Source organism: Diplotaxodon limnothrissa, linkage group LG17, assembly GCF_057381915.1.
Source record: "Diplotaxodon limnothrissa isolate DT_005_m linkage group LG17, D_limnothrissa_male_GT1.1, whole genome shotgun sequence".
Classification (NCBI taxonomy): domain Eukaryota; kingdom Metazoa; phylum Chordata; class Actinopteri; order Cichliformes; family Cichlidae; genus Diplotaxodon; species Diplotaxodon limnothrissa.
The window spans coordinates 6880039-7168396 of record NC_140612.1 but is presented as its reverse complement, the minus strand read 5'-3'; the positions used below and the strand labels follow the sequence as shown (position 1 = coordinate 7168396).

Here is a 288358-nt window from a genome sequence, read left to right as displayed (position 1 = left end):
AAATTAAATGCTAATATGTCTCTGTAATAGATATGTTTTCCCATGATGTTCATGCTACAATTTTTCTTCAAATTCGATTAACTTAATCTAATCTTACTCTGAATACCTTACATTTTTCATTGTCTTCTCTGTAATTTCTCCCCACACAAGAAAAGGCCCATGAGGAATGTGTGATTTGAGACTATCTGCACAGGTGTGTGTGAGCGTGGACCACAGGTGTCTATGCACGCGTTTCAGCATGCGTCTTGATTATGTGTGCGTCTGTTTTCTTCTGTGTGCTTTGTGTTTTGTAAGAGACACAACTGGCTGTCACAATACATTTAGAAGCTCTCATCCAGTAGGAAATGTTTAGTTACTCTGTCAAACCTCTTTGGCACGGGGCCCAAGTTTCAAATTAATGTATAGCTCCTATGCACCTTGGTGATTTGTTTTCCAATGGGCTGTTTAAATAAGGACTTAACCAGTGGTATCAATCTGCTAACCAGGCTCACCCGTTTTTAGCATTTACAGCGTCTATCAAGAGTCTCAGCTCGAATCGCATCCGTTCATATCTAACTTAGCAACATCATTTTCCACTACCTGCCCCCCGCACGTACAGAGCAACAACAGTTTGACTTTTCTGAAACATGATAATTGTGAAGACTTTATGTGAGTTTGGATTTGGAATAACAGTCTTGAATTAAGTTCGACAAAATGTGTGAGAGAAAGTTGTGTGTGGTCTGCTGCATAGTGTGTACCCGAATAACCCACAAAATATATACACTGACTTCATTCTATAATTATTTCTCTGCCTGCTTACAGATGAGAAGCACATGGCTTTTCCCTGATGTTCTGAAATAGTCCTTGCTCCCTTTCAGCATTATTAAGTTAGAAGTATATGATTTACTATAATATTTTTGGTGCAATACTTCACTGCTCTTGTGACTTTTATTTATGTGACAGAGTGTGGTGCTCCTGATTTTACAGTTAGACATTTTCATGAATAAAGTCGATGCTGTAGTTACCGTTCAAATGGATTGCATTACTCATAACGTTGGTGATGCAACTCGAAAACGTTGGTGTACAGTACTCTTCAAAGGTCTTGAGCTGCACCTCATTTCTTTACATTTTTTTAGGAAAATGCAAAATAAGTACAGTGATACATTGAAACATGAATGGAAATGGAGTATATAAGGGGAAAAAACTGTTTTTACAGTTCTAACAAGCTTGTTGAGGCCTGGACTTTGGAGACGCCAGTCCGTGGCTGATAGCGTTCCACTGTGTTTTTCTCTTTTGAAATTCTTTTACTGCACTGGCAGTGTGTTTAAGATCACTGTCATTGCCAATCAGATGTTTTCTGGATGGTATTTCATGGTGGACTTAAACCTGATGGTACTTTTCTGTGTTTATAATTTCATAATTTTGAGAAGATTGAAACGCCCCAAACTATGACAGAGTCTCATTGTCAATCATTGTCAATTAGCCTTTGTTCAATCCTTTCTTTAATCACCTTTAGCAAGAAATATAGCCTCAAGTCTTTTTGGGAATGAATCAAACCTATATATTTTTTTGCTCCCACTTTTCTTTGCAGAACCTGTCAAGCTTCATCATATTGGATGGGTAGCATCAGTGCAAAGCCATTGTCCAGTCAAGTTCAATCAGGTCCAAGTCTGGGCTCTGGCTGGTCCACTCAAGGACCACTCCTTTGTTGGCTAGGTTCTTAGGGTCATTTTCCTTTTAGAAGATGAACTTTTGCACCAGTCAGAGGTCCAGAGTGTCTCCTGTTCCTGCTGCTAAAACATATTCCCACAGCATGATGCTGCCACCACCATGCTCACCATAGATGGCATTTGCCAGCTGATGAGCGGTGTTTCACCCAGACACGATGTTTGACATTCAGGCTAAATAGTTCATCTTTGTTTCATTAGCTCATTGTGACATTTAATGCTGCAGAAGTTTTTCCATATCCTTTCCGGATCTGTGCCTCGATAAAATCCTGTAAAAGAGTCCTTCAGACTTAATGGCTTGGTTTGTTCTCTGATGTGCACTGTCAACTCTGGGACCTTTGCCTTTCCAAATCATGTCCAATCATGAATTTACCACAGATGAATTTCACTTAAGTTGTAGAAGCATTTCACAGATGCTCACTGGGAAAAGGATGCAACTGAGCTCAACTCTGAATAGCAGGAGCTGTGAATATTTGTGTAGATGTAATATTTCTGTTTTAATTAACTGCAAGAACTTCAAACTTTTTTTCACTTTGTCACTGTGTGTAGAATTTGATGTGAAAAATGAACTGAATCCAATTTCGAATAAGGTTGTAACATGATAAAATGCTGAACAAGTGCTGTGAATACTGATCATTTGCAGTAGTTTTCAGGACCAGGCACTTCATCTTTGGTGTAAAAGAAAAGCAGCTAATATCCAAAGACCTTCAGAAAACCTACAGAATTATTACTCAAGACGTCTTTAAAAAATAACAAGAAAGATGGGAAGCAAAATATGAAGAAATTGAGTTGGCTTAAGACTTTTTGCACAGTACTAGAGTTTGGTCAAACATTTGCCGAAATAGAAAAGCTGTACATACACAAGTATAGGAAGGCATTTAATGTAATTGTAGAATAACTGTTTATCCAGCTGATTATCATTATACAACATCAGCATGTGACCACATCACATCAGCAATTGATGTGATCTTGTATCATGCTGTCATTGCCAATTCTGGTAGTATCTGAATAAAGATTTCCGACTTGACCACAGGCTCCAGTGTGACACGCAACATTTTGTGACATTCAGAAAGTGAAATGCTGGAAAATTATGATTTACTGAAATGCCACACCCACTTTAATTAAATCATCACCCTTCACCTCCAATTTTTATTAATCAGCTGAGCCACGACCCTTGATCATGCAAAGCAAACGTAATTGAAAACCATGCAGTCGTTTACAAGCCTTTTCTTGTCTGTGGTATCCCCTAGAGATGAAGCACAAGGGCTTTTGTGAAGGTACCCAGAAATGAGAAAGTAATACCTTTACACGTTCAAGAGGTAGGGAAAATTACATTGATTTACCCCTTCTCCTTGTATAAGTTAAACAGACTTACTTTCCAAAACAGTTAAGTTGGTGAATGACACTTGAAGAACAAGTTTCCCGGAAGGATGAATCTGTGGCGATGAAAAAATATGAAACTTCTTTTTTTTTTTTTTAATGGATGAACTAAGCTGCCCAAACAGATGCTAATAACAAATGCAACTTTTTGTGTTGCTCAAAGCGATTGCCTTGCCTGATCTGACATCAGCATGCTTCGTGTTCTCCGGAAATTTCTCCCTAAAATGACTTTTGGCTGCTCATCAGCTCCCCTTTGCCCAAAATTGGCCAGCATGAGACTGCAAGCCTCTCTGTCTTCTCCAGAGATTTCTGCTTCCTGAATTGGTAGCACTTAAAGATGTGATTTCACTTTGAACAGACTTATTTCTTGAGAAAATACCACATATATTGAATTTAATCCTGTATTAAATTTGGCCACATGGGCTGTATAATGATAATCAATTGGATTAGTGTTTGCCTTGTCTCTGATGCTAAAGAAACTGAGAGAAATAGGCCTGATTTGATGCGAGCCTGAAACCCTTGCGGGTTTGTCACATGTCAAAGTATATGAATCAACTTAAATAATTAAATAAGTTCAAGATTAAATTAGTGCTTAGAAATTGAAGAGAAAAGCCTCAATTGTGACACTGCATTTCAGAGCTGGTATACTCAGACTGGAGCCACAAAGACAAATTTAACATCTGAAGCCATTCACATTTGTATCTTTAGAAGTTTTTGCAATGTGCAACTTTTAAACTGCGCACACAGTATTTTCACCATGCAGCTCCCATGTATCCCAGTACTCTCTCTTTGTGCTAATGAAATTGGCTTTTTGCTCTTGAAACCTTCCTCAACTGCGCTTTAGTTATATACTGCGCTTTAGTTATATACTTTTTTCCGTTCCTGGGCATGCAGCAAATCACCAGCCACCTGTTGCAATCACAGTATAGTCCCATCTGGTTGTATTCCAGTCCTCATGTTAACTAATGATGTTTCCACTCCGTTTCCCCATCTAAGTGATTAAGGCTGTCGCCTTTTTAAGCGTGATAATGCTTTGTGTTTTACTTTATTTAATAAAAACATGTCCCACAGAAATAATCATTGGCCATTGTTTGGCCAGCTTTTGATTAGGAGTATTAATGTGGCACGCGTCTTTAAGCAAAGTTTTTAAAAAGTCACTCTGTTCACTACATCCCATCTTGGTGACCCAGACACCAAATATTTGAAGAGTTTTCAGAAAAGAATCACCCTCGGGCTGACTAGGATTTCAGTGTGGACATTAAGCTTAGGATCAGGCTTTTTTTATAACGAGTAATCCAAACCACGCAGCAGCGTATTAATGACTAACCTCATGTTGTAGATGGTCTCAGCTCAGACATTGTCTTGGATAAAGTTTGGTTTGCTTTCAGTGTTTCTTCGTGCCATGTGATGGTGTTTGTCTCTGTTCATCTGGGACCCTCAAAATGACCTTTTGTTGAGAACAATTTAAACCTCATCCTATGGCTTCAATATGCTAATACATTATTATTAGTCTAACCACTGTTCTGTAGCTAACCACCAGATAGCACATAATTATCTGTCAGCTAGCAGTAACCCTCCAACCATCACTGCTATTTAGTTTTCTGTCTTTGCCTATGTAAGTATGCAGCTGTATATTTACTTTATTGGAAATATTTAAGTCAGAACATAGTATTTTATATTTAAGAAGAAACTAGCTAGCTAGCTTCCTGCTAACTTCTAACCTAACCGCTAAACCTTGCAAACCCTCTTTTGCATGGGTGCTTTGATGTTAAACTTTATTGTCACACCCGGGAAAACAGCCGCAGTTCTCATTGTACTAATGCAGAAGGATTCTGGGCCGTTTCACATTTTGTTTGCAGAGTGTTTGGATAAGGAAATTGCTAATGAAGTCAGACTTGAAAAGAGGATTAGAATAGATTCTTTCACATTTTCTCTTACCAACAAGTTATTAATATCAGTTTTATCACATCAGGTTAAAAATATTGAGAAATGTTGATTTTAGTGTTTGATCAGGCTTGATAAATGGGTTTGGAAACAAGCATGTGGTAAACTGACTTTTGAAACTACCTTTGTTAGCAAACCACAATTTTACCATAAATGTGAAATTTTAATAGAAATTATTGTTTTACCCACTGAGATATTGAATGAATAAAAATTAAGGTGCATTTAAATTACTAGAATTATATTGGCAGTCGAGATAAAAATCAGCATTTTTGTTGTTTTCCTGCTATAATAGGTTAGATTTTTCATATTTCTATAAAGTGTTTTGTATATTATATATTTAAGAAAAACTGATTGAAAAATTGATCTAAGAACTTCACATATCTTAGTTTCAGAGAGAAGAGAACATTCACATTACCTCTTTACCCCCTTTGTAACAAACCCTACCCATCCAGCTGTGCAGAAAAGTTCAAAAAAAGACCCTAACCTAACCTCAAAACAATAAAGGATGTGTGTCTTGTACACCATTGCCATCTTGGTGTGGGTCAAAGTGCTAGCCATCTTTGCTCCCTCTCCTGCAAACAGTTGACACATCATGATGAGTGAAAGGTGTGCAGAGAACCAGGGAGCGGGGGCGGCATGGTGTGAGTGAGGGTACGTGACAGAGAGGTGAAGAGAGAGCTTTGTTTGGGCCTGAGTGTGTTTCGGGGCAGCTTAATTGAAGGATGTTTTAATGCTGTCGCAGGATGGCAGGTTGGAATAATCATAGCTATTTGTTTACGCAGCAGACACCCCAATTGACTTTTAATGGCTGCAGCCTGTGTAGTGTTTCCAAGTGCCCTGGTGGATTTGACTTTCATTATGGGTCTCTTCTGCTTTTCTCTTTTGGTTTACATGAAGATGTTGGATTCTGCATAACTGATGAGGGAACTTTGAGGTTTGCTGGTTTGAGAGTTTTCCTCTCACACTGCAAGGATGCACAGCAAATGCTGTACGCCTTTCCAAATTCCTACCTTCTGTACATTTTAGAAACTTAAAGATCGCCTTTGTCCTGAGTTTCAGAAGCACTGATCACAGAAGTGGTGTTAGCATAATTTAAAAAAGGTTTTCTGAGCTTTGTTTTAGGCTTACTTTCTTTTAATAGATTTTAAACTTCAAAAGGATTTTGCTAAAACAAAATTCTATTACCTGGAAGATCTTCTCTCCATATGTCTACCACCAGTGTTTCCTCCGGTAATTAAAAAATCAAGACATCTACCACTTTGCTAGAGAATGCCGAAGCGCTGACTGTAGGCGATTATTAACATAGCGACTTTAAAAGGGGCCAGTTTGTTCATTGAGGGATAAGTTTTGTCTGACCTTCTCTGTGGCAGGGTCAGGGGTCACATCACTAAATAGGATTTAAAGATGGCCGCTGCTCCTGCTGCTGTCCGTCTTCACTTTAGCCTCCAGGGCAGAAGCTTCCTGTTAGCCAAATTAACAACAAAAGCATCCTTGTTGTCATGCATTATTACTACAAAGCACATTTTAGGACATTCTGAAGTCACTGTGACTAGGGCAGGTCCTGTAATCTGTGGGGAGTCAGTTTAGCTGGAATTGACCCTCTTTTTTTAATCTTACCAATCTCAGTTTCTAATGGAGCATTGATCAGCTGTTGGGCGTGAGAGGTGTAAAACAGTACTGTTATCTACTTAATGACCTTATATAGAGGATGCACTTTAAGGCTTTTAATGTACACAACACTGACGGGAGTGTGGATGGGAACAAGACACAATGAGTGTGCGTATTTCTGCAAATTTATCAGCACCCTATGAAACATGCATGCATTGATTGTTGGTTGATTGCAATGAAAACAATAGCCATAATATATGTATATTGTCTAAATTCAACTACAACTATCGCCACACACAACAGCGACCGTTCAGACACAGTCATGCACACACACACACACACACACACACACACACACACACAAAGAGAGAGAGAGAGAGAGAGAGAGTACTGGATGTTTAATTACATTAATATGCAATATCAGCCATTAGTAGCTCTTTAATTATGAATGGAGATGGAATGACACTACCATTAATATTTAATTAAAGGGCAATAAAGTGTTATTTGGCAGCATTACAAAACTAGACACTAATAAAGGAATCTCTTTAGCCAGTAATCACTGGAGACAGAAGAGCCCCGTCCCTCTTAAAAATTGACTGTGTGAAACAGTAAAAAACACAAAGGGCACGTCAAGGTCAAACGTGTGGCACTTGATCCAAAACAAAGAAGCATGTCACTGGTTCTTCACATCTTTCCACTGACAAAACACATCAAAAAGACATAAATAGCAGAAGGAAAAAGGAAGCAAATTAGGCACCATAGTAATGCTAACATCTCCCACTGCATCCCCAAGAATATTCAGACACCCCCCTCTCATCCACAGCTAAAGCCAGGTCAATAAAGTCATTGAATTGACAGCTTCCTTGGACAACACGAGGTCAGTACACTTTGCTGTTGCATTTTTGCTTTGAACAAGAGCAAGTTTTAATAATTCTGACAATATAATTATAAATCCTCACAAGAAGTCCCACTGCAGGCAGATTTGTGTCCAACGTTTGCCCAGGCAGGAATGTGTGATGCCAGCAGGAACAACGCATTACTTAGCAGCAGACTCCCATGCAGTGACATTGAGATGCTAAAGCTGTAGCTTGTTTACACAAGTTTCCCCCTTTTCTCCTTTGAGAAGCCACCATTTAGCCAGACAATAGGCACAATGTGGCCCTCATCTGTGAGTGGGCCGGTCTGACAAGGCAAACAGTCAGCTGGGGCACTCTGGTTTGCTCTGGAGTGGATGTTTAGATCAGTGGGACGAAGCATTGTTTTAACCTAGAGGGCCATGATACACATACAAATTTCTGAGGCAATAAAGTGCTAAATCTTGTTTGCCACCATAAAGAACAATGTTGTCATCTGTGTCATCATTTAAAGCTTCTGTTATAGTTTTTAATTTCTCAAATTTGCAAATTTGAATCGAAATAAAAAGCAAACTTCATCATTTGGATTTCATTTGTTTTCTTTGTGATTTCTAGCTTCACTTTGTCACAGTAAAAGAGACCCACAAGAATTTGAACAGCACTGTAAAACCTTTTGCTGTCATAGTCTGAGCAGGTTTTATCTTCTGTTTTTTTCATGTCTCTCTTTTGTTCTCTCTCTGAGTCTCAGGTGGAGGGCTGGGCAGGCTTGTCCATTGGGCGGAGTCATCACTATTGAGTGATCGGTCAAATTTGGTGGTCACTGAAAAATTGTTTATTTTGCTACCATATACAGGTAAATGTTAAGGAAGATTGACTAGCAAAGAAGAGCAGGATATACATCAGTTCAACTGGAATAAGTTTTATTTATAATATAAAAGAAGATCATGTAAAATGAAATCTGCGGATGCTATCATATAATATTTCCCTTGCTTGTTAGTGCACCTATAAGAGGCTGTGTACATCTCTGAGCTAACTTCTTACAGAGTGCGAGACTGACAAGCAGGCCTCAGCACTCCCTCGGCGTATATTAAGTCCAGCTAATGAGCTGGTCAATGTGACAAGAGGCGGCTGTGATCGATGTCCCCTCTAAATTGATGGGCTCTGCCAACGAAGGACACTGACCCACCGAGAAATGTTGATGAAGTAACCGACTGGAAACTCACACTTCCTCTCGGGCTGCGAGGAGCCCGTGCACAGAATTAGCAGGACATGCGGTTATTTTCACTGCACATGTGCAACATATCATCATCGCTTGCACTTTCATTAACAATTTCCAAAACCTAATGAAAGAGTTAACTATGACATGCAGTGACCACATGATAGAAAAAATCTTTTTAAATGATTTTGATGTGCATTGGAGAATGATGTAAAATGTTATTACATGTCACATCCAAAAATCTGCTGACGTCTGATGTGTATTGCAGATTTCACTGTGTTAGCATTCTTTAAATTTTAATGAGTAATTTGAATGCTGATGTCATGTGAAATTTCACATTTAGGGGTATTAAAATTTGCACTCATAAGCTTATGCTACAAAGCAGATATATTTATTCTTTTGTGACTATCAAATAAAGGTTAGATTATGTTTCTTTAATGGTGTGACACCTGATATGCACTTCAGCTTCTTTCAGCGTCATCTAATTGTGAGCAATGTATGGGTATCTCTGTTTTTGCCCATTTCAGGCCCAGTGAAAGAGACCGGGACCTGAATCTGCATATAGTAATCATCAGAACATTTCCCAGCAGAATATATTTGCATAAGATTATTACTCATTGGCAGTGACCCCGATTAAGGATGAGCCACATTACTAATAGGCTTCTCTTAATGCTAAAATATAAATCCTGGGATATATATCCGCTTTGACATTAATGACTAAATGTTACTTCTCAGCCTTGTCGCAGCGATGATCAAAAGTACTTCACTTCGCTTTTTTTTTAACCCCTCCTCTCTTTAAAATTTCAGTTCTGTCTTCCTTTTCCGACTAATATTGTGGATAAAAGATTTCTGTGTGTCAGGCTTAAAGAGGGGAGATTTTTCAGCTATTCTGGCAGAGAAAGTTTTGATGGCATGAGAGGGAAAGTTGTGCATGAACTTGGAGGGAATGCGATGAATCAAGTATAAAGTATAAAAGCTTCTCTACTACCAACTCAGCACATGCAGGACAACAAGATATTGCAATTGTTTGCTGCGTGTACATTTATACATGCGTACATTAATGCCTGAGGAGTCTATCGCTTTCTTCCTGTCTCTGTCTTCTGGCACATTCTCTGTCCCGACGTTAACCAATAAAGATGAAATGTCTTCAAAAAAACAGCCAGTGTCCCAACAGACTTTTTCAGCCGTCCGCAGGTCCTGTTCAGTATGCAGCACGGGCAACAACTCAATTAACCAAAAGCCCCTAGCCATCACAGCAGCAGGCTGCCTCATAATATTTCCTATAATGTTTCATCCAATTTGGAGAGTTTGACGTTTACCCCCTGCAGGACTGCAGCAAGAGACAGTGACTGAAGGCAAGGGGGCACTGAGGTGGTGGTGTGTGCGAATGGTAATGTGGCCTGGAAATCATTGCCCGGGCCTGCAGGTGAGAATGCATCATCACCATTTTTTTAAAATCAACTCTTTCAAAACTTTGCAAGCACTAGAATCTATTTTTCAATTTTTTCAGCATAAACTTAACAGTCCTCAAAAGAAAAAAAGAAAAAGTAGAAACAGTGTGGATAGTGTATGCATGAGAGAGTGTGTAAAAAATTATTTTGTGAAATATTGCACACGCTGCAGAAGTAATAGACTGCCGAGAATGGGTGAGGGGGGTGTTTATAGCACTGTGCCATTGGATAAAGATAATGTTTTAGGAGAGTTTCGCAGGGCTAGCAGCCGTAAGATCGTCTGCTCTAAAGCGAGATTTTTTTTTTTGAGAAGCCCGTGAGCCACTTTAAGACGTCCTATCATTGGCATGACCCTGCTTTTACCTCTCTACCCTCTCCAACAGCCCTCCCCATCTTTCCATCTCTCCTTCTCTCGGACAGAAGAGGACTCTGCGGCTCCTAAGTGACGACAGGAGAGTCACCCCGGTGGAACTGATGCCCCCGATCAGTGATGGGCTGGAAAAGCATAAAGGCGGAAAAGGAAGGTGAAGGAGGGTTTGGTGGGGGGAGGGGGGGAGAACGAGGATAACGCTGATACAGCAATTTCCCTTACCCACAGAGGGAGAGAGCGAGGGCAGTGGGGTAGAGTGAGGGAGGTTGATAGAGAGAGGTGAGGATGGAGAGAAAGACAAGGAAGGGGAGGGGTGGGGAGGGGGTCTCATTTATGATTAAAAGATAGGCCAGATAACCCTGCGAGCCTGACCCATCACTCTCCTTTAAAATGAGGTTCTAATGGCACCTGGGGAGGAAAGGGAGGCTTGGGCATCATTAACCAGAATCTCTGAATCCATATCTCTTGGAAAAAAAGCGCACCTAGCTTGGAGCACTGGGTATGTGAGAAGCATTTGCACTGCATGCACACTGTCGAGTGTTCAAATTGTGTACATGGTTCACATTGACAAAATCAGCAAAATGCCTCAGAGCCATCAAGATAAGAGGAGGATATATGTGTGTGTATGCAACTGGTTAGATGTATATATGTGACACTGCATGTCTGATCTTACTGTCTCTCTGGAACATGTCGCTCCTAATGAGAAGGTGATTAACGGTAATGTGTCTCATTACTTAAAACAGGTTTCATCACGGCACAAAGTGCTGCTAAAGTCACCACTCTGTTCAAATATGGTTTCTTACAGCTGGCGGGCTCAAGTCTGGTCTGCGATTTTCATCCACAAATCGAAAGATTGATTTGAGCCTATGTTCTTCTTTTTTTCTTTCTTCTTTTTTTATTCACAAAATGTGTGAATTAATAGTCTCAAGATGAAACACATCACACAGCTTTTGTTAGTTTTCCATTCTTAATGAAAAAAAAGAAAAAAAGATTTCCTCTTGGACTTCTGCTGCAACACGGGTGTCAAATATAAGGCCCAGGAGCCAAAATCGGCTTGGCAAAGAGACCAGTCTGGCCCACTGGATGGCTTTGTAAAATGTGGAGGACAGGATACATTTTCGGACTTTTGGACTTGGAGTTTTTCTTTTTTTTCCCCCTGCTGATATGACATCTACAGCTGTTCATATAAGGGCAGAGTCATGAAGTACAGCAACAGATTTACTATACCGTGTGGAAAATCTGGAACAGACTGTTGGAATTGCACATCTTTTTTTTCTTTTTTTTTTACATCAGGGATTAAATGTGTAGTTAAACTTCTATAGATGGATAGAAAGAGGAGTTTTACTGGTCCAGCCTGCTTAAGGAAAGTGCTAAAAAAATGGGTTTGACTTCCCGTTCTAATGTTACAGCAAGCAAAGCCCGCTTTTAGCCATTGAAGGTGATGATAATATTGAGGACACAAACACCACGATTTTTTTTATGTCTTGTGAATTCTCAATTGAATTTAACTCTTTTTATAAAGTTCCAGTTTGCAGAAACATTCACCTCAAGATGCTTGACATTGTAAGGTAAACACAATATTAGAAAGAAACCCAACAATCACACAACCCTCTATGAGCAAGCATTTGGTGACATTGGGAAGGAAAAACCCTGCATTCTCTACATTTTTCAACCCATCTTCTCCAGCATTAGGGTCTACCCTGCGTTCTCCACCCTGGTCTAATTATCTTTGGTCCCTCTCCTGCCTGTTAAAAGACAAAAGTGCAGTAGACAGCCCATCTTATGGTCTCTCTTCATAGGAATGCTAACAGTTTGCAACCTGACCCAGTGTCTCTCTGGTGCTACCCAAACAGGGCTGTCCGACTATCCTGAAACCAACACCATGAGTGTTTCCATCACTCATATTGAGATATCAGTGTCTTTATAGTTAGAAATCCTCCATATATTATCAGTGCTTCTCCAGCTGCCATCATAACTCTTGCTTTCCTGGACAACATATCTATCTTATTTTGGAGCTCATATCCACAGAGTGTTTCAGTCTGAAAGAAGACACGGTGCCACAGGAGGGGGCATACTGGATAGATGATGTACAAGACTTTTCATTTCAGCAGCTTGGGAACTTACTGATAAGTCCAATCCCTTTCAGTCCAAACCCACATTGTAATGACCCTAAGTGAAGCCAAATTTGATCAACATAGTTTATTTGCTTTCTTGACATCTGTCACCAAACATTGTGCTTTTACTGGATGCCTATCATGGTACCCTGCATCTTAATATAAGACTTATAAGCCTTTTTTTTCTCTGAAAATGACTTTTTGCTCCTCTTTTGAAATATTTCACGTAACTATAATTCTAAACAAATTATACAGAATTATGAACGATATGAAACTGTCTGCAAACAGAAAATAGACTTTACCAACACCCCAATAACTGATTTCACAAAAGCTAAAGAACATCAGTGTTTTGTTGTTTCAGTGAAATGGCACTAAGGGTTTGTGAATGCTGCAATGTGTATATACAATAGCACAGTGTGGTTAGGTGCCTTGAGAAACATTTGCCTTTGGCAATTACACCAAATTAGCATGACTGCAAAATGTCTACCTAACATCAGGCTCAGTAAACATTATGTGGCACGAGTTGTACAAAGTATATGTTAGTAAAACAAACCAGGTTTACACCTACTCTGAAGAAGCCAGTGTTAAAAAACAAAAATGCTGACAGAGAATAGAAAGCTGTCAAAATGTTCAAAAATATTGTGTTTAGTGACTTCTGTGCTCAGGTTTGCATTAGAACACGGTTTATAGAGCATGTTTGCCATGTTAGACAGTATTTCACATTATCCAAATGAGGGGCAATAGACAGCTTTTTATTGTCTGCAACATTGCATGAAAAGCTGCAAGTAGCAAAAAGACACAAGCCAACCTTTTAACCTTACACTGTACTGGGAATAATCATTTCCTCAGATTACGATGAGTCCATTTTTTTGTTCATGCAAATAGTGAGATAATTTGTTCAGCAGTGGCTGGATTAAGACGTTCAGTCGAGCGTAATATTCTAGGGAATCATCAAAGTAGTTTTTTTTCCTGATATCACACAAGACCACTGTGTGTATAACTTTAGGGTGGATGAAAAGAAAATTCAGAAGTGATAAATAACAGAATCTGTATTGGAAAGGACAAGGAGGACAAACAGTTGCGGAGTAGCAAGGATTGTTTACCCCACATTGTGTGTTTCCATAATGCCCCTCTGGACAGTCTGGTTGTGTGCCTGTTGGGAGGGGAGATGTTGACAGTGGGCAGTGGGGTTGGTGGGGTCCCTTTTAGCACATTCATAAAAGCAGCATTTAGCATTGTCACAACAACTGCTTAGGAAAAGCCAAGCCTCCATTAAACAAGGGCAATGATGCACTACAAAGTTACAGCCCCTCAGCCCCCCCACCACCCGCCCCAATCCGAGTAACTTTCTGCCTGTTGTATACAGCTTGGTACACGGCAGGATGAGAGAGTTTTTCTGAGTGATTTCCAGTGTGAAGTTATGGTGTTGATTAGCGCAGTGACAGCTGCCATGATTAAAATGGCTGATAGTAATAGTGCAGCATTCATGCATTGACAACTTTGCTCTGCATGGCTTTGTGAGTGGTGATGTATGACACCATTAGGGTAACCTCAGGGCCCTGGAGGACACTTATCTTCCTCGTCACGTCCTTCACACTTTCCATTCTCCCTCTAACAAAAGGACGCCTGCTCCCCAGTCTGCATGCTTATGAATTGTGTGTGCACACGAGCTTGTGATACGCATCTGTGTGTCTGCTCGCTGTCCATCTTTGCTAGTGAAAACAAATGCTGTAGAATATTTGGGTGAGCCTGTGTATATTTTTGTTGTTTGTAAAGCTGAGTCAAGGCTTAGGCTTCTGGTACATTACAAACAAGACCTTTATACCAAGCTGTCTTTTCTGTGCTTATGCTGCTCTAAATCCTGATTTATAATCACGCACATACATAGTTTAGTTCCTACGTGTATATTTTCTGAACATAATGGCATAATTTTCTTTCTCTTTGTGAAGTGATTAAAACATTCTATCTTTACCCAGATTATTAAATAATTAAAAAAAGAAAATACCACAATTTCTAGAGAATTGTTTTCCAATTTATCTTCTCAAAAACAATACGAAAGTCTATGTTTAAATAGACAACAGAAAAAACTTTCTTCACTTCTTTGAGGTACATAGTGAGTGCTATCTCAAGGAGATTGTTGCACAGCCAGGCTCAGCTTTTGCACAATGCTAATGAAAATTACATAGCTGAGTCACTAAATATTTTTAAGCTGATGTTCTCGATTTATTATTTTGGAAGGTAACATTTTATTGTAATAATAATATATGACAAAAAATTTAATAGAGACTGTTGTGTGTGTGTTTTTTAACTATTTCTTTTCTACTGGGAGTGCTCAGATCATTGAAAGACCTGGTTGTTTCGTAGAAACAGTGGTAAGATTAACATTAGAACACACAATTTATTATCAAAAGGTACTCAGAACAGCGTCGTTTAAAAGATAAGATAAGATAACCTTTATTAGTCCCACATGTGGGAAATTTGTTTTGTCACAGCAGAAAGTGGACAGTGCAAAGTTATATAGCAAAAATTAGAATATAATAAGAATAATATACTGTACACAACTGTACAGAATAGAATAGAATAAAATAAAATACTATATACAGTAGAATAAAATAGAATAAAATGTACTATAGGATAAAAATAGAATGCCAATGCTATGTACAACTGAGTGAAAATACAACTTTGTCAGAAAAGAGTATTGCACTTAGTCTTATTGCACATGTGTGGGTTTGTGTGTTTGATCAGCTGCAAAAGTCTTTGTTGTGGAGTCTGACAGCAGTGGGGAGGAAAGACCTGCGAAATCTCTCCGTCCCGTTCCGTCTCCGTCACTCACTGTCAAGGCTCGGCTGTGTGGCAGGCAGGAGGAGGACCCAAACGCAAAACTCACAGACACGGGGATGAACTCAAAATCACAGCTTTAATGCTGGAATGGCCGAACATAGGAAATACAAAACTAAACTGGGAAAAGTAAACTAACATACGCGAAGAGACACAGGGAGATCCACACAACATGAGGGACGACGTCACACTGAACAGAGGGAGACGCAGACAGAAATACACAGAGGGTTAACGAGGGAAGTGGGAACACACGGGGAACACAGGTGACACTGATAATCATAACGAGACAGGGCGGGGTGAACTGAACACTGACGGGAGAGGTGAAACAGGAAGTACAGGAGGAGAGAGAGCACGAGTAGAACACCAACGTAACAGGCAGGGGAGACATGGAATAAACACGAAAGGGGACGAGGGCTCATAAATACATAGAGGGCACACAGGGGGAAGAGAGCACGGGGAGAACTTAGACATAATGGGCAGGGGAAGCATGGAATAAAACATAAGGAGAGACGAGGGCTCACAGATACACAGAGGGGCACACAGGGAGACATGAAGGGCAAGGGATCAAAACTAGAAGCCATAGAATAAGTCACACACAAGTACAATAATACGAAAATCACAAAGAACTAAAAACGCTGGGTCAGGAGACCCAGGACCGTGACAGTACCCCCCCCTCAAGGGCTGGCTCCAGACAGCCCAAACACAGAAAAACAAAACCAAACAGAAAACAACCCAGGGCGGGCGGCGGGGGCCCAGGACGGAGGGCTCGGAACAGAAAACAAAGAGCACAGAAAACACCGGAGCCCAAGAAAACAACCCAAAACACAGAGCAGTTCAGGGGGCCGACCGTGCGGAAGGCAACGGCGGAGACGCGGAAACAGTTCAGGAGGCCGACCGTGCGCAAGGCAACGGCGGCGACGCGGAAACAGTTCAGGAGGCCGGCCGTGCGCAAGGCAACGGCGGCGACGCGGAAACAGTTCAGGAGGCCGGCCGTGCGCAAGGCAACGGCGGCGGCGAAGGAGACGACGGAGCAGTTCAGGAGGCCGACCGCGTGGAAGGCAGCGGCGGCGGCGAAGGAGACGACGGAGCAGTTCAGGAGGCCGACCGCGCGGAAGGCAGCGGCGGCGGCGAAGGAGACGACGGAGCAGTTCAGGAGGCCGACCGCGCGGAAGGCAGCGGCGGCGGCGAAGGAGACGACGGAGCAGTTCAGGAGGCCGACCGCGCGGAAGGCAGCGGCGGCCCTCCAGTCCCAGGCGTGCCGGCCATGGCCCGGTGGGCGCAAGGCCAGACGAGGCAGCTGATGAGGATGCTGGAGCAGACGAAGGCTCTGATGAGGATGCTGGGGCAGACGAAGGCTCTGATGAGGATGCTGGGGCAGACGAAGGCTCTGATGAGGATGCTGGGGCAGACGAAGGCTCTGATGAGGATGCTGGGGCAGACGAAGGCTCTGAAGAGGAGGCTGCGGCAGACGAAGGCTCTGAAGAGGAGGCTGCGGCAGACGAAGGCTCTGAAGAGGAGGCTGCGGCAGACGAAGGCTCTGAAGAGGAGGCTGCGGCAGACGAAGGCTCTGAAGAGGCTGCAGCAGACGAAGGCTCTGAAGAGGCTGCAGCAGACGAAGGCTCTGAAGAGGCTGCAGCAGACGAAGGCTCTGAAGAGGCTGCAGCAGACGAAGGCTCTGAAGAGGCTGCAGCAGACGAAGGCTCGGAGGCCGGGCCAGGCGAGGTTGCAGAGGCTGAGGCCGGGCCAGGCGAGGTTGCAGAGGCTGAGGCCGGGCCAGGCGAGGTTGCAGAGGCTGAGGCCGGGCCAGGCGAGGTTGCAGAGGCTGAGGCCGGGCCAGGCGAGGTTGCAGAGGCTGAGGCCGGGCCAGGCGAGGTTGCAGAGGCTGAGGCCGGGCCAGGCGAGGTTGCAGAGGCTGAGGCCGGGCCAGGCGAGGTTGCAGAGGCTGAGGCCGGGCCAGGCGTAGCAGAAGCACAGGCGGATGTAGCCGGGCCAGGTGATGACGAGGCGGTCGCAGATGGCGGCTGGACAGGCTCCTCGGGCCCTCCAGCTGATGCGGCGTGAGGCTGAACGGGCCCCTCGGACCCTCCAGCGGAGACAGGAGGCTGAACGGGCCCCTCGGACCCTCCAGCGAAGACAGGAGGCTGAACGGGCCCCTCGGACCCTCCAGCGGAGACAGGAGGCTGAACGGGCCCCTCGGACCCTCCAGCGGAGACAGGAGGCTGAACGGGCCCCTCGGACCCTCCAGCGGAGACAGGAGGCTGAACGGGCCCCTCGGACCCTCCAGCGGAGACAGGAGGCTGAACGGGCCCCTCGGACCCTCCAGCGGAGACAGGAGGCTGAACGGGCCTCTCGGACCCTCCAGCGGAGACAGGAGGCTGAACGGGCCCCTCGGACCCTCCAGCGGAGACGGGAGGCTGAACGGGCCCCTCGGACCCTCCAGCGGAGACGGGAGGCTGAACGGGCCCCTCGGACCCTCCAGCGGAGACGAGGAGGTGCTGGCCGGGCTCACTGGAACCCCCAGCGGATGAGGTAGATGGCGGCGTGGGAGCCACGGAGTCCTGGATGAGCTCATCCGAGCTTCCAGCAGGAGTTGATGTAGAGCCAGAGAGGTTTGGGACCCCTGGCTGAATGTTAAGCCGAACAGAAGACCGTATTGCTATCGGGGACTGGGCCAATGGTTCAGGTGCGAGCTGAGCTACTGGAGATGCGGATGAGAGTGGGAGCTGAGCTACTGGACACACGGGGACCTGAGCTGCTGGACACACGGGGACCTGAGCTGCTGGACACACGGGGACCTGAGCTGCTGGACACACGGGGACCTGAGCTGCTGGACACACGGGGACCTGAGCTGCTGGACACACGGGGACCTGAGCTGCTAACGGTGGAGAAGTAAATGACTGCACAGGGGACTGAACTGATGTCTGTAGTAACGGTGGTGGTGAGAGTGGAGTAGGTGGTGGAATTAATGACTTCACAGGGGAAAGAACTAGAGGTAGTGACGGTTGTGGTGCTGGTGGTTGAGTGGGTGACTGTGCTAAAGGAGACTGCACTGGGGACACTGGAGACTGCACTGGGGACACTGGAGACTGCACTGGGGACACTGGAGACTGCACTGGGGACACTGGAGACTGCAGTGATGGTTGTAGTGGAGGTGTAACGGGTGAAGGGGTGGCTGAAGTGGCTGTGGGTCGGACGGCTAGCGGCTCAGCTACAGGGTATGGTAACGGCGGGGCTATGGGTTGAATGACGGACTGAGTAGCAGCCTGAGTGGCTGGGTGTAGTGACGGTTGTGGTGGAAGAGAAACAGGTGGTAGTGTGGGTGATGGAGCTAAGGGCGACTGAGTGGCAGACCGAACTGATGACTGAAGCGATGGTAGAGGTGAAAATGGAGCTTGTGGTGGAGTTAACGGCTGAGCTAGCGGGGACACAGGAGACTGAGCTGCGGGTGGCGGCGAGGGAGCTAACTGAGCTGCGGGTGGCGGCGAGGGAGCTAACTGAGCTGCGGGTGGCGGCGAGGGAGCTAACTGAGCTGCGGGTGGCGGCGAGGGAGCTAACTGAGCTGCGGGTGGCGGCGAGGGAGCTAACTGAGCTGTGAAGGGCTGCGAGGGAGCTAACGGAGCTGGGACGGACTGCGAGGGAGCTGGCTGAGCTGGGACGGGCTGCGAGGGAGCTGGCTGAGCTGGGACGGGCTGCGAGGGAGCTGGCTGAGCTGGGACGGGCTGCGAGGGAGCTAACTGAGCTTCTGGTAGCACAACAGGTGAATTAGAAGGCTGAATGTCCGGCTGTGGGGTGGCGCGTCGGCGGCGTGAATGCCGTTTCTTTTTCCCCGCAGATGGCTCCAAAGGGCCGGGAAAAACCACATCCGGCCGGTGAAACTGACGCGGCTGCTCCAGGGTGGCTGTTGTCTGTTGCTGCTGGGCCAAGTCTGATATTTCCCGAGTTCGCGCCGCCTCCCGGGCGTTATTCAAATTGGCCAATAGGTCCAAACATCCACTGACCTGGCGGAGATGAGAATTTCCTTTGAGGATTGCTTCGATAGCATTTATCCCCACAATCTTGGCCCTTGTATTGGAAGTGTGAGTTATCCACTCGACTAGGCGTTGGACACGTATCAGATCGCTCTCCCCGGGTAAGTCTGCTGGGTCCATATCTGGTGACGTCGTACTGTCAAGGCTCGGCTGTGTGGCAGGCAGGAGGAGGACCCAAACGCAAAACTCACAGACACGGGGATGAACTCAAAATCACAGCTTTAATGCTGGAATGGCCGAACATAGGAAATACAAAACTAAACTGGGAAAAGTAAACTAACATACGCGAAGAGACACAGGGAGATCCACACAACATGAGGGACGACGTCACACTGAACAGAGGGAGACGCAGACAGAAATACACAGAGGGTTAACGAGGGAAGTGGGAACACACGGGGAACACAGGTGACACTGATAATCATAACGAGACAGGGCGGGGTGAACTGAACACTGACGGGAGAGGTGAAACAGGAAGTACAGGAGGAGAGAGAGCACGAGTAGAACACCAACGTAACAGGCAGGGGAGACATGGAATAAACACGAAAGGGGACGAGGGCTCATAAATACATAGAGGGCACACAGGGGGAAGAGAGCACGGGGAGAACTTAGACATAATGGGCAGGGGAAGCATGGAATAAAACATAAGGAGAGACGAGGGCTCACAGATACACAGAGGGGCACACAGGGAGACATGAAGGGCAAGGGATCAAAACTAGAAGCCATAGAATAAGTCACACACAAGTACAATAATACGAAAATCACAAAGAACTAAAAACGCTGGGTCAGGAGACCCAGGACCGTGACACTCACCACCTCCACTGGGTCCAGGGGGCATCCTAGAACAGAGCTGGCCCTGCGGATCAGCCTGTTCAGTCTCTTCCTGTCCCCAGCAGAGAAAAAATGCTATCTAATTTAAATTTCACTGATCTCATGTTTAAGGTCATCTTACACTCTGTGGTTTCATTGTAGACTAAAAAGCAAACATCATCTTCACGTGGACATGAAACAGAACTTGTGCTGCGTCCCGTAAACATCGGAAGTTGGATTTCAGTGCTGGGAGCAAAATAGGAGCAAAATAACTCCCAAGCTGAGAAAGAGGATTTGTTTTGCTCCTTAGTTATGCACCCATCACTAGCAGCACAGTGCAGTACTTGTTGTTTTCTGTGTATAAAAAAGCACATTCATGGATGGAGTATAGTCAGAGCTCTACATATGGATTATTCAGCCAGTCAAAAACAGACAAACATGTATAGATGACAAGTTTGTGTTCACGATCATGGATTGTGAACTCGGATTGGTGAGATTCCTCTGACATGAGTGGGCATTCCAGTTTAGATTTCCAACTGGGAATTCAGAAATTCAGTCTTCCAACTTCAGATGGATTGCACCATTGGGCCAGGGTCTTTAAGAGCATTGTGAGTGGGTGTTCGGGGCGCAGCTGGATGGATTGTGGGGTTCCCCTTCTTACTGCTCACCACTGGTCTTTGATGTCTCCCTGACTATGTGGGCACCTCATAATTCTAAGGTGTATAGCTGGATGTTTTGGTGTGGTTGTTTGGAATGACTTGGGACACTTTGGGGGAGGGCTGGAAGGGGCTCTGCTAGGTTCTCGATTGCTGGGACTGTTGCAGTCGGCTGCTAGTTGCCTCTGGTTCTCTGGGGCTTGTACCCTTTGGCCGTGTGGGCTCCATCAACCTTTGCAACCTCTCCTCTGGTTTTCATCAGGATGTGTGGCTACTTGGGTGCGTTGTCGTGGTTTCTCACCCTAATTATCAAGTTAGGGTTCTTGCCCAAGGACACTTCAGATCAGCAGTCTTCCACTTCAACGATTGTGCTCACTTTAACAGATACTAGAATGTTACACAGCTCATGTCTGACAAAGGTGTTACTCCTTTAAACAGGAGCCATAACCAGAAGTCATAAGCCATAAGTTTTATCACAAGAGACAGCATGTCTTAGTGTTTTTGGTCTAAACCACTTGTGAGGCACAACAACAACTTACAAACGGCAAGATAACTATAAACACCTCTTCATGCCCATGGGGCCTGTCTGTCGCGCTGCACTAGGCAAATGTTTGTGAGAACACCTCTGTAAACATGCGCATCCTTGGAGGGGTCAGCCAAGCGGTGGCTGACACCTAACACACCCACGCCACTGATACTGCAGTCATGTCAACGGAAGTGTAAGGCAATACCCAGTTTTCCTAACAAGTTGAACCTCACTAGATTCACCCTGGCATCCCAGGACTCCAAACATATGTCCCCTTCCCACTTCAGAAATACACACACTCTTATTTTTGGCGGCATGCAACCCCTTAATTATTTCAGAGGGCTGAATTTGAGACGATTTGGTTCGTAAGGTTTTGCAGAGGGCACGGAGTCAAGATCCCAAGGAATATCAAGAAAGACGCACCGAAGGCGGCGAGATATTTAAGGCAGAGGGGTGTGGGAGTGGTCGGTAGAGATTTAGAGGATAGACACGTTCGCTCACACAAGCGCCGTCGCATGTACAAACTGCTGTCACTGTCTCTCTTGAGCCCCTCTCTCCTGTCCTCTAGCTGCTACCCTTACCACTGCTGATGAGAAAAACAGACACGAGTGCTAAGCTCTGTCTTTGCCTGGGATTGATAACATTTGTAATTGAGGTGCTTGCTATGGAGTGCCAGCTTCCTCGCTTCTTGGACGGTAGTTTCCAGGTTGTCTCAAGCGCAGAGACGAGGAGGCGATGGGGGCGACGGGAGGAATTTGAATGTGTTAAGAGTGTGCGGTGTCCACACGGCCGTTAGCAAACAAACTCGTGTGGGGAAAGCTAAGATCAAATTCAGTGCCATCTAAAGGCCTGTTCTGTGATTTATGCCAGCCCTTTTTATTTGGGCGAAATTATCCACATTGTTACCGAAGCAGAGAGGGAGAAAAAGACTGTTTGATGAAAGCTGATTACAACAGAGACTTGGACAAACACGGATCCTGTCATAATTAAGCCCACTTATGAAATTATTATGTTTATCAGCGTGTAAACAGTACCCTTAGATGTGTTGACATTAGTGTCAGCATTTGCAAAGGAATGAGTGCATTGCAGCACAAGCCGTGCTGACACTGGACTCCAGATCGAGCCATTTTCCGAATGCTTTCAGATACTGTTTTCTCTAAATTGCTTTTACTGATTTCAAAATTTAAATGAAATACATTTATATAAAAAATTAAAGTGCTTAATGCTTGTAGCGTATAAAGAAAATATCGATATTATAGATATGTGAAAATGTAGAAGATGTGAAACCTTAATGTTCCCTGTCATGTCACAGTGTGATGGAAGGAAGCTGTGTGTTTCTTATATAATAAGAAAGAGTTATTTCTTTAAAGTGGACACTGAAATAGGTAGCTGGACCAGTTATGATAAACATCGCCATAATAAAAAATACTTATGTTTACATTTTAATAAGCTAAATAAATGCAGACTAAATTAAAAAAGTAAAACAAACTCTGAGATTTTGGAAATAATGAGAATTTTAAAAAAGGACCAGAATAATCTTCATTCAAATTTCGTGTTCATGTCACGCGTGTTATTCGGTTGCAAACACCTGTTGTTTGCCTATGAGGATAGTTGTGTGGTGGTAGAGTGATGTAATGGAACAGCACGAATATAATTAGAGTAATGATGCATGGATATGTAGTCCGATGCCCAAAATTGTGCAATGAAGCTAAACTGGGTTCAGTTGATCTGCCCTGTAAAACAAATTTCTATTATAAACGTAAATCAGTGATATGTTGGCAGGCACGTAGTAAATTTAGTCAATTTAGTTTTTAAGTTCTCTAAACACATTTTCTATCATAAACATTTTAAACCACTCCAACCTGCAATATAACAACACAGTGAACAAGACCATTTTTGTTATTAAATAATCATGTTTAGCAGGGAAAATAGCCATCATGTCTTAATAAGTTCCCCTCAGTCTAATAAACACCAGGAGAATCTCATCAGGGCTAAAACTGCAGATCAATACAGACTGAGTGAGAGTAATAGCTTTCACCTTACAAGACACATATTTCAATTAAGCACAGTTTTCAAGCAGACGTGACATTTTGTTAGTGGTTAAATAACTTCTTCTATGATGAATCACTGATTATTTAAGACAAATTTTGCATAGAGAAGGAAATAGGACCTCCTGATGAAAAAAAGGTAAAATGATATGCAGCTGATTTCATCTTGGTTATGTCCAAGTATCTTTTTACCTACATTTATTCCTTACCCAGGATCAAAGTTTAGAAGTAAGTTGTACAAATGACCTACAGAGATTGTGGCTTCCAAATGGCAAGTCTAAAAGGAACAACTCTGATAAATCATAGCGCGAAACATGAGTCCGTGGCTGTTGTCGGAGATTTATCGGCAGCTGTATTTTTCTAGTGTCAACTGATGTTCCATGAGACTTAGCCAGCGTCTTACATTGCTTCCACCCATGCTCACTCCCCACCAACACATACACACACACACACATACTTGCACTGCTCTCTGAAATACACACTACACTTCTCCACTCCATCAACAGCTGCCCAGCATTTAAATTCGAGAGCTATTCCTGTGAGACTGTTAAACACGACAGATTGAGATGAGTGGCAAACCTCTAGTGCTAGCATTAGCCCACTTATCTTATTAGTGGGGCAGCTCTAATACATTTGATACCCCTCCGGCTACTGCTGGTGTGGCCTCAGGGAACCGGCAGCGTCTTCAAAGACCAGATCTGGCGTCCTGGAGCCTCAGCATGCTGAGAGGCATACCACAACCATGTCGGTTTGAATTCAGTCTGCAGTTGCTGCACATCTTACTCTCACTGTATTTTTCCATTGACCAGTCAATGCAAACTATTTGATGAACAAGAATATGCTAAAAATAGACATGTTCTAAGTATTATTATTTTTGGTTCACTTTTAACTTTATATGGCCTAGGTATATCCTCAACATGGCACTTTAACAGAATTTTATTTTTAAGTAATGCTTGTACTGTACTGACAGTGCAGATTGAACCTAGACTAAAGAAATTGAGCTATCACACTATCCCTGGTGGGAAACAGTTGTTTATTTCTCAGTGTGGTGTATTAAGATTTTCACTTGAACCACTTGAAAGACTAATTTTTTCTTTACAATTGCTTTATTCCAGCGCACTATCTTGTGCAATGCCCAAATGCACCCATATTAGTATTGCATTAGTCTTAAATCAATACAAAGCGTACACAGAGTTATTACACTACAAAAAGCTAATTATCTTCGGCTGAGCTCTACAACGAGGTACTTGTATGATAATTTTGCAATAGTTCCTAATAAGATGTTGGACAGATTAGGCCAGAAGGATCATCCTGTAATTAATTTACATTACATCACTGAGAGGATGCAATGTTCATACTGGAGCCTTCTGCTGCATGAATGAGAGCTTAGGCTCACTGACAGCATTTCTCAAACCTTGGCTGGTGACCTCGCCTAATTCTGGTCAGAACACACATAGCAAGAGTGCAGATTGTTTGCACGAGTGTAGGCTGCAAGTTGAGAACTTGTTTCTTTGAGTTAGGTTTATTTACCATTAACTGGTTGATTGTTTTTTAGTCTTGTTATTATGATTAAATTGATGTTATTTTATTAGAAAGGCATTGTTAATCTATGCATTAGCTAAATTTAGCATTTAGAATTTAGGCTAAAGTTACTGTACAGTGCTTAACACATTTATTACACTACCAGTCAAATTGGATGACACAGCTGCCTTAAATTATAATATTGGTTGTGTTGCTTCCGTAGTTGTTAACCCACCAGTATTCACAAGCTCTTTAATTAAAAAAAAATTGTAATATTAAAATATAATAATTGGTGTTATCCGTGAATTTTCAAATCTACTGTTTTACAACAAGCACAATAATAATAATAATAATAATAATAATAGAGCACATTATTATTAATATTATTTAATTTAATTTAATTACAGTTATTTGAACTGCTTTCCCAAACAGGAAAAGCAGTTTAAATAATAAATAATATATAATATAAAGATGTGAATTCTGCTTGTTAGTGATCTAATAAATAACAAGCAGAATTCACTTTTCTTTTCTTTTCTTTTTTTTTAAGTTTTGAAGTTTTTAACAGATTTTTTTTTTTTTTTTTTGGGGGGGGGGTCAGATGCACTGCAAAACCAGCAAAAGTTTGACATTTTCATTGGGAAATAACCAAATCAAAAAGATCAACATAGCTTTTTTTTTTATTAACTGAGGTTTGACCAGAAAATATTAAAAAGTGATCTCATAGAAGAAGAAAAAAGCTTAAGTTGTAATAAAATAGATATATTGCATAGTTAATTGTAGTCTTATTCTTTTATTTTTATTTTATAAATAATAAAGAAATATAAAAAATAGATATAAAATATTATAGCAAACAAATATTATTCACCAGCTTGATTCAAGCATATGTAGAAGAAAAAATGAGCATTGTCAAGATGTATTCAGGTGACATTTTCATATCACTTACACTCGACTGTCAGGAATCCCCTTCTGAAGTGGTGTTATTTAGTAACCTACTTCGTGGTTTTGGTGTGATTGACAAGTAAGTTCTGTAGTGGTAACGATATGGTGTAAAGAAGTCCCTGTGTGTTACTGTAAGCAGCAACACATAAGTCCAACCTTTAGCTGCTAACTGAAAACTGAGCTGAGGAGAGCTGCTTTGAAGATTTGAACCCTGTGCTTACGCATCAAGAGCGCATACAAACACGCGCAGCTACAGCACAGGCAGAGCCACACACAAAGCCATGCAAATATGCTTCAGGTTATTTTTCAGCATCTAGTATAGTATACTACACCTTGACTGCTGCCTCCACTTTAAACCCTCACAACAAAAAAATAAATAAATAGCGATCCCTCTGAGAAAACTTCCTGTTAGTACTTCTGGTGACAGGTGAAAGATAGCCAACTGTCTTCGTTGCCTTTCTTCTGTTTAGTTACTCTGATGGCCCCATACGCACACATACATACATAGTTACACAATCCTCTCCATCAGCACCCTGGAGTGTAGAAATTGCTTACCAAGACTCTTTGCTATTCTTAAAGGAGTCATGTCAACATGTTGGGTGGGCAGACAAGCACTTTACTGCTCACCTGCCTTTCTTTAGCTTCACTCTTTCTTTCTCACACTTTCTTTTCCCCCACTACCTTGCTCTCTCTCTCCTCACCGCACACACAGACACTTGTCACCATAAAACAGGTTGTGTTGTCAAGTTGCCTGTCACCATGCTTGTACCTCTGTGCCATATATGAGCTCTCTCAGCTGTTCCTCACACTTGAACCACAATTAACCCCTGGCATATGTATGCCCATGTGCACGCTCTTGCATGCACATACACACACACATACACTTGCAGACATCTACACATAGTTTGCACTCTCTTTTGCTCTTTCTCACTGCGGCTGCCCTTTCACTCTCAGCTCTCAGGCTACAAGCCAATCCGTGCCAGAGGGTCATTCTCTCTGTCAGTCAGTGTGTAAACCTGTTTTCACACATGTACCACAGCCCAGAACCTTTCCAGATCTTACCCCTCACCTAAACCAGAGAATTATATACGGTCTAAAAATTGTAGACTGTATATAAAAAGATGGATGTACCTACCATGACCTTATCATTGCCTTTTGAGACTCCCTGTTCTAAAGCCATAACTTGTTACATACATTTGGGATACTGACTGGAAATGTGAGCTAAGGCTAGCTAGCTTTGTTAGCAATGTGAATGCACAACTTGTTTGGGACGACAAACAAGCAAAGATTCATGCTAATTAATTATTAAGTATGATGCAAATAAAATCCTAGGATTGAATCCTTGGATGAACTGTTACACAGTGACAGGCTGATTTAAACACTCTGACTTCATTGCATAAGGGTTAGAATTTGGAAATTAATTTAGAATTAATGTTATTAGTGTTAATACAAACCTTATGAGCATGTCTAATCATTTTTTATAGTATTTGTTCAAATGTTGTTATTCATCCTCTTAATGTTGTGTAAGTAAATTATTCTTAACCACATCAGAGTATTTGGGGTTGTTGTTTTTTTGGGGGTTTTTTTGTTCTTCCTGTTTTCTTGGACTTTGATCCAATATATGTATTCAGCAGTTTTTCATAGTGGAATGATTTTTAGTGTTCAGGGCACTACAAATGTGAGGGTGGGGAATAGAGGTGTTAGTTGCTCGGCCTAGGCCCGATATTTTGCACCTACCATATGTTGCCTTTACATTTGCCAACCTCTTTATTAGGAAGCTTGTTAACTACTCATTAACTTAAATATCTAGTCACCCAATCACATGACAGCAACTCAATGCATCAGGCAAATAGACACGGTAAAGATGAAGTTCAAACAGAATGCGGTTTAAGTGACTTTCAATGTGGCACGGTTGCTGGGTGGGGTGGTCTGAGCATTTCAGAAACTGGGATTTTCCCACACAACAGGCTATAGGGTTTACAGGAAACGGTCCAAAAAAGTGAAAATATCCATTCACCTCTATGAGGGAATACGCCAGAGGTCAGAGGAGAATGATCACACTGCTTCAAGCTGATAAGCTGGTCTGATCAGTTTCTTTTATTTCTGTTGCTACAATTGGATTGTGGGGTCAAAACATGAAAGCATGGGTCTATCCTCCCTTGATTCAGTGGTTTAAGGTGGTGATGGTGTCGTGGTCAGAACTTATGGCGTGCACCTCCATTTGTGCGTCTTCCATGTTAGGGTGACAACAGCGATGTTATGTGGGAATTACCTTAGGCTGGGGGAGTTAGCTGACAGAGAGAAACTTGGTGTTTTGAAACTCCATGACACTAAAAGAGGAATTTACTGGAAATTTGTGTATCTGCTTGAGGTAACTGATGTTACACAGCTTTTCCGGCATGAGTGAAAGCCTTGTGCAGTTAAATGGGCAGTGATGAGCGTATTTGTCAACACACACCGTCTCCTGCAGCAACACTTCGTGGCACAGCCAGAGCGCCGTCTAATTAAGCACAATACAGTCACGGAAAACATTAAAATCCCCCTAACTCACTCCATCACCATTTCCAGAGTGATCTGATGGAGATATTACCTAAATGGCTGGCAAGCTGTGGGCTGCTAACTAAATGCTAATATGTGTCAGAGCCTGGGTGAGGATTTATGGCTCACCATCTGCTCACCAGCATACAGTACAATGTTAGCTTTAGATGTTAGCTTTGATCAAGACCACCCTGTTCATTCGTCCTAATCATTCATCTGAGCAGGAATTACACCCAAGTTCTTTCTCTCCTCAACTAATCATGTTCTCAGACTTATGCTCCTCTTCTGAGTCGTAATCAATCTGCATGCCGTGGGATGTATATTTGTTTTAGGGTTTTTTTTTAAGCATATGTGCAAAAATAGTGTTGTTTTTCATTTCAGGCTTTTATTAGGGGGTTTCCTCCAGGGTTCTCCTTAACTTTAGCTACTTTTAATCAGTTTCACTATTCACTACCATAAACCTACGCAAAATGTATTTGACACCAAACTTTGTCTCTGAAAACACTGTTGAAAATGTCATTTGTAGGGCGAATACTTCAGTGAGCTCTGTACTTGTAGCTCAAACACTGTGTGACATTTAATAGAAGCCACATAATGAACTAACCATTCACTAGTGATCTATATGGATCTGTGAGGGAAAATAGTGAACTTTGTGAGGAATTCTATCCAATCCATCTGTCTAAACAAGTTTATTCTAGCATTTGTCTTCCCAAAGAAACCTCCAGGCCCAGAGCATGCCTAATGCCATTTGATGAAACAGTAAAGATTCTCCATATCTTTTCCACAGTAAAAGGCTAATTGCTGGGCTGCAGTCAGATTTACGTCCTCCCCATTCTCATTTATGCACGCGGCATCTGTAAGCCCTTACGCTGCCAGTCTCCAAAGGGGTGTATGTTATGATCCCGTGTCAGCGAAATCAATCCTTATCAATTTTAAAGTTCAGATTTTTATTTCATGGCTTTCAAGGGAGCGCCTCTCAAGCGAAAATGACTATTCCAGCTCTTCTTTTTTTCTGCCCTCACCTCTCTTTCCATCTGAGTCCATATTGATTGTCTGTGTGTGCAGTTCCCCTGCGGTTTTTAGCCCCGTGGCAGCCCCTGGACTGTTGTAAGCAGTTGCCTGAAGACATTGCTGAGTTAAATAATGTTAACTAGAGCCAGTAATCTGTCACAGAACTACTTCCCAGCATTAACAAGCTCTGTCATTCATGTCTGCACAGTGTTAAGGAAGAGACCAACAAAGGTCAGATGTGGCACTAGAGATTATCTTTGTTGAATAAAGTTAAATATATGGATTAATTGCATTCTTTTAAAAATAGACACTCTCTGCATTCTATTTTTCCCATTGTAAATGTTGATGTCACTGATTTTTGATTCTTTTAATCAAAAGTTCAGTTAATACATGTTGTGATGGAATTAGTCTGATTATATTCTTCCAGTGAGAAAGCTAGAAAGCTCAACACAGACAGAGTTTGGGTTTTAACCTGTGCGTGAGTCAAAGTGTGTGCTTGAATAAAAGGGGAAGCTGGGAAGCTGCATATCTGTGTGATTCAGATACTAAAAAAGGATCCTTACTGACAACACAGACACACAAACACAATGAACACGTAGAAAACAATTAAAACATTCTGTCTCATCCCATGCTGAATCACAAAATCCAAGCATGCGATAGACATCAAATGTAACGGCTCATACTGAAACCGCCACCTTGAGCTCCGGTGACCCTCCCTTTACACAATACCAGATCTTTTGGGAAAAAAATGCAAAAGAAGCTAAGTTTACTGTGCCTATAGTGTCTTGACCTGCTTCTATTACAACAATAGAGAAATGGTTTCAGATCAAATCTAAGCGTTTACAGGCAGCCAACAAAGTTTACCTCCTCGGTTTCTTTGACTCTTTTCCTTTTTCAACTTGTGTCAGGTAAACACTGAAGTGCTGAAGATTAGGCAGTAGGGCTGGTGTCCACATTGTGTGTGTCAGAGTCTGTATGTGTGCGTGTATACTGTGCAGGGGAGAGCTGTAAGGCCTCCAAACAGTAAACTAATGGTTCAGCGCTAACTGCCCACTAAGTGGGTGGGACAAGGATGGCCTGACCCTACTGGCCTTCCCACCAGTCCCCTCTAACAGCTTTGGCCTCAGGGTCAGCTCAATTTCCCCACTGCTGAGTGGTCATTACGGAGCACGGCTTTGATAAATGCTCACGGCTGCTGCAGCTCCCGCTGGCTAGAGTCGCTGTTCATCTGCCAGGCGCAGAAATCTCTACTGTGCAGCCATAAAGGCAGAAAGGAGGGGAAAGAAATAGGGAAGCAGAAAGGGCTGAGGAGGAGAGGAGAAAAGAAAAAGGATCAGAAGGGGAAGTGAACCATCAGGAAGTGGATATGGAGAAGAAGACAGTAGCCAAACCCAAACAGGACCTGAATCCCAGTGTTAGGAGCCTCCACGTGTCCAGTGTTGCCTAGCAACGGGATGATCTGAGTCTGCTCCCATTTTCACTCAGCCAGAAAAGGTATAGCAGGAAAGAAAAGAGGCAGTGGGGGTAGTGGAGAAAAAAAACAAATCAGATGAAGATTGTTACAGACCCTAGTGACAGCGGCTATCTCTCTCCCTCTCTCTCTTTTTTCTCTCTTTCTTGTTCTGCCTGAGTGTTGATAAAAGAAACCTCTGAATGTAATCATTTTACATTCCCTCTAATATACTAAATGCTCCAGTGTGCCATAGTTTGACAGCTCAGGGCACCAGACAGATTTGCTCTGCTGATCTTCACGGCCAGTGTGCCATATTCTCAGCACGGCTTCATCTCTGCCAGCGTGACAGTAGCAGTTGGTTCAAAACAATAACACAGGTGCAGTGTAACAATAAAGTATTTTAAAATATCCCCCTGAAGAATAAAGCCTTTCTGATAAGAAAGACGTCACAGAGTTCACCAAATCATTAGTATATCACAGGCTGAGCACTGTTCACTCTCATTGTAATCTAAGGCAGTTTAGGTGTGTGTGAAAGCCAGTCGCTGTCTCCATCTCTTAAAGCTAAAGAGTTTATAAGTCTGTCCGGAAGGGAAAGTTGAAAAGCAGTGGAAAGGACTGCGGTCACTGTGTTTGAAGTCGAAAGGGCCTTGCTTACTCACGCAAGCTTAACTTTAACAGTCGCATTAGGAAAAAATAAAGACAAGCCAAAAAGCTTGCTAGTCACATATTGACTGTTCCACTGCTGCGCCAGCACAAAAACACCCGTCTCGTTCCCATATTGTCAGGATTCTCACCTTGTATGCCCTCGATTAAGGTTCTGAAGATTTAGTTGACAGCCAGACTTGTACAATGCATTGTATATATTGAAAAAGAAAAAGGAAGATAACATATTTTTCCCCCTTTGGTTTTTGTTCCTTTTCTTTAATGAGGAATCAAGCCTGAGGGGATGCCACGTTACAGTCAGGCTACGATTGTTCGAGGTTCATTATGAAAGACAGTGCCATTCCCACTGGAAACATAAACCGCTGAGATGCAAGGCAGGGGGAGTGTTTATGGTGTTCGCTCTGTTTGCCTTTGTCAACCACAAAATAAGGTAGAGTTGATTACACGCAGACAGAAACACACACACTACCATTCACCCTCAACGCAATCAGGAGGGTCCTTTCAAGGCCTCATACCACGATGACAGCAAAGCAACCAAGAGGATCTGAACATTGCATACAAACAGTTGATGGAAGGCAGACCAACGGGAAAAAATACAAATATCTTTATCTTCCTGCCCCTGTCTTTCTTTCTTTCTTTGCTGCTCAAACTCTCCTTTTTCCCTCTAACCACTTTGTTGCTTATGTTTACGCTGGCCTTTCTATCTATTATTGGACTGAGGTGGTTTGTGTTCAGATGGCATTTACCAAAATGCTAACAAAATGTTACTTTTATGTTTTTATGTACACTCCAGTGTTTTGTTAAATCTTTATCCTCTGCTTGCTGGCAACCGTGATGCTACTGTGATTATGATAATGAGGTTAGTTTACTTACTTATATGGAATGAGTCTAAATCCCTTTATTTAAGGTACCTTAAATATGTTATATGCCACCTGCACAGTGGCTAATACCTGTTACAACATTCACAATACCATTTTTTTTGCCCAGTTTTGTTAATTTGCCCGGGGGCGGAATGTCCTGTTTAAAATGGCAAATTTAAACTCATCTGTTACATTTTAGTGCAGATCTTTAGGACATTGTTGATATTTATTTCATTATCTGCTGAATGCATGTTTCAGTGTTTGTGTTTGTGGATGTTTGGAGCCTGAAGAAGGGATTGATGTGGTGCAGCGAGCTAAAGTAGTCTCACACCTCCCCAGCTGCTGTCTCTGAGACAGAACGATGCTCAGTCTGAAATCAAGCTGGAAACACGGATAAGGTTTGGATTTTAAAAATATGCAAGTCTATATACATCCCTCATTGCTTGTTTCCCCTATAAACTGTTCAAAATAGCTGAATTAATGTGCCACCTTTTTTCAACATGACAAACGCACTATGATTATTAGCTGATGACTCTGGAGCAGGACCACTTCCATACTGCCCCCTCAGGTAATTTGCATATCTTATTTAGTCTAACCACTGCCTCAAACATCAGCCTCAAACATAAAGCAAATAAAAGATCACTCCCTGTAATGATCCTTAGATTCACTTGTGCTTAACACATGACTACAGATGACTACAGAATTCACATTTTACTCAAATTTGTGCCAAATCAGAAATGAATAAAGGATAACATTCAACCAGTGAAACTGTAACTACTAAAAGGACTGTTATTTTCCATCTTAATAAAAAAACAACAATGAGCATCATCATTATTAATATTATTATTGTTGTTTTTATTATTAATTGTAAATTCATGTATAACAACAATAATTAATTTTTAGCAGTAAAATTAGTGTTTTGATTGAAGTGCTTTCACATGCTGGTGGATTAACCATAACATAAAAAATAATTTGGGTAATTACCATTACTGTTAATTTAGTGCAGCTGGATGAAACCCGAATCCTTACACTTGGTGGTGGCCTAATAAATATCTTAAGCACTGTAAATGACTCAAACCTGTATCTAAATCATTAACGGTATAGTTTTAAGGGACAATTTTTTGTATGCACACATGCATCACTGCGGCGCGCGCGGGGGGTGGAAAATCCTGTGCGAAACATCAGAGTTAACTGAGCCTCTTTTTCAATGTGTTTAAAATTTGCTGAAGAAGTCTTTGATGGCATTTTGAACTGAATCTGTTTCCCCATGTCTCGCTCTCTTTCCAACATTCGAGGCATATGGGTAAATAAAAGCCACATGTTCTCTGGTGTTAACACACTTTTTGCACTGTATTTGCAGTTGTGTGTAAATTTACACTGACTCAAACACAAATTAACAACTGCATGGACTCTAAAAACAATCACAGACATGAAAACTAAACCACATGTACCTAAGCATTAGATCATCATCAACGCTGACTAGAGGTAAATTTAGTCCACATGCAACTTTTTTTGTTGTTTTTGTTGTTGTTGTTTTTTAATTAAATGGATTCATATGAGCACGCTGTTGTTTTTGACCTGTTTTTCCCAGGCTGACAAGCATCTTTCGACACAGACTTCCCTCTCCCATCAGTATATTCTTTCCTGTCTTGACACAAATACTTTACTAAACAAACCAGATAAAAAAAATATGCCTACCGTGAGGAACACACTGAAAAGTAAAGTGAAATCTGAGCAAATAAAACACATCACATGGTTTGTCTCGCTATGACTACACATGTACATTTAGAATACCATAAAAACTGTGGAGAAGACAATTTTGGTTTATATATATATATATATATATATATATATATATATATATATATAGATAGATAGATAGATAGATAGATAGATAGATAGATAGATAGATAGATAGATAGATTAGTATAATAGCAAAATAATCTGTAACTGCATAAGATTAAATTGTTGTGCCATTACTTTTCCAGGTAAATTCTGACAGGTCAGCGAGCACAAGCAGATATTGTACAACATGCACTCGCACTAACTTCCAGGAAAATAGCAGTATCTCAGTGTGTGTGTGTTTGTCTGCACAGATGTGTGTTTGCAAGTGTAGTTACACTTAGTGAGAGAAACAGAGACTGGGAGGGAGGTGTATGTGTGTGTGTGGTGGTGTGTGCGTGTTTTTGAGGGGGGGCAGAGGCGGGGCTGCGAAGGTAACAGATTGGCTGTGAAATATTGTGGAGTCTGCCAGTTGCACCATGATGTATTGGGAATCACTCGCTCACTAATTACCTTAAATTAACAGTAGAGTTGGGTGTGACAGTTCATGTAACTGTTTTTTCTGCTGCTACAGATGAATGGGCTAGGGGAGTTGATGCCAGAATGCTGTTGACAATCGAATTCTCCTTCATACTCCTCCCAATCAATGCCCCCCTCGCCACTACATTCGAGCAGGGGAGAGACACAGATGGGCCCTTGAACCTGTGACGAGGTTCAAAGATTTCTGTAGCAGTGATTTAACTGTGAGAGTTGCAGTTTGACGATATCTCTGTTTATGAATTACCATCGCTGTCGCTTGAACAGAAGATGGCTCTGTAATCACGTACGATCTACTAGCCAACATTATTTTGGCATGTGCCTGTTGGGAGGAATACTTGCCTCATGTTATCCAAAGCGTCAGCATGTGTGTGTCCCTATGTGTGGGAGTTTACTCCTACTTGTGCATTAATGAGTGTATGTTGGTACTGAATGTTGTGTGAATCTTGTAAGCCTCCGCCAGCATGTTCACTTTCACACCTCCACACATACACAGAGAGAGTACATTATATCTGACTCCCCCCTCTAAGAGAGCTCAGGGAGGATTTGTCGGTCTGTGGAAAGGACCAAGAAAAATGTTTTCTGATAAATTATTCACCGTCCCACAATCCCTTTTTGGCAGAGTGTTGCATTGCACTGTGTGACGCATTACACCTTCAAATCTCTGTCTCTGTCTCTCTCTCTCTCTCTCTCTTTCTCTGTGTTGCCCTCCTCCATCACTCAGTCACTCTTTCAATGTGCCCTTTTTCTCCCGGCGTCTTCGCTTCCTTATTTCTCTCCCTGCACTTTTTTGTATGCTGCAACGCTGGGCCTCACGCCCCCAGAGAAGGGCCCGGTTCTTGGGCAAGCTGTCGCTGATAATGGCCGCAATTAATAACATGTCATAATCCTGCAGAGAGAGAGAGAGAGCGAGAGAGGGAGACTGAGCATGTGTGTGACAAGCCAACACCAGTGGGAGTGTGTGTTTCAGGGAGAACATCCACTTGTATTTTGTGACTGGATGTCTAAGAACTAGTGAGATGCTTTGGAGACACATACAGCATTAACATGTCTCCTGTATATGCTTTGATTTATTGGATAAGACACATGAATGTGTGTGTGTGTGTGTGTGTGTGTGTGTGTGTGTGTGTGTGTGTGTGTGTGTGTGTGTGTGTGTGTGTGTGTGTGACACAGTGAGACAGGAAAAGGGATGAGTTTCACAGCTGCAGGTCTTTAGCACATCTAATGCTTAGTGGACACAGGTGTTGTACACATCTGAGGTCAACCCAGTTCCGTACATGCAGACACATACACACACACATAAAGGCTTCAGAGCTCACTGCCAAGCCACGGGCCAAGTCGCACCATATTGGTACATAGCTGAGCATAGAGCTGGACTGAATAGAAAGGATGGTTTTGGCTTTTCCCTTTGACATTCAGAGTCTGCAGAATTTGCTGATCGAGCATCAACGTACAAAAAGTAATTCAAGAAAGCAGCTTGTAAAAAACAAACAAACAAAAAATGCTGGATTATTAAAATTTGCCAAACATCTGTATGATAGTGGTTACTGTTTTATCCAGTTAAAGGGTCCTTATATCTGAGATGCAGTTTCATACAATTATAAAGATAATGCTACTTCATGAGCAGCTGTTTATTCAGGGCACAGAAGATATTGATTTACTGGGATTAATATAAAGCTGTTGCACCGGTTTAGAGCATCACAGACTGCTCTGATGTCTCTTTTTCAAGGCACTGTGTGCAATCCAAGTCTGAACAGAAGATTATGTTCAAACAACTAAAAATACATTATGCTACCACCAGTCTGTCAGTGTTACTAGTGTGGGATTGTCCTGAAATAGTCAAAATTTATAGAAAAAAAGTGAAAGAAAATGGGTGGATGGATACAATATCATAGTTTGCAGGTAAAACATGGAGCAGTATTTAAACTTCTATATCTTGTTGTTCTATGTATGTGCGGCCATCAAGTCCAGGTGCACAGGCATGCATAGACACTGAATGCCTGTTGTGCTTCCCCACGCCTCGGTGCAAACTGCAGCAAACAGGTGTGACTCTGAATACCCTTCTTTAGCCCATACACACTCAATCATACATATAGATATCTGCATCTGTTTCCTAATGGCACACATGCTTTGTGCCACTTGAGGCATGTAGCTACATAAGCAATTATATAATTGTGTACTCCTAATAAACATCAATACACACTTTTTTTATCATCGTAATTAAAATTATTGCCGTGCCCATTATCACGTACTGTAACTTAAGTGTTCAAACATATAGAATAACTTTGTGGCTTTAGTGACCTCTGTCACTGTGGTACTTTTCCAAGCTGGGCACATGTGTGTCCTCTGATGTTGTAGCGTGATAAAATAACTTGTCCAGGAGAGAGGACAGAGTGATAGGGCAGGATCAGAGAACAGGGTGTAACATTCCTTCCTCAGCCTGCACTTGCCCGTCTTGCAAGATCTCGAGACCTCTAAAAGATTAAAAGGAGTCAGCTACTCCGTTGAAAGTTAATATTGAGCATGTCTGCGTGTGGTTATGCTACTGTCTCAGTATTTATAGATCCCAACCTAAATGTGGTTTGGCTAAGGTTACGCGACTTGGTCAAACAAGGCATTTGAATGCGTTCAAGTATGGTGTGGCATTTTAAAACTCCAACTTTTACAAAAAGATAGTGGCAAGAGTGATGTTGTCAGTGTGTTTGGAGCCCATTTTTCTCAAACTCCCATACAAGTCTCAATAAAGGACATCTCCCAGCTTCTAGCTATCTATTACCTGTGTTGTAGGTGGAACTCTCCTCCTCCTTGATTCAGTCCCGTCCGTCATCCCAGCGCACCGCTGTAGTGTTGATTTAGTTTCCTTACCTACGCTACTACAGAAAATCTGCCTGCAAACCCTGGCTGCACCTACCCCAAACAGACAAAGTTTACAAACCTCCAGCAATTTGTACACTCCTATTAGTGGCCAGGGAAGGTGCATTAGTAACTGTCAGCGCGCCCTGCCCGATGCACTGCTCTCATTTGACCCAATTCATTCCAGTGGGTGTGTCTCACTGGCAGTGATATATACCCCCTGTGATTTTACTGATGTATAATCACTCAGCTCTTTCACATCCCACAGTTATCTTTACCTCAATAGGCTGAAGAAACAATGAGAGCGCCATACATAAGCTTTCCCAGAGGCTGGGGCAAAAGGGGATTTGTTGTGGTGTGTGGGTGCATACAGTAGGGGTTACTGCAGAAAAGCGAAGCTGGCTTAAAACAAACTAGCCAGTTGTACACAAAGTGATAGAGCCACTTTTAAGCAGCCAAAATTATAGTCCTATAGTTTCTTTTACCACAACACTATAACTGATTGACTTTGTCCACATTATGTACTTTTTAAAAAATAGCTTGTAAAAAACACGCACACACATCATAAAGTCCACTTTTGAAGTGACATAATTCGCCACAGGTGTCTCTGCTGCACTGTTACTGCTTTGATGTCATCACTGAAAAAAACAGAAAAGAAGACAGATGTAGTTCTACTCCTCCACTCCTTCCAGTGGGATTTTTACTGCACTGAAATATTCAGTTTTCACATGTCGATGGTGTTGGTAACTTGTTGGTAACTTGACCTTTTGAGTATTGCACCTCTGTTTTTGTGCTTTGTGGTAATTTACATTACTGGCATTGACTATGTGTTAATAGACCTCTCTGCATTAAGTCGTACTTGTTATTAATCTCCGTCTCTCTTCCACAGCATGTCTTTATCCTGTCTTCCTTCTCTCACCCCAACCGGTCACAGCAGATGGCCCCGCCCCTTTCCTGAAATGAAAAAAGTTGCGCTTTGCTGATTTACTTTCATTACTGTCTTCATCAGTATTGGGTTCAAAGATATTTGGATGATATTTGGTTGGCTGTGGAGACAGAGGCATTTCTGTTTTTGCCAATGTGAAAATTTAAAGAAGAAATGCTGTTTTGTTTTGTTTTTGTTTGTTTGTTTGTTTGTTTGTTTTTATTGATGGATGATGTTTCTCCAACTACCTATCCATCTATCCATTGTCTTCTGTTTATCCAATTCAGGGTCATGGGGTCTGGAGTCTATTCCAGCTTTTAGTACACCCTGAACAGGTTGCCAGCACTGTTGCATGTCTAACGCAGAGAGACACACAACCATTTGCACTCACATTCATACCTAAGGGCAATTTAGATTTACCAGTAAATAACCTAAACCCACTTGCTATGAAGAAGCTGGAGAAAATATAAACTCCAAACAGAAAAGCAAGATGGTGGATTTAAACCCAGGACCTTCTTGCTGTTAGGTAACAGTGCTAACCACAGCTGTTTCTTAACAGAGGAAATAGGTCAAAGCATACACATGTGTAACATGTGTACCTCTTAGACCGATGTCCTTTATTTTTTCATTCACTCGCTGGGCCCACGTCTTCATTTTAGGTTTGACAGCGTTTTAGTAGGCAAAGTTGAATAGCTTAAACATGAATTGAGCTGCAGTTTGGGGAAAGCCTGGAAGGGGACTGGCGGCAGCTCCTGGGCCTGGCAGATCCCCGTGTAAACAGAAGGGAAGGTAGAGTGGGGCACGAAAACAAGAACGAACAGCTTGTAGAACTGGGGGATCATACTGGATCAACTGGAAGGAGCGTGTTTGGAAGGTGTGGTCCCGCTCCTGAAATTCAGACACTTTATCTCCAACTATTGCTCACGCTAGTTAAAACTGGACTCTTTAACTAAACCAAAATGTTTTTATATCTAAGATTTTCTCCACATAGATGTAGAAAGAAGCTATTTAGGGTTGCAATGACATGGAAGCAGCAGTCTTAGCTATACCTGTCCCAGTATTTGTTTCTAGCCACATCTATGCTTAAAAGTAATTTTAGCATGGATATGGGAGTACTGGGATAAATGTTCACCGTGGATCTTGGATAGACTTCCCAATTCTGTGGAATTCTGTGTGTTGTGGCAAAAGCGCGTCCCGTTTTCTCCCCAGTGTTCCTGAAAAGCTCCCGTTGTTCCTTTTGCAGCGTGTTTGTAATTCTTATGGCATAGTGGACAGCACCCAGTGTGAGAATTGCATGAGATTCATCTTAGCCTCCTTCTGACCCCAATGCAAAACAACAACCTCTGCCCCTCTGAGCTGTTTCATCCCACACCCTTCATCTGTGCTGCCTCTCTATTGCTCTGCATAGCATAGCATAAATCAAACTATGTGAGATCCGTTCTCTCTTCCAGCTTCCAGAGTCGCACCCCTTCTCCCCGCATTACATTTTATTCACAGATTTAGTGGCATTGTAAATAGACAAACACAAGCAACATCTATCAATAGAACTCGAAGAGAGGGGTCTGTAATCAGAATGCCGAGCCGTTGGCCGACGAGGGCTATCTCCATTTACCTTGGGATAAATCCATTGGTGTGACCAACGCAAGCGCGCAGGAGGATCCTGACAAATCACCCAAGTCAGGCCACAGGGCTCCTGGGCCTTATTGGCCTGGCCTTTAAGTGGTCTTCCCCTTCAGCGGAAAGGATGGGCCCTGTCAAGCAGAGGCAGATTAAAAAGCATACAGTGAAAGAAATGATTTGTTATTAAAGAATGCCCTATTGTGAATCTTTAACAGGGGAAAAATGGAGGGTGAGCTGTGGGTCCACTGGAGGCGCTTTCGTGTGTCCCCTTTTCGCTTCCTTCCCGTGTTTTTCCGCTTTCTCTGCGTGTACAGTGTTCTTGTCTGCAAATGTGTCTTGGATAGAGGGATTTTGAGAAAAAGCGGGAGGATATTTGTGTCATGGGGGTGGGTAGTGAGGGGTGAATGGGTTGAGAAATTCTATTACAGTGGTGAGGATGGGTTTAGGAGGTTAAGCACAAGCAGGCATAATGGTTTAGAAAGCAGGAAAATGGTTTGGTATGTGTCTGAGACCATTATCAGGCACGCACTTTGTTACCAACTCTATGGGGCATTTTAGCATTTTATTTTGACAAGACAAGTGCAGTTTCTCACCGATTATTATTTAAAAGTATTTTTTAAAGGCATAAAAACGCCTTTTTTTTCTAACATTTTTTCTTGAACATCTAGTCATGTTTTTTTGCAATGGACCCGATGAATGGAAGAATAGTCGTTACTGTGGTAGTAACAATGGAGAGCCTGTACGATTATATTAGAATTATGCAGTTTGCTTTAATGGGTCATTCAGTTAACCACAACATGTGTTGAGATAAGCGACAAAAACTAGGATTTGCACAAATTCCTTGTCCTCAAGGTGAAAAGTTATGTGTCAATGTCGGGATTTGAAAGTAATAAAGAATCAGAGGCAACGTTGTTTCCGCTCTCATTCAAAGGCAACTTGAACAGATCATGAGGGAATTTGTGAGATATATGAGGTACCGGTATACTGACAGCGTGGTTAAGAACGGGGCCAGGGCTGAGAGAAAATAAACATTATTTCTCTGTGGTTTACCTGACGTTTGACTTTGAGGGCTGAGATTTAGTGACACTTTTGCGCCAAACACTCTGTAGACACACAGCAGTAAATTATCTGAAGGTTGGGGGGTATGCACAGTCTTGCTAACAGAAAATATTAGGTGCTCTTTTTTCCCCTTGTGCGTGTTTCAGAGTGTGTGAGCATGGGACACTGACAGCAAGAGCGAGACAGCACGTGTGTGCCTGTTGTAGCCATTTCACACCTCAGCGGTGCCCTATTGAAACTCTTCCAATGGACAGGATGCCCGTTAAGTACATTTCATTTGTGTTTGCATCATTTCAGATGAGTAAAATATTTATTAGATGTGAGCAGTAAAAAATCTTTTCACTGGAAAGTTGGCCAGTGACTTTGACACTGGGGACAAAAAGGAGAAAGCCTGTTTCTCCACAGAGCGTTACACCATCTGTGCTCTTCACTTGCCCAAGAATGATTCGAACTCCCCAGAAAACACAAAACTCTTAAAACAAATAGAGCTTCTCACATTTTATTATTACAGTAAAATGGTCTGAGAGGAAATACTTTGTAGTTTTTAGTCCCTGCCCCTTCCAGAAAGTTTGTCATAAAGAAAGAAAACAGACAGAAGAAACAACATTTACTTAAAAATATTCCACCTAAACAGCTTTTCAAAGCTGGACAAACATGTGCTCGTTGAATCAAACTGTTTGCAGATGGAATTCGCAGTTAGGGCCGAGGGCAGTGACGAGAGGAAGAGAGGGGCAAACTATTTGTCATCACTGGGTTACAGAGGGCTCAGCTTTTTATCGGTACCCGAGATGCAAGCGTGGAAACACATAGGTATAAGCGCACAGACGCACATAACTGTGATGTCTCAGGTCATTTCTGATGGTCTCATTCTCAAGCGTACCGTCACATACCTACATGCACTGAGACAACACAGCTGGAGGAAAGGCCAGAGGTTACAGAAGTACCAGAATACAAGTAAACTGAAACTCTAAGACTAGACAAGTACTTTCATTCAGAGGTTCAAAGAGGGGAAACGTGTGCTGAACATAATTATACAGCACTACACGGAAGTTATAGTAGGTGGTTTACGTATGGCATCAGCTTCATTCTGCAGCATGGCAAAAACCCAGACATCCAACCTTAATTGTGGAGAATGAACAGTAACGCTGTTCATGTTAAAATACATTAAATCAAAGTTACAAAATGATTTGCATGTCAATGTCAAAGCACCTGACTGTGTGCCCATGTGACACACAGACTACAATCAGTCAGTCAAATACAGATACTCCTTATGTGTAAACGGCACACCTGTTCACAAAATCAGTTGCTTCTATTCCAGTTATTCCAACACCATAAGCAAGACCAAAGAGCTGTCAAAGGACATCAGGGACAAGACTGTAGACCTGCACCAGGCTGGAATGGGCTACAAGACCATCAACAAAAAGCTTGGTGAGGGGGTGGCAACTGATGGTATGATTATTAAGAAATGGAAGAAATATGACAATCGGTCACCCTCAGTGTGGAGTTCCATGCAAGATCTTCCCTCGAGGATCAAGGATGTCCACAAGGAAGCTGTGCAGTTTTGGATCAACCCAAAACTACACGGGAGGAGCTTGTTAATGATCTGAAGACAGTTGAGACCACAGCCTTTAAGAACATCACTGCTAACACACTACATTGTAATAAACCCCTTTGGCCATGAGCTATCGCCTGCTGGTCCAAGTCCCCTGTCCCTGCTTTGGGAACTAGTGGTCTATAGTACTGCATGTCCAGACAGCTGTTTAGCAGTTTAACGGAATGTCTAGGACACATGTTTGCTTTGCAACAATGTTGCATAACTAATTATGCGACCAAAGATGTTAAATTAGTTGTTTTGCCAAGGTGCCCTTGAGCAAGACACATTACACCAGCCTCACACATGGCTGTAGCTGACCTCTGACCTCAATGAAAGGTGAGGACAAGTGCTTGTTTGGAGACCAATAATAACATTATTTACTATTGTGTAATGCTCTTTCTTAAAGAGATGTGATGGTTTAAAAGTAAATTTAGTCAATATTGTAGTTTTTACTTTTATTTTCAACTTCAACAATCGGTGGTTTTGTGGTCTTATCACAATTTTTTTTATCCTACTAAACACATATGTTTACGATAATACAGCAGCTCCTCAATAATTAAGAAAACTCAAACAACCGAAGGAACGTTTATGAGGTAAAATGGGATCTACTTCCCTAACACTCTCTTCATAAACTGAGTAAATTACTTCTAAGCAGACCACTCGCTCTCTGTTTCAGTAACCTCCGAATGGACAAGCGTACGTACTCTCCACGGTTCTGTAAAAAGGTCCATGAAGTGTGATTGAAATTTGCTTTATTACCTTGTATGCAATCCCCATTTTGTGGCCAATCCGGTTTATTTATTGTTTGGCTGAGCAGTGGTATGCCCCCGTCAAGCTCCGGAGGAGATTACCTCTGCAAAAAACTGGAAGAAATAGAAATAGTAGAGGCGAAGGATGAGAGTGGCAGACAATCTTCAGGGACTATTACCCTAATACCCTCCTTCTCCCTCTGTCTCTTGCTCTGTTTTTGCACTTTTACTTCCTTTGTTCTTTGCTGTTCGTTTTTTTTCTCTCTTTTGTACGAGCTTCATTCGAGCACCAACAGACTATGTAGCCTACAGTCTGTCTGCTTTTCCTTTGCTAAGCGTACCTGTCCCCGTCACCTGTCCCTGCCTTTATTATTACACTGGAGGAAAAATCCATGTTAACAAAGTCTCTAATAATAATATTTTACATGCTCCGTTTACTCACATTCCATGAAAATTATTGTCTTTTTGATTGTTTGTTTGTTTGTTTAGTTTTGCAAATGTACACTTTGGTTCTTTTACCACGTTCTGTTTGAGAGAGCTGTGCACAGATTGAGTGATTTCCTGATTGATATAATGAACTTTGCTCCCTTTTCGCTCTTTGGGTGCGCTGAGCTTGGTCACATGACTTTTCATTTATTTGTTTATTTATTTATTTTTCGGGTCAACTGATTGATTGATTTTAAATGTGGTCGGCTTAATTGGAACAATGTGACATATTCAAAATAAATGTGTCTTCCTCAGCGGTTATTTTGGCTTATCTCTTATCTGTAAGTAGAGAGACCAGCACCTCTGAAATTTGGTTTAGGCCTGTTGATTCCATTTGAGGTCTTTGTATGGAGTATTTTTGTTTTGTTTGAGCTTTTTAAACTGAATAGAGCTGGAATATTTGGCTCCCTGTAAAGGCAACTAGTGAGACTGGCAAAGCAGCAGATCCCTATAAAGGATGGCTGTTATCACCCCTAATAAAAAAAAAAATATTTATGAATTCTTAAGGTTTTTAAGTTGTCAAAGTAAATAGCCAGTTAGTTTTAGATAAATCTGGTCACCATGGCTTTGAGACCTTTCAGTTACTAACACAGTGCATCATGTGATACTAAGTCTTACCTATATCTCTACCTACAGTAGATTTAGTAGAAAATTCCAGTAGGATAAAGACTATTTATCTGCATTTAAGCTTTCAACACTTCACCAAACAACACACTAAAAAAAGAGAAAGGCAGTGGCATTTCCCTGTAGTGATGCCGCACTTACCTCAGACTTATTAGCCCATAAAATCATCATATTTGGTCCCTCTGTGTTTGTTTGATTACATTTTCCTCCACGTCACCGAGAATATGTGAGATGTTATGTTACACCCTATTGATTACCGGTGCTAATTAAAATTTTAATTAAATTTTTTTTTATGGTCAGCATTTCACTTGCGATAATATTACAGAGGAGAGAAAAAAATACGGCAGCCTTCATAAATCTTGTCTTTATTTGCAGTGGCTGGCCATCAACAAATACAACTGTGTACATAAAATTTTACTAACATTGATTTTGAAAATATTAATATTACTTTAAACATGGGAGATGTATTATTCAATTTAGAACCGCAAAGCATAAAGTCCTGGTGCTATAACTCAGTTAATGAACAGGAAAAGTCCATTACAGACCTATCAGTAGACGCATCATCTGATCCACATAAGCGGCAGTGTTACAAGCAGAATCATTTACTTTAAGCTGCACAGAAGACTCCTTTAATAACAGCGGGCGAAGTATTTTGAAAGCAATATAAGGACAGATGAATGGCTGGTTTTTCTTGTGTCTTACGAATACAGAAGACATCGTAAAAACTAAATTTCATTTCTGTCTTGTGCATCTATCATGTAGATTACTGTGTATGATTGCACGGGTATCATTCAACACCCCAGAGTGAGTTAATGTAAAAACTTCTTAGGCTTTAAGCGAAGAAGAAAAATCAAAGTGTGATTTCTTTCTATTTTTTTAATACTTGCCTCTTGCACTCTAATGGAGCTAATTCTGTCCCAGTGTAATTGGTTGATATGATAAATGAATAAACATTTACCGCATCCAATTTGTTGGACAAACTGTTTCTTCAGATTCTGATGCAGCCATGTTTCCTCCTACTCTTTATTAGCTATCACAAGACCAAAAATAAAGCGAGTCTGAACTCTAATTGTGTTGGGAAAATAGTACAAAAGTATGCTCTCTTTATATTGTTGTCAACACAGATGCTTTTATTTCGAAAAGCTGCTGTCGGGAGGAAATTGCCACAAAGCAGGAAATTAAATTACAGGTGAGAGCAAAAAAGAATGAAGAGTCAAAGAAATGTGATGACAGAGACGCATAATTGAGTAAGCGGTAAAAGCAAGGGGGAGACAGGGCTCTGTACTGGCTCATCTGTACCCAGCAGTGTGTGTTAATTAGAGGAATGTGAGTTTTAAATGAAGTGCTGAGTAGCGTGGAGTGGTAATGAACAGAGACTGGCCCGGCACTGGGTAATATGCTGGAGGCCTTATGGTATTTATGACCCAGGGGGCTGTCGGTGCATCCCTGGTCTCCTCGATTCCTTTCAGCCCCAAAACATTACTCTGCTTTATTAGCTCCTTTTTGACCTCTCGGGCTAACCAGCTCTTTACCTTTCTAGATAAATATAAATTAATTTGATTTTACCATCTTCCCTTAATCCTTACACTTTGTCCTTACATACAGGAGTCATGAATATTCTGTATGAAGATGCATGTTTGTTTTAATGCCTTCAAGATACAAACTCTATAAATGGTAAAAGAAAAGATATATATGTAAAAAAAATATTCAAAGCACTTTTGTTTTGTGCTTCTGTTGAAGTGTGAGGAATTTAATGTCACCAACTACACGTAAAAGTGGCTGCAAACAAATTACTTATAAGAGGTGCTTGTGTCTGCCTTATTGTAAAGCCCCTGTTATTTATAATCAGTTATATATAGAAAGACTTAACCTCCAGCACCTTGTGAAGCTGTCTTCTTCCACTTTGGGCTGTGAAAAGAGCCATTCCAATTGGAAGGCGTTCCCAATGGGACAGCACCATGGGGGGATCAATGCCCCCTCTCCCAGCCATCCTTCTCTTCCAAGGGTCTGACTGATGTGACCTGGCATTGTTTTCCAGGAGGATCATTGAGTTGCGTGTTGTTTTAAGGGCTAAGCTCTAACCGAATGGCTCCATTGTATGAGCCATTCTGCCTTTGGCTGCTAACAGCCCAGAGGCAGAGCCAAACAAGATGGACCCATTTTCAGGCTTTATGACAAGCTCAGTGGTGTCCAGCTTTAACGATGCCTTGAGTTACTCAATTACAAACGGTCCTCATTCTAAGATTCCTCTAACTTTTTCACTTATTTGAGTGATAATGTTCATTTTAAAATAGGAATGTTAGTTGTTTTAGTGAAAGCTTGTGATGGTACACCACAGTTTCCTGTAATAGCATTTTTTACCCTCACTAATATAGAATATAATTCTACGACAACACAGTTCAGTCTATTTCAATACCCGCAACCAGCACTTAAAAGGGTTTCCAATGAATGATACTGTACAAAATGAAAAGCAGAATTCAAATGATAATTCAAATCCTATTTAACGATATAAAATTGCAACAAGCAAGTAACAAGATTATGTAAAATTGGGGAAACAACTGAAGGTAAACCATATGTGTACTAAAAGAATCCAGAATGCTCTCTGCACACAAAGGCCACTCTTCAGGCCTTCAGGGGGCAAACATTCAGTGACACTTGTGAAAACTATTATAACACAGTTTGTTGGTACAGCCTCAAATGCAAGTTAAAACTTTACCAGTGCAAAGAAAGAGACACACATATACAAGGTCCCGTAATGTAGCCGCTCTCTCAGGGCCCATGGTCCTTTAAGATGGACTGAGGAAGAGTGGAAAATTGTGGGTACACTCATACAACTAGCATCTGGTCATTGATTCTGAGCCGTATATGCAAATTTACCTTTGCCATGTGCACAAATAATTTTTCAGGTATGACCTTGCTTATTCAGCAAGACAATGATGAACCACATGCTGTTCGTATCACAACAGCATGGCTACATAGGGAGAGAAAAAAAGCCTAGGTGCTAACAGACTGCAACAAACATCAGCAAATAGAAGAATGCACGACAGAAGAAGAATAAAACTCAATGTAAGTAGAAAAATCAAAAACTCACAAACACAACTGAAGTGTTTCTAGGGAGGCTTAACGTGACAGGACAGCTGTGGAAGTGACAGAAACCGAAACATGAGACATATTGCAATGAGACAGGCTAAAAACAAGCAGTGTTGTGATGGGAGAAAAACATGCAGGTAATGTGTGTTTTAATCACATGACTCATATATACTGTAGATACATGTTTGCTATCAGCTACCTACTGTTAGCTTGTCCCTCCCGTAGCTGATCCATCACATTATTGTCTCCCTGAAAACATTTTCGTTGTATTTTGTGAGCTTTTTTTAAATTAGCTTTTTCAATCACACTTTGAAAAGAGAAGGATTACAAATCTGCACTCTTTTGTAGTCTTCATAGCTAGTTTCCTCTATAAAACAAGAATGGAAAAACCTTTGGCTTTTAAAACTGCGGTACAGAGGCGACTCCTTTCCCAAAGTGAAGCGCTTGTTTGAGTTCCAACCTCTGCAACATTATCTTTGGTACAAATTTCAATCTGTTTATACACAGACACACACACAGGGACACGTTAGCTTTTCACACACAAGCTCATATACTGGGACACATACCATAAATTCTCCCTCACACGTACACTTTACATGAACTGTGTCTGATCAGCAATTCTACTAGAGGTGAGTATTGACAGGCTTTGTTATTCATAGCATATTCAAGCTATTATATTCTCTTCTCTGCTGCCATAATGTTGTCAGTGTTGCGGAACATATTGGTAGCTATCATTCGCCAGCTCTTTTTTAAAAATACGTCTTGAGGCGTGACATTATTACCCATGAGCAATAAGGAGCCTTTTCAATGCCCAAACAGGGTCAGTTGTTCTTTTTATGGCCGCCACGCTCTCGGTAAGCGCAGGGGTTCAAAAGGGCATGGCCTCTCTGCCCTCGCAACACGCAGACACCGTCTTTTTATACCTCCTTTAATCGAAACACTGTGTCCTACATCGCAGTTATGCTTTGGGCAAATTAAGGTCGCTATATTGATTTCATATTTGTCATTATACACCAGGCACTCGTGTGCTCACAAATCGTCCTGTTTGCCTTGTCCCTGTAGACATGTATCCCCCTTGTCCTGCAGTATATCATCTTCATAGAGCCATATTTGTACAAGAAGTGCATCGTATCTCCCTTTGTTTTGGTGTAGCAGAGCTTTCCCAGCTTGGGCTGTTGTCACTTTTCAAGGCTTCGTCCTTCCCAGGAGTCACTTAGCGCTATAAAAGAATCTAGTCAGGCGAGTGCTTTAAACATAGATTTGTTGTCTAGTATTTGTCAAAGGTCAACAGCAAACAAGCCCTTCGGTGGCCATTTAACTCTGCCACCGAACTTGTTCTTTTTCTCGCAGCGATTTGTGATTAGGAAATATCTCCAACTTCACTCAGCCACTCAGCTCGGCTCAAAAACAGGTGATTCATAACGGGGCTAAAAGGTCACGTCAAGTGGCATGTTAGTATTTCACTTAAACTTTGATTAAAGATTTTTGGAAAAGATGGGAAAACGACTTAATATCGTTGCGGCCCTCCCCTCTTCTCGCTCCATGCCCAGGGTTCTATATTTTCAGCAGAAATCAATAAGGTGGGAACTGAAGAAACTATTGCTGTGCTCTCTCTGGGAGCACTGATCATTCATTCATCCTCAGCCTCTCTAATGGATCATGGGAGCTCGCAGGGCCATACAAAAACCGACAGAGCTCTCTTATCCCTGCCTTCTTCTTCAACAACACAGAAAAGCAAGTTTCAAAGCAGAAAAACATGTTTTTTTGATTATTTTCATTACTCATTTAAGAATTCAACTAGATCATTCGCTGATTATTTTTAAATATCCCACTGCTGCGTATAGCTGAAGTTTCAGAACTTACACGTGAAAACTTTTAACACTGCTGTGGCTTAAAGTGAGTGCAAATTATTAACCAAGTTTATTTCAGGTTGATGCAGCCTCCTGTCCTGTGGCATGCCGTGGTTAAAATACTTTGGGAAGCCCCTGGCAGATGATCTAGCTTAAAGATGGAAAGTTCAGTCATAATCAGTTAATTATATCTATGCAGAGCTGAATAAGATTATAGGAGAAGCGAGAGAGATTGATGTTCTCAAAATCCCCCTTGTTTTTCTGAATTTCAATATTTTAGCCCTTTTATTTGTAGAAATCTGTAAAATGTGACATACTCACAACTGCAGTACATGTCGACATGTCACTTTTGGGCGACCTGCCACATCCAAGAGTGTGAGATACAGTATTTCACGATTTTGAGGTCTCGTGTAATGACGGCAATAAGGAGGCACTTAAAGGTCCTTAAGAGTGACTGCCTGTCAGTACCGATGAGGGGAAGTCTCATTTACACTTGTCTTCTATTAGCTTCTATTAGTCTCATTCATTCGTGAGACAATGGTGAGAGACCAACATACTCACCGAACGCTTGAATAAATGCATACAAATAATCGCTGCACTGTAAGCCTCTATGATTTACTGGATTATTCTGCATTCACAGTGGATATTGCACACATGCAAGTTCTCACATTTATCATGTCACATTCAGCACACAAAAGGTCCAACGCCCGAGGCCTGGATAGGCTAAATAGACTCTGTGGCCCTCTCAGGAGTAATAGAGCGATAGAAAGAGAAGAAAAGGGGGGTATTGCCTGCCACCTCCCCAGTAGACTTTCTTTTTCCTTTCACTGCTTGCGACTGTATCTGACCACCGAGAACAAATTTCCAATGGGGCCGGGGGGAGCGGAGGTGTTACGGGACAATTTGTTAGCCGCTTGTTCATTACTGTAATATGAATGTAACTGTACGCGCACTCCAGGGACTTGGGCGCCAGCCACAATTACCGCTGACCCTGATGTAATGGGAAACAAATTTGTGGGAATATTGCCCGCCATTCGTCTTTATTTACACGTGGTAATGAGCCAGTGTGTTAAAGTGTTCTGAGACTGTTCTGGTGGGAGACTTGGCCATCAGGGGAGGAGAAAGAGCAGCAAGATGTGGGGTCAGGATATGCGGAAATGAGGGTAAACAAGTAGGACACAGTGGACTATAGACAGAGGAGACAGCAGGTGTGGACACCACTGCAACCCAGATGAGGAGAGAGCTAGTCAAATATGCAAAACCCCAGAAAGTCTCTCTAACAAAGCTCTATATTTTTTTAATTCTAAACTATTTATTTGAATTAAAGCCAGCGATTCTACATTTCCAGGGAATTATATTGAATTGTACATTGAGCTGATAGAATAGTCTAAAATGAATCAATTGCTCAGCAGCCACACTGCCTATTATCGATCTCGCAGCATGAGATGGATGTGTTCTCCAGAGCGCCCACCTGCTTCCTGTGGATTTGTTTCTTTACTTTTATGATATACTTTTGAAATGTGTTTTTAAGTGTTCAGCTACAGTTACCCTTAACAAACTCAAATGGAGCTTCTTTTTTTTTGTAGCCTGTTGTGAACTCATCAGGCTTCACGACCTTCATCTCTGTGAGGGTTATCTAAAAACATTTTTTTGGCCTCCATCAATCTGAGTAAGAGTTTTTAGATGTATATAATCATATTTTGAGGCAATCAGTGTGCTGGTATATAACACAGAGCATCTCTATAGTCTGCAATAATGAACACACTCCACCCCACAAATGAGCACAACTGAATGAAAGCACACATTTAAGCAAAATATTTTCTTAATTAAAATAAAGCTCATCATCATCGGGCCTTACTTTATTGAAACATTCAGACATCACTGAGGACTAAGTTCCTCCTCATGAGCATAAACCTGTTTGTGAATGAGTCCCTGTAAATATACTGTATGCCCACCCCCACCCCTCTTCTGCACGCTCCAATGCTTTCTGAATAAGCGTCACTAAAGCAGCATTCAGGAGGACATGTTCCTGTCAAAGATGCTAAACCATGCAAGTCGGCGCTCGGGTTCTCTACATGAGTTCCCTTAAATGAGATGTCCGTGGGGATAATAGAACAGCTTGCTTGCAAGCTCTGTGTGGCTCTTTTCATGCCAATTAGACTCTGTGATATAGTCACAGCAAATGCACGGCTAGCACCGGGATGCCCATCTGATCACCGGCTCTGATCGCACAACGTGGAGCTGAACAGAGAGAGAGGAAGAGTTTATGCACAATTTGTTTTTTTTGGTTGAAAAAAATTGCCAAGAAAAATTGAAATGTGAGGTGGGTTTAGGCTAGATTCTCATTGTCTTTATTTTTGCTAAAACAGCGCTCATATCACCCAGCACATCCCGCAATAAGAGCAGATTCACAGTCCTAAATTTCAGCATAAAAAAGACAAATCAGTTATCGCTGCTGTCAGTCTAAACTCCATCACTGAGCTAGATTTTAAGTGAGCGCTTCTCGCATCCTCTTTCAAATACTGCCAGTGTGACTGAAAGGTTGATGATGTTTAGTTTTAATTCTTGCCCCTTACATCTCTCTAGCTCCCTCTACTGTCCCCTCTAACTGCCCCTGAGGTGTTTAATGTGTCACTGAGAACATTAGGCCGTAGACAAAAAATAAAATGGCCTGTAATGGCCCTAATGAAGTGTGACAAGAGCACAGAACATCCCTTGCTGGCACACAGGGCCCCCGAAATTGGATTAGTGATTAACCATGTTGTCCCGCATTGAGTCAAATGGCTGTGGCGACTCAAAAGTGCTCGGCGCCTACTCTTCTGGCCCACCCTGCTGGGAAGGGATGCCCCAGGAAAAGAGAGGAGGGGAGGAGGAGGGGTGAGTGGAGAAATAGGTTGAGCCAAAGAGAGAGAGAGAGAGAGAGAGGGATAGGAGACAAATAGGGAAAGGACTGAAGGAGGGAAAGGAGAGAAGTGCAGTAAGGTGGGAGGGGGGTATCCCCGGGGCACATAGTGGTGCCATGTCTGGAGGCCCCACTGTGCAGTGAAATGAGAAAGGCTCCGTGCACCTGAGAAACCCAGGAGGGGCCTGGGGCAATGGGAGAGCCTGAGCAGGATCCTCCCCTCCCTTCTTCCCTCTTCCATCCTCCTCCACCAAGCCGCTCCTGACATATATCTTGCCACAAGACAAGAGCGCTAGTGCAAATCAAACCCACTACCAATAAATTACCTCTTTCATTCTCCCTTTAGCTCTCTCCCCACCTCCTCCCACCAATGTCCTCCTTTGTGCCTGTTACCCCCGCGTCTTCCTCCCTTCCTTCCTCCCTGCCCGACTCCACTCAACATGCAGCTTCCCATTGCAATATAAACTTGGCTGTCAGAGGGGCAGTTGCGATGTGGCAAACTTGCCATTGTAACGGACAGCTTGACAAATGCAGGGGGGTGGTAGAGCGTCGTGGTCCACATACTATACCTCCTCCCTGTTACCCCCGGTGCACTGAGGAGTAGGAGAGCAGGTGATGCTAGGAAAGGAAGGGCGGAAGGAGATGAGAGGAGAGAAGAGGAGCCAGGGTGAAGAGAGATGTGTAGGGGGAGGGAGGGGGGCAGAGATAGAGAGAGTGACTTTCAGAGGGATAATGAGCCTTTGAACGATGGCTGAAATGTTGCCGTCAACCTGCCCTTCTGCTGCTGGGTAATTAGGTAATCAGTAAAGGCCTAATTATGGGATCAAGGTGCAGGGAAACAATTAGCAGAAAGTATTGCCACATAAAACGGAAATTTACGTTCTGCCAAAGCATGTTTAATTCCTGGATGTGTGTGTGTGCGTGTGTGTGTGTCGTCCTTCCTAAATAACCACATAAAAAAGGACATTTCCCTCGCCTCCTACCTGCCAAGTGAAAAGGTTAATTTTAATGAGCCAGTCGGCATTTGTGAATAAATATGGAAATTTTGTGGGTATATGATTGAATTGAATTTTGAAAAGAACTGTGGAATCTTCTGCTAAATGCATTTAATCGCTGTGTTAAATATCTTGAAATTCTGCATGTGTGTGTGTGTGTGTGTGTGTGTGTGTGCGTGTGTGCCCGCCTGCATGACAATTACAGGTTTCTGTGTAAATAGATGTAATGTTAAGTAGCCTCGTTGGTTTGGTAAGTGATTGCAAGTAAATTGTGTTGCAGGGGCCCCCCTCTGACTCAGCCACCCTGTGTGTGCTAGAATTTGGTTAAAGGATGGAGGCTTTGCAAAGACAGAAGGCAGAGAGGGGAAAAAAAGGATCACTCAGTGCGCTCAACAATGCACTGGCAGCCCATACAAACATAAAAAGGGAGAGGAAGAAAGAGAGAGCGCGAGAGACAAAATTGAGCTTAACAGCCTGATTCTTAACTATTATTTATCCATTATGGGGGGAATGGAGCTGAGGCACCGTGCGGGAGAGGATTAGAGAAGATTTGTGGGCTTTGCAAGGCCCTGTCCTCCCATCCGCATCGCTCCAGCTCCCAGGGGCTCCGCAGCCAGCGCCAGCTCAGCTTGTCTGATCATTTATCCATAATTAGAAAATTAATATTTTAGATGGCGCTATGATGAACCCATTATGGTGATGGGCCCCGATATCAATTATAACTTCAATTTCAATTTCACTTACAGCCACGGCAGCAAAATGGCTCCGGGTGGCGGAGTCGAGTGATGGGCTCGGTGCCACGGAGCATGACGAATACAGATCACTGCACATTAGGATGAGCAATTATTTGAACATGTATAAAAACTATTTACAAGCAATGTAATTGACCGGGGTCAGGGGGAGATGCGGGAAAAATGGACAGGTTGACAAATTTTTGTTCCTACCAAACAGAAAAAAAGGAGGGATTTATTAATTTCTTTGCGCCTGTAATTGAATTTTTGAGAGGGGTTTCTTGTTAAGTCTCTCCTGTGGTCCAAGGGCTCATCTCCCACTGTGACCTTACATACATCTAACGCCAAAGACTGTCTGCCCACCCCCCATCCGCACGTGCACACACAGATAGCCCCACACATGAGGGCGGGGAGCAGAAGAAGAAGAATAAAGAAGAAAAACAAGGAAAAAGAGAACTGTAGTGGAAAAGCTTATTCCTACATGTGCCTTAAATACAATGGGAATGCCTGTTAAAGAGGTTGAGCTGTTTATGAAACTAGATAATGCTAAATCATATCTTAAATCTTATTATAAATTTAAAATAGACAAAAATATTTATTAAACTGTATTTATTAACCCTGAGTGACAAGTTAGGCACCTTAACATATATTATTTCTGGCATATGAATAACCATATTATTGACTACTTCTGATTGGATTCAATCAATATAGAGTAGATTAGATTAGATTAGATTAGCATCATTATTGTTTATCTATCAATAATCTACCTTACCTGCATGCATGCGTGTATAACCCAACAAGCATTTTCCCCATATTATCACATTCTTTCATAAATTTCAGGCGTTGTTTTCAAAAACATTTGTGCAAACATGTTTTAGCAAGCCTGTGCTTCTCATAGGGTTGCAGCATAAAGCGAGATTATGATCCATCATTCAGTCCCATCCGAGCATAGCGGAGATATTACTATCTCGCCACTGCTCCAACAAGGTGAGATGAATCCCTGTAACAGCCCTAATCATACACACACTTCATCACCGAGGCTAAACCACTGCACGTTAATTATGTAGACATCACTCAAAATACACCGCTACACTGGGCCCTGCACCTCGGAGAGCTCATTCATCAGCTCTGTGTGCGTGCATGTGTGTGTGTCTCTTGGAAACGGAAAACAAAAGGTCAGTCAGGTGGACATGATTTTAGATAGCGTGCTTGTTCACTTAGTGGTCCATAAGGCATTTTGTTTTGGCTCTCGCGTCTGAAGAAAACAATGTTTTAGATAGCACAGCATAATAATAAGCCCATAAAATCTCCTCGTCTGTTTGACACTAACATTACTCACTTACACTATATCACAAATAGATTCAATTTATTTATTCCTTTAACCAAATATTATAAATATGCTAAATCTGAATGTCAGGGTATTTTTTGGTTGGGAGGTAAAATCAAATTTTGTCCATAAACCACATTATTTTTTATCTGTCATTTTTTATGTTTCCTTATAATTTAATGAGGCCAAACAGTTGTTCAGTGTAACTACTAATCCAAACATAGTTTTGTTTAAAAAAAAAAAGGCAACTGTTTCCTGTTATTAGTCCCGACCCAGGCTTTGAACCCTCCTCTTGCCCTATGGGCCCGGTCCTTGTATGCCTGTTCGACGCCTTGTTTTCCTCATGTCAGTTTAATTGTTCACTGTCAGGGGCAGAGCAGCGGATAACAAGCTTAGCAAATGATGTCTGCTGTTGCTACACATTGATTAATATTTTACATGTTATTATCCTCTGTCCATTACCACAGCAAATTAAACTATAAATCACCCCCTCTGCCGGTGTCACCGGATCATAAATTGTCTCTCCCCTAGCCGCGTGCTGCGCCGTGCCATGCCGTGCAAGGTCTTCTCTTTGGTGAGACAACAAAGTGGGGAAAGTGCCTGTGTTCTTTAGCCTGAGTTATGGACTAGTCACGGTCACCATATACATCAGAGCCGTGAAAAATGAGGAGTTTGTTCTGCTATAAAACAAAAAGAAAAACAGGCACCTTGCTGTTAAAAGTTTGTACCTGCTAGAAGTGGAAGTAGTTTTTATTAAAGTAGGAAGTGTGCATGGAAGGATAACAGTTACTTTTGTTTGTGAGCGCAAAGTGTTTTAGATGTAAACATAGCAGTTCTGATCTTAGCAGTGCGACTATTGGCTCTGGTTTTGAAATTGACGCAAGCAATTTTAACATTCAAATTTATTTCCAGTATGTTACGGGTTTGTTTGCATTTATTTGTGATACCAGTTTGCTAAAAATCCGCTACAGACATGGAGCATTTTGCTTCAGACGGAGGCGCTGCTGCTGGTTTTAAATGGAAATTCAGATGGAGCTGTAGATAAATATTTTTTCCGTCACTGCTTAGACCCATTTTTCCCTGGATATCATCTAAGATATCAGATGACCTTTCCTTCCTTGTCATTTTTTTTCTCATTTTCCCCACGCCACTGGGAGAGATGCAAAGGTGCTTTACCGGCAGCTGGAAATCAATTTATACAGTCTTGCGTTGCATGTAGGGAGAGATGGAACAGAGCAGGCCCGATATAATGACACGGCCAATTGCATTGTGTTGGGCTGCGGGGGTCAAGTGGGGTCTGAGTGTGCCACGGATGCTGGCTTTGTTCGTACGAGGGGCATTAGGGAGGAATTACACAGTGGGGTCAAATGACCCACACCCGAGGAGGCAGCTAGCACCTTGGGCCCCCTAGCCCCCTCATCATCAGGCTGGGGAGATGAGAGTGACATGGGATGACACTCCAAGAGGAGGGGGTGGAGAAACACTCTCACTAAACACTTCACCTACTGATAGGTGCCATTGACCCTTCCTAAATCTCATCATCGTTGCGCCCAGCGTAGGGGGAGATGGCGTGGGATTTTCTCTGACATCCACTCCTATACCCCCTTTCCCCCCTTTCCCATTCACACTATCAGCTGCTGTCCCTGTCTCTCTTTTACAGGCTCACTCATTTGTATACAGACGCATAGCCCTCGATTTATTTATCTGTCTGGCGGATGTAGCGGATGTCCCCTGCTGAAGATGGCAATACTCACAGACTGATCCCCTCTAAAGCCTGCTTAGCATCTCCCTGCAGATACAAGTCCCTCAGCGTATTTCAATGATTTATCAATTTATAATGTTTGCTAAGATAGCTTTACCGCGGTGTCCCAGCAGCTCAACAGGCAAAAATGACCACGTGTACCGGAATCGCTTGGAAGTCTAACACAGCCGATCTTGTTCTGTGCATTATCTCGTCTGTCATATTGTTTAAAGAAGTCATAAATGTATTATTAAGATGGTTAATTTGCTTTCACATCAATGAAGGGTGGGGATCTTATAGTTTCCAGGGGGCGCCTGACCCTCTCACAGTCCAATGGAGTGCATAGATCTGGGGTTAAGTCATCTGACCTGGCTGGCTGGTCAGTTGCATGCTTTTCCTCATAATTACTGCACAGACAACAAAACTTTTCCCCCTTTCCCGCTCTTCAATAAACACCAATCCATCCCTCAGACCTGCCATAACCTCTTGGCTTTCAGGCTCTGACATAACCTCTACCTATTGGTCTTGCAGAGTCCATCTGTCAGATTCTCTTTGAGTCATCAAATGAGACACTTTAGCACAAGGTCTGAGTTTGTTTGTTTGTTTTAAAAAAAAAAAAAACACTATGCGCTTTTAGAAAAAGTCGAAATCCCGTTTGGATGTCTTGATATATGACAGCTGCTTGAAAGCATCAGAAAAGTCAAGTCAACTTTATTTGTATAGCACATTTAAACAACATAATATATATCAATATATACACACCTATGTACAAATGCATATATATACACACATTTAGACACATACAGACATGCCTACATCATTCAGTAACGTTAAGCCACAATAAATATAGACAGAACTCAAAAGCCTGTGAAAAATGGCAGGTCTTCAAGAAGAGCTGTTTGATGTGTCGCACAGACCTTTCTTGACTTGTTTTGTAAAAGCTTTATTGAAAATAACTTGTGACCTCTATATCGGCCTTATATATTCAAGCCAGAGCAATTCAGAGCCAAGCAGCTTGTTCTCACTGAGTTGTTTATTCCAGCATAAAGACACACGCATATGTAACTACTGCTGTCCGCCTGATCTAAGGTGCATGCAAAGAAGCTGGGATAAGGCGAAACATGGCTGCCTCAGAGTGAAAAAAAGACACAAAAATGAAAGCTAGATTAACGAGCTAAAAGAAGATAAAACCACAGCAGAAGAGAAGGAGATGAGAGAGTGCAAGCAAATGAGAGAAACATGAAGTAAAAGAAAGAAAGAGCAGAATGGCTCCTGTCAGCTGAGGCCCGCTGCAGTGAAACACTAACTGTAGCGACAGGCTGATGAGTCAGTGTCTCTTTAAATGGCAGCTTGTCGGGCCTTCAGCTCTGAGGTGGGCTGCCGACCTGTCAGGGCCCTCACCACATTAACCAGCTGACCCTATCATCCTTAACATTGCTCCACCGCTCAGCCGTCTGTCACTAACTCTGCCATTTGGCTTTCCAGAGATTTGCCAGAGAGGGCAGGCACAGCCACCTCTTAGTGTTGTTTATTGATTTCTGACCTGCCGCTTAATAGTTTTCCCAGTCCCCCTGAATGGCTTTTGTAAGCAATAGGGTTTGTACATCTCACAGATCAATACCTTTTATATTTACAATAAAATTGAAACGGCTTCTTGGTGGGGCTCCTAGCGCTTCGGCATTTGTCATCCTTCTGCAAGGGAAAACTATGTCATTGTCTGAATTAAAACATTTATTTCTGATTAAGAGAGTGTCCTATCTCATTAATTTTCCCCTTTCCAATACAAGGGGAATGGAATCCTATTGATTTTTGTACTTTTTACACGTCTCCACTACTGGGAAGATAATTGAGAAGTTAGCCAGAATAAATGAAGTTTCTAGTCTTGCAGGGCAGCCAATACCTTGGAAATGTGAGGTGTTTTTGTGGGAGCAGGCCTTTAATTTTGTGCCAGCAGAAGACAGGGGGACTGAACAAATTGGATTAAGGCTGGGGATGGGGTGAGTTTGGGGTTCTGGCAGGTTGGTGGGTGGGTGGCCGCTGGTGTACCAACACTGTGAGTGTGTGTGTTGAGGTGGGGTAAACTTGATATTACAGCAATAATAAGACCGAACACCCACCCCACGCGCGTGCATAAGCACATGCCGGTGTTTACGCCATGAATATGCCCCAGAAAACGCAGATTAAAGCATCTTAAGGCCATTGACGGTACGTTGCCTCCCCCAGCTTATTGTTGAGGTAGAATTGAAAGGCAGTAATCGATGTTTGAACTAGACCTTTTTAACACAGCGGGCTCATTGATTAAGCGTTATCAAATTAATGAGACTGAATTAAGTTGTGGCTGTTTTCTTGTTCAGGGCTGCAGGGAAACCTTATTGTCTGAAGACATTTGAATTTTCTCATACATTTCAAGTTGTTTTCTAATTCGACCAAATATTTACCATGTCGCTCATCTTGAAAGAGTCCAAAGAATTAAGCTGATATTAGTGAATTTGTTAATAATGAAAATGCATGCATTGTTATACGAATTGTTAAGAGGCTTATAAAAATCTTTGTGGATTTGTTTGCATACTGAGAGGGAAAACCTTCTGACAGGGCTTGATGACTTCATATGTAAGCTTTGTTGTTGTTTATGATCTCATAAAACTGTTTTGCGCCCTGTGACAAAGAGAAAGAGAGAAAAGTCACAGGGCTGAAATGTGGTTAAATGTTGCCCGCTCGCTGTGGCATAGCCACTGTGCAGATTTTGAGAAGCAGGGCCGTGTGGTCAGCTCCAGTTTGCACAAGCCCCGTGCAGCTGATATGGGGGTCGTGAGAGGGGTGACTGAACACAGCAATTGGACCTCACAAACACTGAAAGAGGCCAGCGTTGGCCTGCGTCTCATACTGCCTGATCTTGCTTCAGGGACTGAGAGAAAATGTTGTCGGACTCGGAGAGGGCATCGTCCATCATGGCCCCGGTCCGCCTGTCAGCTGCCTGAGTATGGAAGAAAAGAGAAGGTGAAAGAGAGAGAAGAGAGATAGAAGCCCAGGAGTCCACCAAGAAGGCAATTGTAAGGGAAACAGGAGGAGAGCAAGAAAGTGAAAAAAAAAAAAAAGAGGAAGACAAGGAGACTATAGCCTCTGCAACCACTGACTCACTTGCCTGGCTTTCGGCCACAGAGCCCCCGAGCCGATTCACTCCTTTGCTTCATCCCTCCATTCTTTAGCCACACCAATTTCTGCTCTTTCTTTCCATCAAGTGTGCCCCTCTCTCCCTTCTCCATCACCACATCTTCCCATCTTTCCATCCTTTGGCCCTCTGAAGCCTTACCTCGCTCTTTCCATCCAATGATGCTTCTGTCCTTCCATCCCTCCTTCATGGACAGCTGAATGTGAGGCTGATAGGCTGTGGAGTGAGTGGGGCAGCTGCCAGCGCCCTGCAGCAGAACCATCTCTGACAGGCCACTAATTCAACCAACAGAAGAGAAACCACAACCAAACACTAAGATTATAGGTCCAAAGAGAGGGGAAGAAAAGTTTAGAAAATGTGAAAATGAACTAGGAAAGACAGGCATGGTGGTGGGTTTAAGACCTGGAGATCTTACTGTTACTCCAATGATGGACTTTTAATGAAAGTCTGAAAGAGTACAGATGAGAAGATGGATACCTGGGAAATCTGCTGTTCAGTTAAATTCAATACAAGAAGAAGCTCGATTAAATTACAAAGTTAGTGAACAAGCTTCTTTAAAGAGGAATCTAATAATGATTAGATATCTCTTTAAAAAGCATTTTAGTATATACTATGACACTCAAAAATGTATCTCATCCATAACAGTGCTTCTCCTTAAAATAACCCTTTAGGTAAAACTGCCAATGATTTTAGCTGATATGTACACAAAGACATGAAACTTTATTCTCACGGATTTCCCGATGTATAAATAAAGAAACTATGAGTGACATAAAAACACAGCATGCCTCTTCTGCAATAGGCCAGGCATTAAAAAAACACCACACCACCTCTTTCCATTTGTTTATCTGTATAAACGTACTCATGGCCGGCCAGGAACAGTGTTCAATGAACAGCTTAATTTGTGGATGCATTTCTATGCCTAAAGTAATCTAAGGAGGGATGCAGAAAGGTTGGGTACATTCATCACAAACACAAGCTTAACATAAGTGAAAAATTACAGGATTCCCAATGACCTTCCAACCAATCAGGCCTGGTAATTACACTCATTCATTACAAAGGAAGGGGGAGATGGAAGAATACAGAGATGACCCTTCAGGACAACAAAAATGTTTATAGATGGGAACAAAGAGGAAAATGCTAATGGCGCAGCTATCTGGCTGGATGGCCCTGAGACGATGCAGAATAATAATTTCCTATCACAGGCCAACTATAACCTTTGAGATTTCTACACGAGAATTTCTATTTATATGTCAGCAGCCATTGTTGCTGTAGGATGGAAGCCCGGCATTATACACCTGAAACAGATGATAATATATTCTGTTGTAATAGCATATTATTCCTAATAGAAAACAACCGATGTAGGATTTTAAAATGTGATATTCTGATATATCGCCTGGGATTTTTTTCTTTCAGAGCTCCTTAACTTTTTTTATGTGGAGTTATTTATTTAGTCATTTACTACTTGGATCAGCTGATTGCTCTTTGAGGCATTCCAAACAGGTATGTTACCAACAGGGAAATTGCAGAGTGCCTGCTGGTGGGCAAACGATGTAACGACAACACTCATAACGGGATTGAAGAGACTTTATCCTGTTTCGTCTTTACACGTTTAATTTTCATTAATCGACAGTTTTAAATGACAGTAGCAATGGATCAGCAAATAGCTAATATCAGCCCATACTAGAGCTCAACTGTGTCTGCTCACTTTTTTTAAAGGCTTTGGTTCTGGAAATAAGCTGCAAGGTGACCATAAAGGGGTTTTATTTGGATTTTGTTTTCTTTTTAATAAAGGGAAGTGGGGGGAAAAAATGCAAAGGTACAAGACTGCACACATGATTACTACTCAGCCCAAAACCCATACCCACTGACTTTATTCCTTCTTGAATTTAACTCTTTCATTATGTTAGTATTCTATAATAAATGTTTTGGAGAAAAGAAAATATATGTTGTGTTGTGTCTCTGTGTATTGTGTAGCTTATCCATATAGTTCAGCTCTTGGCTTGTAACTGCAAGCACCATTCAGGGTGTTTCTGAGGTTTCATGTTCACTAAGTGACCTGAAGTTTGCAGGTATTTCCAATGACCTCCACCAATTAGAGTTGTCACTGATTTTGTGGGTAGAGTAGTTATTTTCCCTCAACAATGCACATAAAACATGTTTTTGTTAAAACATGTCATGCTGAATTGTTGTCTCTGCCAAAGCACATACCATCATTCCACAATGTCAGCCCAAAGTAAGTCTGCCTTAGATACAACATCATGACTCATAATCAAAATTCCTATGGAGAATATGAATCTGATTTTTAATTACAGAATCATATTGTTGAGCTTTACATCAGCCAGCCAATAAACTGGCCAGGCTTTAATTATTATATTTTGTATCACTAAACTTACTACTTTGTTTCTGGATTTTTTTCTCAAATAATACCAGAGTTTGTTTTTTTCTTGGTTATTTAGGACACATTAATTAGTTTAAAGCTTTAAAACTCATTCATTAATGTGACTCATCACTCGAGCCAACAATTTTCTCAAAGCATGCATGTCTTTTGAACACATTTTGGTAAAAAAAAAAAAAAAAAAGGTCTGGGTTTTTTTATATTTCTTGTAGTAGCATGAGTAAAAATGTGCAGTATCTGTAATTTTGTGATAAAATAGCCTCTTTGCATTGGTTTGAAGATTAAACATAGCGTCAGATGGAGTTCAATTTGGGAAAAATTAGGATTACAGGATTACACCATCACTGCATTCTATGTCAAAATGACACTTTATTAAGCATCAACTTCTTGCTACCTGAGGGATGGCTAGAGTATCTGCACTCGACTAAATAAAGATAAGATAAGATAGAACTTTATTAATCCCTCGGGTGGGTTCCTCTGGGAAATTCGATTTCCAAAAAAGCACAGCACCGACAGAAGTTACAGAGTTATACACACACACATATATATAAATACAGAGACAATATAAATAAAATATACGAAGGGGATAAATAGAATAAATAGGAATAAAAATAAAAATACAAGTGAATTGCACATTTCAAGTATTGAGTCTAAAGTATGTAATCTTGAAGTAATTGCAGTGTTTCTTGCTTTAGTGGATTATGGTTATGTGTTATGTGTCACTTCCAATTCCCCTTGAACTACATATGCATCCAGCACTCAATAGGTTTTGTGAATTTTGCTTGGCTAATAGCTAAAGCGCCCACAGCATGCTTATTTCCCACGCAGTAACAACATGGAGATTCCTGGCGGACTTTAAATCGAATCACCGTCGTGCATAAATAGCACGACGCTCCGGCGCTGAACTTTTTGATTCATTCCATTTCCCAGACGATGGTAGCTGACTGCTTTTTCTCTGATTATGCAGATGATATTACTTTCTTTTTTCTTTTTCTTTTTTTCCTTTGTTGATATGTGTTTAGGTGTCATTTGCGCCCGATGATGTTCTCATTGCTCAGTTTACCGCGCCCATAATAAGATCACCTGTGGTATGAATACATTTCCCCTACTCTGCTGGTGTATTTGGATTTGCAGGATAAATGAGTTTCTCTCAGCCTCAAAGAGTGAGAGAGACAGAAAGAGCGGGAGCGGGAGAGAGAGAACACATCAAGCACGTTCTTAGATTCACTTTAGAGCTTGACACTTCGGCGCTCGGTCAGTAAATGGCTTTTCTACAGGAGGAGGTGGGATAGGGGTTTGGGTTTGCATATGTGTGTGCGTGTGTGTGTTTTTTTGCATCAACATCTGTGGACTCTTTGAGTCTTTTGGTGTGACTGCAAGACTGTATGTGTATTTTCTCATGTATCAATGTGTGTGTGTGCCAGAGAGAAGCTGAATTTCGCAGCCACATCTACATCCATTCGCCCTCTTTGTATTCCACCCTGCTGCCAAAGCACAGGCCTCAGCTGTCATTATTCCCTGTCCATCCACAGAGAAGTTATAGTTGGCAAAAAACCCATCAGGTGGGCAGGACAACGGATAATTGAGGTGATGATCGGAGCTGTTCAAAGACAATTGATAGTGATGGAGCCAGTGGGAGCGGGGGAGCTGAGCCGGCTGCCCGGGCTCTCAAGGGGGCTCGGGGAGAGCTAGAACAGAATGTGGAATAACACATAGCATAGACGCTGTTGTTTATTATTTTCCTTCTTCACATATAATGAAATATTACACCTTACACCAAATATATTTGTAATTTATTCACTGAGAAATCATGATGGGGTGTTTTTTTCTTGACAACAGCAGAGGAGTATGTAGAGGCCCCCGAACCACCTTGTGCTTTATTAATATACCAAATCCCCCTTTTGCCAAGCCTACCTCCATCGCACAGCAACATATTGAACTAGCAGAGAAAGGCATGACCTGAACATCATATTTCCACCTGCTGCAATCCTAGTGACAAGTTGCCAAACTTCAAAATCCCCCAGAAAACCCAGTTAAGGCAAAGCAAGTTGTAAAGGCGTTTTTCATAAGCCGAGGGACAAGGGGGAACAAATGGAGGTTATTACTTTCCTCCTCCATTCCAAATAGCCCCCTACTGTCTGGCTGAAATAGGCCTGGCAGAAAAAATGTCTTAATATCTCACATCCATACCTGACATCATACTCTGGATTTTTCTATTACCCACTGGCATCTTTTTTATTCTTTTTTTTCCTCCATTTTTCTTTGCCCACACGCAAATGTTATCACCCAAATGTCATCAATTGTGTACATATAAAACCAGCCCCATAATGTTAACACATCTACAGATTGGCTAGTTTCAGGAACATGTATCTTTGAAGTCCTTGGATGTCTTTGCTGAAAACTTTAGTCTCTAAACCTGAAGCATGCCGGCTTTACCTGACTTGCATGCAGGTGTCGTGTTTCTAGGAATCGATAGGTGGTTTGACTCCAAGTGTGCAATATCAATAACTCCATCGCACGTATGGTGACACTTCACACACTTAGAAAAAAAAGTCATAGACGCACACATAAATGCACACAACGCTCTTACGTTAAGCAGGCATTGTATCAATAGCTCACTCGGTTGTACGAGGAGGTGCACATGCTGTCACACACTCACGCTGTCACGCAGAGACACTGTATCGATAACTCAATATTTCAGGTGTCAGTCTTGTGTGGCGTGCCATGCCCCCTGAGTGGCGGGAGGAGAAAGGAGGTTGGCAGCAGAGGACAGGGAGGGACACTCCCTGATAAGGCCGTCACGCCTTTCAATACCTCCACTCGGCCTGTCATTAGCTTCTCTGTGAGTGTGTGTGAACTTCTGATTTGAGCTGGCATCGTCAGCAACTATCACTTGTACCTCCCTCCCCCTAATATTTACCACATACACACACCAGAATGAATACATGCATATACGCCTTGTCTTTTCAACATTCTGCAGACTCCACCTTAAAGCTAGCGTATCTAGGAGGACTAACTACACTAAAACCCAACTGCACAATCCTCCACCGGTTCCCGAGTATTGACCCAAGCTGTCACCCTGTCCGGCACCCCTGACCCCACTCAGCGACAGGGGATCTATGATGGGGACGTAGGTTCAAATGATTTTCCTATAGCTTTAGCTGTCCTGTTTTCCCAGTGAGCTGATTGCTAATGGCAACATTAGAAAGGGGCATAATGGAGATTCCAAAAACAATTTGCTCCTTGGATTTGCAAACCCAAACTGTCTGCAGAAGTTACAAAAGGGCGATGAATGATTGATTTGTTTGTCTATCCACATACAGTAATGTTAAAACAAGGGCAAGAAAGTATCAGTTGCTCGAGGACTATGGGATTCTGTAGACGTTAAAGCTTGGAGCATGTGTCTGTATTTTGTTTTGGAGCTGTCCATCTATCCTTCTATTAATCTCAGGAATCCCCTGATAAATTTGGCCTAAAGGTTCACTTGGATTGAGTATTACACAACAAGGATTTACAAGTCAAACATCAAGTTCACTCTGACCTCACAAAACATGTTTTGGCCTCAACTTAAGAACACATAGGCTTATTATAACAACTGCTTAACAGGATAAAGAACAAAGTGATAGTATTTTATATCTAAAAAGTGAAAAATTGTGACTATTGTGACATAATTACTGGACATTGTGATTCATTCACAATAGAAATGCTTTTATGATCCCAGAGGCATCAAGGTCCCAGGAATCTGGACTGTCTTTTGTCATGCTGTGTCTGCTGTTTACAATCAGAGAAAACACGGAAAACATTTTTTTAAAAAGCACTTTAACTGCTGCAATGAAAAAAAAAAAGCTGGAACTCTGAAACGGGGTCAAAAATACACCCGAAGAACAATTTTTGCTTTAAAACTCCACCGAAAACAAATGGAACACGCAGAGGCTGAAGCACAAAGCCTGTCTGATGATAATAAAACAGCCACTGCGGTCTTTTATCTTGCACCTTGAGGATTAATGCTAATGTAAGTTTCTCTCTCGGCGCAACCAATAACATCCTGCCAAATATCCTAAAAAAGGATCCCCAGAGCACCCCTGATGCACCTCCATTACAGGCCTTATAATACCTGCCTGAGATATATGTATTTATGTGGCAGGAAATAACATTAGAGTGAATTGCCATAACAACTTTATAAATCAGGCAGGCAGAGGGATGGCAGGTGCAGGAGAGAGAGGGGGAGAGGCAGTGCCAAGGTGGCAGTAATGCTGATGAGAAGAATCTGAGATGGCATTCATCACTTCTGTGGCGCTTGACATAACACTGTCAAGAAAATGGGTTAAACCCTGCTTTGCTGAACTGAAGGCAACACCCTTCCCCAGAACATGGCATTTTCACCACCTGAACAGTGATTCTAAAGACACCAGCATAACCTTTGCTGAACTTACTGGTCCTGCAGGTCGTCCCACTTCCCCATTCATCCAGTCAAACAACGACGTGTTCCCCATTAATCAAAAGTTGCAAACAGACTTCTCTGTGTCATAACTCTCACGATGGGCTTTTCTGTTGATTGATTCCTATACACACATACCGTCTGATTACCATAATGTGTTCTTGTGGTAAAAATTCTGGCAGCGGCGGCGGGTAGTGAGGGTGGGGGCTGATGAGGTGGTGATGTTGGTGAGGGGTTTTGGGGGGGTGGGGGGCTGTTTCGAAGCGAGCGAGAAGTAAATAACAAATGGCCCGGACCCCACCTCATCCGGGGTGATTTCAATCCAATGTTCCATCATTGCTAGTGGAGAGAGGCGAGTGTTTGGGGTTTGGGCTATCAATTACAGATATGTGTAGGCAGGCAGACACTATCATTTCACTGATTGTCACCAGTCCACCGCCGTGACATCAGGAAGTGATTCATCAGTCTATTTTCTGTGACATTAGGAGAAAGATGACATGCTAGGGTCTGTGAAATTATGGGGCATCCTGAAAGAAGGGCTCTTTAACATGCTTGGGGGGCAAACACATTCTAATGCAGACATTTAACCTCTCTTCAGCTGCAATTGCTCTTAAATGACTTGGACCATTCATTCATTTTAGCCAAAGAGACTGGCTGCAGATGAAACTATGAGTATTATTTGTTCACCAGCATGTCAGAAAGTTGACAACAGACTGAATCAGTGACACTGAAAACTCTGAAATATATTTCATAGTTTTTCATATTTCATATATTAGTATTAGAGCCAGACTCATATATTGGGTGGGTCGATATATCGGCTGGAATGAGATATTGGACGACATATCTGCATCGGAATCTATAATAAATGGAAATGAATTAAATGATTATTATTGGGTTTTTTAACTACATTGTCATATTATCTTAGTGACGACTCATAAATAACTACACATTTAAAATGTGAGCAGAATTTACGTTTCACAAACAGATTTGTTTCATGTTTCAAAAAATATCGGCAGGTGTTATTAGAGATTTTTAAATCACCAAATATCGGCCTTAAAAAATCCTCCTCCTATGGAGTTATCGTCATCATCATCATTATTATTATTAATATAATTATTATTAATAGTTGTAGTAGTAGTAGTAGTAGTATCATTATTGCAATAATAGTCATTATGATTAGAGCTACTACTAAATGGAACTGTTTTTGTGCAATACAAGCAAAAGTAAGGCACATGCAGAGTAATACTAAAGTTGACAACATATACTGTAATTACAGGGTAATTATAAAAAATTATAGGGTATGAATTCAAAGTAATTAAAGTAATTCCATGGTAATACTGACCAATAATTTTTTTGAAAAGTCAAATTTAATAAATAAGATGGGACGCACAGGTTTTTATTGACTTTATATTCCCTCCAAAAATGCATAGCTGGCTGAAATTATTTGTCAGCCCTATATTATGAAAAGCAAGGATATCATTTTAATATCCATATTTGCAGATGTTTAAACCTCTGATTTCCACCACCTTGTCATTTACACTTTTAAGTTGCTTTACACAAATGATAGAATAGAATGAACAAGAACAAGGACAGACAGGAGCTCCAAATAACATAATCAGTTTTCCTTATCTGCCACGCTGTCAGTTTTTTTTCTTGATAAATCCACAAAAATGTATGAAAAAATGTAAAATAAATTCCAGAGTGCAAATAGTTAGTTTTTATCCAACCTAAAGCTATCCCCTTTAATATTTATATTGAATAGTCTAATAACCAAGTAGATAAGAACAATGTGATTTGTTCTTTGGCAGACACAGTAATCTTTTCACTGTGGTGAGCCACACAGCTGCACAGACACAAAGGAAACTGAGGAATATGTCCCATGCCTCACCCCTCACAGGTCATCCTTCCTCAGAGATTCATACCAAGTTGGTGGTAAGCACAGATGATACCAGCAGGCCAAACTTTAGTCCTCCCTATTGCAATTGTGTCTGTGAGCAGTGACTCTATCAATCTGCTGGCGGCTGGGAAGATTGCCTAATCCGGTAGCCAAGGGACTCTCATCATCAGTCTGCCTCTTCATTGTATGTGTGTGTGTGTGTGTTTATGTGAGTTTGTATGTGTGTGACCATCCAGAGCTTCATTGGTGGGAAATGTATGTAGTGCAGTTCTGCTTAACATTATCACCCTCATTTGTAAACACAGTCATCCATCAGGTGCCGGCCCCCCACTTATCCAAACAGATGAAGAAGGTGTATGTTCTTATAATTTGCTCTCATCTCAGAGAGAGACAGAATAATAATAATCTCTCCCTGATGTACAGTTGCCCCCTTTTCCTCCTCCTCCTTTCTTTTTTTCCATCGACTTTCATTCTCTCCTCTTTCTCTCTGGGTTGTGGATGGTGTATTAATGAAGCGGCCTAATTTGACACCCTGCCGCAGTGTAATGGATTAAAATGCAACAGTGCCATCCGTCTGCCAGCCACAAATAAAGCATGCAGTATAAATATTGTAATTCGTACCTATGATAGGAATCATGGTGCCACCTCTCGCCTATGCGATAATAATCTTAACTTGCTGATGTATTGCAGATTAGAAAACTCTGACTATGTGCATGTTTATGTGTGTGTTAGAATTTATGCTTGTTCTGCAAATAATGTCCATAAGTGAATGAACATCCACCTCTTATGGAAATATGGAACTTTTTTGTTTTCTAATCTTCTTCTGCATATCATTTATATTGAGTCATTTAATAAACACGTGCAGCAAAGTGTTTATTTGTCATTAATATTTTATTTACATGTTTATAGAATTCTTTATCAACATTTTTAAAACAATATTACTTAAAATAGGGCTCTCACAGTCTCAGTGTTGTGTGAGATTGTGTATGTTGATGCACAATTTTAATTATTTCACCTTTTTGTGTAGGACACAAGATTTTGATGATTAGTTTGGCAGAGAGTCCTGTTCTAAACACTAAAATAGCCACAAGCACATGCAATGAAATCACACTCGTTGTTGAATGGAAGAGGAAAGCAACATATAAATCTAAAATGAACCCAGAGTGTTTAGAGTGAATAGATTTTTCCACATGGAACAATGTACTTTATGTACATGGGGTTACATTTTTTTAACCAAAGAATACGATGCTTTGTACCACAGTTGTTCATCTTTTGAGTCACTCATTTAACTTGGGGATTTTTCCACGCCTGTTTACTTAGGCAAGTCTTTTCTTTTCTTTTCATCCATCATCTTTATGTTCATCATCATCACCATCCACCCTTTCTCTTTAACAGCAGGTGCCTTGACTTTAACAACTCATCTTTATAAGCCTCTCAGCCTGTCAGCACTTTAGTCACGCTCTTGCAAGGAGCTTTAGTCCTCGCTCCTGATAAGAGCCGAGCCATTGTGCTCCCCAGCTTTGTCTGCTGCCAAACATGGGTGACGCACTGAGATAGTCATCTGTAACAACTTCATGAATGGACATGACACGTGGCGAGCTGCATGGGAAAAAGATCAGGCTGGCAGTTGTGGTTAGAGATGTTGTTGCCATCTGTTCAGATTCCTAGAGACCCTCGGATATTTAGACTACCTTTTTTTTTCAAATTTCAACTTAGAAGCAATTGTAAAATAATTAAAATGTGCGGCATTGCTCTTTCAAAATCCTCAGGTCTTACAGGCTGGGTTTTTTATTGCAGTGTAGTTTGCCTTATTATCTCATAATATTCAATTCTTCTCTCATCATTAATGAATTACTGTTTATTGGACTTATTGAATGGAGTCCTTCACCAGATCTATGGTATTGGTTATGCATGGTGACCTAAAATCAGTCAGCCTCTCAGCAGTATCGTGTCAGACTGTTGTATTCAGGAGTGAACCTCTTGTATAAGCACTCTTGCAAAGAGGGCCTATCCCAACCGATGCTTTCTGAATAGCAAACATCCCAGTTTCTCCATTTGCAATGTAGATGCGCGTGTGTGTTCTCACTCTCTATTGAATTGTTTTCTTAATCGTTTCCTTTGTGCCAAGAAGTAAAGAAAACAGATTGTGTTTGAAGAGCATTGGAAGTGCCAATGACCCCCGGTCACGACAGCAACACTAGGACTGCCAGAACAGCAGATAAAGAGCCAGATGGGTCAGCTGCTCTGTCCTTCCATGATTGCTAGCACCAACATTTTCTTAAAGGAGACAAATTGTGTTTTGTTTCTTGCCTTTTAAAGAATCATTAATCTAGATAAAGAAAGAGCCCAGTGTTTTGATATAATCTTATTTATCAAAGGATTTGAATTCATTAAAATCAAATTCAAATTTTATTTGTCACGTACACAGTCATACACAGTACGATATGTAGTGAAATGCTTGGACAACTGCTCGTGACCTAAAGAAAACAAAAAAAGGAAAAGGCTATGAATAAGATAGGAAATAAATATGAAAAATTAAAAAGGGTAAATTTAACTAGGAAGGAATAGAATATAAATTAAGGTTAAAACTGAAATAACTATACAACACAAATTAGAATGAAGGGTAAATTTAACTGGGAAGAATAAGATAAAGATAAATATATAAATTAAAGTTGAAAATAAAATAACTGTACAACAAAATACACAATACACAATATAGAACTATATAAGAATGTATGAAGAAATCTAAATCTAAATATATATATACACAATAACAGCAGCTGTACAAGTATTAACCGGAAATGAAGAATATAGTGACCAGTGTTGTGCAAAACCAAAGTCCAGAAAGTCCAGTGTGTGTGTAAGAACTGTATGTGTGGGTCAGTACTGTGTGGTGGTGTGATTGAGAGACCGTATCGCCTGCGGGAAGAAGCTCCTCCTCAGTCTCTCTGTGTTGGTCTTCAGGGAGCGGAATCGCTTTCCTGACCTCAACAGAGAGAACAGTCTGTTGTTGGGATGGCTGAGGTCCTTCACGATCTTCCTGGCCTTGGTCCAGCACCGCCTGCTGTAGATTGAGTGCAGGTCAGGGAGCTCGGAGCGGATGGTGCGTTCAGCTGACCGCACAACCCTCTGTAGAGCTCGTCTGTCCTGCATGGTGCTGTTCCCGAACCAGGTTAAGATGTTTCCCGCCAGGATGCTCTCTATGGTGCACGAGTAAAAGTTCCTGAGCACCTTGGAGGGCAGTTGGAAGTCTCTCAAGCGTCTGAGGTGGTAGAGACGCTGTCGGGCCTTTTTCACCACGGTGTTGATGTGACAGGACCATGACAGGTCCTGCGTGATGTGAACTCCGAGGTATTTGAAGCTGTCCACTCTCTCCACTGGGCACTCGTTGATGACGGGGGTCTGGTAGTTCCTCTCCTGCTTAGTGCTGAAGTCCACTATCAGCTCCTTTGTCTTACTGACGTTTAGAAGGAGGTTGTTCCTCTGGCACCAGTTCTCCAGATTCCTAATCTCCTTCAGGTAGGCCGTCTCGTTGTTATCAGAGATCAGGCCCACCACGACGGTGTCGTCAGCAAACTTGATGATGGTGGTGGAGCTGGTAGTGGCCACACAGTCATATGTGTACAAAGAGTACAGCAGGGGGCTCAGAACACACCCCTGGGGGGCTCCAGTGCTGAGAGTGGTGGAGGCTGAGACATGTCCGCCCATCCTTACTGCCTGTGGTCTGCCAGTTAGGAAGTTGGAGATCCACTGACACATAGATGAGCTGAGTCCCAGATGCTCCAGCTTGGTGGTGAGTGTGGAGGGAATTATGGTGTTAAATGCAGAGCTGTAGTCTATGAAGAGCATTTTAACATAATTCCCCCTTCTAGTGTCCAAGTGAGTGAGTGATGTGTGGAGGAGATGAGAGATGGCATCGTCTGTGGAACGATTTGGACGGTAAGCGAACTGTAGTGGGTCCAGTGTGTCTGGTAGTGAAGAAATGATGAAGTCTCTGACCAGGCGTTCAAAGCACTTCATCACTACTGAGGTGAGGGCTACAGGGCGATAGTCATTGAGAGAAGCAGGGTGGGGTTTCTTCGGGACAGGAACAATGATGGACTCTTTGAAGCATGTGGGGATCACCGACTGAGATAAAGAGATGTTGAATATCTCAGTGAACACAGGAGCTAGCTGGTATGCGCAGTCTCTTAGGATACGACCTGGGATGCCGTCTGGTCCTGCTGCTTTCCTGGTGTTCACTCTCTTGAAGGCTCTCCTTACTTCATGCTCGGAGATGACGAGCACGTTTCCGGTGCTGGCAGTATCTTCCTGTCTGCAGCCGTTAGCGCCGCTAACACTAGCATTGTTGGAGACCTTAGCTGCAGCCTCGAAGCGAGCATAGAAAGTGTTCAGCTCGTCTGCCAGAGTCACGGCCGCGTTCGTCATACCGGTTGTTGGTGCTTTATAGTCCGTTATTGTCCTTAGTCCCCGCCACAGGCTCCTAGAGTCACTCTGTTGGAGTTGTGACTCTAGTTTCCTCCCGTAGCGCTGCTTCGCCTCTTTCACCGCCCTCCGCACGTTATATGACGCGGCTTTGTACGGGTCCATGTCCCCCGTCATGAGTCCCGTGTTGTAGGCAGCGGTGCGGGATCTCAGAGCGTCGCGGATGGTTTTATCCACCCACGGCTTCTGGTTGGGAAACGTTGTGATAGTCTTTGTCTCCACGGTATCATCCGCTAGTTTCCCGATGAATCCCACAACCGCTTCCGTAAACACGTTGACGTCATCGTCGGAGCTGTTTCTGAACATGCCCCAGTCTGCGTCATCGAGTGCGTCCTGTAACGCGGCCACCGATTGATCCGTCCAGCGCGCGACCTTCCTCTGAACCGGAACTTCCTGTTTCAGCCTTTGTTTGTATTTTGGCATGAGGAAGATGGCGGCGTGATCAGATTTGCCAAACGGGGGGCGGGATTGTGCCTTGTAGCCGTCCTTGACCGTAGTGTAGCAGTGGTCCAGTGTCCTTTCACCCCTGGTGGGGCAGGTGATGTGTTGATAAAAGTTCGGCGCTGCGCGTTTGAGGTTGGCGCTATTAAAGTCCCCCGTCACAATAAGCGCAGCGTCCCGGTGTTGTGTCTGGTGCTGTGTGAGTGCCTCATGCAGCTCGCATAAGGCGGTGACCGTGTCCGCTTGTGGTGGAATATAAACGGCACTTACAATGACCGATGTAAATTCCCGAGGTAGATAAAAAGGACGACACATGATGGACAGTAGTTCCAGATTTGGTGTGCAGGAGCGTGTGAGAGGAACAACGTTCGCACTGTTGCACCAGTTGTTGTTCACCATTAAACACACGCCGCCTCCCCTTGACTTCCCCGAGTCCCGTGTCCTGTCCATGCGGTGAACCGAGAAGAACTCGGCCGGCTGGATGGCGTGGTCCGGCACCGCTGGGTTCAGCCATGTCTCGGTGAAGCAGAGGAGATTGCAGTCCCGAAGCAGTCTGACATGCTCTGACTGAAGTTTAAATGCATTAATAACACTTGTTTTAATACAACCACTGAGCTTCCCACCCTGTGAGCACGAGATGTTATTCAAATAGGATCAAGTAGCTTAGTATGCGCTTCTCTTCTCTTAAAAAAATAGTCAAATTCTCAACTTATAAATGTACCAAGTTCTAGACCAATCTAAAGGCCAAAACAGTGTGTGATTGGAAAGTAATCTAATTGCCTTTCAAACCTCCGTGGCACTTTCTATTTATTAAATCTCTTTTATAAATATGTATGCAGTGAAGTCACAACATAATAGGGGCCCTGGTGAAAAACAGGAGGCAGCAATGCAGCTGAAGGATGAGGCACAGGCCCTGCAGAAAAGAATGTTCCCCCAGCAGAAATTGGTTTAATTAATAGGACATTTTACATAATGATTACAGTGTAATTGCACCGACTAGCAGAGTGTCATTAAATATATCCTTGCTCCTTTACAACACCCTCCAGCTAAAAATAATGAGTTACATTGAAAATCACTGTGCAACAGGTTCATAAATAACATTTAAGCCCATACAAGGCAAGTACTTATAAATAATAAATATTTGCCTTTTGTAATTGAAGAAAAAATGACTGCCTTTTTTTTTTTTTTACACCGCTGCACACTGCTTTGTCCTGTTGCAGCTGTGGAAAGGAGATTTTTCCCATTTTTCCCCCTCTTGTAAGTGCTGAATAATTTATTTGCTGGCTAATAGTCAACACTGTCAACACCCGGTGGTTAAAATATACCTGTGTCCAGATAAATGCGGCAGCAGGCTACAAAGCGATTATTCCCTGCTTCCAGATATTTTGTTGGATGCAGTCCCTGTATACACTGCAGTAAATCACCGACTTCCAATTACCTTCCTCCATAAAATAAGGCACATATTCAAATCAGGCCCCCGAAGAGAGACAGGGACGAGGATAACTGAACCCGTGCCTGGGGGTGCTGACTGAATGTGTGCATTTATAAGGGTGTGTGTATGCGTGTGCATCTGCGTGGAGGGGGCCCAATTTGTTTCACTGTGTAATGCTAATTCCATTTAACTACAGAATGACACTGCTCACGATCCCCTTTAATGGCTCTTTTATTCTGGCTGGGTTTTTATGGGTTTAAAAAGTTGGCTACTGAAATATTTTCATTAGTTGTTCTTCAACAGAAGGGAAAGACAAAAGTTTCTCCTGAATATTGCCCAAACCAGAATGAATGAGTTATGATCAAGTGCCATGATTGCAGAATTATTAAAGAGGTGGTAATTGTTCTCAGGGGGTTGTTGCGCTGGAAGTGGATCTATCAATCATTTTATCTTGGAGCTTGGTGGATGTTGGCCCTGTTTAAGTCCTTGATGCTGTTAGATAATTATTTTTCATCATCAAAAGTCAGCCTTTTTGGAATAAGTGAAAAAAACACGAGTCACTTTTGAGTTTTTTTCAAGTTTACCAAATTTAGGCTCAAATGGAAACAAAAGTTATAACTAGTAGATTTTGTCTTATGATTAGAGCTGTGAGATTAGCAACAAAATCCAATTTGTTTTCGCTGTATCCTCTATGTGAATGATATGCTGCAGGTATTTGTAAAAATGAAAAAACAAAAACAAAGATGTGCAGTTTAATTGGTGTGTTCTTGTAGGGTTATGCTTAGGCTTTATGAAGTGTTCAGTAGCTCGCTTTCCATCAGAAAAGCTTTCAGGAATGGTGGTGGCTCAGGAATTTTATATAGCACCCACAGTAACACATGTAATATAGATGGAAGAGTGGGACCGAGCAGGTATATCCGTAGTTCTCTGTACAGACATGCTGTTGCTGATGAGAGAAGAAAGAAAGAGGCACACAAAAGCATGTGTTTATTTTCATCTTCCAGCAAAAAGAAGAGGTTTCCCAGTGATTTAGCCTACCCCTGTTTTCTAATCTTTTAAAGTTAGGTATAAAAGTGCATACTGTTGTGCTTACAAAACACATTAGCTTACTTAATAACTACAGCTTATGTCTAAAAAAGAAATAATAACACATAAAAAATGAATGAAAAAGTCACTGACTTTGAACACTTAAAATATGGTACACTACTTAGAACTTAGGGACACATATTGAAAGTTTTATTTAGCTATGTTAAATAACATACATTTAAAATGTAATATGTAAGGTGTAAGACCATTATTCCCAATGCACTGAAAAGAACCATTTCCCAGGCTTTTCACTTCCAGATATAAACTTCCTGATATGAAGGGTTGTCAGCTGACATTAGCTTGTTTTGAGTGGTCACTGACCAGATATCTTTACCCAGTTTATGTCATTTGATTTCTGCTCTTATAGATAATTATCTCTCACATGGGTGCTTCTCCCTTGGCCTGATTCTGCTGGAGGTATTTTCTATCAAAAAGGGGTTCTTCCTTCCCACAGCTGCCAAGTGCTTGCTTGAGATGAGTGTTGCTGTGAATTGGTGCTGTATAAATAAAACTGAGTTGAATGAAATGAACTCAATTATGTAAAATTACAGCTGTAGTTATGTAGTAAAAACTAGAATTTTTAATTTGGAACAAGACTGCAGTTGCCTGACTGAATGCGCTTAGTTAGATTAAACATTTACATTAAAGCTTCTGGGAATTTATGTAAGTCAACGCAGTGTTTTTTACAGAACCACTTTTCTGTATACGTGAACCTTTTATTTCGACGACCTCCCGCGCGTCTTTTCATTACCAATCACTCTTGTCTCGGTTTCTCACCTCCACATCATGCTATCCTTCTTATTCCTATTGAACTAGCGCAGGGACTCTGATAAATGCCTGCCCAGGTATCATCATCGTACATGCAGATTCCCCTCCGACGTGATTCACTTTTGATCAGCTCCTCTCTACGCTGCTGGATAAAGAACATTTAGGATGCTTTCCTCGCTGCTCGCCTCCTTGCCTCTGACTCTAATAAATATCCCGCTTTCACTCCACTCACACACACATACACACACAACTAAATGTTACAGTTTCTTACCTATATTCTGCAGGAGACGCTATCAATGGATTGTATTTATGCAGAATGCATCAATAACTGGGGAAACTAAGAGGCCTTGTCAGGGATGGGGAGTTGTCACAGGCGCAGGGAAAATGGCGCGCGGTGCTCGTCTGAGCGGCAATCAGCCCATAATCTGAGTATACATCAGGCCTCTGTGACATGGAAATTTCCTGCTCCTCTGATCTCATTTTCAGATGCAGTAATCACAGGAAGAGGCACTCAACCTCACCGAAATGTATAAATAATTTTCATTCAAACATATTAACAGTCAAAATACCAGAATCCATCACGGCATGGGGAGAGCTTCTTAAGAAGCAATCAGGGCCTCTGCATGTGTTCTTTGTCTTTGGCAGCTTAGAGACAGGGCACAGATTACTTGAGCGAGCCCTGTTTTACATAATGGCCTACCCCCTTGGTGCTTTTAAACTTTCCTGCCGATCCATTACGTTTACCGAACCCAGTTCCCTGCCCCTCTTTAATATCATGCTTCCTTGGGAAGAAGATCTGGACAAGGGTTTAAAGACCTTTTTATTAAGGCAGGCATGTGGGCCTCCATCCATCTTCCCCAACCAGCAGACACGTTTATGTTCCATGGACAGGTTATGTACCGCCATCTTAAAGAGCAAAAACTTGCCCTTTTTACTTCATTGAGGGAAAAGGGAATTTTGGAGACAAGCTGGTAGTTTTCAAGGTTATAAGGCCAGATTTGTCTTAAGGAGCCGACTAAAATGCTTCTTGTTGTGTGCCACCTAACCGTGTTGTCTTTTTTTCCCAGCAAATTTAAATGAAAGACAACCGTGAACCTGAATAGAGACCCCCTTTTTCTACCCAACATAGTGTCATAGGTTCAACACATTTATGTCTAAAGCTGTAAAATGGCATAAACCAGGCATAACACCATCTCATTAAAGCAGAGCAAAATATCCCCTTTTTCATGCTAGAGGAGAAAGAGGATGTTAGCGCTATTCACAGGAGGTGAAAATTAAGGCAGTTTGAGCTTGGAAGCCACCCGAGCTTGACAGGACATGGGCTGCAGTTTTATGTCACATCGTTTATCTGCAGTTTATATTTTCTATGACCGCATTGTCTCTTTCAAGAACCTTTGGAAAATACACAAGCTGTAAAAACGGCCACCTTTTTTGTCTGCATTGTACCTCACAAATGCTAATGTTTTTGTAACAGTTGCAGCCTCCTAATGATCCACACGCACTTTTGTGCAAGATATTTCTCTCCAATATTGGTTTAAATGCTTTTTCCTGAGCAGCAGATGTTGGGTCAGTGAAGGTGGAAAAAGGAGGAAAATAGGAGAGTAATGAAACATTCTGAAAATGGCATAAAGCTAGTGAGGGATGCCCTCATCATCAACGATAAAGCATACTGAACCGCGGCAAACACCCATGGATCACAACCCTTTTCATTACAACAGTAAGAGGATCCATACTTTCCATTTCTCACCATCGGCTTTAAACGTTAAAACCAAAACTTTGATGTAAAGTTCTATAATAAAAAGAATAATAATGGTTCTCTGTGTACTTACTGATTAATGGGTTGGATCTTAGCAGTGTGCAGACAGACAAGAGAATATATTTTCAGAATTCTTTCAGGTAGAATTAAACTGAAAGAGAAACACATTTCCTGAGCCTAGTTTTTTGGTAGATAAACGCTAGAGGCCAAAATCTTCCAATTGCACATTTTTAATCATTTGATTATAATTTAATCTAACACACATCATCTGAAGTTATCTAAAGCTTACTAAATATATTTTAAAATTGACTTAATACTTATATATAAATGAATATGATACAGAAAATAATGGTTTCCCTACGTGTGCAAGTAAAATAGAATAACAGTGACAGTATTAACATATAGTTTTTTGCTATAAATGCTCCTATGCTTGGATGTTTATGATGTCAGAGATGTAAGAGGATATCCTAATATGGTCATTACAGGCACAGTTTTCCTTGTGAGAACAGCCCACCTATTGTTCAAGTCCTACGGCAGCCAATGGGAAGAATATTGGAGAGGGAAAGGTGCTAGAAATGCTTGTTTCATAAGGGGAAGAACTGAGGTGCTGAATCAAGGTCTGACATGAGATAAATGAAATTATGAGAAGTGAATCATGCAAAGTGAATCTATTAGAATCCGAGAATTAAAAATATAGAGCTTGTCGTGAGTGCAAAAGATGCTTCTTTAAGTAGTAAGAAACAGGGACTGTGATGGGTGACAATCATCGAAGCCAGAGGCAGAAATTAGTGTAGGCCAACTTTTGCTATTACTATTTAATACGTTTGATTTCTGGAGCTCAGCACTGAATGGAGCACTCCGCCAACAGCAACCCCTAACTGGGCAGAAGGCCCTTATATGCTGATCCTGACGAACCACACTGTGTTTATAACATGTTTCGTAAAAGGAAATAAAGCCATGAAACAATTTTCCATATTATAAATCATAATAAAAACTGCCATCAACACCACCTACATGTACTGCATTGACATTAACACAATATAGCCCTTAAAAAAAGATCTAAAAACACCTTAAAACACCAAGCAGCTCCTCCACACTATTTCATCTTCAGTCTTTCCTGGAACTTTGAATTTGTGTTCAAAATCCCAGGGACACATTTGCCTCGATGCTTTGGAAAGGACAAAGATGAAAAATGGGTGTGTGAGTACCTCACCGTGATTAGTACTCGTATTTGCAAAAGATTTACCCACATTTTTTTTGCCTCACTAATTCCATTTGTGTGTCTAATATTGTCTTTGTCTTACAGACATTGTCCACCTGCTCATGCATCTGTTTGACAGAATCACAAACAAAATGTTCAACAAATAACCAGTAATACCAAAGAGTTCTCATGTCCAAGTTTGTGCCTCTTAATGTGCAAATGTTTTTGTTTTTGTTTTTTGTTAAAGTGCACAGTGTTAACTAAACATTGCAGAATTGGTAGTCACATTTAAAATGCTAAAATGGTACAAGCCGCTTATTCTCACAAAGTGAACAAGGCTGGCTGTCATATCTGTTTTTCCTTTTCTCTTTCTTCTCTTCCTCTCCTCTCTCTGGCCCTCTAGACTTTAAGGGCAACAAGGAATTATGACTCAGTGGAGTGCAGTGGCAAAGCCCGAGAGATTCATAGACAGTCTCAATGATAAAGTCCAGTTCAGGAAAATCGCTACTAGTGCAATAACAGCAAGAGAGGGTCACAATAAAGTTTAGTTTAATGACAAGAACAAATAACTTTAACATTTGGCTGGGGCGCTGAACTCCTTCTCTAGGATCGCATCTGATATATCAGCAAGCAACTGGCCGTGACTGCTGGGCGATTGTGCTCGCCACTCTGGCACTAGTGATGCATGCGGGGTCTCGTGGCAGGTGTCCATTTTATAAAGTTATTCAGTTGGAAATGTTGGACTCTGGCTGAGGCGTAGGATGGGGCGGAGAGGCCTGGCTAGATTATTGTTACAGCACAGCTGACATCTCCCAGTATCCTCTCTGTGCTGCTACCTGGCCCTGGGACCCTACATAGCTGTTAGCCTCAGAGCATCCCACAGCCAGAGGTGATATCAAGGCTATTTCTGCAGAGCTTGGAGCAACAGGGCCACTTAGACACTAATCGCTGCACAAACGACACAGAGCAAAAGAGGAATTACAGGTGACCAGCTGTTGGTCAGTTTATTCGTCTGTAACTGTCAGCCATTAGAATTATATTAGTTCAATTCATGTTTCACATTAAATGAATTTACAGCTGAAAGTTGTTTTCTTGATTTCCTGATTAATTGTTTAGTCTATAAAATGTACCAGGTACTAGTTAAAATCCAGATTACAAAATCTGAAAGGTTTATGTGGCCTGTTTTATCCAGCCAACGGTCCTAAGACCACAAAATATTCAGATTTTGGGAACATATTTGCTACGTGCAGAAACTAGGCTAAGTTATTGAAATGTTGTGATGCGATTATGAAAACAATTTGCTAATTGTTTCATCTGTTAATAAGCCAACTCTTTTACTTTTAAAATTTAGTTACTTGAGGTAGTAACAAATTAACTAGACATGAGCAGTTTTCTACCATTAATGGGTTTTCAAATTTTTGCTTTGCAAGCTGTTCTGTCTTCTATCAGCTTGTTAACAACAAGTGTATGCATGGGTGCAATGATGAGAAAATTCTATGGATGATAACAATATTTAATTTGCAGTCACAGCAACCTTTGACAGGCTACTTAGCCCCAGTGAGTGATGAGCACTGATGGCCCCGAGGTGTTGCAGCGTGGGTCTGCGGGGCAGCTGCTGGCCTGTGGCTGGATCAGGGGTCCAGACTGGCTGCAATATTGTCAGAACCAGCAGGAGAGGCCATGCATGGACACTGCTTCGCATACTTTAAGTAATATGGCTGGTTGCTAGAAAACATGTCTATGATCAATTTAATCCAAATATTGGAATGGACAGCAAGCTCTCAAAAGTCTTTTTAAGGAACTTTTACCTGAACTCCCTCAGAGGCTATCTCTCTCTATTTGCCCTCTGAAAACCCCCCCCTGTGTGCGATATGTTGTCACATTTTTAGTTTACATGGCCTGAAAAGACCCATTTGTGACAGCTATTGTTGAACGCGGGCCTCATATGCAGATCTGCTTGAAGGGCCATTATCCAAAGAGAATGTGGGAGACAAAGTGAAGACAGGCTAGTGACAAATGATCAACCTGATAATAGGCTGTAAGACACACTTACCATGCTAGCAACACGGTGCACAGAACGGACGCGCCCCCTGTCGAAAACAAACAATGTGCTTCCAATCTATCATCGTTGATCCGTGTCATCACTATCCCTCTATGGCCATGCGGGCATCAACATGACAATGCAACATGCAGGGGCGGCATTAGCACGATAGATTATTATCACAGAGAATGTGGCACAAATCTCTTATGAAGCATTATAGCTGGTGTGGAGAGTAGCAAACAAACAGATTGATGTTGTGCTCCCTCTAAGGAGGCAACTTGGCTGAGCAGAGACTGTGTGTGCACGTGTGCCTTTGCATGCATGTGCGCGTGTGTGTTCGTGTGTTAGACGGCATCGCAGGTGAAGTGTTGTGCGAATTATGTACAGGTTGGGCTAATGTCGAGCCCCCGGGTCCTGTTCTGTTGGCAAGCTGATTGGTGATTAGAGATATAATTAAGAGCAGCTTTGACACAGACACAGTCCTCCACCTCCTCAAGCTCCTTTGTCACCCCCCACCCCGAACACACACATACACACTCTGACTAGCCCCAGCCACCCAACCCGCAAAGCCCCCCGGGCCACTTCCCATCGCTGTTTATGGTGCTTCGTCCATTATCCGCCAACAAAAGGAGCCCTCAGCACACAAAAACCCCAGCCAGCTGTGTGCCTGACATGGTGGGGAATACACAGCCGCTCTCTGGCGACAATAAAAAGAAACTTGAGTTTAAACAAAAAAAGTTACACCATATTTGCTCAGACTAACTATGATGAAAGGCAATGAAGACAAGGGATCCTCATGTAGGTATCAATATAAATATTACTGGAAGGTCAATTAATATGTAAATTAACTCCTCCATTTAATTAGCTATTTAACTATTTTCCAAGGCATGGACATATTAAATCATGCTTAAAGACCCCTCTAACTAGCCTCCTGACAATAGTGCCAGGGAGTCGTGGGCTCATAAACTACCGGCTTGACCTATAAAGAGCCCCGAGTCTGCTAATTCCATCTCAGCCTAATTTTATGACTTGCATAAAATAACCATAGTGCAGCTTTGTAGCTGTAAAGAGGATATGGGTAATAAAACGGAGCTGGGGAAAGCATCAGAAATCTCCTCTTCACTAGTGTCCTCATTTATTATTCTATTATTCTTTGCAGGGTACCAGGCTCATGTGAAAGACAAATGACCTTATTATATTAAATAATTTGTGAGGATATTAACCGTTAATCACACATAAACAGCATTTAAAAGGTATTGATTTTCCAGTGCTCTCAACAGCTTGTTAAATTTACGTCCAATAACATGATAATAGATAATCAGGTGAGCGATACTCATTTAGGGGACAGAGGAAGGGTGATGGGTACTGGTGACCGTGACTCTACCATATTTCTTTATTTTGTTCTTTCATGACCTTGCAAAAGGTGTTTGACCTTGAGCTTGTCTCAGCATAGGCCTACGGTAAATGATTGACAGTCAGCAGGGGAGTTCAATTCCAGATAAAAAACTTGTGCTTTTGGCCAAAGTTTCACAGGATGCTTTTGACTTTTAACCAAAATTCTGATAGTAAAAGCATCTGCTTCTCTAAACGTATAGAGAAAAACAAATAAAAAAACAAAACATATACAAAACCATGTAGATAAATAATGTTGCTCTTCTCTACTTTTGTTGAACACAACCATTTCACCTGAATTGAATGTTAAATTTTAACAATTTTATTTTTGACCTCGAATGCTTTAACTTATAGTGTGTATAAGTTACTCCTAGATGTCAGAACATATTTGAGTCAGCCAAGAAAAAAACAATAACATTAAATCTAGACCGTAGCCTCTAACAGCTGGGCCGGTAAGCACGTTTCTACACTGTTTGTATGAAAAAGAACATTTTTTGTAAACATTACATTTTAACATATTTTAATAATATTAACACTTAGCAATAAATTAGGAAACAAAAAAGGAATATGTGTATAAATATTTTGCAGTATTCTACATTTTTAACCCTGAGAGCAGAGTAACTCTATGTTTTCTTTTTACTGTTTACTTCAGCTGTCAATGCCGGGTGAGAAGTGTGCTTGTCTGTGTACTCTTGAGGAAACTTTAAAATTTAGTGAGAAATTGATGAATTAGTGACATTCGCGTCTGTTCGATGTAAGTGATACAGAGGTGAGTTTTTAAAGATATGCTGAACTTTTCTGAGGGTAAATGCTGGTGTTTTGCCCTGTTAGCCTCTGTTAGCTGCTGTTTATTAGTGAAACTTTCTTTCAAGTTTTGCTAGAAGACATGATTACACACGATTTATGTGTTTATGTTTTTATCTATGTATTCTTGAGCAAAATATTAAATAAAATTTAAAAAAATACCTTTAATCAGTTCATTGTAAAATCTGTTGTTACAGCTATTTTGCTAGCCCAATAATTTTCTCAAGTAATTTCAGTTAAAAGATGCCCAAAAAAAAAATTTCCACTGTGAGGATTTGCTCTTTTTTATGGAAGCCCGTTTCCGCCACTAAATAAAAACAAAAAAGCTAGTATCCATAACTCGAAATTTCGAGAAAAGTAACTTGAAATTTCGAGAAAAGTAACTCAAAATTTTGAGAAATATAACTCAAAATTTCGAGTTACTTTTCTCAAAATTTCGAGTTACCTCTGCCAATCAAAAATATACGTGAATGAGGTCGCTTTCTTGTTACCCGGAAGCATATGGCGCAGAGGAACGTGAACTCAAAAACGGATCCCAACAAATTGGCGCTTTCGCCATGTGATTCAGCTAATAACACGGGGATTTCATCATTTGTGAAGCCAGGCTGAAAACACTCAGCAATCTGTGCATTCACGACTGGATGTAATACCGGTAGCTTAGCTGTAGCGTTTGTAGCTGAGGGCTTCAGCTTCCTAGACAAGGAAATGACATCATTCACATAGCTTACTGATTGGCAGCGCTAACTCGAAATTTCAAGTTACTTTTCTCAAAATTTTGAGTTAATAAATTGAAATTTCGAGAAAATAACTCAAAATTTTGAGTTATGGGTCCTTTTTTTTTTAGTGGCGGAAACGGGCTTCCATAGTTTTTTACTGTCTTAGTTTTACATGACTGTGAATTTTATCTGAATGCCCCTATCCCTCCTGTGTCGAAGTAATCACAGAGTATGAGTAAAGGGACAAAAAAATGCAGACAACACGAAACATGTCTAAGGGTGAGTTAAAGCACAAAATTACACATACTGTATGTAACATGTTTTGTCCTGCTGAGCCACAGTGATGACCCTTCTGTACAGACGTATGAGAGGCAACAAACTTGGTCCTAAAAGTTGATAGCTGCTTCTAAAACAGCCCAACACTTCATCAGAGGCATCACTTTGAGTTTGCCACCGTTGACAGCTGTATTCTGATTTCCATGATTACTTTCTGATGTAGCTTTTCCATTCCCCTGCGTCTGTGTGTGTCACAGAGAGAGAGAGAGAGACAGACAGTGTGTGTATGTGATTTTTTTGTGTCTCCTGACCGCCTGCAGATACCATTTAGGTTTGAAAAGTCCTCCAAGTTGCTGTTGGGGAAGCTGACTTGCCACAATAATAAATTTGCAGCAGGTAGCAGAGAATAGCGAGTGGCATGCAAATCTGTCTTGGTGTCCCTCTGGGGCCTCGGTGCTCACTGCGGGAGAAAATGAAGCCATGCTGCTCCAAACACTGTCTCTCTTTCTCTCCTAGGCCTAAAGTTAATTTCAGTGGAGAGAGCCAAATAGGGTGTCAACTGGTCTCTTTTCTCCAGCCATATAGGCACACCGGGGCTTGTTCCAGAGATGGATATGTGAGAGGATAGACTCACACTACCTACCTGACACTGGCCCTCTTGATTCATTATGACAGGCCAATCTTTTATTAGCCTGGCCTTCGCATTCAAACCCTATCAAGAAAAAAAAGGGAAGAAGTTGAATTTTCTCTGGATGAATACAGCAGATTTATTATGCAGCGCCTCCTCCCAGCCCCCCCACATGGAGGCAGATAATTATTAGCCTCATGTTTTTGACAGATCTGGTTAGCAGGCTGTTATTTGATATCCACGTTAACTGCAGCACCTAGACTGACTGACATAACTACACGTCACAATACCACTTTGCAAATGATTATTTTAAAAGAAATATACAGTGAAGAAACTTCTTTAGTGTCCTCTCTGCGTCCCAGAAGGATGAGACTGAAAATGTACCATTTTACTATTACCGAGCTGGCCCCAGTGTTTTCTGGCATTTTCAACTCCTCACTGCAGGCATGTCATGTGCCTGCCTGCTTCAAGTCCTCCACCATAATCCCTGTCCCCAAGAAACCAAGGATCACTGGACTAAATGACTACAGACCCGTGGCTCTGACATCTGTGGTCATGAAGTCTTTTGAGCGCCTAGTTCTCTCCCATCTCAGGACCCTCACGGCCCCCCTCCTGGACCCCCTGCAGTTTGCATATAGAGCCAACAGGTCTGTAGACGACGCCATCAACATGGCCCTACACTTCATCCTGCAGCATCTGGACTCCCCAGGAACCTACGCCAGGATCCTGTTTGTGGACTTCAGCTCTGCCTTCAACACCATCCTTCCAGACCATCTCCGAGACAAGCTTTCCCAGATGAATGTGCCTGATCCCATCTGCCGGTGGATCACTGACTTCCTGACGGACAGGAAGCAGCACGTGAGGCTGGGAAAGAATGTCTCGGACTCCCGGACCATCAGCACCGGCTCCCCTCAGGGCTGTGTTCTTTCTCCTCTGCTCTTCTCCCTGTACACCAACTGCTGCACCTCCACCCACCAGTCTGTCAAGCTAATCAAGTTTGCAGATGACACCACCATTATTGGACTCATCTCGGACGGGGACGAGTCTGCCTACAGGAGGGAGGTTGAACGTCTGGTGTCCTGGTGCAGCCACAACAACCTGGTGCTGAATGCCCAGAAGACAGTGGAGATTATTGTGGACTTCAGGAAGCACACAGCCCCACTCCCCCCCATCATCCTGACTGACACCCCCATCACCTCTGTGGACTCATTCCGCTTCCTGGGTACCACCATCACCCAGGACCTGAAGTGGGAGCCCACCATCACCTCCGTCATCAAGAAAGCCCAGCAGAGGATGTACTTCCTGAGGCAGCTGAAGAAATTCAACCTGCCAACACGGACGATGATGCAGTTCTACACTGCAATCATCGAGTCCATCCTCACCTCCTCCATCACCGTGTGGTACGCTGGAGCCACTATCAGGGACAAACAGAGACTGCAGCGTGTTGTGCGCTCTGCTGAGAAGGTGATTGGCTACAGACTCCCATCTCTGCAGGACCTGTACACCTCCAGGACATTGCGGCGTGCAGCTCGGATCTCAGCTGACCCTTCTCACCCTGGACACAGTCTGTTTGACCTGCTCCCCTCAGGCAGGAGGCTCCGGTCCATTCGCACCAGAACCTCTCGCCATAAGAACAGTTTCTTCCCCTCTGCTGTTGGACACATGAACAATAACCATATGACTGTTCCCACCACTAACACATGACCCTACGCTGTGTCACTGCATCATTCTATGTTTGGCACTGATCACCACCTGCACTCATGTATATATCTTTCAACGTAGCACTCTTAATTCTTATTCTCATGTATATATCTCATGTATATCTCATGCACATATCTTTCCACGTAGCACTTTTAATTCTTATCCCTACTTTTATTTTTTTCCATGTCTATTTAAGTGCTATTTATGACACTATGTTTGCACTGAAGCACCGCAGCAATTTCCTAATGTTGTAAACCTGCTCAACATTTGGCAATAAACCCCTTTCTGATTCTGATTCTGATTCTGATTCTGATTCTGATTACTAGCAGACATCAGAACAGTAAATGAATGCGAGGCTGGATGGTAGAGTAATTCAATTACTGTGTGGCAGTGCAGACCTAGTTTTATAGCTTGCTCTCTGCACTGTGAACACATCCACAGGTAAATGAACATGGCAGGCAATGGTCATCTCCCCCTGTTGTTACAAGATAGCTGTTAGGCTGCCTCAGTAATAATATAAACCAGGCCTTGGATTCCTGCAATATTTATGAGGCATAAAACAATATTTTAATTTGGTCAAAGGATTCGATTTTTTTTTTATGTCTGAGCACGTATGAGCTCATGAAAACTTCATCTCCTATAATTAACAGTCTTATAAAAATGTACTTTTAAAGAGTTTTTCAAGTCAGGACTACACAGTAAATACTCTCAGCCCGATAAATGCATGTAAATGTATTTATAACGTCTCTGCAAGTTTACAGTTTACCCCTTTGTCATATACACAGACAGCCTGTGTATCCACTTCAAACAGTTCCAGAAAAGAACATAATTGATCATCTAAGGGGGACAGCGCTCACAATAAATCGAACTCACCAAAAAAAATTGTGAATCAGCTTTGTGTCCCATCCCAGGCTTTCAAAAGCAATGCTCCTGTTAAATAAGCCCGCACTCTATATGACAGCGAGCTGGCTAGCCATAGAGTCTGTACTTGAAGTGCAACTGATTCTGAGGCTTGTCTGTGACGCTTCTGGTGGATGGATGGGCTCTGGTGTTGGGCAACAGGGGTAAACTGTATTGATCCTTATCCAGTCTCGTTTTTGTAAGCAGACGGCTTTTCACGCTGTGTTTGGGTACCTTTTTGATGGCCCTGACAGCTTCTGCAGAATGCTGTCGGAGACTATTTGACAGGCTGGACCAGGTTGGGAGGAGGGGGAATACAGGGAGAAGGACAAGAAGGAGGAGAAGGAGGAATGGAGTGAGGCAAAAAAAGGAAGGTGGAGGGTCACCTCGGTGCAGGTCGGTGACAATCGCTTTATCCTTGGAATCAATTCCCTCTGTTTACAGACCATTTCACAGTCCTTTACCTGTAACATCACTTGTGTCAGTCCCATTAATACCCCCAGATATATAATGGTTGAATTAGCATAATGGCTAAAGCTAGACTCTGGACTGTAAGCACATAGCAAATGTCAACATCTTCTCCTTACTAACCCAATTAGAGGCCATTAAGACGCCTGCTTGGCCGCAAACATCATTGAACTACGCTAAACTCCATCCTTCCAACCATTTTTTAAAATTTATTTTTTATTTTTACAGTCAATTACCTATTTGCACAGAGTCTTGAGACAACTGGTAAATCTTGCAAGACCAATTAAACTAATCTAAATAATGAAAGGTTTCAGAAAATGTTGTTTTCCAATGCACAGACAAATAGTCCCAGTATTATGTAAACGCCTTCAACCTATAGTCTCAAACTCCAAAAAAGTAGATAGATAGATAGATAGATAGATAGATAGATAGATAGATAGATAGATAGATAGATAGATAGATAGATAGATAGATAGATAGATAGATAGATAGATAGATAGATAGATAGATAGATAGATAGATAGATAGATAGATAGATAGATAGAAAGAATGTATTTATCTTCAAAGTAACTTGAACAGGAAGATTAAGAACTATTCAGTGGAAAATTAAGTCTATAAAAGCCTATAAAATAAAGAATCTGCTATTTGGACTCAGTATTTTTTTCTCCTTCTACAAGCTTATAATAATTCTTGGAATTGATTCTCTATTTTTTATTTTGTTCCACTCTAACGACTGCATGATAGTGTTGAGTCTTCCAAAATGACCACATAATTACACTTTAATTTGTGGACTATAGTGAAAAACGTTAGCCTATGAACAGAAGTGCACACTGTACTTCGAGAAGTAGAAAAGTTTTGGGCGGGGCGGGGGGTGGGTTCTCCAGAAACATAAAAATGTAAGATCATGATGTGCTGGAAAATCAATTTCACTCATAAATGCCACTGTTTTGATTACATTCATGCAGCAGATTCTCTCTAGTTCCATAAACAGTAGATTTGTATGCACTGCCTGCGTGATCCGTCCCTATCTTTCTCAAAACTACCTCATAACAAATTGATCATTGCCTGGCATGCGGGTCACTGATGCAGCCACCAGGCCAAGGCTCACGTCTGCATCAGGATGCAGCCCGCTGTCTGCAGCCCCGTTCAGTTCAGCTTCGCAACCAAGCCGCAATGATAAGTCACCCAGCCAGCCAGTATTGATTGGGGGTCCTCGAGCCTTAGACAAAGGCAGGGAAGGAGGTGACTGATTGTGTTTTACAGAGAACATTATCACTCCGCTCAACGCAGGAGGGCCGACAGAATTTCCTCGCCCAAGAAATGGAGACGACCACCCAGCCTGGGAGTATATGACTTGACTCAGTGAAGCGCTAAGTCCAATTTGAAAGCCAAATTGTGAGGCTTAGAACAAAGGAGGGAAAAAGAGAAATGGTCACAGTGCGCGTGGTGATTTTTCTCCCTTTAGCATTGACCAGTCCATACAATGGTACCCATTCTATAAAACCATAAAAGCATTTTAAAAAATTGCATTCCCTACGTGCTCTGCATACTCTTAGTCCACAAAGAGGACTGTGAAACCAGTGTTTGTCCAATTTGTACAAATCTATTTTTTTTTTACTTGTGTTAAGTGCTTAAAGCTTGCTCATTTAGACCTGGACTTTCTCAAGCATAGGCTAAAAGGAGCTTTTACAATAACTTGTTTTTGCAAACAGGATTTAAATAACTCTGTTTGCAGATTAAGTGTGGCGCAGGTTAGGAGCCGCTCAAAAGAAAAGTCATAGGCCTACTACACAGCAGAAGAATACTACTAAACTACTTAGAATATAACTGCTCTAAGATGATGCTGCTTCTTCTCCTCTCCTCTCCTCTCCTCTCCTCTCCTCTCCTCTCGATCATCTTCCGCCTAAATAAAGCTTGCACTCTCCCTGAGTAATCAAGGCAAGAGTATCAGGATCTAATTGACTCACACAAGCTCCCTTATCAGCCAGGTGCAATCTGAGGCTGCTGCCGCTTAACAAGGAATTAAACATTTTTCCATGTTGCTGCCAGCACTTTAATTGATTGATGCTAAAAGCTTGGAAAATAAAAGCCTGGTACGTTGTGAGCGTTGTGAGCGGCCCCGCTTTCCAGGTTCCTGCCGGACCCCACAGAGAGACGAGCTCTGGATTAGAAGTGGCAGTTCACATTTTCACCATCAGCCGGCCCTGTCATCTCGGCCCAAGCAAGGATGCGAGTGTAGGTGTGAGCGTGCATTAGTGTGTGTGTGTGTGTGTGTGTGTGTGTGTGTGTGTGTGTGTGTGTGTGTGTGTGTGTGTGTGTGTGTGTGTGCGAGGCATGCGTGTCTGCCACTTCACATGGAGATCAGCGCCTGAAAGACACATGTACTTGAAATAAGGGAATCAATAGAACACTTAATGAACAATTAGGAGAACAGCTGTAGGCCTGTCAGACACCCATCTGCACACAGATCTGCTCTGAGAGAGCAAGAGAGAGTGAGGCCTTGCTACAACTCTCAGGCTATTGCTTCAGGGCATGTGCAACCCCCTCCTCTTTAGCCTATCTACATCCATTTACACCTTGCATCGCTCCCTCTGCTCCAAGCTGTTAAAGCCAGGCCCAATTTAGCCAAGCAGACCTCCATCTCCTTCCATCCCTCACCTCACATTAGCAGGAGAAGACGCTAAATGGCACAGGACATCCTTCAGGCTCGTGTCAGGGCAGGGGGGATCGATAAATTTGACAATCCATGGCATTTAATTAAAACGGCTGCCGGAAGCTAGGCAGTTTGTTTTTCTGTGTGGGACCCAGCCCGGCGTTTATTGCTCAAATGAATACATAAGTGTATTCATAAGCACCCTGTACATTAAATCCACCTCAGTCTTTGAGATGAGTTCATGGCGGTAGGGTGTGTGTGTGCGTGTGTGTGTGCGCGTGTGTGTGCTCGTGTGGGGGGCTTTTCAACTTTCAATGCTAAACGAGCACCCGGACAGATGAAATTAATATCTCCACCTTCCCCCCCAGTGACTTTTAACATATTCTTGATGCATAAAGAGATATCCTTCTCAACGAGGGCACTGACAAATGAACGGCGACCATAGTCAGCTCTCCTGATTTGCCTGTCTGTGACAGTGGCGACCTTATGTGCCAGTCAGGACGAAAAATAGTCAACAATAAGCGCGCGCTGACAGAGGTGTTGGATAGATAGGTTCAGCCTTCGTCTGGGTGTCTGACGTTTTTACGTGTAGATCAGCAAGTTATGACTGACAGCTCTTATGGTTAAGCAAGCGCAGGGATCGGAGGACAGCATCAGAGAATCGGCAAAGTCTGATAATTGACCTTGTACAGCCTCTCAGTCGTTCTTTATTAAAACTTCATTTAAAGAAGAACAACCCCGGGTGGCTGCTGCTGAAGACTCTTTATCTCCCACTCCCTCAGCAGCTATAATGGATTACATAGGAATCCATTATGCATTCCACACAAGAAAGAAGTAGGGCCCAAGACCTGCTTAAAACTATATTTTTAGTACTGAAAATTAATGTGTTCACACCAGCCACTGAATCATTTTAAATGTTCTTTTTTAGTATATTAGGTATATGTGTTGAAAAGACCTATATTTCAATGAGGCTGTGGGGCCAGCGGTGTGAGAGTAATGAGTGTGCTAATTTATTCATGATTTTAGCCGTATCATTATCTGTGTTGTTCCTTGTGGTTTTATTGTTTAATAGTATGTGTTGTGTGTTTTCGAGTCTATGAGGTTGTGGAACAAAAGCTCACATAAACTTCTAAACACTTAAAAAGAGACGATCTGTGTGTGTGTATTCTTTTTAAATCGCTGACTCTCTCGTGGCTTTATGCACACCTGCTCTGCACACATCATATGCTCGAGACTATATTTAGGTCAGGATTTTTTTTTTATTTTTAAGACTGTGGTGCATAGAATAACTTTTACATTTATCTGCTTTCATCTGCTCAGTCATATTTCAAAAAGTTCCACAATGCATCTGTAATTTTATTAATTACAGATGCATGGTGGCTGTACTGTGCTTTCTGGACCATTTATTAGTGATGTTTACCAGAAAATGTCCAAGAGAAGCCCGTTTCTGCAACTTGGAAAAAAAAATTCTGGTCACCATCTATTTGTTCTTTCTCTACATCATTGTGTCACTTTTATTGATAGTACACTGTAAAATTTGTCCTGTGAAATTTTGCTTTGCTGCTGATTGCAAGCCACAGCAGCCACTGAAAATGATTCAGTGGCTGCTGTGAACACATTAACTTTTTTGAGCTGTTTTTGTAAGACACTGAAGGGTTTGACCATAGACCTTTGTAATGAAATAATTAGACACATTGCAGTGAGTAAAGCACAGGTTTAATTGATATTAGCTCAGTTCTTTGTCCTGCTAAGCCTTTTCAGTAAGCTAACATGCACAACACTTAAAGTGAAATTAAAATAATAATTATTTTTATTTATAGCCACCTCTCAAAACCCTCAGGGTTACCTTACATCAGCACAGCAATATATAAACATAGACAAATCACAGAACTATAAAAACTGATCAAGGTAACAACAGACTAAAACCTTGTTACATGAAGGATATGCAAGCCCGAACAGATCGGTCTTGAGATGAGAGATCTGCTGGAAGTGCATCCAGAGTTTTGGGACAGAGCAGGTAAAGGCTGCAAGATCAGATTCATATTGGCGGAACAAGGTTGCCAAGGCCTTTGAAGGTGAGAAGGAGGATCTTGAAGGCAACGCTTGGGTGAACTGGAAGCCAATGGAGCTTTTTAAGAACAGGTGTTATTTGTTCATCTGGTTCTGGATATGATCTGGGCAGCTTCTGAACCAACTGAAGTTCATGGAGAAATTTGTGAAGAGAATTAGCTTAATCAGGTGAGTTGTGACAAGAACATTGACAAGTATGGTGGTAATATGAAGGTAAGTTAAGAACAAAGGTGCTTAATATTGCAAAGATGAAGGTAGGCCGATTGGATGTATGTTCCGTAAAGGACAGAGTACTCCTGAGGATTTTGCCCAGAATCTTAACCTGAGAGAAAGGTTTAGCAGAGTTATCAGTAGATAATGAGAAACTGTAGATTTGATGCCAGTAAGAATGAGCTCAATTTTATTACCAGTACGTTGAAGACAATTATGAATAAACCAAACTTTAATTTCATTTAAACAGTCAGAAACAAATGTGGGTGAGAGAGCAACAGGTGCTGGTTCACCGTGTCTATTTCACGCGCATGCAGAAGTGGCAGTAAGTTGCAGTAACAGCAGAGGGAGGAATTTTATTTCAAACCAACATAAAAGTAATCACGGGAAAGTGTTTAAACAGACATTATTAACTCGTTTGCATGTATATACATATTAGCTGCCTAGCTTAATCGTTTTGACGATAAAGGAATGTACTTCAAACGCTTTTTTGCTTACTACTTTGTGGCTTTAAACATATTGTCTCCCCCTGCTGGTAATGCAATTTCTGCACGTATACTTTGCAGTAATATCAGGTTGCATCACCTGCTCGTTCGTTTTGTTAACACTTTATTACACAGCCTGCGACTAAGGGCATACTTCCCCAGTAATTAAATGGATTTGCAATGTATTTTGTATGACATTAGAATGTAATAATATTTACATACAAATGCGTAAAGGTCGGTGCACTAGAATAAGTTGGTATAAGTCAGATTTTTAAAGGAAACAAAGAAATAATTGTAAGTAAGTAAATGCAAGTACCTTTAAGTAGTGCATAAGTCATTTTAAATACTTCATAATTTCATGTAGTGAAAGTAATGTAGTGGAAAAGCTAACAATAATTTCCCATCTTGCACCTTTAGTCCAGTATACTTCCTGGGGCACAGGCTGTTATGGAGTAGCTTAAAGTTGCCAGACTTCTGGGTATTTTACTAGGAATGAGACACACATTGTACTAAAAAAAAATGTTGGCTTGAATAATAGAAAATCCATCGTGCACATCAACGTAATGAATATTAAATAACAATGTGAAAGAAAATAAAAATGTAAAAAAGGCAAGGTAAAGTCACTTCATAATATGGCCGTGAAAATTACAGCGTACATACAAGGTTGGACAGGAAAATACGTTTCTTTTGCCACAAATTACTAGGTAATTACACACGATTTAAAATTAGCAATGCAACTTTTGAAATTAAAAAAAGCACTACTTAAATTTACTAACAGTAATTTTTTGTTTGTTAGTTTGTTTCCTGTATAAACTTTTTACCTCCTTCTTCTAATGAAACTACTTTGAGGTATTTGTAAGTAAATATAATTCCATGGTAATTTCAAATAAAATACACTAAAATTCAATTTAATTAGAAGGAAATTACACTCTAAGTGGCCGTATTATATAGTCTTACCTTTTTCTTCTTGTGTACATTGTTGTCAGCTGTTTTACTTTATTTGTCCTTTTATTAGCCTGTAAGTCAGATGCAGCAAAACACAATGAATTTCACCAAGGTGTATTAAAGGTACTAAAGACATTAGGAAACTCACTGAGTGATGTCACCACCCTGAACTTATTGCATCTGACTCTTTCCTCTCTTTCTCGCTCTCTCACTCTCACTCACACCCACAAATGCCCACTCAGCAGACTGCAGCTTTAATATTTGCCTTGGACAATGGTCCACTCATTGTCCACTCAAGAGTTTCAAAATACAGAATGATTATCATGTGTATAATTTTTTACAATTCTAATTTCTGGGGTATTAAAAGGTTAGATTGCACCATTAGGTTGACTGTGAGCACAGGTGCTGATTAAGTTGATTCACTGAGGCAATTACCGCCAGATCCCCTTTAATTACTGTGGGTTTTATTGCAACTGCGTGATAATGGTGCACGGGGCCTGCAGGAGTTTTAGATGGAGATGAGATTGCAAAGTATCACACAAAGACACAAATCTACAGGATGGAGGATGGAGAGTCGGACACATACACGCAACAGGGGTGGGGGGTGGACTGACCTATTCGCCCACAAAAAATGAAGAAAAAAAAGCCCAAAAGGTTAAAAAAAAACACCCTCATTTTGCTTTCTTTCCATTTTTCTCAGGATTCATCACTCTTAGTCACACACATTCACTCTACTGTATGTCATCAAGCAGAGGAGTTGGAGAATACTAACAGAACAAAACTTTAAGGCTACACTGTAGCAGAGACAGATGCTAGCTACAATCCAAAAATCTGGTAGAGCTAAGACAGATGGAGTGTGTGTGTGTGTGTGTGTGCGCACGTGTGTGTTATGCACTCCCCTAAATTCATAGCATGTCCTGCCACACACATTTCACACGCACAGACAGCCTGACAACCTCCTAAACTCCACTCCACCCCATTCCACTCGTACACACAACACACTTGCCACCCTGCTCGACACAAGCATGCAATAAGAAACAAGTCGACAGCTACACAGCAGGCAATATCCCCTCCCTTCAGCCTCGGTGCCTGTTTCGGATGCATCTGGTTAGTAAAAGCTGACAGAGGGCTGGCCATGCCTCAAAGGAGAGCAGAATGAGGAATTTCGGCGTTCCCCCACATCACCCCTGAGATGCAGGAAACACAGGAGCGCCCCCGCTCCTCCCACCCCGAGCAGCCGCTCACACACAAACACAACTGGTGTACTCCTAAGATGCCCTGTCACCAGGAATGGAAATGGAAAGCGGCACACACATCCGTTATCTAAATGTTAACTCCAGTGCCCTTCTTGTTGTCACAGGCGGGCAAGGTTAGCCAACACTAGGTGAGAAGCTTTGCTTTGGGCCTCTGCCACAGAAACCCTTCCCTGTTGGAAGACAGGCACAGTCTGATACAAAGCCACTGCAGCTTGCTGCAATATCATGTGTACATAGTGTTACTTTGCCTCCATCATGAACACCATGGAGGTGCAGAGAAGCACAGAGAGTATTTCTACGTAGATCTTTTGTGCCACTCACTCAAGTTCTACTTTATTTGTTAATAGTTTAAAGATTTGAAAAGAAGAAATGTGTGAGCTCCTCACCAAGCTTTGTTATTTTCAAATGTTTGAATTTATGTAGTAAATTTATGCAAGCAGATTTTTTTCCCCAAAAGTTCCCTACTGACTTTGTCGCAAAGAAAATTTATGGTGCTAAAAAGGTGTCACTTCAAGGAGTTATGTCAAAAGGATTTACATTTGATTGATTCAAAGCAGAGGACTCCTGCTGACAGAGAGCGCTAAATTTGCCTCTCTACAGTATCTTCGGATGTCATAGTTGCTAAAAGACCCATACCTAAGATTTGCAATATTTGCATTTACTGTGATTTCTATTGTCCTTTTGTTAGATCCATCCATCCATCCATCCATCATGTTTAAAGTGGAAGTGGGATTTATAATAGACTGACAAATAATTACTTAGGTCCATGTAATAATCGATAACCCAGTGTTTATAAGATTAACTTTCTGGCACTGAAATAAGTCAAAATGTGTGCAAAATTACATATTAATAATATCACGACTTTTTTCTTTTGTTTTGCATGCATAAAAGATGTTCTCTTTAATTCATTACTGTAAGTCAGTTTTAAATGATATAGAAAATAGCACTGTTGGTAGGTATGCTTTCACTCTTTGCACTGAGTGAAAGCTGGCTGTTTATGTTGTTTTTAATAATTAATCACTGACAATTTCCGATCTATTTCTGCCGAATTTGCGACATCTAACTAAAATAGAGAACGAACCTTTTTTAAAACCACTTTAGAGCCTCACCAATACAAAAAATATCAGTATTCATAATTACTAAAGCTCTCTACCCCACACGGTAACCAGTTTCTGTAATTTGAACAGTATTATACTGGAATATGCATTATAGCGGAAGATAGTTTGGAATATTTCATACAATTTCTTATGTATGAAAGAAAAACATTCCAAACTGGGAGAATTAAATAACGGTGACAAACATTTGACCTAGTATATAGTTAGGTCATGTTCACGGGGTGGAGTGCTCTTAAAACTTCTGCCCTGTTTGGTGCTGATTAATCACAGCACCATGACATCTCTTTGGCTTCAGCCCAGAAGAGATGTGTTAGACATGCAGTGCTTCAGCACTTCTCCAGGAGCTCCTGTGAACAGGATAGATTAGGGGTTGAGGGTTTAAGGAGGAGAAGGGCGGAGACAAGTGGACAGTTGCAATGGACAGACTTGTGACTCTGAATACGGTCTGATGCAGCGCAGGCGGTATTTACGCTCTGACGGCTGCGGGAGCCGGGTATATTTAGCCGCCTTGAGATATCGCGCTGAGATGAGATTTCAAAGTGAAGTACCTGTTTGAAGATGCATGGCATTCCACAAGGGTGGGCAAGGGCTACTGGGTATAAATCTAGCACCCCTGCACCTGGCGTTAAGACAGGGAGGGAGTATGACACCTAAGATTTAGAATGTCTAACACACAAGCCGTACATGTGTAAACTACAGATTCATCCATATAAATTTACACACTTACGAATGAAAAGCACCAGACACATCACTTTTCATTATTAATGTCCAGACAGCTACACAGACTGTGGATATTAGAGGTTCACCTGTGTCTTTCCCTCTTTGCTAAATGTAATTCCCATGTCATTCGTCATGGCCTGATTTTGGTTGGAGGACATCCTGGGAAAGTGAAGTTAGAAGGAAAAAAAAGAATGGCGAGCGAGAGACTTAAGATTGCTTACGACACCCACCCAGTACTGTGATCACATGGCCGTCTTGTAATTGGACAGGTTGAGCATTTTACTAACTTTTACGGTTTTGCCAAACTATATCACATCCAATGAACATGAGACAATCTTCTAGTTTATTTAGTCTCGCTTTAATTTTCTTTTGAGGAAATGGTTCAAGAATTTAATGAAAATTGTTTTAACAGCTCATCTTGCAATCATGATCCAGCTTTCTGTTCTCACATCCTAATGTTGGAGTGAGTGCCAAATCTGAAAGGTTTCCTCGTCCCTTGGGTCACCGTAGGACGAGACCTAATCAGGGGTTTACTCTAAAGTCAAGCACGATCTTAAGATATGATACCAATCCCTCTTAAGAGTTTCACACCACAGGTCATTTCCTCCTGCCGATCACACCAAAATAAAATCTTCATGGGGAGTCGCCATGTCTTTGTGTTGACCCCCCAATCCCCCTGACACACACATCCATCCATCTGCGTAACAGAGGAATAACTCATAGACTCCCCTGTTTGTGAGGAATTTGCTCGGCTGCAGATTAGATTTTCAGGAATCTGCAATATGAGTGACACTTTAGACAGCTGTGTTAAACAGTAAGGCACAGTGTATGTGATCAGCTTGCTTTGTAAAGCCACCGCTTGCTTATTGCATTTCCCCTGAGCCTCAGGGGAATATTAATCAAATATTCATACGTCCCCTGTAAATACTTGGAGAACACAGTCAGCCCTCAGACCGCTGTGCTCTGCGACACAAATGCTCTTTCATGTCTGTGAAAAAAAAAAAAATCCCAAATGTTCCATCATCCCTCCTGCCCATTCAACCCTTCCTCTTCACCGTACAAAGATCTTTTTGCTCTTGCATATTTGATGTTCCTGCTCTGTCCAAACAGTCAGTTGCCCAGCCACTAAAAAAAAAAAAAGAAACTTGCCACACAGATCAGACAGTGGATCTAAATGATGCCTTTATGCACTTTGCCATTGCTTCAGCATGGCAGAGAACAGATGGATTCTTTTTTCTGTCCCTCCATCCTAACCCTTGCCCTGTCTCCAACACAGAAGGGACAGTTTCCTCCTTAAAAAGCATGCCTCATCATGATACAAGAATTTGTATTGTACAGGAAAACAGTCCGGCATAGCTCAAACTAAAGGGGCAACAGACAGATTATCCATGGTAACAGAGCTTTGCACACAAGGATATTTTCTTTTCCTCCGCAGAGGAACACAATTGCTGCCAGTGTCACTGGGTCACATTTTTTCCGGTTCCTGGTTAATGGGCTGTAGAGATGGTTAGCACGTACGATTAGTTTTAATCTACTACATTTGACTGGGAGAGAAAGGAACTGAATACATTTCAACACACCACTGAGGTTTGCATGTAGCACTGATTTTTTTTTTCTTTTTGTCCTAGGATGGCTCAGGATTCTTAAAGTGAACAAAAAACAAACTAAACAAAAGAAAGAAAAAAAGATTTCAAGTTTATTTAACTTTTTTTTGCTTGGCAGTGGTTAAACATTGTAATTTTATAAGTCAATTTATCCAAGCAGACAAAGCATGTGTTTAACAGACGGAATACTTCCTTCATCATGTATAGTTACTATGAAACTGTGTCACACCTGGTTCTTACTCACTCAGTGCTGGAGAACAGAATGAAGAAAACTGAAATATGGCAAGGTGCATGGCATGAAATGTTACAAAACCCTCTTTGTATGAAAAATATCTCTCAAAAATGTGGAAATAATGGAGTAAAGTAGTATAACAGTGCTTATAGTGTTGACTTGAATCTCTATTGTCAATCCCAAAAAACTTTTAGCAGCCTCTAGATTACAATTCCCTGAATCAGATTTAAAAGAGTCTTTTTTAACTCTTTGATTCATTTGCTGTTATAAACGTGTTAGCTATAAAGAGGTGATATCCTACAGAGAATCTTATTGTTAACATTACATTTATAACAGATAGTGCTTTGTGCTTTACAGAACATGGCACAGTTAACCCCTTAGCAAATCCTAGTCCCTTTCACTGTGATGCAAGCAGGCAAAAATGCACATAGGCAAGCAAATACACCACACCATGTTGCAAAGACAAAGAAGTTAATTATAAAAAAGATATTAACAGTGTTTTTAAAACACTCCTTCAAAGCATATGCTTCTGCAGTCTGCTGCTGAGATGCTCTTCATTCTTGTTTTTTGGCAGAGATGTTTGAAAGAATTACTTGCTCTGCCCATCTTCATAGACTGCCTAGCTTATACTAATGAAGACATTTACCATACCTGTTAGGCTACTGCTACCTACACTTAAGAGTTCTCTAGTTGCAACCCTATGCTTTTAAAAAATAATCTAACACTGATCTTAGTTTATAATTACTACTTCGACATGGCATTCTCAGTCCTAAATTCACAAAACTGAGGTGTGAACTTGACCTGGCGATCATTATAAGCTTCTGATTTAAGGTGCAAAATCTCAAGTCCTCTGAAATCTGATGAGTTCACAAAATCTCTATCAAAAATATGATAATGGTGTAAAATGAACAGTGCTCTCCCAAATGCTCCCCTTTGCTAAAATACCATTTCAAAACACCACCAAAAAAAAAATGTTGGGTCACTGAATTCAGTAGAGCACAAAAAGATGTTCCAAGGCTTCCTGGCATATTATTCAACATGTTCACATTACCTACAAACATAAGTCTCACCAGTTAATTACAAATTCATCAGTAAAGTGTCCGGGATGCATAAACTGTATTCGTGTAGTTCCATAAACCTTTATATCACTTACATGAGGCTCTGGACTTTAACAAATTAGATTACTCAGAAGAGGACTTTAAAAAAGGGCTGTCAAAGCAGCACAAAGTCTCCGACGGTGGTGACCGTCCTCCGCGGGTCACGGATGAAGGGCCACTCTCTCTTTTCAGGTGTCAGGCCTGCCGACAGGTTGTAATCTCTGCCATGACCTTGCACGAAAGTGAATGCGGGGTATTTCTCCTTCGCTGATGGCTGCAGCAGCTGGAACAATAAAGCAGTGTTTCATGGCTTTGCTTTTAAAGGCTTAAGATAACAAGGCTTAGGATCTTCTTTTCGAAGATGCAAATCACATTCATTTCACTTAAACAGAAAGGTTTTTTTTTTCTAAATTTGAGGACGGATTTTGGTTTACAACAACAAAACGACTGGTGTGAGAAGTAAGAATTGAGACAGATTTATGGCTAAATGGTGCCACCTGCTGTCCAACTCAGGTTACCTGACGGATATATTTGCCAGGACAGGAAACAATGAATATACAGCAGTATTACAACAACAATAACAGCATGTAAAATAAGGAAAGAAATTGTGAGGAATTGTGTAGAGTCACAGTAACTATCAAGGTATCCTTTGCTGTGGTCTCACCTTAGACAGCTCCTGACTGATCCTCTCGTAGTCTTGAACACTTCTGGAGTAGAAACCAACGGTACAGCTCGGGTCCATCTTGCTGAAAGGCATCTTCTTTGGCGAGGGGCAATGATACGACTAGACAAAGAGAGACAAAATACATGAAAATATTCATCAAGCTGAAGGGCCAGGTGACTGCGGGGCATACATACACACCATGACAGCATCAACACCAAATAAGATGTATTCTGCGTCACATGATGAATGCAATCCTATTTATCTGCTGTCACAGCATCTGAAATTTAACACCTTGTCACACTGTATACCACGGCGTGCAAAAAGCATAAAACAAAGTTACGGCACAGTGCTGTGTGCCGATTTGTACGTACGGGCCCTGAAATATTAAGGCTCACGGCGGCCGAGCCCGTATTTGCCGTATTTCTCTTAAGTGGCAGCTTCAGTTATCCGAGCAGCAAATAAATCAGCAGATGGGGACTCTGTAATTGGACCGAGTGCTGCTTTAAGATTCATACCCTTAAGTACTAACAGCAACTATTAAATTCACATTACCGGGCCCCCCCCAAGTCAGCTCGTCTGTGTAATTTCACATTACCTGAAGAGGGAAATCGCTGGTGCTGACATCCACAAAAGACTGACAGTAATGAGGGTCCATGTAAATCAAGCTGTCATCTGCAAGGACAAAACAAAAGACAAGTTATTCAAAAACATCCGATTATTACAAAAATGCGTTTCTCCCCCAATTTCTATGCAGAGCAGCTCAAAGTCACCACGCTTAGCCTACTGTTAGGCTTGTGGTGCGTCAAATATGCCTCCCAGAAGGTTGTTGCTTTTTAATATCCACCGGGGTGGATTAAATTCTACATAATCAGATGCGTTTGTACAAGCCCATCCTTTACACCCACAAAAAGAGGTTGTCATTTAATTTTTGTGTGGGGGAATTACTTTTACAAACACACAATTATATTCGACCATTTGCATATGATAAATGCCGCGCCGAGGTGTGCCTTGGCAGGGAGAATGTATTGCTTGTCATTTAGACATCATCCACCACTGTATTTCAAATTGGTAAAATGTAAATGCGTAAATATTGACTGCCAAGATGTACAACTGAAGGTTCCTCCTGGCTCCTGAAGGTGATGAAGAGTGGCTCACTTTGGGGCTCAGATGAAATTTAATGCATGCCTCCTATGGAAATCAATTACGGCTCACAACTTGGGAGGTTTACTTGTGATAAATGGGCAAGGCTTTGATGGGTCAGAGAGAATAAAGTAAGCCCTGCTTCACTTGCTTCCATCTCCACTCCTCTCCGTTTTCCTCGCGCAAACAGGAATACATTAACTCACTTTGTCTCTTCACATAAGAAGGGTATATTATGCAAAGTAATTTGCTATTCGCACCAACCTCTCTGTGCGTCTTCTTTCCCTCGTTTCCATTACTAACCTTGAAATCCCACGAAGTAGCAGGCCTGTTTGGGCTTCCCTCCGATGATGCCTATGCAGTACTCCAGACTCAAAATGCTCTAAATGGACACAGGACAGAACGGAGATGCGCGGTTAAGTTTCCCACCATCCCAGTGGCAAAATCCAGTTATTTTGACTTTCTTTAATCTCCAAACATCTTCGTTCGTATTAATATGAATCTACTATTTGTTTTGTAGGGTTTTTGTTTTTTAACCACTCAAATCTAGATGCATTTTTCACCTTTGCAAAGTCAAAATACTCTGGGTTTGTCTTCTCCCCTCCGAGCCTAACAGGGACGAGGATGATTACAGCTCGGCTCTCCGGTAAGGTGGAAGCATGCACTGGATGGTCGTTCTGTGGCAGAGTAGGGGCGTCTGGTGTCTCATCAGAGGTCCGCTCTGCTCTCAGTGCCCTGTGGCAATCGACGACATCAGCGCTATATACTACAAAGGATCAATAACACATAAGGTCAGATCGAGGTCATTCAGTCTGCTGTGTTTTTCACCAAAATCTATTTGGATGAACAGTCAGCAGTAAGTAGTTGGTAAACATTGTTTTTTGTCACATTCCTGTTTTCTTTTTTTAATTTAAAAAAAAAAAGTTTTTGTTTTTTTAAATAAAAAAAACAAAAACAAACAAACCCCAAAACAAAAACAGTTTTGCCACAGAATGGTGACCTTATACAGTTATGCCACTATACTGAATTTAAAAAGGAGGGTGGCTTTTGCTTTTTCTCTTATGGTAAAGTCTCTGCCTTAGAAAGATCATTTTGTTATTTGATTATGACTTTGACTATACAACTAAACAAAACTTTTTCTTTTAAAGGGTAAACCGTGTACCATCTTCTCTTGTTATGATATCGCCCCCTGCTGCTGCCACAGTAGAGCTCATTACTTTCAAAGTAGCGTCCACGTGTTGTAGATACTTTATTTACATTCATGTAACCAGGGGAACTACATGATGGGAGAGATACTCAAAGATCACATCATCACTGTAGCTAAACTACTATCTATCAGGGGCTGGTCAGATTTTGTGGTTAAGAACACTGAGCACCTCTTTAGCCTTTTTAAAATCTACTCTACAGGCCTCAGTGCAGCATGTTAAATGTTAAAATTCATGACAGTATAGTTAAAGACTGAACAAGTATGACTGGTTTGGAAGGGTTGTCAGGTAGAAAGCCTCTTTTTTTTTTCTAAAAAGAGGCAGCATGGCTCCGGTTTGCGGAGTCGCTCCTGAACAAACTATTTGTTTGTTCAGGTGCGTCTGTCCATTTGACAGACGAGACCAAACAGAAGGTGTCTGACCATCATGCATAACTCCACTTTTTCACAGATGACTTCTATACTATGGTCTCACGGTATGGTTTCATTTGTCAAGTGTTCATTTGAGACTATGCTTAAGGAATTTTAAGATCTTCAAAGGATCAGGTAATTTTTATGTCATGACACATACAATCTTAGAAGTAAAAATGGTTGTGCTTTCTTTATCACATGACTTTCACTTGTGTGTGTGTGTGTGTGTGTATATATATATATATATATATATATATATATATAAATAAATAATGCTAGTGTGTGCTATGGTAATTTTTTAAATCCCTTTTTTTACTTAATAATAACTAAAAATAGTAGCAATAATTATTTTTTTAATTACTCAAACTATGAACCAGAAAAAAAAATCTACTGTATTAACGAGACTGTGAATTTAAAGAGCTGTTTTATCTGTGGAATAAACTGATTGTTTAATATCTCATTCTCAAGAAAATATTTTTTAAAATGGCAAAGTTAAAAATGCTCAAGGTAATGTTCCTGGATTTCACTTTCTGTCCATATGAAACAAGAGAGGATACACAAATTCTCATAGTATGAAAAGCAGGAAACAGTCAAAGTTTGCATTTAGATAAATACATCACCAATAACTGTCTGTCTTTGACTTTAGAATCAGCTCTCAAGTTATTGAGGTTAAGAAGAGCCCGGAGTAGGAGGTTATAGTTTTGGAATGGATGTGTTTGTTGGGTAATAGACACAGCAAGACTACTGTCACTGCTTTACGCAGCTCCGATCTCACGGCAGCAAAAAGATGGCGGAAAACGCAAGGTCCGCCTGGGCGCTGTGCCCAGTCTCCTGTTTTATCAACAGCAGGCTCATCTTTCATACCTGTGCAGTCTTGGGAGACATAGGCAGTTATACACGCCAAACCAGGGTCCATCGCTTCCTCGACAGCTTTCCTAAGAGAAAGAGAAGGAAGACAAGAAGAAGAAGAAGCAGAGAGGAAATGGATGAGAAATGGAAGTTTGTATCTGGAGGTTATGCTAACCCGACATCGAGGCTTTGTTCATCATCACATTGCAAAGTTAAATAGCAAGAGATGGGTGTTTTAAACAAGTTAAAATATAAGAAGATATTTCCAGATAATTACACAGTTGTTGATAGACACATATGGTCACTAGATTGTATACATTATAATTATTTCATGATGATTAATAAAAAATTAAGTCTCCATCATTTAATGTAAACATGGTTGCATTAGATGATGATTCATTGGCACAAATGAATTTTGTGGAACAGCTATGCGGAGGCTTTATAATGGGTATAATGGGTATAATGATTTTAATACAGGCAATTTACATATGCACAATTAAACATACATTAAGCAGGTTATTATTTTTGTTTTTTTATTTTTCAGCAGTACAAATGTTTTGGTGTAGTCTCCCTCCTCGGGCTAAAATGATTTACTGACCTCAAGAAAATGTTTATTTTGTTGAATTACTTTTATTTTATGAAAAAAATTTTTTATGTCAAGACAAAGATGCATTTGTACATTTTCTTTCCTGTTACATGTTTTAAATCGTAGATATATATATATAAAAAAAAAAAAAGGCTAACATGGCAACTAATATAAACTTCAATCAGTAACAAAACCCTGTTATTTTTGTCCTAAACAAAACTAAACCATCACATAGTCATGATTAAATCAATCAAATCAAATGGAAACAATTGTAAGTTCAGGCCAAAACGTTAAACCTACTTGAGGATGTGTGCCACCACAGCTGGTCCGTACCAGTCCCCGGCCTGTTTTCCCATTGTCAGGCCTAAGCGGACGAGTCTGTGGAGGCCCAGTGGAGTCGAAGGGCTATCTCCAAACCAAGACACCAGAGTGCGGTGGTACATTTCCTTTAAATGTGCATCTGCCTCCTCTGCAGATCCAAGGGAAAGTGCTTGGGCCTGTGGTGATGAGTTACGTACAGAGGGTCCAGGAGCACCTTGCAGGGAAGCCTCCAGAGAGGCCACCAGACGTTTGGCTGCAGTTGTAGTCCACGTCTCTGTGTCTAAAGGCTGGAGTGTCAGTGCTTCTGACCAAGTCCAGTCTTTGGACAAATATAACATGTGAGCAACAATTAACATTTCCTCTGTGAACACAAATGCTACTTAAGTTTGTTTGGAAAAAAAATCTCAGAATATTTAAATTCCAAGTTCTGTAGACTGATAGAAATTTTTCAGCATTTACCAAAATCTCAGCAAAGTGGAGGGACCTTTGTGGCTTGGGGCTTTATTGCTGCCTCAGAACCTTGACGCCTTGCAGCCATTGAGAGAACAATGACAGCAAAACTGTATCAAGGATTTTCCAGGAGACTATCATCAGGAATCGTTAGACGATGCTACATGGCAATGACCCAAACCACACAAAGAGTTTAACGGAGACAATTTTTTCGCAAGCAGCTACAGCGAACGTCTAATGGTGCCAGTTGCTGATAAGAGAAGCTCTAAAAGCTACTAAATTCAAGAGATTGCTTACTTTTCCAACCCCTACTGGGGTTTCTCTGCAATCTCTCAAAAGCAGGGTAAAATAAACTACAAAATGTTACTTCAAAGGTGTTACATAAGTAATCTGCACCATTCTAGCAGGACAGAAAATAGTTAGAGAATTCATACACGACACAGTACTTGCAGTGCAAGGACAGGCTGTAGGTTTTTAAAGCCTGATATGAGAAGTAGAAAATAATAGAGTCAACTCCTTTGACCAACTCTTTATGAGGATCTTTGAACCTGATCATTCAACATATCAAACTTCCATTTAGAACATTAAGAACAAAAAGTCATTCAGACCTTGAAATTAAAGGTTTTTGCCCTAAAGACTCTGAACCATGTGTGCTTCTGTAAAGGAATAGGTGTCATTCTGTTCAATTACAAGTTTGAGTGTCCCAGTATTTCATTTTAACTGTGCCTCAGCCTTACAAACAGGGAGGGAGCTGAAGGCGGGGAGAATGGGAGTGGCCCAGTCCATAAAATGGACCAGAATAGAGTCTAAGGCATTAACTAAATGACCTTGATTCAAAGTGAATCAAAGCGAAAATTGATCAATAAATATCCTAAAGTGGCCATTAGTCATTTTATAGAGAAATATTTCATTAGTGACATATTTTAGATTTGACAGAAGAACAAGTTTTAAATATTGTTTTCTAAATGACTGCTTTAAACCGGCAGTCATTCATTATGTAGACTAGAGCTGTTGAGAGACAATGGATCTTACAAAGATATTAAGAGTTCGCTCATTTGGATGCCTTGGACCAACTAAAAACTTACGAATTAAGGAAACTCTTCAAACTTCAAACGAGTTTTTCAAAAATAAGCATTAAACAAAAAATAAATTTAAGCTTAATTAAAGTGACAAAAGATGTTATCTCACAGTTGATGTCTTTGGAAAACAAAGAGAAACACTCAGCAGTTTACACTGCAGAGATCTTAGGAGAATAGAGTTTGTCTGAAACACAAACAGGTGAAAACACCAGACTAGTACACCTAAACTGCCAGGGCTGTCATCGGGTGAGACATCAGGTACATGGTGCACAAGGTCACAAGCCTATCTCATGGATAACACATTCACACCTACAGTCAATTTAGAATCACCAATTATCCTAACATGCCTGTCTTTGTACTGTGGGAGGAACCCACACATGGACAGGGAGAACATGCTCCACACAGAAAAGCCTCACATAGCCAATGGATTCAAAGGCAGGTGCGCTAACCACTGCAACACTGTGCCGCTTGGGACCAAAGACATTTGGACAATGAACTAATTTGAATATTTAAACTTAGAATGATATATGATTTTTATTTTTCATAGATCTTGTTGTAAGGGGTTATACTGTAGCACAGCTGCAGTACCATCATTTTCCTCACCTCTTCCCAAGAAGTGCAACATAAGTCCTTGAGCCAGCATCATCTGACCAGCCCTCAGCATGCAGCCCCAGCCACAGTCAGAGGTCAGCGTGCTGCCTGGCAGAGGGGAAAACTCTTCCCTGTAGGTGAGCCAGACACGGGATGCAAAATCCCTCCGGAAAGCATCCACATCCCCCATAACAAGGTCCTCAACAGAGGCTTCAGTAGGACTCTCTTCATCTGTGGCTAAAAAAAGATAAAAAGGGATTTGCAGTTACTTTTTAATTGTGTCAATTATAATAAAATGATCATTTTAACTTTCTTATTGCCATTTCTTACTTGTGGCTCATACTAATTGGCGTAACTGCTTAGCGCAATTTATCTACAAATTCAATGGATGGATCAAAGACACAATCCTGCTATTTCACTAACCACAGATATGAGAATGATCTAAACAATATCTACTTAGATGTTGATTCGTAAAAATTACACAAGTTAATAATGGTGCTTAAGTTATGTTACATACTGTACGTACATATATACTGTATACAATTTTTTTCAATAAAGTTGGGTGCTGGGTCAAGTGTACATAAAATAATTAAAAGTGAGCCTATAATTGTGTGGGGTATAATGATGTGTGATTCTGTTTTTTGTTTTTGTTTCTCACACAGTTTCCCATCTTTTGGGGAACCAGTATTGTATGTGACTTTTTATTACAGGGAATTCAATCAGCATAAAAGTGTCCATTTATTAATGTACCTGCATGTGTTCATGCATACCTTCAGCCTTAAAATGGTAACATTTTCCCAGAAGCAGCACGGGAGAATTTCTACTGAATGACGTCTTTGGTTTGAGAGCCCAACCTAAGACAGAGTAAACAGACAATATGTCACAGCTTCATCGATGGCGAGATTTAACTGACACACCTATCCTAGGAAACTAATCAGTAAGTGTACTGGGTCAGTTCCGTGACTCCTGACTTCTTGTTAATAAGACGGAGAGCGTTCGCCATTGGACAAAAGTAGGCCAGTAGAGGGAAAACATACAATACAATGTGGAAAAGTTTGATGAAGAACTATTTTAAGGAGTGACTAAGCAGCATAAGACTGTGTGAGTGCGTGTTCTGTTGTACAGAACATGGACAAGTCAAAGCAACACATCAGTGACGCGTGCATTGAAAACAAAGCAGGCACTCAGGGCTAAACATTGGTGTGTGTGTGTGTGTGTGTAAGCCTGCAGCCAATTACTTACTGTACTTCACATTGTGCCACACGGACAAGAACTTTGTCTTCAATTTTTCCACCTCGTCGCTCCCTTTATTCTCCATTTGAAACAGTGAGGGAGGAAACCCATTCCCATTCAGCCTACAACCATTTTACGTGACGGACACACAGTGTTAACTAACTATGACTTCGAGGTACAAAAATGACATGACATTAAAGCTTGCAGTGAGAACATCGCTTCATTTTAGTTTCCTCCATCCGTTCGTGTTTCCCTCACAGACGCGTTGCAACTCCGTGTTGAAACATGTCAAAAAGATCATTTAAAACACAGTTTGTCGTCCAGTAGTTGCGATATGAACTCACACTCCAAACACGAACGCCAATATTTACATTTTGAGGAAGTAGAAACAGTGAAGTCAGGTGATCTCGCGGTGCTTCCGCTGGGAAGAAGTAGTAAAACCGGTGAGGGTTAGCCTGAAAAATAAATCCAGACAACCCGACAGGGCGGCGTTAAAAGCGGTTTCCCATTATTAACTGCCTTTAACTCCACTCTGCTTTGTTTGGGTAGTTCTTTTAATAAGAACAAGCGCTCTCTGTCGTACAAATGGGCAGGGCGTGGTATAAAAAAATATTTTAATCACATCGCAACAACGGCTGATGTTCATTTTCATCGTATTTATTTATTCATTCAGTCCTTTATTTTTTATGGATCTAGTGTACCGTTACAGTAATATACAGTAGAGACTTAACCTATCAATGTTATACAGTTATCCTGATAATATTCATTTTTCTCTTTCTCTTACAGAAATTCGACTATTTAGTTTAACTCCTATTACTGTTGACACTTGTTAAGTCTTAACAGTGTTAAGACGGTTGCGACTTAATTATTTTAATAATGTTGACAAATGGTTCTCTAAATTTGCGTGTTTGATTTTACTACAGCGTACTGCAGTCTATTTAAACATTTACTGTAAACCGATTTTCAGAAAATAAAAACTTTATTGAAATTGTCATTTTTAAAAAACAAAAACTTTATTCTATTATTTCACAAAACCTGAAGACAACATTACTCAGTGGCTTCTAAAGTAATCCGTATAAAAGAAGAAGATGATAAAATGTAGTCTCTTTTCTTTTGAATGTGTTTCATTTGCATTATCTACAATTGACAAAGTCTTTATGCTATTTGTTTTCATTTCTACGGTATTATGATTATTGTTTAAGGTTGTTAAGGACGACAATGAAGTAGTTCTTTTTTCATATATATATTTTATTCTCAGTTATGTCGCACAAACTTCCAGCAAACTTCCAGTCCTTTTTAAAAAATACTCCTTTGTTTAACTTATGCATACAAATCGGCATACAAAGTAACTTTTACTCAAGTATCAAATGTTGAAGTTTAGTACAAATGTGAAGCACTATACATCAATATTTTACTTCTACTTATTTCTACTCCAATATATATTGAGAAACAAATATTTTAACTTACAACTTAATTTATAAATTATTATTATCCATTAACAAATACTGCTGCTTTACCCGTGAAGACAAAAAATGCAAGTAAAAATATTTGACATGTATAATCATGCAAAATTTACATATTTCAGCTTCTTATAGGTCCTGCACCTGGTTTTACTATAATTTCGTGATAACTGCTTTTCCCGATAATTCTCAAGTGTCTTTAGTTTTGAAAGATGTTCATGTTCGCTATTCATTAATAGTATTTTATCCGTAATCCTTCTTCCTTAACCCACCCGAGTTCTTTTTGAAATGAGAATGCGCAAGTACTTTTCATTGGGTGTGTTCTGTGGCACAGCGTTACGTTCATTACGGTAATGATCCATTCTCCTGTTTTCCCGTTTTTCCCTGTGGTCGTATTGAGTGGAAAACGGAGTCTGCCTGCTGCCTGCCTGCCTGGGAATTTGCTTAAGCACATCAGCGGCCACTGCCATGGCTGAACGCCGCGCCTTCGCCCAAAAAATTAGCAGGTAAAGACTTAACATACCGCAACGTGCTCGCAAAATGCCCACCGAGGACTTCCATGTAGGTCGCCCTCAGACCAATGCTGAGGGAACCCTATGAAGGAGGCCCAGCCGCCAGCGCAGCCTTGCTGCTCTGAGCTAGCCGCTTGTTAGCTGTGACTGCAAAGATGCTCAGACCCACCCAGACAGACAGCGACACTGCTAGCTGCTACTGTCCTTTACCAGTGAATACTAACAAAGGGGTGATATCATATTTATGTATGTCTCCGGGGTGGAGAGGAAACAGACTTTCAATAATTATAATTACCGAAATGAACGTAGCTACTGTAAATTGATAACCGTTAATTTTGGACAAGTAGCTATCTCGCTTACAGTAGCTAACGATGGGCAGCTAGGTACTACTGGCACTGGGAGAGATGTGCCTGAACTTTGTTATGTTTAAAGATTTACCTAACTGAAACGAGATTGCACATTTATTACTTGGAACAAAAGCCTCCCTCCGCTGATATCAAATACTGATATTATAATCTCTTCCCCGCCCCTCAGACAGATCAAAGTAATCTCTTTAACAAAGGGCTTTGTGCAAGCTGTCAAATGCCATTTTCCCAGTCAGTGTTCAGATAGCTGTACAGTACAGATCAACATAGACGTATTTAATCACTGTTATTGCTGATCAATTAATGTCCAAACAATGAAGGCGTTTTAAAAATTGTTGAGCAAGTATATGCATGCGTGCCTGCTGGTTGACCTGTTCTCTATGTGGTGATGTTAGATGAGATAAGAATTTACATCTCTCTGGAGAGCGTTTCACTGTGATCCACAGTGAAGGGAAAGATGATTACATAAGACCACAGACATGCTCCTGAGTGTTGTCTATTTTAAAATCGATAATCTATTTGAAGCAAATGTGTTTTCATTATTGAACTGTAGTAAGTTCACTATCATCTTGACATTTTCCCGTAGAAGTTGTTTATGTCCCGACTGAAAGAATATGAATCTACCATATATTAACTTTCCATCGTATTATTGGGACTTCACATTATTATTAAATTACTGACAGGATGATTCTGAGATGCCTTTTGGATGGCATGCACATGAGCATGCAGAGTAATATAAGTCGCGGCCCTCATTAAGAAACCTGTGGCATTTAATGACATTTTTCTGGCTCAGTTTAAGTAGACAAAGTAGATTTGTTATTGAATTTGGCTGCTTTATATTGCAGTTGTGATATTATATCTGTATTATGGGCATAACAGGCCTCAATAAAAGTTGAAATGGTTCCCTGTTAATCTTCTCACAGCCTGTTGGAATGCTTTTTAACATGCTAAAATTATTCACGTAACAAAGGACAAGAGTTCTCTGCTGAACTTGTTTAGCTACACTCTTTCTTTTTAATGAAAGCTATTATCACATATTTTTTGGCCTTTTGAAAGGGTACAGTGAAGAGTGACAGGAAAGCAGAGGTAGAGAGAGAGGGGAAGACAGGCGGCAAAGAGCTGTGGGTCGGATTCGAATCGAGGCTTGCCACTCTCAGCCACGGGCATACGGTTGCCTGCTCATCCCAGCGACCTAAACCGGTGCCTGCTATCACATATTTTAAGTCAAATTTCCTCCTACTCAGAAGGCACAGTCCTGCCTCAGGATTGTTAAGCTATGATTCTTCTTTTGCTTCCACTTTCTATTTTGCGCCTGGGAAGAGAAGTTGTTGTTTTTACCATCTTTGTCAGATATCCTGTTTGCTTAATCAAGTTATTCCTCTGTGCAGTGACCAGTGCTAAGTAAAGGTCTGGCAGGAGGGCTCGGGGAGCAGTGTGGAATGTGTTTGTCAGTGCAGCCTTGTGCTTTTTCCCCAGCTGTGACAGCACGGCTCTGCAGAGACCTCCTGATCTCTCCCACAGAACATAATCTTGTTCATCTTAAGCTGGAAAGTTGGATCATGCTGCTTTTGTTTTGTTTTCCTGCTTAAAATGATAACTGTGACATTTTGTTTGTAGTCTTGTCTGATGCTCATGCATTACAGGAGTGGAGATGATCTTAGCCGATTTAGAAAATCGGAAAGGGATGTGACTTTTGTAATGATCTCACAGACTCAATCACAAGTGATCTGTACTCACAATTGCTGTAATTATGGGCCAGAGTCTAAAGTCACCTTCAAGCTAGTCGTTATGATACAACTTTTAAAATGAGAGTGGAGAGAAACAGACACATTAGAGAGTTTGTTGCTTATGAGGAAAAATATTACAAAAAAACATCATAACACTCTGCATTAGCAGTGTAACATAACCTTGGCCCTTTAGTTTGTAGCTTTTTTCCTTGGCTTTAATTTGTTTGTGTCGCTTTGGGCCTCTTGCTGCATTGTTTTTCTGTTCAAGGCAAAAATCTTTAAGTGGTTTTGGTGGTTGCTGTGATTTAAAGGACCTTCGAATGTGCGTGGCTACAGCCACAATTGAAGACTGAGAGCTTTGTGCTGACCACTGGGGTCCAGGGATTTTTTTTTTAATTATTTTTTTTCTGCTGTGTATTGGTGTAATACACGATGCTGTCTGAGCTAACACAGTGAAGCTCAGCAGAGACAGAAGGAGAGTTAAAATACAAAAAAATGTGATCCTCTGTGTTTGTTAGTTTTACATATCCCAGTGAGTTGCTTGAAGTAGCAACTGCATTTAGGTAGTTAGTTGGACATAGCCAAAATCCTTCAGCATGCCTTTTAAAAAAAATCTTTGTATGTTATGAGATAACCCAAATGATTCAATAAAAAAGCCTACATTTTTAGCTTCTCAAGGAATTTAAAGTAAATAAATATGCCATTTTTGCAATCATGCAGTTTTTTGGGTTTTTTTTAATTCACCAAACTTTGACTTTTGTCAGTACTCCATATCATTGACTGAGACAAATATCATACTGGATACTATAGTTAATCTTGTGTTACATAGCTGATATAGTGGTACCAGTGTTGTTAGTGTAAATTTTTATATACTGGAGGCAGAGCGAAGTATGTTTTCCACATAAATACGACTGGTGCTAGAATTGCATTATGAAATTGAGAAAAAGATAATGCAATCTTATTACCTAATGTTGTATAGGGGAAATAATATTTTGTGATAGATCCAACCCTCTTTATTGCACTTCGACCGCGTGGGACATTTTTTTTTAATGTAGAACACTGACTGTACCAGGGACAGTCACATACCATACATTACTGGAAAGGTCTCACTGTACAATAAACCTTTGTTGGTGTTTCTGGGACAGTCCCAGCAAAAACCTCTGAAAGGATATAAATACATTCACCACATAGTGTCATATTTGAGATTACTACTTATAATACTTCTGTGGTTGTAGCGCTGTATTTTCCCAGTGCAACCACTGTTGTTCACAGTTTTGGATGAATCAGAGCTTGCACACGAGTTCAAATGTAGCTTCTGTCATTCATCTTGGCATTATTTTGCCAAGATGGGTTAAATTGGTGGGTTAAATTTATGGGTTATTCCACTAAATCTACAATAATCCATTTCATATGTTGGAGAATATGAAAATATTCATGCTTTGTAGTTACATCACTGTCCTTGGATGTTTTTTTTATTCTTAAGCTGTATACATAGTTGAAGCTATTCGCTTGTGGCACATCACTTTGAAATTGCCGTCTGGTTGCTTGTGGACATTGCAGGGTTCGGTTGCCCAGCTGACCTTCTAATGATTTTAGTAGCAGGTCATATGTCAATCAGTGGTATTTTTCACTTTCATTAGGAGTCTCTTCAGTTGCTTGCCTGAAAGTTTATCACAGGTCTTGCCCACTTCATGCTGCTAGCAGTTATTTTGCCCATAGTTGCTTGAAGTTACCAAATATCATTCGCTTTCTGTAATCTCTGGCTGTCACGTTGCTGTGAATTGCTTGCAGTGTGTATGCAGCTTTACACAGACACATTTCCATCACTGGTTTGTTCTGTTGTTCTGTTTTAATCACACCAGTACTGGGATCCGTCATTCATGGCCGTCATTCGTCCATACTGTGAGAAATATACTGGGATGGTCTTAATATGATTCTAAATACTAATAAGCCTGCAATATCCACTTAATGGATGTCTAGAGAGACTTTTTGCATAAGCTGACTTATTTCTTGTCCTCTCTACCTGTTACTCTGTTTGCAGGACTGTGGCAGCAGAGGTTAGGAAACAGATAGCTGGACAGTATGGAGGCTCCCCACAGCTCTTCAAAAACCTCAACGTCGGAACAACAACAAGTAACACAGTGAGTAGTCTGAAAGGCCGCTGATCATTCATTGTGTTTACATGTAAACAGTTGTAGTAGTTGGTTTTCTTCAAATGAGATCGATGTTTTCTCTAATTGGGGTCAGGGGTGTTTTGCTTTGGGTTTTTGGTACATGTGAAAAGCTGCACAACTGTCTAGCAGAGTGCCATGAGGGATAACTATTGATTGTCCTGTTCACCACATTAAGCCTTTTTACACAGACATTTGAAGGTGTTGGTGCAGCTCCATCATTATTATCCCTTTCTGTTTTGTATCGTTATTGTTCTGACTTTGAGCTTTGAGCGTGACAATCGTTGATTGTAGAAAAGATTAGCAGGTAAGGCATGATAATATTACAATGGTAGTATTGATGTATAAACTGTTGTGCCTTCAATTCCACAACAAGGTCATGGTATCTAAAATCACATGCTGTAGGCAGTATCATGCTACCTTTATTTGGCTTAGCATCTGTGTAAAAATGGCTCATGTTTGTTAAAGGAGTAGTGTCAATTGACCCTGAGTACTCCTGAGCCGAAACACCAACACGTGGTCCCACCTTCACTACTTAATTAGGCTGCATTTGGTCTCTAATTAAAACTGTGAAAGATATTCATGTTCAAATTCCTCAAGAGGAAGAAGAACAAACATGCATGCACACACCCACACACAGACAAACACAGACACGCACAGACAGACCCTTAAAATGAAGCTGCTAAAACAGATTCTCCCTGGGTTCCACTTGTAGAAGCAGGCAAACGCTGCGTCCACACTAGCACATTTTCATTTCAGAATGTTTCAGAAGAGTCTTCATCCACATTAAAATGCTGAAAAGCATATGACACCACTTTTCACATAAAATGTTAACATAGAAACAGAGGACTGGTTGCTTAGCTATAGAAAATATTATGGTGGAAGAATACAATAAGAACAGCACTAACAGAAAGACCAGCGAGTTGTTTGTTTTTGCTAGGACGAATGGCAAGGTGGAAACTCAGAATTAATAAGCATAAAAGCTTCTAGCTTAGACAACAATGTTAGCAACACATGTGCAAATCAGAGAAGCAGACAAAGTGACTTATAATTAGCATATAAAGTAATTCTAGAGTTGATTATATTATCAGACATTTGAAACTGAAATGGAGTTGGAAGCCCTTTCAGGCAAGATATCTGTTTTAGAGGCCCTGAATGGTGTAGAGATGCGGGCATTAGAAAGAAACCCAAGTAGAGGATGCAGCCATAAGTTTTATTCAGATATATAGTGATTGGCTTATTTTGCATTGCTTTGCAGTTAACTGTAGGTCTGTGTTAGCTCCGGTTGTGTATATTTTTATCACTCCTTCGTATGTCCATCACCAGTATTCTTTGCTTCTACAGGTCGTTGCTTTTCATCGCCACAAGTTACAAAATGAATTTCATTGACATACACGGTGTGTGGTTACCACATTACTGCTAGTATCCTCCCCTGTGTCAGCGCAGTAAGACCCATGATGTCATTAGCCTGTGATAATCTGGCTGCTTGTATCAGCTTTGAGGATATTCTCAAATCCCACACGGGTCATTCTTACAACTGATTTTTTTTTTATTATGAAATTAACAATGATCTGAAATCTAAAACAGTTCCCCTAACAGAATTGACATAAATCACCTCATATTTTAGATCTATTATTGCAGAACATGGTGCTCTATAATAGAGTGACAAATAACACCAGCTCTCCCTTTTTTCTCAATAACTGCATTTGTGAAGCATTTGCTTAAAAGTAGAGACGATTTTATTAAGACATTTGTAGACAAAGAAAAAAAAGTAGCCGAGCTGTACTGACGTGTATGCCCTTAACAGCTACTTAACTTCTCCCATCCCTCTGATTTTCTCCCTGTCACACTTGCTCATCGCCCACCAGGTTCCGCTCACGGAGGCGGTGGAGCCGGTGGATTTTGAGGAGTACCTTATCACTCACCCTCCCATCGTTGAGTCAGGTCCCCTGAGAGATCTGATTGAGTTTCCCCCAGATGACATTGAGGTCATCTACACACCCAGGGAGTGTCGCACAGTGGTACAAGCTGTCCCTGAAGACGGGTAAGGCTGCCGTGGAAGAAAGATGTGGAGTGTTCTTTGTTGTTTTTTTTCTTTTCTTTTCTTCATTTAATAGCATCTGGAATTTAATGTGTTGATCTCGAGAGACTAGTAATTGTTTGTAATGCAAATAATTTGTGTTAAATGTACAAACAAATGAGCAATAAAAGACTGTAATATATAGTGGAGATTGAATAATTTAGATAAAGTTGAGAGCACATATTTCAAATTAATGTGAAATCGCAGATTTTAATGAGGAATAGTGATCTTGGTTCCATATTTCATTTTCCAAAAACAATTATCATTTACTCAACGGCAATATATTTATATGTCAAGGCACTGTCCTTAAATCATTTGCTACATTTGTATGAGGCTGCGTTATCTTACTATATCTTATTAAATGTAGTAAGATAAGCTTACCTACAGTTTAATAGAGGTGCAAAAATTAAGAATGGAAGTCAAATGCATATTAGATGTGTATGTAAACTGTTTGGTTACTAAGTTAATGAGCGCCTTGGAATCCTTCAAGCTACAGTGGGGCAAAAAAGTATTTAGTCAGCCACCGATTGTGCAAGTTCCCCCACTTAAAATGATGACAGAGGTCAGTAATTTGCACCAGAGGTACACTTCAACTGTGAGAGACAGAATGTGAAAAAAAAATCCATGAATCCACATGGTAGGATTTGTAAAGAATTTATTCGTAAATCAGGGTGGAAAATAAGTATTTGGTCAATAACAAAAATACAACTCAATACTTTGTAACATAACCTTTGTTGGCAATAACAGAGGTCAAACGTTTACTATAGGTCTTTACCAGGTTTGCACACACAGTAGCTGGTATTTTGGCCCATTCCTCCATGCAGATCTTCTCGAGAGCAGTGATGTTTTGGGGCTGTTGCCGAGCAACACGGACTTTCAACTCCCACCACAGGTGGGGGAACTTGCACAATTGGTGGCTGACTAAATACTTTTTTGCCCCACTGTATGTGGGCTTAATGTCTTTACTTAATGTACTGCTGGCTCTTAGTATTTCAGAAGAGATGGCAGAAGCATTACAAGTGTGCTTCAGCGTGTGATATACCAGAAAGATGTATTTATTTCAACACATTTAATGGTCTGCCATCCATATCAGTAAGCCTGCATTTAGAGTCTGACTCTGCTGTTAAAATAATGTTTGTTTGGTTGATTATGTTTGTCTGGCTGCAGGGACACTGATCCTCATGTTAGAGACTGCGTCAGATCCTACACAGAAGACTGGGCAGTCGTCAATAGAAAGTAAAGCTTCACCATGTGAAAATATTCTTAAAATACACATAATAATCCTGAAATAATATTAGTAAATGAATTAAAGTGTTCTAAGTAATGGCTTGTTCCTTCAGATATCATAAGCTTGGTACTGGCTTTAATCCCAACACTCTGGACAAGCAGAAGGAGCGCCAGAAAGGCCTCCCCAAACAGGTGTTTGAAGCTGATGAGATGCCAGACAGCAGCAGTTACCAGGATGACCAGGTATCCTTTTTTTTTCATTAGGAAAATAATTAACCTGAATGATGTGTGTTAATTTCAGATTGACAATATCAAGATACAGGTTTAAAACAGTCCCACAGTGTATATGCTAGTCTGTCTTTTTTGCATTGGTTGTATTGCAGGATGACTTGAAGCGACGGTCAATGTCTATCGATGACACTCCGAGGGGTAGCTGGGCCTGTAGCATTTTTGACTTGAAGAATTCCCTCCCCGATGCCCTGCTTCCTCACCTCCTTGACCGTGCCCCCAATGAGGAGATTGACCGGCATAACGAAGACCAGCGCAAGGCCAACCGCCACCGTGAACTCTTTGCTCTGCACCCCGCCCTCGATGAGGTACAGTAAGCACCTTTCCATATCCTTAAAACCTTTTCTGCTAGTCTCCATTAAATTTATAGTTTAAACAGTTTTACATAACTGATAAAATTATTGTGCAATTCAGTCTTTTTTTTTTTAACCCCACACGTTTGTGTGAATGTGTAGGAGGAGCCCGTTGAGCGCCACTGTGTGCCTGAAGTACCTAAAGAACACTTTGGACAGAGGCTACTCGTCAAGTGCTTGTCCTTGAAGTAAGTGGTAGACGGCCTTTTTCAGAAAAGAAAAAAACGCCATGTAGCTCTTTTATTTAACTGCTGCTTTCTGCTGATCCACTCCTTTTTCTCTCCACCTTGAAGGTTTGAGATCGAAATTGAACCCATATTTGCTAGTTTGGCCTTATATGATGTCAAGGAAAAGAAAAAGGTAAGCTGTTATGCTTTACTCAGTGCCTCCTCAGCTCTGAGTTGTTGGGTCACTTCTGCAAACCGTTAAAATCGTTGGGAGGCCAAACGAATTTGATGAGTGGGCTATTAAATTTTATGTTGTGGGCCTGTTATGTTTTTGGGAATGCCGTTAAATCATACTCTGGAACTATGTATATATCTGAACAACCTTATCTAGTGCCACTTCTTTCTGTTCCCTTTTAGCTAACAAACACTAGAGGGTAGCAGATGCCTTGATAAGTAGATCTCTCATATATAATGCCGCTTCACGGCTCCATAAATTTCTCTGGTGGCTTATTCATCACTGAGATGTTAACATGTTTGCCAGCCTCCACGAGCAAGAAGCCATGCTTTAGTAATAGAGTCATCAGAAATTACAATTAAATAATAATAGTTGTGATGGCGTAGTGCTATGATTACATTTAACAGGTGTTTTGGTCAAATAATAATTATCCGTGTGTCTGTTTCATGTGTCCTTCAGATATCAGAAAACTTTTTCTTTGACCTAAACTCTGAGCAGACAAAAGCGATGCTGCGTCCTCACATTCAGACAGCAGCCATCTCCACGCTGGCTCGCTCTGCCATATTCTCCATTACCTACCCCTCCCAGGATGTCTTCCTAGTCATCAAGGTGAAACAGTCATGCTAGAATTTCATCTCTCTTGTCAACTTTTGTTTTGTAATACGTAAAAGAGTACTAATAGCGGGTTTCCCTGAATGTTAGATATCCATGATTATGCAATGCCATCAGTATAAGGGTACTTGAGGCTTCATGTTTCTCTTACAGAAATGTCTTTGAATAAATTACAAGTAAAACCTTGACTTATTGTCCCTCTTTGATAGCACCAGAATACATTACATCAACCAAAACAAACACTGGACAGTTTTTCATTGCAGTGTTTGACTTAGTATGAAAGATAAAGCTTAATTGAAGAAACCTGCTGTCCTTTCACAATTTGACACCCATCTTCTGACCTGTTTCACTGCACGTGAGTGTAGTTACTGAAGGCTGTGTTTGCTTTGTCAACAGCTGGAAAAAGTACTGCAGCAGGGTGATATTGGAGAGTGCGCAGAGCCCTATATGGTCTTCAAAGAGTCAGACGCTGCCAAGGTACAATGAGAGTGAATTAAATGATGAATACCACGAAAGCTCAGTCTCAGATGTATTTCAGTTATATGTGATGTCATAATAAATGTTTTTATTCATTACTGTTTCTGCAACTGCAAGTACTCATTTAAAAGTACATTCCTTTTCATGGTCATCTCCTAATTTTGTTGCAGTGAATAAAAATTAAAACAAAAAGAATTCTGATTCATTGTTAATGTACCACAAACCCTGTATTTACGTTAACATTTCTATTTTTTTATAGAACAAGGAGAAGCTGGAGAAGCTTCGAGGCCAGTCAGAGCAGTTCTGCCAACGTCTGGGGCGCTACCGAATGCCCTTTGCGTGGACCGCCATCCATCTAATGAACATTGTTAACAGTGCAGGCAGCCTGGAGAGAGATACAGAGCTAGAGATGAGCCTCTCAGGTCTAACCATCTTCTTTTAATGCAAGCTTTCTAACTGTAATTGTAGACGTTGACCATGTATCTCAGAATGATATCAAAAGTTCCAGTGAGTAGGAAAAAAAACATGCCAGTGTTTTTTATGCCCACTTTCCATGTCACACATGGTCTAGTTGAAGAGACCATAACAGACATGGCAGTCATGCATTAGGTGCATGGACATTTCAGTAAATTGGCGTGCTTTAGAAACAAACAGGGCAACATCATATTGATCCCTGCTGTGTTATTTTTACTGTGACCCTTGGTGTTTGACTACCCTTTGACCTTAGAGGTTATCTTTGATGCTGACTGGTGGCGACAGCCTTCTGTTGCTATGGCAGATTAGAACAATGTCTGCATGTTCAGAGTGGAAAATAAATGTGGGCTTTAAAATGTTGAGTTTGTTTTTGTTGTATCTTTTTAGAGAGGAAAGGCTCATGGTCTGAACGGAGGAACTCGAGCATTATGGGAAGGCGTTCTCTGGAGAGAACCACAAGTGGAGATGAATCATGTAGCCTGACAGGTTTTAGACCTGCAACACTTACCATCACCAACTTCTTTAAACAGGTCCATGTGAATGTGCTTGCTCACACGATAGTAGATTATTAGTATTAGATTACTTTTCCTTCCCTTTGTCATTTTCTCATGGTTTTTTATTCTACATGTTATTTTAGGAGGGAGACAGACTTAGTGATGAAGATTTGTATAAGTTCTTAGCTGATATGAGAAGACCGTCTTCAGTGCTGAGGAGACTCAGACCTATCACAGGTACTTAAAAGTGGAATTTATGCTTTCCTTTGACTGTCCTGATTTGAAATCTGAAAATGATTCTTTGCTCTTTCTTTAACACTCCTTCCCCCTTCCTCTGACACTCACCACAGCCCAGTTGAAGCTGGACATTTCTCCAGCTCCGGAGAACCCCCACTACTGCTTGACCCCTGACCTCCTGCAGGTTAAGCCTTACCCAGACAGCAGGGTGCGTCCCACCAGGGAGATCCTTGAGTTTCCTGCCAGGGACGTCTATGTGCCGAACACCATATACAGGTACAGAAAAAAACATCTGTAGTGAATGAATAATGTCTTAATGGTTGTTTATTTGTCTGTTTGACATCGAGATTACACAAAAAATGAATTTCAAACCAGTTTGTACTTAACTCAACATCTAAATACTACTTCACTCTTTAGCTCACTGGTTAAAAAATGTATTTTATTGATGGATGTGTTTATTGAGACCTGCAGTGTCTACAAGGCTGTGAGTCAACTCGCAGTCAAAAAGTGTGTTTTTATTTTAATATCTTTTCTGATTGTCCTCAATCTTAGCCTCTGACATTTGCCCTTTATTCAGTAATAATTTTAAAGACCAAAACTAATGCTGAAATTAATCAAAAATGAAGTAAAACTTAACATTTAGTCTATCCTAACCCATTGTATTTTTGTATTACTGTGAGAACTATGCTCATTTCTACATTTGAATGTGATGTAGGCAGGTTTGATGTATGGATGGGTGTGTGAATGTGAGGGTGTTCAACATTTGTTTGTATTGTACTATAAAAAATTTCAATAAAAATATATGGAAAAAAAAAAACCTTAACATTTTCAAACAATAAAAACTGAAGTGAAACAAGAAATTCCAATCTGGAAACTAATTGAAGCTAAAGTGAATTAAAAACAAAAAAGGGTTATTTAAGGGTTAAAATAAATTAATAATAATTATTAATAATAATAATTAATAATAATTAGAAAATATGAAACAGCGTTGACAGGATTTATATTACTGTGCAGTATAAACTATGTAAGGAGTATTTAAAAAATTACACCTGCCATTTTTTCTGTTGTGTTCCATCCAGAACATTTTATGTTAGCATACAATGTTGTACTGCTGAAAACTTCAAGGGATTACATGAAGTATGAATTTACTATTGTTACATGAGTCTATATCAGTAAAGATTTTCAGTTTGTTCTTTTTTTTTTCTTTGAGCAGTATATTTTGATAGACCAATATTAGGTGATTACATCCAGACGTTACCAGACAGGTGCTGACAGGGCCTGACTGTCTGCAGATGCAATTGGCCTGTGACTGATAGTTAGCCGAACTGAGTTAAGTGGAGTGGTTTTATTCCTTAGATCTCATTTTCATTAGTGTGTCAACCTTTCAACATGTCCTCTTTACTTATTTAACTCCATTTGGTTCAAGACAAAATCAAACAAAGAAATAGTACCATAGTTTTGTTTTGTATTTATACAGGTAGATTTATTTTTGGCCTCATAAATATGATTTTAGCACACTAAGCTGCTTCTCACAGTGATGTGTTAGTATGAAAACCTTTACAGTACAGTTGGTTATTTTGTAATAATGAGCAAAAGTCAATATGACTCAATAATGTAGGAAACACACAGAAATTATCATTTTCTAGCGGTACCTGCATAAATCATATCATATCATAGTTTAAATACAGAATAAAAAAAAATATAAAAGAATAAGAAAAAGAAAAATCAGTGCGCTGTCTAAAGCTTTCTAGTTTGTAGTGGACTTTTTTCAGAAGCAGGAGATGATCTTTTTACCTTGACTTGCATAACTTGCATGCTTTATGTAGTAATCTGTTGGTATTTGTCCCTTTAGCCACTTTGAACATGTAGTTCTTCCAAACATACTTTAAAATACCTTGTTTTGTTGTTGTCATAAATGTATCCAAGTTCACCTTAATGGTTGTTAAGCAGTGTGGGTTTCAAAATTGTAGTCTATTCTCAGAAACCTCATTTGCTGTTATATCACTGCAATGTATTGCTTTGCAATCAATTCTGAATTAGGTTGCTGATGTGGATCAATATGTCTGTTTTGCAAGCGATGACAAATGTTGCATAATGACAGTTCTACTTACTGTCCTTGTCTGATCAGACACAGTAGGTTAACAACCTGTGTGCCACGGTGCAACAGGTCGGCATTTGCTGACGTCTGACATTTTTTTGTTCTGCTATCTGGTGGTGAGCACTAACCAATGGCCGAATAATGTTAGGGAGGAATCTGCTCAATGATGTGGGTGAATTAAGACTGGACATATGGAAGGCCTGTGTTATGTCACTTCCCCCTCCTGTTGAACTTTTTGGATGTCCGTGTATTGGGAAAAAAGCCAATAGTATTATATAGTGTGTGGACAGGGGGCTCAGTTGGAGATATCAGCAGTTGAAGCTTGTCGAATGGAGATTTTGGTCATCTTGAGTGAGTAGGAAGAGCCTGTGGTTGGCCTCCAGTGAATGCCCTTCCTCCTCATCAAGCGCCCCTTTGGTCTCAGCCACACATGCCTTGCATTAAGGTTGGTTTCACCGCAAGCATTGAGCCACCAGCCACCTGCCAGGGAGTCAAGATAGGAAATTATATCAGCATATATCAGTCTTAGCTATGTGATTTTGTCTTGTTTAGAAAAAAATGTCTTCATCAGAGATAATTATTTATTTTATTACTATGGTGGAGAAACATTCCAAGATACTGTGACTTGGGATTGTACCTGTGGAGCTGCGTGCACAGTTGGAGTTTTGGTTGCTGTCTGTGTTTCTGTCTTTTGTGGCAAATCTCATGCCGGTGCAGTTGGCCATGGTATCAGGCAGGTCACCTGAGAAATGGCTGACACGTAGACTATAGTCCTTGGAGGGACCTTCCAGTGAGAAGCGGTATTCAGCCCAGTGTTTTTCCTCCTTCCAGTCCTCCAAATCAACGCGAAGGATGTAAACACCTTCCTGTGTAATGCTGTGAATCTTTTTTAGGCCCAGCCAGAAGTCCTCTGTGTGACAAATCAAATTTATTTTGTTTATTTGTAGGAAAAACAAATCTCAGAAACTCTGAAGTCTCAGTTCATCTTATAATGGTTTGAAAATTGTAATTAACTTCCAGCAGACTTTGGGTCAACCAGGTATTAAAAGCATGCTGTTAGTAGCATGTGGGTTGTAATCATTAGGCAGGTAGCTGTGAAAGAAGGTTGAAACTCATCTTTTGCAGATGAAGAGCCTTTTTGTTGTAAATGGGTTATGAGTGCTTGTATGAGCATACCAAGTGCTGTAGGGAAGGCTGCCAAACTGGCTGTGTGCTCGGATAATACAGGAAGTCGTTCAGGGCTGATATCTGACAATTATTGTTTCCTGTGACCAAGGCTATAGGGAGCACTTACAAATGCTCCTGCAACCAAGACACTGCTGACACAATAGATTTTCTACTTTAATAGAAAATATTTAGGAACTGTTCTGATCAGTTGATTATGGCTTTTTCTTTATATTGTGTCATCCCCTATTGTTTTCTGCTACTTTCAGTATATATTTTTTTCCTGAATATGCCATGACATTTGTGAAAAATGAATGTTTATTACGAGTAAAGACTGTCATTTTTTCTGTTAATTCTAAAAATAGAATATTTTATTTAAAAATTTAAACCATAAAGTGTACTCACTTTCTAGATCTCCAAAACCTTTTTCGTACTTTTCCCATGTCTGATCAAAATCCACCGAACCATCAACCCTGCGCTGGATGACTGTTGAACCCCCTTCTGTAAAAGAATAAAGAAATATTTCAGGGAATGTAAAAGTTTTGTCATAAATAATGTGAGTAGGTTATCAACTTTTTTTTCTTTTCTTTTCTTTTTTTTTTTTTTTTGCTCTTTCCTCAGTCATTGTAGAAATCATAAATGCCAGTGTGTTATCTAAAAAATGTCAGTGCTTGTGAATGCAGAAATGGTATTTGGACGTCTTTGATGAGAACTCAAGATTGCTTACCCACCTGAACTCATTTCACAGAAAACGTTGAACGGCTCTGATTGGTTTGGTTTGATAACGTAGACACCACTATTTGTTTCTCCTTTGTTAAACACGTCAGTGCAGTCCATGGGAAAATCTGAAAAAAATAACAGTGTAGAAAAGCCAAATTAATTCCTTAACTCTACTTTTATTTAAGTAAGTTTGGCATTTAGAAAGATATTTGAGTATATTAAGTAATTACCACTTGTTTCCAGGCCAGTTGAGTTTCCTTTCAGATATTCAAACATATCAAGAGTTTCGTAGTCAGAGTCCATTAGTTTATCAGCTGTATCTTGAAAACTCTCATAGCTGAGCTGCAGGAGATGCAAGTGAGTCACTCATTTTAAATAGTTTTATATATAGTTTAAACAGAATGTGCATTGGTAATGTAACAAATTAGATTCTCAGTGATTTCAGATATTTTCCCTTGAAAGGCAAAATATAATGATTTCTACTACAAGTACCTTTTCCTCCAGGTTTTTAATCTTTATTTTCTGGTAGTCCAGCTGATCATGTTGCTCCTTCACAGCTTTCAGAAGATTTCCAATTGTTTTATCTTGAGCTTCAATCACTTCCTAAAAAATATAATACTTTGAGTCTCATGTGTTGATGTGAAAGTTTTTCAGGAAAAATGTAAAACAAAAATTATCCTCAGTTAACTCAGTTTGTAAAATGCAGTTAAATCTGTTTAGTGGACAAACGCTGCACAAACACAGCTTATCTGCTCCTTATTCAGCGAGCATATCTTGACTGACTTGTGTTGTAAAGTTTTAGCTGCTGAAGCATCTTACCTTGAGAGATGTGATTTCACTAAGCTGATCGGCAGGGACCATGCTCTGCGACAAGCCCTTCAGTCTTTCTTCAAGGTTCCCCACCTTGCTCTGCAGTTGTGTGCGCTCCTGCAGAATGTTGTTGATCTTTGAGTTGATTTCCAGTGACAAATTCTTGATCTCCTCATTGTTGGCCTTCAAATAGCTAGTGGTCTTCTTGAGCTCTTCCTCTTCCTCTTTAATCTCCGATGTGACGACTGAGAGCTGGTAAAAAGAGCGGTCAAAAATATTGAGCTTTTGGAAGATGTCGTTGATCTGTGCCTTGGTCTTGTGGACGAACTCTCGTAAACTCTGGCCTAACTGGAGGAGGCCGTTTGCTAGTAGGCGAACATCGTCCAGCATGGCAAAGCGAGACCTGGGTTCGGGTTGGATCGGTGCTATGGTGGAAGCCTGGGAAGGCAGGGTTGGGTGTTCTTGTCTCCCCGAGGCTTCCAGGGGGGCAGCTACGGTTGAACTGGTTAGCACCAGCAACAGGAAAAATACCTTCATGATGATTTTTCTATTCCAGTCCTAGAACCCTGCTTTAGCTTTACTCGTGTTCTCCTCTACACTCTTCTCTCTGCTGCCTCTGCTGCTAAGCTAGACTTGTTTGCTGCTAAAGCAATACGAGAATGTCGAGCTGCCTCGTGTTATATACTGCCCTCTCAGTAAAGGCGGGGGGGGTTAGCTGATCATTAATCCCTACTATGTTTTTAGCCATGTACCCCACCTCCTCCCAAATCCCCCTTGACCCCTCCTTCTTCTGAACAAACAAATCACAGCAGTGTGCGAACGACATGTGTCTACCCCCTCCCCCCCCCCCCCCCCACACACACACACACACACATACACGCACTCACACACTCGCATACACACACACTAACCATTTAACCCCAATCCTCTCTCCATACCACACCCTACCCTGCTCTCCAGCACTTTAGCTGATCAGCAGAAAGCCAACAATGACCACTGCTGTTTTGATGGATCGTCAGCCTGATCAATCTCAAACCTTATAACCCTGCACTCACTGGGCTCTGATTGATAATGCTGTGTGTAATTAATGCTCCTGGGTTTGATTTAGCATCCTGCTGAATCAGCCTCACACCAGACACACACACACTCTCTCTCTCGCTCTCTTGCTCTTCTTTCTCTTTTTGTCTGGAGATGGGATTGAGTCTGTCATCTGTGCCAGGTTTGAGCTCCTGGGTATGAATGATTTCAGAGAGTTTGGATATTATGCACTCATCATCACAGTTTTATTGCTCACTCATTTTGTCCCTTCAGATATGTCATGGCCTGTTTTTGTGTGTGGGATATACTGAGTTTTCTGATTAGCTTGCAGCTTTTAACGACTCATCCCTGTGCACTAGGATCACTCGTAAAAAACAAAAACAAAAAACAGTTTTATAGGCTTGCAGTGGAAGTAAAATATGCTGACCTTCAACTGTGGTGGATGGTGGAACTAATCAGTAAAAATGTTTTGGTGTAATATTTAACTGGAATATAAATGTTGTAATTTTGTCATAGTAACACATTGCTGCATTTAAAAAAATAAAGCAAATAGTTAAACGCTTGAAATTGTCCATAAAAACAAGTTTTTAGTTTTGTTTCTTTATTTTCTTAATTAGCGTTAGCTTAAACTGTTAAATTTACAGTTACTATGCATTAAAATACCACACAGTCGTTATAATGAGCTTGCTAGTAATTTGTGGTTTTAAGGATTTAGTAGCTCAGGTTGGAGTGACTCCTGGTCTTTTATATGAAAAGGGGAGGAAACAAACTTGGTAAGGAAAAGAAGGACTGAGTAAATGGGCCAGAAATTTACTTTATTGGCATAAAGTTCCTAACAATATTTAGCTCTCTAGACTCCATTCCAGTACAGTGATTATTGTTTTGACTAACTTGAAGATACTTGAGAGTTAACATGTAACCTCTCATGCTGGAGTTCATCATTTAACTGCAGACGGCACATCCTCGAATTTTTGTGTTGATAGTCAGCGGACTTATACCCAGACAGGCATCCATAAAGTTGTTTCACTTCTTTCTCGTACTGCATCTATTTGATAACTTGTTGGAATGTCCAAAGACGCCTATTACTGTGACTCAGGCAGATCTCAAACATGCTAGCTTAATGTTTTGATGTCAGAGACATCTGATTTCAAATTCTCAGTCAAGGGATGTAGAAACATATTTTCATGTCCTTGAATATCTCACTATATGTTGGCTGGTGGGTAGGACACCACTCTTCTGTACTGGTTAATTAGCAGGTTGGGGTATTTGTGACTAAGTGGAAATTGTCTCCATGTAATGCATTTAAAGAAATGCACTTTTTAATGTTAAAACATAGATTTTTGTTAGCTTAAAAATAAATTTAAAATGGGTCTAAAAAAGTAACTCTGAATTCTTACCTTAACAAGTCTAGAACAATTATTTCACTGCATTATTGTACTACATTATCAGTCTTGAAGAATATATGAAAAATCCTTCAGAACATTGTGTGACAAAGGTAATGTTTTGGACTTGTGGAGTGTAATCTACCTCTACCAGGTCACATAGATCAAGAAGCACTTGAGAATCCTACTAAATTAATAATTCAGTTTTTAATACTCTATAATTACTCGTACTGGGAAATTTTTCCAACAACATCTAATCTGTTTATTAGAAAGCTAATGTTTTATTTAGAGCTGATAAATGGTGCCAGTTTTCCCTTATGGAGCCCCTCATCTCAAAATAGTAACTGTGCCTAAGTGCCATCTACATTGTAAAGTTTGCTTTCACATGTGTACTTATTAACTGAAGTTGAATCGGATGAGGTGAAGTGACCAATCAGGAATGCTTCCATTTGTGCTTTTATGGGTATTTCAGCTCTGCCACAGTAATGTCATCTTGGGGTCTATTTCAGTTCAGCAGCCTGCTTCAGAACAGCCATGACAATTACTAGGACATGCTAGATGGATGTTAACAGAGGAAAAGATGGATTAGATTTTTAATCATTAGACAAAGATTCCCACGATTCCTTGTCACTTGTGGTTCCAGCTGCGGTCTCTGTGGGGTTATCCCCCACAGAATCGACTACGTCATTGCGGTTTGTCAGCTGATCCCAGGTTGCTTTACACTTCCTATTCTGGGGCTTCCTCCTCCTTCCCAACAGTTCAGTAACGAGTATACCACACACATTTTGGCAACAATGAATGGGATTGTGAAGTAAAACAAGAGATTGACCAGGTGCCTTTTATCTCATGTATATGAATTAATTGCAAAAAACGTCCAGTGTAAACCAAAGTAGTCTGGCTTATAGGGAGACTTACTTCACATGGAAGCAATTCTTGTGAAGTGGCAGTTGATAAAATTGGAAAAATAGCATCTCAAATTCGGAAAATTTTCCCCAGGGCCCTCAGCCGTTTATTCTCCACACATTATTCTGGTTTCCTTCTTTGCACGAAATTACGGACGATAATGCCACGCTCTCAGTACCCATCTTAAAATATTAGAAATCATTGCAGATAGTTAATATTCTTTTGTAGTGATTTATACAGTTCCCATTCCCCTCTTATCTAACCCATTCTGAAAAGTAAAGTCTATTTGCAATGATTACCTTTCATGGTTACTGACAGGCCAAGCCTCCCTTAAGTACCAGTCAGAATAGGTTTAGCTGCTGTGGGAGCCTTGCCCCTTTTAATTGATCAGTTCGTGGAAACTGATGTAACAGTGTTAGGTAAGTAGGTCAAGCACTTTCAGAGACACTTGGTTATTAGAGTTAAAGGTCATTAATCCTCTTTACGTAGTCAAATGATATGGCCCTCCTTTTGGATTATTTTTCAAATCTGTATTTGAAAATGTGCTACGCAGTATTATAAAATTTGCTGAGGTGTATTAAAGTTACCACTTTATAATAGTTTACCTTGTGATGATGAGTAACACTGCTGCTTCCTAGATGTATTTTAAGGCCTGGAAAATGTAAACAATATGAATCTGTATGTTAAACGTCTCAGTTGCAAAAAGATTTTGATATAAAAGTAAATTGCTCTAAGGTTTGTGTTATGCTTCTTTACTGTGTTATTCCTGTCTTTTAATTCCAGTGTGGTTGAATCTCTGATGTGCATTCTTTTTCCTTTGTGTCTGTGCTCTTGAACATATATTTTTCAGAAATCTGCTATATGTGAACCCTCAGAGTCTGAACTTTGCCAACCGCCAAGGCTCCGCCCGCAACATCACTGTGAAAGTGCAATTTATGAACGGAGAAGATCCAAGCAATGCAATGCCGGTACACAATGATTTTCCAAAACATGAAGATTGTTGTTTTTGAATCTTAGTCAAGCTATGAATGTAATATCTGTCAGACCTTTTAGTGTCTTGGCAACTTTTATTATGCAGTTGGTAATAATTAAAAGATACATTTTTCATTATCTGATTTATTGTAAAACTGTTGTTTATTCCTCAGGTAATATTTGGGAAGTCAAGTTGTGCTGATTTCTACAAAGAGGCCTACACTGCAGTGGTGTACCACAACAGGTGTGTTTTGGTTAGGGATGGGTATCGTTTAGGTTTTATCCGATACCGGTGCCAAATCGGTACTTTTGAAACTGTGCCGGTGCTCAAACCGGTGCTTAAAGAATGGAGAACACAAAATTGGTCCAAAAACCTCTCATGTTCAGCTGTTTTTTTGTAAAAAGATAACAATGTTAGCCTTTTCTGCAGCTATAGAGGATTTATGGCATCACTCTTGGCTGGAAGCAGTGCTTAATCAATGGAAAAAAACACAAACTTTGTCCAAAAACCTCTCATGTTTAGCTGTTTTCCACTTTTTCTTTGATCATTTTAGCCTTTTTGGCCAGGGTGAAGGGAGTATCTGCCATCAAACAAGAAGACAGCCTCATGTAACTACGACAATGTTTGCTAGTTCACCTTACATGCATTAATGTAATAACGTGGTTAGCCTACTCAACGTAAATTACACACGAACAACATTAAGCTACTCACGCAGAGAAGAACAGCTGCTGCTGCATCATCATCCGTCATCATTTCTGCTACACTGGCAGGGCTAGGGGCCAGGACTCTCCTCTTCGGGGTTTTTGGGGGATATTGCTAACTCCGGGTCCGATAACAGGCAACCCACGCACAGTAGATGCGCTCGGTGTGAGGTCTCGCAGCAAGCTATCAAATACGGCGCATTTCTCGGCTTTTAAAAAAAACGCTATGCGTCGCCAGGTGTTTCATCGGATTTGAGGTGTTACCTCCTTTGACAGTATCACAGTATCAGCTTAAAGCACTTGTTGCAGGCTGCTGAGTTTGCACATTTTGCTGTGAAGTACAGCCAGACTTTTGACCGCTTCGCCTTGGTCATTTTTAATCTGTAGCTCTGCTCTAAAAGAACGTACGTACCTGGACCCGCCTACTATCCTCGGAAACGTAAAATGATTGGCTAGAAGTGTATCACAGCTCAGGAAAAAAAAAGCACCGAAATAAAGCACCGAAATGTGTGCTGCTTTTCGGTCTGGTTACTACCGTTTATGCACCGGATACCGGTACCCATCCCTAGTTTTGGTTGAAATAAGCTACATAGTGTGCTGTTTCAAACGCATTGTCAAAAATCAACTCTACTCAGAAAAATCAGGAAAAAGGATGTTAACCTTGATCTGTATCAAAATGAGAGAAAAACATATCCTAAAAGACAAAACACAAGCAGATCAGGTAAAACATCCTCATTGTTTAGAGGACAAAAATCAAGCGTTTGGGAGAAAAAACCCCCCACTGCAAACCAAGGAATATATAGAATAGCATTTATTATTTACCAAAGTTGTAAAGAGCCTTCTTGCTGTGAGGTGACGGTGCTGATCACTGCACCAGCATGCCAGCTTACAAAGGCCAGAAATTTAAATCACCACTACTTCAACATCACTGTAAAGTCTGTGCTTGTCCTACATTCAGTGCTATTTTTTTTAGAACTGGGTTAAGTTCATTTTTAGATGGTTTCAAGTGGTGTTCATTTTAATAACTAGTGTAAATTGTTGACAGTGCCTTTGTTGTTATTTATATCTGAGTGACAGTGGCACTTTGACTAGGAATTTGCTTCAAAAGAAGAAATGTCAATACAGTTTGCATTTCGCTTAGAACTAGCAAAAAATATTTTACCATGTATATCTCTAAAAATAAGAAATGCCATAAGAAAGAACTTCTTTCTCCATCTTGAATTTGCTGTTGGTTTTAATGGAGGTTGCCCTGCCAATAACCTACAATCATTTCCAATAAAAGTTTCTCCTAATGCTGTTTTTGCTCCAGGATTTTTCCTGTTCTGGTCCAGAACCAAACTGTTTCTTCCCATGAGAAATCAGTTGCCTTCTATGACCCTTTTAAGCAGTTTGGGTTGTTTCCATCCTTGAAGCTATCTTAGTAGATCTGTTGATGGGCTTACTATAGCTGTGGTTGTTTGTTTCTGAATGTTTCCTCCTGAGGGACTTGTAAGAATTCAGCTGAAGTGAATAATAATGTGTTTATATAATTTCTTTGTTTTTAGATCACTTGACCTGCTTTACTTGAGACAAATATTCCCAAGTTAAAAATTGAGGGTGGAAATGGAATATGTTTAGGTCAATTGATATAAATATTTGTAATTGTGGGGGTGAAAATGGAGCACATAAGCCTGTTAAGCCAGTTTATAAAACAACAGGCCTAATGTATTCAATATTCTTTGCAATTAACTCTCTAAAAGCCTTCTGGGAAAGCATTGAGAAAAGCCTTTGCATATTTTCTGACTGACGTGTGCTCCCTTCAGTAACATATACTGATCACCAGTATTGAAGAGGTCTTAACCAGTGAGCAGGCAGTTAGTAGAACAGCGCACTTGCACATTTGATACAGCTAAGAAACTCTTCTACTGTTCTCTATGCCTAAGTTGTGCTTGTACAGTGTGTTCAGACAGTGGAAGATCTATAGTTATAGTGGCTGTAGCCGGAACCATCAGCCAAGTGAAGCAACATCGAGATAGCGGCCTGAACTGTATGATATGCTTACACAGTTTAATCGATTGAGTGCAAGCCACTCAAAAGAGATTAGTTCTCAATTATCTGACTCTAAATGATCAGTTTGTGATACTCATGAAATTCTTTTTTTTTTTTTTTGTTTTTTTTACTAATTGATGTAGATCTCCGGACTTTCATGACGAGATTAAGATCAAACTGCCCGCCTCTCTGTCAGACCACCACCACATTCTTTTCACCTTTTACCATGTCAGCTGCCAGCAGAAGCAGAACACACCACTGGAGACCCCTGTGGGATACACGGTAAAATCATGTGATAATGCACGTGTGTATAATTTCAAATTTGTGCTCTGTTCTTTCATAGCTGTGAATTTAGACACACCCACTTCAAACCCCATTTGCAAAAAGACACAAATGAAAGAAATTTAACTGAAAATAGCACAAGTACAACATATGGAAGGGTGAAAAAAAGATTCATTTATTTAGCGAGATGTTTACACAGCCTGTAAATCTTTTTCAAAACAGTCACTCACATTCTCCTAGTGAATTTAGAAGATGTATGTGTATTGTTTATCATTTATCTCTCTTTTTTTGTGTGCAGTGGATTCCCATGTTGCAGAACGGGCGTCTGCGAACGGGACACTTCTGTCTGCCCGTGTCTCTGGAAAAACCACCACAGTCCTACTCTGTTCTCTCCCCAGATGTAAGATGCATTTTTTAAGCTTATATTGAATGAAACAAGCATAATGCAGAGAGATGAGCTAAAGGAGAACTTCTAATGTTTCTATATTAAATATAACTAGTGTTCTATATATGGGATTCCCAGGATGCACTTCAGAAATCATTAGTATATAATACTGCATTATCACAAGCAAATCAGATAACCTGGCCCTTCCTTTCATTGTTTCTCTCTGTTATGTAAGGGCCACTCGGATTTACTCTCCCGTTATTGTACCTTCAGGTCCCTCTCCCGGGCATGAAGTGGGTAGACAACCACCGAGGAGTATTCAATGTAGAAGTGGTCGCTGTTTCAACCATCCACACACAGGTAATAGTACTAAGCACAACGGCTTCACAGTAGCTACAGTAGTTTTGTGCATTTTTCAGATTCATTAGTTAAATTATGTCCTAGAATGTAAAACCTTAGAATAGCAACATAACCTGTTATTTTGAAACAAAGATGGACAGATTTATTATTGTAATGTGACTCAAAATATTTCACTTAACGTTAATAGAAAAACATTATTTTCACACCTAAACTGTAATTCTTTCCCAGCACCAGTTTATTAGGTAGTGACTCTTACCTTACCAGTAATTTACTGAGGCCTACTCCATCTCTGATTTGACTGTGGTGTTGGGAGGGGCTTGACCATGGCTTCTAGGAACCCAGCTGGGACTAATGTGCTCATAAATCACTGTTCTTGGCACAGATTAGACTTGTTGGATTCTCCTGTGTACTTGTAGCAATGTTCGGCTTGTGGTTTTTACTCGGGGAGCCAACTTGCTGGTTTAGCAAAGAATACAGAGGAATAGATCCAAGCTTACTTTTGTTGACTTTCTTCCCCTTTAGCTTTTTCATCCTTGTACGCAATTGTGTTTTCTAATTCTTGCCCTCTTCTTCTCTTGGTATTTTTTTTCTATCCATTAATCTTTGTCACATTTCTTTCTTCCTTTATCTCCTTTTTACGTGATTTTCTCTGTTTGCCACTTCCACATTATGGTACTGACATTTGTTTTTGCCAAAAAACTTTCTCTCTCTTATTAACCTCATCTCTACCCCCATTCCTCCAACTCTCCATCATTAGGACCAGTACCTGGATAAGTTCTTTGCGTTGGTGCATGCCCTGGATGAGCACATGTTCCCAGTAAGGATAGGAGACATGCGAATCATGGAGAACAACCTGGAAACTGAGCTCAAGTCCAGCATTGCAGCACTAAACTCATCCCAACTTGAACCAATAGTTCGATTCCTTCACCTTCTACTTGACAAGTTGGTGTTGCTGGTAGTGCGCCCGCCCGTCATTGCTGGACAGATAGGTATGATAAAGGCCTGCAACAGATAAAAACGAAAGGCTACACTTGTAATTATGTTAACTAGCAGAAAGCTCTTCTTTTTGTCTTTAGTGAATCTTGGGCAAGCATGTTTCGAGGTGATGGCCTCCATAGTGAACCGGCTTCATAAGTACCTGGACACCAACCAGGACATGCATGGCCGCAACAGCCTGCTGTCTTCATACATCCACTATGTCTTCCGCTTGCCCAGCACCGACCCCAACTCACCCTCGCCAGGTACAGTGACTACAGTGTCCTCCCATTTTTCTTTATCCTGAATCTTCTTCTATTTTCTCCTTTTAAGTTAACCCCTTTCAACCCTTAACTCATCAAATCTTCCTGCCATAATTTTCTTTATCTATTTCTTTTCATCTTTTACTATTTTTTTCCTCCCACATCCATTTTGTCTTCTACCTGCTCAACACAGACACCAACTCATCCTTAACAGGTAGATATGGCCAGCGTCTGTACATCACAACAGATTTAGCCTTTGGATAAAAGTTACAGTTGTTTTTTTGGTGTATTGACTAGGGATGGGTATCGTTTAGGTTTTATCCGATACCAGTACCAAACCGGTACTTTTGAAATGGTGCCGGTGCTTAAACGGTGCTCGAACCGGTGCTTAAAGAATGGAGAACACAAAATTGGTCCAAAAACCTCTCATGTTCAGCTGTTTTTTTGTAAAAAGATAACAATGTTAGCCTTTTCTGCAGCTATGGGGCATATATGGTATCACTCTTGGCTGGAAGCAGTGCTTAAACAATGAAAAAAAAACACAAACTTTGTCCAAAAACCTCTCATGTTTAACTGTTTTCCACTTTTTCTTTGATCATTTTAGCCTTTGTGGCCAGGGTGAAGGGAGTATCTGCCATCAAACAAGAAGACAGCCTCATGTAACTACGACAATGTTTGCTAGTTCACCTTACATGCATTAATGTAATAACATGGTTAGCCTACTCAACGTAAATTACACACGAACAACATTAAGCTACTCACGCAGAGAAGAACAGCTGCTGCTGCCATCATCATCCGTCATCATTTCTGCTACACTGGCAGGGCTAGGGGCCAGGACTCTATTCTTCGGGTTTTTGGGGGATGTTGCTAACTCCGGGTCCGATAACAGGCACCACACCCGCAGTAGATGCGCTCGGTGTGAGGTCTCGCAGCAAGCTATCAAATACGGCGCATTTCTCGGCTTTAACAAAATGCTATACGTCGCCAGGTGTTTCCTCAGATTCGAGAAGTTACCTCCTTTGCACAGTATCAGCTTAAAGCACTTGTTGCAGGCTGCTGAGTTTGCATCTTTTGCTGTGAAGTACAGCCAGACTTGGACCGCTTCGCCTTGGGCATTTTTAACCTGTAGCTCTGCTCTAAAAGAACGTACGTACCTGGGCCCGCCTACTACGCTTGCAAAGGTAAAATGATTGGCTGGAATCCAAATGTATGACATTTCAGGAAAAAATAAAGCACCGAAATGTGCGCTGCTTTTCGGTCTGGTTACTACCGTTTATGTCATGGCACCGGATACCGGTACCCATCCCTAGTATTGGCTTGTATTTGGTATATACAGGTTTTTGGGGTTTTTTGCAGTGGCTTTTGTTGTTAAGCCATCCACTGCCAGAAGTGTTAATAAACTACTCTGAAATGATGGGTTAATTACTGGATAGTTAGGTGCAGTGGCTCATCGAAGTCCTATTTTCCTCATTTTCTTTCTGTTGTGTGTCACCAAAGGCCCAGGAGGGTTGGGAGGTTCGGTTCACTATGCCACCATGGCTCGCTCAGCTGTTCGACCAGCCAGCCTTAACCTCAACCGCTCCCGTAGTCTTAGCAACAGTAACCCCGACATCTCCGGTACGCCCACCTCTCCTGACGATGAGGTCCGCTCCATCATTGGCAGCAAGGTAAGGTCTTCAAGTCATACACGACCCTTTCTCTGAGTGGTCATTCAGTTTTCTGTTAAATCTTTAACGAAGCACTAAAATTCTTACATGTGGTCCAAATGTGGCCTGAACGCACGCTCATATTTTTGGGAGCACTTTGCTCTAAATTTGGCTCATACATACTCCATGTGGATGTCAGATACTGTAGTTAATTATTTAACACTGTTGTAATGTAGGAGCTCTTGCTCTGTGATGTATTTTTAGACAGACTCGTGTAAGGTATTTTTACTGAATATGTGTATCTTAAACCACACAAGGTAGAGGCCTCCCTCTGCACAGTGACCCACAGTTTTATCAACATGTAAACTGCATGAGCGTTGTGCAAACACAAGCTTGAACATCTTATCTCTCCAACCGTTGTACGAGCAACCTGTCACACACATATACTCACTCACTCACATGCTATGCACAAATAATGCTTATTATGCATTGTGAAAAATGTACGTTGTATTTAGTTTAAAGTCAAATCAGTCAAGATTAAATATTGTTTCAATAGCCATGTCTTTTCTGAGGACTCTAACAGTAGTATAGTCTCTTCAGTCTTTTTTTGATTTCTTTGTTCCTTTTTATTTCATTTTATTCTTTTAATTGAGGTCATGTATTTTGTCTCATATAATTTGGGAGTTCCCACTTCAAACTTTTTTTTCATATAACCCCCTCAAAAAACCCAACAAATACGTGAACAGTGACTGAATGATGTAATGTGCCTTTCTAATGGTCTTGCTATATTTGTAACCATGACATGATGGATGCAGCCCCTTTTTTTGATGAGTTTCCTTTTGCTGCTAATACTTAACTAAACCATTCTTCTCTTGTCTCTTAGGGAGGGGTAGTTGTTGTTGGGGTGGGGGTTTAACGCAGAGAAGGAAAGGGAGAGAGAGAACCTTTGTGCTTTGCTCCTATGTGGTGATGATTTTTAATTTACTGACAGCTAACCGTTTTGAGGCCCTTGGCATCGTCCAGCTGTCCTGACCTCTGAACCTCTTTAACTTGTCATTATTCCTTCCCTCCTCCTTCTCCCCCCCGTGCTGCTCGCTTGTTCCCTTGCTTCCTGCCTGCCTTGTGTCCTTTGACCCTGGCCCCCCTAGGGCTTAGACCGATCCAACTCGTGGGTGAACACCATGGGCTCTAAGAGTGCCCCCTGGGGATCCAGCCCTGGGTCCGCTCCAGAAACCATGCAGGTGGTTTTATGAATGCCCCGTCCTCCACTTTGCCTCACGACAAAAACAACCTACACTTAAGGGATACTGAGATATTTGGAGTTTTGGCTTAGTTGTGTGCTTTGCTGGAATCATTAATAGCGAGGCATATCGGGTATATCAGTGCTTATCCATTCTAAGGTTTTTCATTTTTGTGTCTTTTTATTTTGTCATGCTCACACCTTTCATTAATATTTTCAGCCTATCCTTCAAGCTCTTTGCATTGGTTTTAAGTGACCTGGCTGTGATGCGGACCACATTTTGCTTTTTTAAAAATTCAAAGTACACATATTTCTAAACCACACACAAAGTGGCTAGTATCAAAGACTCTAAAGACAAAGACATAAAAGACCAAAACTTCAGAATATTACAGTATTCTGTTATACCTCAAGTCACAACCCTCCCATTAATCCCATACGTGGGAGTCACAGCCGCCTCCATGACCCTCCAGTCATGTTAGTCTTAGGTGTCAGCCCTCTTTGCGAATCACATCTAACACATCTCTTTTTTTCTCTGTATCTGCATTAAAAGTAGCCAAAATTAAGATGTATCCAAATATAGGCCAGAGCAATCCATGGTAGCAGTTTCTCAGATATTGTTGACCTCTCTTCTGGGTTTACTGTGATCAGTCATTGCTAGCCTAAATCCAACACAATCTTTCAGAGAATAATTGGGTTGGTAGAGAAAACGAGAGTTGTGTTAGAATTCCATCAGCAGACTAGTCGTTCTTTTTTTATGCTTTTTTTTTTATTATTTATCCCCCCCCCTTAAAAAAAATCCCTCTTTCCCTCTATGGATTTTCTCTGCTCTCAGCTAGTTAACCTGCATGACCCTCTCCTAACACCCCTCATTTCAACCACAGTTCATTTATTTCTGGAGCATGGTATATCTGTGAGTGTGACTGTGCATCTACGTGTGTGGTCTTTGTCTGCCTCAATTTCCATCTTAATGTGATCTTAAGTCCTCTGTCATTTTAATTTGTCATAACATATTAATTTATACAAATATAAAAATAAATGGGCATATTGTAGCCATAGAATCACACCTAGCTTACCACAGTAAATGTGCATAGACTGGCAGAGCACATTCATAATAAGCATTTAGCATAGGATGTTGTCCAGCTACCTGCAATAAAACCATCTCTGAGGTCTTGTATTTACCTGGAGGGATGCAGAATGGCTCATTATTAAGCAATGGCTACAGTGTTGCACAAAAGCATTATTAATGTTGAGACTACATTTGATTGCACTTTTGTGTAGCCATTTTGCATCTCTACCATAAGATGCTCAAACTATTGATGTATCAGCTGTTTTAGATTATGGGTACAATGCTTTTCAAGTGCTGTGGCCCTGTCCTGTGTCTGTTGTTTTGTGTCTTCATGTATGAAAATGTCCAACAGATCACAAAAGTGTGTGTGTGTGAGGGGGCTGTGTTACTCAGCACGCACGTTTTGCCTGTGTGCTGAGGAAGAAGGTGCAACCCCACTCTCTCGTTGCTCCTCCACTAACCTTGCTGTCACCGTTCCATTCATCCCACTCATAGGCCATGGAGCGCTGTGGCAATCGCATGTCTTCGCACACTGAGAGCGCCAGTTTCTTGCAAACTTTAACAGGACGGTTGCCCACAAAAAAGGTAGAGCCACTTGCACTGGGGGAGGAGCCGACCCCCAGCCACCTCTTGTCCTCCTCCTCCTCACCTGTCTTGTCTGTGGATGTGTGCCTCTGGATTGATTGATGTCGTATTTGGTTGTTGTGGAGTCTTGTTGAATGCTGTATGTCACCGATCTGCCTCTTGTTCTCAATATGAGGATATTTTGATGTGATGTGAATGTTGGTTGTAATCTGGCTAACACTGACTATTGGAAAGTCTTTTTTTATTGTCCACCGCTCAGTCACAGAGTGCAAATTGTATCTGGTTTTCATTTAAAAAAATCTGATACTGTTTGACTTTCAGTCAGGTGCTATGTTACCATAGGACATACTTACCAGTAAACATACAGACAGGTGGGCGGGTATGTTTAGTGTCGTATCGGGACAAAGTTCATAATTTTCACTTAGGTTGAAAAAATTCAATTTATAATAGAATTTTTAAGCAGGTGTAGTTTACTTGGTGTTTTATACCAAGCTGTGTGTCTGCTATAACAACCTTAAACTCTTTAATAAAATAATTCTTTCCAGTAGGCAGTACAATACAGGTTTAAAATGATGTATTTAAGACTTACCAGTCTGATGAAAAGTCAGTATGTTAGCCAGACTTGTGGTGGATTTTAGTGTTGCATAAAATACACACAACTCGAAAAATGTTATTTTTGCATAATAAGACGACCAAATGTAAAAAAATAAATAAATTAATTAATTAAAAAATGTTGTTCTTTGTAAAACTAGAATTATTTTTCTGTCTTTAAAAGAGAGAAATGTATTTTAGTCATATACATTAGGTCGCACTACAAAATACTGCAGTTTCCATGGTGAAAGGAGTGCATCATTTGTTAAAAGCAAAAATGTTGCACACGTCTATAACAGTTTTTTTTTTATTAATATCTAACTGTCTGCAATGAAGTTCATTTTCAGCTTTGGAGGAGCAGAAGCTTTACTGGGCTGTCTTGTTCTTTCATATAGAGAATCTAGTACGCGTTCTTATTTGTTCTATATTCCTGGTCACAACAGTTGATACCTGCTAGCAGGTTATGTCTGTAGCCAATCTAAAACTTCTTTTATGTCATAACCCATGAAAATAAATACATTTTGAGATCTATCTGACCAGGCGAACTAAGTATAGATTATGCTTGGTTACTTTTTCTGGTGCCTCACATTATCTCTGTCTGGCTGTACTGCTTTCCCTTTCCCTCTCTGTCCATCCCTCTTTCTTTGTCTCCGTTTTGATTTTCTGACTCAGCTCTTCCATGAAGAGTTGGCTCTCCAGTGGGTGGTGAGCAGTGGAAGTGTACGTGAGGGTGCTCTGCAACAGGCCTGGTTTTTCTTTGAACTCATGGTAAGAAAACAAAATCTGGATAAAGTGTAACACATGTGGGTCTGTCTGACATTGTTCTTTTTGTGTAAAAATAAAAAATAATATTAATAATGATAATAAAACTTGCCAACAGCTTATGTTTTAACCCAATGAACACCTTTACCTCAGGTGAAGAGTATTACCCACCACCTTTACTTCACTGACCGCTTAGAGTCACCCAGGAAGAACCGTTTCCCAGAACGCTTCATGGACGACATCACAGCTCTGGTCAGCACCATCGCTGGTGACATTGTGTCTCGCTTCCAAAAGGTAAATAATGACCCAGTTCTGTGTCTTGAGGTGTTTGTAAGAGGCTTGTCAGTTTGGATTGGAACAGGAATTTGCAGGATTGTTATATATGGGAAAGTTGGAAAAAGGAATCTTATGAGTTGTTAAAACTGTAAAAGAAGTTGTATGTTCATATATTTTTGTCATTTCTGGACATTATTTTGTGGCATATTAAGTTTTGGGGTGTAATTTCCAAGGCATGCCCGTGACATGTATAAAGCATGTTTTCTCATCCGTTCAGGATCTGGAGCTGGTGGAGAGGCTGAACATGAGCCTGGCCTTCTTTCTCAATGACTTGCTGTCAGTTATGGACCGAGGTTTTGTCTTCAGCCTGATTAGGGCATACTGGAAACAGGTAAATGAGTTTGTTTTTCTCGGTCTTTTGGTTTTTAATTTTTAAATTGCCATGGCTGTCAGGATCAGTATGACTGGAAAAAAGCCAGGTGAGTGCCGAAATTTCTGATTAGGCCTTCATTAAACTATTTAAAGCGTGGATCTCCTTTTTGTGCATTTCAGCTTTATTTACAGCACTATAACAGCCTAATATGTGATGACATTTCAACACTTTCCTTTACTGCACATGCTCCATTTTTGTTTGTAATATGTAAATGAGTATTTTCTGTTACCTTTTTCTAGGTGTCCACAAAGCTTTATGCTTTACAGAACCCAACCCTGGAGTCTTTGCGGCTTGATTTCTTAAGGATTGTTTGCAGTCATGAACACTACGTCACCCTCAACCTGCCCTGCAGCCTGCTCACACCACCTGCCTCTCCTTCTCCCTCTGTGTCCTCAGCAACATCGCAGGTCAATTTTTACTCTTAAAAGGCTGAAACTCTGAAAATTTCAGCGTACAGATGTTAGATTTATGTACAGTCCAACACTATTAATAGTGTCTCTTATCTCTCACAGAGCTCTGGCTTCTCCACACACGTCCAGGACCAAAAGATAGCCAACATGTTTGAGCTGTCTGTCCCCTTCAGAGAACAGCATTATCTGGCTGGACTGGTACTGTCTGAACTGTCAGTAATACTGGACCCAGACAATGAGGGGTGAGAAGATGTTTTAATTAAGAAAGATTCTAAATGTGAATGTGTTTTATTGTCTGAATCTTCCCGTGATTGAGCTAAAACATTCCATTTCGTTTCCTTTTAAATTTGTTTTGCTTCTTCTCTTTCGTATTGTGTGCTGTAGGATGTTCGGTCTGCATAAGAAAGTAGTGAGCGTTGTTCACAACCTCCTTTCCAGCCACGACTCTGATCCTCGCTATGCCGACCCTGAAGTCAAGGCCCGTGTTGCTATGCTTTACCTGCCTCTTATCAGCATTGTCATGGAGGCACTGCCTCAACTCCACGATTTTACAGGTACAGGTGACATTTTTAGTATGAAGCAGCTTAAGAGTTAGCAATGTACGAATCTTTTGATTACTTTTTTGATTTTTTTTTTTAAACCTTTACATTAGTTTAAATATTTTCTCAGGTCTTCTTTCAATTTTGTCAAGATAATTTCCTTGTCAAAACACAAATGTATTATCTTCCTCAGTTTTTATCTTTGTCTGCTGTCTCATGTCTGATTATTTGGCAACTTATGTTCTTTCCTTTTTGTTTTATTAGAGTCACATAATCAGTGGGGTCGACCGGGCGGCCCTCAGGGGGCAGCTGTTGGCACCAGCGGAGAAGAGACAGAGGGAGAAGGTAACAGCATGATCAGTCAGACTGTCGCCATGGCAATAGCAGGCACCTCAACCGCATCTCCGATGTCCCGACCGAGCAGCTTCTTGCTCAACTCGCAGGTAATTTCCTGCAAGACACAGTGACTGTATCAATTTATCTGCAGTTAATGGAAATATCTCAGTGCCGTGTGCTGCTTCCTCCTTTTGTGTTCTTGCATTCCAGGCGAGTCGTCAGCACGGGAGCTTCTCGGCCGAGTCCAGTCGGAGCCTGCTGATCTGTCTGCTGTGGGTGCTAAAGAATGCTGATGAGCTAGTGTTACAGAAATGGTTCACAGACCTGTCAGTGTCCCAGCTCAACCGCCTTCTGGATCTCCTCTACCTCTGCGTCTCCTGCTTTGAATACAAGGTAACATCAACAATCACTGCCTAACAGTTTGAGCTAATTAAGCATTAATTACCCACCTGAGAGCGCACTGCATACTGGGGGAATCTACATTGTGGGTTACGTCCACCTCTTCTGTTTATTTTCTATATTAAAATTGGGGGCGCTCATGCGCCTGGATAATATTTCTGATTGAAACTTGGTGAAACTACAAAACTAAACTTTTGCATGTGCTCTAGTACTAACTTAACTAAAAATATTTTCACATTTACCATCTAACTTTACATTTCTTTTCAAAAGGTTCTATAATTATCTATTTCCTTCTGTGTGTTTCAAGCTCTTTATGCTATGCTGTGTGTTGGTTGTTTGCTGTGCTGTGCTTGCGTATTTGCTTTTCATGCTACTAACCCGCTTTGCTTGCTTGGTGCTTCGCTGCAAGTAACTTCCCTGCTGTGTGTGTTCTCTGTCCGTCCATTCACCCTCTACCTCATGGATACAAGGCCCATGTTGTGTTCACCATGCAGGGGAAGAAGGCGTTTGAACGCATGAACAGCCTAACCTTTAAGAAATCCAAAGATATGAAGGCCAAGCTGGAGGAAGCCATACTGGGCAGCATTGGGGCCAGACAGGAAATGGTGCGACGCAGCCGGGGGCAGCTAGGTGAGATTTAAACTTCAGGCACACTCACACAGTTGCAGGTAGGAAGAAATAAATGCTGAGAAGCAAAATTTAAGGATTACACCAACACAATAATCAGTGTATTCTGCTTTTTTCCTGGACACAGGTGCATGCATACATACGTCTATTTAGCTGTGCCTTTTGAAAGTACTGTAAATATAGCTACAGCCAGTTTGTCACGTTTTTTGTGTGCAGGGAGCCTCTTTCATCACTGTTTAAAAAAGAAATGGTAAATAATGTTTCCCCATCATCTAGAGCGGAGTCCATCTGGCAGTGCTTTTGGCAGCCAGGAAAACCTTCGATGGAGAAAAGACATGACCCACTGGAGACAAAACAGCGAAAAGATGGACAAGTATGGTCTTTTGAACTGTTGAAGGGCATTTTTCTGATTACTGTTTCATGCACAAAAAAACACAACAGTTTTTTAATAATCTAAAGAGCTTGCAAAGAAAAGCGACTGGACTTCTTTAAGTTTCTTAAAGACATTCACCTCTCAGAAGTTTCTTCAGTTCTAAGACCAAATGGTGGAGAGTCCAAGGTATTTAAGCCCTAGTGGGAGTCTCCATAGTCTCCACTGCCTCGGTTGTAGGTATGCAATTGAAGAGTGAGACCACATCAAAGGACACAAGAGGTCCAGTCGCTTTTCTTTCCAAGCTTCTTAGATTACCATGACCTGGATGACTGAGGAACTACACATACATGTTTTTTAATGGCATTGTGGAACTTTATTCTCTTAGGGGCACATGCACGAGTCAGGTCTGTTTCCAATTGCATTTTAAATTTACATAAAATAGGCAAAAGTTGAACTAAAAAGCTGGTCCCATTTCTCAGTAATGCTGCAAATAAAGCACTTAAGAGAAAGACACTCTAACAAGGTAAAGGACTTAAAGTTCAAAATGAACCTCAGATAGTGGAAAACCATGAGATGGAAATGGTTTTTCTTTCATGTATGAAAAGAATCTCAAAGATTTCTCATCAGTCCAGATTTAAAGTTTGGCTTCATGGTCATATTCATTTTTTGTGGCACCACTCCATTATTGCATCTTTATTTTGATTTAACAGTAAATTGTTTACTTATACCCTTTACAGGATGCCACTGCCAAGGTTTGGACAATGTACACAGTGGATTTTAAGCAATCAATATGTGATTGCAGTGCAGACTTTTAGCTAAAGTATCTCTATCTCTTATCTAAAAGTATCTCTATAACGCGGGAGCTTAAAGCTTGAAGGTTTTGCATCTTTTTGCCAATATTTTTTGTCCAATGATGACAAAAAATATAGCATTATGTCTTTTTGTTTTACTGTTTTAATTTTAATTCCTGTTCTTTTATCATTTCTGCTCCAGCATTTGTCTTCTGTTAATTTCCATTTGTTCTCTCATGTCACTGTGTGTTAATGTAGGAGTCACAGATCAGTCAGGTATTGTATGGTCCACATTTGCTGTGTGCTCCTTTAAATTCCTCCCTGCTTTAGTGCCTCTTTTAAGGTGTACTGCCATGCATGTGGGAAGTCCGACAGGTGAAGTGGATGCAGACTGAACTGATTAGCTTGTATTTGATTCTTAGCTTTCACCAAGTCATGAACAATTTTTTGAATTAACATAATTTTGAGTGAGATACTTTAACACTTTAGCAACTAATGCAGTCAGTGATTTGTTCACATTCATTTCCTTTCCATTTTAACTTAAGTTCACACATGCACATCAGAGCACCAAGAGAGTCCCCCTGATCCTGGCCCTGACCCTCAAATCCCTTGTCCCATCAGTCCCTCTGTCCTGGTAACAACAAACTCTGCATTGGGGTTGGTAGTGGTTGCAGTGGGCCTGTTCTGCTTTTTAACCAGTGTGCTTGTTTTTCTGGGGTCCTGACTGATGTTGCTCCCTGGTTGATGTTGCCGGGGGGGAAGTCAAATGTGGCAAAAGCTTTTTTTCTTATCGGTCACCTATTCAGTTCTGTATTGTTTCAGTTCAATCACAGGCATTTTAGGACATGTAGACTAACAAAATAAAAGTCACTGCGTTCTTCTTGTAGATCAGGAATAATGGGTTGCTTTTTTCTAACTTTAAATTATGCCAGTCTTTTAATGCCTTTCATATTTCCTCTAAGAAAAGAGCAGATAGGTTTAGGCTAACTGTCTCTCAGTGTAGGGCTTTCTTTGATTTTGCCAGAAAAAAACCAAATAGCGTAAACATACTGTTTTGTGTTTTAGACACAGCTGGCTGAGCATCCACACCACACATAACATGTTTTTCCTCTAAATTTTCTTCATTGTTCATGATTCTGTGCAGTGGATTAATGTGGTGACTGGAAGCTCATGCAGCGCTCAGTGGCACATCATCAACACCGCAATGTATGAGTTCAGTTTGTGACGGCGTCGTCTTGTGTCTGTGCAGGACGAGAGCAGAGCTGGAACATGAAGCTCTTATTGATGGTAATCTCGCAACAGAGGCCAATTTAATAATACTTGATACTCTGGAGATTATTGTACAGGTATGTAAGCGAAGAAGACGTATCCACACTAAATGGAAACAGGCATATATTCCCAGTCAGGCTGTGTTCAGAGGCCTATTACAGCTGCTTATAAGTCCTTTTCCCTCCAGACGGCATCAGTAACGGAATCCAAGGAGAGTATCCTGGGTGGAGTGCTGAAGGTGCTGCTCCACAGCATGGCCTGCAACCAGAGCGCCCTCTACCTTCAGCATTGTTTTGCCACACAGAGGGCCCTGGTATCTAAGGTTAGACTACTGGGCTTTCTTTATGTGTGAAGCATGCTTATTTCATCTTCCAGGCTTACATAGTAATAAATACTTCTCTCTCTGCCTGTGTAGTTTCCCGAACTACTCTTTGAGGAAGAAACAGAGCAGTGTGCTGATCTGTGTCTGCGACTGCTGAGGAGCTGCAGCAGCAGCATAAGCACGATCAGATCCCATGCCAGTGCTTCCCTCTACCTCCTCATGAGGCAAAACTTTGAGATTGGCAATGTAAGTACAGAGGTGATGGGTTGAACAAGTTAGAGCTGTGGAATGTGGCTGTACTATAACAAATAACATATTTGTTAACTTTAATTCACCTGGTTTATCTGAATACCAAACTGTGCAGTCATAGCAAACTTTAGTTCAGTTACTGATGTATGCATTATTGAAAGCAGACTTTGTGCTAATATCTTTTTAGAAATTATATGTATAGTGCTTCCTTCTCTCTTCATATGTCGGCAGAAAGCCAACAGCTTTGATAACATGTGTGTTTTTTCTTTTTGCTTGAACTTTTAGAACTTTGCAAGAGTAAAGATGCAGGTGACAATGTCTCTTTCCTCGCTGGTTGGAACATCTCAGAATTTCAATGAGGAGTTCCTCCGTCGCTCTCTAAAGACCATCCTTACCTATGCAGAGGAGGATCTGGAGCTGAGGGAGACCACGTTCCCAGATCAGGTACTGGGTTCGCTATTTAGTTGTTTTCCATCACTGCTTGAAAAGGGAAAATATCCAGATTGCTGCTGATGTGATTCTCTGGACCTTTTACTTTGCAAACATGTCATCATCCCGGAGAAGGAGCTTCTTTATCCTGAGCCGTATTTTCTTGCTTTCAGGTTCAGGACCTTGTTTTTAATCTGCACATGATCCTGTCTGACACAGTGAAGATGAAGGAACACCAGGAAGATCCTGAGATGTTGATAGATCTCATGTACAGGTGCAAAACCCATGTGCAATGGAGCGATTTCTTTTGATTACTTAAAAGAGCATTTATTCATTGTAGTTGGTTAGTTAGTCAATATCTGGTTGTGGGTGTGATTTCCTGTGTGGTCTGTGTGTGCATTTGCATTTTTGTCCACTTAAAGGATTGCGAAAGGTTACCAGACATCTCCAGACTTGCGGCTGACGTGGCTCCAGAACATGGCTGGAAAGCACTCTGAGAGAAACAACCATGCTGAGGCTGCTCAGTGTCTGGTGCACAGTGCTGCCTTAGTGGCAGAATACCTAAGTATGCTGGAGGACCGCAAATATCTTCCTGTAGGCTGTGTCACCTTTCAGGTAGGAGCATTCCTGTGGTATTGTTTGTGCGCATGTCTCTCCTCTACAGAAACACATTTCTTACAATGACTGTGCATGCACCATAACCTTCATTTGTTTTTAATATGTGTGGTTATGTGCTCTAGAATATTTCTTCAAATGTGCTGGAGGAATCTGCAGTCTCTGATGATGTAGTGTCACCAGACGAGGAGGGAATCTGTTCAGGGAAATATTTCACTGAGATCGGTCTCGTGGGTCTCCTAGAGCAGGCTGCTGCCTCTTTTTCCATGGTGAGAGATGGAAACATGAACCGATGCTTATTTCTTTGTTTTGTGTTTTTTACCTGCTATTATTTAAAATAATTGTTCATCCTTCCAGGCCGGCATGTATGAGGCTGTGAATGAGGTTTATAAGGTACTGATCCCGATTCACGAAGCCAACAGGGACGCAAAGAAACTAGCCACCATACATGGTAAACTACAGGAAGCCTTTGGCAAAATTGTTCATCAGGTAAACACACACACAAAGTAGACTACTTCTTCAAATCACAACTCCCAACAGTTTGTGGTGCCAAGCTGACACTGAATTTATGCAATTAAATTCTAAGATTAATTTTTTTATATCTCAGTGTGACCTAGATTTATTGTTTTCATTGTCTAACTTCCGCTATGAGAAGATTACATTTGGGATACACAAGGTTACTTCTGTTTTCTTTTTTTCTTATGTAAATCCACCAAAGCTGTTTTTATAAATAAATTCCAGACAGTGTCAGGAGAATCGGGTCAGGAAATTGTCTGGAGCAGTCCATGTCAGATACCTTATCACTGCTGGAAATACTCCATTTGTTTTTGTTTTATTTTATGTGGCACAATGCCTGGGTAGAGGGTGCAGGAGGCAGGGCTTAAAGGAATTCTCCAGAAAGTCATGGGCTCTCTTCAAACATAGTTTTAATTGGACATTCATAGACTTTGTTCTATGGAGCTAGCAGGGCAAAAATCGTTTCATATTTATAATGCATGCTTTGCATTCTCACATGTGGCTCATGCAAAAAATTGCTTGAGTGAACACAATTTAAGACGTGTGCGGTTGAATTAGAGTTAAGTAATTACGGTATAGTATCAAGATCAGCACTTACAATGAAAAGGAGAATTTTTTTTGTCACTGTCATATGAATATATGCACAAGTACACTTTTCTCACACAGATTAACTGTCATGTTAAACAGCCAGTGTAGATGTATCAAGGCCAATTAACAAAAAAGGATGTTAGGAGCAAAGCTTCTTATCTGCAGGACTTTCAAAATGTACATACATCAGTCTCGATATGAGTCACTACACAGAAAAACAATGGATTCCAGTTAATGTTGCGTACACACCAGCTGTCACAGACACAGCTTTGCATGATCTTATCAGTTGGCAGTTAAATCCTAGTATATTTATTTATGCCTGATACCCACCATGCTTTACTTTTCTGTGAAGTATGACCTTAAGCATGCATGACATTTTGGATTCCAGCTGTGTTTTTTTTTATTTGTATTTTTTGTTAAAGGCCAGTTGTGTGGATTGTGTGACACAGACGGGTTACAGTCATCTGGTGTGCAGAGCAACTGCTCTTGCAAAGCAGACTTTTTCATAGTGACAAAAACATTCATGTGTAAAGAAAGCATCCCTGTTTTTCTGTTTGTTTGTTTTTTAAAGAATATTTCTGTCACACGCTCTGTTCTCCAGCTCGACAACTTAGTAACCTGGATTCGTTTCAAAGCGTTCATTCTCCTTATTGTAACATCCTTTGTATGTGTGTGTGTGTGTGTGCGCGTGTCGGAGGGCGTATGCGTCTTGTCGTTCACATGTCCTGTATTCTCTTTGTTACGCAGAGTACTGGCTGGGAGGTAGGTGACTAAACAGCTCCTGCTTGGCCCTGCTCATGTGGTTTATCTTTTTGTATTTTCTTTTTATTTACTCTCATCTTTTTATTTGCTAGCTGTTGGCATTCTTCTTCTTTGTTACATACATCCAAATCCATTAACATCTGCAGACAACATCAACTGTCTGCCCCTTTACCCGCTGGGGGCGCTCGCTGTCTAAGCAACAACACCCTTCACCGTTTTCCTCTCTCCTCACTCTTCTTACACTGCAAGAGGAGCTTGTGTTTGTGTCTTTTTTATTTTATTTTATTCTTTACATGTGACAGTGTTGACAGGCTGTGCATGGGAGCCATGGTGTGTGACACTAATGACAAAAGTCTCAGCGAATGCATCACCTGCACAATCCACCGTTTTACCCCCTCCATTCCTCATCTTCTATGTGTCTGCTGGGTGTGTCGGTGGGCACACACACGCGCGTCAGCTGTCACACTTCATCTCATCTTCAACCACAGGGCTCGATTTCAGTGCACTGTTTTGACATGAAAGGTGTCTGTTAGCCATCCCGCTGTAGCCGTGGGGTCATTCTTGCCACACACAATTAAATGAGCCTTTTAACACGCAAGGTGCTGCAGACTTTGGGTCGAGGCTGGAACCAAATTCTCCAAAGGCAGTTTGTTTTCTAAGAGGGTTCAACTCACAGTAATCTCAGGATTACTTGATTTATCCCTTTTGATTTTGATTGGTTGTTATTCTTGCCCTTTCTTTTAATAGTTTAAACTAAATCGACCCCTGACTTTTGTTTCATGCATTCTGTCCCTTTGTTAACAGTATTAACCTCTGAGTTCTCATGGTCTATTGCATGAATTGGACAGAGCACAGGAAGCGCACTGAGCGTGCATGGTGTGTTTCCGAGGGTTGTGGATTATTTGTTTTTTTTTCCCCTCACTTTTGTTTTTTTAATTCTTCGCTGTCTGCCTTTGCATGATCTGGATCCTCCACAATGAGTTTCTGTTCTTTCTCACAATCAGTGGAGATATTTTTACTGTTGTGTGTTAGTTTGTGTTGTTTTTAAAATTCTCTGGAGGAACCCAATCCTGATTAAAATTTGTTCTGTTTTTTTTTTCCTTTTTGATTTCCCTGGTTGCCGACCCTTCCTTCTTTACTTAATTGTGTCTTGTGGTAAGTTTCTTAGTTTACAGGGTTTCCTTAATTACTGTTTAAAAACATTTTCAAATCAGTGGTTTAACTAGCAATACATGACTTGTATCTTTTTTGATATTCCCTTAAGTTACCCTGATGCTTTATCTAAACATCTTGTGCATCAAGTTGTGTAGCATTTGCCTCAGATTTTCACATCATTTTCCTTTTTCCTGCCATACACGCACTTACACACTGGGCACTCATGGTGTACCTGCTGATTGATCTTGGGGCTTCCCTTTGGATGTTTCTTTCCAAGTAGAGGTCTAAGCAAAAAAAAAAAAATTGGAGTTGATGGATGTTTTTCCTGTCAACAACTTCCAAAGACGTAACGGGGTGTTTGAGGTTGAAGTAGTTTTTGCCTTGTTTTGTTTCACAAACGTTTTCCCCTCCCGCTCCGTCTTTCTTTCTTTTTTTTGTTATCTGTCTGTTTGTGACTTTAAGGCTTCTATTTAGAAAACTTTGGTGCTGCTTTGATCTGTGAACTTGAGCTGTTTTTATTCTTAACATGGGAAAAAATTGCACACATGAAGAACACAAGCACTTACAAGCTGGGTGCAAAGGAGATGTCGAGTTCATGTTGACAACAATAGATACATTTCAGACACTGCGGGGTGTTTTTCCTGGCTTAGATTGGGATTTTTCACAAAAGCACATTAAGGCAATTCATCTGCATTCCTCGTATTTGTTATAATTATATAGATTTTCCAGTGATTTCTGACCATTTTATAAACCCAAATGTCTACTGTGTTTACTTACAGTGGACCTTGTGTGTTTCTTTATTTTTGGCTTGTATACTGTTATAATAATATTTAAACAGGACCAAACTGTCAAATAATGAGAAGCTAATAATATGAAAGTAATTCCTATGACCCAAAGGTCAGGGTTCAGATTTTTTTTTTCTATGCTGGCAGCTGCAGCACAGAAGCCCCACCCACATACTTTTCAAACCTTCTGATTGCAAGAATGCAGTCAGTCAGAAGAAAGTTTGCTTGAAAAGAGAGGGCTTGAAAGGAAAAGAGCTAAACCTGGCACTTTTTTCTTGCTGATGTTTGACCTAGTTTGCTTGGTACTTTTAGCCTGACTAATCTATTAGCAGGCCAGTATCATCGCCCGATATTAGCTATTTGACAGTCGGTATTTGTATTTTAAATAACTGCTTGGTGAAAAAGAAAAATGTAAAGAAGAGATGGAAGAAACACTCTTCTATTTTATATTGCATAGTTTGTCCACCAGAGGGCACTGTGCAACTTCCCAGAGTCGGATAGAGAGCAAACAAGTAAATAAGCAACTACATATAACAAATTGTGTAGTTATTTATTTTATGGGATTTTTCTTTCTTTCAGACACATGAAACAGTCGATATATCAGAAGGTCAGATGTTTAAATGACAAAATATCAATATTTGTTTCGGCTTTAAAAATACTTGCTACCTGCCTGAGTTCTGTCAGGTCCTTAACTGCGGTGGAAAAGCTGCTGAACAACCTTTTTTTTTTTTTTAAAAAAAAACAAAAAAAAAACAGGTTGTTGAAATCACATACTTTCTGTCTGAACCTTCAGTACACTCACATACAGCTTTTAGAACAGAACCAACAGATTTAATCACATACTGCATGAAACTTCTAATAGTTGTTGTTATATATGTAGCTATATAGCTATATATATGTAGCTATATAGCTACATATATATCAGATTGTAGGCATACCATTTCTTTCAGTGAACTATAATCTTTTTCTGTCATCTTTGCCTCTGTGAAGAGAGCTGTAAAATCTAATAAAGTAAAAATACACAAATGCTTACTGTTCCACAGTATATCACAGTATGCTGTAGCAGGGTGATGGTGTTCTGCCTCGTTTTTTAACCCATTCATCAATGTTTCCCTCTGCCTGTTCAGGATGGAAAGAGAATGTTTGGTACTTACTTCAGAGTTGGATTTTATGGTACGAAGTTTGGCGACTTGGATGAGCAAGAGTTTGTGTACAAAGAGCCTGCCATCACAAAGCTGGCTGAAATCTCTCACAGGCTAGAGGTAAACTATGCTGTGCTCGCGTTCTCTCTCTATGAGTCTAATTGTTTTCTGTGAAAGAGTAAAATGTTCTGTTCTTTGTCTTTTCTGGTAGGGTTTCTATGGCGAGCGATTTGGAGAGGACCAGGTAGAAGTCATTAAGGACTCCAACCCTGTGGACAAGTGCAAGCTGGACCCAAATAAGGTTTAGTGTTGATAAATGAGATGAACATATGTTAAACGGATGGAAATGGTCTTAGCTAAAAAAAAAAAAACAACCCAAAAACATTTGTCCCTCTAGGCATTCATCCAGATCACATACGTGGAGCCGTACTTTGACACTTACGAAATGAAAGACCGCATCACATACTTTGACAAGAACTACAACTTGAGACGTTTCGTCTACTGCACTCCTTTCACCCTGGATGGGCGAGCACACGGGGACCTGCACGAACAGTTCAAACGCAAGACCATCCTCACCACCTCCCACGCCTTCCCGTACATCAAGACACGGATCAACATCATCCACAAAGAGGAAGTAGGTCTACAGTCTGCCTGCTCTTCACAGGCAAATTCCACAAATGTTCAGCCTTTTCATGCAACCACTCTGTCACTCTTCCAGATTATATCCACACCGATAGAAGTGGCAATAGAGGACATGCAGAAAAAGACTCAGGAGTTGGCATTTGCCACCCACCAGGACCCTGCCGATGCCAAGATGCTGCAGATGGTCCTTCAGGGATCAGTAGGCACAACTGTAAACCAGGTAAGGTTTTGAATTTTTAGCATGCAACAACTGTTAGTTACAGCACTACTGATTCACAAAGCTGAAAGCTGATGTTTATGAGATTGTTCTGTTTTTCCAAGGGTCCTTTGGAGGTAGCTCAAGTGTTCCTGTCGGAGATCCCCAGTGACCCAAAATTGTACAGACACCACAATAAGCTTCGGCTCTGCTTTAAAGACTTCACCAAAAGGTATGGATTGTCCTTCCTCTAGGCAGAAGTTGAAACCTTCTCCTCTCACCCTGTACAAGCTGTAAAAATGATACGATACCACTGATGGTTGCTGTGTTGCTATATAACCAGACTATAGCACCCAAGTGCTATAAGTTTTCACTTCACTCACCAAATTAGTTTAGACTTTCAGTCGATCATTTTATTTGAAACAGAGAACACGTGCTGCGTATTTACATAACAGTATCGCACTATATTTCCCTGTCTAAGGTGTGAGGATGCCCTACGCAAAAACAAGAGCCTGATTGGTCCAGACCAGAAGGAGTACCAGAGGGAGCTGGAGAGGAATTATCACCGGCTGAAGGAGGCACTGCAGCCTCTCATCAACAGGAAGATCCCCCAGCTTTATAAGCCTGTACTGCAGGTCAACTCGCACAGGTAGGGCCAAGCAGGCTTTCTCTCCATGTGTATGAACGATGTGAGTGAGAGTAGAGATTAATTTCTTGGTTGTTAAGTTAAATCAGTCTTTTTAAAAAAAATTGTTTTGCTTTTGTTTTGTTTTGTTTTTGCTTCTGTAAAAACGATGCAGCAAACGGACAGCTTGACAAGGTAGTTTGGACTTCTCGGAGTACGTTTTGTGTTGTGTTTTTGTTTTTTCGTTTGCATGTTTCTCACTGTTCAGGTTAGAGGGAAATGCTTTCAGTTTTAATTCTAAAATTAAAAATGAATTGGATTTGTAAATGTTTAAGGATACATCATACTTTTTTTCGTGCAACTTTATTTATCAGTTAAGAATTTACCTGTTGTATGAAGGGAACAACCAAGCCACACACAGACTTAGTAAAATCCGAATGAATGCAATTACCTTTTATTTATAAAGCACCAATTCACAACAAGTTGCCTAAAGGCACTTTATATTGTAAGGAAGAGACCCCACAGAACATCATTTTTTCAGTGTGTCCGTTCATTTTATAAATTATATTTTTTATCAAGGATGTCGAGCATTTGTGATTTTGTTTACAGATTTACAGATAAAAGGTGTACTGATGGAAATATACGTATATGCTTTTCAGGGCTTTAAAATTGCAGCAGCCAAAATTAGCTGCAGTTTGGCTGGGCAACTTCTTTATGTTGCCATTGGACACAAAAAAGGCTCGAGAGCACGGCGTATTATAAATTCTAAAAAACGGTGGATTTATCGAGAGGACACCGAAGTTGTCTCTCTAGTGATTCCACAGCAGTACAAGAGCATCATCTGTTGACGTAACGAGGTATAACCTCCGTACGTAAACATAACAGTGTTAGAATAGTGAACAATAATAAACAAAAACAAGGGGCAGTTTGTTCTGACAAAATTAAACATGTAGCATTTTCAAATCTACTGCAAATACTTTGAACAATCACAGGCAGTGGGCTACAGATCAAATACTACATGACATAACTCAATCATCTCCAGTCGGAAAAAACGTGTATTCCCTGATTCATTGGCAAGGGGGTCTAGCTGTTGCTGAGTGAAATTGGTTGCACTAAAAACAACTGCAGGTTGTTGCAAGCCGTCTGTGGTTTTTCATTTAAGACGCAGATGCTATTTACTCTCAGAGCTGTAGTAAATCTTGAAATAGTGCAGCGCAAACTGGAAAACGGCTAGGAACTGCCACCAATCACTTGCCAAACAGTCGCAGAATATACAACCAGTGGTTACCTGGCAGTCACTGACCACGCCCCAAGGCCTTGGTTAATGGGACATTCAAAATTAAGTCCACAGTGACTGACAGCAAAGTCTAGCAACTACAGCAACCAGAGAATACATAGTTTTCCCTCACAATATGTTGCCTGGTGGTTACTCTAGGCCTGTGAGATTGGGGTCAGCATTGATTTGTAGCATGTATGAAGCATGTGTTATATGCTTGTGCTCGTCTTGTGAGAAGGTAGAGCTACAGGAGGTCAGCTATTTTCACATACTAGGCTTTTCTAGATTTCTTCCTACTGCAGCTTTAACATTTCAGGTCAGCTTCTCGTGACAGCTCAAAATTCTTAGTATTTTATTTCTTTTTTTTTTTTGTCCTCGTTAACATCTTTTTGTTTTTAATTTGCAGAGATTCCTTCAGCAGAATGAGTCTTCGCAAGCTTGACATTTGAAGATGAAGAGAACTACACACAAGCGCACCTGTACACCTACACAAACACTTAACCGAAACTGCAATATTAATTTATTCTCCAGTGTAAATAGGAGTGTCTCTTGAAAGTTGGTCAGTGTTTGGAAAAAAGCGTGTTTAAACAAAAGGTTGAAAAGACTTGCAGCTTGGTACGTCATTCCAGTGTCTTAATTTGTTTACAGACAAACTGTTACACAATCAGCGCAGCAAACAAGTGGAACTTCAAATTAAAGAGATACCTTGGCATTTAGAATTTCTTTTTGCTAGTCATTTCAGTAGGTAACAAGTGCTTATACTGTCCCCATGCTACCTTAAAATAACAAAAAACAAAGCTCATGTCAGCACTCACTCTTGGAACCAGTAGAAATGGCTGCAAGCTATGAAGAATGCTCCAGAGTTCTGTATTTCAGTAAAGTGCCAAAAAAAAAACACCCTTTTTTTCTGCCAAATTCTTACAATTTTAAAAGTCAAGGTGTCTTTTTAATTATGTACGATGTATCAAAAAAATCTGTACTCAATTTTCATGTGTGCACTTTTTTTTTTTTTTTTTTAATGGTGTAGCATTGCATTTTACAACTTGAAAGTTTATGTAATGCAAAATGGGAGAGAAACCTTAAAACATGCAAAAAAATTGTACCAGTATTTATCATGATGCTTTATTATTGTTTTTAGTTGAGGCGCCAATGTTTTAAACTTAGGTACTTTAAACCTCATTGTATAATTTTATGTAGTTTTGTTTTATTTTAAATATTTTACTAAATAAATATTTTAATGTTCAAGTGGTCTGATGTGATGTTTCTCTGTTATTATGGACTTTGAGGTAAGTCGGCCAGAAACTAAGACGACAAAAAGCATGAAGCTGGTGTGAAGGTAAAAACTTTATTGCTTTCACTCTGAAACCCCGCTATGCCACTTCCGCATAATGAGAACTGGAATGGTACAGTTAAAAAGGACACAACAACACAGTAAGGGTGCTTTTAACCAAGCATTTCACTTTAAATAATAAACTCATCTTTGAAAGACAGGTGAAAAGGGTTTGTAATACTTAGAAAGACAGCTCATCAGACCCAAGTAAATCTCTGAAACCATCACTAGACCTGAGATGAACAAAGTTACCTTTACTGAGTTTTTAAAGCTCAATTGATGCAACCCCCCCCCCCAAAAAAATCTATCATCTGCTATGCATGACTAATCAATAAATTGTCACAAAAGACTCAGTCCATCATAAACAGGAAACTTACCTTACCACAGCAAGTTAAAATGTTTTGTGTCTAGGCTGTTAGATCAGATATGGAGCATATTAATGCAAAAGAGGAAAATCTATTTTTTTCTTCAACTATAGTATCTTAAATCTGTCATGAGACAAAACTTGATATTACATAGGTTTAATCAGAGGGATGGTGATTTGTTTTAATAGATCAAAATATAGATATAGACATACATATAGATTTCAAAACCAGCAATATGCAAGTACAAAACTGAATATTCGCTGCTTGAGAACTTCCATCAGTCCGGTTTTAGTCTTAACTTTGTTATTTTATCTCTAATGAACTTTAAAAACTGTTCTCTCTCTTTTAAAAGAAGAATGGAGGTAGGTCATAAGCTAAATCATGGTCTCAGTGGGCAGTTTTTCCTCCCCATAATAACCATGAACTGTATATAATGATATTTATACTGTGCTTTTTGACCCTCCTTGCAGCATAAAACTGAACTACAGCTTAAGGAGTTTTAAATTAGAGATTCAGATCTTAAAATCCTGACTAGTGCAAACATCTCACTTGACAGTTGTACACTACATTAGAGACTGACTGTTTTCAGACCGATATTTGGTCATTTAAAAGTCTCATATTCTAATATTTATTTCAGATACACAAAACAAACAATTCTCTAACATTTGTTATATGTAGTTAATTATTGTTTATGCTCCACCCGATTCTGTTCAATGAGCCTTTCACATTTGTGGCATCCCAATCACGAGCTGCCACAGAGAATCTGCAGCACGCCCTCTGGTGGTCAGACTATACAGATATCAATCGTGCTCACATTAAATCGGTTGGGCTCTATAGTAAAATATCAAACAAGCAGTTTTCCATAACATTGTAAAATGTATATTATAAAAACCTGATAGTTCACTGATAAAATCAAATTGCGTCCTTCACTCTGACAAATCTGACATCTGAGCCTGAAACTGTTGACTGCATAAACTAGTGTCAACGAAGCATGTAGAAACTTTTTAATTATTATTAGACAGCTGAGTGTTTGTTGTAAATATCTGTTGTAACTAAATGAGTTTCTGAGAATCTGTCGGTTTCACTGTATAAATGACATCAGTTTGAGGCTTCAGATATACAGCTAAATTGTACAGGTTTCTATATAAAAACCCTCACAAAACAAGGGATCAGTTGATGAGAAAAGCTTCAGGGTAAAAGCTTTTCTGATAAACTGAAAAAATAACATGAGAACATTTTCAAATTCGAACAGAATACAGACTGCTGCGCCCAGGGGGGGAAGTCAGTTTTCAACATTTTTACTTGATTCAATTTTAGTTCAACGTGCTTTGCCATTTTGTAAAAAACAAACAATACAAAGTCAACATTGAAGAAAGACCAAAAAAACAAAAATACACAACCAATCATCCCTAACGTTCAAAAAAAACAAACAAAACAAACTTTGACCCCAACTGGGCGTTTCTGTTTAGAGTACCTGCACATGAGTGGATGAGAAGGCGGAAGCGCCTTGATCCCACCGTGGGGCTGTTGCAGGTTTAGTTTTCCTTGGCTGAAAAGTCACTTCAGTTTCAGTGTAAATGTGGCAGCCACAGTGTGTCTGGCACTGTTTGAAGTATTGCAAAAACTCCATCTGTCTTTTGCCTGGGAGCTCAGTTTCCTGTAAGGTCTGTCTATTTCAGTGTCCAGGTTCAGGCATCCTTCTGTAGAACAGCAGGTAAGGGGTTGATGAGCAGCACGTCTCAGGAGAACAGGCTCGCAGGAAGTCCTCCTCCTCAAACAAACGCACCTCAGAGTCATCAAACAGCAGCCATTTCCCTTCATATTCCAAGAGGCTATTTAAAGCCTTCTGCTCTTTGGTCTCTGTGCTGCCACAGGAAGCCTGCGATGTCTCCTCTACTGCCTCGGGCTCTTTTTTAAGTCCAGCTTCAGTGTTTTGGCTCAAAATGTTGATGGTTTTTCTCCTATTACAACCCTCCGTCGAACCACTGCTAGCTGCTTTCTCTGTGTGTTTACTGCTGCTGTTCCCGAGGTCATAGCTGGACACACTCCTCTGGCCTCCCAAGAGTCCGACACCCCCCTCTGACAGCTTTTTGTTCCCTGATTTGCTGCTTGCCAAACTCTCGCGCCGCTGTCCTCTCGTACTCAGGCTGAAAGACACCTCTCCATCATCGTAGTCCAGCACCGTCTCCTTCACCAGAGCACCTTCTTTGTCTTCCTTCACCTCGTCCTCCTCCTCCTTCTCTTCAGTTTTTGTGTCCTGCAGCCAGATCTTCACATCTGTTAAATCAGACATTCGGATGTAGGCAGTGTAGTGGCCACTGCTGATGGTCACACCACTATGCATGACGACAGCAAACAGCTCATAGTTTTGACCTTTAGTGGATGAGGACTGGGTACACCACTCCTCAAGGGATAAGGTCAAAGGAGTCTGTAAGGGAGTGTTCACTTTAGAAAGACCAGCATATGGGTCCAGTCTGGGAAGAGAGAACAATACAGATATAAGAGTACATTTAGAAACTAGAGATCAAAGCAGTAAAAACTCTACAGCAAAGGACTGATTCTATTTCTCCATGATGAGAATCTTTTAAGTCTAAGCATGTGGTACAGCGATCACTTTTTCAAACACTAGCTCAAATTCATTCCAGTAGTTTGTGTAGTGCGGCAGTGTGATAACTGAGACTTCAGTGGACTCACTCTAAACCGTTGGCAGAGAAGCGCTTTAGGTGAATAGTGATGACTTCAGGAGTCTTGTCAAACAGCAGACTCCTCTCGGCCTCTGTGTAGTGATGGCAGGTCTCACAGAAGTATTTATCCTCCCCAAAAATGCGCTCCACCGAAGCGAACTGAGATATGGCCCATTTCAGAGTCTTCAGCTCTGGTTTAGGGTCTGGTGAGACTGAAAAAAACCCCCCAAAAAACAAGATTTTTAAGATAAAAAGGGGGAAAATAAAACCCACACCCACAAAAAAAAAAAAAAAAAAACAGTCCATAACTACTATTTTACAACTAATAGTTGTAAAAATTCTCACCCTCAGAGAGGTCATCGGGGCTGCTGGGCTGGTCATCAAGCACAGGGACACTGATGTCCTGGAAGTCCTCTCTCCTCTCTGTGAAGCTCTCACACTCCAGACATCGAGTCCTCAGAACCAGCCGACCTTGGAACAAACGCTCCATGAGGCTCAGGCCCGCTGAACGAACATAAAATCCACAGTTAGTAACATCTAGAACTCCATAAATAAATGTAGGCTCCTAATGCACGTCAAAGTACAAATTAAAAGTTAAAGTGAATGACCAAACATTTAGTCTGTCCCAACTTTTCTGCTTTTTTTGGGATGCTTATTCATTTAAATTCATTAATTGTGATATGGGGGCAAAAGGCAGGAGATCAGTTAGGCTTGGGGCTTAAGAGGTTAAAGTGAGTCATTTCTTTCTCAACTAAACGTTTTCTTCATAATCGCTGCCTCTTACGATGATCGCAGGTCACACGTACCTTGATGTTTAGGAGCCTTGCTGTGTTCGGATGCATTTTGGCTGGGTGGCTCTTGAAGGTTTTTCTCACTTTCGTCGTGCGTCACTCCATTTTCCTGCTCTGTTTTGTTTTGGTTCTTCACAGTTGTGCAGCTGATCTTTCCCACGCTGCGGAACTTGGAGAAAATACTTGGCTGCTTTCCAGACGGCCTCAGCCAGCTCAACTTAGCTCTCTTCTTCCTCTTCCCATCCCCCTCTTTACACGTCTTCTCACCTTTCCCCTCATCGTCGCTTCCTCCTTCCCCATTTGGTTTCTTCGTCTCTTCCTCACCTGCCGCCTCCTCTCCACCTTTATTCTTGCTGCTGTCCATGGTGATTTCACTGGAGGACTTCCTTTTGGAGCGAGTAAGGGGTCTATTTCTACTCAGGTTTTCCTCTGCAGAATCTGATTTCTTAGACTTCAGGGATTTGGATTTTTTCTTGGCATTCCCCACTTCTGTGTCGCTCTTTCTTTTCCCAGCAACTTGACCATCCTCTTCTGTGGAAGCTTTGGATTCTGCGCCAGAGCCGCCGGACCCCAAATCGAGACCATTCTCGAGTTTAACTTCCGACACATCCTCCTCCTCGCCTTCTACTTTCAGCTCTTTCCTGATAGTATCACAGGCTTCCTGGATATATCCCAGGATGCACTGCAGAACTTCCTGAGCATCATGCTGGAGATAACCTTCGTACATGGGGTTCAGCTGCCTGCGACACAAAACCACAAACTTGTGTCAAACTGACAGAAAATGGCAATTTTAATGAAAGTGTTCAAAAACACAAAAGTGCCAATCTGGAGTTTAAACATGTCAGCATGCTTACTTTAAAAATGATTCGTAACCAACTCATCAGCTTGAGCTATGACTGAGCATTAATGATGACAAGTTTTTACCTTTTAAACAGCATAATAATGATCAAAGCTCCACATTCATGATCCTACATGTGCATCTAACTGCAACTAAGTGTTTAATCAATGTTATATGCACGTATACAATGTGACAATATTTGGGTGTTTAGTAACATTTAATATTCGAAAGCCATTAAGTCATCGTGCTAGAAAAAAGATAGCGTGGGAACAAACTGGTTACCTAGCAACACAAGCGTATGATCTAATAAGCAACTGGGTTACAAATATTTATTGAAACTGCCAAATCTTTACCTGAGCGTGTGCAGAATTTTGCGCGGTGGTGTGGCTAGCTCTCCATCGGTGAGGCTGTCAGGATTAAGCAGGAAGCTAGACTGCAGCTGCTCCACTGCAGTTATCAAAGTGTTGAAGCTCCCAAGAAGCTCGATGTGAGCTGGCAGAGCCTCCGACACACCGTCTGACTGCTGACAGTGTGGCTGTAGGAAAATGACACAGAGTAAAAAGGTTACTGAAATATGCTTTCGTAGCTCAGAAGACAGACACCCTCCTTTAATGCTGCTGCTTTTTTCAAAACTGTATATTTTACAATAGGAATACAGTGCACTGTGTCATAACTCTTTGAGATGAAGGCTACTGGACTTGTTTTTGGTTCATGAAGGTTTTCACCTCTTGTCCAAAAGGCTTCTTCAGTTCTGAAAACTTATGGGGAGTCCCACATAATTAACTTCAAGCTCTGAAGACTAGAGTGCACTATATTGTTCAACAACTTTAAAAAGAAGCATGCAACATCTCCCATCAGAGGAGTTAATAAGTGCTAAACTTTGGACCCACACTGTGGCTGTGATTTATTATGCACGTACCTCTTCGCTTTTCTCAGTTTCTTCCTTGGGTTTCTCCTTCTGGATGGAGAGATCGTGAAGCTTCTTTATGCCTTCTCTGAAGCCTGGGCAGTAATAAAGAACCTGCAGATGCAATCAGACATCAACACATCATTATTGTGATTTTAAACTGGATGTGATAACAAGTAATCCACACAAGTGGAAAACTCAAAGCATCTTCAAGTAATCAGGTTGTTAAATGCTGGTGATATTATGATGACACAAATAAGCGCGAAAAACGTGTCCATGACCTTCACAGTCATTTGTGCTTCAGTACTTAAAGTCCAACAGTAATTCCCATTAACCCAGTAATGGTCACAGTGAAATATAATTTCCTTTACCGGCTCAACATAATAGCAAAAATCTGTTAAAAATGACTGTCCAAATATGAAGCTAAACCGTTCTGTTTTAGTCATTAGACACACAGCTTCTTGCTTTCGCATGTTGGATGCACTTCAGAATTATTCTAATTATTACAATAAGCTCTTTAGTCATCCAAAGTAAGGTTAAAAAAAGTCCTGTTTAGAAACCTTAAAAAAAAAAAAAAGGATGGAGAGAAAAAGAATCTGGTTCTATACTATTCCTAACTGTGATTACAATAGACCCTGTGCACAAGAAAATGCTAACTTCCTGGTTTGAGACCGGATGTAGGGTTGTACATTTCCGGTAGCTTTACTTTGCGGTCAATCACTACTGCGAAGATATACTCCAAAATCATGTCCAAAACTCAAAAACGGAAAGATCGCGTTACGTTACAAAGAGCAGAAGGTGGGAACACTCACCACTGTTGTGTCATAAAAAAATCTAATGATCAATTTTGACGTTTAAAGAGTTTAGATCGATCAGTTGTTTACATCACTCAACACAAGCAGAACTGCATTACAAAATCAGAAGACACATCATCCACATTCAGAAGCATCTCTGTATAATGACTGGTCTTATGATTTAAACAGGCAAATGTTCAGCATTCAAACTACAGGTGAAGAATAGTCAAACCAGATGTTTCCCCCGTTATGTCGATATCAGCTAGTCAAGTACACACCTACACAGCATGTTAACAAACCGTGAAAAAAAGCCACACAAAAAATGAATGATTGCTGGTAAGGGTTTCTGTACATTAGTATTTACGAAGGGTATGTTGTGACTTCCCTTCAAAATTACAGTGGTCCTTCGCTTTAACGCAGTTCACCTTTTCACCTCGCTGTTTCTCCTCTGTGACGTCTCTCCTGTACAGTACAGAATCGATAGCTAGCAGAGTGACTCTGAAGTGCAGTACTGTATGTCGATGAAATGTTCTGCACCGTCAAAAAATAAAATTGGCTACTTGATTTCACCTATCGCTGGTTATTTTTAGAACATAACACCCGCAATAAACGAGGGACCTCTGTTTACAGATACTGAGAAATATAAAATTTGAATCCCTTTTCTCTTTTGCTCTGAGAAGCGGGGTAAAAAATATAGACAAGTCGATGAACATCATTTACAGATATATTGGGTAAATGCCCAAGACATCTATAGAAATGTAAATCGCCGCTTGATTCATTCATTTGCTTAACTTGTTTTGGACCGTAAACAAGGCGCGAATAGGACACCGGAAACAAAGCTCCCCAAAGGAGTTTCCGCACCAGAAGTAGCATATGCTAACGTGCATATAGTCTATTAAAGCAGATAAGTGCTACTGTAATTACATATCTTCTATTAAAGCAGTGAGTACATGAAATCCTGCTCACTAAACTAACTCCATACTTCAGAAAAGTGATGTGCCATCACTTGATTCCATTAGCAACTAGTATTTAAGTGAAAACGTTGTGCTTAATTTATGCTCCTGAGATTTTGTCTGTTTCCAGAGATATTTACCTACAGAGATAGGTTTTTAACCACCAGAAATGTGCTGATTGGTTGCCAAGTGGGCCAGAACAGGGAAAGGAGTTAAAAAAATAAAATAAAATAAAAAAAATGTATGATCAGTACAGTCAGATTTGCAGTGAACACTGTACATTGTTTACAACACTCAGTAGTAGCCTACAGACCGGTTGAACCACTTTTTTTTAAGCACTGCCTCCATTTGACTACAGACGCTCTCTGCAGGTAGGACAGTCCAAAGCTCCCCACAGACTGCCATCACACTAATAATAATAATAATAATAATAATAATGGATTGCATTTATATAGCGCTTTTCAAGGCACCCAAAGCGCTTTACAATGCCACTATTCATTCACTCTCACATTCACACACTGGTGGAGGCAAGCTATGGTTGTAGCCACAGCTGCCCTGGGGCAGACTGACAGAAGCCAGGCTGCCATATCGCGCCATCGGCCCCTCTGGGCAACACCAGTAGGCGGTAGGGTAAAGTGTCTTGCCCAAGGACACAACGACCAGGACAGAGAGGCCGGGGATCGAACCGGCGACCTTCCGGTTACAGATGCGCTTCCCAACCCCCTGAGCCACGGTCGCCGCAGAACCACAATTTCCCCATCAGAAAATGTAACATTCCCGGCATCACAACAACATCCACTTCTGAGTGGGATAACACAGGTGAACAGGTTTGAGGATTCAATGCAACTTAAATCGCACAAGAGCAAACCACACACACTGTGAAGTGTCTGTGCAGTTTTCAACTTTTCCTTCAGTATATTTAAACCCATCCTACCATTTGTACTAAAACACTGGAACAAGTGACATCTATTAATGCTGGAAATTAACTCCATCTGTGGTAATGGCTCACCTGTAAGATGCTGTTCAAATAGCAGGTATTGCCCAGATTGTTGAGCCCCACGAACGGCACCAAGTTCTCTCTCTTCTCGCAGGACAGGAGGAGGCTGGGCGAGGAAGGACACTGAGAAGGCCCCGGGACCACCTGATCACAGCTGCTGATCAGTTAAGAAGGAAGCAAACAGAAAGTCAGCAGCTAATAAATTGAATTTCACAAATGACATCCACCATCACACACACACTGTTTTAAAATGATTACACTGAGATTAATGTTGAAGTGTAACCCCAGCTTGATTGAGATGAAGCCTACTATTAAAATCTAAGGTATCACTCATCCACACGTGCATTATCCTGCCCTCACAACAACAGTGGAATTCCCATAACTATCTGAATGTAACTGTGGGAAAACGAGTGCTTCGGGCTGCCCAAAACAAATCAGTCTAGAAAACTATTTGTGTTTGACGCACACTGGTAGCAGAGACCTACCTTGCCTCAGGCTCCTCTGGCTCACATGTTTTGGGTTCTTCTGTCTGAGGTTCCGAGAAATCCAGAGCCCGCTTGGTTTCCTTCTTCTGGAAGAACTTCAGAGAGAGTTTACTCTTCTTCACTGGGCTCCCCGGAGCCGCTGATACCACACTTTCACCCTGCAGACCTGGCATCTTTCCTCCCGGTACCTTGAGGGCGATTTTTCTTTTAAATTCCTACTGAGACGCAACAGCGCACCTCACTGGTGAAAAATGGAAACACACAATGTAATTTCAGCGGGCGCCATCAGAGTTCAACGAGAACGAACGTAGCTGCGCACTTAAGTTCACGGTCCGCTATTGTGTAGCTACACACGGACAGGTCCAGTCCAATCAATCACACACTTCTCAATAATACAGTCGAACCGGTTATTGACCGTACCACGCATTATGTAACATGTTAGCTGGCTAACGCTAACTTAAAGGTAGTACTTTGTTTCAGTCCTACCCACAAACAACCGCTCTAGCACGGCTTACGTTAGCAACTGTTTTCGCTTTAAATTACAGGGTAGCAACAAATAACTTGCTGTTTTTGAGCACGTTGCGCACATCACAGCGACAAACTGGCTCGAGAAGGTGCGGTGAAGAAGTGGGAGGAGAAAACAGAAAGCACGCCGTTTGAAACTGTTCACGGCCAAAAAGGACTTCTTTGAAATCCCAGCTGAGTCGAGAAAGAAAACTTACCCGAATGCTTCATTCCAGTTTAAGTTTGATATTTTCCATTAAACATCCCGTCTCGAAATTATTTACGGAGTGTTTAACAATTCAGACGGTGCAACAGAAGTTGGCGCTTTTTCCTGCTTGAAGATTCGCTGGCCGCTACATCGCCGGCAACGCTCGGATATCGCGTCAAAACATCCGGCCAGAATGTTTAAAAAAAACGGTCACGACTAAGCTTGAAAATCATCAGGTGTTGCCGAACATTTGGAAATGCGCGTATAACTCTGGGAAATTCTATACCTGAAAAGATTTACATGCCAGATTTCAGGCTAATGTTAAGACAACTATTTCGGCTAGGCCCAACCGGCCAGCTCCAAGCGCCATTCTTGTAGTCCTTTCTCCAGCTCCTTCAAAATAAAAGTCGAGCTAAACTTGAACAGTCATTTCTCATGTCTCACCTTTTTTCCTTTTTGAAGTACTAAGATTTTAAATACAGGACATTAAAAAATTGCTTTCATGAAATGAATGTAATAAAAAGTATACAACTCATCAAGGCTTCCATGGAAGCCAAGGGCCACAGAGGTTTCAAATTTCAAGTTGAGACAAGCTGAAGCTGGTCTGTTGTATAAGAGGTATAATTTGGGAGACTGCACTATATATTTCTTGAATCCTCTTCACACTTTATATATCTGACCCAACAAAAAAATTGCGATTTACAGAACAACGGTTAACATAGAATCGGATGTTTATATAGACAATATAAAATCATTAAGTAAAAACCAATGAGTATGAACAAAAGTGGGTCCAACAGCAAAAGAAAAAGAAAAAAAGATTATTAATTACCTGGAAAAAAAACCCCCACGAGACTATAATAGTATAGTTATATAACAGTAAGTTATGAATTATGCTCAGTCATCCAGGTAAGAAAATCCCACAAAGTTGAATCTGTTGATCTGGAGGTACGTTTCAGTGGGAAAAACGTTTCATTTTCCATCAAAGTGACGTTTTCAGCTGACTGCAGGTTTCCCCAGCATTATAAGCAGTTCATTTGCATGATGACTGAAAACACCCACTAATGACTAACAATAGGCCGTTGATCAATGATCACTGAACCACTGATGCCCAATGACTGCAATCACAACACTTTAAGATAAGATAAGATAAGATAAGATAAGATAAGATAACCTTTATTAGTCCCACACGTGGGAAATTTGTTTTGTCACAGCAGGAAGTGGACAGTGCAAAAGTTATGAGGCAAAAATTAGAATACAATAAGAATAAATACAGTACACAACTGTACAGAATAGAATAAAATAAAATACTATATACAGTAGAATAAAATAAAATAAATATACAATAAGATAAAAATAGAATACAAATACAAATACTATATACTATATACAACTGAGTAAAAATACAACGATGACAGAAAGGATTATTGCACTTAGTATTATTGCATATGTATGGATGTGTGTGCTTGATCAGTTAAAGTCTTTATTATGGAGTCTGACAGCAGTGGGGAGGAAAGACCTGCGAAATCTCTCCGTCCCACACCGTGGGTGCCGCAGTCTCCCACTGAAGGAGCTGCTCAGTGCTGTCACAGTCTGCTGCATGGGGTGGGAGATGTTGTCCATCAGGGATGACAGCTTAGCCGCCGTTCTCCTGTCACTCACCACCTCCACTGGGTCCAGAGGGCATCCTAGAACAGAGCTGGCCCTTCGGATCACCCTGTTCAGTCTCTTCCTGTCCCCAGCAGAGATGCTGCCGCCCCAGCAGACCACGCCATAAAAGATAGCAGAAGCCACAACAGAGTCATAGAATTTCTTCAGGAGTGGGCCCTCCACTCCAAACGACCTGAGTCTCCGCAGCAGGTACAGCCTGCTCTGCCCTTTCCTGTAGAGGGCGTCTGAGTTATGAGTCCAGTCCAGTCTATTGTTCAGATGAACACCAAGGTACCTGTAGCTGTCCACAGCCTCAATGTCCATACCTTGGATGGTGAAGATGGTGAATGATGTATTCTTAGGCTAATACAGGGCAGGGAAGCTGAAGGATTCCTGGTTATCCCAGACCATTATGGACATGGAGGCAAGGAGGTCATTTACATGAAAAGGGAATGACCATCTCTGAAGCAAGGACAGGGCCTTCACCATTTTACAGCGCTGTTTGTGGCTATTCTCCAATTCTCTGTGAATGGTACTCATGCCACTGATGAATGGTCATGGCAGTTTGCATATTAACGCTCATAAAACTGAACTCTGGGCCTATCGGCTGTTGTGCTGTGCTCTCGTTAATGATATCAAGTCATTGTGAGACAGAACCAAAATCCTGTCACAAGGTAGAAGCTGCAATAAAAAGTGACTTTCATATATATAAGAGTCACTTTCAAGCAGGTAAAAAGTGTCTGACATTAAAAATGCCCTTTTCCAAGAGAGATCTGGAAAGCAGAAATTGCAGCAAGTTTAACATCCCAGTTCTATAAAGATATTCTAAGTGGCTAAAAAGGAATGGATTGATTATAATGTAATTACAATAATCGAGTCAAAGATACTTGCAGACAGGCATTTTTTTTAATGTTATACAGCGACTACAGTCTATTAACAATATAAGCAAAGCTATTACGCATAAAAAACATATAGAATTGAACCAGATCTGACCTTTTTTGACGGTTGATCACTTTTTGGCACAACAGAGGAAATCTGTAGTCCTCCGAGTTAGGAAATCACTGCCACCAGACAACCGGGGTTGATTTTCTGGGATTAAGTGAGTTAGTTTAGCTTGAGTGGGGATGAGATTTTTGCACGTACCATTTAAAGTCGTAGATAACAAACCAAGAAAGTGTCCTACTAAAATCCTAAGCAAGAACATGGCAACCACCGACTTTCATTAGCCAGTTCTTCTTTTATTTTGAAAGAAGTAAACGGAAGTTCATAGTTTGCAGCTGTTAAAATGAAACTATTTTTTTTGTGGAAGCAAAGTATATTTGTGGACTTTTGTTTAATAACGAAGCTTGTCCCACACCAGCTGTTCATAATTATATTTAAGGAATCCATTTACATGTATACATAATACATAAACAGGGAGAGAAACCAAAACGCTTATTGTACAGGCACTTCCCACTTTGCACCAACAGGGGGCGACATTATCCAGCCGAACGGTGGTCGATCTGTCCAGCAGTATCATTCCCTCCTTCACCGGAGCATCTCATCGTTTGACAGTCTCCGAGGCTATCCCTCCGCGACTGTGACGGTAAGACACTGTTTACGTTTCCCCTGCTTGCAGCGTTAATTGATAAACCTAAATCTGCCCGAATAGCCGGGCCGCGAGTGCGTCTAGTTTAATCTTCTTTACAGCTTATTTGTATCAGTTGCACTGTTTTGCTTTTACAGTATTATGGAGTGCTTTGGCTGGCGTGTTTTTTTGGGTTGTTTTTTTTTACGATATAGAGAGGATCGCATCACCTTAAAACCGCACAGACATGGTGTTTCGTTTCATCCATGCACGTAGTCAGTGCAGGCATTTGTCAGTACGACGCTATGAAGGCTGGACGATCCGCTGCTGCTGCTGTTGTTACAGCTGCTGCTGCTGAAGAGTGGTTGCTTGGTCAGCAGCAACGTACCGATGGACACTGAGCTGCTGTGCCTCAGCTTCCAGAAAACCTCAGTGGCTTTCACGCTGATGGTGGAGGGATGTTGCTGTGAGGATGCTGATGCAGTAGTGGATGGGAGTACTTTAGGGGTGCTAAGACTTCCTGTGGGACTGTAGATGATGATGCCATCGCCATCCTTCAGTCTGATGGCTCAAAATACTCTTCAGTCTCCAGCTCTGAGGTAGCTTTAATAGCAAACCTCTTAATTAACTTACTGTAGCCTACCAGAGTCTCACACTTCACTTAAAGTGGGTTCAGTTTATCCTAAATCACTCTTGTGGTGTGACTTCATTACAGATCAAACAAGCAGCTAGTGATCTCTTTAGATTACAGAAGGAGGGCCGGGGAGGGGAGGTGTTGGATATGCTTTCTCTCTCACTCACCATTTAAATCCTAACCAGGAGACTCACATTCAGGAGGATTAGTGTGTTTCCCTTCTCTCATCACCTCCTTATAACAGAATTTTATAAAGAGGGCATTGCCAGGTCACCCACGTGTCAAGCTGCTGTATGCTGAAGGGTCAAATGTACGCAGGGCTTTATTTCCGGTATTTCAGACGCTGAATGCGATAACTGGAGAGATCTGTGCAGTGAAACGTTGGTGGCAATACTCTCTCTCACCGGAGAGACTTTCCATTTTTAGAAGGCATAAAAAAATGACTCGAGGAACAATGCTAAGGACAAAAAGCTTCTCTTTTACCTGGATGTGACACATTCAGGTACTGTTTATGAACCAAGTTTACAAGAACTTGAGCAATGAGGTGCTTGAATTATGCAAGTGGCCTTTATCAAGGTTGGCCTTGTCCCACGAGGCCCAAAGCTCTAGTGGCTGGAGCGGTACAGGTGGGTGGTGTGGCGGGCTTAAAGCCCATGAGACAAAACAGCCCCCCTCCTCCAGCCTCCAGCCTGGTTCTCTCTCAAGAACTGAGCACTGGTAGGAAAATGAAAGCATGCTGAACGACAGGCAGTGGTGAACTCCAAGAATGAGAAGCATGTCCAAGTCTGCTACACTTGTGTGCACACATGTACTCAGAAATGCGATGAAAAACAGAGACTTTTCTTTCAGCTTAGAGCAGTTGGAACAAAGAAAAACTGGAGCGCGATCTGAAAAAAGCAAAAACACAAGCATAAGTGAACAGCTACGCTTCTCACTTTTCACGTGTTTTGCATCCTGTCTGAGAGGGTTTTATAAGGATAAGCAGAAGAGAATGGATGGATATGTAAATCTGCTACACTATGACTATAACTGTTAACATCAACACTTTATTTCTCACACAGAAAGTAGTTTAATGTGTAAGTGTGTCAGTGAAAGTAAGTTAAAGCTACCCTTTATAAGTATGCATGTGTGCATAACTCTGCATGGATGGATATTTGCATATATCAGATCTGATCAGATCTCAGGCTGCACATAGGATCCCTCTCTCTCTCTCGCTCTCTCTCTCTCTCTGTGTATACTTGTGAGCATCTGAGCGAATCCCGTTTGATGTATGCCGAGGAGGTGGGTGTATCCAGCCCAGCCGCTCTGATGTTGGGAGGCAATAACTTCCATCCTACTCAGTCTGCTCTCTACTCTCACTGCTCTCCTGTTTCAGCCAGTCTGTCTGCCTCCTAGCGTAGTACTCTGCTTTCACTCACCATTATTCATCGCCATCTAAGGATATATATATATATTTACACAAACCCACAGAGGCAGACGGAGCACCTTCCTAACGGACCCGAGACTTTGCATTTGGCTGATAGAGATATAAAATATACACCACCCTGCAAAGACATAAAAGTGGGGCTCGATAGCAGTTCTTCTTAAACTGACATTTGTTGTTCCCCGCTACTACATTTTTTCCATCACAAAGGATTTCACAAGCAGCTGCTGAGGTAAGGGAAAGATAGATTTCTCTCCGTTTGACTGTTTTTCACGTGCATTTGTCCCCTGGTGCATCCTGGTCTTCCAGGTTCGGTGCTTGGCAACTTGAGAACACGTTTTTTTAGCATGTTGTGTTTGATCAACTGATTATATTTATTCTGGGCTTCTCTCTGAGCTTATGGATCTCTTAGTGTCTGTGTTGTAATCAGATGAAGCAGTCCGGGCATGCACATACATCTGTGCTAACAAATGATATCTCTTTGTTTATCATTACTCCTCCTACCTGCTGATTCTTCCTCTGAAGTGTTTTGTTAGCAAGGACAAGCATCAGTAAAACTCACTGCTGCTCCAGCTAACCTCTTTCAGCTGGAGCCTGACATGTGCACATATGTGTGGGGTTACAATATAAGCACGCTGTGGTGAAGTGCTGTAACTAGTCAGTGGCCGGTCAGAAGGAGTAAAAGCGAAGGATGGTTGTTGTTTGGAGTGATCATATATGCAACTTCTGCTTGGTTGCCTCTGCATTCAGTGTGCCTCTCTTTGCTTTTCCCTTCCCTGCCCTCTCCCTCCCTCTCTCTGCTCTCTTATGGTCTGCTTGTATTCACAGTCTTGGTCACTGCTCTGCTTGCCTGCCACAGACCATTGGCCATGGTTGGATGGCTAACCGCAGCTACACAACATTAAAAAGGCAAAAAGTTCCTATTTCGCGGGGCATGTTTGCAGGGTACCACTTTGTGTGTGTATGTGTGTGCTATATGCTGCATTTACTGACTTTTGGATTTCTACTCCGTCGCTCAGGTGAAAGGGCACGCGGTTGTTAGCACATAACACACATTGTCCTCAGAGATACAGCTGACCTGCATTTAGTCCTTGCGTGTGTATGTGTGCGTGTTCTGTGTTTGTGTTTGTGTGTGTCAGTGTGATTTCCTTGGAGGTTCAGAGAGGTGAGTCATACCAGCTCAGAGGCTGGTGGCTGTAAGAGTCATTCGGTGTAACGATGCCTTGATGTGCGATTTGCAAATTGACACTGTCTGATGGAACCGTGTATCTGTGAAACGCCAACTTTTCAGGAAATGAAAGCAAGCAGAACTGCCTTTTTAAGCTCAGTCGTCATTCATTTTTAAGGCTTTCTAGTACAGCTGGAAGCAGTTTTGTCATCTCAAGTCTAACAGAACTTTCTCCACACAGAGGGGTTTGTAGTGTTTTCAAGCTAGCCGAGAGACTGCTAAATAACATTAAAAAAAATCCAAATGTTGAATATCTAAGACGTAAAATAAAAGCATGCATATTTAACATAAACAAAACAAATACTAACAGCACACAGAGCATGTTTTGTTGATATCTATAACCCGCAGTCAGATCATAGCAGCGTGGTTCTTTGATTGGGAGTGTCTGCTGAAATTCTTCAACAGCTATTTGTTGGATTCCCATGAAAACTCAGACAGACATCTATGGTACCCTGAGGAAGAATCCTGCTGGCTTTGATGATCGCCAGAGTTTCCCTATGAGGCTGTTGTGAAGCTGTGTAAAATGTAAATATAAACAAAATGCAATAATCTGCAAAACTCATAAACTCTGAGCCATTTTTGCCTCTGTAGCATCTATTTTTTTAACAGCAGTTTGTAAATGTCTGTGCTGCTGTTTAATATAAATATACAAAACCTTCCCTGAAACTGACAACATCAGGATGGGAGCATGTGTTGATCTTAAACCTCACATTTTCATGTAACCTTCAGCACTGATGGTGCCCATGTTTTCCAAAAAGAATTTCACATTTTGATTCATCTGGCCACAGAGCAGTTTTCTACTTTTTCACAGTCCATGTTAAATGACCTTTGGTCCAGAGGAGACTGTGACCTTTCCGGCCACTTGGGACTTCTACTTCTTTGCATGACAGAGGTTTAGCCTGCATGTGTGAATGGCACCATAAACTGTGTTTGCATGATCACAGAATCATGCCCGTGTTTAATGCTGTGTCACCCGAAGGCCCGAAGATCACAGGCATCCAGTATTGATTTTCAGCCTTGGCCTTTATGAAGATATTCATATTATGTACCCTAGATGATGAGAATCATGCTTACATTGATAAACATGATTCTGAAATTGTTTCGTAATGTGAAGATTGATGAGTCTCTGTCCATCTTTGCTTCTGATACACGCTGCCTCATTTTATATCCAATCATATTACTGACCTGTTGCCAGTTTAGAATCAGAATCAGAATCAGAAAGGGTTTTATTGCCAAATGTTGAGCAGGTTTACAACATTAGGAAATTGCTGCGGTACTTAGTGCAAAACATACTATCAGATAACGCTTAAATAAACATAAAAATACAGATTGTGTCCAGGGGGAGAAGGGTCAGCTGTGATCTGAGCTGCATGCCCCAGTGTCCTGGAGGTGTACAGGTCCTGCAGAGATGGGAGTCTGCAGCCAATCACCTTCTCAGCAGTGCGCACAACACGCTGCAGTCTCTGTTTGTCCCTGATAGTGGCTGGAGCCACTATCAGGGACATCCCCACGGTGATGGAGGAGGTGAGGATGGACTCGATGATTGCGGTGTAGAATTGCATCATCGTCCGTGTTGGCAGGTTGAATTTCTTCAGCTGCCTCAGGAAGTACATCCTCTGCTGGGCTTTCTTGATGACGGAGGTGATGGTGGGCTCCCACTTCAGGTCCTGGGTGATGGTGGTACCCAGGAAGCGGAATGAGTCCACAGAGGTGATGAGGGTGTCAGTCAGGATGATGGGGGGGAGTGGGGCTGTGTGCTTCCTGAAGTCCACAACAATCTCCACTATCTTCTGGGCATTCAGCACCAGGTTGTTGTGGCTGCACCAGGACACCAGACGTTCAACCTCCCTCCTGTAGGCAGACTCGTCCCCGTCCGAGATGAGTCCAATAACGGTGGTGTCATCTGCAAACTTGATTAGCTTGACAGACTGGTGGGTGGAGGTGCAGCAGTTGGTGTACAGGGAGAAGAGCAGAGGAGAAAGAACACAGCCCTGAGGGGAGCCGGTGCTGATGGTCCGGGAGTCCGAGACATTCTTTCCCAGCCTCACATGCTGCTTCCTGTCCGTCAGGAAGTCAGTGATCCACCGGCAGATGGGATCAGGCACATTCATCTGGGAAAGCTTGTCTCGGAGATGGTCTGGAAGGATGGTGTTGAAGGCAGAGCTGAAGTCCACAAACAGGATCTTGGCGTAGGTTCCTGGGGAGTCCAGATGCTGCAGGTTGAAGTGTAGAGCCATGTTAATAGCATCGTCTACAGACCTGTTGGCTCTGTATGCAAACTGCAGGGGGTCCAGGAGGGGGGCCGTGAGAGTCTTGAGGTAGGAGAGAACCAGGCGCTCAAATGACTTCATGACCACAGATGTCAGAGCCACGGGTCTGTAGTCATTTAATCCAGTGATCCTTGGTTTCTTGGGGACAGGGATTATGGTAGAGGACTTGAAGCAGGCAATTCCTGCCGTGCCAGAAAACACTGGGGCCAGCTCGTTTGCACAGTGTCTGAGGGTGGCAGGTGACACACCGTCTGGGCCAGGAGCTTTTCGAGCATTCAGACTCTTAACTGCTTCCTCACATCTGCTTCATGAATATGAAGGGTATTAACTCAGTTAGCTGCAAAATGTTCCTCTAGCTTAGGTCTACTTCATTTGCCGGTCTTTTCTCACCACCTTTTCAACTTTTTTGAGACGTGTCACTGCCATCAAATACCAAACAAGATAATATTTTTCATATAAAAGCAAAATGTATCCGTTTAAACATTTGATATGTTTTCTGTGTTCTACTGTGGATAAAATATGGTTCCAGGAGATCTCAAAATCTGTACACTCTGTTTTTATTTACACGTTGCACAGCATCTCAAACTTTTTGGAATTGGGGTCGTACATTTACATTTTCTGGGGTGAACTAAAAACAGCTTGAAGGGTAAACTGGCCAAGTTTGGTCTTACAGTGGAAACCAGACGCATTAGAGACCAAGCCAGCTTAATCTGATGGAAAGTCTATTGAAGCACTAAAGCAGACACACACACACACACACACACACACACACACACACACACACACACACACACACAGAGAGACCCTGAGCCCACCCAGAATGTGTAGCCACTTCAGTGAGCATTTAGCATTGCTGCTCTTATGCAGAGCAAACACATGGAACCGTGAACAAAATCATGCTATGCTTTTCTTTCCTCAGCAACCCTGTCGTGTTGTCTGGGTCTGTGTACGTGATGGTCGTGATGATAATTATTTCAGTTTATTATTCTGAAGATAGCTTCCAAACAAAGAAGCAGCTCAAAATACTTCACACAGCACACGACACGAATCCCTCACAGCGTCATCGCAGTGATGTGTGTGCGGGTCTGGTGTGTGTAGAGCAGCGCCTGTGGAGCTGAATGGGCAGTAATGTGCATGGTGGGAGTGGAGTGTGCGTGAAGTTAGCGGGTGCCAGTAGATACCAGTCTGTGCCCTGGCTGTGTGCCCGGTGCTCCCATGTGGTTTATGTTCTCCAGAATTTCACATCCAAGTTCAAGTTCAAATTTTATTTGCCACATGCAGTGGCAGGTTGCCCTGCAGTGGAATGAACCCGCCCCCCGACCATACACACACAACACAGACATCACATGAGGATACAAGTCAGAGAACGGTAGCATTACAGAAAAAACACTGAAATGTACACTACAATGGGAAAGTACAAGAGGAAAAAAAGAGGCCTCTACTCATGCTGGGCTATAGGAGGACAGCATGAGAACAGGAAACAAAAAACTGACCAGTGACCAGCAACAGGGTTGGGTAGGGGATAAGGAGTAATCCCAGGCAACACAGCAGCCATTCTGCCACTGGGCCGACTCTCCAGCGTGGGCCCAGACCCGCCTTGTGTTCCATTGACTTTTCCGAAGACTTCACCAAACCCATAAATGTCTTTGTTGGCCCACACAGCGTGTGCGTGTTTGTGTACAAATGTGTGCATCAAGTTGATTGCTTAAAAGGATAAGGGTGTCTAATTTCATACTGTAGCAAACAATGCAATGCAAAGACAAAACAGAGCCAGGAACAAAAACAAAAAGAATCAGTTGAGTTTGTGTGAGCTGTCAAAAACACTTCCTTTTATGCGTGTTTGAGGTTAAGCCAATGCAGGGGGGCACAAAGTTGATTTTTTTATGTCCACAGTATTCAAAGTGTTTAAAAAAGATGTGCTTTCATCAAACAAGTGGCAGAGTTGTGGGTAAGGAGCTTTAGGGCTTCTTAGCACTGCTGTGGGAGGGAGAGGGACTCCTAAGCAGTCAAAGAAGCCAAAAACCCCTTGCTGAGAATACACACTGATACAGTACACAAGCACTAAGAGTTAGAACGCACACACACATGCACCAGCTGAATGAACGCCCAGGGACAGCACTACTAATCTCATTCTCTGTTGACATACTGTTCCTCAGCTGTGCCACGCTTTCTGAGCGCTCTCTCGCAGCGTGTTGATATCCTGACGCTGGAGGTGTATTCCCTGCTATCAGAGTCAGCAGAAGGTAAAGTTCACAAAGGGCCAGAGGTGTGTGTATACTCTGTGCCCTCAGCATTTCTGATCTGCAAACCACAGCTGTGCACAGACTGCACTATTTTACAAAACAATAACTCTTTGCAAAAGTTTAGATGAGTTAGCACTTCAGCTGCCTTTAGTAGCAGAGTTCATCTGGAGTGCTGCTGTGAACAGATTAAGAACAAATGCATTAAAAATTCAGACGTGCCCATAAAAAAAAAGAGAAAAGAGAAAAAAAAGGATTTGAAAGTACAAATAAAATGAAAAATGTGCAACTTTATCAACTTTGAAAATGGAGACTTTTGTAGAAGTCAGCACTTTGGCCGCAGACGTTCACGAATTGGCTGAGGTGGATCCAGACCATTTTTGGACACAAGCCAGCCATGAAGTCAGCGCCAAGGTAGGCAGATTTCTTTCTTTGCCCTGAAAGCACGTTTTGTGCTTAAAGGCATGTTTGCTGGTGTAGATCTGTGAGCAGTCTAACTACAGACTGAAACAATTTGCTCTATCAGTGTGGGTCTTTTGGTAAACTAATTGAAGCCGTTCAGATCAGTGTTATTCGTATCAACGTCTGTTTACAGGCGCGACTCATTGGTCACCATCACTCCATCACAGAGTATCACATCCCTGGATAAATCCACCATTAGCTGTTTTATGCTTTGCTGGGATATTGTGCAGATGCAGATTATTAGCGATTAAAGTCTGGTATTTGTATTTCCAGTGCAACTCCCTCCACACATTGAAGAGCCTCTTTTTGGTGATCAAGGCAATCTGCAACAGATTCAGTGCTTTGCAGAAAGCTGGTGATTCATCAGACATCTAACGTTTATGCTTTGCTTTCTTTTGTGCTGACAGTCATACCTGACCACCCCTTCCTATGCATGTTGTGACAGTAGCTGTGTTAAAGAGCCTGCTTTTAACTTTCCTTGTTTGATTCCTTTCTCTGTTTCTTCTTTTATATCTGTGTCATGGTGATGTCAGTTTCAAACTGAGATCTGAAAGGGTTTCAAGCTGTTGTTAAAATTTAAATAACATTATTCCTAAGATGATCTTTTTTTTGTAATATAATCTTTTCATAGATATATGGCAACAGGAATTAGTCCAGTCCTGGAAAAACAATGGGTTATGCTAGTATTGTTACTGAGCTTCACAATGGTGTGTGTGTTTTTGTAGAGTTTCCATGGTGGATGCCTGAGTGGGTGAGTTTAGCTGGACAGGGGTCACTGAGGTGGGCTGCAGTTCTTTGCTGAGTGGGACTGTGGAGATCAGAGGAACAATACAGCAAGGCTTGTTCTTGTTCTTTGGTTTTCGGGGTGAGTGGGGGACACTGGCCCTGGTTTTCATTTTTCAGCAAGACGACACATTCAAAGCGTTTCACGGCACCGCTGTCCTCCACCCACCTCACCAAATACTTACCCATATTTTTAATTGTGCTGTATTTGCTAGTACGGACTGCGAACAAGCCCGGGGATAAGGTTTCTAATGTTATCAGAAAGGAAACAGAAGTTTTCAAGTCATTACAACACAGCTGGCAGCAATAAGAGCTTTCTAAACAAAATACCTTATAATGTGATCATATTATAAGTAAATGCTTAAAGTGATTATCAAACTTAGGCACTTGCATTTTAGATTCACCCCCTCAGACGTTGATGATGTACTTACCTTGTGATAAAAAGTGAAAAAACATACAGATGGATTTTCAGGTAAAGATTCAAGGTTCAAACCAGCAGGACATTTCTCAAGGACCAACAATGGCTTTGTCCATCCTTACATTGTTCCCTCCCTTAAGTATCCCCACCACTGATTCTTAATGGATTCCTGGCATTGACAGGCAGGAAAAAACAGAGTCTGTCGTGAGTGGAGTCAAGACTGCTGAAGGGAACGTGGGACTTCCTTAATGGAAATTTCATTGCCAAATACTGTGTTTTAATTGGCTGGATGCAGGAGGCAGGAACTTCCTGTTGGAGTGTTGTTAGAAGTAACCACTCCCTGTGAAAGGCCAAGGTTTTGTGTATGCATGACTTTATGCTCATGTGTGTTCTAATCAAGGAATAATGTTTTGTTGTTCAGAATATTTACTTATAAGATGTGTGGATGCACTGTGAAGTTCTTGGGAGGATTGTGTTTTTGGTGTGCACAGTAGACACTGAGATAGAGCAAAGCTTTCCATCCACTGAAGTTCAGCTGCTATTATCACGTGACACACTCTACTCTCTGAAACATGAATTGGCCTTTGATTGCATTGCATAATTTGCAGTACAGTGCTCTAGTGAAGCTGTCTGTGCAGCGCATGCACTGCTTTACCACTCAGTTTGCAATTACTGATGCCACCACATTAACCTGTAATTGGCCAGATGTGTAAAAGGGGCATGAAAGTGTGTGGCATTACTGGCATTTGCATGTTTTATATAAATGCCTTTTATACAAACCTTTTCCTTTGATTTGTATAAAAGCAGTTGCATTTACCTGTGTATGGGCAATGCTTACAAGCAAGTACCGTATATTTAAAGCTTGCTCTGAACCTTTCGAGCATGTCATGGATCTCAGTCCCACCCAATCAGCCACCTGAAGGCTGTGATTATATGTTTTCCTCAAATAGAAGTTCATTGCCGTCACTTCACAGCCTTCACTGTGCTGCACTTAATGTATGCTTACATTGAGTGATGCGACCAGTGTTTAGACTTCAATTATCAGCTGTCTGTATACTCTGCATCCACAAGTTTGTTCCATGTGAGCTTGCTAACTGAATTACATTGACTCCTACTGCTCTTGCTGACAGCATGAATGATGATGAGGGATTATGGGCAAACCACAGCTATGCAGTAGAAGAGTATATGGAAGGATACGGTTGTGGTCAAAAGTTTACATGCACTCATCATGGGCATAAATTTGATGGTAATTCTTGGCTTTTAATGATATCTTTGAACCATTCTTTTTACAAGGTGGAATAACTGTACAGCATACATCCCCACGGGATCAAAAGTATATATATATATATACAGCCTGACTAATATCTGGTTACCTTAGCAAGTTATAATTCTGTCTGGATATTTGGCAAATATTTGAATTGGTAGGTTGCATTTAAATTCGTTGGTTTTCTGACATCTTCCTAGCTTTTATGCGTAGTCCACAAATTTTCAAGAAAGGTTGAGAATGGGGCCTCGGTAAGGCCATTCCAAAAACTTTGTCCAAAACCAATTTTGAGTTGTGTTTGGGATCATTGTCACACACCAGAAACGCCTAATTTCAACCATCTAGCTGTTGTGTTCAGGTGAAGTTGAAGATTTTGTAGGTAGTCCCCATCCTTCATTATTCCATCCACTTTGTACAATGTACCAGCACACCTAACAGCAAAACTGCTTGACCGTTGGTACAGTTGGTACCAACTGGTTCTTAGGTTTGAATGGCTAACCTTCCATCTCTGAACATGCCATTGTGGCTAAGTAGCTCAATGTTTCTGTTTCTAAACATCCTAACCAGTTTCCTCTCATCTGACAGTGACAATTTGGATCTTCTTCCAGACCTTGGCACACATACAGTTGTTTAAACCGATGATCCTGGACTCTGTATTTTTTTTTATAAATAGCCGATTAAACCCTGATGAGTGTACGGAAACTTCTAACCACAACTGCACATGATTTGAATATGTGGAAGAGTATCAGAGTTTAATTTTTCCTTAGAAGATTGCAAAGTTAACTGTTGGCTGGTTCTTACATATTGCACATTCTACCCAATCGCTCAAAGTGCTTTATACAACATGCCTCATTCACCCATTCATACAAGCTATTTTTTCTATGCTTAAGTGCTTTCTGTGTAACATTCACCCCCAGCCACACTCCAATGGATTCATCGGAGAGCAACTTGAGGTTAGCATCTTGCCCAGGGATATTTGGCATTCAGACTGGAGCAGCCAGGGATTCAACCACCAGCTTCCCAATTAGTAGATGACCTGTTCTACCTCCTGAGCTACAGTCACTGTGTTCATGGTTAGCTACTTTTCAAGCTCAGTATCTTTGGATTATGGACAGTTATTTGGGGAGAAAAAAAAATGAGATCCTGGAGAAAAAACAAATTTTCAAACACACACCACTGTTGCAGGCACTTTAAACCAGGCACAACTGGTATCTTCCATTTGCATAACTGCAGTGGCAGCAGACCCATGCTTCCTGTTGGCAAGAAACAGCAGCAGCAGCAGCGTGGCACTGCAGATGTCAGAGACATGTCAGTCTTCTTGTTATTTCTCAGAGTATGCGTTTGATGAATAGATCCACATCTAAGATATCTCCCTCTTTGTTACACATTATATATAGATTCCATTCATTTAAAGGTTATCTGCATTTGTGTTCTCCTGCTGCTTGTGTCTTCCACCATGCCTGCAGGTGTGTGGGCTTTTAAGTCAGTTTTTCTTTGTTTTGTCACAGAAGTTTCTGAATGTGAACGTGCAACGCCTCCAAGTGTTTGAGAGTACGCTTCTGTGAACCTTTGAGAACCGAGCGATGGTTTTTATGTCTGTCTTGTGCTCGAAATCCCCAACACTACTCTCAGGACAACCACAACACATGCTTTCTCTATCTAACGACTCATTTTTCTAATGAAAATTTTATGCCTCTTGTCTGCAAGCCAAAGAGAAAATTGTCCTTATGCCTTTTCCACCCTCTCTGTTCTCCATCTTCTTGTTCTAGCTATGCCCCACACACTGGCACACACGTACAGATTACAGATGCAGGCTCACCTCATGTTGTGTCTAATGTACATATCGCTTTCCCCTGGCGTTAAAAACTGACACGTTTGAGGTTATAGGAGTAAAGATGAAAGGCATAGATGAAACAAAGATGGGATAAAGAAGAAGTGAGATGATGGGTAGCAGGTGAGATTGAAGAGTTTTTCTGTGTAAAAGAATCCAACGTGTGTGTGTGTGTGTGTGTGTGTGTTCAGAACAGTTGTTTGATGTTCTTCCCACCTTCACATCCCATAATAAGTTACATGAAACTTTGGAATGCAGATCAACAGATGAATGCTTTGGTGCTGCATGCACTGTATGTGAGTTTATGGTTGTGTATGAACGTGTGAAATCACACTGCTGATGTATGTAGTGTTAATTTACACACACGCATGCATAAGCCATGAGATGTTAGAGGTGTGTTTGTGTGCGTTCATTGCGGTCAGAAAATTTCTCGTGTGAGTTTGTCGGTTTTGCAGGGTGTTTGTCCTCATTGGAGCTGCTGCATGAGTGGGATTTAATGAGCCTCAACCTTGGCCATCTCCCCCACCTTTGAGTGTGCGTTTGTGCGTTTCAGCTCCTATCAGCATTTTGCCAGAACTGCTAAAACACTTATTTCCCCCAGTCACAAAACAAGCGGATACTTTTGTTCAAAAAGTGTTTACTCAGCGTTCTCTTCTCACATAGCATTGAATGTTTGGGCCAAATGTGTCCCCACGTCTGAAGTTTTTCTAGTGGCCACATTTGACCTTGATTGACTGTGTTGACTCAAAGTAATCCAGCTTCTGGGGCTTGACCACAGGTTCACCTGTTATAGACCAGCTGTCAGGTGTTTTGTCACATTTAGGCACACCTTCCATGACCCAGGTCAAGTCTGGCTCGTGGTTTTTGGGACACATCTGGCTCACGCGTACATGCCAAAACGTCATATTAGGGCAAAATGTGTCTGCTAGTTATGGATAGTAGGGCTGCCACGATTTGTCGACTAGTCACGATTACGTCGACTATCAAAATCGTCGACGACTGATTTAATAGTCGACGCGTCGTTTGAAGCTTTGTAAGATCACAAAAGACGCAGGAATAAGTGGCAGGATTTAAGAGTGTAATAACGGACTGAAACAGAAGATGGCAGCATTGCATGTACAAGGATGTCAGCTACCGTTAAACCCCGAAGAAGAAGAAGAAGAAGCAGCTGTGTCCCAGAATTCATAGCGCGGCCCAGCGCAGTTTCCAACAATGGCGGCAGCTAGTTAGTTTTAATGTTACTCTTATTATTCTTTCTGGGTCACAAAATAAACGTTTAACATATTTTCAGGCGAGAATGTAGCTGTGTAAACCTCAAATATCTGCTCAGTTTATCAGGACACCACATATTTTCAAAAGCGCTCCGACGTTTTCGGAGACATCTGTTACCTACTAGCTCGTTAGCGAGCCGGGGGCTAGGCTCACTAGCGCCGTGAGAACACCGGACTCCCCGCAAATCGTTTTCAAACCCACCGCCGTCTTCCGCTACTCAGGTTAAATATATATGAGTCACTTAGATAACTTAAAATGTTATTGTTTGGCTTTTTTTTTGTATTTTATTTGTTCCTGAGTAAATCAGTTTGTCTGAGATTAAAGTTATAGTTTTTACACAGCTGAATAAACGTCAAGCAGACAACTGATTATCAGAAGTGTGAGATGCTCCAGAATATACTCCAGTGTCCTGTTATATTTTAGATAGCAAGGAGTTTATTAAACTTCACCGAAACAATCTGCAAATTTCATTAAAATTTAATAAACTATCATCTTGTCTTTATGTTTAGTTAGCACAGACCTTAAACACTTAAAGCTGTAAGCTAATGATAGTTATATAAGAGCAGATGCTGCTGGTGCAATAAGCTGTAGTTTTACGTCCAATGGATGATGATCTGATTAGTCGACTAATCGCAAAAATAATCGGTGACTAGTCGACTATCAAAATAATCGTTTGTGGCAGCCCTAATGGATAGCATCATTTTAGCCACAATACAAGAGCTCCCCCTGTATTCCCACTGAATTTTGAGAAAATCAAGATTGCATACAACTTATAAAATTTAATTTAACTCTCAGGGGCGACAAAAAATACTTAGTAAATAAAAAATGGCAAAAAAAGACCATTTAAAATTTCCATATACGCGATCAATCAATGGAAAAAAATGTGTGTTAGAGGCAAACATGGCTTCATGTATACACAGGTCGAATAGCCTGTCACATTAGCTCAGAAATAGTGGCAGTTCATAGTGAGTAACACTTTGATTCGGTGACAGGCGGCAGGATCAGGCTAACAAACACAGCAGACTTGGCAGGCAGAACATCAACAGCTGGCAGGCAACAGGTAAGAGGCAGGGAAATCGAAGCTTTAGATCAAAGGAAACCTGCTGCTGTAGTAACATTAGGCTTATCAGATATGTGTAGAAAACTGTGCTGGGAATTCTTAAGCTGCCGCTCGATGTTTGCCTTTCACAAATGTATAGATCTGCTTCTGATGAAGCACTCCCTTTCCAAGCACTGTGGAAAAAGAGGGGAAATTTAAAGGACGCGGCTGGAGTATCATTTACTGCCCTCAGTATCCCCAAATTCAACTAATGCCCCTGATATGTGGAACCTCAGCACAGACTTCAAAAAGCAAGTCAGCAGTGTGTGGCGAGGGGGAGCGGGGAAGGCACAGGTGTCACTGTGACACAATCAGGCAAGATTGCAGCACTTGAACAGGCACACCCGCCATGAATAACTCTAATCAGCAGGACTGCATCCGCAAGGGCCTTTTCTGACTGTCACTCAGGGCCAAGTGTTTGAAGCCACTTTTCATTTTTAAAGCCAGCTCCTCCAAATATACTTAGCAGTAGAGATTGAATCCAAATGACATCCTTTAAAAAATGTTTTGGCAGCAAACAAAATCAAAGGATAAAGGGATTAAGGACAGGCTAAAATTAGGGGTTAGTTAAACAGCTCTTCATGAAAGCAAATAGGTTGCCAGCAACAAATAATTACAGCTTTAATTCACTATTCGAAAGGGAAATTATTTTATTAAGCTGCAAGACAAAAATAGTGATCTGCAAGAGCGCGTTGGCGCACTCGTAGCCGTGGATGCTCAGGCACAAACCGGGCCAACTGCAGTTAGAAAGATATGAAGATCTAAAGTTCACAGACAGCTCTCTGATGAGCTGTGTGTGAACATTAGCTGTGATTATGAACAAATGATGGCCGTCACTGTGGTTTAACTGTACAGGAACAACAAAGATTCAGCCACAAAGTCACACCAAAAAGTTTGTATGGATCACATAATCTCCATAGATCTGTACAGTATAAATTCAAATTTTCCTGACATCTCACAATGTGATGCTCACTGAAACTGTAAGCATTCATTTTCCAGTGTCTTGGTAAAAAACAAAGAAATAGAAACTGAAATTCCAATTTCACTTCACCAAATCCCCCAAAACTCTCTATAAACATTCAAAAGTTTGACTAGCTGTCGTTTTCCATTTTCTTACGGCCTGCGGAATGCCAGAAGTTGCTGACACGGTGCCATTATCTCCCTGTTCTCCCCGGTAACTAAAATCCACACAGACAGCATAGCCAATCAGATAACAGATAGCCCCTGATTTCAAATCAGCGCCGCACGCCTTTCATCCTGCTGCTAGAAAGCATTTTGCTTGACAGATAGGTTCCTGCCGAGTGTTTACTGTAAGCAGCATGTGAAAAACGGACATAATGAGAAAGGAGACGGGGGGGGGGGCAGACGTATGATGTATGATATGGTGCTCCTGTTGAAGATGCAGAAACAATGAGGGGAGGGGAGGAAAGAGCAAGAAAGTAGAGGAATGGTGGAGAAAAATAGAAAGCATAGAGTGAATAGGATGAGGAAGAGGTGATGAGACGTGGGAGACAAAATCCGTCTTTCAGCTCTCCTCCCATGTCAGCTGGAAGAAGCTGGGTGGAGAGATGTTAAAGGAATGAATGGGTAAAAAAAAAAAGAGTGAGAGAGATTGTCATTACTGCATTCCAGAGGCCATGTTTCCCCGTATCTCTGACTGCCTGTATGTATGCCTCCAAATCAGATATTTCCATCAGTCAGCCATGGGTTCCTGAAACACTGAGGTAGCTCATTTTTTTCCCATTTTTATCCAGCAAATCAGATCAGAGAGATAAAGGAAGGGAAGCAGGCCAAAAGACAGACTGGGGATAGACAGAGGAAGCAGATGAGAAGGCGCCAGTGACGGTTGAAAAGAGGAGGGAGAGGGAGAGGAGAATCTGCATCTTTGATATATTTGACTTCTTTAATGAGGGTTCGGGTCTCACCAGCATACTACTCGATGATGTGCCTTTCGTCACTCCACTGTCGTATTTCCTCTGTGACATTAATGAAACTCTCATCCGAGCCCGGGACCAAACCTCAGAGTAAATTGGTTTCCTCGCCACTATGATCACTGGTTGCACCGCATATTTGGAATGGATGGAGAAGACCTTCCTGTTCAAATTAAGCAGCTTGGCCAGCTGTCAGTGTGAATTAGTGTAACCATAAAATGGAATAAATGTTTCAGACTTTCATGAGCAGGGTGCAGACTGACAACCTGTAGTGTACTTGTCCAGAGAGAGGCATGGAGAATTTGCAGTTGTCCTGCACATCGTTATGCGCTTCACAAATATATGCAGTGAGCATCTGATATTTAATTTTTTTTTTTATATTAGCATTTCAAGTTGCTACAATTATGTTGCATTACTACTGTTAGACTTTGTGTCTACTATTTGCCACAGTTAGCCAAATGTATGTTTCTCTAAGCACCATTTACTCAACACCAGTATTGGGGTTGTTAGAATAGTAATGTATTACATGTTACTTGTTACTTTTCTCAAAATTAATGCAGTACCTTACTTAATTTCTCTCTCTCTACTTGTTACATTACTTTCTCTTTTCTCAGTACAATGAGTAAAGCCCAAATGCTATAAACGTGAATGCCATAGTGATTCTATATAAAAACCGTGAACAGGTAGAGATGGAGGCTGTGAGCCTGACTGCTCATCACTGAAGTTCTGGTTCTGGCTGCTGGGCTGGGGTCTGCTTACACTCAGCTTTTATGTAATTTGGGGTTCTTGGCTCGCTTTGTGTTAGCATGTTGTCTGTGCAGATTCTTGCTGAAGTTTTGTTAGTAGTTTAAGTAGTATGCAGCTGTTTCTGTCCTGGATGCAGTTTGCTTTTATTTTTATTGCACAATGATAAAGCGCAATGTCCATATTCCTGTTCCCCGCGTTATTAATATATTCTTCCTACTAACTTTTAATTTTGTAATAAAGAGTGTTAGAAAAAAATATTAGAAGGATTTGAGTTTTATTAATGTTCGTTTGAGAGTAAAATCTTGTGAAAAAAGTCAAACTTCTACTTTGCCTTTAATCTCTTTTTTTTATGTGGTCCTAATATTCTGTCATGGTCCTTTACAAGCAAGTCAAAGTATCACTGTGACTTACATTTATGATTAAATACAACAACATTTCTAAGTACATCTTCAGAGAGCTAAGCATGGTTTTACTCATTAGGCTGGTTTTGCAGTGCCATATGGAGATTTTTGGATGTGACGGACACAGCGTTGCGTTGGCACCTACTCCAGCACTTTGGGACTAAAAGAAAAATCACTGTGAGGTTAAAAAGGCAAAATGCTTTTAGAGTTTGAAAAATTAATTTAACAATAACCTTCCCTCATACATAATTAAGGCTGGAAATCAACAATTATTTTACAAAACAACACAGATTTTAAACCAAAGATATAATTAGACATATCTCTAGATAGACTTGCATTATACATTTGACATATTAGCATCAAAACTGGAAAAAACATTACAGTTATAGAACAGATGCTACTACTATCATCGCAGTTTGTGTGGCCATGCAGTTTCCCAGTAGACTGCTATAGTTGACACATGCTTTTCCAGCCTGCATCATGGCACAAAAGGAAACCAAGAGTGACCCACTGACGCTTTGTTTTTCTGTGTCATGATGCGAGCACTGTGCATTGTCTGCAGCTGACTAAGCCTCTTCAAATCTCTCATTGCAGTGCAGCACTTTGGCCACAACCCAGAGCCCCAGATTTAGCCCTAACCATTTCAACTGGGACACGCGTGCCAACTGTGGTTTAGTATGGAGAGAAGTAACTAGCCTGAATAATGAACCCAATTTGCCACCAGGAACGAGCAGATGGGTAATATTTAGCCTGTCTCTTCAGTCCGGTCCTGATGCGTCTTTATCTGAGCGTCTTGCCGTGTGTTTGTTTACTGTGTAAAGATAGAGGCTGTCTAGATAACCTGCACATCTCTATTTTTTATCTGCCCGTAGATTTATGGTTAACCTGTATCTTCTGTATATGCGTCGGTGTACACTATGCATGGGCTTGCACTCATCTGCCTTCTTTATCGACATTGAAAACATGATCCTCCTTCCCTCCCTCATCCTCCCTCTGAGCTTTAATACCATGCAGACACACACAGATAAACACACATGCATACACAAATGGATGGAGAAAGGTCTGATGAAAAAAGCACAATATTTTTCTCTCTCTTCCTGGCTCTTGGGTTATTTTTATCTTGAATGCTCGTAAGCTCGTAAGTCTTTCTTTTTACGCACCCCTCAGTGGCTTCTATCTTCCTTTCACATCGCGTGCTCTCTTTCTCCCTCTGCTTCTTTGCTCTTTCTCTCCATCCATTCATTAGGGCTGTGTGAGAGTGAAGCTGCCAGTGAGGAGATGAAAGACTCCAGAGTGGGGTTTTTATCACAGATACACATAAACACATAGGCTGTCCTACTAGTGCAGCGTGCATGCGCACTGAAATGAATGCATGCGTTTAGGTTTGTTTCTCCGGCATTCTGCCAGTGTTTTTTTTTTTTTTTTTAAATTCAAACACATCGCCCTGGTGCTGCTGGGTCATTCGTCAGATTCCAAACCAATTCTGTCTGTTGGTGTGCACCTCAAAAATAACCAGGATAAGTCAGTTACCAGAAAACCGTGACAGTGAATTTTAGATTTATTTTTTAAAAAGAGTATGTGTGCCTCCCTCTGATCTCCCTGTGGGTGAGTATGCAGTTACATGCATTTAGCTTGTTGGAAATAAAGGCTCTGCATTTCGTTCTGTCACACACAAATACACAATGCCGATATTATTAGAGCTTCAACTTACAAATATTTTCAGTTGTGGTAATGTGGTTAAGTCCAAATTCCAAAAACAATTAACTTACACTGATACGAAACAAAGAAAAACAAGCAGGAAACTCTATTATCGGAATATTTCAAGTCAGGAAATGTTTGACCTTTTTATGAATGACTTTTTATTCACAATCAATTATTTTTAATAGGTGATTAATTGATCAAGTGCGTTACATTGCTACATCACCTTGTCTATAATTAAATTGCCTCTCATGACTTTAATGAAACATTTTGAACACAATGAAGGCAAATGTTGTTTTTACGTTTTGTTTTGTTTTTTACATTAAACTACATTGCAGCATTTAATTTGCCCCACAATGTGGAAATCTTGTCTTTTGTCATCTTGTATGAATTGTTGGTGGATTGGATCCAGTGTTGCTCAGCTGGGTCCTGACGTTTCCATGTGGAAGCCCAGCTGATGCTTGACATACAGCTTTATGGGGTGTTTAACATGGTGGTGAATGGGAAGGGGATAAGCTGACAGGCAGAAAGAGCCCCCCTTTGATGGGATTAGTACAGTGGCAGACAGGGACTAGTACTTTAGATTGATTAAAGTGTAATCCCGATGGATAATCATGCCTCCTAATGTGGCATGTGTGGCCAGCATCCTTCTGCAGCCCCCCATCTATATTCACAACAATATCTAAATCTCATTTGCACTCTCTGAGCTGTCACTCTGTCTGTCTTATTCATTTTTTACATTCCTTATTATGGTGTTTCTTGAATTTTGGTTCTTGATAAAGGTCAGGAGGAAGGGAGATGAGATGGCAAAGATAGGAAGTGAACACTGGCTGTGACGTCCTCCATCGCTCAGCTTAGAGGATTTAAAGTACGGTATCTATCTTTACTCTACTTCAGTCTTCTGCTTTTGCGTGTGTTTTGGTCGACACAGAAGAGTTAGTGACTCCCTCACTGGGATAAATGCGCTTCTACTAGGAAAATAAAGCTTCACATATCGGAACCATGTCAATTGTAATGAGCTGTGCAAGGGACAAGTGAAAGAAAATGAAATAAAGAGGAAAAAATGTCACATACCACTCCACACACATGTCGATCACTGTAAATAACATGGACAAAAATATATATAATAAATAAATGAAATGCTAAAAACTTTAAGGTAAATGTATATGTATAATTTTTTCTGAACCTATTCGAGCTGAAAAATGAAAATCTGCTACATATTATTGAACTGGTTTGCAAAGTGGAGCCCAGCATGGTTCCACGCTTTAAACTTGGTTCTTGAATCAGAACTTTTGTGTCTGTCTTTATTCTTTGTGTGTTTGGCTGTCTCAGATTTCTACAAATTCAGACTCGGACATCTACAAATTTTAGCTTTAGCTCAGAGTTCACGTTTGACCCATCTAACCGATTCGCATAGAAATGCTAGATGAATTTCATGTGTTTGCTGTTAATCTAGAGATTTAGTTGTCTTGCCACAGACCTCTAAACTGCTTGCACACGTCTCATTATCTCAGATTATCAGATTAGACTGATTTTTGAAATTTATTAAAGAGTTAAGCAGGTTCTAAGATTGTAGCTGTTAAATCCAGCTTAACAGCATAGATGTTGGAACCTTCATTCAGTTAAAAAAAAGCAGATTGGGTATTTTATTAACTTTCCAGCTGTGTCTGGTTTCTCAAATGTGAGGAAATGTGCCCGAGAACTCAGGAACAGAAGTCCTGCTGTTGTTGTTCTATAACATTACAATGAGCACACTGGTTTCTTTACAGTTGTAATAAGAATGACCGTTGAATGCTGAATTATGAAAGCCCTAATTATGAATGACATTCTGGAAAAAAGTATAGCCACATGTGAATTAATAATAGACTTAAAAAAGCCCCAAGACACAATAAATGACCATTTTACTATACAGCTCAAAATGTGCCTTTCATGTGCCTTCTGTTAGCACTGCCAGAGCGAGCTGGGAATTTCTATTAACTACAGTCACAGAAAATTCTGTCCATTTTTTTCCAGGCATCATTCCCAGTATGTGATTAATGGGAACACTGTGCATAGAGGGCACTGACAGTATGTAAGAGAGTGGTTACGCAGGCATTATCGTGATGGGGAAGAAAAGCTGTAAGCTCTGCAGAGTCTCTGTGTGATAGCAGGGAATTGGAAGTTGTCTGCAGCCCAGAAAAGGAGGAATGCTATATATATTTAACAAATCCCCAGTCTGGATGAATTTGTCTTATTTGTATGTGATATTTGTTAATTTGTTATGAGATTAAAATGTTATTACATTTTGTTTATTGGGTTTTTTCGAGCTGGTGGGGGGGTGTATTTGGCATGTTTGTCGTCTATAAAAACTACCTTGTTTATTCATACTCTCAACTATTTATTGTGCCATTTTGGGGTATTGTGAGAAAAAAGAGGCAACACAGGCATTTGTAACAAATTGGATAGTGGGGGAATAAGAAGAACAAAGAACGGTTGCACATTAGCAATTAGGAGGGGAAAAGAAAGCCTGAAAAATAATGACTCTTAGGCAACCGCGTTACAACAGTCAGGCTATTTGTTTCAGCTTCACACAGCAATCACACAAACATACTGGGCAATTTTGCAGACTTGGTCATGTTAATTCCTCCCCCTGGTTCATTTTTCTCACTTGCGCAAGCTGTACATTTTTTCTCCTTTCTTTTTTGCTCAGTGATTTCATTATATCAATGCAACTCAAGTAGTGACATCCTATCCTGGCAGACAAAGAAGGGAACAGGGAAGGAAATCAATTTTGAGAGAATAGAGAGATAAGATCCCCACTGTTATGTGGTGAGATGAGAGAACAGAGATGTGGTTGACACGAATCCTGCAGCTAGTCATAATAAAACCTTGCAGGGTTTTTTTTTATGTTGTATGTAACTGACAGAATTATTGACCCATATGTTTCAATCTAAGAAAAGCATGTGAAGCCAAAAGAGCTAAAGCTAATCATTTGCTTTTTAACATGTTAGTTGTAATCAGGGTTACTCTTGGTAAGCTAACTGCATATCTAATCTCTAACTGAGCACCAAAAACCCTTTTTGCTATAGGGCGTATTCACACACATTCATAGTACATTCTCCTTATGCCTTTGATTTCTTTCAGTTAAGTGTTTTGCCAAATGACACTTCAACATGCGGTCATCGGAAGAACCAGGGATCAAACCACTAACCTCATGATTGGTAGACCGCCAGCTGAAGCTGTTCTCACAATCAGAAATTACACAGTATTATTACTAGGAAGCTGATAGATTAAATACAGTCTAACGGCTGATTCAACTGCACTGGACTTCTCATATCCACTGACGTTGAGTAATATCTGGGGCTACAGTGCATGTGTGAAAATGGCTTAAGCCATCTGTACTGTATGTTTCTGACCATCTGCTCTCTCTACAGTGGTCGAAATGTCAATGCTTTTGATGGCAAGGTGACCAGATTAAACATTTTGACTTCTCCCACATTGCTTAGTGCGTGACGTGTACAAATTAGTCACCAAGTAACAGATGGTTACTAAGTAACTGACACTAAGTAACAGCAGTAGATATGTTATTGGTTTGCCAATCCATTACATCCTGTTCTATATTTGAAATATAGGAAACTGCTGACTTGACTTTGATTGATTCTGGGAAATAGTGACAGCGTGATAGACTGGTGACTTGTCCACACTGCCACCGCCTCCCATTGGGAAAAAGCCCAAGCCCAGTGACCTTAAACAGCATGAAAGGGTGTGGATGATGGATGAGTGGATGGATCGATGTGTTATATTGCCGTACATCCTATTACCCGTGTGCCAAATAGAACAGCTGTATAGCAGATTAATGTTGCTCCCATTTCTCCATCAGTTATGCTTAATCATCTTTTTATGGTTCTGCATTTTTTAAGAGGGGTAGCATGTTGTATGTTGACCTTAGCAACTCATTTTGGCCTTTGCTCCCAACCAAAAAGCTAGCAAAAACAAAACACAACAATGGATGAACTGCTTAAAACTGGTCATCTGAAGCAAGTCAGTCCCTTTAGAAGTGTTAAAATTTCCAAATAATCAACATGGTCAATGGACAGGTTCTTGTGTATATACCGTACTTTCTGGACAATAGAGCGCACCTGTATATAAGCCGCATCCGCTCTATTTTTAAAAAATTTAAAAAAAAAAGATATACAAGCCGCACCCAGCTATAAGCCGCAGATATCTATGATGAAAAAATAGATATTTACTGCATGTACAGAACAATCTTGTAGTGCAAATGTACAAGTATGTACCTGAACAGATTCTTTCCGAACAATGCCTTTTAACACGGCAGCAACTTTGCTGATTAAAACGTAACAGAACCAAGAGAAAATAACCGCTATTTACCTCCATTTTTCCTGTATTTGAAACCACATGTCACTTTAATCATCTTCGCTGAAACCCATGAAGTCGTCTTCTTCAGTGTCGGAGTTGAACAGGCTCAGAAGCGCTTCATCACATCTGTCTCCATCAGTCTCGCTCTCCGTGTCACTGTCATCCTCCGGTGAAGTTGGCTCTGAAGGTGCGCCGCTCTCTTCGCGCAGCAGTCCAGCCTTTCGGAACCCATTGGTGATGGTGGATTCTTTCACAGCACTCCACGCTGTTAGGATCCACTGACAGACATCAGAAAAGGATGCTTTTCGCATGCGGCCAGTTTTTGTGAATGACTTTTCACCGCTTGTCATCCAAGTCTCCCACTCAACCCGTAGTGCAGCTTTAAATGCCCGATTTACACTGATGTCAAGTGGCTGCAAAAACTTTGTTGTACCTCCAGGAATCACAGCTGGAATGGAGTTTGTTTTCTTGATCGCTGCTTTCACAGAATCTGTGATGTGGGCCCTCATGCTATCCAAAACAAGCAGTGCTTTTTTCCGGTGAAAAAATCCTCCCGGGCGCTTCCCATAGCACTCCGTTAACCATTCCTTCATTAGACCTTCTATCATCCACCCTTTGGTGTTAACTTTGACCACTATGCCTTTCGGGAGTTGTTCTTTCGGCATAGTTATGCGCTTAAAAATCACCATTGGTTGAAGTTTTTGTCCGGATGCCGTGCATGCCAGAACGCAGGTGAAGTGCGTCCTCTCATGGCCTGTTGTTTTCAACAACACGGATGATGCACCTGTCTTGTTAACGGTCCTGGTCAGAGGCAGATCAAATGTTAAAGGTACTTCATCCATATTGATTATGTCGTCTGGTCCGATGGAGTTTTCTTGTATCTTTTTTTCAACGAATTTGTGGAAGTTTTCAACTTTTTCCTGATAGTCAGGGGGGAGTTGCTGACAGAGAGTGGTCTGTGCCCTGACGGACAGGTTTTTACGTTTCATAAATCTGAAACACCATGACGGCCCACCTTTGAAATCTTTAATATTCATTTCGCGGGCGATTGTTTTGGCTTTCAGTCGGATCTGTACAGTGGATACACCTCGGCCACCTGCTCTCAGTGTCTTCACCCATTCCTCCAGGACATTTTCAAGTTCAGGCCACCTGCTTTTATGTCCTCTGAAAGCTTTTCTCGACTTTTGGCATTGCATGAGCTCTTCCCGCTGCCGCCTCCAACGTCTCACCATAGACTCATTGACGCTAAGCTTGCGTGCAGCAGCGCGGTTTCCCTCCTGGATAGCAAGATCGATGGCCTTCAACTTAAAACTTGCATCATACGAACTTCTTTGTGTGGTTTCCATGATGAAGGGGCGAGGATTTGAAAATAATTACCAGTTGGTAATTTGTTGTGCGTGTTCTATCTGCTAAAGAAAAAGTAGTGTATTCTTCTTTGCATTGATTTTTCATCTATCTTGTTTTTTATTCTAATTCTGGTTAGAGTCCCCCTAGTGGTGGAAGAAAAATCCACAGAATAGCCGCACCTTTGTATAAGCCTCATGGCTCAAAACCTAGGGAAAAAGTAGCGGCTTATGGTCCAGAAAGTACGGTAAGTCAAAACACTTCATCACGACCCATTCACCCAAGCACTTTTTTTCTATTTCTAAGTGCTTTCTATCTAATGTTCACCCAAGCACTCACGCAGTGAAGGCATTAGGAACAGCTCTGAGTTTAGTATCTTGCCGAAGGATACTTTGGCACACAGACTGGAGCAGCCAGGGACTGAACAATCAACCTTCCAATAAGCAGATGACCTGCTCCACCTCCTGAGCCCATGACCCCAATGGAAAACAAGCATTCTTCCAGCCTAGTTCAAAGTAAAACCATATAAGAGGTGATTTTGTTTGTAACTCACCCTTTTGGATTGTGTAAAGAGTAAAAATTAGGAACGTGGATGCATCTTAATGCTGTCTGCTTGCCCTCACCTGTGTAACTTTAACTTTAGCTTTAGCTTTAAAATCACCATCCAGCAGTGTTTATATGTACGCGACATGGGACTTATTCACCTCTTCTGATGTTTTATAAACATCAGCTGCAACTTTACAGTAACCATCAAAATAGGTTCTTAGATGGTAGCATTATCGCTCATTTAACAGCTACTTAGCTATCAGTTTACCATTTATTAATGATGTTTGCTATAGTAAAAACACCCTGTCATTTGCAGTCTGCAGGCTCTCAAACATATTAATAGATTAGCTTGGGTCTAATATTTCATGTCATTGTAAATTAAATAATGGTTCAGAAAAATAATTGGAAGATATTGCTCGGGGCGTTTAGGAGGCAGTGGGCATTTATCTTTGTTTGGCATTTTATAAGCTGACTGATCTATCAATTAGCTTCTTGCTGTTCAGCCCGATTAAAATGTGGTTAATGTGACACTGCAGCTATTTTTGGCGATAACTCATTCAAGTGTGTTTGATTTCTGCCCCTTGCGATTTGAAATTCAGCTTTTTTTGATTCTTATGTTCCCCTCGCTTCTTCGCTTCTTACCAAGTGTGAAGATCCGGTAAAGCTGCCGAACACTGTGCCCATCCCCCAAAGTCTAATAAGTTTTTATTAGTTTGCAGTGCTGTTATTTTGTAGTTACTTTTTCAACCTTAACAGACAGGTTGACATCCAGCGCATGTATTTCCCAGGTCAGTTGTCCAAAGCTGGGGGGGTTGGGGGTCACGCTTTTGTTGCCACACATGTGATAGGAGGAAAAAAAGGAGCTGAGGCAGAAAGCAGAAACAAGTCATAGGAATCAAAGCCATGCTTGCACTCATCACTCTGAAGCTAAGAGAGGAGAGGCAGGAACAAACATGGCTTTATTCCATTTACTGAAGAAAGAGATAAAGGTGGTGTGTGTGTGTGTGTGTGTGTGTGTGTGTGTGTGTGTGTGTGTGTGTGTGTGTGTGTGTGTGTGTGTGTGTGTGTGTATGTACAGCTATGGCCCTTTGAAGTGCTAGGGAATCCCACTGAGGTGACCAGCTCCCAGAATCCTTTGTCCGGCCTGTTTCCTGTAAGTGGTTTCATATGATCAGAAGCTTTCTGCTGCCCTCTGACAAACAGAAACCATGGAGAACATAATTCAATTCAATTCGTTTCAATTCAATTCAATTCAATTCAATTTTATTTATATAGCGCCAAATCACAACAAAAGTTGCCTCAAGGCGACATAGTTGTCAAACGTAAATGAACTGTGGGTCACTGCTGGCACTGTCATCTCAATGGATGGTTCAAGCAGTACAAAAAACAAACAGGAAATGTTTTCGAAAATTCTGTGTGTTTTTTTTTCATGTTAATATACGGGCCGCAAATAGGGGTGACGTGGGCCGCAAGTGGCCCCCGGGCCTTGAGTCTGATCTACAATATACACCTATGGTTATAATACAGCAGGTACTGTATTATAAAGCAATGACCTTAATTGACAACTGCTTTTCAACTAAGAACTGAAGCCCCGGCAGCACCAGCACATTTGTCCCTGTATCACAGCGTAATGAGCTGTGGTTTTACAGACATATTTATGGTAACTATGGAGATAAAAAAAATATATCATATGTTCAATAAGACCCTCCCCTGGATTATGGATTTAAAATTGATTTCATATCCTGCTTTATTTTTTTTCACCTATTTAGACTTTTCTTCTGCACTCGTGGATCCCGGGAATGACTTTAAATATATTCCAAATAAAATGAAATCATTAGTGGGAGATCAAGAGATTTTGCCAATTTGAATTATCTTGATCTTTGGCAGTACAATGTAATGTGGGGCAAAACTGTGCTCCTAGCCAGCACAGAGGGTTGCCTAAACACAGCCAGGATTTCACAGAACATGCATGGCCAGTTCTTTTCCCATTTGAGTGCCTTCTGCCTTCTGCTACTCCCCATATTGGAAAACAGGATTCAAGTAAGACTTCTTTTTTTTCAATTTTTATATTTGTGTGCTTCCTCACATCCATTTCCATCTTCTTTAATGTGCATCTTTTATAAACATCAGAACTGCCTCTGAGAACTGTGTGTGTGTGTGCTGTGAGTCAGTCAGCTAGCCAGCTAGCCTCTTGTTTTCGGGTCCTCTGCGCTGCCCAAACAAAGTCTGTGTTTCAAAATGAGCTCCCTTCAGGCCAAACTATTTTGTGTTTTCTCTATTTGGGTCTTCTGGCCGCGGCTGTGTGTGAGTGCGCAGTTGAATGACCCAGTGCCCATCTGTCCTTATCTGACTGTGGCACTACTTTTATAGCCTGTTACTGTCTTAAACTGTGGTTCGATTAGCAGCTACTAGATTATGGTTCCAGTGAAAACCTGACTGCACTTTAAGTGACTCATAAAAGTCAGTTTCACCTTTTCGATATCAACAGTTCTTGTCCCTTCCTACAGATCCCCGTGCAGGTATCTGTTTTATAGACATAAAAAGTGGTTGAATCCCAGCCCACAATTTTGTAAAGAGTTTCAAGTTCCATCCAGAGAGAAATTGAGTTCATCGTCTGGTGTAAATGTGCTGTTATTTTGCCATCTGTAACAGCGTTTGTCTGTATGTGTATCACTTTGAAATCTCCTCCCTTCGTCCTGCAGTGAACCTACGAACACACACATTTCATCTCACCAGAGTGCAGTTTGAGTCTATTTCAAGAAGATGGTAATTTGGGAAGCTCTGGAAACAAAACAATGCTGGAAGAGTAGTCTTTTTACTCTGTCTGCTCTCTCTCTCTTTTGGCTGACTAATGTGAGAGCAGAGACTGGAGGAGGCTGCTGTCTTTTACTTCAAATGGAGAAAAATACAGTATGTGGAGCACTGTGGGATTTATTAAACTTCAAAAGATGGAGCACAAAGTGTTTTCCGCAGCCTTCAAAATATGTATCTTTGCATTCACATTCTGGGTCCATCATGTGCAACTTTTGTTTCCACTAACCTTTAACCTCTGCACTTTGAGCTTGAACTTCCTGTGCTTTGTGACTGCACTTTCTGCTGTGTGTATTCTCGGGTGATTAATATGCGTGCCGGGTGTGCATGCTGTATGTACTCATGTGTTTATTTTCCAGCAGAACAGATCTATATTTATCCTGACAGTAATCAGACACTGCAAACAGTCAACTTTTCTTTTTTCTTTTTTTTGCTTTTACTGTCTGTTTCCTACTTCTGTCTATCTGGTTATGTGTGTGCAACTTTACCAGATTTGTCCTTTTCATGAAGTAAAACTAAGTGTTTGGTCTCATCTGGTACTGGGCCAGTAAATTTTGACCTGATGCTGCTGCTTAGGGTCTAATTTAGACTTCAAAACATTTTACTAAAAGCCAAAAATCTTAACGTCACAGTGGCCCTAGAGTAGGTTGCCAGATCACCAGGAGTAGGACTGGGCGATATGACCCAAAATTCATATCTCGATATTCTTTAGCTGGATGGCGATATACAATATATATCTCGATATTTTTAAAAGCCATAAAGTAAGAACAAACAGAGAGCTCTTAGTCAAATCTGTGTCCCAAATCTCACATAGGCACTTTTATTATCATACAGCGTAGATGTACAAGAAAAAATTACTCAGAAATAAATTATCAGCATTTATTAAGTAATAATGCTCCATAAATAAAATAAATGATGTTGTTTTTGTGCATAACAAAAAGCTCACAATTGTGCAGTCAAAAAAACTAAAAAGACACTGAGCATAAAAACAAAGACAGACAGATTTCGCTGCTCTGTTCTACTGCGTGACTGACAGCCTGGAGTTTGAAATCCTCTTTGTAACCGTGTCTCTTAACAGGTGCCATTTGTGGTCCTTATATGCACACAGTACGGTAATATTACATTGAAGCAGAATATACGTATCACTCCGCGAGGCTCCTCGGTAGCCGTTATGCTCCAACAATCCATCAAGCAGTCCAGCTTCGTAGCTTACCAAAGTCGTACCAAAACATTTTTTGAAAGGTTTCTGAGCGCTGTGTACCACATCAAATCAGTCAGTAAGCACAACCAGAATTCATACATAAGGCGCACTGTTAGCCCGGTTAGCTCCTTAATGCGTTGACGCTGTCCAGCCCCACGCACGGGGCGATGCGCGGTAACTCGTTAACAGAGATTTGCCCCGTTAATGCAGTTATGGCATTAACGTCACGCTGCAACACTAAAATAGTAATCTCCAAATGTTTTCTTTTTACCGACCAGCTCCTCTTTGATAGCTGCCGTGTCCATCTTGTCGTTGCCTGCAGGTGAAGCGATGGCAGAGGGGGAGTTCAGTGAAGGAGAGAGGCGAGGCCGAGTAATGCAGCGTAGAGACAAAAGTGGACGAAAGAGAGGCAAACTTGCGGCTCCACAAGTATAGTTATAACGTAACATAGACTATATCGATATAAACGATATTGTCACATCTCATATCTCGTATAAAAATATATCGATATATTTAAAAACTCGATATATCGCCCAGTCCTAACCAGGAGCATGAATTTGTTTTTAAAATGTAAAAACAAATCTGTTGGATACCTACAGATTTAGAAGAATACCCAACAATTAACAAAAGGCTCAATGAGCCTGCAGCCAAGGGGTCGGTAAACTGACAGCAGTGCTTGTTTCACCCTGCTCATCACAGTGTATATTGATTTAGAAATATATCCTAATGCCCTTTTAATAATATATTATAATGATTTCATCCATGCCACCCAACATGACTGATGCATGAAATGCATCCTTACGGGCATCTTTAAATGCTCGTATGTGAATGTTGCAGTCACATGACCGCGGCAGTGAATAATTAAGCAGGAATCCCAGAGCGGAAATGGTATCAATCCGTCTCTTTATGTGTATGTACGTGTGTGTGTGTGTGTGTGTGTGTGTGTGTGTGTGTGTGTGTGTGTGTGAGAGAGAGAGCGAGAGTAAAAGAGAATGAAAGTGACCTTGGGAATCCTCTTCTTGTAGGAAAAAGTGGAGGGGTGGGTGGATGGGGGTTTAAGGAGAGGAGTGGGAGGCAGATTTCATTTGATATCATTGCTTTGCTCAGGGAATACTCCCTCCTTCTTCTCTCATGCCGGCTATCTGTGTTTCATTCTTTGGTTTTATAGCAGAATAAAAGCTGCCCTTGGAATCAATGCCTTGGCTCTTCATATCCATTACATGGAATTCACACAGGATCTGCTTAGGGACCATGGAATAATTTTATGTTATTGACTATCAGAGTGTCTGACCTCTGCGAAACCTCAAGCAAGGATTAAGCTGAGACTAGGGCACCTTGTCTAGCCTGTTACGAGCTCCTCCCCACATGTGTATTATTGCTGTTTACACCAATTAGTTAAATATTTCAAGGAGACTTTAGAACTTTCCAAAATTTTTAATAAGTCAGAGTTATGTGTGGACTTCTGCCAGTCGTCCCACACACTGGTGTTAAGAAGGCACTGATCCATGTTCCCATTCTCATCATGTACCTGTGACAGGAAGATCAATTGGCTAGAAGCTAAGCCAGCCTGAACACAATTCATTTGGACTTCTCTGGGCTACAGGTGCACCGTGTGCTTATTGCTACACATTGACATACCTAAACAATAGCGCTGATTGTATGCCCAATTTTTTTTAATTCCAACCGAAATCATTATAAACAATCCAACAGCTTAAGAAAAGTTTAACTTGAAACCTGCTATTTTTAGAAAGAGGAGAAGTATACATGGCTGCACGGTGGTGCAGTAGTTTGCACTGTCACCTCACATCAGGAGGGCCCTGGCTTTGAATCTGTCAGCCACCACATGGGGCCTTTGCCTGCTTTGTATGTTCCCCATGTGTTTGTATAGGTTCTGGGTATTCCAGCTTTTTCCTCACCGAACAAACATGTTAGGCTTTCAGTAGTTCTAAAGTCATCATAGTATGAATGAAACGGTGGATTTATTTTAATAACATGGTCTGGTGTCTGCCTTGTAGTAGACAGGTGACCTGTGTGGAGTCTACCCTTCCTTTCGCACAAAAAGAACAGCGGGAATGGGCTCCAACCCAATAGATGAGTGATTAAGAAGCAAACATGTCCATGTATTTACATCAATACAGAAGACATGCACAGGAATAACACAGGCAGCAAGCTATTCAATAACTTACATGGTGCAATTGTTCATCTGACCATTTCATGAAAAAACATCTTCCTGAAACCAACTAAAATTTCAATAATTTCAACTTTTAACAAAATACTCGGCTCCAAACACTACTTATAGAATTAAATAGATGTGAATGATTTAACTGCTTGTATGTGGTAGAAGAGGAAACAAGCTGGGCTTTAAAGTACAAAAGACTATATGAGAAGGGAAAAAATGAAAAAAAAGATCAGAGAGAGGGGAAAGCAGCAGGCACAGAAGGAGACAGACCGAAGACAATAGGATTGGACTGACGGTGTGAGCTGACAGAGCCTGCAAGCTGTGGGTCAGAATGTTTCTTGTTTTCAATTTTTGTGTCTGCTGGAGGTTTTATTTAATATGATATCTTGGACCCTTTTTTTTTGCTTCTTATCTTTAAAAGCAAGGAACAATTTCATGTACAACCACCAACAGATCCACTTTTATGATCCATAAACACAGGTATTTTCATATCATTCAGGCTGATTAGACATTCATATAGGTTGAGATTGGAAAGACCAATGCTAATACAGTATGTAGTGGTCACTAGGTCTGTATTATTGAATACATCTCAGTAGACGGATTAAATTTTACCAAAAAATGTGATTGAAAAATCTGTGATTGAAATGAAATTTGAACTCTAACTTTGACCATTTCCCAACCCCGTGGAGCGTATTGGGCAAAAATCTATACAAACTGTGAGCAAAAATAAAAGTAAACACCCGATGACAGCAAAACTTTTGAAAAAACAAACTTCTGTGTTTGGCAGCACAGAAAGAATAAATCATTTGGCAACAGTTAAAGTGAAATGTGCGAAAGTCGTTCCAAAACACATTTCACTAGATCCAAAGCTATTTCTTCTTGTTTTCTATCCAGAAACAAACTCAGTTATAACAAAAAGGACAAACGCTAATTAACCCGGTGTTTTAAATGGCAAAAAAGTTTTGGAAAATAAAAAAGAAGCTTTGTGAGCTTTGTAAAAGAGTTTGAACTGATTATATTCAATTCAATTTTATTTATATAGCGCCAAATCACAACAAAAGTCGCCTCAAGGCGGGGTGAGAGAAGGAATATATATATTATTATATAATTCCACTTACATCTAAACACTTACTACTCAGTTATTATCCAACATGCATAAACAAAAACTCATTTTCAGGTGCTTCAGCATTAATCCAATTTCATAGTTTTTTCTTTGTTTCATGAGATGTGGAATAAGGACACAAAACCAGACAGGAATTGGTAAAACGATTTAGGTTGAACAAAAGTGCAAGAGGGCATTCATCCCTAAATTCAAAACTTAAAGAGAATGCAGGGAGAAACAAAGGCAAACAAACATACACCGGGACCATGATGAGGGGAAGGATGGGACTATTTATACACACGTGGTAATCAAAGAAGTGGAAACACCTGGAGGAACAAGACACAGGCGAGGTTAATCCCACAGGTGAAGACATTCAATGACAATGAGAAAAAAAAGAGGAAGTAAAACTAAATGTAAGATATGACAGGAAACTGACTACAAAAATGAAACAGGAAGTGAGTAACAATAACTGAAAACTGGGAAGAAGACACAGGGAAAAGGTAAGAGGATTAATTAAATAACAAATACAAAGTAGAAATAAAGTATAGACAGGACTTAAGGCTCGCGATGCTCAAGAGTAAGTAAAAATTGAAACTTAAACCCTAACAAAACTAAAAACCAAATGCAAACTCAAAACCTTGGGACCAGAGATATTGGACGTTCTGACAAATAGACCCCAGCAGGTCAGACTGGGCAACAACATTTCCTCGGTCATCATTCTGCCCCAAGGCTGTCTGTTGAACACCTTCCTCTATTCCTGCTCTCTCAAGTTTGCAGATGATACCATAGTGTGCTGGTATCATCTGCAATGAAGAAACAGCCTATAGGGGGATGTGGGGCACCTGGTTGTGTTGTACACTGACATGGACCTGCTCCTTAACACTTTTAAGACCAAAGAGCTTGTAGTGGACTACAGGAAAAAGGAAGGTGGTACAGACATGCCCGTTCACATCAATGGGTTGGCAGTTGCTTACCATCATCCACATCTCTGAGGACCTCACATGTTTCCCACATCTGGTGTTAGCAAAAGATTAAAGCTGTTGAAATAGACATTTAAAAAAAATCTTCCATTAACTGTTCAAACTACATGTTTTTGCAACTGCACATACTCCTCAATAGTACATTATATAGTTCATTGTTTTTGACGGGTTTATAAATGACTGCAGCATTACTGAAGTCAGACCTGATAAAGACTGATGGCTAATGAGGCACTAAAAGCTCATTTCTGTATTTTTTCTTTTATAGAATTGATGGTGTTTTTCTCACTTTTATACTTAAATGCAAAATGTATAGCTGGTGTATGGCTTCTTATTCCAGCTTTATCATTTCACTCTCTGTGCTTTTTGATAACCTCATCAATCATCCTGATCTTAATGTTGTTTCTTTCTTGTATTATGTAAATCTTTCTGCCACTGGGCTGATATTTGTTTGTGTTTTTCCAGGCTGTAACTAATATTCTTAAGGAATGAAGGAGTAAAGTTACACATCTGCTGTCCATCCATCATCACTTTTTGTCCCAAACTAAGATGACAGATGGCAGGCTGTTGCCTTCACCTTTTCTTTTTTAAAATCTTTTAATCTTCTAACATGCCTAAATATTAACACTTTAAACCAGAAATTTATACCATATCAACAAATACAAGATACGAGAAAGCTCTGATGCAGTTAGAACCCAGTGACCAGCACTTTATCTCAGTTTGGCAAGATGCAAAAATGATGGATCATGCCAAAGTCGGAACTCCGTGGAAAATCCATTTTCCCTTGAGAAAACATTTTCTTATTTGTATTATCATATTTCACGCTTTATGACACAATGTGACTGAAATGTTGTATTTTGAGATTTTTGATTTTGCTCGTGGCAAAGCAAAAACGGTCTGATGATTAAAATAGCTGGAGTTAACGAGGTGAGAAAAAATAGTACTGCAAAGCCAGAGTTAGGTGGTACAGAGCTCCAAAGTAGGTTTTTTTTTCTGCTCATTAGGATAAAGTAAGAAGAAGAGAGGAGTAAAACTTGAGTTGGTTTGCCTTAATGTTCTTCTTCTTTAGCCACTCCTTTGTTGCCTTGGTGGTATGTTTCAGGTCGTTGTCATCCTGAAAGACCAATCCATGACCCATTTTCAGTGTTGTGGCTGAGGAAAGGAAGTTTTCCATCCAAGATTTTACAGTGCACAGACCCAACCATTCACCTGTAGCAGAAAAACAGCCCCAAAGCATAATTTTTCCATCTCTGTTCTTGATTGTGGAGTTTGTGTACTTTGGGTCATACTCAACAATTCTGTTTGGCCTGTTTTTGATTGATTGCACCAGCAGCTGTCAGCTTCTCACCAAGTTTCTTGATGATAGCCTTGTAGCCCATTACGGCCTTGTGCAGGTCTGCAATCTTGTCCCTGACGTCCTTTGACAGTTCTTTGGTTTTACCCATGTTGGTGAAGAGGTTGGATTGGAAGAAAATGATTCTATGGACAGGTGTGCTTTATACACATAACAGATGAGATCAGGAATATCTGTAATTGCTTGCTTGATTGATTGAGTGACTATAATCTGTCTGCCACATGAGCACAAAAACTGTCTGTGGGAGCCAGAAATCTGGTTGTACGGAATCAAATACTTAATTCACCCAGTGACATGCAAACTAAATCATAACTTTAATCAACTTGTTTCAATGTATGTGTTCATTTCTTTGTAAGTGATCAAACCTATAAATTCAGCAGGAGATCAAATCATTATTTCCCCCATTGTATATCTCCTACACAACATTAAACCCACCTCCATAATATCAGGGCATAGACAAGGGACCTTACACTTGTTTAGTCAATACACTTGCTAAAAAGGGACTCTTTCAAACAGATTTCTTAACCCTTTAAAGCCGGTCGGAGCGGACACGCTCCATTTTGCGTAACTATTTTTAAATCTTGGTGGCACTGCAACCACGTAAGCTAGCGCAATCATTTTTTTGCATATTTTTTTTGCATATGAAACCGGAGGAGTTGTACTTACATCTTATGCCATCAGCTTGTCCTCGGTCACAGTTTCCTTCCACATATAGCTTTGCAAAAACTGCATAAAAAGCACTTGCAGCAACAAAAACATAATATTCCAGAAACACGCTTTGCCGATCCGATCAGCTGTTCGTAACACTTCCTACGTCCATCAGCGTGAACTATCGCATGTCCGGCATGACCTGCCCGAAACCGGAAGTGACGTCATTTTGCGGAAATGTAGTTTTTTACCATGGTGGCCTCATGAGCCTATACTTGTGTTTTTAAAAGTTATGTTTGACTTTATGACTTTCTGTGTCATTTCTGGGATGCTGAGGACTCATATTGCACTGCTGGAAATATTTTATTTTGATGCATATGCTGTTATTTTGCAAATTTGCACTATAATATATTTTTTCGTTTTTCCTGCAGTATATGAAAATTGGTGTATCTCAAAAATAAGACTATGAAGACACTTAAAATAAATTTCCTTTGGTGGGAAACTAGTTTTTTTTTTTTTTTTTTTTTTGATCTTTAAGTTTATTGACTTTTATATTACAGAACAAGCAAAGAATAATAGTACAGTTAACATGAGATTTATATTAAAGAACATAGTCCCCAAAATAAACAAATATAAATTAAAAGGAACAACAACAATAATAATAATAATAAAAATAAATAAATAATAAAATAAAACAAAACCGATGCACAGCATGGGTAAAACAAACAGGACGCGAACGAAAAATAAAAACAACAAAAACAAAGAAACGGTCAACAAAGAAAACAACAGCAAAAAAAAAAAAAAAAAGAAAAAAAAGAAAACCACACACACACAAAGAAACCCAAAACTCAGCACCAAGTATCACCCTCTAAATTAATTCCCTTCATAATGTCTCAGAAACTCAGTTAAAGGTAACCATATTTCTTCAAAATCTGCTCCCTTTCCTCTGACAATATAAGTAAGTCGTTCTAATACAATACATGATGCCATCTCCTTCACCCACATATGACTTGAGGGTACATCCACTTTCTTCCAATACAAAGATATTAAGCGCCTAGCTTGCAGGAGGCCAAAGTCAATTAACTTTAGCTGTCTGGTGCTAAAGTCACAGTTCTTTGGATATATACCCAACACACACATTTTTGCTTCAACGGGTATATTTACTCCAACAATCTTAGATAAAGTTTGCGTGATTAATTTCCAGTACTGTTGTAATTTTGGACAGCTCCATACACAGTGGAGCAGAGTGCCCCTCTCGTCTAAACATTTACTGCAGCTATCTGGGATGACAGGCGACCAGCGATTCAGTTTGACTGGGGTTATGTAAGTCCTCATCAACCACTTATATTGGAGGAGTTTCATCCTTGTATTAATTGATTGCCTTTGGGCTTTCAAACATGCAGTTTCCCAGTCCACCTCGTGTATCTCCTCTTGGATGTCAGCCCTCCATGCGTCCAACTTGTCAGTGGCAGAATCCCCATCATGCGTTAACAGAGCTGTATAAACTGAAGAGATATGACCTCTGCCCACTGGCTTTTGAAGTATGACATTCTCCAAGTGTGATAATGGTGGCTCAGATACAATCCGTTTATATTTTGACATAATGAAATGTTTAACTTGTAGATATTTAAAAAAATGTTTTTTGGGGATGCAGTATATTCGGCATAGCTGATCAAATGTAAGAAGGTTGCCATCCTTATAAAGATCTGCCACCCTCTGTACACCTTTATCTGCCCAGATTTTGAAACCCCCATCCACTCTTCCTGCTTTAAAACATGTGTTGCCCCAAATAGGTGAAAAACGAGAGATAGAAGACTTATCTCCCATATACTGATGGGCCCTATACCAAACATCTATTGTGTTTTTTAAAAAAGGGTTATTTGTCATTTTTTTTAAATTGCTCGGGCTCGCAGAATATAAATACAGATTTAACTGAAGATTTGTTACTGATGTTTGTTCAATTTGTAACCAGGCCGGGGGTGTCTCAGTGGAAAAGTAGAACATGGCTGAGCGCAGTTGTGCAGACCAGTAATACAGTCTAAGATTAGGGAGTTGTAACCCCCCTCTTTCATATGGTAGGTACAACAAGCGAAGTCTTAGTCTAGGTTTTTTATTATTCCAAATAAATCTATTAAAGATACCGTTTAGTTTATCAAAGAATTCTTTTGGAAGAGGCAGAGGAAGTGACTGGAAGAGATATAAAAATTTGGGCAATATATTCATTTTAATCATGTTTATACGGCCAATCACTGATATGGGCATTGTCATCCATTTATTTAGAGATTCCTCCACTTCACTAATCAGAGGATCATAGTTTGTTGCTACAATGGTATCAATGTCCGGGGTGATTTTAACTCCAAGATACACAAATCCTTCTTTTGCATTAATAAATGGGGTTTGTATAATAGGATTTAGCCTTTCATCCTTGTTCAGAAATAGGATTGAGGATTTTGAGTCGTTTATGTTATAGCCAGAGAATTGTCCGAATAACTCCATTTGTTGCATTAATTTTGGTATACTAACAGACAGCCTAGTCAGAAACACTATCAGGTCATCAGCATACAGAGCCAATCTATGCTCCTGATCTCCTAACTGGACACCAAATATGTCAGTTCTCATTCTAATTGTCATTGCCAGGGGTTCTATAGCCAAGATAAATAGCATTGGAGATAATGGACACCCCTGTCGAGTGGAACGCTCCAATGTAATAGGGTTCGAAACTATGTTATTTGTTAAAACACTAGCTTTGGGGTTTGTATACAAAAGTTTAACCCATTTGAGAAAATTGTTTCCAAATCCATATCTTGGGAGAGCAGCAAATAAATATGACCACTCTATCCTGTCAAAAGCTTGACGAGCGTCAAGTGATAACAATGCTGTATCTTTAGCATCAAATTTCTCGTGAATTATATTTAGAACCGTTCTTATATTGTGAAACCCTTGACGTTTTGGCACAAAGCCATTTTGATCATTATGAACTAAATGTGATATATAGGGGTCTAATCTCCTTGCTAAAACTTTACAAAGTATTTTAGTGTCAACCCCCATCAAACTTATTGGTCTAAATGATGAACGCTCTGCAGGGGGTTTGCCAGGTTTCAGTATCAAAGTAATCATTGCCTGTCTCAGAGTGGGTGGGAGAGCTTCATTTTGATATGCTTCTTCATACATATTAAAAAGTGGAATTAATAATTTGTCTTGGAAAGTTTTATAAAATTCAATCGGAAAGCCATCTGGCCCTGGTGCTTTACCACTATTAATGCTTTTGATAGCCTGTGATATCTCTTCAGTAGTTAGACGTCTGTCTAATTCCTGCTTTGTGTTTTCTGTTAGTGTCTGAAACTGAAGTTGATCTAAGAATATGTCCTGTTCTTCTGAGGATTGAGCACATTCTGATTTATACAAATTTTCATAAAATTCTCTAAAGCTGTCATTAATTTCCAATGGATCTACTGTTACATTCCCTGAAGAGGTCTTTATACTATTAATTGCTCTATCACTCTGTATTTTCTTAATTCTCCATGCCAAAAGTCTACCTGCTTTCTCTCCTTGGTCATAATAAGAGTTCTTCAGCCACATTAGACTTTTTGCTGCAGCATCAGATGATAATTTATTATATTCAGTTCTCAGACGTAGCAACTCACTTTGTTTTGTTGAGTCGTCGCTAAAGTTTAAGTCTAATTCCAAAGATTTAATCTGTTTATCCAGGGTTTCCATTCGCTTTCTTTGCTGTTTATTCTTTGTACTCGTAAAGCTAAGAATTTCACCTCTAATATATGCTTTGAATCCTTCCCATCTCACTGAGGCACAAGTTTGATCTGTATTTAACTCAAAGTAATTTTCTATTTTCTCCTCTATAAATTTAACAAATTCAGGATTCTGCAGCCATTTTGTTTGAAACCGCCAGTGAGGGGGGTTATGGATAAACTTTCCTAGATGGATACTCAGTGAGATAGCTGCATGATCACTGATCACTATGCTATCATACTGACACTGTTTGATCCTTGATAAAAGTTCTCTTGAGACAAGAAAGTAATCTATACGTGAGCGGGATTTATGTATACTTGAATGACAGGAGAATTCTATTTTATCAGGATTTTGTTCTCTCCATACTTCTACCAAGTTGATATCTGATATAAATCGATTTATTAGTTGTCTAGTTTGTGCTTTATATGTATCTGAACCTGTTGAGCGATCCATACTCGGATTGAGAGTACAGTTAAAGTCTCCTCCAATTATATACAGTCCTTGCAAAGCAGATACAGTGAGAAACAGATCTTCAAAAAATTTGGGCTTATTTTCATTTGGGCCATAGAGACTCACCAAGTTTAAAGTAATAGAAAGGATGGTACCCTGAGTGATTACGTACCTACCAGCAGGGTCTTTTATCATTTTCGTCATTTGGAATGGTATGCTTCTATGAATCAAAATAATTACACCTCTCGCATAGTTATTGTATGATGCGTGGATCACCTGGCCAGGCCATCTGTTCCTCACAGACTTTAGTTCACAGTCTGTCAGATGTGTTTCTTGAAGAAAAACTATTTTTGATTTCAATTGCTTGATCCTGCTTATAACCTGTTTCAGTTTGAGTAGTTTCCTCAGACCCCGGACATTCCAACTAGTGACTTTTATGTCAGAGATATTGCGGGTGTTTAGTTGGTCCATACTTGGAGTTTCCATTCTGTAATATTAAGATAACAACACGTGATGCTGATGTTGAGTAAACAAAAGTGACAAGTAAACTTTGAATAAAATAAAACAGAGAAACAAATAGAGAAAAAAAACCCTGGCATTGACCCATAACACTTAAAGTCCCCCCCCCTTCCCTTACTCAGAGTAGTAAACTACAGGGCTGTGCTATTCCACTACAAAGGGGAATAGCTGAACTATAAGAACCCAGCCCAACTAAAGCAACAGTGGTGTCCGTCAACCATGCATACACCATATTCAAACATAACATAAACATAACAAACCCATATGTGTTAACATATCAGACTAGCCACTAGATTAGAATAATTCCATGGCAGTGTCCTTTTTTTAACTTACAGAATCCCACTTGAAAAGGTAAAAGTTTAACCAAAGTAGGTAACATTGTTGTGTTCAAGAGGGAGAAAGAGAGAAAAAGGAAAAACAAACAAACAAAAAATTACGTTTGTAGTGGCGTTATTAAAACGTAATGGAAAAGTTTCAAGCTATAAAAAAGAAAATAAAACTTCCTGTGCCCAATAACATGGCATGTCAATGAGTAGCAAAAAGCCAAATATCATAACTGAGTGAAAATACAGATTTTTACAGCTTGTCTATTAGTTATGAGCAGCTGATTCTGCAGTTCAGGGAGTGAAACGCTCACCGCTACAGTTAGTCCTGTCCAGTGTGTCTACGGTGGAAATCCTTGGCCTCCTTTGGAGATGAAAACAGGCGCATCTTCCCATCGTGGAGGATTCTCATCTTGCATGGATTATATTGAAAACCGCGGAACACCCCTTCGTCAGCAAACACTTTTCTGATCGCGTTGAACTCTGTTCGCTGCCGGATGGTCTCAGCTGAGAAATCTTGGGAAAAAAAGAGTTTGTTTCCGTCGTGCTCGATGTTACTGTGTTTTGTGGAGCGGAAAACAAACTCCCGATCTTGGAAGTTCAGGAATCGGATAAGGACAGCTCTGTGTTGGTTTGGCTTTGGAGATGCTAGGGTGCGGTGAGCCCTCTCAATAACGAACGATCTGTCGGTCTCAAGCCAGCGCGGTAACATCTCCCTTATAAACTCCAGCATTGGCCGCTGACCCTCGGCGCCCTCTCGGAGGCCAAATAGCCGCAGGTTCTTCCTTCGGCCCCGGTTCTCCAGGTCGTCGGTTTTTGCCTCCAGGTAGGATATCCGCTTCATGGCATTGCTGAGATCGGCCACGCTCTTTCCCAGGAGCTCCTCTGCCGACATTATTCTATTTTCAGCTTCCTCCAGTCGTGTGGCATTTGCAGCAACATTTTGCTTTACCTCCATCATGTTTGTCTCCAAAGCAGCAACTGACTTCGTCATTTCGCCCATACGGTCATCTATGCTGTCCAGTTTAGTTCCGAATACACTAAACTCGGAGCGCAACGACCGAAGTTCAGCTAACACCGTGCTAAGGTCACCCATGCTACTAGCGCTAGCAGCTCCCTCGCTGTTTTCAGGCGTTGCCAAAATATCGGTTTTAACTGGTTTTTGGGAACCGCGTTTTCGGGTGAAAATATCACAGTCCTTGAGATTAGTCGTTTTTGACATTTTCCAATAGCAGTTAAGTTTCTAGTTTTGGGTTGTTCTGGGTTTTTAATGCAGGTTACACGGAGCAACCACTTTATGCTGCCATCTTGGTCCGCGGCTCCATAGCGCCCCTGGGAAACTAGTTTGTGCAACTTTTTTGTATTTACAGTTTTGAGGGATAAGCCTCTTAAATTTCTCTAACTAGAAATATATGTTAAAAAAAACAAAAACGATTTTAAATTTTTTTGTAGTTTATTGCACTTTTTTGCAATTTATGTAATTAATGGTAAATGGCCTGTATTTGTATAGCGCTTTTCTAGTCCCTAAGGACCCCAAAGCACTTTACACAACCATTCATCCACCCATTCACACACACATTCATACACTGGTGATGGCAGCTACATTATAGCCACAGCCGCCCTGGGGCGCACTGACAGAGGCGAGGCTGCCGGACACTGGCGCCACCGGGCCCTCTGACCATTAATTACTATGCACTTAATGCAGACATATTATTAAAATTTGGGCTATAGTGGTTGTATTTATGTATAGCAACTTGAAATGCTCCAAAAATGGCTCCACAGCATGTAAAAATATACTATAAGCTCTGGCGGACTTGGTTCTATGGTAGGTCTTAAAGGGTTAAGGGGTGGCCACAGCAGATCGTCTGCCTCCATTTCACCCTCTCCCTTCCTACTTCCTCTGTCACCCCAACCCTCCTCATGTCCTCCTTCAGTACATCCATGAACCTTTTGTGTGGTTTTCCTCTTTTCCTTGTTCCTGGCAGCTCCATACGCAACATCTTTTGTACAGTACTTATCCCTCCTCTGCACACGTCAAAACCATCTCGGCCTTCCCTCTCTAATGTTGTTTCCAAACCTGCTCAGCCTGAGCTGTCCCTCTGATATACTCATTACTAATCTTGTTTCTCCTGGTAACTCCTAATGAAACGTTTTATCTACAACTATGCTACCACCAGCTCTGCCTCCTTTTGTTAGTATCAACATCTCCAAACCATACATCGTAGCAGGTCTCACTATCATAAAGTAAACCTTCTCTTTTATTCTTGCTGCTATCCTTCTGTCACAAGTCAGCCTTGACACAAGCCCTTTTGCTTGAAATCAGGTCCTTTTATTCTCATAATTTACAAAAGTGGAGGGATAGTAAAAAAAAAATTAAATTGTAAAAAAGTTGTAACCTTGAAAGAAACCATTGTGATCCAGCACAAAATGCTAAAGCCTGACATCAGCATCAGATAAACTGTGGGATGCATTTTTGCTAAAGGCAAAGAAGTGACATTTAGTTTTTTACACTGAAAAGGATTTTAGAATTGCTCTTCTGAACCAGAATGGTTACAGCAAGTAAAGCATGTTTGTTTTCAGCCCAGTTTAATTGGTGTTATTATTTCCCAATAAATTTTACAGCTGCCATGTTGGGTGCGGTCTCAGTCACTGTAGTGCTCTGAATGTGTTATAGCTCTGATATTGCATTTCTTATTTTTCAGCGGGACACTCAGAACAGAACTGGAAGGAATTTAAAAAATTTTCACCCAGGATTTTCATCTGGATCTGTTGGAGTCTGTCATGTTCCTAACAGTTCACAAATCTGCTTTTATCCGATCACATTTCATGTAGTGAACTTTATCTAACAGGATAGGCTGGCCCGTTCGTGACCGGAGAGATGGCGAGCCATTGTCTCAGACCCTCGTATCTGCTGTGAAATATTTGCTTTGGCATCGGAACACTGGGAGTGTTGGCAGTTTTCCAAATAAACATAAGATGTCTTTACTACAGCATTGTGTCTCACTTCCACTCCACCCTTCTGCATGTATTTAAGAAGGGATAAAGCCTCTTTTTTTTGTCACTAAGAGGAATCCCAGTTCGCCCCCATGGTACTGCAGAGATAGACGGCTTCTATCAGACAGGGAGAGACAGAATGAGGCGAGTTGAGCGGGGGTTTAGCTACTGAGAAGCAGGTACCCCTGTAGGACACATTGTTTTGATAGATTTGGGGTTGATGATATTTTGGGATTCAGCTGCAGGGGACTGTGAGGTGAAATGATGTCCCCATTGTTCGACTGTGTCTCAGATCCTCCACATCTGTGAGTGTATTCCTCTTATTTGTGTACTTGCTGTGTGTTCTCAAGCTGCTGTTTGTTTTGGCTTATGGTGGTGTGCAATTTCTTCTTTTTTTTTGAAAACCAGTATCCAGCCAGTCTTACGCAGCTAACACAGAGACAGACAGATGGATGGTGCAGCATTTTAAAATTGAGTAGCTACATTTTGCTGCAGGGCTGAATGAGGGTTGGTCAGAACCCACTGAAAGCGCTTACAGCGCAAGATCAAAAGCACTTAGAAAAACTTTAGTTAATTAAAGCGATTGCACGGACGTGATTAGAAAGACAAAAGTTAAGAAAGAAGCAGCACATCGCTCACAGAAATTAATAATGTAATAAAAAAAAGTGTGTTCAAAAGTCCCTTTGAGATGCTCTGGAAAATACCAAATATACCATGCTGTCACCCTGCCATTATCTCAGTTGGCAGTGAGAGGGGGAAGAAAATTAAAAGCTCTGCTGTCAAAATGAGTCCAATCTGTGCATTACAGGCACGGCCAATAATCAGCATCCCCTCATCTCCATCCTGTCAGTCTGTCATTTTATTTCTTCTTTTCCCTGTTTAGTATGTGGTTTCATTTCCCCTCTGCGCTGTGATGAATGTCTGTTCTCTTTGAACTGTGTTTGCACTCTCTGTTTCAGTTTGATCTCGAGAATAAGTTCAGTGAACAAGCACTTGCACCATTAACTCATGTCCCATAAATGTGTACTTCTGGTGTAGAGTAGTTGATACACCATTGGAGGGTGAGTAACTGTGGAAGCTGATTCCTCTGCCACTTCAGCACCATAGAAAACAGGTAGAGAAAATCTACTCTCTGCTAGGGTTGGACGACTGGACAAATATATCGATGATAGGCCGAGCCCATCGGCAATCGTTTTTACGACTTATTTATTTATTTGCCCATGAGTAAGTTTGCTAATAATGATAGAACTAATAAAATAAGTCAACAGAAAAAATAATAATAGCGCTGTTTTAACAGCACCCTCTTTCATCTGCGAGCAAATGCCCCCTCCTCAGAGTGCGCCCAAATGGTTGTTGATGGAGCTGCAGAAGCTGGTGATAGCCTAGCATACTCAGCCAGATGGTGGACACGTACATGCTCATGCAAGTTAGTTGTGTTTGAGTACTTTGCTCGCACTATACGTCTGCACAAGCGGCACACCGCTTTGGTTACATCCTTAGGTTTACCTCTTTCATCCCAAATGGGCAACTTTATATTTTTTTTTAGTGCTGTCAGCGTTAACGCACCGTCATCATGACTAACGCGATTAACAGCTAACCCGTCTGGAGCGTAGACTGAGTCGAAATCCCTGAAATGTCTCTGTCAACACATTTCGGGCAGTTTGTCCAAAGTTTGTTCATTCTGCGCTCCAGATGGGTTGAGCAAAAAAAGCGTTAAAAATTGTAATTGTGATGACCGCGTTAACGCTGACAGCCCAAATTTTTGGGGGAAATTAGTTCATCCATGTTTGGACTTCTGTGTTGTAAACGCCCAAATCAGTCCGTGCATGATTACATTGCTCCACCCATCAAAAAGTCTGTGCATGCGCGTACTGCATGCGCGTTGGACTGACAATTGTCGGTTGGAAAATTTTTACATATCGCCCAACCCTACTCTCTACTACTATACTCTACTGTAAATGCTACTAAAGCCTTCCAAAAAGTGTTAATGTATCTGAAACTACAATCTAGCAGAGACAGATTGACCCCAAATGTCTGTAAATGTCTGGGAGGAAAGGTACTTCTGGTTAGCTAAAGTTAGCTCTGCTGCTAACTTAAGGATTCATCAACTGATTCATCATCAAGGATTCATCAACTACCGGAACTACCAGACCCCCGTCATCAACGAGTGCCCAGTGGAGAGAGTGGACAGCTTCAAATACCTCGGAGTTCACATCACGCAGGACCTGTCATGGTCCTGTCACATCAACACCGTGGTGAAAAAGGCCCGACAGCGTCTCTACCACCTCAGACGCTTGAGAGACTTCCAACTGCCCTCCAAGGTGCTCAGGAACTTTTACTCGTGCACCATAGAGAGCATCCTGGCGGGAAACATCTTAACGTGGTTCGGGAACAGCACCATGCAGGACAGACGAGCTCTACAGAGGGTTGTGCGGTCAGCTGAGCGCACCATCCGCTCCGAGCTCCCTGACCTGCACTCAATCTACAGCAGGCGGTGCTGGACCAAGGCCAGGAAGATCGTGAAGGACCTCAGCCATCCCAACAACAGACTGTTCTCTCTGCTGAGGTCAGGAAAGCGATTCCGCTCCCTGAAGACCAACACAGAGAGACTGAGGAGGAGCTTCTTCCCGCAGGCGATACGGTCTCTCAATCACACCACCACACAGTACTGACCCACACATATGGTTCTTACACACACACTGGACTTCCTGGACATTGTTTTTGCACACATTGTTTTTTTGCACAACACTGGTCACTATATTCTTCATTTCCGGTTAATACTTGTACAGCTGCTGTTATTGTGTATATATTTATTTATATTTAGATTTCTTTATACATTCTTATATAGCTCTATATTGTGTATTTTGTTGTACAGTTATTTTATTTTCAACTTTAATTTATATATTTTATCTTATTCCTTCCCAGTTAAATTTACCCTTCATTCTAATTTGTGTTGTACAGTTATTTCATTTTTAACCTTAATTTATATTTTATTCCTTCTTAGTTAAATTTACCCTTTTTAATTTTTCATATTTATTTCCTATCTTATTCATAGCCTTTTCCTTTTTTGTTTTCTTTAGGTCACGAGCAGTTGTCCAAGCATTTCACTACATATCGTACTGTGTATGACTGTGTACGTGACAAATAAAATTTGAATTTGAATTTGAACTGCTGTTTGTGTGCATCTACGCAGCCCTTTGTCTACAGAGAAGGATTATGGCATATGAAAACTTTGAAGGCTATAAAGACACTTACATAAACTCCTCCAAAAAAGTGAGTGTATTGCTGATTGGTGGTAACGCTTTGGGCAAAATGCTGCTTGGAAGTTGTCTTGAACAAGAAAGGGAACCATAATGGGGCATACCGTAGAGTAAGAAGCCTGACAATGGCTGCAGTGGATGGCTTTAATCATTTTCACTCCACCCCTAAGAAGTTCTTTGCCTGTGTTGATTTCGACTGTGTAATTATTGTTGGGGATTTTAACATCCATGTGGACAACCCTCAGGACAAAGGGACTAAAGACCTGAGTAACACTCTGGGCAACTTTGGGCTGACTCAGCATGTAACAGAGGCCACACATAATAGAGGACACACTCTCGACCTACTGATCTCCAAGAGCCTGAGCATTTCAAACATTACTGTGTCTGATGTGGGCTTATCTGATCATTACTGTGTTTTCTTTGAAAGTAAAATCTCAGCCCACACAAACATATCAACAGCAGTGATCACAAAACGGTGTATAACTGAAGACAGTAGTGAGATCTTTAACCAGGTCTTCCCATTAACACCTGACCTGTCCAAAGGCTCAGTCAATGAGCTCGTCAATAGCTTCAATGCAAAAATGTTAAATGTAATGGATACAATTGCTCCCATTAAGGTGAAGGTTATCTCTGGAAGGAAAAAGTCTCCATGGAGAAACTCCACACTAGTGAAAAATGAAAAAAGAGAGTGTAGGAAAGCTGAGCGCAGATGGAGAAAAACAAACCTCCAGGTTCATTATGACATCTATAAAGAGAAACTTCACAATTATAATTTACAACTGAGGAGTGCAAGGAGGTCCTACTTCTCTGACATCATCACTAAAAACAGCCATAATGCTCGGGTCTTATTTTCTACAGTTGACAGGCTAACAAACCCTCCTGTGCCAGTGGCAGCTGAACTTCATTCAACCATGGCCTGCAATGACTTTGCCAAATTCTTCACAGACAAAATCCAAAAGATTAGACAAGCAGTTGGTACATCAACAGCAGATCCAGGATATGTACTGTGTCCACCGAAAAACTGTTTAAACACCATCAAACAGTTTCACCCGATTAACAGCAAAGACCTGGAGGAGATCTTAGGTCAACTGAACTCCTCCTCTTGCTGTTTAGATGTCCTGCCAACAAGTTTTTTCAAAAAGGTCTCAAAGACTTTAGAGTCAGACCTGTTACAGATCGTCAACTTTTCCTTAATGTCAGGTGCGTGAGCAGTTTCTCAACAGCTCAATTACTTCTTAAAACAGAATAACTGCTATGATGCCTTCCAGTCAGGTTTTAGACAGAACCACAGCACTGAAACTGCTCTGACAAAAGTGTTTAATGACATATGTCTGAACACAGACAGTGGAAAAATGTCAGTCCTAGTTTTACTGGATCTCAGTGCAGCATTTGATACAGTTGACCACAACATATTACTCAAACGACTGGAGAACTGGACAGGTCTTTCAGGAACTGTACTAAACTGGTTCAAAACATACTTAGAAAACAGGAAATACTTTGTATCAATAGGTAACTTCACATCCGAGCAGACAAGTATCACATGTGGAGTTCCCCAAGGTTCCATCTTGGGACCCCCTCTGTTTAACATTTACATGCTCCCACTGGCACAGATTATAAAGAACAACAAAATAAACTACCACAGCTATGCAGATGACACACAAATATATATCACAATGTCACCAGGAGACCGAGGCCCTGTACAGGCTCTTGGTAAATGCATTGAGGAAATTAATGACTGGTTGTGCCACAATTTTCTCCAACTAAACAAAAACAAAACTGAAGTAATAGTCTTTGGCGCCAAAGAAAAACGATTACAGGTCACCAGAGAACTTCAATCTATACATCTAAAAACCACAAACCAGGCGAGAAATTTGGGTGTAGTGATGGATGCAGACCTAAACTTAGAAAAACACATTAAGACAATAACAAAGTCAGCTTACTATCACCTCAAGAATATATCAAGGATAAAAGATCTGATGTCTCAACAGGACCTGGAAAAACTAGTCCATGCATTCATCTTTAGTAGGCTTGACTACTGTAACAGCATCTTTACAGGTCTACCTAAAAAATCAGTCAGACAACTACAGCTCATTCAGAACTCTGCTGCTCGAGTCCTCACTAAGACCAAAAAAGTGGACCACATCAGTCCAGCTCTGAGGTCTTTACACTGGCTGCCTGTCCGTCAGAGGATAGACTTTAAAGTTCTGATGCTGGTCTATAAAGCTCTGAATGGTTTAGGACCAAAATACATCAGTGACCTCCTGACCCAGTATGAACCTTCCAGATCCCTCAGGTCATCTGGATCCGGTCTTTTATCAGTTCCCACAGTCAGAACCAGACACGGAGAAGCTGCATTCAGCTTTTATGCTCCTTATATCTGGAACAAACTCCCAGAAAGCCTCAGATCAGCTGAAACACTCAGTTTATTTAAATCCAGGTTGAAGACTCACCTATTCTCAGCTGCATTTGAATAAAGCACCAAATCCACACTTTTAAGCTTAAATTTCAGAACTTACACTAACTACTGATCTTATCTATTTCTGATTTTATCTGTTTTGATTTTATATACTGTTTTGTTTGTTTGTTAAGCTTAAATTTCAAAACTTACATTAACTACTGATTTTATCTACTGTTCTGATTTTATCTGTTTTGATTTTATATACTGTTTTGTTTGTTTGTTTGTTTGTTTGTTAAGTGGGTTTAGAGCTCTGGGTAGCTCCCCAGCTGGGGAATTTAAAATAGAAAGTAGCTCGTCCACAGAAGGACTGGTAGCTCCCCTTACGATAAGGGTTCAGATCGCGCGAACAGGTGTGGGATTAGAGCTCTGGGTAGCTCCCCAACTGGGTCTAGACTGGGTCTAGAGAGTATTTTAAATTCAGGGAATTTAAAATAGAAAGTAGCTCGTCCACAGAAGGACTGGTAGCTCCCCTTACGATAAGGGTTCAGATCACGCGAACAGGTGTGAAATGTGTGTGTTTAGTTAGTTTGTTTGTTTGCTTGTTTTAATCTATTTTAAATCATGCTTTTTATTTGTTTTTGTTTCTAATGTCTCTGTAAAGCACTTTGAATCACCTTGTTGTTGAATTGTGCTATACAAATAAATTTGCCTTGCCTTGCCTTGCCTATTATGACTTCTGTCTTCTCAGCTGTGTGGTGGCCCTTGTTCAAAACTCGTGTAGAATAGCTTGCTGTAGCTTTTTGTGCAGTCCTTCTGCCTGCAGCGTTCAGCTGTACGTAGTGTGCTTCCCTATGTGGCAATCAGAGATGGGCAGTAACGCGTTACTTGTAACGTGTTACTGTAATCTGATTACTTTTTTCAAGTAACGAGTAAAGTAAGGGATTACTATTGCAAAATCGGTAATTAGATTACCGTTACTTTCCCGTAGGAACGCTGCGTTACTGCGTTACTAAAACCGTGATTTTTTTGCGAGAATGTCTCATGACAGTGACGTAAGCGAGTGCGCTGTTGGTGACAACAGCTGTGTGCAGATCAACAATGGATCACATATCGATTGTGGGAGAGAGTATGAGCGTGCAGCGTTTAAAGCGTGGAAGTACTGACCTTACTTTGAGTTTGATTCCATAAAAAGTGACAAAAACATTAGCGTCCGTTGTGCGTGGGAAGAAAACTTTTTACAGCGAAAAAAACCCCTAAACTTCCAAGCAAGCACTGAGTGCGCAACGACGTAATGGGAAATTCACAGAGAAACTCGCAGATCCTTCAACTGACCGCGGCACACCTGCACCAGGGTAAACCTCCGCCTACCCCCAGTCCTGCTTTACAGGTGAAAATAGAGCAACAGGACCGCTGAGTCTTTGACTTTATTTATTTTCTGCTGTATTTTACTTGCATCTATTTGAAAGAGTGAGTGTAAACACAAAAAATATTTTATTTTATGTGCTGGAATGTGCAGAAAATATGTTTAAATGTTAAACTAATTTATTCAAGTCAGAGAATGTTGCATATAATAAAATTTTTGCTTGATGCATAAAGTTAAAAGATTACAACTGATAAAACAAGTTTTAAAAAGAGACTTTTCCATTTGATTACATTTTGTATGATGGATTATGCAGAAAAAGTAGAATTGGGCTGAAAGATCTATCGCTTTATCACCTCTTCAGGTTGTAAATCGTGTTATTAAAAAGTAACTAAGTAACTAAGTAATTAATTACTTTTGAAAATAAGTAATCAGTAAAGTAATGGGATTACTTTTTTGGGGAAGTAATCAGTAATTAGTTACTGATTACTTTTTTCAAGTAACTTGACCAACACTGGTGGCAATACATGTAATGCTAAAAGAGAAGAAAAGCATAGAAAGAAATACAGGTGGAGAAAGAATGAGGTCAAAGAAATAGAAGGGTTCGGCGCTGACTCACTGTTTCATAGCTGTTGGCAGCTGTTTCTCAACAATGCCAATGAACAAAAACCTCTCCTCTTGGTTGCACTTCATCTTCCAGATTAGTCTGACATTCGGGCTTTTTAAGATGGGGAACCATGGAGAGTGTCAGGAAAGATAAGAGTCGCGTATGACACGCGAAAAAGGGCTATGAGCCAGGCGTGAACCCATGAAGTACATGGTAGAAAGCTCAAAACGAGGTTAGTCACCAGCACTGCCCCCCTTTGACGCTCTTGTATTTTTTTCTCCTCTCCTCTCAGCGATTTAAAAAAAAAACAGCGAGTGGGAGTAAAATGCCCGAGTTCACGTTTTCATTTGTGTGTAACTGGAACCATACCAGAAATAAAATCCCACAAAAGACATTTTATTTACCCAAAGAAATTACTCCCATTGTTATCAGCAATTATGCAAATCCCCAAAGTCATCCCAACATGTGGCCTCAGTTTTTTTTTTTAAATAGAACATTTTGTTTGAATTATAGAGATTTATGTACACACTATCTCATGGTTTTTCCCTTTTTAACTCAAAGGAAAACATTACATTCACACAAAGGACTCCCTCAGGGCGGATAAAAATGGCTCTGCTTTGTGTGAGCACTATTCAGTGGTCTGAAGCAGGAGATGCAGTCTGTGAGATATGTTGTACAAAATTATGTTTGTCTTTATGATCATTTGGCCTCATTACTGTGCGATTAAGTGCAACACCTTGAAGCCTTTTGATGGCGATCATAATGTTTAGTTGTCCTATCTGTAAAATCTTAGGACGTCATAGATACTCTTACAGAAAGAAGACCAAACGAATGGATTTAACCCCTTTAGCATCAACACACCTCTGACCCACACATAACCCACATACCCCCTACCCCATTTTCACTTATGTAAGGGGAGATTCCTGGGAACTGTTCAGACAAGTTCGCAACCCCGTGTAGCTTCCCATCAGACTCAACAACAAATTGCATGTGGTGAGAGAGCTGACGCAGCCTCCTGGCTAACACCGCTGTTTTCTACGTGTGCAGTGTGGCACAGAGTGAGCTCAGATGTGCTCGGCTGCAGATGGACAGTGTAGGTGCTGTGGTGTGTGGCATGGTTCATGTAACATACCTATACATATCGCCATATTACTTACCCAGAGATTAAAAGTATACTTTTAATCTCTGTGGATTTCAGTGAGAGCAACATTATTCGGGGCAAGTTTGCAAGCTTTTTTAAGCTTTATTAGAAATTTTTATGTAATAGAAAAATCTTGTTGTCACAAAATAGTCTTACAGCAGTAGTTGTTATAATGGAAGCAGAGGGGCATTTGTTTATCCAGCAACAATAGCCATACTGGGAGGAGGGTTAAGTGGATGGAGGATTTTCACCTGAGCAACAGCTTAGCAAGTCTGTAAAGCTCATTCTGCACAAACCTTACTGTAGTGTCAAAAAAAATTGATTTAGAACAGTTTTGGAAGGCACAGGGAAATTGTGTCCCATTATTAGGGGTGTCAGACTAAGACAAAAAAAGCCTAATTAGGTTTAATGTGCCGCTCTAGACAGCATGGGCAAACAACATATTTTGCTATTTGCTTTGGAGGACTTGCTGCAGATCAGCCTGCCAGATCATTTCCCAGATCTCTGCAACATTTAAAGCACTAACAGGTGAAGTGAATCATCTTGTTTCAATGTAACATGCTGCTGGCGTTCATATGGTTGTTACTTTTTTCATGCACCACCCACTTATATTGATGCAGACCTAACACATTCCCCATTGCAATGGCATGCATTTAAGGAATGCCGCTTCAGCATGATGATGAGTGCCATAATCGGAGAGTGCATCCTGCCACGCCATAAATTAGTGGCTCTATGACCATGACCTGACCTGGCTTCTTAACTCCCCTGATCCCGGTTGAATTGAGCACACCGCTGGAAATGCTGAAACCAAGACAACCCAGAGGTCCGCCATCCGTGCCCCGGATGGGTCAGAGCTCTTTTGGCATTAGGAAGTGTGCATTTTTGTTTTGTAATTGAGACTCCAGAGTCATTATTCTGTATTTTTAGGCTGATAACATCACTGCAAAGCATTTTCCAAAGCATATGTTCCTAGATTGATTTCCTACTTTCCCAGCATCTGTTGGTTTCTGTCCATCTCACAGTGTGGTGAAAATCAACATGGAAAGACTTGAAACAGGCTTTGATTTATTTCTGAAAATAAATCTAAATGTAGACTGAGACTGATTTGCTGTTATACAATCACCATGTGTAATATTGTCTACAGCACAGACTGTTTTCATCTCTGCTGCAGGTTCAGTCTTAACTGCTTTCATGTGTTTTCATACATAACCTACACCTTTCCCGTGATAGGCAGGAGGTTCAGATACACCGGCTGTCAGTTCTAGTTATTGTTTAAGTTTTTGTGGCTTTGATGCTGATTCATGGGCAGGAATACCTATGGCTAGATACCAAGAAGGAGAAAAACAACACACACTGTGCTTCTACAGTGAAACACAGATAAATAAACACATAAACTACTGTATAAATGGTCTTCCTCCATGCTCCCTTTGTGCTCTTTAGATATGGTTTCTTCTATGTTATGCTAATTAGTGATATTAGAAAGCAGAATTTAGTTTGTATATTCCTTCACCCACACAGGTCAGCAGAGTTCAGGCCTTTAGAAGAGACTGTCTGTGGGAAGCAATCAGCTTATTGCTCGGCCATACTTCACCCACACTCGATGATAAATCTGTGTTTCTTTCTCTCTTTTTTTTGTCGGGTTGTGCTTTTTCTTTTTGCCTTTTTCACACTTTTATGCAGATTTTCTCCATCCTTTCAAATCGGAAAACTATCTCAAAAAGTCAGAGAGTGACACGAGTTTTTTTTTTTTTTTCAAGGCAGGGAGGCATTTGACAAGAAACTAATGCTGAAGTTACACTGTTGTCAGCAATCACCAGAGAGTGCCTCCTCGGAAATCAATGAACACTGGACATGTAGCGAGCGAGCTGATGGAAACATGCGAGCTCATAAACTGATAAACATCGTGTATTGGATTGAATGGCAAACAAATAAAAAAAAGAAGTGATTTAGGTGATTTGTGCTTCATTGATTCAAATGAAAGCGTAATAAAATGAATTTAAATGAGGCTTTCATGCTCACTTACACTTAAAGTAACACAGTAAAAGGATTGGAAGCCTTTTAAAGTGAATTTAATCCAAAAATAAAGTTTCGGTGCTGGCCTGTATTGCACTTTTTCCCAGCTCATTTTAGTTGTTTAAATTTCACAGTGAGAAACAGTTAAAAGCAGTTGACATGCACTGGTCCGACCTCAGCACATGTGCATACGCTTCCCCAATTTATTTGTTCTAATGAAGTCTCTCCCGGACAGCTAGAGAGGATTATTGATTTAGCAGAAATTGTGGATTGTAGTAACTCTTTTGAGGCTCTTGTGAGAGCGTAAAATAAATGGGCAAACCATGGAAATGTGCTCTCGTAGCATACAAAGAAAAGCATCTGGCAAATCTAAATGAATCTGAAATAACAGAAATGTAGAGCTGGACTATTTTTACAAATGACAGCTTTCAGTACTCAACCTGTTGTTGACACTGTTTGCTGACATAGTAACATAGCAACCATATCTACATGAAATGCATGCAGTATTTTTCAGTTTTACTCCTCAGCCATAAAAGGCTGATGGGGTATTGTCGTCACCCCGCCGGGCGGGCAGCAACTGGCTTCAAATTAATACCACAGGAAAATCTCAGGCGAGTTCGAATCTCACTGAGCTTGACCTCAAGGTCAAGAACAGAGGTCAAGCTTTCTGAAATTCTTGTGAATGCAATAACTCAAGAAGGAAGTCATCTATGATTTTCAAATTGATACATCGACTAAAAATCTTGGATGAGTTTGAATCTCAGTGACCTCGACCTAAAAGTCAAAGTAAGTTTTCTGAAAATCTTGTGAATGCGATAACGTGAGAACAAAGCAATGTAGGTTTTTGAAAGGGATACCGTGGGTGTGTGTACATGCAGGCTGAGGGGTAGCACTGGCGGCTGTCGGTAGTTTTTGTATTCTCTCGGCAATCTCACCATATTTAATTGGAAAGTCAAGAAAAGAGTGATAGTTATTGATTTTAATCTGCAGTCTTCATTTTGTAGCACTCTGTCTCTCTCATACACACACAATGTTCAAGATAGCTCAGATCGTTTCCACTTGAGCAGTGACGTCCGCTCTGTGGTCAGTTCTGTTACAACATATAAACAGTCTTTTCCCTGCCTAATGGCCTTATCAGAAACTGGCCTTCCTCAGGATGTCTATCTGCTAACCATAGCCCAGCAATACAAACACACACTTGTTTAGAGTGGAAAGTCCTGGTCATTATTAACGTATTCTGGTTATGATTTCGATGCTCGTTTCACTGTTTTTCCTATTTTAAAACCATCTTAGTCATGAGTATTTGCTGCTACTCTTGAACAGACAGAATTTGCCCAGGCATTGCTTCAACTTTTTAATAAGAGTTAAAAACAAGCTGCATGAAGGGGATTCAGCCTGGAACTGATTACATTATTGCAGCTACTTAATTTGCAGTGGTTGCATCCCTACCTGTCGGTACAACGCTACACTCACTCTTGGTGTTCTTGTCTGTGTCTTTTGATGTGAGATAGATGGAGAGATTCTGATTTAATGCTCAGTCGGTGGGCATAATGTCAAGAGTGGTGCTTTATTTCACTCTTGAATGATTTTTGTCAAGATTTTGACATTTTTAGCGTTAATGAATTCAGCATTTGCTGCCTCTCTACACTCCTCCTTGGAATACACAAAGTAACAGAGGCTCGCCAAAAATATACTGTTCAGAAACATTAAAGTAGAGCATTGAGTCAGTTAAACTTCTGGGATATAGATCTGGTCAGTAAAGTAGCAGAGGGGGTTGTTAATCAGTTTTAGCTAATTTGGTGTTAATGAAATTAACAACAGGTGCAACAAGGAGGCCACTAACAAGTTTTCCCTGCTTATCTTTTCTGTTTTTCACTAGTTTTGCATTTGGCTAGGGCCAATGTCACTACTTGTAGCATGATGCAATACCTGGACCCTGCAGAGGTTGCTCAGGTAGTTCAATTCCTCCAGGATGGAACATCAATATGTGCCGTTGCCAGAAGGTTTGCTGTGTCTCTCAGCACAGTCTCAAGAGCATGGAGGAGATTTGGGGAAACAGGCAGTTACTTGGAGAGCTGGACAGGGCCGTAGTAACTCATCAGCAGGACCAGTATCTGCTCCTTTGTGCAAGGAGGAACGGGATGAGCTATAAAAAATGACCACAGCGGGCCACTAGTGTTAATATGTTAACGTTTATGACCAAACAATCAGAAACAAACTTCATGAGTGTGGACTCAGGGACTAATGTCATCTAGTGGACCCTTTGCCCGATACCATGGAGCCTGAATGGCATTTGCCATTATGCTGCCTGTAACATCATTAAGCGTGACTTGTTTGGTGTTGTGTTCGGGGAGACATATCCATACAGGAACACACAGACGTCTACAGGATAGGCATCTGCAGCCTGACTGCCATTAAATATCGGAAGGAAATCCTTGGACCCATTGTCAGACACTACGCTGGTGAAGTGGATGCTGGATTCCTCCTGGAACTAGCCTCTTGTGACGAGAGTATGCAGGCAGTTCCTGCAGGATGAAGGAATTGATACCATTGATTGCTCCCCGGCTCGCCTGACTGAAATCCAATAGAACCTATATATTTATTTATTTTGAAACATGATGTTTCAATCCATTCAGTGCCACCCGGTTACACGTAGGACTGTCCGGTAGCTCATTGATGCCCTGGTCCAGATCTGGGAGGAGATCCCCCAGGACATCATCAGTAATCTCATGAGGAGCATGACCCAACATTGTGGCCATGCATACAAGCACATGGGGGCCAAACAAACTACTGAGTTGCGGCAATTAAATTTCCACAAAATGGACTAGCCTGATACATAATTTTGTTCATTTGGATTTTCAGGGTGAATTCAGCCATCTGTTGGTTAAAAATGTTCATTTCTATCAAGAGTTGTGTCATCCTCTAATTCCTAAAAAATCATGGAGCATGATTTATTTATTTTTTTCAAATAAGAGGTTTTCAGCATAAGAGGTCTGATTTTTAGTGTTTTATCTGTTCCTTTAGTTTATTTGAGGAGTGTATGACAAGTAAGGGGCTAAAAAGCGGGCTAGTAGAATCTCCCAGCAGCACTTCTCAAAGTGTTTATCTTGGGTGTTATTCTTGTCTGTGTCTACATGTGTGATTTCCATGAAAGAATGAGAAAACAAGAACAATGAAAACAAAGCACACATTCTTTTTGGTGGGGGTCACGGCCTTTAATATCATCAGCTGGTGCTGCAAGGTTAGTCTAGACTATATATGGACCGGACCTTCAGACTGTGTGCACACTGAAGCAGTGATGTATGGCTTCAATTATGCATACACACGACATGCATTTCAAACACTGGAAAAGCGATGCGACTATAAATTAAAATCAGTTTGAAAGTTCTGGTGAGCCAACATATTTGCTAAATACTGTAAATCGTTCTTGCTTGAATAATGTGGAATAATGCAAGTCTACCCATGACTCACAGATGCAAAATAATATTTATTATATATTAGGAAAGCAAGGCCTTGTGAAAAGGAAGATTAACTGGATGAAAACTCCCCCAACAAAACAAATGAGTCTGAAATTTGTTTTTAATAAATCGTACTTTGCTGCCAAGTTACATTTCATAATTGTGAAATTTGACTATGAACTATTTTCCTACATGTCATCTTCCCAGTTTAATGTATAAAACTGACTCATATTTCCAGACCCTGGTGCGAAAGCACAGTATACGAATAAAAACTGAAAACTTTGTGAGTAAATGACGTTTTAGTTTATTTTGAGAAGAAAACTTTTATTTCCAGAAGGCTCAAAGCTGCTGGAAGTGGTTTGAGAACTGTGAGCTTTGCCAGTAAAAACAGTTTTTGGTTTTTCACACTTGAACCCACTCAGACACACGCATACACATACTGCAGACGACACTTGCGTGGATAATTGTGTGTTGCAAGACTTGGCATAAAGCCCAGGCTGCCAGTTTGCTAAAACTGTAACAATATTATACAAAATTATTTTGCGAGACATAGCAGACATTTAAACTGATTAGCAGGAATGCTCCTAACAGTATAATCTAAATATTTTAATTGCTGTTCCCAGAACTGCGATGATGAAAAAAAATGTATGCCAAGTCAAAATATTTGACTTTGTGATCCAATCAGAGGTGAGCTGAAGGCTTGCATGAGTCTTAGGTAATAGTGAGTTATGAATTCAGTGCCTGGTGGTGACCACTAAACATTAGTTGTAACTACAGGCTGCATGTAACAAATACTTTTGTTTGCAGACTTTTTATCTTTGCAACTCCCACCGTTGTGAAAACATTCAGTATATGACTCGAAGCTGTTATTCTGAACAGTGGAGTGCAGCAGTTAAAGCATTTTTATGTTCTCACACTTACACACAGCCACACGTATTTAAAAACATACATTTGCAGAATCCTGGGGTGTCAGGCTTTACACAATGCTGCCTTGTGTTGTTTTAAAATTTTAACTGCGTGTTTTTACCTCAGCTGGAACACCGAGACTGTTGATATACAAAAGACTTTGTCACAAATGCCCTACTCGTGAATGTTGGCCAGTTGAATTACTATGGTTATTATGGTTCATACAGTTCAATTCAATTCAGATCACTTCAGTAGCAAATTGTAACAAAAGTTACCTTTATATTCTAAGGTTAAGACATTAATATAATACAGAGAAAAACACAACAATCAAATGCTATGAGCAACCACTTGGTGACAATGGGGAGAAAAAACTCAATTTTAACAGGAAGCTCCGGGCTCAGGGAGGAGCAGCCATCTGCCGCGACAAGTTGCAGGTGAGAGGAAGAAGACAGAACCAAAAACACACTGTGGAAGAGAGCCAGAGATTAATATGCTCAGCTGATCATGGAAAGCCCCCCCTTAGGGAGCCCAAGTATGTACTATAAGGTTTTTAATATAAGATGGGGTCATCAAAGGAGCTTGCAAAGAAAAGCGTCTGGACTTCTTTAAGTTGCTTGAAGAAAATCAGGATGAAAGTCTCAGCCACGCTCTCCAGTGCCAAAGTCCCTCCATCCAACCTCACAATACAGGAAAAGAAGGCCGTCGCTTCCCTGAGCAAAGACCACAACATCACTGTTTTACCAGCTGATAAGGGAAGATGCACCGTGGTCCTAAACACTACAGATTACCATACAAAGATCACTACTCTCCTCAGTGAAAACAATACCTACGAAGCCCTAAAGCGAGACCCCACAAGCAGCTACAAAAAGAAAGTTATAGCTTGCCTTCAAGACTTTGAAAAGGACAAAATTATTGACCGCCTTACATATCACTGCCTTTACCCAGGGGATGCCATACCCTGCATCTATGGACTTCCTAAAATCCACAAGGAAGCTGTCCCACTCAGACCCATAGTCAGTAGCATAAACTCAGCCACTTATAACATTGCTAAACACCTTGCTACCATCCTTGCTCCTCTCGTGGGGAACAACCCACACCACATCAAGAACTCCACCGACTTCACCGACAAGGTCCAGAAACTTACCCTGGATCCAGATGAAACCATGGTGTCCTTTGATGTAGTCTCTCTCTTCACTTGCATACCCACCACGGAGGCCGTGGAGACTGTCAGAAAACGACTACAAGAAGACAGCTCCTTGAAGGACAGGACCAACTTCACACCCGATCAGATCTGCACACTGTTAGACCTCTGCCTCACCACTACATATTTCAAGTACAACGAAGGCTTTTACAGACAAAAACATGGCTGTGCCATGGGCTCCCCCGTGTGACCTATTGTAGCCAACCTTTACATGGAGGAAGTGGAAAGGAAGGCTCTTGGCTCTTTCAAAGGAAGAGTACCCAGCCACTGGTACAGATATGTGGACGACACCTGGGTCAAAATCAAGACACAAGAAGTGGAATCCTTCACTGCGCACATTAACGCTGTGGATAAAAACATCAGGTTCACCAGGGAAGACACAAAGGACAACTGTTTGCCTTTCCTGGACTGCGCTGTGCACATTGAAGAGAACGGCAACCTCAACATCGAAGTTTACCGGAAGCCCACACACACGGACCAGTACCTCCTCTTTGACTCCCATCACCCTCTGGAACACAAACTTGGAGTAATTAGGACCCTACACCACCGGGCAGAACATGTTCCCTCTAAGCCTGAAGGGAAAAAGAAGGAACACACACATGTAAAGGAAGCACTCAAAACGTGCGGCTATCCTAAATGGGCGTTCTTAAAGTCAGCAAAGAGGCTCAGCAAAGAGGCACAGAAAAGAAGACCAGACACCAGCGAGGGAGGATAAGAAAGACAGACGCAACAACATTGTCATCCCCTATGTAGCCGGTGTATCAGAGAAACTCAGGAGAGTTTTCTCCAAGCATGACATCCCGGTGTATTTCAGACCCAGCAACACGCTCAGACAGAAACTGGTTCACCCGAAAGACAAAACGTCAAAACACAGACTTAACAATGTGGTGTATGCTGTACAGTGCAGCGAGGAATGCTCAGACCTCTACATTGGAGAGACCAAACAGCCACTTCACAAGCGCATGGCACAACATAGAAGAGCCACCTCCACAGGACAAGACTCAGCAGTCCATCTGCATCTTAAGGATAAAGGACACTCTTTCGAGGATGCCAATGTTCACATTTTGGACAGAGAGGACAGATGGTTTGAAAGAGGAGTGAAAGAAGCCATCTATGTCCACTGTGAGCGACCATCTTTGAACAGAGGCGGGGGTTTACGACACCAACTCTCTGCCATCTATAATCCAGTTTTGAGATCCCAGACGCCTTAACGCCCACTCACATCCTGGGCCATCTGACCTCAGGAATTCGCATGATAAGGTGGGGCCAGGTTTCACAATGAACACACCCGAAACTCTGGCTGATTGGGACCCACACCCAGTTTCACACCTTGGCTCAGGCGATTAGATGATCATCAGGGGGTCCTTTTGTCCCTCTGTGGGGGGTTTCTCCCACTAGGTTTATATCTGGGACTCTCCACCATTTGACCTTAGAACTGAAGAAGCTTCTCAGATGAGAGGTGAAACGTCTTCAAGCAACTTAAAGAAGTCCAGACGCTTTTCTTTGCAAGCTCCTTTGACTACGATGACCTGGATGACTGAGAACCTTCACAGACATAAGATGGGGTCTGATTATTTAAGACCTTATACATGAAGAGAAGGGCATGAACCACGTGAAAGTCATTACTGAGGGTGCTGCACATAGCCACATCTTGATTTCCTGCTGCTCTTAAATTGTGCATGAATGCAATATTAAGTTATTTGAACCTCTCTTGAGGCAACAGCTCACTCCACAAACTTTGCCTGCACTTACAGTTTTTACCGAATGCCTAAACACTAACTGTGAATCCTGTAGCACAATTTCTAAAACTAGTCAGACTTATAGCAAAACCACTCACTGAGTGTGCAAAACTAAAAGCACAAAAACTGCTTTGCACTCAGTTTGCAATTTTGTAACACACACTTTGCAAGACTGTAGGCACAATTCACTGCACAACACTCAATTTCCAAATTTCCAACACACTCCTAGCAAAAGTATACACATGTATGGCTATCATTACAGTTTTTTCTGATTGCTTAAGCACATTTTTTGTAACTATTGGCTAATTTTGCAAAACTCTTCACACAAATAAGAAAACCTGTCACCCAATAATCAAAACATTGTAGTTCTCTTGCAAAAGCAAACACAGCTAGATTAACTCTTCACACCTTCATAAAAATTGTGTTTCCGTATCAAACAGTGCACACAAGCCATCATCTACTAAGCACACAATGCGCCAACTGCACACTGATGGTATGAATACAAAACACATCTGGCTTTTGCTTTCTCTGTGCACAAGGTAGGCTATGTCAGTTTGAGCTCATACTGCTGTCATAGATCCATAAGCATAAAGGGATCCAAACTTCAAGTACTGGTGTTTATTCAAACACATCAAAACAAACACAAGTGTTTATTTCCAAGTATAGGATTATTTGCAATCGCCATAATGACTATATGGGTTACTTGGTCTGCAGTGAACATGCTTCCTCTGCCCCAGCATCTGGTCATCTAGCAATTCTGTAAAGTAACAATTTCAGTATTTTTACATCAATGGTATTGGTGTGTTTCTCATTGGCATATGGCAGTGCTACAAATCTTTGTGCGAAGTGACTGTACTAACCGATTCTCATTTCAAGATGTCCTTATGGTACTTGCTACAGTGTAGCGGCTCGAGTTAGGCTGGACCCGTTGGCCAGCTACCCTCAGGGTCATTCCACGGTTGATTACATGGTCCACTATTGTAGCTCTGATGTCATCAGCAATTCTATTTCTTACTCTTCCTACCCTTCCTCTCCCCCCTCCTCATCTTCCTCTTGCTCCTCCTTGTCCTTGTCGTCCTCTTCGTCCTACTTCTTCACCTCCACGTCCTCTTCTTCGGCCTCCTCTACTTCTCACTCTTTCTGCTCCCTCCATTGTACTCCGCACACACAGCTTACCTGGATTATAGTGCTTAGGCTGATTGCAAAGTGAACTAATTATCTAAAAAAGTTTTCACATGTGAAAGTGTGCCAGACAGTTGGCAAATTAGTGTTAATGATAGCCATACATGTGTATACTTTTGCTAGGAGTGTGTTGGAAATTTGGTAATTGAGTGTTGTGCAGTGAATTGTGCCTACAGTTTTGCAAAGTGTGTGTTACAAAATTGCAAACTGAGTGCAAAGCAGTTTTTGAGCTTTTAGTTTTGCAAACTCAGTGAGTGGTTTTGCTATAAGTCTGAATAGTTTTAGAGATTGTGCTACAGGAATCACAGTTAGGGTTTAAGCATTCAGAAAAAACTGTAACACTAATTTGCCAACTGTCTGGCACACTTTCACATGTGAAAACTTTCTTAGATAATTCGTTCACTTTGCAATCAGCCTAAGCACTATAATACAGGTAAGCTGTGTGTGCGGAGTACAATGGTGGGAGCAGAAAGAGTGAGAAGTAGAGGAGGCCGAGGAAGAGGACGTGGAGGTGAAGAAGTAGGATGAAGAGGACGACAAGGACAAGGAGGAGCAAGAGGAAGACGAGGAGGGGGCAGAGGAAGCATGTTCACTGCAGACCACGTAACCCATATAGTCATTATGGCGATTGCAAATAATCCTATACTTGGAAATAAACACTTGTGTTTGTTTTGATGTGTTTGACTAAACACCAGTACTTGAAGTTTGGATCCCTCCATGCTTATGGATCTATGACAGAAGTATGAGCTCAAACTGACATAGCCTACCTTGTGCACAGAGAAAGCAAAAGCCAGATGTGTTTTGTATTCATACCATCAGTGTGCAGTTGGCGCATTGTGTGCTTAGTAGATGATGGCTTGTGTGTACTGTTTGATACGGAAACACCATTTTTACGAAGGTGTGAAGAGTTAATCTAGCTGTGTTTGCTTTTGCAAGAGAACTACAATGTTTTGATGATTGGGTGACAGGTTTTCTTATTTGTGTGAAGAGTTTTGCAAAATTAGCCAATAGTTACAAAAAATGTGCTTAAGCAATCAGAAAAAACTGTAAAAGTTACATTTTTCTTTTGTTTTAACACAAGAGGAACCAAGATGGACAGACAACATCACTGCAACATATAATGAAAAGACAGGGAAGGAGTGATTCCTCGAGAAGTCCTTAGGGTCTGAGGTGGGATCTGATACCGCCTGACAGGAGAGGTTCATGTGATTGGGAAGGGAGAAGTTTAACCCCCTAGGCTGCATCACACCCTCTTTCAGTCCGCTGCTTTAGATGAAAGGATGTAAGCTGATAGGGTGCAGTGTGTTAGACATATATCGAGAGGGATTTAGCCACAGAAACTGTGAATATTGTCTGAGTTCATGTTTGACAAAGGTTCCTTGTGCAAGTCAACACCCTTAATAGGTTTTAAAAAAACAGGCTTTTTTCCTTCCCACTGTCACCAAGTGCTTAATAATAAGAAAATAAGCAATAAGAAAGTAATATATGATGAATAGTTTATATAATTGATGATAAATATGATGGATGATGCTTATTTAATGAGGATACCTAGAAGAGCTTCATTTTAGCTTTGAAGTTTTATCACCAAGCTAACGGCAGAGTTGAGGTGGATCACAGAAAAATGTTTTGACCACTGTGACTCTATTTTAGAAACAGGTACAGGTAGGCTTAACGCACCGCTACAAGCCTGACTGCTCATCACTGCTTTTGTCACCTGCTGAAAATCAAGCTTTGGCTGCTCAGCTGGAAAGTAATATTGATTTCTCCACTCCTGAGAAGGTGCACACTTTAGCCTCCTCACTCCGTACTAGCTGAAGTCAGCTGATTGTTACAGAAGTGCACAGTAAAAGGTCACCTTATTTTACTGAGTTACAAAAACAATGTAATCTGATTACTTTGCACACATTATGCCCAGCACTGCTCATATGACATGCTGGATATTTTTTTCTTTCTTTGCATGCTGTGATGTCGAGCAGCTCTCGAGTAGAAGTTTGCACACGTGTAGAGAGGAATTAGCATTGTTGGACTGAGGAATCAGTGCAGGAGTGAGATAAGAGATAGGACCCATTAGCCTGGGCAGTTAGCCTATTTAAAGGCAGTTAATTATTTACCTCATTTACACTATAGAGTCAACCGGGCTGGGTTTACTCATTAGACTGCTTTCTGTTATTGAGCCAGACTGAGATAACTTGGGGTTTACTTGATAAATTTCACAGATATGATAGTCTGGAGCACCTTGAAAGTAGTGTGATCCAGTCTCATGTGGCAGCACTGTGGAGGGGGTAATTTTGAGTCCTCCAGTAAATATTAGTGTTACACAGCGTGTGATCGTTGCAGGGTTAGACCTTTTAGCCCAGAGGCAGTACACACAGACACTACTGCACATGCACACAGCCCAGAACTAAGCATGTACACGCAACAGTAGGTGCATGAATGAACACACACTTGTACTTAAAAAGAGGTGCATAAATTAAAAACCAGACAAGACTCCTCTGTTGTTCTGTTGTTATCTGTTCAAATCATGAGCTTTATAAGCTTCCATTTCTATGCATGCTTGGAAGTTGCTGTGCTGGTGGTTCATTACCATACACTTGTGTGTCTGTATGTGTTTTTGTTCGTGTGTTTTCTGTTGAGCCCATTTGTCTATTAGGGTGTTATTTTTGTTTTTTTCTGGGCCAGTTGGTTGCACCAAGGAGGCTGGTGAATCTATCAGACTTCTCTTCTCTTCTCTACCTCTGGCACCATATGCCAACACATCCCCTCTTTCCCACCCATCCTCCCCTCCTCTTTTTCAGTTTTTTTCTCGTTTTTTCTCTGCTGATATTAATAGAGACAGGGTCAGTAGCATTCACAGAAACAGGAAGGACAGGAGGTAAGAAGAGCTACATGGCAGGTGAGAGAAAAAATTCCCCCTGTGAATTAACTCTGTTTTTCTTGCCACTCTTCATTTTTTTCCCCTCAGCTTTCATGTCTCATGAACAATTTGCCATCATTCACCGTTGTTTGCTCTGCTTTTTTCTGTTCGCCTTACCTTCCTCCTCCTCCCTGCTCTATTTTTACAGTCTAGAACATAGGTCACATGTGCAGGAGCCTCGGATGTGTGAGAAAGAAAGTGTGGAAAAGGGAAAGGGGTGTATGTACAGGATGTGCACGAGTGTAATGGAGAGAGGGTAGTATTGTTCTGGTCGGACAATGTTCGCACTCCCCCACACAGCTTTCGCAGCGATATATTTGCTGGGGATGTAAGAGGCAGCGCACAATAATGCATTAAAACAAACAGTAAAATAAGAGATGACATACTCAACTTATGTGTGTTTTTTTTCCGTACATGCAAAGGGAAGCAAAGCTGGAAGTTTTGCCTCATGCTATGCTAAGAGCGATAGAGTGTGAATTTATAAGTGTTGATTTCTTTGCACAGACCTCCTGCTTGTTCTGCAGAATGTGCTGCTGTACCAAGCTGAATTGCTTTCCTGCACTTATATTCTGCTGGCTTCAAGCCGTCCTCTCTGGCAGAATTATGTGCTTGCATGCACGTTTCCATGTGCTTCTGTGCACAGATCACTTACTTCATGATTGCTTTACTTTGTTAGAGTTTCCTGTTTTTATGCAAATCTGTATGTGTGTTTACTTGTGTGTGTTTGTGCGTGCGCGTGCTTACGCTGTCACTTCCGTAGTTTATGCATGTTACGCATACATTCTGTATGTGTGCGTGTTTGAGAAAGACTTGCTTTTACCTGTCAAAGAGGACGTAACTTCACGGATGTGTAACTGAGTCTCTGCTGTTTGTCATGTTTCCCTCCTTTTTATCTTTGACCATCTAAGCCTTTCAAATCCAGACTGCATAACCTTAGACATTCCTAATCCCATCTGTCTTTCTGACAGATGTCACAGATTTATTCTGTTTTCTGCATGTTTCTCTAGTTTCTACCCTTTTTTGTCAGCATCGTTTCACCGACTGTTGACACATCAATAGTCAGATGACCCAAATGCTAATTAGCTTCACCACTGTTATTACACCCATGAGGGGAAGTAACCATAATGCTAACATATCTCAAACTAGAATGAATAATAGATGGTACAGCACCTCCTTTATCGCTAATGAAAGCATGCAGCTGTTCCTCATTTTTGGAATGCCACTACAGAACATGAGGAAAAGACAAGCTCCTTTCACTATGTCTATGGAGGCATACAGAGCTCATGCAATAAGAGACAGAAGAGATGCAGAGATAGAAGAGATAAAAGGCAGTTGCAGCGAAGGCGTGGCGTAAGCGTTATCTGTCCTTTGACAGACACCGCAGAATCAGGACAGGGGTGGTTGCACGAGGTCGTGTCCACGCTATTACTGATAAAACACTGCACTTACTCTGTCAGCCCCTCACCCATTCTGTATTTGAAAACAGCTAATTATGTTGTAGACTGGTGTCATAAGACTGAGTAAAAATGGAAAATTTGTTTGAGGGCCTTAATAACATTTATTACCAACTATTAAAGGGCAGATGTAATTACTTAAGCAGGACATATTGCCTCAGTGGACAGATGGGCTACAGTATCTGGAAAACATTCATTACATTTAGAAAGGGTTACATATGAGTGGAGCTGTGTCCATGGCAGTTCTACTGAATGTCCTTTGTCCTTTCTTTAAATGTGCAGGCTTTTGTTATTTTCTCTGTTGAAACTCATTTTAAAATACGTGATGTAATAGGCACATGTGAAATGTAAAAATTAGGCCGGAGGTCAAATCTGGCATGGAAACGTTGATATTTACAATCCCGATATACTAATCTCATGTCCTAAATGCTTCTAACAAAGGCAGTAGATTTTAAGCATAGTTTTAAAGATAACAGATATTTCAGAAAGGTTTGACTTTATTTGACCTTGAAGAAGAATCTCCATATATTATTCCTTATATGCCCATTTGTAGTCAGTACAAACACTGGAAGTAAGAAACATAGTTTTAAACAGGTCTGTATAGCAATATTATCACTTTGACCTTCAGATCTATTTACTGACTTTGAAGGAGAGGTCAGAGGTCAAATGTTACACAATATTCTAAATCTTTATATGGTACTTTCTATATGTTGACACCACATACACACCACACTTATCAGAATCATAGTTTCTAAGTCATAAGGCTTTTTGTCCATTTTTGATCAATAAATCATTAAACTGAGCTTGAAGACCTTGGTGGATGAAAGGCAAATTCTAATGGATTTTTATTTAACATGACCCCACGCTACCCCTCTACAAAGTTTTTTTTATCAGAATTCATACAAAACACCACATATGAGCGGGCGGAGAGCGGTATGGGGTCTTCACACCTCTGTTCACCCCTGGGCTGGGAGAGTGAGTTGGCTGTCTGGTCGGGGTCTGGGATGCAGGGAGGCCCAGAATCCCAGGAAATATGTCCTGAGTCTGGGGGCGGTGCCTGGCACCCATGGTTCAGTCGGGCCCCTTCCGGAGGTTGGAGGGCCCTCAGTCCGCTCTAGCGTAGCAGGTTGCTGGCGGAGCCTATGGGCACGTCGCCGCAGCCCTCTGTGGCTTCTGCAACGTGGCTGCTGGGTGACCCCACCGTTTTGGGCTCTCCTCAGCTCTTTTCTAGGAGGGTGGTGCTGCTGCCCCTCCAGTGGTCCTCCATGGGCTCTCATGATCTGGGGGGCATCTATATCTGGGGCCTGGATCTGATGGATCCACTTGGGAAAATAAATCTGCTCAGCATTTTTCTTGGCCTTCAGACAATAATTCTGACTGCTCCAGTGCTGAATGGGACAGGCAAAAAAGAATTCATACAAAACTTTTTGAGCTATTGTGTTTACAGACACAATGACATGCAGGTATGCACACTCGCAAAAACATAACACCCTTGGTGGAGGTAAAGACAACATTTATTGTGTTGCATTGTAGAGTAGATGCATTTATTGCTGAATGGTGAACTAAATCTTAAAGCTTTGTCTTGTTGACGTGCAGTGTGTATTTATTTCATTGTTATAAATTGTTTAAACCACTGCACAGTTACCCACTGAAATCTCAGTGTGAAAATGACAACCACGGCTTTTGCTAAGTGAATATCCACGCAGTGCCACTTCCCCACAGTTTCTATTTTTTTCTGAAATAACTTTATTAGAGTGTAAGTTAAGCAATTTGTGTGGTTTTCAGGAAACCTCATGATCAGATATATTAAGACTAAGACTCCTTGGAATTTATTTTTACTTTACTTGCATGTTAGAAAACAGCAAGGCAGAAATATTTGGCAAGTCAGAAAGCTCGGAGTTCTCCTGAATGGTCTTTGTGAATCATCAGTACAATACTTGGGGTCTGCAGTATTCCTTTTTAAACAAAGTTCTTTGTGTGGCGTCCTAAAACTGGCAAGTGCATAAAAAAAAACATTGCTTTGTGCCTTTTGGTCTTTTTATATAAGGACCAATTTTTATTGTTGGCCTTGAGCTTAGAAAGATGTTTTTTCCCCCTTCATTCTGTGAATAACTGATAAGAGAGACGTTGTAAGGACTTTGCTGATAACCAGCCAACAACTGGAGGTAACTAGTGAACTCACTATTGTACAGACATCTGATTATTACAGCTACATTAAACTTCATGCTCTTTTCAAAGACGGATTCTTATTAAACCGTCCAATAAAGGCCATATCCTGAATTTGCAGTTCTTCCACAGAAAAAAACGTCACTTTTAACTGACCTATAATAGCTTGCTCACTGCAACCCTGTGGGAAAATTTTGCCACTGTTTAATGAAGCCCATAGACAGAAGTTCCCTCTCTCATTTTCTCTCTGGAGTTGAAAGCCAGATGTTGTTTAGCACGAGGGGAACAATCTGGCCCCTGATGAATGCAGACGCTGTTAGACTAAACTTGACTGGATCATACAGGATTAGGACTGAAGATGAACTAGAATAGACCTAAAGGTCTGGGGTGAAGTAAATTAATGATAAATTGGACCAGAAGATGTAATACAGCAGGACCTTTTTCTTGTAATGCACTATACATAGACAGAGATAATCTTAGACTGGGGTGGGATGGCCCAGACTCTACTCAAATAGCTCTTGTAGAGCAGAGAGAGATTGATCTGTTTCTGCAGAACACAGACAGACTAAGCTCTGCAATATCAGATAAATGTCCCCCCAATTCACTCCTTGTATTCTGGATGCTAACAGCATTCTTTGTGCTGCGTGAGCCTAAACTTTCCAGTTCCCAGTTGACTTGTCGGTAAATTTTACCAGTTTTCACACTTTGTTGCACAGTAGCAACAAAGTCATTATGCAAAAACTGTTATCTGCACCTGCAATTCACGAGATTGAACTAATTGCACCGTCAGCTGCGTCCTTCACTCACATTTGTATCAAAGGGGATGCATCTGTAATGTGACACAGATGAGCACATCAGATTGACACCCCCCCCCCCCAAAAAAATGTCTTGATGCATGCTCAATCATCCATATGTAAATCCCCAAAAGTTGATTCTGGTCTTTGATCAATGATCAGTGGTTGTTGATTAATGGTCATGATAATTTGCATATTAATGATCAAGGAACTGACCTCTCAGCCCATTGTTCATTCAGTGGTGCTTGCTTCAGTTAATGTGCAAATGTACTGTTTATAAGATTGGGGAAACCTGCAGTCAGCTGAGACTGAAGAAGTCACTTGGATGAGTGACAAAATGTTTCTCCCATTGAAAACGCTACGTCCAAATGAACAGAATCAACCTTTTGGGACCAACTGAAAAAGTCACAAACCTGATGACAGCTCTCATAGCAGCGAGGTGAACACTGGCTGACTGCAGAGGCTAAAACATCCAGCAGAGAGGAGTCTCAGTGAGACAACGATGCCAGTTATCAAGCTAAAGTGAAGTGAGCTGTGATTATACCAGAGTAATTAAAGTGGCATCCAAATATGGCTGCAAATTCAGCTCTGGCTGTCCCCACCATGGGTTTCTACCTCTGACTTTATATTTGTTGAAACTGCACTCTGGCAGTCTTGTGCTGTCATAAGCTTTTACCAGCTGTAGTTTGCATATTCACATCTTTATGCGTATCCCTGTGTTTCTCTGCACATGTGCTCCTCCTCAAATGTGTTTTTATCTCGGGCTGAGAGTTGGCACATTAAGCTGGACGCTCCTGCTTGGATTCTCAGGGCAGTACAAGGGTAAACAGAGATAGCTGTTTCCATGCATGTCGGTCCTGTGATAAGACCTTGGGACCTGTGTTACTGTTGCTCAGCCTGCCTGTTATTCTTTAATCTGCTGCTGCGTGCAGTTTCTTTAATGTCACTTTCACACAGCTGATGAACACTTGTGTTTGAAGCGCCAGCTGCAGTCAGTGCACAATGCTTCAGAGTATATGAGAGATTGTAGTGAATTCATGGGTAATTTCTTTTTTATGAGATAAAGTTTGAAACAGAAAATGAGAGAAGGGATGCTGGGACAGCCGGGAGAGCGGGAAAAATGAGAGCGAAACCGCTCTGCTTGCACGAGATACGAGTACATCTGCCACTCCCGTCTCTGCCTCTTTTTCACTTTCCCGCCCACTTTTCTCCCTCTCCCATCCGCCCACCTCTAGCCTCCCTCTCGCTCTCTCCAATCTCATTTCCTGCTGTTCTGTCTTCTATCCAGTCCTGCTGTGTGTCAGTGTATCCGACTAATTCAATCTCCAGTACACAGGCACTCCAGTGTAATGACCCATGACATTCAATTAATGCTTCTTGGTAGGTTAAGTCACCAGTAATTGTATGTGTGTTTGCCTGATGTGCATGTGTGAATCCCTGAGTCGGTGCTGTGTGTATAATCTGGCAAGGGTGACAGCCAGGGTACACGCATTTGATGCCTTCGCATAAAGTAAAAAAACACATTTTAAAAAAACTCAATGAATAAATAAATGTTGGTGTTGATCTCGTGGTCTGTGCAAAAGAAAAAAAAAGAACAGTTATCTTAGTGTGGTTGTGGTTTCTATACTGATGACATATGAAAACCCACAGCTGTCACTACGGGCTTATTTACTGTACTGTCATTACTCTTCGCATTATCACCATCGCTGCCTCTCGACCAGCTGTCACACTTATAGGATTGGTGTCAAGAGACTGTGGCACGTCCTTTAAGGGGGTTACGTGCGTCTGAGAGACACGGAGTAACAAACACAGTCACTCAACCTGACACACACGTGAACCTACATGGTGAAGGCAGAGCTAGCAAACACACACACACACACACACACACACACACACACACACACACACACACACACACACACACACACACACACACACACACACACAAATAAACACTGACAAAGAGAGTGGCTAAATTGGTGCTGATACACACAAACAGTTTTGAACACTCACACCCGTGGCCTCCTTTTAGCTTCGCGTAGCCTCTAGCAGATACTTTCAATTTGGATTAGCATAGCCTTTTGGAGCTTTCAGCTCATACTCATTATGACTGTAATCCAGTGTGTATTGTGCATCATCAGTGTCACCGTGGGCTTTCAGTATTTAATTACTAGTCTAACCTGGGTAATCTTCTAGTTATGCTGAAATAACAGTGCATGCAATTTAGAAACATATGCATTTAACACTATAGACTGATTGTTATGTCTTATCATTTATGCTAATCATCCACAGTACACTGCTTAATGTAACACGATCCTTCTGTTGCTCTGAGACCTTCATTAAACACACACACACATTAGGAATGACTTTAATTAAAAGAGGAAACTTTAAACAAAAGTCCTGTAACTTCCACATTAGGGAAGGTCAGGAAGAATGTCTCATTTGGGAAAACCATAGCAGTTCTTCCCCCCCCCCACCCCCCCCACCCCACATTTACCCTGCTCATCCCATCTTGTCAAACCTATCTGTCATTTCGAAGCTTTTGTTTTTCTTCTCTCTCTTGTCCCTGCTCCATTTTCCCCCATTCTACCTCTGTCTTCGGTAATGATCTAATTAAGGCGGGTCTTGTTGCCTGCCCACTGTGTGTAATTGCCACTGGGGTGTGCCTGTACTTCGCTCTGCAATTACCAGCATCATTCTTTTGCTCCCGAATCAGCTAATTAAGCCTTATGGACAGCGAGGTGATTGTAGCCGCATTGAGTGTCACGAGGAGTCAGGAATGCCCGTTCTCTTGTCTCACTCCTGGGACACACAGAAATAGTGGATTTGCAGTGGTTGCCATGGTAGCCATCGCCCTGTCAGATCGTGTGCAGCGACTGTCAGTCAGATGTTTCTCTTTGTGTGTCTGTGTTTATCTGTTCATCTGTAACTGAGACAACAACTTTGCTCTAGGTCACCTCTTCTTTTCATTATTAAGGCTCAGTCTGCACAGGAGGCCAAACAGAGCTTGTCACAGCTCCTGTTTAGGTCCCTGGGTGGACTGGCTGTCATTTTGATTGATTATATTGCCATCTCATGGTAATGCTTGCCTTGCAGTATGTCCTCACTCGGCACTGCCTGACACATTTTTCCCACAAACTAGACCACGAACTTACTTCAAAATAATCTCAGCACTTTGTGGTACAAACATTTGATTTAATTTGGTGCATGGTTGCTTGAAAATGTGATCAAAAATGACAAGTGGTTAGTCAGTAGTGAGATTCTTCATCCGGGTGACTTTTTTTTTTTAATGTTCTCATCCACACGTCAAAGAAGTCATCACAAATGGGGAAACTACCTCTTAGAAGACAGCGTTTCTATGTTCCCACTAGACTTTTATCTTCTTTGAATCTAAATACAGCATCAAAACAAGAAAAATGGCTTTCACTGTTGCACCGTTGCATCCATCGAATCAGCTGTCTGCAGTGACTTGAAACTGAGTGCTAGAGGTATTATAGAATACAGAGCATCAGTGAGGAGTGTAAAACACTCATCTGTAGTATTCATATACTACATATATGGTTGTGGAACTCCTAAAAATAATGAAAATGCTAATTTAAGCCTCTTAGCTACCTTAGGTGTCGACGTTTGAACTCCAGTGCTTATTAAAGCACAGCCTCGGGCACTTATGTGCTATATGTCTCATACATAGCAGGTATCCTCTACAGTGCCATAAATTTGCATGGAAATTGCGTGAATAATGTGTGCCTATTTTCTAAATAGCCTTAGAGCTGATATTTGGCTGCTCATGCAGCTGCTCGTGTTCATTTAATATGGATTTGAACTGTGCAACTCACTCAAAGTTGGGCAAATTGCCGTTATTTTTACTGTGAGTATTGGATATTTTATTAGAAGCTTTCAGTCCTTAAAAGTTTTGACTCCACATTCTGAATTCTTTTCCCTCTCACATAGGTCTACTGTGCAATAAACTAATTGTAAAAAAAAAATGTCATAGCAGCTCTGGTTTATTGGCTTCTCCATGTGGAACAAATTATGCAAACATTTGTGAGCTTGTCCTCGGTTGTGCTGACCTAAGTGGAGCCTAAAGGCTGACGGAAGGCGAGTTTAAGCTAATGGGTACAGCGGCACTGCAATTAACTGCAATGTGCTACTAATTTTTGCTTTTTCTTGGCAGACCTAAATGTTTTTCGTCTTCAGTGGGGTACCCAAGACTGTACAATATAGACTTTAGAGGGACTTTAGACAGACTTTAGAGGGAAAACCAGCACACCGCAGACCACGGCCTCTCTGTGTGAGGATCTAAACGTATTCTACGCTAGATTCGACACAGCGAACACTATGAGACCGGACAGTGTGCACACCGCGGATGACGTCAGTGCGCACACTGTGTCTGAGGAGGATGTGCGGAGGTGCTTCAGGAAGGTGAACGCACGCAAAGCTACTGGTCCGGACGGGATTCCCGGCCGCGTCCTCAGGTCATGCGCGGCTCAGCTGGCTGGAGTGTTCACGCACATCTTCAACCTTTCCCTCTCTCTGTCGGTAGTCCCAGCCTGCTTCAAAATGGCCACCATCGTCCCTGTACCCAAATCCTCCACCATCTCCTCATTGAACGACTGGCGACCTGTAGCCCTGACCCCCATCGTAAGCAAATGCTTCGAGAAGCTGGTCAGGGACTTCATCTGCTCTGCACTACCCGACTCACTGGACCCTCTACAGTTTGCATACCGCCACAACAGGTCCACTGATGATGCCATAGCCCTGACACTACACACTGCCCTGTCACACCTGGAGAAGAGAGACACGTATGTGAGGATGCTGTTTGTAGATTACAGCTCAGCATTCAATACCATCGTTCCCTCGAAGCTGGACAGGAAACTGCAGGATCTAGGACTGAGCAGCTCCCTCTGCAGCTGGATCCTTAGCTTCCTGTCTGACAGACGCCAAGTGGTCAGACTGGGCAGCATCACCTCATCCCCCGTCACACTGAACACTGGTGCTCCACAGGGGTGTGTACTGAGCCCTCTCCTGTACTCACTCTACACCTACGACTGCACGGCCACTAACAACTCCAACATCATTGTGAAGTTTGCGGACGACACTACAGTGGTGGGTCTTATCACCAATGGTGATGAGACAGCTTACAGGGAGGAGGTCAGCGCCCTGACCCACTGGTGTCAAGACAACCATCTCACCCTCAACGTCGCAAAGACAAAGGAGTTGATAGTGGACTTCCGGAGGTGCAGAGAAGTACACACCCCCATCACCATCAACGGCGCTGCTGTGGAGAGAGTGAGCAGCTTCCGGTTCCTTGGAGTACATCTGGCTGAGGATCTTACATGGTCAGTACACACAAACAAAACAGTGAAGAAGGCGCAGCAGCGCCTCTTCTTTCTCAGGAGACTGAAAAGATTCGGCATGAGCCCCCGCATCCTCAGGACCTTCTATCACTGTGCCATTGAGAGCATCCTCACTGGATGCATCACCACCTGGTATGGCAACAGCACCGCCTACAACTGCAAAGCTCTCCAGCGAGTAGTGCGGTGCTCTGAACGGATAATTGGAGGTGAGCTTCCCTCCCTCCAAGACATCTACAGGAAACGGTGCCTGAGGAAAGCGGGGAGGATCATCAAGGACTCCAGTCACCCCAGCCATAAACTGTTCAGACTGCTTCCATCAGGAAGGAGGTTCTGCAGCATCCGGTCCCGTACCAGCAGACTGAGAGACAGCTTTTTCCATCAGGCCATCAGACTGCTGAACACTTCATAGACACCTCAGCTTCACTACTGGAACTTTAACATTATGCACTCCATACTGTACAGTAACGCCACTGTTTTGCACATGTCTCAACTCTGTATATTTTATTTTATATATTTTATTTATTGTTTACTCTATTTAATTTGTAAAATATGTGTACACACACACACACACACACACACACACACACGTAGAAAAATATTTAGTATACACATCCAGAAATGCATATACTATTATATATTGTACATATATTTATTAGTTTCAGATGTAGCCATTCTTGTATTTTGCTTGTTTACATTATTGTATTTTGCACAACTCTGTTGCTTGTGAAGCTCGCACACAAGAATTTCACTCACATGTGCTGTACCAATGTACCTGCACATGTGATGTGACAATAAAAGTGATTTGATTTGATTTGATTTGTATGTGACTGCATATTTATTTTTAAACATACAATGTGCATCCATTTATCATTTTCCTAATAAAAATAAACTAATGAGGCACAGTAGTTCAATTCAGTTTTATTTAGATAGCACCAAATCAGTTGCTTCAAGGTGTTTTCTATTTTAAGGTGAAGATCCTGCAATAATAGAGAGAAACCCCAAAAATCAGGGGATCCCCATGAGCAAGCACCTGGCGACTGTGGAAAGGAAAAAACCCCTTTTGACAATATGAAATCTTCAGCATAACCAGGCTCAGGGAGGCGCAGCCATCCAACCTTAGAGTGAGGGGAGGAAGACAAGATAACAGATACACTGTGGAGAGCCAGAGTTGAAATATAACAGTCGTGTGTATTAAGTCTGCCTGTTTTATATATAAAAAATATCATATCTCTAAGAAATTGTTTTGTCTTATTTTGGTGGCTTCACTAAATCAGTGAAAACATATTACAAGAATCTTGGAAAGCAATAACTTCACTGTGAAAATTTTTCTGGTCCTTTATCTGCAGGGCTCACATGCTTTTGTCTTGGTTTGTTTTGTTTGATTTAACAGAACTGCCATTTTCTTGATATTGAAAAAAGTCCAAAGGCATGATGTAAATGCCATAAATTTACTCTTGCAGAATTTGGTTCTATTTGCATAATATTAGTGGGCGATATTTCAGTTTCTCATGTTTCTCTCTCATTTCTGCTTTTTTTCTCCCAGGCTGTTAGCTCCTACTCTAGCAAACACAAGTAGATGACTGAGAACTCGGCCTCCCATGATGGACAAGAAAAGTGGTGAGTGTCGCCAAGCCTGTAGTTAAACAAGCAATCCTCTGTGCTTCTAACATGTGCAGCAACCTTTTTTAACAACTGTGAGAAGCTTAATAAGTCAGACTCTATTTTTTGCTTTTATTCCAATATATAATCTAGTTCATGACATAAAAGGTGACATTTTTATCTCGCTGTTCCTTTCATGTGGCCAAAAACAGCTATGGGCTTATTTCCTTCAGGTGATAACCACCCCGTCTCATACTGCATTCATAAGTTGACACAGCATGAGCAGCATTTTACATGCTGATTAGTTTGTTTTGGCGCAATCACTGCATGATAATTACTTCCCAGTAAGTGATCGGGTTTTACATAATGAAGCACTGTGTGTTCGGCACAGTACAGCCTGCTTGCACGAGGGGGTGAAAAGAATTAATAATGCCGATGATGTGTGATTTGGTTCATGTTCTTATTGTAAACTAATTGCACATGTTTAGTTCTTTCATATCGGATACTACAGTATTACTATGACTAGTCACTGAAGTATGAAAATAAGCACCAACTAATGACTTATTTCATTAATGAATCATTTGATGTTAATTCTTACAGCCAATGGCTTTCAGTCCAAGGCCAGTGAGGGTGGTGTTCAAAGGAAGCAGCTGCCCTACTCAGTGGAGACTCCCTATGGCTTCCACCTGGATCTTGATTTCCTCAAGTATGTTGATGATATTGAAAAAGGCAACACAATCAAAAGGGTCCACATTCAGCGCAGGGTAAAGGGCCCACCTAAATTCAGCACTCTGCCCAGAAATTTTAGTCTTCCTGGGCATGGAGTAAGGCCTCCCCCAAAGGAAAAGGACAGTACTTGGTCTGGGACGTCTACCCTGGGTCCCAAGCCTAAATCACGAGTGACAGAGGTTCAACAGATCTTTGACTTTCGAGCAAATGAAGGCGTGATTTCCAGCCAGAGCTGCAGGGGGACCACAAGTCAAGGAACTGGCTATGTTTCAACTAAACCCAAAGATGAAGTAGGCGCGGGGGCTCGCGGTGCTGAAGACAAAACTGGGGGGATTCAGATTCAGAGTCGTCCAAATCTGCTCAGAGCATCGAGCATGCCCATCACGCTACAGCAGCGTAAGAGTTCAGATTCAAGCAGTCCTGACCGTACCGTGGGAACACCAGAAAACGGCTCAACAGAGAACATGTTCCGGGCTTCACCAGACGTAACAGAAAGACGCTGTGTTCCCCAAGATCGAGCAGGTCTTCACCAGCAGATTACTGTTGCACTGAAGCGGGTCAGAGAGCTCGAGGAACAGGTCAAAACCATCCCAGAACTGAAAGCTCAGATCTGCTCTTTGAGGGAGGAGCGGGAGCAGCTGCTTCTTCAGCTACAAGCACAAGCCAAGGCCCAGGCTTCCAAATTATCTGCTACAGTACCAACAGGTTACGATTCTAGGACAAATAATCAATCGCAAGGACAGAGACCTTCACAGGAGATGAAGTTAGTCCTAAAGACTCAACCCACTGGACGTTTAGAAGACACAAGTCTTGGGCCATCAAACCAAGCTGCAGGGAAGGAGAAACAAGGTGAGACAGAGAAAACTAACGTGTTACTATCTGAAGTGGAGAGCTTGGCACAAGGAAAAAGTAGGATGTCCTCAGCACAAGAAGTGGAGAGACAATCACTGCAGCTGGACATACTTGAAAAACAAAAAGAAACAGAGAGTCCACTGGGACAGACAGTGCAAAAACTGCCACGAGACATTTCAGGGGAGGAATTACTATCTATCACAGTGGCTTTAAAAGAAACAGAGACTGCAGCAAAAGAAGGAAAACCAAAGGATCCAGATGATATGCAGAAGTTGCAGGAGAAGCTAACAGTACTAGAGGCTAAACTTATTCAGGCTAGCCAGGAGCTAGAGAGCACTAATGCTCTTTTGAAACAGCAAATAGAGGAGAACAAGCTAAAAGAGGAGAGAATACTACAACTGAGTGAGGGAACGAGAGTGGAGGTTTGCACCGCACATGAACGTCCAAGAAGAGAGAGCATTGACACAGGGACAGTGACAGAAAGGATAGATTTTACCCACCAAGAAACAGAGACAGAATCGCCTGGTACTGTAGATCAGGGGACAGACACTGAAAAAATCTGCATTGAAGTGTGCATACCAAAACAAGAGACTAAAAGTACAGATCAAGGACCAGTGACGGGAAAAGCTGACACGCATGACCAGGAGACAGAGATGGAGGCGGCGATAACAGCGACAAGTCCACCGAGGCCCAGAGCCAACAGCATGGAACGAGGCACACTAACCGAGAGCATCATCACCCTGGATCAGATGACCGAGACCCCCGTGGCCGAAAGGGTAAACCAAGTCACAGAAACAGAAGGCGAGATGGTGACGGACCATCCTCACAGACCGAGGGCCAGCAGTGTTGACAGAGGGACAGAGACAGAAAGGGTGGGCACTGTGGACAGAGTGACAGAGACAGAGGTAGCCCAGAGAGCAGACCAGCAGACTGAGACAGAGATGGAGAGACGTCATGACAACAACCCAGCCAGAGGTGTAGAAGCAGAGAGTCAAGTGAGTGAGAACACAGGCAGCCAAAGAGACGAAGTCGTGGTGAGCGAAAGAACAGAAGACAGGGAAACATACGAAAGAATTCAAAGAGAGAGTGAACGTTTAGTTGCTGAGGTTTTATCAGAAAGCTCAGCGGCAGCTGTAGAAAGCATAAAAACTTTAGATGTTGTTAGGAAGAATGAAGAGTGCGCCAGTTCGGCTGCTAAAGCAGAAGAAAATAAGATTAAAGTGAGTTCCGAACAAGATGACTCAGAAACAAAAGAAATTACAGAAGTGGTTGAAACAAGACCAGCTGCCCTACAGAGAAGAGACCAGCTGCCCTACAGAGAAGAGACTACAGAGAAGAAAGAAACAGGAGCCGGGGAGGTTATGTCTGCAGCAGTCAAAGAAACTGTAGCCGCTGACACTGTTGCAGTAACTGAGGGGAATTCAGCTGTGAAGACAGCAGCTCCTGTAAGACCACAAAGAGGCAGGAAACCCTCAGTGGAGCAAACTCAGCCGTCACCTCCTCAACTTCAGGTGGTGCCTGTGCGTCCTCGTAGGGGATCCAGTGAAACTCAGACCCAGCCGCAGACGAAAACCCAGCCCCAGGTGCAGGAACAGAGTGCAGCTCAGCTTGAAGCTCGGTCCCCAGAACAGCTCTCTGAAACACAGGTAAAACATCAAACACCGTCTGTGCCTCAGGTTGAGGACCACACTATAGCAAAGAAACCTCCTGGAGGGTCTGGAGAGAAGCAGTCTGAATCTCGACTTCAGTCTGAGACTCAGGCCTTGTCTCCGGGCTCTAGTGAAGTCCAAGTCAGGCCTAAATCAATACAAGCGCAATCTCAAACTTCTGTACCTCGGCGGGACTCAAAAGAGCTGAAAGCACCGCAGAGGGTGTCTGGTGCATCACACACTCCTAGACGGGGATCGGGAGAAGCCCAGACCCAACCACCTCGCCAAGCGTCAAGTGATGCTCAAACTCAACCTCAGGGTTCACGTAGAAGCTCCAGTGAGGCTCAGGCCTCTCCGAAAGATGCCAGTGAGACACAGTCACTGCGCAGAGGCTCCAGTGAAGCAGCTCAGCGCCGTGGCTCCAGTGAAGCAGCTCAGCGCCGTGGCTCAAGCGAAGCCCAGGGTTCACGTCGCGACACCGGGGAGGCCCAGCCTCCTCGAAGAGGCTCCAGCGAATCACCAACATCGCCTGCAGCTTTGGGTCAAGTTGTAACTCGGATAACGGGGCTGCTAGGAGAGCAGTGGGCACATCTCGGAAGCAGCTCTGGCACTCAGCAAACAGCCAGCCAGCAGGAGAGCGCGAGCACACAGAAAAAGACGACAGGGAAAAGAGCAGAGGCTGGAAAGGCAACGTCAGCCAAGCCAGCGGGGAAAGCAGCCCCATCAGCAGCAGCGACAGGGAAACCAGCGGGGAAACCTGGTACTTCCAAAATGAGCTCCATTCAGAGCCAACTGGTCAGCTCCCTCAGTGTCCTCTCTGCCTTCTACTCCCCAAGCCAGAAAGCGGCTGCTGCCAGCAAACAGCAAGAACAAGGTAGGCCCGTGGTTCATCTGTCTGATAGCTGCTCACCTATTTGTATTAGCTAAAGCCATTTCTCTCTTATAGTCACTGAATAAATCCTTTCAAGGAGCATAATGATGCATTATCCATGCCGCTTCATTACAACATGTCCCTTATGATCTATAATTGTCATGAAGTATTATAAATGTGTACAGCTCATTAGCCTGAAACATTGACTTCTCTCCCTAAAAAGAACTCCTGCAGAAACAGCCAAACATTTTCAGTGTGGTTAGACAAATATCCATGGTTTCACTTGTATAGGCGCATCTTAGCCCTGCAAACTCTTACAAATGGTGCGTTCACAGCACAGATTTTTTTCATTGCAACTTGAAACCACACTGCTCCCATTCAATTACTGGGAACATTATACTCAAGTTGATATGCTGTCAAATTATCACTTCTCCTGCTTCTATGAATAGTACTGTACTACAAAAGTACTACAAAAGTTTTAGTGTGCCTTAGTCATGAAATTAGATGCTGTAATAGGATCGCGATAGAAATAAATGACATTGCTTAACTTATTTTAAGGTTAATATCTTGAAATTGATGTGCCTTTTCTTTCTGGAGAGCGCAGGCATTGTTAATATAAGACATATTACGCAGAGCACAAAATACACTGAGCACTGTTGCTACAGTAAATGTCAGTTTTACTCTGAAATGCAGAGTGGAGGAGGGATGAGGGATGGGGAGCTGGGAATAGGCATTTTTTTCTGTAATATACAAGAGTGGAAAAAAACACACATTACTAAAAACTGTCAAAATGACATGGTTCAGTGACCTTCAAGAGCACACGTACACATTTCTTGTTCCCCACAATATATGCAAAGACAGAATCACACGGCAAAGTTCACACGTGTGGTTAAGCATCTGTTTACAGTACACAGTCGAATGGATCCTTAAGCACCGGTCCTCACACATATATCAAACAGATGACGCCTCTCTCTTCCCTCCCCTGATATGTCTCTCCTGTTTCTGGTCATGGTACTCACTCGCTCAACTATCACACACATATTTTATTTTCAAAGTTCATCTACAGTTCAGTGCCGGGAGCACAGTGTGGTACAGGAGTGTTTTTAAGTCAGGTTTGAGATGTGCGTATTTCAGACCCATTTCTGAGGTGCCTATGGCTGATGTGAAGTTTCCCAGTGTGGCCTTTTAAACGTCTTATCATCTTCTGTGTGTGTTAAAAAGAAACGCCTACTGCTGCATTGAGGAATTCACTCATTCTAGTCAATCTGTGCCTTGAGTGAAATATCTCTGACAAAGCGAAGGAGGGTTAAATCACACAACTAATTTATTTATTAGGAATTAGGAAAAGGATATTTTTATATTTCAAGTATGTTTCTAACCCTCCTCTCCATGTTGCTCTCCTGGGAGGTACTAGATCTAAAAGCATCATTCTTCTTAGATGGTGGTCCCTGGGAATTTTTTTTAAACTGGTATTTTTTGGCTCAAAGCTACGGTCTTGTGTCCTTACATAAAACATTACAGATACTCTGCACCATGTCTGCTGTCACGCACAACTGAGACAGCTATACTGGGCTCACAGCCAAAGGGAGTCAGCATAAGAGCCCACACAGAATCAATTCCTGGGCAGTTACATACATAAATGGGCCTGGCAGAGTCAAGGTTGGATGTTGTCAATAAGGTGTATAGTCTTGACCTGTATATATTTCCATGGAGAATACTTCGAGGCCTTAGTGTGTACTTGGAAAGTTAAATCTAATTAAAAACTGAAGTATGTGCTTTAGATTTCAGTTCAGCAGTCTTAATTGTTGTCTTTGTATAGAGTATAGCAAATGGGGCTCTAGCTTTTCTGTTCTGTGTTAACACAAGCTTTCCACATCATTTGATTGGCTGTACTTACTCGTTGTTTTTTTCCCCAATATCTTCCAGGCTCAAAATCACTGACATTCACATACAGACACAAGAGCACACAGAAACAAGCAGACAGACATACAGTGGGGCAAAAAAGTATTTAGTCAGCCACCGATTGTGCAAGTTCCCCCACTTAAAATGATGACAGAGGTCAGTAATTTGCACCAGAGGTACACTTCAACTGTGAGAGACAGAAAGTTAAAAAAAAAATCCATGAATCCACATGGTAGGATTTGTAAAGAATTTATTCGTGAATCAGGGTGGAAAATAAGTATTTGGTCAATAACAAAAATACAACTCAATACTTTGTAACATAACCTTTGTTGGCAATAACAGAGGTCAAACGTTTACTATAGGTCTTTACCAGGTTTGCACACACAGTAGCTGGTATTTTGGCCCATTCCTCCATGCAGATCTTCTCGAGAGCAGTGATGTTTTGGGGCTGTCGCCAAGCAACACGGACTTTCAACTCCCGCCACAGATTTTCTATGGGGTTGAGGTCTGGAGACTGGCTAGGCCACTCCAGGACTTTCAAATGCTTCTTACGGAGCCACTCCTTTGTTGCCCGGGCGGTGTGTTTTGGATCATTGTCATGTTGGAAGACCCAGCCTCGTTTCATCTTCAAAGTTCTCACTGATGGAAGGAGGTTTTGGCTCAAAATCTCACGATACATGGCCCCATTCATTCTGTCCTTAACACGGATCAGTCGTCCTGTCCCCTTGGCAGAAAAACAGCCCCATAGCATGATGTTTCCACCCCCATGCTTCACAGTAGGTATGGTGTTCTTGGGATGCAACTCAGTATTCTTCTTCTTCCAAACACGACGAGTTGAGTTTATACCAAAAAGTTCTACTTTGGTTTCATCTGACCACATGACATTCTCCCAATCCTCTGCTGTATCATCCATGTGCTCTCTGGCAAACTTCAGACGGGCCTGGACATGCACTGGCTTCAGCAGCGGAACACGTCTGGCACTGCGGGATTTGATTCCCTGCCGTTGTAGTGTGTTACTGATGGTGACCTTTGTTACTTTGGTCCCAGCTCTCTGCAGGTCATTCACCAGGTCCCCCCGTGTGGTTCTGGGATCTTTGCTCACCGTTCTCATGATCATTTTGACCCCACGGGATGAGATCTTGCGTGGAGCCCCAGATCGAGGGAGATTATCAGTGGTCTTGTATGTCTTCCATTTTCTGATGATTGCTCCCACAGTTGATTTTTTCACACCAAGCTGCTTGCCTATTGTAGATTCACTCTTCGCAGTCTGGTGCAGGTCTACAATACTTTTCCTGGTGTCCTTCGAAAGCTCTTTGGTCTTGGCCATGGCGGAGTTTGGAGTCTGACTGTTTGAGGCTGTGGACAGGTGTCTTTTATACAGATGATGAGTTCAAACAGGTGCCATTCATACAGGTAACGAGTGGGGGACAGAAAAGCTTCTTACAGAAGACGTTACAGGTCTGTGAGAGCCAGAGATTTTCCTTGTTTGAGGTGACCAAATACTTATTTTCCACCCTAATTTACGAATAAATTCTTTACAAATCCTACCATGTGAATTCATGGATTTTTTTTTCACATTCTGTCTCTCACAGTTGATGTGTACCTCTGGTGCAAATTACTGACCTCTGTCATCATTTTAAGTGGGGGAACTTGCACAATCGGTGGCTGACTAAATACTTTTTTGCCCCACTGTACTTATAACACTAGCCCAAAGAAATACAGTCGCCGTTTGCAAATTGTTGTTGTCTGTTACCTAATGAGATAAAAGTCAATAACAATGTAAATGTAAGTGTACTATGTGCAAATGTAAATATAAACAAAATACAATGATTTACAAATCTCACCAACCCATATTTTATTCATAATGGGATGTAGAAACCATATCAAATGAAACATTATTAGCTCATTTTGAATTTGATAGCAGTAACGTGTCAAAAAAGTTCAGGTAGGTGCAACAAATGGCTGGAAAAGTAAGTGGTACTAAAAAAAAGAGCTAGAGGAGCATTTTGGGACTAAAGTTTATAATAAACTTGTGTGTAACATGATTGGGTATAAAAAAAGAACATCGCAGAGAGGCAACATTTAACCAGTTTGCAAAAAAATTGCATCTATAAATTGGAGAATGATTTCAGAATAATGTTCCTCAATGCTATATTGCAAAGACATCATCTACAGTGCATAATATTATCAAAAGATTCTGCAAATTTGGAGAAATCTCTGTGCGCACGGGACAAGGCTCAAAATATTGGTTGCTTGATGCTTGTGATTGAGGTGGCAGACCTTTAAAAACAGGCATGATTCTGTCATGGAAATCAGTGCATGGGCTCAGGGACACTTCTAGAAATCTTTGTGAACACAGTTCATGAAGCCATACACAAATGTAGGTTAAAACTTAAGAAAGCTGTGAACATGAATCAGAAACGTCACCATCTTCTCTGGGCCAAAGGTCATTTAAAATGTAATGAGGAAAAGTGGAAAACTGTTCTGTAGTCAGATGATTTAAAATGTGAAATAAAGGATACCGCCTCCTCCGTACTAAAGAAGAAATGGACCTTTGGGCTCATTATCAGTACTTAGCTCAAAAACCTGCATCACTGATGTTATGGGGCTGTATTTATTCTAACCATAAGCCTGTAAAGGTGACAGATCTTAAAACACTGAGACACTGTGATGTCCTCTGACTCATATCACACTGTTTAGTTGTGAGGATGTTTCAAATAACTTGAACTTGAACACACACACAAAATATACATGCACACACCCAAATTCCACAGAAACCCTATTAATTTTTACTTTCCTCATTTTTATTTTTCATCTTCTCCTCTGCCTCTCGCTCTGTCCTCCTCTTCACTAGGTCTCAAATCCATCATGAAGAAAAATGGTGGAGCAGGCAAGCAGGGGAACAAGGGAGCCAAGAAAAACCTGAAGTTTGTGGGGGTGAATGGAGGGTAAAATCTTCTTTTTAGTCATCGTCCAATCTCTTTGTGATTTATATCTTTGTGTGGGCTGAAATGTGTTTTGTGCACTTATATTTTCATGCTTTTGTCAGTCTTCATCCTTATAGGAAAAATAATGTGTTGCCACTTCTGATTAATGTAAAAAATCCCCTTTTATCTTGATTTAGTTCATTAAAAGTATTTGTTATTAGGTTTGATGTGTTACTGTATGCAAAGGGGCTTCAAGTTTGATGGATTACCCACAAATGTATTTTTCAATGTTGTGGTTAATCCACATAACCACACATTATGTGAAAAAATTCAGAAAGAGCAAAAGATACAGGATTGTCTGAGAAATTTGATTTGATGTTATTTGATTTCTTCTTCTTTGTGTGTAGAAATCCACAGGCGACAGTTTGGATTTTCATGCACCTGTATTTCAGGCTACATGAGGTCCATTCGTAACAAACACTCTTTTCATTCAAGACAAAAAACTGTCTGTGCAGCAGTGTTAATCTTTTGTCATTTAGCCATGTATGCGTCAGCTTTGTCACTGTTTTAAACTTGGATATTAAGCTGTACTTCAGACATCTGCTTCTTGCTGTTTGTCAGGCTCACTAAAGACACGTTGTCCTGAATCTGAGATGCTGCTGCTTCTGCTGGTGTGCTAATATGCCTGCATTAATGTGTGTTTAGATTATGTGATATGCATGCATAGTTTCTGTTGATGGCACCTAGGTGATTGTGCTAGCGTGCTTATGTCAGCATTTGCTGATGCTGGTTGAAGTGTGTGTGTGTGTTTATGAATTTAAAGTATGGGGATGGCAGTGGTTCTCAATTTTTTTCTGGCATTGCTCACACAGTGCAATTTTCTGTTATTAAATCTAAGGAAGGAATTGTATTTTAGTGAAATAAAACTCAAGAGCAGTTCAGTAATTCAGTTAAGTGGTTTTTCTGTCTCAATTATATAACTTCACTATACTTAAATGTTTTTCAGGCTTTATTGACCTGAAAAATTCTTCATAAAGAATATCTTTACGGTGTCATCTTTAAGATGCTTTGCAGACTTTGTTGTGCTGCTGCTCAAGTGGTTAGCTGCTAGTGGAGTGAGAGGCTTCTTGTCTAAGCTGCTGTGCTGGTATCAGTAATATTGCAAAGGGGTATTTAATGTGTTAGCAATTTTTAGCATCGATTAGCATCCGCGTATCCTGTTCTTTAAACAACTAAACTAACTTTATCTAAACTACTGGAAAAGGGAAAAAAGTACCACTGTGTTTTCAAAGTTTTGTTATTGAGAAGATAAGTATTGGTTCTGGTGATTTACCTACTAATGAGGTAGACAATCACAAAGCAGGAAAAGCAGGAAAACTACAAGATATGAGAAAACTAAGCTTCAAAGTAAAATTTGGGCACAAAGACTTGCTATAAAGTTGCATTTGTTCTTAGGTCATGCTTACAGCATGATTTCATATCCTGTTGTGGTCGTTTACAGTATTTCTCATCACTTACGTAAAAAGTTTCTGTTTTAAATTCCTGGCTATTTTAATCTCCTGCATATGACGGAAATGGCTGCCATGCATAACATTTGTTTTATTCCCGTGTTCCTGCTCTTACATTCCTGGGCTTCACTGTTTTATGACCTGCTCACCTTTGCAGTGTTTTTGCAGACTGTTGTGGTGTAGTCCATTCCTTCCTCCCTTCAACACAATGATCTGTAAACATACCCACATTCAGAAGAACACGTAACAGATTTTTTATGGTATTGCAAGAATCTATTCCTTATAAACTTGGACTAATATGTTTAATAAATTAGATTATATAAAACTTTTTGACATCTAGTGTACATCTCTTTTGGTTTCGTTTCAACCTCTATAAATATTTGACCATTTCCATCTTCTGCCCACCCAATCCTGAAATATGCAGATGTTATTTATAATGAGGCAAACATGTCAGGCAACAATATTTTCTCTGACTATCTTTAGGCTTCTGCCCACAGCAGGAAGTGGTCTGCTGTTCATACTTCTTCTCTTTGTATAGTCTAACCTATCTCTGCTCTCCCTTGAGCTCCTCTGGAATCTCGAGAATGCTGTGGCCCCTGAACGTCTCTTGTGGTGTCTCAGTTTGTCTCTGTGTGTCTACAAGAAGTCTGAATCAGTGGTATTCAGTATAACCTTATCTGATCACTGGCCTTACAGAGGTGACTTGATGATGCGCCCCAGTAATCACACTTATATACATGCTACTCCAGCAGCCTCCGCAGCATATCGTTAGCCTTTTCTCAACGAACAAGGTTGTATGTTGTTCAAGGCTGCTTATGTTTGTGCTCAAACATGTCTGTGGCTTTTTATGTATGTTTAAATTATGTTTATGTTAGGATATGAGGGCAAGGCTGCACAAGGCAAACATCTTTTTCATCTCACTTGTGAAGTCTAGAGGGGAATAACCTGTTAGTATTTATCCTGTCTTGCCTGGTGCTGACTTAACATTGACTTAATATTAGTTTTACCTGCTTAGACATTTCCTTAGTGATGCTGCTAGTGCTGTACAAACTTAGCTTTAGCTTGTGGAATGATTTGAATGATTTCTGTGGAGCTGTTATAGAATCTGCCGTCATCTTTATTATGTTCTCTTTAAGATATGAGACGACATCCAGTGAAGAGTCCAGTGGAGATGAGAAGTCAAAGGTGGAGGTAGAAGAGGAAGATAGCTCAGAACCAGAAGTGGAGAAGGAGCCTGAGAAGGAGCCTGAGAAGGAGCCTGAGAAGCAGCCAGAGGAGGGAGCAGAAGCCCAGAGAAAAGATGCAGAGGTCCCAACTGAGGGAGGAGGTGCTGTGGCTAAAGAGAAGGAGACTGAAAGAGGTCTGCTGGATCCAGAAAGTAGCCAGGAGCTCCTGGAAGAGCAGGCTGGAGGGTGAGACCGACAGCAGAGCTTAAATTATAATCTTCGGTTACCGTGTTGCACTTTATGTGTTTCTCATAAATGTAACTGAGGATTGGGTCTGCTATGATACCAAATGGTTTCTCCATGAACTGCTTTTTGGTATTATTTTACAAATATAGAACAAAAATAACCACATTTGCAGAATTTGCTAGAAGCAGTGTTGGGTTGTTACTCAAAAAAGTTGTTGCACTTGTTACTTGTTACACTACTCATTACTTTTTTGCAATGACCAGAAACAAATTGGCACTTAATTACCAGTTATAGAAACCTCAGTCTACAGTTCCACAAACCAGCAAATATACTTATGTTAAGGACACAATACATAGGATCATTCTTTTACTATTTATGAGCACAAAACCATCAACACAAAGCAAAAATGAAAACCAGCCAAAAAGGCTTTAAAGCAATCAACAGAGTAATTCTACTGTACAAACACATACAGCGAAAAACTGAGGCTTAAAGCTGCTTTTGTTACTTGTTGAAGTTCAGGCTCTGGCTGCAGGACTGGGGTCAGCATGCATTTAGCTTATATCATATAAATATCACTTTGGGTTTTTCATTACCTTTGCTGACATATCTGTGCAGAGCCAAGCTTTTGTTATCCTTGTTATGCTCCTGTTTTTGCCCTGGAGGCAGTTTGCACTTCACCATTGTACACTTAAATGCCCATATCTCCACTCCTGAAGAGCTCTAGACTGCTCCACAAGTTTTCTCCCCCTGCACGCAAACTTAAATTAGCTGATTTTAGTGCAAGTTTTTCACTTTATTTCCCTCATTTTATGACTACAGCCAGCATAAATATATTGATGGATCAAGCTTAGATTTTTTCTGGTTTATGCTACTTAGTTATCACAGGCACTGTGAACGGTACAATATTACCTTTACACCCTGAAAGAAAAAACAAATTCACAACTTATCAATTAACAAAGCAGTTGCCAGTAAATCAAGCTATATAGAGGTTTGTTGGCCATTATAAAAAGAGCCGTGCTATATTAAATGGTATCTTTATCTTTAAATGATTAATCTTTAAATTGACAACGCTGTATTAAACATTTATTTCGACACCGACAGCAATACGTAACCTTTTAAAAAAGCTATCAACACCTTGATCAAACTACTGAAGGCTCAGATTCAAACTGTTAAACTTCTGAATTTATATCGCTGGTAAATACTTAATTTTAAACACAAGATGGTTTTTAGTGTTAAATGTTACTAAATATTTATGTGTGTAAATTCTCTAAATAGAGACTGCATTCTCTGCTCACAGGTACAAATATTGGAACAGTCATTCGTATGCAGCCTTATCTGATATAGTTGGTATAGGACAGGCGCTGAATAATGCTTCATGCATGCACTGGAGGCATTACATTGGGACTTTGACTTACATGCATGGGAATTCAGTTAATACACACTCATGCTTTTTTAAATCTTGTGCACATTCATCGCCATAAATGTGTCTGTAATATATATACACACTAAACTGACATTTCAATTCAATTCAGTTTTATTTATATAGCGCCAAATCACAACAACAGTCACATCAAGGCGCTTTATATTGCACAGTAGATCGTACAATAATAAAATGGCAACATTTGTCGCCACAAGTACACTGTAAGCTTCACACAAGCACACACATATTCCAACTTGCAACTAAACTCCTTGATTAAGACGTACTTTGTTCTAGGACAAAGCAAATAACTAGCAGTGTTGTCTTCCCTGTCATTGACTGATCACTTATCAGTCTCAGGTATGCAGACAGGGCTGATGGCCATGGGCCCAGGCAGTGAGGAGAAAGCAGGACTTATATTAACTCATCATTCAGCACCTGTCTGATCATTCCTGTGGGTACGTGCAGGATGTGTATAGGTGTTATAGCTGGAAAGCTAGTACAGGTCACATTGTGACCCACTCAGGCTTGATGCTCAGTTTGCGTGATGGTTTGAGCGCTCTCTGGATATTAATGGGTAGTGAATCAGAGCAAACTGTAACTGTTGAGGTTTGCGTGTGCTATCAATGTGTCAGACTGTTGAGTGATGTGAGTAAGCCATGGAGGCGTGCAAGCCATTTTTTCTTGTATTTTCTTGTTATCATTTCTGACAGAATTTAGACATGAACCACAGAAGCTGGCTTGGCCATACTTAATCCCTGCTGTGTTGTATGGTTTTGGTTTTCAGGGGAAAAGTCGACAAGGGGTTTATAGATGCATGCCTTTATGTAAAGGACCGCATGGAGGAGGTTTCATCCCCAGATAAAGAAATGGTAAGGATTTCTTTGATTGGACTTAATAAAATCGAACCCCGCTTCACTATGGTAAGTTTTTGTTTTTCCATTGTTTTCTGTCTCTCTCCTCAGCGCCAGGTTTTAGTGGTGCTCTACCAGGAGTGGTTCAGAGTCTCCAGTCAAAAGGACTCGCAGGCAGATACTGTCAGATTATACCTGCGACAAGTGGGGATGACCACACCCACTCTCCTGCCATATGTTGTTAACTTGACAGACGGCAATGGGAATATGGCTCTTCACTACAGCGTGTCACACTCCAACTTCCCTGTGGTCAAACTGCTGCTGGATACCGGTGAGACGGAAAGGCACACAGAACGACAAATCCAACTAAAAAACTAAAAGATTATAACTGTGGAAACGTTTTGTTTCTCATCTCTTTTACTCACTCCATCACTTTCTGTGTACATTCAGGCCTGTGCGAAACAGACAATCTCAATAAGGCAGGCTATACTCCAGTGATGCTGGCTGCTCTGACGGCTGCTGAGAGCCCCGATGATCTTGAAGTGGCACAGCAACTGTTGAAAGTGGGAGATGTCAACGCACGCTCCAGACAGGTGTGTATACAGACGGCAGTTGCACTTAGACGCTGGATGAACTAAAAATAAAACGGATATCAAACAGTTTGGTGTGTTGTACAAATAAAATAAAATAGAAAAAGGAAGTAAATACATGTCCTCAACTGCAAGACATCCTTTAGTGGAAACCATACAGGAATCATGAAAAGGACTGCAGAAGCAAATCAAGGTCACCAGAACGAATATTTATGGATGTTTGTATAACAAGTTAATGTACTATTTAACTCGTCACTTTCTCTCTCTGTCTGCATGTAAGATATACATATCTTCCCATCATTCCTGCCCTCTCACTGTTTAATTCTAATCTCTGTTTTTCTCACTCTTTTTCTAGGCGGGCCAGACAGCACTCATGCTTGCGGTGAGCCATGGCCGCGTTGCCATGGTGAAGCTGCTCCTGAGCTGCGGCGCGGATGTAAATGCCCAGGACCGCGAGGGCTCGACGGCCCTGATGTGTGCCAGCGAGCACGGGCACACGCACATCGCTCGCCTGCTGCTGGAGACAGGTCGCTGTGATACCAGCCTCAAAGATAAGGTATAGCTTTAGGTTGTGCAGTTAAAATCAGGCCATTTAGTGGCTTGTTGTAAACTTGTAGATGTTTTACTTCTCGTTTATGAGACTTTCAGCAATTAATTTCAGCACGTAATTCTTCGCTGTTCGCATTCGACTAATGGTCACATGGCTTTTACCACCTGGTTCGCTCAAAAATGGAGACTGTGGGCTCTCAGTAAGGTTATAGGGATATGGGAACTGATGGCTGGCCCACACAAAGTAGATTGATTGTTCAGCCTGGTGCATTGATTTCTCCAGTTTGTAGATTCCCCAGTCAGAGAGTGATCACATCATGGCCGGTGCTTTACGCTGCCGAAGCACTTCTGTAATGAGAGCAGTCCTAGAAACACAGAGGCAAATGGACTGGCTGCGTTAAATGGAGAGCAAAGACACTTAGTGTCCTGTGGCAAAAAAAGGATGGATGCAGGTGTGGAGGTGAGTCTTTGTAAATGCCACAGGAAGAGTAGCAACAGTGTTGCAACAAACACCGTGCTGCATCTTACCCCAAAACAACATTAAAAGTAGGCACCGTATGTGATACAGAACATTTATGCTCATGTCTCAGGATGTGGCCTAATAGAATTAAAAGAAGGAGGAAAAAACACAAAGGTAATCTGCAAAAATATTCTTGCAGAATCCTGACATTGCAGATCTGTCAGCTGTATCATTTGACTGACGTCTTGGCATCAAGCGCATTTCTCAAACTGTAAGATGTGCTTGCAAGTGATTGCATTCTGAAGAGCGTTTGTAGCAGCGGGTTGGGGAGATTGTTATCCGTAAGGACGCAAGCACCGATAAGCGTTCTTATTTCTGATAATTGCTGGTAGAGCGCGACTTGAGTGCTTGCCATAAATCCTCGCACGGTACATAATTACAGCACAAGCCCGACAGCGTTTATTTATTTTACTTTGCTGCATTAAAAAAAAAAACAACATTATTGTAATCTGTGCATATTAATTTTTAAAAATATGCTTGCAAGAAAATAAAGATGATCAAATAAGTAAGTAGGTGACAGTGGCAGTGATTAGATATTTGAGTGCATTTTCAAGAGATCAATCACATACTGGTCACAGTGTGTCATCCCTGTCGCTACTTTATCATATTGCCTGTGCAATAAGTAACAACACAAGATGAAAATACACAAAAAAATACTCTAAATTTTCTTACATATGTTTCATAAGCAAAATGCAAGGTTTACTTGTATTAAGCTTAACATCAATACAAAACATCCCAGGCCTAAAACCTTTATTATTTCAGAGACAATTGCTGTAGGATGTAAAAAGGGTTTATTAGTATACAGAGTCAGGGCAGGTTCAGCATGCACCATACTCCTGATATTCAGTTACTAGAGAATATGTTTAGCCCAAAACAACACTGCCACTGTGTGGTTCAAAAAAGTCACTGCAGTGTTTTGAAACGTCTGTTTTCCCCCCCACCCAGAACGGTCAGACGGCTCTGTTGGTGGCAGAAGGAGCCTCTCAACAAGACATAATTGACCTTCTGAAGGCCAACGCTGAGGTCCAAACCTCTGAGTCCACAAGCACCGCAGACCTCCTCTGAGTCAGAGTTCTCCAAACCATCCCAGCTCGCCATTCAACCGCTCAACTGCTCTGTTTCCGTTAACCGTGGCCGCCAACGTGGGGAGAAAACACTGAAATAAACACACGGTGGTACCGCACACATCATAAGACGTGGCAGGAGCTTTTCTTCCACGTCTATGCCAGTAATGCTGGTGGGTGTCGATGGATATGCTGCATCAACCGCTCAGGTCCACTGCTGAGGGTCCCGACAGCCTGATGAGAAGACGTTTCCACAGTGTCATGTGTGACTGACGGGATGTTAAGTAGGACACAGGGTGAGACTATAAAGCAGGACAACACATTGGGCGGCCTAGCAAGTGGACAGAGAGAGCCTCTGAACTGCTGCTTCCTATCATCAGCTAACTCTTAAAGCAAAATACTAAGCACATGACCTACCTTTGCAAATATAGAATATGAAATAATACATTATTTCTATTTTTTTCCCTTTCATGACATTGAAATCAGTCTTTACGTATTTGGACATAAGCCATTATTGAGGACATACTTTATGTAGAATAGATTATAATCACAAAAACTGTATTTTCTACTGCACTTTTTTTTTTAATTGTTGATGTGTTTCGTAAATAGTCCTCTATAATATTGGTGTCCAGATGAAATTATATATCTCCGAAAAGCATTCATTAGGAATTTAAATAACAGAATATAACTTATAACAGAATATATTTGACATTCAGTGTATCGTTTTTGCCGTACTACCCATCGCTTTTCACATGTGGGACATGGGTGCTCATCAGCTGTGTGTTAATGAGAAACAAATCCTTTCTGTGGGACATTAAACAATTTTTTATAACCACAACATGACCAGGCTGAAGAAAGACAACGCTCTTCTGTTATGAAGATTGTACTGCATGCCAATACGTTTACTCCCCCTACTGGCTGTCTTATAGTACTAAACAGCAGTATGTTGTAGTACTGTCTGTTCTCATAGCGACTCTCTCTTTCTCTGCATCTCCCGCCTTCAGTTCAAATATATTGTATGCCTTGTTCGCCTACTCGTTTTAAAATCAAACCATGTATGCAACTGCTACAAAATGCACAATGAATGTCAGGCTGGCTGTGACACATTCCAGGAAATTAATGTAGCAAGTTTAAATACACTGGCATGGGCTTTACGACTAACAGACACAGACTGTCAGTGGATGTGGCAGACATTGGAATGAGTCTGGTTATATATATTACGCGTGGCGAGACACATCGTCTCGTCCTTGCTTTCGTGAGGTCTCATTTCATAAACGGTAAGACAACATGGTAAATCTGACCCGAGGTTTGGGTTGAAGGTAGGGCTGGGACTTGGGTTTGCGTTTTAAGAAGCAATAGCAATTGAATACTACCTTACTGTCAGTCATAAAGTAGGTCGAGTGAGTGACCTTGGTCGAGCCTTAATCAGAAAACACAAGACATAAGATGTTTTCCACAGTGTTGATGTTTTTGTACCGCAAACCTACGTTCGTATTCCCGAGCTAATATGAAGCAGGAGTAGCGGTCTTTAAAATAAAGTTTACAGTTTCCCACTCAGTGACCGCTGCTGATGTCAAACAGTCCCGTATGTTTACAGTTAAATGAAATGCTGAAATGATACAACAGAATGGCATAAAATGATCTGTAATATAACATTATTATTATTATTAATTTTAGATAATTCATGTAGTTCATGGACTGCAAAGGAAATAGGGGGAGTAAGCCTAAATTAGAAAAGAAAATTGATAGGCAAATCGATCAAGTTCATTGTAAGCCTCTCTTTTCACCTGATTATGATCATATTTATGACTACTCTGATCTTTGTTCTCTTTTTTAAAGAGTTGGAGGTGGGATTTAAAGGGGAATACCACTTACTACTTTAACAACTGCCATATATGTGACCTATGACCATGATCCAGTCTGAATTTACAAAAGAAAAAAAGCTACACTCCAAACAGCTAACAAAAGGAAACGCTGAACATTTTTCTAGCATACAGACAAATCAAACCTATCAGCTGTTATTATCATTTATTAATAAAACTGGATTAGCAGTTGAATATTTGTGGCCATAGTGATACATCATGTCATTGGAATACATTACCATTTTGTCTTAATTGGTATTAATTTGGGGGGTTTTTTGCAGTGGGGTTTGTCATTCTAGTTAATGTTTTCGGACACAAATATAAAAATATGTAGACTGACCATGACGCAGGACTCATTTTAAATGAAGTATATTATATAGATCTATATACTTTGACTTATATAGTACATTTACACAAGAAAATACCTTTTTTCACACTGACTTAGTAATCAGATAAGTATTTGTGGGGGCTCACAAAGTAGCACAGGTTCTCTCCACAACGACGCTGCATTCACACAACATCAGTAAATCTCAATGTTAACTCTGTGCAGCGCATCTGATCATCACTGACTGTCTGTGTATGAAGGAACAAAAATAAGAGTCTGTACAGCCGTAGCTTCCTGCATTGCAGACAGCCAAAGGATGATCGGGAGGGCGCTGCGAGAATTATCTGGTGAATCTGGTCTTCCGTGCCTGCGTATAAGTCTCTATGAAAATCTATATGTTTAATCCCCTGTGACCCAGATATTATAAGGTTTCACATGAGCACCAAAGAATTGAAACCAAATCTGTTTCACACGGGACTAAATATGTATGTTATCTGTTCCTGTAAATCCAGCCAAATATATGTATATGTACATACAGTATTGTGAAAAGTATATAACAAGTATTGTCTGACAGTTTGCTCTAAGATTACAGTATTTATTCCAAATGCTATATTTTTTATCGTATAATATACCTATGTATGCATGGACAAATATTCAAGTGATACAGCTCAATGGGAATTTTGAATGACTGAAAACTGTACTGAGTATACCCTGATGATGTGATCATTTAACTTATCTTTCATCGGTTGGGTGGTTATAGTACATAGTGTGATTTGACGAGGTTGTGGACTGTCATGTGTCCTTTAATGCTACTCTTGACATTTCAGATCTGACACTGACTTAAGCTATGAGAGCAACGTCTCCCTTGTTTGAATATCAAAGTGGAAATCCGAGCCGACGTACATGACAGAGTCAAATGTAAAAAGTTGTACCTCTCTGTAAGATTCCTTGTACAACAGGCTTGTATGTTACAAACCAGAGAATTAATTCTAAATAAATAAATGATAAACTCATGTTGTCGCATATGATTTTTTCTTTTTTAAATCAACCACAAAGCTGTGACAGACATGATTAATTACACATTCGGGCCATTCAGGCAAAAGTATACAAAAACAGTTTCTGTCGGAAGATGTGAAAAAGTAAGTACATCCCAATGAAAACAGTTTTTGTCTCATGTATTTTAACCAAACCAGTGAGAAGTGCTGAAAACTGCAGTGGCTTGAGTCTGGCTCCAAAATTAAGTATACCTTATGGATAAAATGATAAAATGCCCAACTTCAGGTGCTGGAATGGCTCAGTGGGTTGAGCAGGCTCAACTTTCTAATCTTGTTTAGTCTTTACCTCACAATATAAACCCTGAGGTCACTGTTTTTGTGAATTAGTTCCATATAAATAACATAAAATACATTTATAACTCTGGAAACATCCCACTGATAAAATGTGATATAAACATATCACATAAAATGTTACAGTCATGCAGCCCCGTGTGCACCCTGTGATACATGAGCTTGCAGAATTACTTTTAGCAGCAATAACTTGAAGCAGTTGTTTTCTGTATGGCTTTAACAGTCTCTCACATCACTGTTGAGGAACCATTCTTCTTTTGCACTCTTGCTTCAGTTCATTGAAGTTTGAGGGTATTCATTCATGCTCAGCTCTCTTTAAGTTTCCACCACAGCCTTTCAATCGAGTTGAGATTTGAACTTTGACTGAGCCATTGCAGCACTTTGATTCTTTTTATGCCGCTGTGTTTGGGTCCTGTTGCATGACCCAGTTTGTGCCAAGCTTCAGCTGTCAGACAGATGGCCTCACATTTGATTCCAGAATACTTTGGTTTACAGGAGTTTATGGTCAACTTAATGACTGCAAAGTACCCACATCCTGGTTCTGACAAACAAGCTCAAATCATCACCATTCCACCACCATGCTTGAAAGTTGATATGAGGTGTGCTGTAATTTTCACCAAACAAATCTCCACTTCGGTCCGGTCTTTCCAAAGGACATTGTTCAAGAAGTCTTGCAATATATTCAGATATTTATTTTCCATAACAAAGCTGTCTTGTTATGTTATTTTTAGAAAGAACACACTTTCTCTTGTCAACCCTTCCAAACAAGCTATATTTGTTCAGCCTTTCTCTGATTATACTCTCATGAACTCTAATGTGCCTGTAGAGTCTGAGATGTAACTCTTGGGAGTTTTGCAATTTTATCTGAGCATTCAATGGTCTGAGCTTGGAGTGAATTTTCTGGGACATCCACTCCTGGAAAGATTATGGCATTCTGTTAAGGCACACCTGAATGCTTCAAGCCAGCTAACTGATCAAAACTTATATAGCTTCAGTGCATCTGTAATAAATATGTGCAAGTTTCAGTGCTTCGTTTAAACTGTATGATACTTATACTGACCCAGGGTCAGTGTAAAATACAATCCTAGCTGTGTGAACAAAGCCTGGCTTCTTTAATCCTGCATGACAAACCTCAGGATGAAGGTTATTATTACTCTTTCCTGCTGGCACACCTGTCACACCTGAGAGTCAGCTAGAAACTTACAGTGACGTGGACATCATGCAAAGACTGCCAGACTCTGTAATACTGCAAATGATCAGTGACTCAGGTTAACACTAAACTTTAAACGGTACCTCTGTGTCTCTGTGTGCTGAACATTTAGGATTGAGTCAGGCTGCATGAGCTGAAGCTCTTATTTGTATATATCAGTATTTTTTTATTCAGGTGTGGGGAAAATACGTAACACTGCAGTGAAGCGATGTACCAGATTAATCCCTGGCCAAAGGTATCGTACTTAAATCAGACTACTGATCTAGCCACATCAGCCTTTTGTGAGGTCTGTTTAAAGTTGACTAAAAGTGAACTGCAGGTTCCTGAGAGGTGGACTGTGAGCACAGAAACACATCTACACACAGCTGCAGCAAACTTACATTAATTTTAAATAGATTTGTTACTCTGGTGTCTGTCTCTGTGTTAGTCCTCTGACAGACTGGTGACCTGTCCAGGTGTGCTCTACCTATGACTACTGGGACAGGCTCTAGCCTCTGTAATAGAAATTTTCTGTTATTCTCATTTAAAGTATTTAAGTGCTTATGCATATGCTTAGTTGTGACACTGTTACTGTTCAGTGAAAGTTTCTAAAACTAGATTAACTTACTTCAGCGTCAGCAGTTTGAGAGAACAACTCCCTTTACAGGTGCTGATAAGGCCACAAACAGCATAACCATTGATCCGTTGAAGTGTGGTAGGATCCGTTTGTAACTTCCTCCCTCTTCCTTGGAATGCATAAAGGAGCAGGAGCACCACTTCTGTGGCAGCGCTGACATGACTGAACTGTGATGTTTGATGTGTGCTGGTGCAGTAATAAATAGCTTGATCACAGCTCTTTCTGTGTTGCAGACTTTATTTAAAAAATTCCACAACACCTCCCACTGTGAACCTGAATTGAATATTCAGAAGACATTTGTTTAAATAGTTCTACAAATCGGAGCTGTTGGTGTGTCCTTGGATTGTGTGGTAATAATATTAGAGCCTGCAATCTTTCTTACTGAATCTCTACTATGAGTCATGTTACCTGAGATTAATTCTATGTTTACCTGTCAGCCTGGACGAATGTGCTGTGTGAAGGAAATTAAATTAAATCAGATCTGAACTGCTGCTACTTTTTGTTATTTTAATTCTCTTCTCTGTTTTCCAGAACAGTTCTCCACAGTCGCTGTCCACATGGGTCAGTGGGACCAAGAAGCACTCTGCTAATGTGTGGACTCTGACCAGCAACATCCAGCAGGACCCAGACAGCGTTTTCTATCTCCCAGCTGGAGTTTTTGTTTGTCTGTGACTGGAGAGTCAGATTTTTGTTGAGCTTCACACTTGCAGACCTAAGTCAGTTTGCAGAGATCCCTCCCACCCTGGCTTTTATGTCCTAGATTAGGGCTGCTCGATTATGGCAAAAATGATAATCACGATTATTTTCACTGAAATTGAGATCACGATTATTTGACGATATTTATTTAACCCTTTAAGACCTACCATAGAACCAAGTCCACCAGAGCTTATATTATTTTTTTACATGCTGTAGTGCCATTTGTGGGAGCATTTCAAGTTGCTATACATCAATACAACTGTTATAGCCCATATTTTAATAATATGTATGCATTAAGTCCATAGTAATTACATAAATTGCAAAAAAGTGCAATAAACTACAAAAAAAATTGAAAATCGCTTTTGTTTTGTTTACATATATTTCTACTTGGAGAAATTTAAGAGGCTTATCCCTCAAAACTTTAAATACAATAAAGTTGCAAAAAATAGTTTCCCACCACAGGAAATTTATTTTGAGTGTCTTCATAGTTTTATTTTGGAGATACAGCAATTTTTATATACTGCAGGAAAAACAAAAAACAATCCTATGATGCAAATTTGCAAAGAAAACAGCATGTGCATCATTTCACTGTGGGAAGTGTTACGAACAGCTGATAGGAACGGCAAAGCGTGTTTCTGGAATATTATGTTTTTGTTCCTGCAAGCGCTTTTTATGCAATTTTTGCAAAGCTATATGTGGAAGGAAACCGTGACCGAGGACAAGCTGATGGCATCAGATGTAAGTACAACTCCTCCGGTTTCATATGCAAAACAAATTATTGCGCTAGCTTACACGGTTCAGGTTCTACAGGGATTTAACAATAGTTACGCAAAACGGAGCTTACTGCTCTGACCGGCTTTAAAGGGTTAACAATGACTTTAAAAAAATAATATAAAATAGTGTGCAACACCACTGAAGTTTTTTTTTTTTTTTTTAAACTCTCTTTTCAACCAACGGCAGTCACTCTCCAAATAACTTCTGCTTAGCTTTCCGAGCTTCCCTCGGGTCCTCTTAATCAGCGGTCTCCAACCTTTTTTGCGCCACGGACGGTTTATGCCCGACAATATTTTCACAGACGGCCTTTAAGGTGTCGCGGATAAATGAGGGAGGGGCTAATAATCGGCTCAGTCATTTTTAATGATCGTTGAAAGCCCAGATCGTAATCGTGATTAAAATTCGATTAATTGAGCAGCCCTATCCTAGATTTCTTCTCTGAAACAGTAATATTTAAGTGACTGCTGCTTGTACCACAGGTTAATACACGCTACTGATCCCTGATAGGAGAATCATCAATTTTGGCAACAAAGAAGCCTGGTGGATGTTTGTTTACAGTCTGATGATGGGACATCATGCTCTGCATCGTCAAAGTTTGCCTCCTCATTATTATTCATACCCAGTAATGTGAAGTATGCTCATATCTACTATAACTGAACCAACCTGGTGCTCTTCATTTATGGAGGCTGCTGAGTCTGAATGTTGGATGTTGTGTATCTCGTGTTCTCTGGGTTTTGTTGTCCTCAGTCTTTTCGCAGGATCAGAAAACAAAACCAGGAGGCGCGTAAATGTTTCTTCTCCATGATGTTTCTTCAAATGTTTCTTCTGGATGATGATAAGACTATGACACAGGATGCCACCTTTGGTCTTATGGTGAAGCAAAGCTCAGGAAGAAGTGGGATTAAATGGTACCCACATGTGTGCTGCTGAGAAGGATGTACAGGGGCACCTGCAGCCAAATCCAAGCCTCAGGTTAGTTGTAGTTGCAGAACGCTATAGGACTGAGACAGCTGAGGCATCAAATGTTTGATTAAACGGATGAAAAAGAGAAGTTTCTTCCCTATAATTATCACTTAAAATCTGTAGCAACTTCAAGTCTGTCAGCATGCTGAGCATGCTCAGAATGTGACAATATATTTTTGTTCAATATTTAATTTCTTTTAGTTGCAATTGTTAAATGAAAAAAATATATATATCCTTATAATTTAGCAAATTAATTTATCAAAAAAATATACATATATCTGTATTAGTTTTAATAAATTAATTTGACACCTGTATTGAAAATACCATATTGTATTCATACAGAATCAGTTTGGTATCATTGGTTGTCTGTTCACTGATTGTTGAAACTAAGAGCTACTTTGATCTGTTTAGATCTAAAGTATCCTAAGTTGAGCTCTGATGTTTCTTCACCCCTGTGTGTGATATGAGATTCCTACATGCTGGCAGAGCGGCAGTTTGTGCTCACAGATGGTGACGGTGTGGAGAGACGGTGGTGTTTCCTCAGAAGAACCAGCAGAGTCACTTGCTGACTGATGCTCATCTGCACTGCACAGAGGAAATCAACTGACCGAGGTTTGTCCAGTGACGTGTTATGAATGTATATTTGTTTTATGCTTACAGATGTGTTTTTCTTGACAGAGGCTCTGCAGAGGTTAGACAAAGCGGAGAAAACATGTGCTTTACATTTTACTGTGATTTATTGAGATATTTGTTGCCTGATGTTCAGCAGGAATGGAGAAATAGAATCAAAGGGAGATGTTTTTGATGTTTTTGTAATGATGTAAGTAAATCTTCAATATTATTTATTTGCTTGGTTATATTAGGAGTGTTTCTGAGTGAGGGGGAGAGGAGTCATCATCCAGGTAAAGTGACGTAGATCAGTGGATACACTTGTCTCCCCTTTAAAGGAGACGATCCAAGTCATCCTTAAATGTTAGTGCTTTCAAATACACAAACATTTTTAAAGGACAAAAATGAACATCCAACTTTGACTGTAACACAAAATAAATCTTTGCATGTGTGTTTTCAAACTCTCAGATGGGCAGCATATCAGTCTTGGACTGTCTAACCTGCCGGAGCAGCACTGAATGACCACCACACATGAGCATGTTCCTGCAACATTCAGCATCTGATCCTTCATCTGTGTGCTTCTGCTTTTGGTAAGTAGAGTTACCCAACTCCAGTAACTCTAAACACATGCCATCCATTTCTGACGGCCTGGTTACTTCCTGTCAGTTACTTTAGAAACCATGTGGTCACCTGACCTAACACTGTTTCTTCTTCTTCCCCTTAATGTTCAAGTGTCACATGTCAAACAGCTGGAGAGGAAACTACACCAGCGTACTGGGATGTTTCAGCAACACGTGCCAGATGCTGTTCCTTCATGGTGACATCACCAGAGACAGCCCCACCCACCTCAGGACCTCGCCATTGATCATGATGATTATAATGATGACAGCGAGCGGAACTAAGACTGTAAAAATCCACGACCAGAATTTTTCTTTCTAATTATTAATGAATACTGAGAGCCTCTTTCTGTGTTTTGTATGTTTTGGGGTTGTTTTTTTTACCTCATTTGTTACTAACAAAGTTCACCAAACTCACACAGTTTACATTCTGTATGTTTCCATCTTTACCAGCCACACTCTAATTGCATTTAAGAAAATAATCCTTAGAAATTGTCGTTTTTCTCTTTTGTAATTGATGATAATTGAGTGAATATACTGCACTGCTTCCTTCTATTGCGTCACACATTGCTTTAAGTTTTTCAGTGTCCAGTTATTTTTTACTGCTGTTTGAATTCTCTGTATGTTTGACCCTGTAGACTGTTTGATGGACTGCTTGTCTGCCTGTTTGTAACCGCCGCCTGTTTTTTTTAATAAAGATTTGGATTTCTGACTTCAACACAGCCTCTGCGTGTCCTCCCTTTGTGTCCTCTTCCTCTGTGAACGTGTTGCATGTGTCACAGATTCATTTTATTAACAGCTTTCCCACAGTGAGTTGCATCAGCATTCATTCACAGCACATTTCAGAAGGATTCAGATTAATACAGTGATCTTATAGTCAGAATGATCCTGACAGAGTGCCACTGTAAACTCTTTCATCAGGTAAACTTTAAAGTTCAGTATTTCAAAGCAGGAGTTATGAAGACTTATACTGGCATTAGGACTAATAATATGTACTTACAAAGTCAAAGTTTTTTAATTATGCTAGAATATTGGAAGACAATCAACTTTGTGTTTTCCGCATATTAATTATTCTGAAATAGAGACGTGACCCTAACTGTACAGAAGCACTAAACAACTGACAATCTAAAAGACATCATTGGCCCGAGCTGTCATGCACAGTGAGTCTGATCCTTTGCTGTGAGAGTCTGACAAGCATGTTTCTGGTCAGTTTGGAACAAATAATATCACAATGTTGATCTTTTTTTCAATATTCCTTCTCTTTTACAACATAAACTGTGATCAAAGGTACTTATGTTCACAGCATGTAATAATACTGACAGTCCAGGGCATTGTGGTCTGTTGAGCTAGGGTTAGGGTTAGCAATTCAGACATATGTAATCAATATTAAACGTCTCTGACGTGGGCCACTGTCCACAGTGTTGGGAAATCCATACCAGGCTGGAATGAGTCAAGGTAGGTGAGCATCCACGAGAAGACACAGCAGATGCATCCTACTAATACTGACAGGACCAGGAGACTCCAGAAACTGAGCATCTTCTCTTCAGTGCCATCCTCGCCTGTCACCCTCTCTGCCTGCAGCTGAGTATGGAGTAGATAAGGGCGCAGAGAAACCCTTATTACTAATTTGTATTATAATTCAATTTTCATGAAATATTCATATTCAGTATTGGTCCTTTTATATTAATAACCACGTATCCACCCAGGCTCATGGTGGGGCAGGGCTCTGTCCTGGGATACAGTGGCGTGTCCAGCGGGGTGGCCTGGGGGGGCACAGGCCACCCCCCCAACCAGACTGGCCACCCCAGGTGCCACCCCAAAGGCAAAACAATAAAATTCAATCAAATATCAAATGTCCGATTATGTTTTCACGGTGAAGCTCAGATATCCGAGTGTAAGTGAATGCAGCATCGGCTTCTGCGCTATGCGCTTCACGTTAGCAAAGGTAGGAGAGCCAAGCACAAAAGACGGCACTGCAGGAAACAATTTTTCGGTGAAAGAAAATGAGGACAGAATCAGTGGCGTGTCTAGAAAATTTTTGTTGGGGGGGCCAGGTAGGGGCACAGATTTGGAGAAGGGTGGCAGATGTAATTGGCAGATAAAGTTTAAAAAAATTCTACCAACCGTTAACCATAATTCAATAATCCTGTAAACCTAATAACCGAATGCGCTTTTAACTCTTATTAGAATGAGATTTTAACCACTACGGTGCAAAGTTTTTAGATACTGCGTTGATAAAGTACCAGAGATACAATCAGTGCTTTGTCAGTGTTTACTCAGCATTCAAGGACAGCAATATTTGCATAGTATTTTTACTGACATATAGTGCACATATGTTTTGGGCAAAAACATTTTTGAATAAATACGAACATTTGTAACAAACAATTGACAAATTAGCCAATGCCAATGTAAAACTTTATCTGCCTGTTAAAAAAAGAAGATAATCTTCTCACAAACTGGTGTTTGATTTTGAAACAGGAAAAAAGTGGGGAAACAACTGAAAAGACTAACATTTGAATAAAACCTGAAAGCAAGTAAATACTTTCTATGCTGCCTTATGGTAAACTTTGGTAATATTGATGTATAAAGAGCAACACTGGCTGATGATGAAATACAGTCAGCTGGCATGGTGACACTGCCAGTATTAACCTGCAGGGCTGGACTGGGACAGAAAATCGGGCATTTTGACTACAGACCGGCCCACCAGGTATTAAAGCCATAAAGACTTTGAATGAAAACAAATGCTGTTGTTGTGACAGTCCCATATGGAAAAGAAATAGTAAAAACTTACATGATTTACTCATGAAAGTGGCCACTTTCTCATTACTTTCATATATTGTTTTAGTATCCAAAACATACAAGATTCATTATATAATCTTTCAAGGGATCTTATATCTGTTTTTACTCTTGTATGCTTTTCATACAAGTTTCACACAAGACAGATACAAACTTTATAAGATTTATTTATATCTTTCCCATATGCACACTGTCTTGTTGGTATATGTATGATTTCTATACATTTTACGTCAGATAAAAACTTTGGTTGTAAGATTTAGATAATTATTTAATAAAAGCTAGACATTTTAAATGAGAATAAGAAAGAAAAGTATTTCTTTGTGCCCACCTTTCCCTGTTAATGCCCTACCTGGCCCCCTGGCAAAACTTTCCTAGATCCGCCCCTGCACAGTTACCAGCTGTCAGCTACCTAAAAAAGGATCCTGGTGTTATTTGTCTCTCAGAAACAGTTCATAACTTCAACTTATTCATGTCACCTAAAAGGTAAACCTGTTTCTCCATCACCTGTTCAGCTCTGATGATTCAGTAAGGACATCTCCTGGTTTCATCTTCATGTTTCCCTCTCACCACATATCCAAACCGACATCATGACCAGCAGCTTTACAGCTGTTGCTCCAGCCAACATCTGCTGATACTAGAAATTAATATTAAATAAATTCTAACAACAGCTGATCAAGCTTAAACGTGCTGCTGTTGTTTAGCGCGACATCCGCTGGTTTCCTCTTTCTGGCACAAAGTGGGCGATAAACAAGAGAGAAAAGCCGATCAGCTGATCATTGATCAGTTTCATGATTGAAGTAGCAACAGGAGAGGCAGGGGGAGAGAATGAGAGAAGAGGCAGCTGTGCAGCGTAAAGACAGAATAAATCCAGCTTTGTGTCTTTTTCCATTCTAGCTAAAGGAAGCTTTAAAGCTTTAAGGAGTCGTTGGCAAGTCTACTAACTAAGATAAGATAAGATAAGATAAGATAACCTTTATTAGTCCCACACGTGGGAAATTTGTTTTGTCACAGCAGGAAGTGGACAGTGCAAAAGTTATGAGGCAAAAATTAGAATACAATAAGAATAAATACAGTACACAACTGTACAGAATAGAATAAAATAAAATACTATATACAGTAGAATAAAATAAAATAAATATACAATAAGATAAAAATAGAATACAAATACAAATACTATATACAACTGAGTAAAAATACAACGATGACAGAAAGGATTATTGCACTTAATGTTATTGCACATGTATGGATGTGTGTGCTTGATCAGTTAAAGTCTTTATTATGGAGTCTGACAGCAGTGGGGAGGAAAGACCTGCGAAATCTCTCCGTCCCACACCGTGGGTGCCGCAGTCTCCCACTGAAGGAGCTGCTCAGTGCTGTCACAGTCTGCTGCATGGGGTGGGAGATGTTGTCCATCAGGGATGACAGCTTAGCCGCCGTTCTCCTGTCACTCACCACCTCCACTGGGTCCAGAGGGCATCCTAGAACAGAGCTGGCCCTTCGGATCACCCTGTTCAGTCTCTTCCTGTCCCCAGCAGAGATGCTGCCGCCCCAGCAGACCACGCCATAAAAGATAGCAGAAGCCACAACAGAGTCATAGAATTTCTTCAGGAGTGGGCCCTCCACTCCAAACGACCTGAGTCTCCGCAGCAGGTACAGCCTGCTCTGCCCTTTCCTGTAGAGGGCGTCTGAGTTATGAGTCCAGTCCAGTCTATTGTTCAGATGAACACCAAGGTACCTGTAGCTGTCCACAGCCTCAATGTCCATACCTTGGATGTTCAGTGGTTGCAGTGGAGAATGCTTGTGCCTGCGGAAGTCTACCACCAGTTCCTTGGTTTTACTGGCGTTGATCTGGAGGTAGTTCAGCTGGCACCAGTCCACAAAGTCTTGGGTCAGACCTCTGTACTCCTTGTCGTCCCCATCAGTGATGAGGCCGACTATTGCAGAGTCATCAGAGAACTTCTGCAGGAAGCACTGGGTGGAATTGTGGGAGAAGTCTGCAGTGTAGATGGTGAAGAGGAACGGAGCCAGAACCATTCCCTGTGGGGCCCCCGTACTGCAGACGACCCTGTCCGACACACAGCCCTGAGTCCTCACATACTGTGGTCGGTCGGTGAGGTAGTCCAGGATCCAGGTAGTGAGGTGATGGTCCACTCCAGAGTTCACCAGCTTGTCCTTTAGAACCGAGGGAAGAATGGTGTTGAAGGCACTGGAGAAATCAAAGAACATGATTCTCACAGTGCTTCCAGCGGTCTCCAGGTGAGCGAGGGAACGATGTAGGAGGTGAATGACGGCATCATCCGCTCCAATGCCAGGCTGGTAGGCAAACTGAAGTGGGTCCAGTGATGAGCTTATTAGGCGCCGAAGCTGAGCCAGGACCAACCGCTCCAGGGTCTTCATCAGGTGGGATGTCAGAGCCACCGGCCTGTAGCTGTTGAGGTCCTTGGGGCGTGAAGTCTTTGGCACTGGTACAACACAGGAGGTTTTCCAGAGCTGTGGGACTCTTCCCAACCTCAGGCTCAGGTTGAAGAGGTGCTCCATCACCCCACACAGTTGGTCCGCGCAGGACCTGACGACCCTCGAGCTGATGCCATCTGGACCCGCTGCCTTCTTGCCATTAATCCTCCTCAGTTCCCTCCTAACCTGGGTGGTTGAGAGAGACAGGCTGGAGCCTTGTGTTGAGTGTGTATTGGATGCTGTTGTTGGGGGTGGGGGGGGAGTGAGCAGGGTGAATAGAGGAGGTGTGAAGTGTCTGAGGTGGAACAGCAGCAGTGGGGGTGGGTGAGTCTGCAGCCGATGTTGCAGACTGCCTCATGGCTGAGTCAAATCTGTTGAAGAAATGATTCAGTTCAATCTTATGAATAAAAAAAAGTTCACTATCAGTAACATCATAGCACCCACCCAGCTGTATAAAAACTCTGTCAAGCTGGCTAGAACGCAGTATGAGTTATTGCAACTGACAGTAAAAAGTCAGCATAACGAAAATAAACTCCACCTAAACTTGGTTTATATCCGACCCAGATAGACTGCAGGTCATAACTTCTTACCTGAAGTTCAGTTCACCTGACACTCGGCGGCTGCCTCGAGGCTCTCCTCCTGCCTCCCCTTCCCTCATCCACCTGTTGCCTCTGTGGAAGCCCCGCCATAGCGCCATAGCCACCACCAAACAACTGAGTTATTTTTACACATCGACCTGCATCTGGCCAATCCACCACCTCTCATTGTTCATGCCATTACAAAAAAAAATAAATAAAAATAAGTCACCGGGCATATGCTCAGGGTATACTTACTCAGAGTTTGCACTAAACCGGCTTCCTGAAATAGGGCCCAGGGCCCTGTTTCAGGAAGCCGGTTTAGTGCAAACTCTGAGTAAGTATACCCTGAGTTAACGAAAACTCTGGGTTTTTGGTTTCACAAAGCGAGTTTAGATTAATTCTGAGTGAGTTACTATGACGACACACTCCGTGAAGCTAACCTGCCCCCTAGCAGGTTTACTTCAACTAACCCTGACCTTCTCCGCCTCTTTGTCAGAAACCTGACTGTAGGAAGTGTCAGACATGGCGTGTTCCTTCAGGTCAGTAGAAGTGTCAGTAGATGTTGAAGCCCAAATTCTCCACAGAGCTCTCCGCCGGGAGAGAGTGATTAGAGCGCGTTTGGACATTTTATCATTTCCTGATGATTTTCTGTGTGAACGTTACCGTTTTTCAGCACAATCTATAATTTATTTGAATAACATCCTCAGGCCTAATATTGCTCATGTGACACATCGTGGACATCCTCTCAGTTCTGTACATATTATTTGTATTGCACTTCGGTTTTTTGCAAACGGGAGCTTTCTGTATAATATTGGTGACGCTGAGCACGTTTCCAAGGCTACCGTCTGTCGGGCAGTCAGGAATGTTACAGTTGCACTGAAACGTCTCCTGTACTCGTTTGTGGTGTTCCCCGGTCATAGACCCACAAGATTTATCAAAGAGGGATGCCACCCTTCTCCAAATCTGTGCCCCTACCTGGCCCCCCCAACAAAAATTTTCTAGACACGCCACTGTATATATACCCGTCTAGCGGTTAATTGCATAAGTGCATGGAGGCAGGACCTCACAGCAGAAGCATACTCCATAATGTCTTGTACATTATCATATGTATATTATATGTAATGTGGTATTTTTCAATTATTGTATTTACCAACATCAAGAAGTCACAAGCAAAGAAAGACCACACAATGGTGCATGTTTAAACAAGAAGAGTTTACTGGTCAAAATTATTTATTAAACAAATAAACCACATTTTTTTAACCACCAAAAAATACACGTTCAAAGCAACACAACGGCGGCCCAATATCAGACAGAATTCCACTCTGTACAGTGGGCAATCTTAATGAAGCAGTTGGTTCTATTTTGTGGATTCAAGCGGCTCTTCATATTTTTGGCCACCAGATGTCACCAGAGAGGACTGTGTTGAAAAGCTTCGAGTAACGAACCGTTTTTCAATACAAGCTTCAGTGCTTCAGAAAGCTTCATTTGGCCATCACTAACACAAAGCAAACTGAGAATCAAACAGAAAAGACTCAACACAGAAAAAGCCCTCACAGATTGAAAACCTCCACCAATCCAGCTCACTGTCTGTGCAGTATTGTCAGGCTCCTGGGTCTGAGCGACCCAGGGACCCTGAGCAGTTATGAACTAGTATTACAATATATGTGTTTTGGAATTGCTGTCCCTTGTTCTCCCTGCTTGTAGATATATGTGTGTGGATGCAGGTGTTTCTGTAAGCACTGTTTACAGGCATGTTCAGGCCTGGTGGGTGTGGCCCTGGGAGGTGGTTTGCCACACCCAAAGACCGTGACACACCTGTAGCTGATCAAGCCTCGTCGGAGGAGCTACTTGAGAGTGTGGTGGAGCTTTCTCTGACGTGGGATTATTGTGTGGCTTCATGTTAGTCTCTCGACCAGTTCCTAGTTTAAAGTCTGCTGCATTATGGTGTGTTTGACGGCTGCCTCTCTCTTATGTTCCCAGGAGTAGCGGGGAGACGAGAGGACAGCGAGCACGGGGTGCTCATCACGGAGAAGCGGAGACAGAAACACTAGCACTGGGAAGAGGACACGTCACGGGAGTCGGGAGAGCACGGGGATTTATTGTCATGTTTTTCCATCACTGTAAATAAACGCACTGCTAAGCACACAGAACTCTGGCTGATTGGGACCCACACCCAGTTTCACACCTTGGCTCAGGCGATTAGAGGATCATCAGGGGGTCCTTTTGTCCCTTTGTGGGGGGATACTCCCACTAGGTTTATATCTGGGACTCTCCACCATTTGACCTTAGAACTGAAGAAGCTTCTCGGATGAGAGGTGAAACGTCTTCAAGTAACTTAAAGAAGTCCAGACGCTTTTCTTTGCAAGCTCCTTTGACTAAACACACAGAGCTCCGCGCCTGGGTCCTCCTTCCCTACCACTTAAACCCCCGCGGAGCCATCATTTTGCGTTTCTACCTTTAAAAGCCGGAGAGCAGTCAAATGCTGGAAGTGGAAGCTAAATTGGCTAGTCATTCATATGTATATTAGGTTGTTACCTAGGAATTTTGGAGGGAGGGGAGTGGGGGTGTGTGAGCTAAAAGCTGTGAACTTCCCTTTTGTGTTTCATCTTGATGCATTCTCAATCATCCAGGGAAATAAATCTCCAAAAGTCACCAACTTGGAGTGTTTCAGTTTGCCATCTTAGGGAGAAATCAACACACATGGGTGTATGTCCTTTGTTGCTGAGATTTATTGATAAAAACAGTACAAAAAACCAACCATTTGTACACATATTTACAAATAATAATAAAAAGCGAGTGAGTACATTACAACATTTTCAGCAATCACTCACAATCCTGGCATCCATCACATCCACGCCACACTTTGTTTTGTTGTAAAGGGTGACAGTGTTTGGCTTCCTTTTGGTAGTGTTATCAGTCTGAACCACGCTGTGCATGCTGCTTGACCTTCCCATTGCTCACAATTTGAATTTGTTCACACTGCAGATGAGGAGACTGCTTCTCCACCGAAAAAGAGAGCTTGTTTGGGGACTGAGACAGCGAAAGATGGCACAGTGTGGCGTGAAGAACAGGTGGGGACCTGTCTCCCTTTCACCCCAATAGAAGGTTTTCCATCTAAGAAGTTTTTGCACAAGTGAAAGCGATGTGAAAAAATTGTCCGTGGTAACATTTCTGCCCTTGTCTAGGAATGATTCCATCAGCCTCATTACTACATTTTCAGAAAGTCTCTCCCCAGTGGGACGATTGGGGTCCTTGCCAAGATATGGGAAGACATTGCAAATGTACTTGGATTTTAGGTCACAAGCCACCCAAAACTTGATCCCAAACTTGTCAGGTTTACTTGCAATATACTGCAGGAAACGAGTCTTTGATGGGAAAAGCTGTTCATCAACGGTGATATGTAGATCAGGGTTGTAGCACGTGATGCAGTTGGTGACAAATGATCCCCACACACTGGAAATTGCAGCGAACTTGTCAGTCTTTGCGCGATCACAGCGGGTGGATTTGTCATCAAAGCGTAGGTGTTGCATGATGTCTTGGAAGCGGTTTCGTGCCATAGTTCCAATTATCTGTGGGTTTCCCAGGTTTGCTGACCAGCAGTCATTTACAGATGGAACCCTGTAAACCACCCGCAAGATGACAATTGCAATAAATGCCATTAGTTCAGGGAGGTCCATGAACCAATGAACATGCTCCGTTTGCTGTGCATGTTGAATAGTCCATTCTTGAATGCTATGAAGCATGTCAAGAGTGATGAAACACAGGAAGCTCTGAAGGCGACTCGAGATACTTCTCCTGGCCTTAGCCGTTGGCTCTCCATCTGCAGCGTACGCTTCTATTGGGGTGAAAGGGAGACAGGTCCCCACCTATTCTTCATGCCGCACTGTGCCATCTTTCGCTGTCTCAGTCCCCAAACAAGCTCTCTTTTTCGGTGGAGAAGTAGTCTCCTCATCTGCAGTGTGAACAAATTCAAATTGTGAGCAATGGGAAGGTCAAGCAGCATGCACAGCGTGGTTCAGACTGATAACACTACCAAAAGGAAGCCAAACACTGTCACCCTTTACAACAAAACAAAGTGTGGCGTGGATGTGATGGATGCCAGGATTGTGAGTGATTGCTGAAAATGTTGTAATGTACTCACTCGCTTTTTATTATTATTTGTAAATATGTGTACAAATGGTTGGTTTTTTGTACTGTTTTTATCAATAAATCTCAGCAACAAAGGAAATACACCCATGTGTGTTGATTGGCAAACTGAAACACTCCAAGTTGGTGACTTTTGGAGATTTATTTCCCTGGATGATTGAGAATGCATCAAGATGAAACACAGAAGGGAAGTTCACAGCTTTTAGCAGCTCCCCCACCCCCTCAATCACACACCCCCACTCCCCTCCCTCCAGAATTCCTAGGTAACAACCTAATATACATATCTTCCACTTCCAGCATTTGACTGCTCTCCGGCTTTTAAAGGTAGAACGGTAGAAGCCTGGGACTCCAGGTGCTACACCCCCACAGTTTGCCCTGCCAAACCGTGACAAGTATTTACTTTTAATATTGTATATTATATAATATTGTATTTTGTATCATCACAACACAGCTGTATGTGATATAAAGAGGGAGATGACACACAGGCTGCATTTAAATAAAATAAAATAAAGAAACCCAAATAGTATAAACAGTTGTCAGCATATCAGTATTCAGCCATGGCTGAATGCTATATATTGCGCCTGGCCTGCTCAGGTGTGCTGCAGCTACTCCCAGAAAGAGACACAGGCAATTATGAAGATAATCTATAATCATCTGGTCTAGATGACTTACCTATTTGCTCTTCCCATGGTTTGGTTTTTCAGCCCATTTAACTTTTTATGGGCTGAAAAAATATTTTCAATCAACTGAGAAAACAGCTCCAACACTTTGGTTGCTATTTAACTAAAATATGTATCTGTTCGTGATTTAAAAATAATAATTGAACAGTGCATAAAAACTTTAAAATAGGATTTTTAAGATATGCATATTTTAGTGGTACACCCATTCTTATTTTTTCCCCCTTTTTCCCGAAACACAATGTGCTCATATTCCCGTCTGTTTTTCGAATGTAGGGGCTCAGCACCAACAGCGTTGGACTGTGAAATAAAAGCAGTGGCCAGCAGATGGCGGTATAACCCCACAGTACACTCACACAGGACGAAGAAGAGCAAGCTGAGACGTTCATTTCCCAGTGTTTCATCGCTCAGCCACAAACAGTTTTTCTTATTGATCTCTTAAAGATAATTTGCATCTCATTTTTCAAAAATATGATTGGCTTTTTTAATTAATTAATTAATTTGGTGTTCGATGTCTGAATTAGTTAGCTTTCTTATGACCTTCATGATTGAAAATTACGTCATATTTCCCTTGCAGTTTTAGTGTTAGCATAGTATTATTACTACCTGCTGCCCACACCTTATGTTTGTGAGGTGCAGCCAATCAGAGGAAAATGTTGGATGGTTTTAGACAGTGGACAACATCAGGGGCTTCACAAATGATTTGAAGAAGCTAAATAATGAATATGTTTTAACTGTGTGTTACATCCTGTGAGGCTGTGGGAGTGTGTGGGCGTGGTGTTGTCTTCTCCCTCTCCTCCTCCTTCTTTCTTGCCCCTCCCCTTGTCTCTCTCTGCCCCTGCCTTCTCCTTTAGGACACACCTGCTGCTCATCTGCCCTCGTTTACCACCAATTACCCTCAGAGGTGATATAAGCTGGAGAAGAGCAGTGTGGAGGTGTGGGAGAGGCTTCTGGTGGAGTTCTTTTGTGCTGGGCAGTGTGTGATATTGGTTTAGGTATGGAAAAGGTCTGCTGTGTGTGACCAGCCCCACTGTGTGTGGCTCTTTGTGAGTAGTTCTTAGCTGAGTGGTGTTTTCCCTTAAGTGACGGCGACCTCCATTAGTTTGTTTGGCCTGCTTGGGTATTGTTACTAGCAGTGTTGCTGTCTTTTTCTGTTGAAGCCTTGTTGTTTTCTTTTGTCGAAGTGGTCACTATCTCTTTGGGTTGACCTGTCTGATTTATCATTAAAGCAGCGGTGCTGTCTCTTTTTGTTGTTACTATTTATATGATTGTTGAGTTAATTGATTATAATAAAGATATATTTTGTGTTAACTACCTCTGCCTGGTGTTCTTTTTGTTTCACCCGGATCCAACTGTTACTGTCCCCCACCCTCTTCGCCTAGCTTTCATGTGGGGACGTAACAAAGTGGGGGCTCATCCAAGATCGGAATGAAAGGAATTGAGTTTATTACGAGTGTGAACAGGTGTTTGTGTGTTGTGTGAGGGTCATTTGACTAGCTGCTGCTCTCCCCGGCTAGCACAGGGAGTGTCTAGCTGAGCATTTGCTCTTTCAATTCAATTCAATTTTATTTATATAGCGCCAAATCACAACAAAAGTCGCCTCAAGGCGCTTCATAGATACAGAGAAAACCCCAACAATCATATGGCCCCCTATGAGCAAGCACTTTGGCGACAGTGGGAAGGAAAAACTCCCTTTTAACAGGAAGAAACCTCCGGCAGAACCAGGCTCAGGGAGGGGCGGCCATCTGCTGCGACCGGTTGGGGTGAGAGAAGGAAGACAGGCTAAAAGACATGCTGTGGAAGAGAGACAGAGGTTAATAACAGATATGATTCAATGCAGAGTGATCTATTAATACATAGTGAGTGAGAAAGGTGACTGGAAAGGAAAAACTCAATGCATCATGGGAATCCCCCGGCAGCCTACGTCTATTGCAGCATAACTAACGGAGGATTCAGGATCACCTGGTCCAGCCCTAACTATATGCTTTAGCAAAAAGGAAAGTTTTAAGCCTAATCTTGAAAGTAGAGATAGTGTCTGTCTCCCGAATCCAAACTGGAAGCTG

General features: G+C 41.2%; 5 protein-coding genes across 7 annotated transcripts; 2 read left to right on the top strand and 3 right to left on the bottom strand.

Annotated features, from left to right (window-relative positions):
- Nucleotides 1-101210: 101210 nt before the first annotated feature.
- atg4c (autophagy related 4C, cysteine peptidase) lies at nt 101211-110664 on the bottom strand. Its single transcript, XM_085375720.1, has 10 exons — nt 110315-110664; nt 109843-109926; nt 109085-109309; nt 106932-107271; nt 106061-106131; nt 104145-104347; nt 103885-103963; nt 103037-103113; nt 102442-102561; nt 101211-102060 (listed from the first exon to the last, which is right to left on the bottom strand). The coding sequence occupies exons 1-10, from the start codon at nt 110388-110390 to the stop codon at nt 101893-101895; spliced, it is 1443 nt and encodes a 480-aa protein (XP_085231846.1). The 5' UTR covers nt 110391-110664; the 3' UTR covers nt 101211-101892.
- A 1483-nt stretch (nt 110665-112147) lies between these two features.
- On the top strand, nt 112148-158857 carry dock7 (dedicator of cytokinesis 7). 3 transcript variants are annotated; one of them, XM_085376504.1, is made up of 51 exons: nt 112148-112271; nt 116411-116510; nt 118409-118584; nt 119788-119856; nt 119961-120090; nt 120231-120443; nt 120591-120676; nt 120782-120848; nt 121350-121499; nt 121899-121979; nt 122239-122401; nt 122841-122983; nt 123091-123184; nt 123298-123460; nt 132150-132267; nt 132445-132515; nt 135145-135283; nt 135582-135683; nt 135942-136028; nt 136786-137017; nt 137105-137269; nt 137460-137480; nt 138764-138933; nt 141714-141803; nt 143067-143162; nt 143310-143450; nt 143710-143823; nt 144105-144272; nt 144378-144517; nt 144660-144829; nt 145079-145257; nt 145361-145543; nt 146044-146179; nt 146453-146549; nt 147599-147616; nt 148590-148686; nt 148797-148931; nt 149025-149177; nt 149466-149624; nt 149783-149883; nt 150032-150224; nt 150350-150493; nt 150582-150713; nt 152076-152090; nt 155167-155292; nt 155384-155473; nt 155570-155806; nt 155891-156034; nt 156136-156242; nt 156492-156659; nt 158318-158857. In XM_085376504.1, the coding sequence occupies exons 1-51, from the start codon at nt 112234-112236 to the stop codon at nt 158358-158360; spliced, it is 6354 nt and encodes a 2117-aa protein (XP_085232630.1). In that variant the 5' UTR covers nt 112148-112233; the 3' UTR covers nt 158361-158857. The 3 variants fall into 3 exon arrangements, with proteins under 3 accessions (XP_085232630.1, XP_085232631.1, XP_085232632.1); XM_085376505.1 differs by lacking the exons at nt 137460-137480; nt 147599-147616; XM_085376506.1 differs by lacking the exons at nt 137460-137480; nt 147599-147616; nt 152076-152090 and having other exon boundaries at nt 155158-155292.
- On the bottom strand, nt 124666-128615 carry angptl3 (angiopoietin-like 3). Its single transcript, XM_085375610.1, has 7 exons — nt 127986-128615; nt 127659-127769; nt 127397-127508; nt 127178-127291; nt 126852-126947; nt 125920-126192; nt 124666-125762 (listed from the first exon to the last, which is right to left on the bottom strand). The coding sequence occupies exons 1-7, from the start codon at nt 128511-128513 to the stop codon at nt 125578-125580; spliced, it is 1419 nt and encodes a 472-aa protein (XP_085231736.1). The 5' UTR covers nt 128514-128615; the 3' UTR covers nt 124666-125577.
- Nucleotides 158858-160840: 1983 nt separating the features above from the next.
- On the bottom strand, nt 160841-168878 carry usp1 (ubiquitin specific peptidase 1). The gene is made up of 9 exons (XM_085376005.1): nt 168778-168878; nt 168056-168296; nt 167583-167727; nt 164839-164940; nt 164273-164454; nt 163097-163821; nt 162636-162794; nt 162301-162502; nt 160841-162080 (listed from the first exon to the last, which is right to left on the bottom strand). The coding sequence occupies exons 2-9, from the start codon at nt 168226-168228 to the stop codon at nt 161282-161284; spliced, it is 2487 nt and encodes an 828-aa protein (XP_085232131.1). The 5' UTR covers nt 168229-168296; nt 168778-168878; the 3' UTR covers nt 160841-161281.
- Nucleotides 168879-173995: 5117 nt separating this feature from the next.
- On the top strand, nt 173996-267140 carry kank4 (KN motif and ankyrin repeat domains 4). Its single transcript, XM_085376382.1, has 10 exons — nt 173996-174270; nt 249727-249800; nt 250383-253886; nt 258640-258733; nt 261357-261632; nt 263837-263921; nt 264015-264234; nt 264354-264496; nt 264849-265049; nt 266508-267140. Exons 2-10 carry the CDS (start codon nt 249782-249784, stop codon nt 266625-266627), a joined length of 4662 nt encoding a protein of 1553 aa, XP_085232508.1. The 5' UTR covers nt 173996-174270; nt 249727-249781; the 3' UTR covers nt 266628-267140.
- Nucleotides 267141-288358: the final 21218 nt, after the last annotated feature.

Coding starts and splice junctions, on each gene's coding strand:
- atg4c (XM_085375720.1), bottom strand. CDS start 110,390: ATGGAGAATAAAGGGAGCGACGAGGTGGAAAAATTGAAGACAAAGTTC. Junction 104,348..106,060: donor TGTCTCCCAAGACTGCACAG/GTATGAAAGATG, acceptor GATCCTTTGTAG/TATATAGCGCTGATGTCGTC. Junction 103,964..104,144: donor AGTATTTTGACTTTGCAAAG/GTGAAAAATGCA, acceptor GTGTCCATTTAG/AGCATTTTGAGTCTGGAGTA.
- dock7 (XM_085376504.1), top strand. CDS start 112,234: ATGGCTGAACGCCGCGCCTTCGCCCAAAAAATTAGCAG. Junction 123,461..132,149: donor GTGCCGAACACCATATACAG/GTACAGAAAAAA, acceptor TATATTTTTCAG/AAATCTGCTATATGTGAACC. Junction 156,660..158,317: donor CTGCAGGTCAACTCGCACAG/GTAGGGCCAAGC, acceptor TTTAATTTGCAG/AGATTCCTTCAGCAGAATGA.
- angptl3 (XM_085375610.1), bottom strand. CDS start 128,513: ATGAAGGTATTTTTCCTGTTGCTGGTGCTAACCAGTTCAACCGTAGCT. Junction 127,770..127,985: donor GTGAAATCACATCTCTCAAG/GTAAGATGCTTC, acceptor TATATTTTTTAG/GAAGTGATTGAAGCTCAAGA. Junction 126,193..126,851: donor AGGTTTTGGAGATCTAGAAA/GTGAGTACACTT, acceptor TTTGTCACACAG/AGGACTTCTGGCTGGGCCTA.
- usp1 (XM_085376005.1), bottom strand. CDS start 168,228: ATGCCAGGTCTGCAGGGTGAAAGTGTGGTATCAGCGGCTCCGGGGAGC. Junction 164,455..164,838: donor AAACTGAGAAAAGCGAAGAG/GTACGTGCATAA, acceptor ATTTTCCTACAG/CCACACTGTCAGCAGTCAGA. Junction 162,081..162,300: donor TTCTCTGCCAACGGTTTAGA/GTGAGTCCACTG, acceptor CTCTCTTCCCAG/ACTGGACCCATATGCTGGTC.
- kank4 (XM_085376382.1), top strand. Junction 261,633..263,836: donor CTGGAAGAGCAGGCTGGAGG/GTGAGACCGACA, acceptor TTTGGTTTTCAG/GGGAAAAGTCGACAAGGGGT. Junction 264,235..264,353: donor CAAACTGCTGCTGGATACCG/GTGAGACGGAAA, acceptor GTGTACATTCAG/GCCTGTGCGAAACAGACAAT.